General features: G+C 41.3%; 1 protein-coding gene across 1 annotated transcript; it reads left to right on the top strand.

Moving 5' to 3' along the window:
- The first annotated feature begins 253,422 nt into the window (after nucleotides 1-253,422).
- On the top strand, nucleotides 253,423-257,417 carry MYC (MYC proto-oncogene, bHLH transcription factor). Its single transcript, XM_061995489.1, has 3 exons — nucleotides 253,423-253,708; nucleotides 254,656-255,364; nucleotides 256,382-257,417. Exons 2-3 carry the CDS (start codon nucleotides 254,671-254,673, stop codon nucleotides 256,942-256,944), a joined length of 1,257 nt encoding a protein of 418 aa, XP_061851473.1. The 5' UTR covers nucleotides 253,423-253,708; nucleotides 254,656-254,670; the 3' UTR covers nucleotides 256,945-257,417.
- The last annotated feature ends 30,941 nt before the right edge of the window (nucleotides 257,418-288,358 follow it).

The following is a 288,358-nucleotide window of genomic DNA, read 5'->3' on the forward strand; positions in this document are numbered from 1 at the left end:
ACTAACACAATCACCAGGACAGGATCCAATGAAACATCACCAATACTGGCTTCACACAGGTTTATACATCTGCTACCAATCTGTTGTTCGTTTACGCCCTGTTTATGGCCCAAGGGAGCAATTTCAGTGTGCAGGCTTCACTCAAGCTTTGGTGAATGGTACTCTAAAGGTGCACATTACTTGGCACAGTATTTTTTATTTTATATTCTGCTCAGAAACAATTCAAGTCTCTGGAAAGATAGCTTCTGACACTAACATGCATTAGATCAAACCCTAATAAACCTACATTTTGCCTAGATGCTGGCAAACAACTGGGAGAACCCTGCAACTGTTCTCAGAATCTGTAATCCTTTAATTTCACATTCTTTTCTGCCTTTGTATTTTCACTTCCAGTCAGTGATCATGCACTTCATCTTAACAGTTGTAACATATGTAGCAACCTGACTTGGTGTTAGAGTGCTGAGAATATGCACAGTGTGCTTTCTGGGGACATTTGTGACAGATCTATGATTATAGGCATGCAGTCCTCACCTAATCAGGAACAGGCACGCTGGCCATTTTGCCAAATAACAACAATCGATAAAGGTGACACTTGAGAAAAGTTAGAACTGTTCATGGCTCCAGAGATACATGAAACCTGAAATAGAGAAACTTCTTTGTTAGTGCAGTACTGTTAGTCTGTTCTGCCTCTCCCTAGTGCTTCTCAGGAGCCTGGCACAAGGTCTTTGTGGAATAACAGACACTGGGAACTTCTTGCTTAGATGTCCATCCCAGGTACTCCCCAGATCCCAGTCACTACAAAGAAAAGGAACTGAGGTGATGAGACATCACAGAACATTTAATGTGCAATGCTACTGTGTGCCTGATAAGCAGGGTGGTTTGAATCTCTTCCCTGGTGGAAGGTTCCCAAACATCAGGTTCTATCATGATGGATTTATTTAATCCACTTTTTCCCATCATTGTCCATAGCCAATTATAGACTGAATAACGATTTAATCAACCATGGAACAAGCCAATATGGCAAGAAGTCCTGTCCCTTATCAAGTTACATTGCAACACAGAGGAGCAGGAGAAGGTCACCTCCACACTGCTGGCCAGCTTAAAGGGATGCAAAAATATATAGGGAAGTTCCACGGTCTTAGGAACAAATTCAATCAAGCACCATCTCCGCTAATCACAGTCCCATCAGTTGCTAAGTAAAATCAACAACATGTAAAACTCTATGTAAATCTATTTCTTCATCTGCTCTCACACAAAATTCCTCCCATTGTAATACTAGACTAAGTGCTAACAATGAATATCATTAATTAAATTGTCTGTTAATGGCTCAGGAGGTGAACTCTGTAAAAAGGAGGAAAAGGATAGAAATTTGGTTTTAGACAATAAAAGGAGGATTGATTTCATCTCAATTTAACCACCTCAAAAAAGAGCATCTGGTCTAAGATCATAATTTGTGTTTCTGTCAGCCTTTTTCAAACAAAGGAGAGAAGCAGATGCTTACAGAAGATAAAGCTAGATTACCTTAAGTGAGAAGTGATTTCGAAATACTTAAATATGACAAGGACAGAGTATAATAAGAATAGTACAAAGAGCCAGAAAATGTAATTTTCTTCTTTACAGAGAACCAAATATGAACAGAATAGTTTCTCAAGGCTTCTGCTTTCCTCAGGGTCTTGCTTGCCAGAATTTGGAGATTACTCCAGCCATTATAGATATTACATCTAGTTCATTGAACTAGATTGGAACTAATAAACTGCATTTCTTTAATCTGAAGACACTTGAGCCTGCAAACCGGGATAATCTGAAAGCAGAAATAAAAATGGGTGTAACGTGGCAGAACAGAAGCTACAGCATTGTGCCATGGTCCAGTAATTGAGAGACCCTTTGGAGTTTGGGCCTTATACAGATGGGACTCATACAATTGCCTCTGACTTACTTGCCTGAGCTTCACATGTGTTCCATTCAAAGATCACTTTTCAAACTCTCCTATCAATTTCATATGATGTTATTTAAAATCCATGAATTCCTGCCAGGACTGGAGTGCCTTTTTAAAATCTTCTCTCAAGTCTTTTAGACACAAGAACGTCACTGACATCATAACCTGTGGTTAATTGAAATTAAATAATGGGCTGAGAAACATTACAGAATGTGAAAAGAACAATTTAGCTAATAAGGAAGAGTTTAGACTATATGATACAAACTAACATCATCAAAAAATGCATAGGTATGTGATGATTCCAGTAATAATGTGATTTTTGTTTGAAAACAGTGATTATCTATCTGTCTGAGGAAAGAAATTAAAAGAAGCCTTTATGAGTGGTGCATCTTCCTGCCCACACAGCAGCTGCTTTTGTGACATCTAATACAGGGAGGGTGAACATACTCTTTGAACCCATCTTCTATTGGCACATCTTACTGTGTAGGTGCTTGTTCACAAATTCAGCAATCTGATGGGGCCTGTGAAACCACTAAGAGGAGACATGTCTGGTAAAACTGCCAAAAGCATAATAAAAACAGATAATCTAAAAGATAACCAAGAAGTTGTAGGGGAGTGTAGGAGACCAGCAGTGTGTATTGATGCTGTTGCCGTGAGTCTGAGACAGTTTTTTTACTGCATGTAGGAAATACTCTGTTGTTTGTTTTGACCCCTGTGCCTTTGTATAAGACCTTTGAAAGAGTAAATAAAAAGCATTCCTGCTTATATTAAGAGATTTGCTAGCTGAGAGGCAGAAACAAAGTCAAAATCTTTTATGTGGTCCAGTCAGTAGAGGTGGAAAAGTGGTTCCATCCTTGGTTAATGTTAGTGTTAAGAAAAAAATGTCTCACATAGACTTTTTTGTTTATGGTTTTAGGTGGTTTTTTTTTTTTGTGATATGGAACAAGACTTTTGAAAAATTTTTCCAAAAGAAAGACTTCACAAGAAAGAATTCATGGAAGAGAACAGCCCAAGCAATAGAATCCTTGGGATGATCGAGCTTCTCCTTAAATAAGAACCCTGAGTTCAAAGGCCTGACACAAATTTACATCTGCCTAAGTAATAAAACAGAGATGGCAGCCCATCCTCTCCCTTCATCTCATCCATACCTGAAACCTCATGGCAGACCTAAAAACTCTTATAAATTACATTTATGTCAAATGTAATACTTCTCTGCAAATCATAATGGCCCTTACAAAGCAATGTTTTTCAAAAAAAAAAAAAAAAAAGGTCAGTTTGGAGAAACAAACGGGGAGGGAGTTATTTTGTACTTCTTTGAAAGGGTCTTTCCAGGAGTCCTCACAGTTCATTTTCCCAGCTGAGTTGAACGGCTCCTCTGATCTCATCAGAGTTCTGGTAACTAACAAACTCTCCTCACATTACTCTATTGAATAAAGAGGAATGCCTAGAGGTAGAAAGTTAGGACTTGCAGTTTCTTTCCCAGCTTGGGATGAACTGGCTTCACCTCTGTCTCCACCACACCTGGACTCACCTTTTCATAACTTACTTACCTTGTCTGCACGTTGTGAGACTCCGTTCTTCAAAGGTTATAGTGTGGGCTCCTTTGCCCTATGGAAAAGTGAAGCATTATGTAGTGTGACTTTGTTTTTCAGTGGAGATAGTTTGGCAGACATCTCTTCAAGGACAACAACGATGTCTGTGTTAAGTTACCATTCTTTATCTTTAACTTGTCCTGTCAGTTTTCTGGCAGACCACAGTAAATCTAAAACATTTGGAGCTACACAAATTATTTTCCAGACCGTCTTGTCACAGTTCAGGGCTGGAGCATAGTAAGTAAACAGATGTGATTTGGAGCTAGAGTTGTACTGTCAGACCAGCAACCTGAGCTTTGACACTCAAAAATATGCTGTAGGCACTTGCTTTGCAATTTTACTCTTATGCTGTGTAAGAGCCAAGGCAACGGTGTGCAGGACTGTGAAGATATTGCTCAGGAGAATAGAAGGACCCTTATTTACATCATCTGACAATTGTGCCTTGTACAATTACCTTCCTATCCTAATAAGCAAAGGTGTTTAACAAATGTCCTACAAGTTTTCTTCAGAATATTATTTGGCACCTTCAAATGGGTAAGAATATAGTAAATAAAATAGAGGTCTGACACAATGAGAAACAATTACTTGCTGTCCCAGTGATCAATTATAAAGAGGAAGTTAGGATTTTTTATTATTATTCATAAATTGACATAAAACTGATTATTATCTCTAGGCAGGACATGTGGATTTTAGGTATATGCAGGCATTGACTAGGCAGCTTGTTATTCCTTCTGTTGTCTCTCTGAGGAGTGAATTAATAGAGAGTACTAACTCATTCCTAGTGAATATAAACCAACTGTATATTGATGATTTTCTGATTTAAGTACTGGTTATCCCCTCCTTTATAACATGTCCCCACAAATCCCCCCAAAAATTAAAGGATACATAGAGTTGTGGGATTTTACCTTAAAAAAAAATCCCTCTAAAATAAAAAAAAAAAAAAAAATCACATCCCCAGGTTGTATATCTTCAATTAAACTCCAAGGGAATTTAAAAAGGGGTAGCTCAGTTGAGCTTGAAAACAAAAAGCAGTGGTTCTCATTACAAATCAACTAGAAGGGAAAAATTCAAATTAAGAGCACGAAGTGGAAGAGCTGAGCTTCCTCTGGGCCAGGATACTAATTCCCTTACAAAAATTAAGAGCAAACATCCCTGTGATGCTGTGTCTAAGATCTGCTCAACAACTTTTCTACTATCAGCCCCTGCCCACTGCTTCAGGAGGAAATTCTGAAAGAAATTGATGTAAGTTATGAAAGCATGATGCTGAGAAAGAAGTTATGTAGGGTACTAAGTGAGTTTCTGGAGGCTTTTGGTTTGTCTGGATAGACAAAGTTAATCTGGATACTCAAAGTTAATCAAGTGCTATGTGAAATAATCAGTACAGCAAATGTATTGGATGATCATGTAGGTTAGATGTGAGTCTCTGCACTCCATAGCTACATCTAGAATCATTCTTGAGCAGCAAGTGCTCCTGGCATTCTTTGCCACTATATTGTGGCTATATGCAAACAATCTACTGGGCATGACTCTTGTACTGTGCTAACATTCAAATGGTGTGTAAGACCTCTTTGAGAGTTGACAGTTTTGGGGCAAATTATGTCAGGGGCCATTCTAACAATTTAACAGTAGCAACAATCAAATTTTCATGGCCAGAAAACACCCTTGAGTGCTGAAGGACAGGGCTATACACCATGAAAATCAGATTATTTTATGCTTTTTAAAACATAAGTCCATGTAGTTCTCACCCTTCCTATCCCCACGATTTCTGTGGGAGAGTTTTCTGCACTCATTCACCTGTAGCCGTAGAGAACTGCTCTGAGCATGCTCCAGTACTCTTGAACTGGTCAGTAGCTATAACAAGATAAGAAATAAAAACATTGGGAAGAAAATAGAAAGGAGGGCATGATGCCAGTACAGCATAGCAAGAATAATGGGATTTTTCTTCAGCAGGGCTTCAGACTTTGTTCCACAAGCCAAAAACAACTCATGATTTACAATTATGAAGAGATTGCAGAATGGTATCCACAACCTAACAAAGAATCAGCCTCTCTCTTCTGATTTTGCATGCTGCAAGTGGCTATGAGCCAGAGTGCTGCACCTGAATGCTGTCCACTGCTACCACTCCAGTCCACTTCCAGCACAATCCGCAATAATAATCCATAGTATGCACCAGATGTCATATCAGAGAGAGCTATCAAAATCCTAAAACACTAACAAAATACTTTTGGTATCTTTCTACTAGCACTTAAGATAATCTGGAGCATTTCATGTATTTAGGGAAAGTTATGGAAGATGTACTTAATGTCTTTTATGTTTTCCTAGTTGTTTTTTTTAGTTGATGGAGTTCATCAATGTTTTTATAAACTCAGTGCTGCTTTAGGAATGAGGTTTCACACACTTACTAACTTGGTAATGAGGTTTCTATAGAAGCCTGAAGCTTTCTCCTTACAAAGAAAAAAGTGAAAGTTACTGATGGAGAAAGCAAATGGAATATAGAAAAATACCTACCCCAGGGACAATTATTTCTAGGATTAGTTCTTTTCATAAGAGCCTGAGGTCAAAGTAAGAAAACAAATACGTTTCTGAAAACCACAACTCAACTGATACACAAAGGTACAACTTGGCTAATGTTACATCCGAGTTAACAGTAGTGGAAAAACTGACCTATACCACCAACTTTGACTGATGAGTGGGCTTATTAATAAAACCTGAAAACATTGATAATATTGGAATAGTGTTTAACTATTTATGTGCATATATTAGGAGTTGCTTGTCTTGCTCTGAGAAGAAATATAAGAACTGTGTGTCTCATTGCATATTGTCACTTCTAATGGAGCTAGAGGAGAAATCCTTATAAATATATGCACATGAATGCGTGTATCACATATATAACAGGCAAAATTAGGGATATAGATAGAGACTTAAGAATTTAGCCCTTTTTTGTATAATGAAAAAAGGTCCAAGTAGAACTCTGAGAGATAATCTCATCAATTTTGTGTTGTTTATACTGTTAATCTCCTGTAGGTCAATATTATTTGGGAATTTTCCTCCTGTGAAAGCCCACGACAGTAAAGGCAGGCTGAAGTGAACCAGTTGTTTCTTTGCCCCATGATCTGCTGATGCTCTGCAGAGGCATTTCAGCAGAGGACAACTATGTTGGGGTTGATGTAATCCAGACAGTTTACTGTGAGTGACGACAGACACTCCAGAACACACTTTGGCCAGAAATTATCTTGAGTTCAAGTTTTGATACATTTTGGGCAGGTTGGGAGACTTGCTGGTTATGTTTCCCAGAAACTGTAGTTCTGGACAAAGTTCTTTAGCATGTTAGCTGTGAGCATTTGATTACAACAAAGAAGTAGTGTGCTGAGATGTTTACCTGTACATCTTTCCAGGTAAGTGTGTGTCTGTGTACATGTATCTGTGTATTCAAATATATATCAAACACTTAACATACTGATTTTCTGTTTTGAATGCTGTTAACTTATACACCAAATGTTTACATTGACCTGCCTAATCACATTTTGTTAGGAAGAGATCTAGGCAGACAGAGACCTTAGTCCCTCCCCAAACTTTGAACTCGGATCAAAATACCTTTGAGAGACGTTTCTCATGCATGGTCTTAAATATCTGTGGAGGCAGAGATTCCACAGTCGTTCTTACAATAACTTCCAGAGCCTAAGGTCATAAAAATCTCATTCCTGAAAGTGAAAGAATCTCACAGCATGGCTTGAATTTTTTCTTCCAGAGTGCATTATCTTTTCATTTGCTAAAGCACAGTTTTGGCTATCATAGTGACCACTTGGTTTTATTACATCCTTGTAAAGGTCTTTAGTGTCAGCTAGTAACAAACTTATGTAAATACTTGCATAACCTTCCAGATTTGTTACTTCACTGATCACTTCAGTCTTCTTCTTTAAAATTTCCAATACATCTAACAAATATCATGAGTGTCACATAGCCCTTTTAGACTGTCTAGTGCTTAGCATTATTCTGTGCTGGAAAAAGAAATCACTATTCTTTGTTTCAAAGTTTTTTTGACAGTTACAAATTTATGAAAGAGCCTGACATCTCATGGGTGACTATTTTGATTCTTTAACAAGTCTCCTGCAAAGATTCTTCTGAGGCTTTTAGGAAGTCTGGTAAATTGTGACTATCGCTGTTCCTTTATCCACTCTTTAACTAGTATGGTCAAAAGATGTACCTGACACTATTAGTTTTTGCACAAACTGCTTGCATTAATCTAGATCATATAAATCACAGAATCTCAGAATGGTAGTGTTGGAAGGGACCTCTAAAGATCATCCAGTCCAACATCCCTGCTCAAGCAGGTCCACCTAGATCAGGTCAGGAACAGGTCCAAGTTCATGAAGGTGCTTGAAATTCAATTTCTCTTTTTTTTTTGTCTCAATCAGGTTTTTTTCCACTTTTTTATCAACTTTTTAAAATAGTGACCTCTGAAGGACCATAAACATAAATAAATCAGGGAAACCTGGTTGATAATAAGCTAAACATGAGCCATCAATGTGGCCTCATGGCCAAGAAGGCCAATGGCATCCTGGGATGCATCAAGAAGAGTGTGGCCAGCAGGTCAAGGGAGGTTCTTCTCCCCCTCTACTCTGCCCTGGTGAGGCCTCATCTGGAGTCCTGTGTCCAGTTCTGGACTCCTCAGCTCAAGAGGGACAGAGAACTGCTGGAGAGAGTCCAGTGCAGAGTCACCAAGATGATCAGGGGACTGGAACATCTTTCATACGAGGAAAGGCTGCAGGAACTGTGGCTGTTTAGTCTAGAAAAGGGGAGATTGAGGGGAGGTCTTATTAACATTTACAAATATCTAAAGGGTGTCAGGAGGTTGGGACATCCCTTCTTTCTAGAGTAGCTAGCAACAGGACAAGGGGTAACGGGATGAAGCTGGAACACAAAAAGTTCCACTATATAAGAAAAAAATATTTCACTGTTCAGGTGAGGGAGCCCTGGCACAGGCTGCCCAGAGAGGCTGTGGAGTCTCCTTCCTTGGAGGTCTTCAAGACCCCCCTGGACATGTTCCTATGTGACCTGATCTAGGTGAACCTGCTTCTGCAGGGGGGTTGGACTAGATGATCTCTAAAGGTCCCTTCCAACCCCTACCATTCTATGATTCTATGAAATAGCTTGAACAGAAAGCTATGTATGAAAACAAGTAAAAATGTTGTTCTCCCCTTTGAAGATATCTACTTCATTTTACATTACATATCTTGTCTGGAAAACAAAGATTATAAGCTTGTCTAAGCAGCATTTCTCAAAAGATTTAAGATCAGAAGAACAAATAATAAAGACCTGTTCCAGTACTTATAAATTCATATAAAAGTGTTCCTGTTTAATGGAGATAACTGACCAAGGATCAGAAAAAGGGAATTCTGTGAAACAGTCACAGGCTCAGCTTAGCAACTAAAAGCTCAGAAATTACCATCCATTGCTTAAATAAGGCTTAACACTATAAACAAATCAAAAGAAAGGGAAGAAAATATCCCAAACACAAGATTTTTTAGAAGGCAAAAATCAAGAACGCTGACTTTTCCTGATAATGAACTGAAAACCATCTTTAATAATAATAATAACAATAACAATAATATTAATAATAATAATAATTTTCCTGGTAATGAAATGAGCAATCATCTTCACTTGTCTCTTCCTAGGTCACCCCCAGTATTCCTCTTGTGTGGACAGTGTACAGATGTTTTACTCACAGTTTGGAGCTGCAGTTTGGCATATGCAAAACATCTCAGGGGCTGCAAACCTCAGAAGTTCACTCAATGCAGCTCACGTGGTAAATCACTGGCTTTTGCATGTCAGAGGAATTGCCTGACAGACGGCGTTTCTCCCCTCCAGGCTGCTGCTGGAATTCTTCTGCTTGCTTATGAGAACATATGCTTAAAAAAAAAAAGGAAAACCAGCTACCCTTCTCTGCTATTTGGCACCTAAAGCCTTATTTTAATTTCTGGGTGCAGCTTCTCTGAACATATTGCAAAATACCAGTGCATTATCCATCTGTTTCAACTTGGTGTCTTCAGGGCTGAGTTCTGTAGAGGAAAGGTTATCATTAGCTTGCCTTAAAAAACTTGATTTGCTTACAAAAACACTAAGTGGGGAAATTCATTGTATTATATTCACAATGCACGTTGTTCCTCCTCATTTTAACAAAAACAGGCTGAGGGACAAAACCCTCACTGAAGCCTCAAGTTTGAGAAATGCAAAACAAATCTGAGAAATCTTTCCCTCCTTTTTGGTTCAGGCTTATCTTCTGTGCAGTCTCTGAGGAACCTCCAAAACCACAGACAGACCTGGGGTTTGCAGAGTGGTTGTACACACACAAGTTGACTGAGGACTCTTTGGCAGGTTTGTGGACTTCAGAGAGCCTGACATAACCAAGGGTGAGCTTTAAAACTGTCAGCTTCCAAACCAAATCAGTACAACACAGGGTTCTCAGAGTGATTCCTGATATGGCTAATACAGAAAAGGGTCTATTTATGATAAATGTGCCTACTGAACTTCAACTGCATTAGCTTAGTTTTCTCATTGGAAGCTTACTAGGATGTGAAGTTTCTCCTTTTCTACAAACAAGGCGCCCATGGCTGGTTTGGGGTCTGCAAATCTTGTCGTGTTATTTTTACAGCCTTGCATAAACTTGCACAGCCTGAATGAGGTATATGACATTGCCCTGGGCTCCTCCTGTCTACTGGTGAATCACTTGACAGAGTTCTCTCACCACGGATGTACATGGATGGGACAGTGCTTGCTGTACCACTCAGAACAGGCACATAGATCCACCTGACATGGGTACTTAGCCCAAAAGCATCCACAACAAGGACTCCTCCATCTCCAAAAAGCACAAGACTAGATTCCAACATCCTACAACCAGTCAAGGGATCAAGAGTCTCAGTGTGTACCAGCAATCATAGAATCATAGAATGGTAGGGGTTGAAAGGCACCTTTAGAGATCATCTAGTCCAACCCTCTGCAGAAGCAGATCAACCTAGATCAGGTCGCATAGAAACATGTTCAGGCACGTCTTGAAGACCTCCAAGGAAGGAGACTCCACACTCTCCCTGGGCAGCCTGTTCTACTGCTCCCTCACCTGAACAGTGAAATAGTTTTTTCTTATATTTAAGTGGAACTTTTTGTGTTCCAGCTTCATCCCATTACCCCTTGTCCTGTTGCTAGCTACTATAGAAAAAAGGGATGTCCCAACCTCCTGACACCCACTCTTTAGATATTTGTAAATGTTAATAAGATCATGTCTGGGTTGATTTTGAAATGTGTTAAACAGAAAAGTCCAACTGATCCTAGGAAACAAAAGACATCTCTTACTTAGAAGAGACAGAACTTCCCCTGAAATGTTGTCAATCAGCACCTCTGTGTCTTGGGAAATTCCTTTTCAATCACATATGTACAGAGATTTGTGATAAGATTTTGTGGGGTTTTGCAAGACTTTTAGTAAAGTAATTACTTTTATGATTCTTTAAATTTAGGCATGTGTTTAAATATGGGCATGCATACGTGCATACGGATGCACACATCACGTGTGTGGAAGTGGGTGTGTGCATGTGCTGGTGGCTAAGTGCTTATGGATGTGGGTGCATGCTTTTCTGACAGTTAGTTTAATTCAAAGTAACAAAACCAGGGTCATTTCAAAGACATTTTATTCCCACAAGTGTTATGAAAATTAGAAACTGGGTGGAGCAAAAATAGACTATGGCTACATCTACAGTAGTGAATTAAACATGCCTCATGCTGTTCTCTGCTCCTGAAGCCAATTGGCACTGAACAAACGGTTTCCATACTATTAAAATCTCTTACCCTCCCAGAAAAGGTGACCTCGTCCAAGTGCCTATTCTGGTGGAGCCCATGGTCTAACTCCTCAGTAGTTCCTGGGAATTGTTTAGAAGAATGCTAGTTTTCTCTGGTCAAAACTATGTCAGCCAATATTCTCACAATTTAACAGCATGGTTGGTCAAGTTCCAGTGCTTAGGAACATTCCCTAGTATTGTTTAATTTATTAGTATAGATGCAGCTTATGTGTGCACCCAACTGAGAAGCAGGCTGTTTTGTTAATTCAGGCTTTATTAGACACAATATTGTACCCAGAAGACTGATGTTGTAAATGCCCCAGCAGCAGGGAACAGCTAAGATCCAAGCTCAGACTTTGCTAGATGTCAAAGGGGACAACTAGGCAGCACAAATCAGTAGGGAACTGGGCTGTACAAGTTCCACTACTCACAGCCTTGCTTTCTCCTCCGTGTAACCAGCCACTGCATTTCTGTAGGGAAGACATGCAGTCAAGGCTCAGACAGATTGTCAGATGGACTCTGAGAAGTGCTATAGGTGAAATGGCTTGTGATTTCCCAGGGATAAGAGAGTCCTTTTTTTTTTTTTTGTGCAGAGACTGCCTGGAAGTTGGCAGCACAGACATCTGGCTCATTTGGATGCTGTGGCTTTTTTTCTCAATGAGTGCTATAGAGCACCTGGAAGTGCCTGTTCCTGGAGCCCAATGCACAAAAGTGACAGCAAAGTTGTCAAACATTTATCTACAGAAAAAGTTGAATGGAGAAGAGCTGAATTAAAGGCTTAGAAAATAGCAGTTTGTCACAAAAGGGATGAAATCCTATGACATCTCGGGAAATGAGAACATTCTATTGTCCTGTCAGTCCCAAGAGCACTCCTTCTTGTAATTCTTCAGCACTTACTGTGAGAGCTTTCATTTGCACAAAGGGAATACCTTTGCAAATCTGTACCCTACAAACACTAACACATACTTGCCAGACAGATGTGCTTACAGGTCAAAATGGGGAAAAATGACTAAAGAGCTTAAGCTGTCATCTAAATAGTATCATGAGAAGCTTAAAATAAAGGGAGTTTAGAGACAAGTGCTGCCAGGAGCAGAACATTGGGAAGAGATCAATGAAAATATACATAGTGATTTGTAGGACAATGATGCTAGTGGTCAAAACAAGCCTGCAGTCCCCGTCTATTTTCTGGGAATCTATTGGACAACAAAGGAAAAGCCCCATGATGAAGAGTTTGAGGTCTAAATAAACAGATCTTGCAGTGGAGATGTGAGACAGCCAAAATTTCATGGTATATCAGTGACAAAATCAAAACTTAAGTTTCCTGATTGCCTAGCTGATGACTAATCAACTTGTTTAGGATATCTATAAAACGAACAGAGGTAGATTTAGAGGCAGAGATGTGGAGGCAAATATGAGTTTACATACAAAGGAGATATTGCTGTAAGTGAGCTGTACACAAAACTTTCCCAAAGAAGACATTTTCATTGGAAAATGATCCACAAAATTAGAAGTTTCTGGGAAAACATGATCTGATTTTAAATGTGATGCAAAATCAGAAAAATGTAGTATTTTACTTTTTTATGTCCTTTTCTGTCATAGATTTTAGATTTCAGGATGGTAGTGACAAATCTGAACACTCAGCTTCTGAACATTTAATTTTATGAAAAGGTCCCAAAACATCATCCTCTTGAATCAGGACAACGGAGAACTGAGGGTTGTCCTCGGATTCTTTTCATCGGTCAGCTCTAGTACAAGAAGGGGAAATGTACAGCCAGTGTGTGCCAATAAACCAACCGACCAAACGAGCTGTACAGGGATACGTGGCCATGCCCTTTGCAAACAAGGCCATGCATGTACATGCCAACACAATTACTTTGCTTGGGTTTGCCAGGAGAAAATGGAATGTAAAGTAGTCTGTAAATAGCCAATAAATCTTGCCACAGTATTTTATGTGCTTCTACCTTAGCCAGGAAGGAACTGGGATTTTTTTTTAAACCTGAAGTTAATGCAACTAGCTCAAATGTGGCGTTTGAGTGGAAGAGGGAATAGAAAAGGTTCTGATTGTTCTGCCATTCCCTAGAGGATGTCTTATCTCCAAAGAAACCTTTTTAAGAGCTTCGATCTTATTTCTAAAGAAAAACAAATGTATCCAGAAACTTAGGCTGACTCTTTCCTGTTTAGTACAGCAACACTCACAAAACGTAACATCAACGGGAAAAAAGGATTATGGCAGGTGATTGAAACAATTGGTCTTACAGCTGCAATCTCTAACTCCATATGTTGAATGATCTGAGATAAACTCTCTGCATACCTACAATGAACCTCTTGACGTAAAGACACATAGATTTAACAAAAAAAAGATACTACAGTTAGAATGTACATTCTTCAAGGTTTGGGATAAATTTGGGATAAAACATCCTTCCCTACTTTCATCATTATCCCCTTCAAAATAGCTCCTGGGTTTCCTCTGAGACTTGTAGGATGGAGTCCAGATATGTCATAAGTCTGACGAACATACTGTCTGCTCAGAACAGTTTGTTCATCTCTGGATCTAATTCTGTGTTGCTGTGAGCAGCACAGTAAAAAATTGCCACAGTGGTATATAAGGAAGCCTTGCTAATATTGAAGGGCTTTTCTTTTTTTTTTTCTTTCTGAGTAGAAAATATGATTTTTCTAAAAGAATGATTCCACTATGCAGCTTTAAAGGCTGAACTGACCGTAATGTATAGTTAACTTCAGAAGCCTAACCAGTTGCTGCTTCATATTTTTGCCAGGACATTCATCTTCTCCAAAAACACTATCAGTTTCTGTTTAAAAGTGTGCACAGCTGTAATGTTTGAAGACATTGAGTGAAATATCGTGTATTAAACATTTGTAATTGTTTTTCAGTGGACTGTGACCTGAATTTAGTAACATCTGATTGATTGCTACTACCAACAGGATATCCCGGTGAGTGAGAGGAAGATCCTGTGTCAGTGCATTTGCTGGAGTTAGACCAGCTGGGTTTCTCTTTTGTTTAATATGTTCAGAAGTCTAAAAGGAAATCATCTGCAATGGAGAGAGTGCCAGGGCTTATCAGGGAGATAAGAAAGCTGCCTAAGTTTCCTGGGCCTCTTTGTACTTGAGTGTTTATGGACTGCACCGGCAGAGTTAGGACTGTGAAAGCAACCAAGTCTTAAAGTCTGTCTTATTGGACATTGTGCAGTCCACATGTTTCTTATTTCTCTGGTACAGCTGACCCCTCAGTCAGGATGAAGATATAATGTGAAGTGAAATTCCTGTGTTATTTTTATCTCCTCCTTTTCTCCAGGGTGACCTGTCTTTGCAGAGAATCCTGTTACTATCAGGCAGTCTTCTCCAAGTCTTCTCATTCTCATTTTCTGGTGAGCTGAGAAGTAAAGTAATAACCAGTATTAATCTTTTTCTTCAGAGTGCCGTCAAATCCACTGGCCACTTCTCTACCACAATGACCTGAGAGAAATTTTATATGACAGGGAGTACAAAGAACTTATGCTTGATCTTGACCTGAGGACTTTGGAAAATACTTTAGGAAAGACATACCGTGTGACTGTTTGCAACAGCAAGACACTGGACTCATAACCCAAAGGGCACTGACCTGTTTAGTGTTCCTGTAAAAGCAAGAGCAGATCTGCCCCAGTTGGAAATCTTCCTTGGTAGCAGCACTGATGTCTTCCTAAAAGGCCTCCAGTCCCGTGAGGGCAAAACAATTGCAACAGGGCTATGAGAAAGTGAAGGACCTTTTAATGAACTCTTGGTTTTGAACTGTGCACAGCGCTTGATTCATATCCATGTATTAAAAAAGGTTACCACATTTGTTGGGAAATAAATGAAATGTACGTCTGTACCCTACTTCGTCTTAAAGCCAAGAGCTGTTGAAAGGACAAAGTTTTATCAATTTACTATTTTGACAGAGTGGTGGATAAACAGTGAATATTAAAAGATGATAAGAGAAAGAAATGGACCCTCTGAAATATAAATATTTCATTGGCATGAGTATCTCAATTCCACCTAGAAAGCTTTGACAGGTTAAAGAAGCTTTGCAAATAAACAGGGGTGTGGATTTCTTTTTTCACATCCTGTAACATTTTCTCCTACCTGAATTCCTTTTCTTACAGTTTTCAGATCAATTACCATACCAAAAAATTGGTGAAAAACTTCACAGTTATCTTGACGTTGTCTTCCTTCATCTGTTTGTTTGAAGTATGCTAAATGTCATTGTTCTTCCTTCTTCAAATCAATGAGCATTTAGTGAGCAAAGAAATACTTTGTCCAAAGCACACTCAAATCAGGGAGCATCATCATCAATCAGTCAGATGGCAGGTCCAGAAATCAGTACTGGCCACAAAACAAATGGCATCTGTAGCAAAAGACAAATTTTGTGCTTAGAGACTTCAGCAATTTAGTTTACAGCAGCATTGCATTTTCAAAATGATTCTTCCAATTCCTTCCAGTTGCTGCACTTAAGTTTAGCATTGAAGTGGTCTCAGAACATGACCTGCATTTCTTTTGGCCAAAACAAAACCAGAAGATTCAGTCTGCAACTGTATCTCATGTTCTACAATTACAAATGGTTGTTTAATACACAGGGCAAGAAAAGAGTTAACAACTGTGAAGTATACATGAATGCAGGCTTTAGGAACTTGGCATCCAGTGTTTCTCTCTACAGATCTGTTGAATCTACTCTGTATCTTCAATGGTCCCACTAAGCTCATTTGGTAGTCGAAAAAAAAATAGAAACTTCTAGGACGTGAGGCATCTGACCTGATTTTTTTTTGTCATCTCATATTTACACATTAAATTAATTATGCTACAGAAGCACTCATTTGTCTCCACTGAATCTAGACAACAGGTTCAGAGGTAGCTATTCTTGATCAGATGAAATCAATTTTAGACCCTAGTGCAGTAAGAAAATTGTATAAGCTTAAAGCCTGCTAACTTATTTATCAAATACTTGCTTAAACTCACGTGATGGATCCTCTTAGTGACTAATTTCATTAATGCGACTTGCCTGCTGTGCCTCACACGACAGTCATCTATCACTTATCTGAGGTATCTGGCTATCTGATCCTCTTTCCACTGTCTTGAACTCTCTCACTCTCATGGCCTTGTCCATGACAGCCAACCAATTTAGACTTATGTCAATGCTAGCCATGACTTAAAATGCACCAGTGACTTCTCTGAAGGTTTCATAAGTTTTAAGAGTAGAACTGTTTTTTGCTTTGGAAGACATGCTACCCCTTGGAAGACTCAGTGGGAAAATGCTGAGGGGAATGTACTAGTCTTCGTTACCAAGATTAAAATATGTACAAAACCATATTATCCTACTGCCACATTTGTTCTTATTGAAATTTTGGTCCTTGCCTCCTTTAGGAGAACCTGTCCTTCTTTTCATCAAAGGTTGTTTCCCTCACATCCTCCCATCACCCATTTACACCCATTACTGTTGCCCATCACCAGTCAGATGGTGTCACTGTTGAGCAACATAAAGCTCTTCTTCCTTCCTGAGAGGAACACACTAATAACCAGAGTTGCTTGTAGCACAGAAACTAAAAGACTAAATTCTGTAGTGTCACCTCTGTGTTGGTAGCGCTGGAGGACTTATCCCACTGATATACCCTGCTTCTTTTTCAGCTGTAATTGATACTGAGAAATTAGATCCATCTCAAACAAATACTTGCAGAATACCTGTTAATAACTGAGGAACTGTAGCCAGAGCTATAGGAGAGCACTTCTCTGGTTGAGGTCAAATGGGTTCCTTTCTCTATGAACAGAGGCAAATGTCCCATCACCATGAGTATCACAAAAGAATCACTAAAGGGTGTGTTTGGAAAATGGTTTTAGATTAATTAGCACATTTTAGAGCCAGAGGTACAATTCTGTGCGTGGCAGTATGGACAGAACTCACCCAGGCTGACCATGTCGAGCCTTTAGTAGGGACTCTGCCTTTCACAGATATGCTTTAGTGTTGGGTCATAACCAGAGGTGAGCCAGGAGAGAATTCTGTTCTTTGAGACAATAAAGACCAATTAATGAAACAGGTTACCAAGGACATATGGAGGATTGCTAGATCCTCTTACCTGACATCTCAGACTCTCACCTCCCTGGCTGTAGACAGTTCCCTTCTAAGCAAAGTATCTAGCCAGGACTATTGCCTTCTACCACAGCACCCAGCATGAAGTGCCTTAATGGACTAGCACTTAAGTGCCTTAATACCATCTTTTGTATGATACTAAAATTCACCACTCAGTACTGATTGCTGTGGCTTCACAATTACATTTCAATCCCCATTAATTTCTACCAAGTATCAGCAAGCCTTGTTAGAGCTCTACGATGTTGTACTTTTTTGATGCCTCTGCCAGTGGCTGCCATTTTCCTCAGATGCCTCCTGCTCCTCAAACTGGCTTTCTTTTTTCTGATTGTTTCCATTGTAGTCCTCCATTCTGAGTAGTCTTTTGACTGAAACTGAAATATATCAGAAGCATCACCATCTGCATTATTTCCAGTTCTTTCTGGGTAAGAACTGCACCTTTTATGTTCATATTCAAGAAAATACATCTTTGGAGTCATGAAGATGAGATATTGTGAATCTGATAAAAACGTACACAGACTTCATCATGGCAATCTCCAATTAGTGAAAAGAGGTTTTTACATGGCCATGCAACATGCACTGGCCTTCCACGTTGACTATATAGTTACAGCACCAAGACTGACCAGGACTTAATGAAAAGTGAGTCAAAACATGGACATTCCCGTGACAAGAACAGAGGCTTTCTTTGCCCTGAAAGTGTACAGCCAGATAGAATTGGTCTCAACAGTTTCTGGGGTTAAAGCCAAACCCTTTCACAGGTTAAGTTCAGGCAGAGGAGGAAATGTGAGAAAGGAAGAGAGAGAATGATGTTAAGTGACAGGCCAGTACTTAGGGCACTCACCTCAGCTAGAGAAGAACACAGCTCACATCCATTCAAGTCAAGCTAAGCTGACACCCGAATCTCTGACTCTGCTGTCATAGATGAATGCCCTAGTGAATGTTTATGTCTAGTTTTGGTTCTTAACTCTTACGGACATTTGTGGGGAAAAAAACATGTTTGGATTTTTTCCTGCCTTCAGTGCAGAATTAAAACTGCTTTTGAAACCTTGTCTATTTTGTGAAAGAAAATTCTTGGTTTAGGGCCAGCCCCACCTCCAGTTAACTCCAGTTCACACTATAGACTATTAGACTTGCGATGGAGTGGAACTGATTGCATCCCATGGAAAGCAGCATTGCAGAGACACACTGGTCTGCTCCTGCTTACAGGATCCAGGGGGCTGATCCTTTGTGTGATAAAGGCCATTTCTTCCTCAAACTTCTCTTTCCAATCTGTTGAGTGAAACAGCACTGTCCTTGAAGGAAGTGAAGCTTCAGATTACCACTTAGTAGCATCTGACCACTGCCTAGCAAAACACTGTTTTTAAATATATATATAAATATGTATACATATTTTCTTGTGGCATTACTATTGCCCAGATCCTTAGTTAGCTGCACCCCTGGACTGTTTGGTTGATTATTCTACCATAACGGGATTTAGCCGAGGCCACAGGTTTATTGAAACAGGCACTGTACAAACAGATCACAAATTACATGTTCTCAGTCCCAAACAGTGATTTGCCAAAGGTCACACAAGAAATTACAAGCAATGGACAGAACCCAAATCTCCTGTACCCTCAGCCCAGTCGATTAACCAAAGGATCTTCTCCCTCTCACATAATTTCCATGGTTCAGTGATAGTTTTTCCAAAACACTAGATGCAATAAATTACATGTAAGATGGAAAATGTGCATTAACAAGCAACAGAGCTGGAAGTACAACCATACATGTTGGTAGGAAGGTTTTATTTTTTGCTGACGCAGGTGAAATGCAAAATAAGAGAAATCTGGTTAGTCTAAGATGTCACCTGGTACACTGAGAGAAGCAGATCAATAAAAAGCTTTATGTTAGAGCTTGTATGCCAAGACAGTAGCTATGAAAAGACAATGGGGTATCACGAGAAAAATAAACACATGGTTAAATGGGTAACTGGAAGAAAGAACTTCATGAAGGTTATTGGAAAACTGAGAGGGATTTTACTAAGAGATGGAAAAGAAATACTCATGTTCCAAAGAAAAATAATTTAGAGATATTTTAATCAAAGAAAGAAAAAAAACTTGCCAGACTTCTAATAAAACCTTCTTTTCTGTCCAGAGAAAGAATCAATTTCATCTTCTCAGGCAGAAACAGACAAGAATAAAGTACTTAGATCAATGAAATCTTCGTCAGCCAAAAGGTTAATAAAGGTGATATCTTTTTTAGTTCACCTCTGGGCCTTGCACAGATGGGAGATTGTAAATTCTAGACGACCTCAATGGAGTTTGCATACAGATTTCTTCAGACTGAAAGGGGTTTCCCCCTCCTTCGGGAAAAGTAATTGAGCCCACAAGTTTCTGAAATGTCAATCTCATGAGCAGGCAAGGGTTAGATTAATAGACCTATCATAGAGAGGGTACTTGGTAAAAACATCCTGAAAGCCATGGAGATGATAGAGAAGAGTTTGAGCCAGTGTTTTTCAAAGTAAAATTTGCCATCATCACACTACAGTCTCTCATAGGATAATTGCAGTATTTTGTCCCTGCCTCCATTCAGAGCACATTTTGTCTTTCAGTGTGCTCAGAGATGGAGAAGTGATAGTATTCCTGTTCAGTAGATGGGGAAACTGAAAGAGAGAGGGATTACTTGAGCTGTGCAAAGTCACACAGGAAGTCTAGGCCCATACCAGGCATAGCAGTTGGACTACAGGGCTCCTGAGCCTGCATTCAGACAGTAAATCCAAGGACACTATTTAACCGAGGTTAAATATCCCTGGTATCCCCAATTGTCCACCAGCCATAGAGTACAAAGCTCCCAGTGCTGAGCCACATGATGAGGCATGAACTCATGGCACATCATGTGCTATGGAGAAGAAAGGATAAGAGGCTGCCATTCCAAAGTCTTTCTAATATCACCATGCTCGGCTGGTGCAGAGAACACCAGCACAAACTTCTGAGATGAAGTTGAATGGCTGTGTCCCCCTCAGCGCCTGGCAGGTGGACCTTACGCAGAAGAGGTGTCTCCATGTCCCTCTGTTGATTGCATAGCTTCTGTAGTGATGGTGCTGAGAGAGGGAGCAGCTCAGTGAACATCATATGGAAGTTGTGAGATCTGCCTGTGCTCTGCAGTAGCAGAACCATAAGTCACGTAAACACTTGGGAGTACAAATCTAGCTAGAAAGAATAAAGACTTGCCAGGAACCTGTCATAGTTTCCCATCACATCTTCATTTCTGAATGCAGTGAACAAAACACCCTTTTGATTCTTAAACAGGATTCTTCCAGAAACACAGTGTGTCTTTTATGTTACAGTAATAACAGGTTCTCAGATGAGATTTGTAACGCACGTCAGGGCTAATAGAGAGGTACATGAAATCTTGAATTACTCTTGAATATTTTCTCATCCTCTGTTGGTGGTAGTACTATAAGGCAGAAACACAGCCAGCAGCATAACTGAGTATCAAGGAATGCCAGTGCATGCTAAGAGCACATTGGCACGATCAAATGTGTATTAACAGATGGGAGCCAGAGCATTCACAAACACTCACCAAACAGCCCATGCTTTTATGTCATGCATTGAATTGCATCCTTTCAGCTGTGCAGACAACTACGCGGACAGGTCTGCATTCTTCCTAGCTTGCTGTGGTGCATGACACCAAACATTATCAGCCCTCTTTCAACACTATTCACTCTGTTTGCCTGACCAGGGAAAGAGCAAATCTGTACTGATGTGGATAGTTATATTTTCAGTATTAGGGCTGAGTCGTTACGTATGTCGTCAGTAGCATCGCTTGGTCCCTTTTTGTTCCTTAGGGAAGTGTAGGACATCTCATGATGGGGCTGTTTAATCTAAAAAAGAGGAGACTGAGGGGAGATCTCATTAATATTTACAAATACCTAAATGGTGGGTGTCAGGAGGTTGGGACATCCCTATTTTCTATAGTAGCTAGCAACAGGACAAGGGGTGATGGGATGAAGCTGGAACACAAAAGTTCCGCTTAAATATAAGAAAAACCTATTTCACTGTTCAGGAGAGGGACCCCTTGCACAGGCTGCCCAGGGGGGTTGTGGAGTCTCCTTCCTTGGAGGTCTTCAAGACCCACCTGGACATGTTCCTAGGTGACCTGATCTAGGTGGACCTGTATTAGCATGGGAATTAGACTAGATGATCTCTAAAGGTCCCTTCCAACTCCTACCATTCTATGATACTATGATGCTATGATAGGGAATGGATGAATCAATGCTAAAGGGGTATGGGCATAAATCAGCAAGGATTAATCTGAAGGGGACAGACTGAGCTGAATGCTGTCCCAGAATCTCACTTTGCTAACTCAACATTTCTGAGCATGTCCGTGCTGCTGCTCTCTTTCTCTGCACAGCTCCATCTTGCACTCTCTCTTTCAAAGTCAGACCTGGGGAAACTGCTTTATTACTCTAGTTGAGACTGGATTATAACTTTGCATCAATTCCTTCGAATAAGAGGATACAGGTCTTTCAGATACCTACCTAAGCTACCAGTGTATTGGTTCCAAGCATCAATGGCAATAACTTAGTGGGTGCTGAACAATCTTTTACCATTTGTCTGTGCTCCAAAACAAGGGAGGTAGGAGAGGAAGGAGTGACAGTCAGACCCTTGGCTCCAGTAGTTTCCTGTGCCTTGTCAAGGTCAGAAGGGCACTGGTCCCTCCCAAGTGGAGGGGAAAAGATACATAAATTCACAGAACTGCTCTTGGAAATGGCATTTCGTGCTCAAAGGCATGAATGAACCTATAGAACAACACCCTTCCCTTCTGCAATGTGTCCATGGACTTCCGTCAGTTCCTACGAGCAAACGCTTTATCTTTCTTCCCTTTCCTTGAGCATGAGTGACAGAACACAGTGTTTCCCCACCAACATCAGGGCTGCCACTAGTGGTGCTCAAAATTATTGATGTCAGAAACTCTTCAAAGCTGTTCAGCCAGCAAGGAGTTTTACTCATTTCACAGGGTGACAAGACCACAGAAGTGCAAAGAGGAAAATGTGTTTCCATGTAATTGTGGAAGGAATGAGGAATGCAGAGTCTGAACAGCAAAATTACAGCCTGGGGCTGTTGTAAGCATTGTTATGCAAATTGGTATGAAGGCAGCTAAGATTTCTCCTCCAAGTTCCTAGCAATGCCCACAGGCATCAATTTTTAATTAGAAATTATCTGAAATGTTCAACATGTCTATACGTGCACTGAAACACCTGTGAGAGTACCCATTCCTGCACTGGGTGTAACAATATACAGACCAGTGTCCAGTTCCAACATGGAAATCCTCAGTGAAAAGTCCTACTCTAGTGTGTGAGAGGAGGATTTGGAGGGGCAGAAGTCACTTGCCAAGGGAGTGTTGGGTGACATATGAAGATCAGATTTGTTTCCTGTAGAACATGCTTCTTGCACGTGCTGGGCTTGAAAGAAATGATTGTTTGAGAAAAAAACAGTGACATCAATGTCTTTAAAAAACTCCAAGAAGCTTGTTTGGGAAAATGGTCCAAGTAAACTCATGTTCAAACATTTTGTGTACATATTGAAGGCAGGTTGGTCAGTTGTGCTGCTCCTTACGGCTTCTACTCCACTGAAGATCAACTCTTGTGATTCTCCTCACAGACAAATAAATACTCCAATATCTTATATCTACCTGTATTTTCATCCCTATCCTGTGCTGGAATATTTAAGGTATGCTGAAACTCGATAGTGAAGATAAATATAGCAAAGGTGTAAGCATCTATATGCTTTCAAAATATCTTTTAATATTAGAAGAGTATTTCACCTCCTAGATGAAGAGTATTTCACTGAAAAAAACCCTCTAGCAGCTAAACTCACTCCCTGGCATTAAATTTGGAACTTCAAATGTATTTCTTTCTTATCCATTCTCACAGGAGCTCTAAGCCCATCCTGGAGCCATGATGGAGGACTTGCACCCACATGCAAAGAAATGATGTTTCAGCTCTCTTTTCCCTACAAGAGGTGACCATCTGGATCTTTTTTCTGGACCTACTGTACCTTGTAGAAGAATTCTCACATTAATATCCCATATGTTTCTGTAGCAGAGGAAAAATATCAATGTCATGCACAGATACTTTAGCCAGCTTTGGATGGGGACAGTGTATTCACCCCCAAATACAGGAGAAAAATCAGGTGGCAGGCACATGATTCAAAATCAGCCTGTTATTAGAAAAATGTAAATTGTATAAGGCTGAAATCATCATGTATTCACAGTGAGTTGTACCTGACTTGCATTTGTACATGGAGTAAAATAGATGATTAGGGAAAATATAAAAGAATGGAAGATGACTACGAATTTGGATCAAGGTAAAGGTTTCTGTATGCCATTCCCAATTCCAAAGCTATTTCTAGATATCTAAGTAATTACTTGGATCTCATTATTATGAATTTTCTCTCCTTTACATCCCTCTAGGGCAAATAGTGTTCAGTTTTCTCTCCCAGATAGCAAATAACTATATTAGATATGTAGTAAGTGACCCAAGTATAGGAACATAACAGGCGGGTCTAGGCTTCCTGCAGCTCCTTGTGCTGTCCTTCCTTCTAGTCCTTGTTTCTTCCACAAGCAGAATCAGAGCTGTAGCCTGATTCATCCCTACCAAAAGATCACAGAAGTGTTTGGGGACTCAGCTGCAGAGTGATAGAGCTAGCATGGCAAGGAAAGTAACATGCAGCTTGCTATCTGTCACACTGAGAAGCAGCATCTTCTACTGCTACGCAATGCTGCTCTACAGGATGAGGAGCTGGCTGCATGCAGAGAGGCAGCCCTGTCTGTTAGCTCCTTCTCTGACTCCCTGATAAACTCAGACAATTACACTAATGGAAAAATTTCATCGAAGTTCTGCCAGTGTTTTTACTTTCCAGTGCTTTGCACTCCTTCATTTCAAAAATAAATGCTTAGAGGTCACCAAAGCCTGATTAAATCACAGAAATCTACAGTGTCTGTTTTCAAAATTCTGTGACTACTAATTAATTTATGTCATCAAACAATTATTTTCTACTTCATTAGCCCATGAAATGTGAAGACTATGTCAGCAGTTTTGTTGGCAGTCTTGCACTCATTAGTTTGTAACCTTGGTCAAAGAAAGAGGGAGAGGGTGCTATTCGGTATCTTGCAATGGGTGTTTGAAACAACAGGTGCTGCAAACTGGAGTTATTTTCACATTCACCTTGCTGCTAGATGACTGAAATAGCATGATGTGGAAATTTCTGTCACTCATGGTTTCATGACTAATACATCATGAAAGGGAAATGTGGAGAAGTGCAGCAACGAACAGTAAAGACTGTTCTAGTACATACACACCACAACAGAGTGTCATCATGTGCTCTTCCTGGCCTTAGTGCTCAACCTGAACAGCCTAACTCACACAAGGTATTTGGGTCAGGTGATGGGGGTTTCACTTCTCAGATTCTATGATGAGGATCTGAAATAGCTTTTCACATGGGAAATTGTGGGATGCCACAGTCAGAGTAGCAAGTAGAAATGTAAAGGAAGGTAAACTTAAGCTATCTGGCCCAACAAGCCCCTGACAACAGCTATGTATTTTCAAGGAAGTTTCCTATGTTAAGTATATATAAAAATAGCAAATGGTCTTGGTGAGTAAGAGTCTAATGTTCATGAGTAGGAGTCAAAACTTCTTTGTCCTTGACTGTTTACTGACTTTCAATATATTAGTTCCTTATCTGATTTATTTTTTTCGTGTTTCCCTCCCTAGGCTTTTTTTTGTTTTGTTTTGTTAATCTGTGTTAAGATTGATATTTCTTAACGTTTTCATTTTGAAGAAGCATTGTTGAGCAAAACTCTTTAGCCAGTGCAGTGCAGAGTTTTGTGTGGAGAATGGTTTCATTGGAAAACATTATTCTTAAAAAAAATCCAATCTGTGAGGGACGTTGGTTTGTTAAGAAAACTGAAACATTTGGGCCACAATTTTTCTTGTGCTTGAGGTCCGTTGTTTGAGTTCCCATCACCCCGCTGAGGATGTTCATCCCTGACAGACTCAGTCCCTCCAGAACCCTCAGTGATGGAAGATAAGGCCTACTCAAGAAAGGAAAACTAAAGTACAATGTACACAAACTACACTTCTTATTGGTCATGTCAGACCCAACAATACTGCTGTCAACAGATTTTTTCCAGCCACAGCTGACCTGCTTTTATGTGGATGACTATATTGCTTCAAGCAGAAGGCTGGGCAGATGACTTGTTGAGTTCCCTCCAACAAAGCTTTTACAGTGACTTAAATGTCTAAGTGATACTGAAGTGAAGTTTCATCATACCTTGTTCATTTTATTGGGGTTTTTACCTTGATTTGGAGTTTTAAAATAGATAGATACACATCTTAGAATTCCCAGAAAGCAGAATTTCTGAGCTTCTATCAGAATTACTCAGGTTGTAAAGAGGAATTTGATGTGTTCTTAACCACCTCTTAATGGTCATGGCTAAGAATTCAGTAAAAATAGGTATTTGAGGGGAAAGATTAAGGAATATTTTGTGAGTTCAAGGCAGTAGATGAGGCCCCATGAGAGCTGCCTGTGCCATCATCCATGCAGCCCTGACAGATTTGCTCATACACTCTGTGACCCTCAAAAATAAAAAGGGAGAGTAACCAAATAATATAACTAAATGCCTAAGTTCAGTGATAGGGACACTCTTCACCATGTTAAGACAGTGGAGCATTTTCACTCAAATGAAATTTCTTCCAAATATTTGTTGAAGACCAGAGACTACAGAAGGATTTCCAGTGCATAAGGCTATTATTAAAGCTCAGGACATTCTGATCATGTCTGATTTGAGGGAGAAAAAGACCATTTTTTTCCTATTTTTGAGGTGACTTTTCCATTCTGTAAAAGTTCTCCCAGCCTTTTGTCCTAAAATCAGTGCCAAATAAATACAAGTTTTGAGACTTGAGGAGTTTCACAGAATAGAATGGACAGTGGCAAAAAACCACTTTATAGTTGAAATATCAGGTTTTCTTAATTACCTACACAAGAAAATTCCCCAGTTGAGTAGCTCAAAATCTAGAGAGATGTGAAACTCAGCAGTTTTAGTTCACAGAACGTAATGAAAAGATTCTTAGATTTTGATTTGCATGGGGTCACATTTACAAAGCTTCTCTAGAGTTTCATGTTCAAAGAAATTAGACATTTATATATCAAAAACAGGGTAAATTATTGGCTTCACTGAACCCAGTGGTAGCTGTGAAACTCATTGTTTGATTGGCTGAAATTTGCTGAAACTGATAAATTCACACTGGTGAATTTCCCTGCAAGTCTTTTGATGTTACAGCTGAAATGTCAAATAATCCATCTCATAGAGACATCCAATAGACTTTAACTATAGTTAAATTGATTGTTAAAACATGAAATAAAACAGTCCCTGGTAAAAATAACATAAATCTAAGGGATTGTAATAGAGAATTATAACATCTCCACATTTTATGAGTTTACTCATTAAGCTCCAGAGCAGAGATAAACTTCTCTATTAAATTCTATTGTAGGACTTTAAAGAAAATCTATATTATTTAATCACACCAGTGGTTGAATGTTCATGACACATAGTGCTAAGTATTGTATAACCATATGTTATACATGTGTTTTACAGTCCAATATCTGAAAGATAGACTTAACAAAAAAAAATCTCACTCTACTATAAACATTTAAACAACTAAATTTTTTGCTCAGCTCTACAATGCTCATATTTGTCTTTAGCACAGAAATTATTGAAAACCATATTTCTATTAAAACCATGTACTTTTTAAAAAGTTTCTGTTCATGTGTTTCTTCTAAAGCAGTTCTCTGTTCTTCCAACCTCTTGCCCACTCAGGTTGATGTAAATATCCAAGAGCACATCACAAAATCTTTTACAGGAACAAATTCATGTGGAGACTGGCAGTGTGCATAAGCAATATCACTCCAAAGAATGTTTTTGATGACATGATAAAAATATCTGACAATATGGAGTTAATAAATCAGTATCTCTTTGACCAAAATATAGTGTCACTTCTCTTCTACAGTAGGTATTTTCTTTTTGTGAAAAAATAGTCCATTTTCTTACACAGTGGTATGCTTTTAGGAGCCTGTGTGTGCTTTTGTGTTTCTTCCATAAGCTATAATAAAAGCCCACAGGTTGTCTTTTCTGTTTCTTTCATAAATATTTATTTCTAGTAAATAGGTAAAATTTCCCAGAGTCCCCAGACAGTAATAGTAAACTGATGAGTCTTGGCAGGGATTGACATCTTTGCACTGGAAAATCAGACAGCATGACAAGGAGATCCCCTTGCTTTAAATTATAAAAAATAAGACAGTTACTGAGGTTGGTGCCCCCACCACCGTGTCCCATCCTCCCCCCTACAACTCTTTTAGTAAAAACAGTGGTAAAGAATGAAAGAAGAAGTTCTGTTTTCTACCAACAAACTTTGAACCCGTTCCAATCCTCCTTCCTGTGTGTATTTTCTGGTGCTTCTTCTGAGCTCTATACTTCCTGAACCACAGAAGTGCCTACGTATTCAGTTTCATGTCATTAAGATGTGAATATAATATAATCTTTTCCATAATATGAGGGATCACACCTCTAATGGTCTAATTCTTCTCTCACACACCAGATCTATCATACTATTACTGTTCAGATACTGTGGAATTTTACTTGAGTAACTATCACGAGAGTCAGGTCTAAAGACCTCCAGTGAACTAACCTACATAAATAATGCTGTTTATAGCTGTTACTTCCGACACATGCATGAGTGCATGTGATGTGGTTTGGGGTGAGAAGATAAGTACTCAGCATGACGTTCTTGTTGAAGGAATATTATTTTAAGTTTCTTGCCATGACTTCTCTTTCCTCTTTAGGTATGAATTTACCAAAAGGTATTCTAACCTACAAGCTTTGTTTCAAGGCTGGTTCCACACAAAAAGAAAATTGAATTCCACAACTGTCCTAAATTGACCGGTACTGAAGATGAAAAATGTTCCTCTCTGAGTTTCTGTACTGCACATGTAGTGAGATTTACCGTGTCAGGTTGGTCTGTGGGAGATTACAGCACCAATGATCAGTGCTTGCTCTGACTCTGAGGCCACCACCCACCTGATGCACAGAGATAAACAGGTTCTCACTAAGTGAAGATGATTACTTTGGAGATAGAACCTTCATGGATGTAAAGCAGCATAGCCCTACTTGCTTCAATAGAGCTATGGTATTTCAGTATGAGAGACAGTTTGTGACTGGCGAGGAGTAGGCCAGGCCATGGCTGCTTCTTCCCACTCACTTCATCACTTGCTTGTGGAAGAAGTTTATTTAGAGTGACATAGTATGGTACAGCTCTGGACTTGAACCCTTGAGTCCTGCTGTGACACAGTTACACCCCATGTTGTGCACATAGCTGGGAAAGTGACATTTTCACTTGAATTTTGACAAATGTGAAAGTGTGCAGTAGATGTCAGCTATAAAAGACAGCCTTTTTTTGGTGAAGAAATAACCCTTGTCCTAAGCCTAAAGTCTTATTTGTTTTCCTAGCTCTAATCCAGGCCTTGGTTGAGGGACATGGGAATTATGGTGGCGTTCTACACAGGCTAAATAACAGTTTTGGTGAGGATAGAGGCAGGGCTCTATGGTGACTACTGTCCACCCATAGAGATCAATTTATAATTATGAGAGCAAGTACCAAGAGGGGTTCTTTGCAAGATGAATTTGAAGATGGGGAAATAATCAAATAAAACTAAAGCAAGAAAACCCAGTGAAACACTGAAATCTGAACAAAACCCACAAAAATTCCAACACCCTTCCTCTTGTATTCCACTGTAATAAACAAAACACAAAGACATTGAAAGCTACAAGTTCATTGTGGTTGAAGTTGGACCAAAAGTCAGTACTAACAGAGACAGAGAAGTCCAGATGCAGTTCATGTACCAAATTGTGGACAGGGGTTTATATACTGGAAAATCAGTTGGAAAATGCTAGGTAATAGTCCAGTATATCTGTATCTATCTAGGTCATTCTAAAATAATTATTTTAGAATAATAATTAAAATAATCTCATTAAAGTGTGAAATACTGAAATGAAATCTTCCAGCATGCTTTCCTGAGCAACAGGAAAAAATAAACACTGATTACCCTCTACATTTCATCTGTCCACTCACCTACAGTAAATGATCTTTGCAAAAGAACAGGTAAAATATCATTGGGGATTTTTAACTTTCTGTTTAATTGTGGTGAAGGACAGGTGAGCAGAGACTGCTCATGAAAATGCTTGATGCCTGTTGTTCAAGGCATTTGAAGAGGGTACATTAAAAAGTCCTATCATGCACATAAACACTCGGTACTGCACATGCAAAGAGCAGTGATGTGGTACAAGGGAGAGCTGAGCTGGGATGTCTCTCTGCTGTGGTATTTGAACTTCAATACTTGCTTGAGTGCTTGGATGCAGGATGTTGTTGGAACTGCTTAGTTGGATATATTAGATAAACATGCATATAGATGTGGTTAATGCTAGTGGGATTCAACAGGTTTTCTCATCTTTTAAAACTGATGTCATTATTGACACTGCAGTCAGACTACCAGCAGAAAGTTTTGGGATCTTTGTTCTGATGGCAATGAAGGGGAAGCTCATTCTTAAATGGAACTTACTGGTTTGTCCCCAGTGTCTTTGCAGAAGGGAACATGATAAGCAGAATGCATGTAGTATTGCAGCAGAGTCATCTTTATGGCTATTGAATCTATGGGAGTACTCTACATCACTGGGTTCTCCAAATCAGGTAGTAAAAGCTGGTTTACTTATGAAGAACTACAGAGAAAAGAGTTTATCTATCTAATCCATGCAAATGAGTGTGCTTTTGTAAGTTTTCCTGCTTTGCAGTGAGACACGGGAGACTTAAAAATCTTTCACACATAGGTAAAACAGTAAATCACCCCACAACGTTTCAGTGGTGAGAACACCTGCCTGTGATATGGAAATTCCATGTTCGAGGTCTTACTCTATCTAGTTCAGAGCAGAACTTAAATTTCACTCTCACCCACCACAGATGAGTGTTATAACCACTGATTAATTTGTCTAGTGTAATAAATATTTATTTAAATAAAGTTGGAAAAGTCCTTAGAAGAGGCCTGGGAAAGATATGTCTCAGGAAAGCCTCATGGTTTCAGTGCACATCTACAAAAAAAAAATCAAGTTTATATTCTGTTTTGAAGTAGGTAGAGCAGGAAGTTGAACTGGATGACAAGCTTAGAGGGGGGTACATGCTGTTTCCAAATGAAAGCCATAGAAAAGTTACAGCCACAATGAATCATCACATTCTACAGGGACAAAAAAAAAAAAAAGGAAAAAAATCCTACCACTTCCTTGGAGGGTTTCCAGACAATTCTAGTATGTGCCTGATCCACACAGTCTGCTGAATACTGTGGACATATTTTCATTGACCTCAAAAAGATTTTTTATCAGAGTCAGGTTAATTAAATAGAGTTATTGCAAGGGGATTACAGAGGGACAGATATAGTGAGGGAGAAAACTGTTGATTCTTACAATAAGGGTGAACAAGAAATGTCATCAGTCACTCAGACCACGTTTGAGTCAGGAAATACGAATTGGGTGTGGAGAAAATACAGGTCACCAGACTTCAGAGCACACTGCTCTCAAATTTCCAAAGGTAAAGGGGGCAACATTCTGAAAATGGTTTAACTTTGAATCACCATGTTTCAGCTTAAGAGTAAATGATGAGAAGTAAAACCAATGACTTGCTTACCTTGAAACTACCCTGTCCTCTAGCAGTGAAGGCATGCATGACTAACAACATAAAAGAGATGAGTGTTTAATATGTAACAAGGAAAAGAGCAGGAATATTTAGAAAGCTAACCTTTCACATAAACCAGGCATGACTGTGGAAAGCTCAATACATTTCACTCATTAAAGTCAATAGCAAGATAAATACTAAGGAATGATGCTTCCAACAAAAGTATTTCCTTTTTATTCACAGTGGGTGAGGGCATTAAAGGGGAATCTCTCCAGTCTTATCCTTCATATTTGTGGTCAAAGCAGCTTTTGCCATCTGTGTTAGTGGATGAGAAAGGAAGTAGATGGGAAGGCTGAGTCATCTTTATGGCTATTGAATCTATGAGAGTACTTTAAACCACTGGGTTCTCAAAAACAGGTAGTAAAAGTTGGTTTATTTACGAAGAAAAATCAAACAAAAATTTAGATAAGAGTAACAGGTCAGGCGTGAAAGGTCTGAGACATTGGTCTTCTTAAAAAATACTTGGCAATGTAGACATACCAAAAGCTTGGGAATGCTTCAAAGTTAGCTTTCAAGGTTCAGCCTTACTGTTGCCAAAAGCACTGATTCATTGAAGGTAAAATGCTTTAAGAAAGCATTTCCAGAAAGATTTGCATTGTTTTCCTATCAGTTCATGCCAGTTCCATGCCAGTTCTCAGGCTTCAAGCTTTCCAACTTTGCAAAGCAGGGGATCCTTAAGTTCCATTCATTACAAAAAAACTTGTCACCCAGTGGAGGAGATGGAAAGCTCGAGAAATATTTAAGCTTTCTCAGATACCTGGGAAAGAGTGATATTTCCAAAGTATTCACAAGTCAGGTATTTACAAATATTTCATGAATGAAGAATAAACTTGTGCTGATAAAAATGAATTGTATACAGCCAGCTGAAGAACTGTGGAACTTTTATTTAAATCAGTGTGTGATATAATGAAACTTACTTGTCTTCAGCTGTGCTAACATCACAAACATTGATCACAAAAAGTGAAAAAATACATTTTTCTTTAAGAAAGAGAAAACCCTATAAAAGTCCATCAATGATTCTCATTTTTTTATTTCAGCCTTCTACTGCTGTCCCAGGAGTCTGAAGTCTTAGAAAACCAAAGTAGCAAAAAGTTTTGAGAGAGAACTAATGGGAAAGCAATACTATGAGTACACCAAACCTGTGTTACCAATGTAGAGGAACAGAAGCAGCAGAGTTTAAGGGACCAGCATCATTTCACACCAGAAGCTTGTGACAGAACAGAAAACTACCCATTTCCTGAGTTAGAGCCCCATGTCTCAAGCACAAAGCCAGCATTCTTCCTTACAGATATTTTCTCCCTTATCTCTAGAGGCTTGGTTATGATAAGTGCACAGAATTACATTTTGGCTGTTCCGCTTTTTCAGATGCTCTCTATGAAGCAAGATAACCACGTGTTGGAGGAAGGGTCATACTGCCAGATGAAGTCAATAGCAGAACTTCTGGGGATTTCAGTGATAATCTGTCACACACTTAATATTACTAAGCAAATCTTTTTCACAATATATGGAGAAATTTTCACTCTCCACCTCAGTTTCACACTCTGTAGGTTGTTTCTTTACAAAGTACATTCAGATTCCAGGAGAAAAATATTAGAAATAAATCTTATATTTGAATGAGGAAATATCCTTCCTACAGATTTGAATCATAGATTCATGGAATCATTACAGTTGGAACCACAGAATCATAGAGTTGTGGGGATTTGAGGAGACCTTTAAAGATCATTGTGTCAAACCTCCCTGCTCAAGCAGGTCCACCTAGATCAGATGACACAGCATCGTGTCCAGGAGGGTTTTGAAACCTCCAGAGGAGACTTCACACCCTCCCTGGGCAGCTTGTGCCAGGGCTCCCTCACCACCACAGTGAAATAGCATTCCTTATGTTTAAATGGAACTTTCATATTCCACCTTCATCCCATTACACCTTGTCCTGTTGCTAGATACCATAGAAAAAAGAGATGTCCCAGCCTCCTGACACCCACCATTTAGATATGTGTAAATATTCCTCTTTGATCTCCTCTTCTCCAGACTAAACAGCCCCAGATCCCATAGCCTTTCCTCATAAGGAAGATGCTCCAGGCCCCTCATCATCTTGATGGCCCTGCACTGGACTCTCTCCAGAAGTTCCCTGTTGCCCTTGGGCTGAGGACCACAGAACTGGACACAGAACGCCAGATGAGGCCTCACCAGGGCAGAGTAGAGGGGGAGCAGAACCTCCCTCCATCTGCTGGCCACACTCTTCTTAATGCATCCTCTTGGCCACGAGGGCACATTGCTGGCTCATGTTCAGTTTATTATCAACCAGGTCTACAAGGTCTCTCTCTACAGAACTGCTGTCCAGCAGCTCAACCCCCAGCCTGTACTGGTGCATGAGGTTGTGCCTTCCCAGCTACAGGATTCTGCACTTGTCCTCATTGAACCTCATGAGTTTCCTCTCTGCCCAACTCTCAAGCTGGTCAAGATCCCATTGAATAGCAGCACAGCCTTCTGGAGAATCATCCAGTCCTCCCAGTTTGGTGTTATCAGACCTTTAAGATCATTGAGTCCAACCAGGTTATTAGTTTGTTATCATTAGACATGGGGAGGGAAACGTTTGAATGAACTGGTTCCTATTACGTTGAAATGTGGGGCAGTTTTACTAAAAATGTCTGTAGCCTCTTGGAATACTCATTTCTGTTGAGGTGGAGCCATGTCTTGGCTCTGGATCTCCCTCAGGAAGAGTAAAAAGCATTTAAGAGGGCATAGTCACCATAAAAGAAAGGATAATAAACCTGTGCCGCCTTGTCCTCTCCTCTCCAAATGTGTGTAGTGTATTTTATGCAACCATAAAAGTAATTCCTCTGTATCTAAACACCACCATCCTCATCTCAACAGGATTGCAAACAAAGTAATTAAAAAAAAACAGAAACAAAAACAAACTAGGTGTCCTCTATCCAAGAGAACAGGAGAGCTTTGCCCTAACAGAGGTTCAGAGGTGCAGGGTCCTTGGAGCTCCCCTTGAGGGCTATCTCCTTCACTGTGATAAAGGTATGTACATTGACTTGTAACAGGAAATGTGCCCATTACCTATGTTTGGTTTTATTAATAACTCCACCATAGCATAAAACTGATTTGCAGAAAGAGAGACATGGCTCAGTTGTTGTGATGGAGCGACAGTTGGAACTTTATGGCCTTTCAGGCAGGAGGAAAGTGATTGTAAACCCTCAAAGACGCCTGAACACTAACTCCATCATATGAAGTCAGAAACAGAAGGGCTTGCATCCAAACAGGGACAGTTCCATTTGAATAAATTCTGGAAAGCCTAGTTGATTTGGGCTGAATTTGTCACTTTGCAATCAGCTCACGTGAGGAATACCAAGCAGTCTGAGGCAACTGTGCTTACCCCATTGCAACCAGTTGAATGACCCTAAACAGTGGATCAACAGAAACCAACAACTTGGTTTGTGAGACCAATGTGTAGGGAAACCATTCCACCAAATCTTTGATGGCTTGGATTCTCTTTGTGAAATGAGAGTCTTGTTCTGCAGCTACCCTTATTGAGAACACCATTTCCCCCTGCTCCACATGCTCATGCAAATACTACACCTGTAAGCTGGGAACTGAATGTTGAGATCTCCTTCACTGAAAATGTTCCAGTAAAAGTATTAAAACCTTTTAAAGAGAAAAAAAACCCGTTTTTATCTTTCCCACAGCACTCCTAATTTCTGGGGAAGGGAGGAGATAGATAACTTTGACCTATACTTGGGTTGCTTGCCAGTTTCTTCGACACACTAGTTTGTGTTTGCTCTTTGTTTCAGTGATGTGTTGTGTAATGTGAACAAGCAGAAAGCCAACTATGCACTAGCAGGAAGGCTTGGAGTACTCTGACTTTTTGACACAATGTAGTGTATTGTGAGTTGAGTTTTAAGTATCTAACAGTTAGTCCTTGGAATTGGCAGTGCCTGTCTTGTACTCAAGGGCAGCACTGCACTCTGCCCTTAGAATATGCTGCAGAGCTAAGACAGGTAACCATTGTGCTAAATGGACATTAGAAATGGTTGACAAATGACAAGAGATTGTATCTTCTCCCTGTCTCACAAACATACACACATCCCCCACTCCCCTTTCTGTAACCTAAGCACTGAAAGCTAAGCAGTCCAGGGCTGGATATACTCAAGGCAGAAAAATCCAAAAAACAAATCTAAGGAAAAAATAAATGACACCTCTTGAATCAGTTGGCCAACCAAACATATCAGTGATAGTACCCCAAAGATCTACTGTTGGTGTTTTCTGACCAGGCACCTGCAGCTTTACTCCTCTATGTTCACTTCACCTTCACTGTGACCTCACTACCTGGAGTTCAGTCTCAGTTACAAACGGAAAGGCTGTGAGGAAGGAAAACCTTATGAACCCATTTCCTACATGGGGGAAGAATATATTTAAGGGTATTTACCAGCCTAAATAAACCAGCCTAGCAGATAGCTGTGAAAACCTCACTGTGTGTTTCTCTGCATCATTAAAAGTCAGTATGTCAGTTCCTCATTGATAACAGAGACCAGTAGGATTTCCTTACTTTCCAGGAACCTTGGAGGACCTCAGAGGCTGTGTTACATGGGCAACTTAGATAACAAATTGACCTATTGTCTCTAGTGGAATGAGTAGAGGGTAGCTTTAAGTCATAGGGTTTGTTTCTCAGCTGATTTTTTGCCTTTCCATTAATGCAGTTCTGATGAGTTCCATGACATAACTCAACCAAGCTGTGAAACAGCTCAGTTCCATCAAACTGTATGAGCTACATTTCCACTGGGTCAGGTCTAACAGACACTGCACTCTGGGAGATGTTTCAAGGCATACCTTTTACTTCTTGTATCAAGGAATCAGTCCTGCACAGAAAAGACTGTTGAGTCAAAAGACTCAAGTATTTTGTTTTACAGTGTATGTAAAGAGAAGGACTCCTGAAATCAAAAGCTGGCAGTGCTTTCCAAATGAGGGCTCCAGTATCTGCTGCAAGTTTCCCAAAGAGAGCTTATCTCATCAGATACCTGGTCCTGGACTTTGTCATCACCCACACAGCTAAAAGGCCTTGTGCAGCTGCAGCTCTCACATAGTAGATTTCCAAAAAGACACAGTTCAGTCTGGCACAGCAGCTCACCCAGCTCTGCATACACCATTCCCTTCCTAAATGAAGAGACAGACTGTGTTCATACAACTGCATTCTCAGTGCACCACAAGAGATAGCTTAGTGCAACCAACTGCTATATTTGGTCTCCTAAGTCCATTTCATCCTTCCAAATGCAGGAACTAGGGCTGTTTAGTCTAGAGAAGAGGAGACTGAGAGATCTCATTAATATTTACAAATATCTATTTATCTATATTTTAGATGTCAGGAGGTTGGGACATCCCTTTTTTCTATAGTATCTAGCAACAGCACAAGGGTTAATGGGATGAAGCCGAAACCCAAAAAGTTCCATTTAAACATAAGAAAAGCTATTTCACTGTTCACGTGAGGAGCAGCGGCACAGGCTGCCCAGGAAGGGTGTGGAGTCTCCTTCCTTGGAGTTCTTCAAGACCCACCTGGATGTGTTCCTACGCAACCTAATCTAAGTGGACCTGATTCTGCAGAGGGGTTGGATTAGATGACCTTTAAAGGTCCCTTCCAACCCCTACCATTCTATGATTCTATGAAATGCATGTTGCAGTCACCATTTGTAGAGCTTTAGTCATCAAATCATAACTGAGAACAGAGCTGAATTATAGATAAAAGTTCACCACTTAGCATTTTAAATGCTCCACAATCAGTATCTTGCCTCATCTGCTAAATGTAGGCTCTTTTTTGGGGAAGTTAGGCAACCTTATCTAACATGGAGAAGCTCTGTCAGTTCCTGCAGGGAGTCCTGATGATCTCTGCGTGTCACTGGCAGAACCCTGTGTAACTGCATTGGTTTGGTTTGCTTTTCAATTAGCTGCCAGTCCACAACCAGCAGAAGCCCTGAAAGAGTTGATTGAAAGCCTCACACTCAAATAGTATCAATCTGGAAGCAAGGAGGAGATATTTTTATTCAAACCGCACAGAATTAGAGAGGAGAATGGAAAAAATAAATCCAATACCACAAGTTAAAGGTAATTGAAGAGGATGTTAAACTGTGATAAACTGATTCAATAAAAAGGTTTTGTAGTTGCAGTTTTCTGGGTTTCTTTCCTGCCAGAAGGTAGAAAGGCAAACTCATATATTAGAAATATATATGGGATGGTGCATACCATAACTAATTTTGCATTTGTTAAGAGAAAAGAAACTTCTCAAGGTAAATGGCATTTCAAGGAAACCATTGAAAACCACTAAAGGACATAAAAAAGTCTTTATAATAGTTAACAAGGGAGAGACTTAAGGTAAAAGCTTGTGTCTATTTCCTTCTCACTGCTGTAATCCAGAAGTCTCTTATGTTGTTGCACAACTACCCTATGAGGAAGAAAAGAAAGACTATTCCTCATTTTATTCATGCACAGAAGGAAGTGACTCCCCTTCAGAGAGGGTGAAGCTGTATGCTATAGGTCTTGCTCTTCTCTCTCACAAAACCATCACCTTTCCCTTTGCCAGAGCTGATAATCATCAGGTCCCTTTCTGAACCAATTCAGCTCATGAAATCAGTAGAACAAGAAAAAGAAATCCAGAAAAAGTGTGAATATTTTTCTACTGCTTTCATGAACTGAACCATCCCAACCAATGTCTGCTGGGCACCAAAGCATACAGAAAAAAATATGAAAGCCCCACGTTCAGAAAGTGGAGTTAATAAAAGAAGGAAAGGGTCTTCAGTTTTTTGGCAGCAGTGAGCTGCTGGACCTAGCTCAACTGTAACAAGTCAATAACTTCACTCAGAGACCATAACAGAAAAGGGAATTGAGTCTGGTTTGTGCTCTCAACATGCAGCCATCCTACATTTCATATTAGTTATGGCCAGGGCTTAACCTCTCATGGTCTAAGAAGGATGTTTTATGGTCTGAGCTCACAGGCTTTGACCGGTAGCTGGAAGATTCATAGGCATTATCCTTTCATTTGTTCATGAGAGAAGATCTTATACAGTCCTGAGCAAAAGAGAAGTATGCATTTCTGAGAAGAACAAAGAAATTCAGTCAAGCACTAAATGTTACTCAGCAGCTACTTACTGTCAATGGCCATTTTATACCCTGAAGAGAGGAAAAGCTTTCTTTAAAAAGCCCAGCATCTTCATTAAGGTGTTAGAGTGGTAATACTCCAAAGATGCAGGTACCTGAAACTTTTTCTTTATGAAGCATTATTACAGTGAGATACATTATTATGTGACCTCCAAAACAAGTTTTACTGACACAAATAGTATGGTGGCAAACAAGCAGCCAACAGCCAGCCTCTTAATCTTTTCAAAAATAGCCATTATGCAATGACAAAGAAAATCACACAAAAAACCCAAATACATCCCAAAGTCAAACAAAACAAAGAGGAAAATGAAGCAAAGAGGAAACTCAACTTCACAATGCCACAAAATTTGGGGAAACCTTATCAATTTGTTCAAGTAGTCTTAAAATCTTACAAAGCAGCAAAAAGAAACACTAGAAAAACCCCAAACCAAAAAATTATCCAACTTAGTATTATCTCTCCAAATCACCTTTGAAAAACCTAATCAATGGAATGTAATTTTCTTGTCCAAAACTGCACAGTGAAGGAATTGGTTTAGATTTTTCTCTACCAGGCTTATGCCTTGAAGCCTGGTTTCCTAGCCTTCTGTGTTGTGCTTGTAGCATAGCAGCGCTTGGTAACAAGATTGCATGCACCCTGTTATTACAATCATTATCCTTTTCAATTAATCCACAATGACTTTTAAAAGACAAACTTGCTTGCTTTCTATTATGTTTCTTCTTAGTTTCTACATCAAAATAGCTGTACATTGCAGCTTCAAAATCTCTGGTCTCCTGCCCTGTCAGACTTCCCTTTCCTGTTCTGCAATGCTGTGCATAGTTCCCCCAAAGTGCCTGTTTTGCCATGGGATTTGTGTGCATTGTCCTTGCTGTGGTTTAGCAGCACTCAGAGAAGTTGGGGAGGAAGAGGAATGGCAGGAGAACACAAGATGCCAAACCCTCCTGCACCATCAAACAATTCACAGCTTATATCTGTGCTAAGCAGAGCTGCACATAGCAGTCAGAATCCTTCTCTCTCCATTGTCAGAATGCACACCATGATGCTTATATGCTTATAAGTTCTTCAGAGGGGCCTGCATAGGCTGGCGTGATGGGCTGAAGCCAATTGTATGAGGTTCAACAAGGCCAAATGCCAGGTTCTGCGCTTGGGCCACAGCAACCCCAAGCAATGCTACAGGCTTAAGGCAGAGCAACTGGAAAGCTGCCCAGAGGAAAAAGACCTGAGGATATTGGTTGACAGCAGCTGAACATGAGCCAGGAGTGTGTCCAGGTGGCCAAGAAAGCCAACGGCATCCTGGCTTGTATCAGAAATAGTGTGATCAGCAGGGCCAGGGAAGTGATTGTGCCCCTGTACTCGATGCTGGTGACGCTGCACCTTGCTGTGTTCAGTTCTGGGATTCTCACTGTAAGAAGGACGTTGAGGTGCTGGAGTGTGTCCAGAGACAGAAAACAAAGCTGGTGAAGTGTCTGGAGAACAGATCTGATGAGGAACGTCTGAGGGAACTGGAGTTCTTTGATCTGGAGGAGGCTTAGAGGAGATCTTATTGCTCTCTACACTACATGAAAGGAGGTGGAGGTTGGTATCTTCTCTGAAATAATGAATGATTGGACAAGTGGAAATGGCCCCATCAAACTAGGATATTTCACACCTTTTCAGGAGCTCATCTAATTTACTGAAACAGAACTTTGCCTCCTAGCTGTCTGTAAACAATCTCAAATGAGGTTTAGCCAATGTCTGGCTCTGAAACTTTTTTAATCCAGTCCCACATCCAGTCTTACTGGAGTCCCCTTTATTACTATGTAACAGCTACTTGCCTGAATGAGAAGTAGAAGCTGTATTTTCTCTTTCACCCACTGGGAGAAGCCTAGGCAATATGTTCCCTTTAGATCTGTTCATTTTCATCTTGACCTGAATCACGGGGATTGAGTTTCACATGAAGTCCTATAAACCAGGAGGAACTTCATTAATGCCAGTGGGGTATCATTACATGGCCAAGTGCTTTTCCTTCTAACACAGTAGGACAATGAAAGTCTTTTGAGGCAACAAAGGATCATCTTACAAGGAGAAAATACTGAGACATATTTAAATGGGTTTTTACACCTTTTCTTTTGCACCTATGGAGTTATGCAAAATAGTCATCATGAGGCATAGTATTGCCTTGCTGTCCTCTGGTTCTGTATATTTATAAATAAAACATGACCAAGGAACTTTCTGTCATTGCATGGCCAAGCAGCACAGAGTGATGGCTACAGCTGTACCATACAGCATTTTGCCCTGTGTAGCCCTAAAACGTAAAGGGCTTTTTGGATGTTTGAGGTTTTTTCCCAGCTCGCAGTGCATAAACTAATGCAGCATTTTTTTAACATTAAAACTGAAGCATGTGTGTTACCTTCCTTCAGCGCAGCGTGAGAGTTTGCAAGTGCAAATTCAACTTTGTATAAAGGTGTATCGGGGGCCAAATTCAGAACAGTCTTGTCTATGCTGTGTATTGGAAAATTTGGAGCATATGTTTCCCACCAGGCATCACCTGAGATAGTGCTATCTGACACATTTCCAGGTCATGCCACACACCACACTAGCTTCTCAACACTACCAGTCAACTGTCCCATGCTGTCCTTTCTCTTGCTACTTTTTATTCACTAGCATCCCAGATCCACTTCATTTTACAGCAACTAGTAACAGAGCACAATGTGACCATTTGTACTTTACTTTCTGACTGAAGGACAATTGGTGAAGAGCTTTGAGAGTTATAGAGGAAAGATATTCTGTGTGGAGAAAATGACATAATGACATAAGTATAACTTGTTCATCAGTCTTTGACAAGCTATGACTGAAATACACAAGTCAAATGCTAGACTGAGAGAAAAAGATGCTTTCTCTTTCTCAAGGTTTCTTTTTCCTTCCACTAAATGGTAGCTACACTACTTGTCTAAAGTGCTCATACTGCTCAAAATTAAAACCACAGTAGCAGCGGAAGGACTTTATGTACTGATATAAATGTCCCTGCTTTTTGCAGTCTATGTTTCCCTCCTTTGAAGAATATAACCTAGAAAAGAGTGAACTTTTTAGGCCTTATTATGATGCCATACAGGTGCAGCATCAACTGTGCCTTGTTCACAAATAACAGAAGCCAAATAGGGAAGAGAAACAGAACAAAAGGCAAAATTAGATCATAAATATAATCTAAACAGTTTTAAGACATAAACTTTTTTAAAAGTGTTAAAGTATATGATTTATTTGAAAGATGTTGATGTGTTTCACACCATCTATTAAAAGAGGCTTCTTCTTTCCCTTTCTTCCTATCATTCTGAAGGTACTGCAGCCACCTAGTCCGATAGCAATGCAGTGCAGACAGAGGGAAACTTTATGAGCCCCACAACTGGCACTGAATGAATCATTTCCCATAGGTGAGAGGCTAGAAATCAGGTCAGATGGATGGACTGAGGAGGACCAAAGGGAAATCAGCATCACAAGCAAAAGTAGAAGTATTTCACATATCAATTGCTTTTGAAAGTTTTGTAGGTGTTACAGGGGAGATTTTATGCTGTCTTTTCATTTAAATGTTGTGTGACATTTTAAAGAGACAGACTCAAACCAGCAATTACTTTCTCACAGCAATAGGATATGTTTTAGCAGAAAGAGCTGCCTGCTACCTGCCAGCTCCATCCACCAGCCTCCTGGGCTAGATTCAGCCATCATCTCACTGTTTCCCACAAAATTTTTAGTAGGTGGTTCTCTTTTCCTCTCTCTTCTCTCTTTTTTCCTAGAACCCAGATCACAACAGAACTTTGTCAGACTTGCAGGATGATAATGAGGGAGGCCACAGACTTGCTGAGTCTTTCCCGTGTTTATATGGAAAATGTGTGAGGTCTTATTTTTTTATTTAGATAAATTATATTTTAGTTTTATTTATGGAAAAATATTTTCCATATTTGAGGAGTAACTATTGATCCCATCAGCTGATTTAGGAAGCAAACATTCCCTTGGCCTTTCTATCACATACTAATTCATCCTTTTAGCAGCAAACTGCTTGGAACATAAACCCAGGGAGCTTGCTGGGCCCTAACCTCTACTGAGGGGATCTTGGGAAGGTGCCAACTTTTCAGCCATTGCTCAAAACTCTTAGCACTGTCCATTATCACAGTTGAATGAGAAATATCTTTATCTCCTTTTTATTCCCCTTTGGACATAGGCATGATTGAGCCAGTGCTCTTCACACACTGTGACTTTCATGCTGATTGCACAAGGAAGGACTCAAAAGCCTTTCATAAGCCAAAGTGGACCTTTGCTAAGACCTTTGCCTTGGCTTTGATTCCTTAATTTCCAGTCTAATTTCAGAATACTCAATAGTGAACTCAAGAGGACTCCACCTTTGAACATCCCCTTTCTGTCCACACTGAGCTCTTTTTATGCTGCAAATATTTAAAACCCCTGAGTTTGGCTTGAGCAGCAGGAGTTTCTTCCCCAGCAGGTATACTAATGTGATACATTTTTTTATGTCACAGATGACTCTAGCCCAGAATGTCTTACTACTGCATTAACTACTTGGTCCTCTTTCTCAGCTTCAGATTAATTCATTCCACTAATTGTGAAAGGGTCATTTCCTTAATTATACCATTTTACCCTTGTTACCCACACCACTTCTCCAGAGTTTAGCAATTAGTATGAACTGGAGAGTACAGATGAATCACCAACAGCTTCAATAGCTGCCTGACTTTCCTCATTTGACTTGTAAGAGAGGCTTTTTTTGCTCACACCACATTACCAGACCTGCCAACTGCTCTTCAGCACAAACATTGCTCCACGCAGCGCTTGATTTCTCTGTCAGACCGCGAGCAGCAGAGTCTCATTCGTGTAGGCTGTCCTCATTTTCACCTTGGGTTGCATGCTGCACTAGAATAGAAAACATGAGTCAGAAAGGTTAAGGGTTAAACTGCTAAAAACAAAAGAGAAGAAAATTCATTCAGAAAACTGTGGTTTGTAATGGGTGAGAGGAAGTACTGTACAATTTCTTGTAAAGTCACAATGGTCAGCTCATCAAAGGAAACTCCTCCTGTCAGAGACTTGCACAATGATTCCTACTGAAGCCTGAACAGCTGCCAAGCCATGACCAGGCAGTTAAGGGAGTGAAAAAAAGAACTTCAAATCAAGAGCATATTTCCATCTTCCTGTCCAAATAACTCCCAATCTTTCTTTTTCTTCCTCTTGCTTTAATTATTTTTTTAGCAACATCATCTTTCATAGTGATTTTCCTCTTTTTTTTTTAATTATTTTTCTGGCTTTCTTACAATGTGGAATGAGAGCTCCTGTACATGGAAGCAAAGCCATGGTTTTCACAAGACATGCTGAGCCAACCTAATCACTCATTGGTTTGGAATGAGAGGTCCTGCAGTAGCTGCCCCATTCTCTCAGCTTGGCTGCATGCTCTTACTGCTTACTTTGAAGTTGGTACTCACCAGCACTCCCCTCTGTGACCTCATTAATTCAGTAATCTGCTCAAAAACATCACTGCTTAAAACCCAGCAGCTTTCTGCTGGTTCAGCCTGCAGAGATGACACTGAACATCATAACCAGCACAAGGCTGGGGTGGGAACATGAGGCTGGAGGTCAGAGATGAATGGCCACAAAATCTCTCCCTTTTCATTGTAAGAAACCAGTAATTTGGTTCAGCTCTTCAGGAAACCACAGCTTCAGCATGTCTGTGATAGATGCTCATCCTAGATTACAGTATACTAACGTCAACACTGTCTACATACATGCATTTAGTGAAAGTCTGACTTTGTAGGGACTTTTCTGGGATTTCTGTCTCGGTAGAATTTGTGGAATAATCATTTTAAATTGTTTTTTCAGACTTCTCATTTCTTCCCTTTCAACTTCCCCTTAAAAATATTTTCTACCACAGAGCTCTCACAAAAAGCCAGTGTTGGTATTTCTTGACTGCAGTCTACTCTAAATGACCAAAAAGTTGCATAGCCTACCTGATGTAACCCCTATGAGCCTGTCTTTTCTTACTACTGTAAGCTCTCTGGAGTAAGAATGGTCAATTTGAACTGATGTGCTTTATCTGATGTGATTTACTACTTTAACATGAAAAATCTAGTCCCAAAAAGGAAGTTACACGACAGTGTCATCTCCACACCCTTTCTCCAAAGCTTGTGTTAGTCTAGGCATACGTTTTCTGGTTGCTTAAAAATGCTCAGAGGTGAAGTCACCATAGCCTCTTCTACTCATTTGTCCCAAGCCTTTCCTCTGCTGACTGTGAGACTGACCCAAATCCAGTCTGCCTAATCTTCAGCTTAATTTTCTCTTGTGGAATTTGTACCTACCACTTATTGTCCTGTTTTTCACAGGTGTGGAAAATATAATTCCTTTCTACCTTGTAGCAGTCAGTATACAATTGAAAACTGTTAAATGTCACCTTCATTTTCCCTTCACTACGGTTAAAGCTCCAATTGCCTCAAACATAGAATCATAGAATGGTAGGGTTTGGAGGGAACCTTTAGAGATCATCTAGTCCAACCCCCCAGCAGAAGCAGGTCAACCTCCATAGGAACGTGTACAGGTGGGTCCTGAAGAACTCCAAGGAAGGAGCCTCCACATCCTCCCTGGGCAGCCTGTGCCAGGGATCTGCCACCTGAACAGTAAAATAGTTTTTTCTTATGTTTAAATGGAACTTTTTGTGTTCCAGCTTCATCCCATTACCCCTTGTCCTGTTGCTAGATACAAAAGAAAAAAGGGATGCCTCAACCTCCTGACATCCATCATTTAGATATTTGTAAATATTAATGAGATCTCTCCTCAGTCTCCTCTTTTCTAGACTAATATCTCTTGCAAATTCAGGTTTTCTAGGTCTTTGGCTGTGAATAATGTTTTTTTTCTCTCTAGAAGTTTGTCAATTAGTTCACCACTGAGTGTACTGTTAAGATGGACACAGCACTTCCACAGTCATCTGAAGTTCAGTAGATCCTAATAAAAAATATGAACCTTATCTTTCCTTTTTTTCCCCCACAACAAGACATTGTCATCTCATGTGCAGTTGAGGATGCAGTCTATTTCCAAGATATTTTTGTGCAGAATACCTGCCTGGTTAGTTATAACCTCAATGTGTGTACATATTCCTATATATATGCAATAGGCTATTCCTGAGGGATGACTCCCAAGTGCAAAACTCAGCACTTCTCCATTTTAAATAGCACCCTATTTACTTTGGCAAGATCCTTTCAGACTTTATTTTTGTCCTTTGTTACACCTGTAGCCTCTTCTAGCTACTGTGATTGGAGATTTAGTGACTATATTTTATTGCAGAAGCTCTGTGTGTCAAGAGTAAAAGATTGAGACTAGTCCACACTTACTACAGCCTTCTGTTTAGAAATGAATGATAAATAACTGTTTTCTGAAAACAGTTCTGCTTACACTTTACTACAGTTCTATCTTGATCTATCTATATAGTATCTATTTTCTGTTTTCTTGTCCTTTTTCATTTAAAGAAAAGGTACACATGCCAGAATAAAAGGCCTCAATATTTACTGCTTTACCCTTATTCCCAAAGTGTCTCCTTTGACATGGAAGAAATTCAAAAGGATTTGATAAGCTTTGTCCAGTTTTATTTCCCTTTCAGTTCCTGCAAGATATAGCATGGTTAATTCCCAAAGGGAGATATACGTACCCCCAAATGGCCAGAAAGATGTACAGCAATATCAATACACTCAATGAAAGCTTTTCAGGAGACTGTTTCACGTACTTCACAAGCATAGTCAAATGAAGTAGAAAGCCATATAACTTGTATACTGACAATACTCCCGGTCTTTTCCATGACTCATCCTAAAGCTAATTTATTGGACAGCCCTCTGCTGAGTTATTTTTAGCTTTTATCAACTCGTGCAATTTCTTCCTGCAAGCTGAGCAAATTTCCACAAAGTCTCCTCAGAGCAGAGGTTGCAAATATAGAGACCAAAAAAAAAAGGAAGTGTCAAAGATTGCATAGCAGATTCGCTTTTAGCAACAGAGAATGGTGTGAGGGTGTCAAGAGATATTTGTGTGTTTTATGTTACCCCTAATGGCTTTAGGGGTGATACCTGAAATGTTCTGTTTGGTTGGGTTTTTTTTTCATTTCCAATGGAAATCAGTGGGATTTCATTGATAGGTCAATGGCAGGCAACAGTCCAAATGAATGCATCAGAGATTGATCTTCATTTAAAAAATAAAATAAATCAATCCTGATAGATACAACCCTGGTTAGATTCTAAACATCTTTTGTAATAGAATAATTTTCACTGTCTTCACTGATTTGAACTATAGTAATTAATGTGCAATTGTTCTTGCATGTTATGAAGGAACAATTGCTCAGGAAGTAACATACAGCAATGTTGTCCTCTAGGCCTTAACACAGATTTCCTTCATGGTATTGGATGAATACATTTGTCTCAGGCTTCCAAGCTGTGATGCCATCATGGGCAAAATAGACTTAAAGAAATGAGTTTAATTTATTGACAATCAAATCAGAGTAGGCTAATAAGAAAAAAACCTGAAATTTTAAAACACCTTATCCTCAGCCTTATCATGGAATCATAGAATCATAGAATGATAGGCCTTCCCTTCTTTCTCGACTTCTCTGCCTCTTTCCCCTGCAGAAGAGCAAAAGGTGAGGGAATGAGAGTTGTAGTCAGTTCATCACACGTTGTCTCTGCCAATGCTTCATCCTCATGGGAGAACTCCTCATGCTCTGCCTCTGCTCCAGCGTGGAGTTCCTCCTACAGGACACAGTCTTCCATGAACATCTCCAACATGAGTACTTCCCACAGGCTACAGTTCTTCACAAACTGCTTCAGCTCAGGTCCTTTCTACATGTCTTTTTCATGGGTTACATTCCTTCAAGAACAGGTTGCTCCAACATGAGTCCTCCATGGGGTCACAATTCCTGACAGCAAACCTGCTCATGTGAGCTTGTTTCTCTACATGTCCACAAGCCCTGTCAGAAGCCTATTGCAGCATGGGCTTCCCATGAGGCCACAGCCTCCTTTAGGCATCCATCCCGCTCCAATGTGGGGTCTTCCCCAGGCTGCAAGTGGGTCTGCTCTCCCATGGCCTCCATGGCTGCAGAGTAAGTCCTCACCATGGGCTGCACCATGGGCTGCAGGGGAATCTCAGCTCTTGGAGCACCTCTTTCCCACCTTCTTAATGTTCTTGATGTCTGCAGAGTTGTTCCTCTCATATTCTCACTCCTCCCTTCCAGTTGCTGTTGTACAACAGTGTTTTCCCCTTCTTAAATCTATTATCCCAGAAGTGCTGCCACCATCACTGACAAGCTCAGCCTGGTCAGCAGTGAGCCCATCTTGGCTGACATTGGCTCTATTAGACATAAGGGAAGTTTCTAGCAGCTTCTCACAGAATTCTGTAGCCTCCTCACTACCAAAACCTTGATATGCAAACCCAATATACAGAGAGATCAGCACCTCTCGCTCCCCTCCTCCTTGGGAAGTTGTCATAAGCAATGAGGTGGTCCTTTAGCCTACTCTTCTACAAACTAGACAAAGCCAAAGTCCTTATTTATACCTCACAGGACATGCCTGGCAGCCATTTCACCAATCCTATTGCCCTCTTCTGGATGTTTTCAAGGATTTAACATCCTTTTAAAGTGGTGGAACCCAGAGCTGCACACAGTGCTCATGATGAGGCTGTACTAATGTTGAACACAGTGAGCCAATCACCTCATCTGACCAGCTGATTACCCTGTGTTTGATGCACCCTAGGAGGTTGCTCTTGGCTGCCAGGGCACTGCTGACTCCTGTTGAGCCTTGTATCAGCAGATTTTTTCTGCAGGGCTGCTTGCCAGTTGCTCTACTCCTAATCTACGTGCCTGGTGCAGAATCCAAAGTTTGGTCTTGCTAAATGTCAAGCCATTGTGCATACCATTTGCTCACACACTTAGTGCAGAAGGGTCATACTATCTAGCTTTTCTGTTGTATAACAGTTCAACAGAGATCCAGACACACATCATATCTGGGAGGGCAAAGGACTGAAAAAAGATGAGCCCTGCAGCCACACACATGGCTGTTGGTAGTGCAGGAGAGCAGGATGCCCCCACAGGATGTTGAAAGAGGAACAATATCTGCCTTATTCACTAGCCTTAGAACAGCTGCAGGTGATGCTGCAAGGTCAGCTCTAAAACTGTCACGTGAAACAACCTCCTTCCGCTTGTATATTTGTGGAGGTGTTCACTGAGGCAAGATCTTTGCCGTGTGCCTATGAGTGATGTGGGTAGTAAATATGAGCCGAAGTAAAATGCATACTACAACAATAACTAGGTCCCACACTCATCTTCTCAGAATGTAGTTGTGTCAGGGAAGCAGGAAGTGGTGCTGGTGTTATTGATACAGAGACGTGAGCCAATACTTGCTTAGTTGCCAGAGGCCCTCCATGAAAAGTTTCTCAGCAGTTCCACAGTTTTAACCTTTTAGCTTCAACACTCTGCTGAGTTACCTCCAAACCCAAACTGCTTTAAGTACAATCCGTGGTCTTCATCACCCAACACTTTCTCTCCGAGCATCTCACCTTGTCAGGAAGAATCATCCCTAGATTCACATCAGGACTGCTTTATCACCTTGATTCATGTGTCAGGTAGTTCTTTGATGGATTAATCATTAATAAACCACTTCCTTACATACAGAAACTCTAGGACCTAAGGAAAGCCAAAATGTTCTCTCCAGTGGTTGCTCCATACAGCTAAAATAAATTCAAGCCAGCTCAAATTAAACTGCCTTGGAGCAAGGCTCATTCACTGGTGCAGCACACGAAGGTGCTTTGAAGGTGTCTTCCCTGTTTGCTTCTTGTTCTTCTGACCACAGTCTTTCCTTGCAAACTCAGCAGACAGTGTCTGGGAGAGACTGAAAACATCAAACCTCCAATCATGAAGGGGTTAGTACCCAACATTGGTGCCATACACACAATATTTGGAAATCTGATTGTTCTGCAACTTTCTGCTGAGCACTGAAAAATGGGGGCCTTCACAAAAGTGATAGTCTTTTGAAAAGTGTATTTCCTTAATTTGCTTTGATTAAACTTAGTCTGACAGTAGGACAAGGGAATTGAAAGAAAAATAAGCATATGGATCAATATTTTCTTACACAGTACAACCAATTTATATTTGAGAGATTCATTTTTCTATCTTATAAGTTAACATGGAGAAGAAAAAAATAGCTAGATTCGTTGCACCAGGCATGTTCCTACTGACAGCTGTACATGTTTTATATTGGATAGGAACAATATTCTGGTCTAAAAACTTTCTGTGTTAGGTCAGAACCCATCTTTTACCTGTTCTTGGGCAATGTAGTTCAGAGTGCCTGATGTCTTCACTTACAATTCAAGAGTCATAAAGACTATCATGTAAACCTCTCTCTGTCGTTACTAGTTTGTGTTTCAGGCATGACTTTTAGAAGCGCTGGACATGTTTTTTTTCATTACTGGAAGCTAAAGGAGCTTCTCCTGGATAACATAGCTGTATGAAATCCTTTAACATAATTTGCAGGCAGCTGTGCTTTGCTTATTTTGTTGGTTGTGTTTTTTTAATGAATATACTCACTGGTAGCTCTTCCCTTAAGAGCTAACCCGTAAACCTGAGCTTCATAGATTGTTATGGCACACAGTACATGGTTAATCACCAACGAAGAAGATGGTTACTCAGGTCAGTACTTTCACATGTGGAAGCAACAGAACTGCTTGAGGAATAACACTTTGCATTTGCTTTAGTGAAACAAGTACCAAAGTACCTGCATGTCTTTAGCTCATGAATTGTTCCACTTACTGAGACAAATAGTATTTAAGATGCTGATAAAATTATTCCAGAAGCTCTTCCTTTGCATTAATCTGATTCTTCCCTGCTTTGATGTTAATGTGGCTATTTTGGAAAGACCTGAAGGTATGTATTAACTACAGTTTGTTTTTTCTCTGGACTTTACAAGAGATAGTAGTTGCTAACCTTGATGTAAGTGGAATTGATGCAGTATGGACTGTTAACTGTGGGATAAATCCAAGTCTAACTCCCAAATGGTAGGTTTTCCAACAGTAATGTGGGTGATTATGACTTGGGAAGCCTGATCTTGGTGTCACTAAGAAATCATGGTCACAAGTATTGGGGTCTGAGGCAACTTGGAGAAGAAATTAAAATAAACTCAAGGATGAGTAGAGGTCAGGGGAACATTTTTCTAAGAAACCAAAAATCAGGTCCTGTACTTAATCTTTTACTTTCATGTGTATGACTAGGACACCTCAGTAATACAAGAAACAGTGTTCAGTGTGATGTATGGATGAATAGTATCTTTAATCAGTAAAAGCTAGACTTAAATAAATTTTAGTTCATGGATTATTGCTGGACCATGTAAGTTGAAAAGATAGGTTTTCTGCTGCCAAGATTTATGCCTCATCCAAAGCTAGCAGAATAGATAAATTGATGTATGCGTTATCTACAACAAAGAAAGCAATTGGGACGAATTCCCAAATAGGTGGATATGTGAACAATGCAAAAGCCAAGATGTATGTACACATTGAAGGAAGAGCAGGTTAGTTTTGGCCTAGATTCAGCAAAGCCCCTCCCACAAGTAAAAAGTATTTACCATGAAACACATGCAGTGACGGGAAAATAGAGTAATTACCTGGAATTCAGCCCAATTAATTTCTGTACCCTTTGATATTCTACATGTACCAGGAACATAGTGGAAGTGACACACATGTGATAACACTTTATCTCAGCCTCAGTCAGCTGGGGCCCGTGCACACAAATAAGGAGCGGAAAAGGATGAAGCAAGAACATTTTTGTTCTCTTTTTTAGATCAACCACAGAAGCCTATAGATTTCAAATCTCGTGGTTTTTCAAACAACCTGATACTCTAATTAGATTTTTTTTTATTTTCCATTTGAGATTAGAAACACTTTGGTAGTTTCAACAGGCAGATGTTCTCATTTGCGTTGTTGAAACAGCGTGTACTACTAAGTATTTTCAGCACAATTTCATAGAAAATAGAAACTTACAATGAAGAGAAAAATAATCCTTTCCCATCATAATTCATTCATTCATTGATGCTTTGTTTAAATAGTATCAAAGCAAGAGAATCCCTTATGGACAGATTTTGAAATGACATCTATCACATTGAGTTTAAGCAATTTATACGACAGGATTTTTGCGTGTGATTACATGCAGATATTACTTAACTTCAGTGCTGGTACAAGAGGGTTAGGTGAGGCTGTAAACCCTAACATTTCTCACAATCAGGGAGAGATCATAAGTTTGAATTTGAAAAAATAACTAAACAAATTCAGTCTTAGATGGAGCTGTGTATTGTTGGACCAATGGGAACTGCATCGAAGTGGAGAGTCTTGATCTGTGTCATTTCTTGTAATGGCTGGTCTATATTAAGAGTTCCTTGCTTCTTTACATCACCCTGTCATTTGTACCACACAACCTGAGTTTTTACAGGATGGCAAGGAGCAAACTTCCAGTTAGAACTTGGCAATACTTCAAGGTCACTGTGCCAAAATGTAGTTTTCCTCTCCAAATAAAAGTTTGTTGGTAACAACATATTGCCCATCAAAAAGGTATTACTCAAATAGTCCTGTCAACATGACGTTGTCTCTACATGAAGCAGCAGGTCCCAGCCTTGGCCAGAGATGCAGGATTCCATAGCAGGCAGAACTTGAAATTTGCTGCCTGTTTATGTGATGTACCTGCTGCAAACTCCTAGCCTGTTGTGCAAGAGCTTCCTGCATGCATTCCATCGGAGGCATCTGGCTCTGTTTCCAGCTTTCCAGAGGAGCACAGCCCTAGATCATGGTGTTGTGTTGGTCAGGAAGATGCACAGAGGGACAGAGAGGCAAACCTGTGCAATTCAGCAGCTTCACCAAGAAAGGCAGCATATTCTTACTGTGCCTGCATTTGCTGCATATGTGTCATGACTCTCCGTGTCACCTTTCCATCTTCCTAAGGGGAAGGTTTCTACAGCTCATATCGTAATGCATCTTTCTGGAGCCTCCTAGTCTTCCCTTGCAGCTACACCAGCCTGGCCCAGTGATGCCAGGGAATGCACTCCACACCACCTGTTGCTGAAGTGGGTGCAATTTGAGGCCTCTTGCTGTTCCTTGTAATTCACTTTGATATAGGATTCTGACTATTAAATTAACACGTGAGAATGGCACAACAAGACCAGGACAAGGAAAGGCAAAGCTGTTGTTAGATTTAAATGGAAATTATTGTAATTTAAATGCATTTTCTTTGCAGTACATTGCATTGTTTCTTGCTGTGTTTTATAAGAAACAGTTTAAAATAAAACCAAAACCTGAGATTCTAGGAATTGCAGAAAAAAAAAAATATAAAGAGGGAAGCTGGTTGTATCTGAACATTATAAAAGTACTTAATCCTCAATAACTCATTAACAACAGGGTCGTACTGTTTATTTTTTATTGCCTTTGTGATTTCCAGGATTAGACCTATCAATATTTATTCATGTTCAACAGAAGGCAAACATCCGGTCAGCCCTGGCAAATGTTATCCACTGAACGGCAGTTTTGTTACGCTTAGTCACAGAACAAACAAAGGTTCGGTTTCTAATAGGAAGGTGAAAGTACAACAAGGGGACAGTTGGTAGCAAGTGTGGCTAATGTCATAATAATTCATTGATTGCAAAAGACATCTGAAGTTCTTAAAGGTCTCAGTTGTCTTCTGTCAATGTCACAGTTGAAATTTCTGTTCCTTGCCTGGAGTCAGACTGAGCTTTTGCTAGAAATGAGGACTTTGCGTGGGACTGTTGTTTCATAGGTCAGGGAAAAGCATCTATAGAAACCAAGGGAGATTAATCTGCAAACTGCAATTTGTAAGTGAGATTCCTCTTTCAGATAACTCATTGTGGTGTTCTTCTAAAGGGGATGAATTGCTGAGAAGTAATTTTGATCTTTTCAGCAGTGCTTCTCTGGAACTCTCTGCAGGACAGACCTTGAAAATCTCTTGCACCTTTATGTCTATCACCAGAGGGACTCAGAATTGCTCATATTTCTATGGGGTCCAACATCCAGTGCAAAGGGACTCTTACCTAATCAAAAGTCTTAAATATGACTACATATTTTTAAATAGCAAATCTAAACAACATGTATATCAGGTAGAGGCTGCTGCATATGAGACAGATTTGCCAGAGTAAGCTGAAAAACTATTTCAGGGGCACTCCATGGACTTAACAGTATGTACAATTCTTTGTTGTTGCATATCTTCATAGGATTTGAGAGACTGCCCATGGATTTATCCCCACAGCACCCTGGGATATGGCAAAGAGCTACTAGCCCTCGTGGGAGCTGAGGAAACGGAGGAGGTTAAACAAGCTGGGCAGAGGAGCTTGGAGGGTTACACAGCCCAGCAGCACAGACTGCTCGTGCCTTTCTGCGTTCCTGATAGTGCTCCAGCCACCTTCCCATCTGGACTTATGGTCCTTTTGTAACTCACTCCCACCATAGATCAACACAATGTAAGTTCTCTTTGAAATACTTTAATGTAAAAGATGGCAAATTTAATAATAGACTTGCTAGGAAAAGCCTTTCTGGCCAGCAGACATAAGCTGCTGTGTTGGAGTGTGTTGGAGTGAGGCAAGTCTCACTTCTGAGATTTAGAGAGAATTAATATGGCAGAATGTCATAAAGAGGCATATAGAAAGTATAAACCATTAATAATTCTTTTTAAATCATTTATTCGTTTTTGGGATTTCCCAATACTGTTTCTGTGTCTTACATAAACTCTACGCTGCTCAGGGTAGACATTACTTAGAGACTGCTGCATGGCTTTAGTAGGAAAACTAATGAAAAAGAAAATTCATGTCTTCACTTACTCAGGGAGGACATAATAATTTGAGAGCTCATATCAGAGTAAAGAAAAAAATAAAGCTCATTTTATACTTTCGTTTTCATCTCAGGATGATTTTGACCACAGGAAAGTGTTTGTCTATGACAGATGAACTGTATTGCCACTCAAGTTAATTTACTACTGTTTAATGATTTTTTTTTTAGTATTCATTTTAACACTGTTAATGTTTACTTAGCAGGACATTAATAACACTAGGATATTTATCATATAGGAAATGACTAATGAAATCTGCTTCATCTGTCAATGGATGTTTATGTTTCAAGCCTGCACTGGATTGTTTATGCAGGATTTACGGGGGAATGGTAGTGTTTTGTTAGTCACTAAGAGAAAGGTTAAATGGCAATTAGTATATATTATTAACATTACTATTACATTAGGACTCCCTTGGGGTTAAGATCAATGCTTGATGCAGCTTAACTGTTACTGAAAGAATTAAGAATGGACAAAGTATGTTTGAAAGTAATGGGGACACAAGACTGACACCTAGAATTGTCCAGCTCTGCATATAATCTGACTCACTGCCTGCTGCTCCTATGGTGAACCTTACTGTGACTAGCCCTTTGGTTCTGACACATCTCTTGGATGCAAATGGATGCAAATGTCACCGTTTTAGAGTATAAAATACATATCTTCTGGGGGGGTTTGCAGATATCTGCCACTTAAGAACTGGACTCCATGGTTTGAACACCAGAGGACCCGAGGGATTTCCTTTCAAAAAGCACAAATGCCTTTGCAATTTGTAAAGCAAACCAGGCATTTGAAACTATTTTCCTTCTTCCTTTGCAAGCCTGAGCTCATTATTTGAGGTTTTCCTTCCTTTCTTGCAAAATGCTCAAAGTGGTGCATCCTTGTTGCAAGGACATGCGAGAGCTGCCAGATTGCATCACAACAGGGACAGGAATGAGTGCGGAAGGAAGATCCCAGAAGTACAGGGGAGCTACAGTGGTCTTTGGCTGTCCTTCACCAATCCTAGGCTTGCTCTTCATGAATAAGGACAAGTATTAATGCCTCCCACCAGTAAAGTGCAGAAGTTTTGGTCAGAATGTACATATATTCATGTGGAATCTGGCTCAGCATGCCACTGACGTAGGTTTAGTGATCTACATGACTTTTCCACATTGAAATCTCTGGATAATTGAGTCACTGTGGTTATACTAATTTCACAGAAAATGCATCACTGTAGAAGACTATTTCACTTTTTTGGTTACTTCTAAAGAATGAAATGTAAATTCCAAAAGGCAGCCTTCTTCCCCAGAAATCCCTGGGAATACAGAATATTAATCAGAAATACCAAATCCGAACTCCACCACACTCCTGCAACTACCTCCAAAGTCAATAGGAGTCATGGGTGAACAAGGAACTGAGTGCCTTGTCAACATATATATGTCATATTAAATGTAAGTCTCTCTACCGTCAATATTTATTCCTGCTAAATATGAAGAATGTTTAGGCTTGTGAGTCATCAGTCCTTTTCCAGTTAGCGCTTGCTCTACCACTTCCACCCTTGAATGGAACTAGAGATTTATACATGATATCAGCACACAAAGTCAACTGTTAGGAAGAGGTAACCGCAAAATAACAACTGGGAAGATAACAATGTGCATCTGTCAGAGAGTGCAAGCAGCACTGTTGTCATTTCTCTGCTGTTGGTTTTGCAGCAGGCTTGAGTGGTAAATCACAAAAAGCATGAATAAGTACAGCAGGATTTGCTCACGATTTGTTCCATGCAAGCTTGATGTTGTCATGGGAGACAGGAAGCATTTTTCAGGCACTCCCACAGCAATAAACTGTTGCCACTTTATTAAAGAGTAGCAGCAAGCTGTGGGTTTTTTAACAGCAGGCATATGAGCTGACCAGCAAAGTGCCAAGGACGGACTTTTTCTTTCACGTTCACTTCTTATTTTGGATGTAACTCAGGGTCCTACTCAAGAGGGCAATCTGCTATTTGTTGTAAGGCAGAAGGTTTCCAGTGAACGGAAGATCTGCATAAAGAAAATCCACATTGCAATGTGCCACAATAGTCCTGAGGCTCTAAAGTTGTTATCAAGGCAATTGAGAAGAAGCTGAAGTCCAACAGCCAATATGTGCTCTTCACATGTTATTTAGTGAAAGGTTGCACACAGAAAAAGATCATAGAATCATAGAATGGTAGGGGTTGGAAGGGATCTTTAGAGATCATCTAGTCCAAACCCCCTGCAGAAGCAGGTTCACCTAGGTGATCCTTTCAGTCTTACCATAGAGCAGTTCAGTGTGAGACCAAAGTAAAGGTCTGTTGTATCTAAAGATCTTCTTCAGTTCAGAAAAAAAGTGGTGCCTGGGGAAGATGTAGTAGTTTTCCTCTTTCCCATGGTGAGTAGTCCTTCAAAAAATTTCTGTAACTCTGTGTGGTGACTGCATCAAGGTGCTGAGAACCTCTCCTTGGTCAGTGAAGATGCCTTGTTTCGGAAGGCACCACTGTAATCCTGTTCTTCTAGGACAGCAGAGTGAGAAGTGACTAATCACCGATTGAGAATGTAGCAAGTAAAAAAGCAGGAGGTAGCTGAATTTGTCTGCCTTTACTGAAGAACTGAGAAAAAGAGTTGAAGAACTACATGGAGGAAACAAAATAGGCATAGGTTTAGATAGCTTAAGAAACCTGGCTTCTTATATCACAGATCAAGCCTTGTTAGGTTACTATAAAATCCAAGTGGAAACATACAGTGACTCAAACCAGAAGGACAGAAACAGAAGTCCTACAGCTGCTATGATTCTCCTATTTCCTAATTTGGTCCCCAAAGATAGGAATAAATGCTCACAAGCAAGAAATCTCACATTGCTATTTCTCTGTACAAACAAAGACATCCGTGTCCCAGGTCAAGATAATATGCTTTGAAGAAATAAAATTTCTTCTCTTATGTTATTTTTTATAGTCCTTTTCCTTTTCTATACTCCTCCCTTACCTGCCTAATGTTTTCCTTACCTGACAGGTATATATGAAGGAATATATGGCCTGAAGGTCCATACATTCTCACATGTCCCCTACTGATAAAATGATACACCTGTCCCAGAGGAACGATCTTTCCTGGATGTACCAATACCAAACCTTTCCTCAGGGAGAAACTGACTTCTAAGTAGAGACTTTTTGTCTGAGAAAAGACTTGTTTTTCAGAGTTATCCTTGACTTAGCCTATCCACACAACCTAAAATCTACAGTTAGATTTAAAGACAGAGGAGTCACTCTGAAGTGGCACAAGTTGGAAAAAAAGGTGATGTTGAATGCCTTCACCTTCACCAAGTGGTAAACTTGCCATCACCTTTGGCAGCCACTGCAGTTCCCTTGTTCTGTTTGTGCACTTACTTCCCACTGAGACAGCTGTGTTCAAGATGCATTTGGAAGAAAAAAATAATCACCAAACTTTCTTCTTTGTGCTTACATTAGAGGCTTTTTTCTTCTCACCAGCAGAGAGAGGTTTCTTCCACTTACTAACAATACATTGGGGGCCTACAGACAGTAGTTAATCTGTTCTGATTGCAGCCACTCTGTGGGAGCACACAGGGGCACAAGTCCTTCCTGTATGCTGATTGTAACTCAGTAAAGCCAAGAATATATGTTTACACAATGCTGATTTAGCAAGTTTTTTGGCATTCCATTTTTGTTTTGAGGAAAAAGCTAAACTGGTACCAAAGGCAGTAGCGTGCACAGTCACTCAAAGCCATCAGGAGGAGAATTTACTTTTCCAGAATCCAAGTCTTGTGCAGACGAGACCATAAGAAATGGAGACTCTTTAGAAAATACTAATCTGTGTGATCAGTCTGCTATAGCTGAATTGAATGGAAAGTCAAAGGGAAGCCAACTGAGTTCGGGTGCATGACTACCCATGAGGCTGCAAGAAGACTATTGCCTATTCTCCTGGGTCAGACCAGAGAAACCTTTCCCGTCTTCAAACAAGCAATAAAAAGAAGAGGGATAAGTTGTCCTCTCAAGGTGCAGCTCTCTCTGTCCACTGCAGAAGGGGCCTGCAGGACCAACTTAAATCAGTTGCCTTGGTTTAGCTTAAGTTTACATTTTACAGATTATTATAATTAAGGTCTTTCTTCCTTCTCCTCTGTATCAGGGACAAAATCTGCTTTTCTCTGCCAACAGGATATGCAGAAATTTCAATGGTTCCATTACTGAGCTATTATTTTTTTTCAATCAAGAAAACCGTTGCAGAACAGTGACTAGTCCTGCTTCACAGTTTTCCACTAATTCCATAAATTACATCAAGATTTCATCATTTCCTAATTCAGGTTTTCTCAGAAACATTAGTCATCATTGAAGAATGTTCTGCTCATTAAAAAGGTTAAGAGATAATATTTTCTTACATTTTTGTGGCTGTTTTCTCTTTTGAAGAGAAAATATTATGGGAGAGGAAGCTTCCCTACTGATTGCACTTGCTCACTTTTCCTGTCTTTCTCTACTTCATGCCTCTACAGTTTTTCCAATTCAAAATTTAAAACAAGTTGCTTTGCAAAAGAAAGCTTGAAGCTACAAAAATATTTTACTGAAAAATACCACTGGAAAGCCTAAAGGGATAAACCTTCCTTTGTCCTTCCTATACTCAGTTGAAAAATGAGGCAGGAGCTTGAGAGAGGAGTTTGAATAATGCTCTGAAGTCCTTCCTCAAGTTTTGGGAGATGAACATACCATCACCTGAGCCACTTCTGACCCTAAAAAGAAGGAGAGGTCACAGGAGGAAATGATCCCTGCTTGTCTGCAGCAGCTGGACAGCAGGGAAGAACACTGTTACACAGCTTATTTATGTAACTCACCCACTGTTAGCATTTTTCTTTCTTCTCCAGTTTACATTGATAGTCTTTTCCTCAATAATTCTTTCCCTTTTTAAAAAAGAATTCTCACTTATTATCAGAGCATCCATAACAGCAGAAAAATCTCCCCTCGAGCTTTCCCTCCCTCACTCCCTTTATGCCAAGTTCTTAGCCTTGCTCCTTTTCCTCCTGCGTCTTTCACTGGCTCCTGTCCCATGCCTTGCAGCCAGAAGCTTTGAAGAAATATTCAGCCTCCTTCACCTCTCTGGTTCCCCTGGCTATTCCTCCTGCTGCATATTGGAGCCCTCACCCTGAGATCTGCTCTCCTTCAGTGAACTCTGATTATCCTCACATATCCTCATGTACCCTCATTACCCTAGGCCTCCATTCAGTCATCTCCTTCCAGGTGCAAAGTTTTCTCCATGTGAGGAATGTGGGCTCAGTTGCTGTGAGCAGATACCACCACTGGATGCAAGGCAAAGTGCAATAGAATATGGACATTGACTGTAAAGCTCTCTATGAACCTCGAGGAGCTTGTCCAGCTCTTGGTCTGCTGCAGCCCTCCCATCAAAGTCACTGTTGGTCGATGTGTGACACTAAGATTCAGCAATGCTGTTAGCCAAACTCACTAGACTGTCTCCTGGGACTTCAGAAAACCCTTTCCTGCTCTGTCAGAAATGTCTTTTGCCATCTCCTACCCCATGTCTCCACCCTACATGGGCCCTACTCATCCTCTCATTGCTATTCAGGTTTCCCATATGAGTCCTTATTTATTCCATTATCTCTTACTCTCTCTAATGCCCACTTTAATCTCATATGATGTGGTATTTTATGTGTTCTCCATGCTACACCTGCCCCAGAGAGGCATGGTAGGGCTTTTGCCCCCCTCTTGCTTTTATCCTACTCCCACTTCCATATCTCTGCTCAGTTTTATCCCATATTCCCCTTACAGCCTCCTGATCTGACTTCAGACCTTCCCCAGCTAGACTTTGCCTCAACCAACACAGTTATGCCAATCTTCTGCTTCCTGTTCCCTTCTCTGTCACTCCTTGTGTGACCTTGGATATGCTTCTCCTTTGTCTCTAGGGTCCTCTATCTCTAATCTCAACCTGCCATCCCTCTCTTACACAGAGCTACAATGTCCCCACTGACTCCTTGTAAAGTTTCTTTATTCTCTTAGGAGTGCAGGATTCAGACAGTGTTCCTGGGCAGTTTATAACATGGTTAGCACTAATGTGGGCAAATAGCTTTAGAAAGGGGAAGAAAAAAATTCAGTCAACTTACAGCATCAGGAAAGCTGGGACTTTGATTTTTCTCCGAATCAAGTTTTTCCAGGGTTCTGATTTGTACCCATTTTGACAAGGCTGTTCCTACAGATGCTGAAGAATCTCTTGACATTTCAGAATGGAAAAGTACTGTGCTAAAGTCAGACAAAACCCTGTGAATTATCTAATTATTATGCAGTGTCCTAGGCATCTGAGTGGGAAGGAGAAAAGCAGTTGGCACCTCAATGGCTGTTTAGGTGGAAAATATATGAGTCCACATTTCAATCCCAAAGGAGAAAACCTGTAAAAAGACCCACTTTAGTCCTCAAATGCATTCAACAGCAGTGGTAACAGTTTTGTAACTGTGCATGATCAGAAGATGCCCTTACAATTTAATCCCTGTGAATATAAACCCATTACTAAAACATTATGACGCTAGAAACCTCAGCAGCAGAGCTGAGAAGTTGCCTTCCCCTTCATTCAGAAACAAAGGAAGAGGAGTTATTTCTCCACTGTTGCAGGATGGTTTATTTTCTGCTTTCCAAAGAGAAGGCCATTTGCCTGCATCTCTTAGGTCCTTAGCCTGGGCCTCTATGGACCCCTCATATGCACTTTTTTCTAGTTTCTCAGGTGCCACAGCTCTATGCCAAGTTTTAAATCCTTAAGATTAGGGATGTCAACACTACTAGTGCCAAATGGTAAAAAATCAAGATTAAGAGCTCATTCAACAGCATAACTGTCTGAAAAACTCAAGCACTCTGAGCTCTCCAGGTGCGTTGGCTTCACATTTTCAACTGAGATTTTTTTCAAAAACGCTTTGTTCCTAAAGCTGAGAATCTACAAAATGCTTCTAACTTTATTTATGGTAGGAGTTATTTGTCTCAAAGTTTCTCTTTGAAAGGATAAAATTAATCTGGAAAGAACCTCAAATGTCAGAACAGTCTTCCTGTCTTAGGGCAAGATCACCTCTACCCAGGTCGTAAGGATGAAATTTTTCACCCAAGCTGATATAGGTCCAACAAAGATGTCTACATCAAAAATAAACCCAGAATTAGTTTAGGACCCGTAATCTGTGTGGCAATTAAAGTCTAGAGGTCCACTCAAACCCCCAGGTCTGTCTTAGGATGAAATGGATCCATGGACTATATCAAATTTTCACAGATCAGACTGGGAACTGAAAAAAAAAGGGAAAAGATCAAGTGTAGGTACCTATCTTGTGTTTAAAACCAGGGAAAGCAAACCCCACTCCAGCTTTCTGGGTGTACATAAACAACCTATCTCATTCCAGTGACGTTAGTGGAGCCTTGGCTGGCAGAATTTAAGATGCAATTTACCCTGACAGATGTAGACACCTACATGATAATGACATGGGTCACACTCTCACCCCCAACGATCAGCAAGTTCTCCACTGCTCTAAATCATGAACTGCTCTGATGTCAAAGCCAACACTGTTTCTGAAATCTTTAGTTGTTGCTAATGGTCCTCTTCACTCCATGCTCTTTATGTCACCAGTTTTTAACCTCAGAGACTGGGTAGCATTGCCCCATAGATTGTAATTTTCTTCCTCCAACAAAAGCCCATCAACACATTCCCAAATCATTTGTCCTTTAGTTGAAGAAGGACAGGGAGCTGCTGGAGAGAGTTCAGTGCAGGGCCACAAAGATGTTGAAGGGATGGAGTATCTTCCTTATGATGAAAGGCTGAGGGAGCTGGGGCCCTTTAGCCTGGAGGAGACTGAGGGGTGACCTCATTAATATTTACAAATATGTAAAGGGTGGATGTCAGGAGGATGGAGCCAGGCTGTTCTCAGTGATGGCCAGTGATAAGACAGGAGGCAATGGGTATAAACTGGAGCATAAGAGGTTCCAAAGAAATACAAGGAATAAACTCTTCACTATGAGGGTGAGGGAGCACTGGAACAGGCTGCCCAGATGGGTTGTGCAGTCTCCTTCTCTGGAGACATTCAAAACCCACTTGGATGAGTTCCTGTGTGACCTACTCTAGGTCATCCTGCTCTGGCAAGGGGGGTGGACTGAATGATCATTCGAGGTCCCTTCCAACCCTTAAGATTCTGTGATTCTGTGATTATGGTCACAGGAAACAGAATAAACCCTCCCCTCAGCAGTCTTTTTTCATATTTGAAAACTGTATAACCAGAATGATAAATTGATTAATTTCTGCTATTATTAAAATTGGTCACTTAAATGTATGTATTTTAATCTGTCCTGAAAGCACTTTTGTTTTGGTTCTGTGAGATGTTTCCATTTTAATACGAAAAAAAGATAGGGGGAAAAAATCAGTTGAAAACTATGGAAAGATATTTCTAGCTTCAAGATAATATACAGTGATTGCAGAATCACATTACTCTGGAAAAAGGGGGGGAAAAAGTGTATCAAAGACCCTTATATTTCTGAGATAAAAAAATTTTATAAGAAAATTATGAACATTGTAAAAGCCTGCCCAAGGAATTTTCTAGCAAAAGAGACAATGTTGTAAGTTGTTGTTAGTAAAAGCTTCTATTCCTTCTCACTTCTCCCTGACTGAGCTGTTCTCCAGCCCTGTACCTCAGAGTAAACTGTAACTCGTTCTCTAACTGTTATGACTTTGTGTCCCTCACAGAAATTAGTAAGGAAGAATTACTTGCTAGATGAGATTTTTTCCAGCTTCATCAAACAGACATTAGTTAGCCCAGGATAATTTAAACTAGTGAAAGCAGTGATTTTAGACCTGTACATATATTACTTTTTTAAAGCTACATGTTTTTTCTTTAGGTGTATGTGTAGACACATACAAAGATTTTTATGTATGCATAAATAATGTGTTGTGTTATGGAGTATTATATATTATGAATATAAAATATGTCTTTAAAAACCTATAGGACTCTTTCTTCTATTTTTTTTTATCAGAATTACTTTCAATCACTCTGAAATCTTTTGCTTATAATTTACTGGTAATCAATTTTTCCTTGTCTATGTTTTTGCTCTTCCCAATACTTAGCTATAAATTTAGCCATGAGTCAGTTTTATCCTGATCCTACTTAATGTCCAACTATTTTCCATTAAACTCACTATTTATCAGTTCAACACTGTACTGGTGAAATTTATATCCTATGAGAAACTATTTACCTGGGGATATATTTTTGCATGAAAATTACTTCTGGAAATGCTAGTATTAGAAAATTGCTGTATTGAAGTATGTTCCTATCATCTCTGTATTTGAAGCCATATTTACCCTGATGTACTGACCTTTTACATTCAGACCAGTTTGTTTTGGTCTCTTCATTTGTTTAATTTTGATCTCTAAAATGAATGAGATCCAACAAACAGTATCAAAAGGCTTTTAAGAAGTGCCTACCATGTGTGTCTTCTCCATGAACATTGCCAATGGTAAGACACATATAAAAATAAACAATCCATATCCTACTGCTAATAAATATTTGGTTCCATTTTGTGTGGAGGCAGCAAACACATGGCCTGAGAAAACCAGTTACAGCTCTGAGAACAGAAGGTTGCCAGAATCAGGCACATATGCTCTAGACTGATACTTGGAACATTACATAGAAACACTTGATAAATATGTCTGCGTGTCTCTTATCTAAGCAATCCAGTCAGATTAGGTAGTAAAATTGCAACAAGATCACTTGCAAAAGATAATTGATTAGAATGTTGCTTTTGTAGTACTATAATCATTTTGCTTTCATTTTTCTAGCTCTTTATTTCAAGGCCTGCTGGGCATTGCTTTTTTATGGGAATTACTGGATTAGGTTTAGTGTGGTCAGTTGACTTTGGCTTCCAGAGCAACCACATCCATGCTGAAACCCTGCCTCCCAGGAAGCAGGCCTTCAGTATGGATGTGATTGCTCTGGAAGACAAATGTCATAACAATGAATACCCACCCACCTACCCCCATCACTCTCCACTTCATTCTCTTGGGTTTTGATTTCAGAGCAAATATCGTATGTTTTGGTGAGTTTGAGTCAGCTTTCCTGTCCATGTACCCTCCCAAAATCTTGCCCACTCCCAGTCTATTGGTGAAGTGTGAATGTTGTAGAGATATCTCTAATGCTGCGGGAGCTATAGCCAAAACACTGGTGTGTTCTCTGTACCTTTCTAGCTGCCAATACAAGACACAGCTCTACGAGGGCTACTATGTGGAAAATTAACTCCATCTCAGGCAGATCCAATACATTTATGTTCAGGAAAGAGTTTAATCACACATTTAATTTTTTAAAAATGCAAATATTCTCTTTGAAATCAATGGACTTGCTTCTATAATTAATGTTAAGCATCTGCTTAAATATTTTTTTGCCTGGGTCTGCAATCCATTGCACAGATGGACTAACAGTGGTAGCGAGTTTCAAGGTGTCATAATGACAGAAAAGCCTCCATTATATTGTTAATCTATCTAGATATTTATTTGGCAGCCTTCTCTATAAAAAATTGCAATACCTACCCCAAGGTAGCCACAGGTGAGGTCATATTATTGCCCTGAATCTAGCCTAATTACTGACCTTCCAGGGCAGTTAACTGAGCCACCCTGAATAATTGTATGAACACACTACATCCCCTGTGAAAACACACTGGAGCCTACTGCTGCTGCTTGCTTAAAACCAATCTCATTGGCTTTGCAACTGAAGGAAGAGAAGACTGTTTCAAAGGTATATTTGTCATTCAGTTAAGGACTGCTTCCAGCCAAAGGAAAACAACAAGGACTTGAGGACAAGACTTTCTTAAACCACTTTAGCCACAAGAAGCTGCCTCGTTCAGTCCTACATGCCACATCCCTCCAAAAAAATGAACACTTTTCCTGGAAAGCTCCCCCTCTTCCCAACTCTATGGTATGTTGATTATAAATCATCCCACAGAATGCTAGTTAGCTGGCTTCAGATTCATAACACAACAAATATTTCCCCTCCAGCATCAAGTCGTTGAGGCTCCATGGGGGATAATTCCTGAAGTAAAGCAGCGATCTTCGAGGCAGAGGTTGCTTTCCATTCCACAAAGGAGAAGGATTTGTTAATCATGCAACTATTTAAAAGTGACTCCCAAGATGTGCACCTGAGCTCAGAGTCTATAATTTATAATCTACCCACCCACAGGTGTACACTGCAATCAGATCACTGTTCCCACAGAAAATAAACGTGCTGAAACACAAGGCCCAGCACTGTTCCAAGCAGTGATAAAACATTTAAAGGAAAGATACAGGATGATTTCATCAAGCCTCTGTGTAGCACAGGGCAGAGGCAAATGTACCCTTCATCTGCTGTGGATGTACAGATGTAAAGGAAAGTTTCCTTTGATCTCATCTCACCTTTGTTACAAATCAGGTCTTAATATCATGGAAGTATAGTTCCCAGTGCCAAAAGACAATCAGCAGTTGAAAAAACTCTTTTAATGAAAGGATCGAAGGCTACTCCAAAAACCCTGAAATATAAACTCCTCAACATGTCAATCTTGCATTAGATATTAACTCTAAAATCAAGCATATCTAGAGAGAGGAAACCCAGCAAAAAACAAGCCAATAAACAGAGATTTTGGTGGAACTTTCTAACAAGAAACTCAAAATAATAATACCTTTGGAATTAATCTTTATGCCCATATCTAGTTGAATGACTGAAGAGCTTCGTGGCAGCCACAGATCTTAGTCTTGCACAGAAGCTTATTTGGCATTGAAACACACCTCTCAGGAGGCATTGCTCTCTTTCCTTGGAAGAGTGTAGTACATCATTTAACTGCCAGTTATATAATGTGTAGTTAGTTCCACTTTTTACCTCTGTTCAGGGTGAAGACGAGTACTGATATACCTGTGTTATTCAAAAGGTAATTTTTCCATTTTTCAGCTAATTTCAAACAAAAATCTGACAACTTTCTACTGGCATTTTGGGGTGTGTCCTCACCAAAATAACTATGAACTTGACTGTCCTTTAGGAGGGTTGGTAGCTATAAGGGTTCCTGGCATTGGAGTACTCAAACACATCATAAATAGTAATGGAGTTGTCCTTCCAACATTGCTATGAGGCTTTATTACCTCCATTTTGCAAACAGAGAATTGAATTTCAAAGTCATTTGCCCAAGGGAACACAGGAATTTTGTACTGCTGCCAGGACCGAGCCCACGTTTCTTGAGTACACATCCAAAGTGTCTTCTCTCTTCTACCCTCTTACACTAAATATAAAAGGAATTTTTCTGCCTCAGTGTTTTCTGTTGGCTTAATTCTAAACTATTTTCTCACACATGTGATCATAAAAGATGCCAAAGAGAGCTCTTATTTTGGGATAAGAGATAGCGCTTCCATACTAGGGGACCAGGATTTAATTTGTAGTCTTGCTCTCTCAAGTAAGCACAGCCCCTCCAGAAAAAAGGAGTGCTCTGTGTTGCACAACCTACTGTGATTGCTCTAGATGATTAAGAAGTGGTATTAATACATTCCATGGATGAACTATCCAATCTTCCTTAGCCTGAGGGACAGAAACTAAAATCGTGAGCCTAGATGGAGAATTCAAGAGAGCTGGAGAGTATCCCTGGAGAAAAAATAATAGCACTGTCTTGCTTTGTTTGGCCTTACTGTTAGTGCACTGACCAAATATGCAAAAACTTACCACATGCCTTGTAAGCGGGAAATATAAGCAGATGTCAGCCAAATAGTCTTGCATACATGATGTTTTCAGCTTCCTAAGGTTCATATCTCCCAAGTTTTGCTCTGAATTTGTTGCACTCAAAGATGCATCTCAAAACCTAGTCAAAACTGTTATATTTTACTTAGCTCAAGAACAAATATTCTGATTCTCTTACTACAGCGTAACTATGTCTAGAGTTCCTCAAAATTTACTCCAGAATTTGGGCAAGATTGACCCAGAACAAGGTTGATTTGTCATTCTAGACACAATCAGAAACGTGAGCTAGAAGAATCTACACATCTGCAAGGTGACATCGCAGTCCTCACACTGCCGAGAGGCTGTTAAGCCTTTAATGTACAAAATAGTAAAATATTTATGTCAACATTTGAAAACACAATGATAAATTAAGTATTTAAGACTCCTTAAGCTAACTGTGCATATCTTAATCATAAACTGGTGTTTTAGCAAATATTGCAGCAACTTGAGATTTAAAAGCAAGATTCCGTGGTTCTCACTTTTATAGAGGAGAGGTATGATGCAAATCAGTTGTGTTTGAGAGCAAAACCAGCCTGGAATGGATCTCTAGCCTTCATCTTCTAGATGCTCACCGGAATCTCAATCCCATTGTCCTCATCATGGTCTTGTGACTTCCAAGCTCACGACTTCTTGTCTCATCTACGTGTTAAGCATTTCCTAAACTCCAACTTTACTAACAGCTTCTAGCCTAAAGAGATAAAGTTTTTCTTTTTCATTAGTATGCAGTTGTGAAAAGGTAAGAAATTCTTTAGTATTTCTTGGCTTTTTCCACCAGGACATCCAGATTATCCTGATACAAATATCTTATACCTCTTTGCTGATGTTCAGATCAGTTTTTCTGCTCTGGGTTTCAGTGTGACCCATTACAGTGATGGAAACTATCTGTTAAGATAGGATGTGGAATGAATCATCTTCAGTATTTGAGGATGCTTTTGTCTTTGAACACTATGTTTTCAGGTCCTCTCTACAGTAGTTTAAAAAAACCCGTAGGAAAAACAACAGCAGCTGGAATTAAACTTTGCACACACTTTGAACTCCTACAGAAGCTGGAAAGTACTCCTTTACACCAACATTAGATGGAATCTGTAGGGTACAATGTACTCCATAATGCTTAGGTCATGTGGGGATATTTCTTTGTATACCTATTAATTAAGGTGTCATGAATTAATTAGGCACAATGCCACTAGAAAGCTATGATAAGCAGTGAATCTCATATGCTAATAGTATGGGCGTCTCTTACAAAAGTGAATCATCCCTATTTCCCAAATCAGCAATTACACTGTGCCCCGTGGATAAATGTCTTTCATAGAAATTGTTCCCAGAACTTCTTCAGAGAACATCTGAGACATCACCGGAACATCACTAATTTATCTTTCCGCACCCATGTCAGAGCCCTTTTGGCTAATTACTCTTGCACTCATGTCTCCACCCCAGATGTGAGGTTCTACTCCTATCTTTGAATTGTCTTTGGGATCATGGCCACAGCTCCCTCCCTGCAGTTTGAAATCATTGCTCTTGATGGTGACTCTGTACCTACACCCAAAGGACAATGCTCTGCTCTCAGAGCAACCTCCCTGCTTCAGAAAGACTACTCAGGAAGATGCACAACTTAAGATGGACTTGAGTACCTATCTCTTTCAAAGATGAGTTTTCTGAGGAGATGAAGTAGCAAGCTGTGATGATAAAAAGAAGAAATAACTCCTAAGAAATATATATAATAAAGAAAACCACATCCCACTGAGAGAAAAATGTCTGAAAGATAACAATGTTAAGTACAAAAGCCGCTAACAAAGTTAGAGAAGTTAAATTGTCAAGTCCTGTCATATGTTTTAAGTAGTAAAAATGGCACCTGTAATGACATCAACAAGGCAGGACAGTGTATCCTACTGTTCCAGGCTTTAGGTAGCAGCTGGGCTGCAAGTGCTAAGCACCTCTGAAAATGAAGTCAGTCATTGAGGCAGGCAGATGATGCTGCCTCTGTCCTGGAGGTTTTATTCTGTTTTCTTGGGGCTTTTTTTCCCCCATGGGATTAAAGAAACAATAGGAAGGTAAAAGGTTGCCATGTTTCAGCTACTTTTCTGCTATTCTCTACTGTTCCCAAGTCAAGGTGAGGTGACTTCTCTCTCAGAGAGAGGCAGGTTCCTTTGTGTTAGCTGGTGCTATGTATCACCAACATCTCTAGAGGCTTGGAATAAACTCAACTCTCCTTTCATTGCAGGGCACCTGTGGACATCTACAGCGTGTGCATGTGTGACCTGAGGCACTTTGGCAAACCCATATGAAAAAAATAGGCACCTCTCTACTGTGAGGTACCAGAACAGTTTAAATAACAAAACAAAAAATCTATTTATCACTTGGAGAGAAGTGTTAGGCATCTAAAATCTGACTCAACTGGAACTTGAGAAAATAAGTAACATTTCAGTTCCCATCCAAAATTATTTGCCTGAGATTGCACAGGAGAGCTGCAAAAATAAGCTCGAAACCTCTCAAACCTGTTAAAGCTCCTCTCACTAACCTATCCTTCCCTCATTTATAGCCAACTTAATCTCACTAGATGGATTCTTCTCAACTAGGGTCAACACTGGTGTAAATTACTGCAACAAGGCTACTTAAGAAGCTGCACCCAGTACATTTTTGCTTTGCTCATTGATACATCAAAACAGTGACATGAAAGATACGAAGAATTTTCTTATCATTGACCTAACTTGCTTTGCCTAACAAGCATCTACAACAAAGTGATGTGGGCTAAGGTGTTAAAGAATGAGCTGCATATATTGCATTCCTCTAAGTTCATTGTGGTCTGCAGGCATCTCTATCGATTTCAATTATATTGATATCACACCTTTATACTGAATGGTTAAGAGCTGCCATGCAGGAAGAGTTATCAAAGAAAGGATGTACTTAAAATTGCATTTTGATGAAAAAGGGAACATAGGTTTTCCAAAGTACAGAATGTTTTTACTGTTGCTGGGATGCTTTATGAACCCTCTTGTTCCTTCTGTGCTTTAATTCCTTTGTTACAAAAACCACAAACATCTTCTTTGCCAGGAAATCCAATATCTCTACAAGTAATTACCCTTACACACAGGATAGAGATAGAAAGAACTGTCACTACTTGAGGAGTACATGTGACTAAAAGGTTCACATGTGGATTAACATGTAGGTTAATGGTTGGACTTGATGATCTTAAAGGTCTTTTCCAACCTAAATGATTCTATGATTCTATGCTCTATATTTATGGGCCAACAGTACCGGGTGAAGCAGACTAATCAAAAAGCTAAAAGAGAGGATGAGATAGATGCTTTTACAAATGACCTTTTTTTTTGTGTGTGTTTGTCATTAAATTAGAATTTTAGCAACCTAAATAAATTAACAGATCAGCTGGATCCAGCCAAGTTCACACTTGACAATAAGAGAGAGAAAGAACAGAAACAACTAATCCTGTCCACTCCACCCGTGAGTGATTAGTGTGTCTCTCAGTTCTTCCCTAACATTTTTCCACACCCTAGCTCCCAAAACACCATTTAAAGAAAAGCCAAGGAACACTGTTACATGAAAAGAAAGAAGCTAAGTCATGACAAAGATCAATGTCAGAGGCTGTGCCTGACTGTGCCTCTTCATAACAGCAAAAAAAGAGATGCATTTCATTTCTATGATGGTAAAATTAAGAAAACAATAATACATGCTAATTAGTATATAATTCAAATCCAGTTTTTGCTTCTCTGACTACAGTTATGCCTTACCTTAATGCTTGAAATAAGAGATTTGTCTGACAGTAAATTGCCACTAAGTAGGAACAAGTGCTCTACCTTCCTGCTCAGATTGTTCTTTAACAGCTTGTACATTCCTCACACCTCAATGACCTTCTGGTCTTATCTTGTGAAGCGTAAGTTGGGTGCTTCATGGATATTTACAAAGACATAAAACCTGATCAATATGACTTTCTGCTACTAGTATGTAGGAAACAATTCCACAAGCAAGCATTCACATGTGTATGGGTCTGAAAATGGTTCACATTTCCCTGGAGATTTGGCCAGGGAAAAATGTTGTTGATAGAAACTTATCAGAAATGTTAGTAAAATTCTACAGGTTAAAGCACAGATCTGAAAGTGGAAGCTCTGCTCTCATACAGAGCTGGAGTTTCCAAGGTACATGTGTGAGAGGAGGTCCCTTCCAAGCCTTAAGATTCTGTGATTCTGTGAGAGTAGTGTAGGGGAAAGGGACCTGAGGATCCCTGTGGGCAGCAGGATGGCATAAGCCAGCAATGTGCCCTTGTGGCCAAGAAGGCCAATGGCGTCCTGGGGTGTATTAGAAGGGCTGTGGGTAGTAGATCAAGAGAGATTCTCCTCCCTCTCCTCTCTGCCCTTGGGAGACCACATCTGGAATATTGTGTTCAGTTCTGAGCCCCTCAGTTCAAGGACAGGTGGAGAGAGTTCAACACAGGGCCACCAAGATGATGGAGTGGAGCATCTCTCTTATGATGAAAGGCTGAGATGTGATCCTGACAAGTTAAACTTGTTTCAGAGATGTTGAGGGCATCAGGAGACAGGAGACTAACAAGAAACTTGAAGCATGGAAGCTTTGAAAGGCATGATTACATCAGGAAGTCCAGCTTATATGTGCTCATCTGTGCTTTTTTTTCCTACTAAGACATTTCAATTCTGTAACACAGAGCATGAAAAATATTGTGTTGGATTTTAGCTTTCTAATCCATAGGAAATACAGAGCTTTCATTTTTTGTTTGAAATAGAAAGTGTTTTCCTCATCCTCAACTCTAATTCATGCCCAGGGCTAAGTTATGCTAAGAGGCTATTAATTTAGTGGATAGACTTGTTGGATTTTTTTGCCCTGATAAACTTGGCAAACATAAGGTCACCACAAAGGCTTGAAAGCTGCAGCATGGTAATGGAGTGGTAGTGGATGGAGAACAGAAAAACTTTTAGACTAAAACAACACCAAGTGTGTTGGCTTCAGTACTAGTACCAGCTTTCATCTTTGACTACTCCTTACCCAGATCTAGACACTGACACTGTGTCTAATTCAGGAGAAGACTGAGCGAAAAATCTCTGAAATAAGGTAGAGGGCAGGATCCAGCACACTTACCCTGTTCTTACTTCTGTAGCCTATACTCTTCCTTTTTGCTCCTATCCCACCTCAGAGACAGGATACTGGGCTGAGAGTCCCTTGGGCTGACCCTGTGCAGCCACTCTAATGCCATTCCATTTACAGTACATTTCAGAGGAAGTGATTTTCTCTTATTCCTGATCATTGTCAACAAGCAGCAAACCCCTCTAAATACATTTTTGACAGAGTCAACCTTAGCATTTGCATTCTCGGATTAGTCACACACTACTGGAGTGAAAACAAAGAAAACGTAAACAGATAATGCCTTTTGCCAGAAGTATGCAAGAGCCTGTGTGGGAAAGGATATGATATAAGAGCTTGTGTGATCATGCATTCTTTTATTAAAATAAAACCTTTCACGACAATTCCTAACATGATTTTTTTTTTCAAGTATCACCATTCATTAAACAAAGCTCACCTGTGCAATTATCAAATATGTAAGGCCTGTGATATCAGGTAAATCCCCCTATGGATGTACTTCAAATTGTCGTTGTTTAATTATTAACTGACTTCATCATGTTTTCTTTCGTTCTCTGTTCTTTATTTCAGGAACACATCCTGCAATATTAAATGGAAAGATAAGCTCAGTCAAGAGCACAAATCCCAAGCACAAATACAGGCTGAGCAGAGAATGGATTGAGAGCAGACCTGAGGAGAAAGATTTTAGCGTTTTGGTTGACAAGAAGCTCAATCCGACCTAGCAATATGCACTTGCAGCCTAGAAAGCCAACTGTATCCTGGGCTACATCAGAAGAATTGCAGTTAGCAGGTTGAGGGAGGGGATTTTCACCCTCTGTTCTGCTCTAGTTAGACCCCACCTGTAGTGATCTGGAACCCTCAACACCAGAAGGACATGGAGTGAGTCCAAAGGAGGGCCATGAAGATGATTGGAAGGCTGGGGCACCTCTCTTATGAAGACAGGCGAAGACAGTTGGTGTTGTTCAGTCTGGGGAAGAAAAGCTTCCAGGTAGACCTTACAGTAGCTTCCAGTACTTGAAGGGGCCTCCAGGAAAACAGAAGAGGGATTTTTTGCAAGGGCGTTTAGTGATAGGACAAGGGGTAATGGCTTCAAACTGAAAGAGAGTACATTTAGATTAGGAGGAAGTTCTTCCCTGTCAGGGAAGTGAGGCAATGGGAGAGATTGCCCAGAGAGGCTGTGGATGCCCCATCCTTGGAAGTATTCAAGAGCAGGTTGGATGGGGCTTGGAGAAACCTTAGATAGCTGAAGATGGCCTTCCCATGGCAGGGGTAGTGGAACTAAATGGTCTTTAATCATTCTATGGTTCTATAATTCTGTAAGAATCTGAGGAATAATATGAAAATCAGATTGTGTAGTTTTTCTCACTTTTCTCAGCTGTCCCAAATTGTCACCAGACCCAAGACAGAGAAAGAAAAGAAAACTTGCTACAGAGTTACACTGGGCTTTGGGGCAGAAGTTACCTCTTCACTGGCCTTCTTTTTACCCTTACCTTAGTGATCTCAAAAGTATGAAACAAAAAATGTACCATGGAACTGACTGTTGCTGTAAACATGGGTAAAGCTTTTTCAGGGGAGATTCAGGCAGTTATCAATGTCTCAATGCATGATTCAGGTACCCTCTTCATAAAGGGTTGAAATCTGATAAATAAAAATGACAAAGAATGTTTTTGTAAGTGTCAAAAGGGTTTGACTTGACAGGCCTTTTTGGCTCAAAGTAGGGTGGAAAAAGAAAAAAAAAAGGAGATATAAGCACTGCTCACAAAGCCACTTACACAATGAGGGATCCTGTTCTGGCACCTCCATGGTAAGAGAGCCCATTATGATGAAGAAGACATCCATTTGCTCTGCTCAGAGTTTACCTGAATCAATTCTATTAGCTTCCTTCCCAGAGTAATCTTTCCAGAAAAAGCAAGATATTTCTTCAGTCCTAACTTTGTTTTATCAAAGGTTAAAAAATACCATTTCAGATGAACCTAGAATTTTGGTGTGTTCTTGACATGTATGTTTCCTGAGAGAAAACTAACCAAGAAAACTCATGAGGAGTATATTTTCCCTTTCTCTATATCTCCTGTCCTAGCAACCCAACATGCACAGGAGGGTTCCATGTAGTTCAGACTCCCTCTGTATCTCCCTCTCCAGCACCTGGGCTCTGGAATTGAAAGAGACCTCAAGCTTCATCCTACCACAGGGAAACTTTCTAGGTGAGGAAGATTTGCCACCCAAACAAACAAACAAACTTGTGCTTAATAGGAGATGCAATCTGCACTTACCTAGCTTAGAAACTACGTTTTCTAGATGTGGAAGAAAGGCTGCTGAGCAGTTTCAGTTCCATAAACCAACATCTTCTCATCAGTGAGACAGAATGCTTTTTCTTTTGTCTTGAAAACATTTTTTCCAGACCATCTTCCTCCTTTCTCAAAAATTCAGATCATTCCTCACATGCCCAAAACGGCAATGCAACAAATGTTCCCCTCTGTCCCTTCTGTCTTATCAGGTTTCCGATTCTTAATTAAATATATGCATTCTAAAAGTACATTTTAACCACTGGCAATTGATCCTCTGCAGAATAAATAAAAAAAAAAACCTCTCTCTAGAGCAAGCTACATGAAATCACTTGACTCAACAAGTTAAACTAACTTCCTTTTGCCTAATCCAACCTTTTAGTGGTTGGCAATGTTCCAGAAATTCAAATTAAGGGCAAAGATGCTGAAGGGCCAGATTTTTGAAGATGCTGAGCACCCACAGCACATGCCGATTTAAGCTGATGCTACAAATGCCAGTTCCTTGTATCATTCTGCCCCATAACATCTTCAATTCACTTTCTCTTGGTGTGATAAGTGTCGTGGTTTAGGCCCATCAGGGAACAAAAGACCACGATTAGCCTCAAGTACTGAGGAAGCTGGGAATTGCCAAAGGGCAGGGAGAGCTTAATTGCCGCTTAAGCTTCAGGACAAACCAGAGCAGGCTACTCGGCTTGGGGAAGAGAATGGAAAATAATTTAATGCAACATCAACTAAAACATAGCCTTAAAACCCCAAAACATAACCAAAATAAACCAACACAGAGTGGTACAATGATGAAGAGTCTGACCAGCCCTTTCAGACCACCTTCTCCCCACTCCTCTCCTTGTGTAGGTCTCACACATAAGCAATGCAACAGTGAAATGGAGACAGTGTGTTTCCTTTCTCCTTTCACCCTTTCTCTTCACTAGCTGAGCAATAAGGTCTTCAGGAGGGCCTCAGCTGAGGTCTCCCAAACCTATTGCTATAAGATTACAGCTTTTTTCAAAATCATGCTCAAAACATTGTGTCCCTATAGGGATTTGCTACAGAAATACCAACTCAAAGGCCCTAGCAGCACAGTCTGTCACTGGGCATCCAGTCACATTGCTATCATACATGTCAGGCAGATTATCTCTACTAGGAGAACAAATAGTGTGTGCAGAAGGGCTAAAAAGAAGGAATTTATTTACCAAGGGCCAAAGAGACTAAAGTCCCTGAATGTCTTGCTGCTGAATTACCTCCCTAATCTCTCAAGATTAGGAGAGTAAAAGATTTTGTCATAAACCACTCTTCATGTTTTAAGGAAAGTCCATGACAGGATTTAGTTTTCACATAACAAGAAGGATGGAAAAAACACACAGAAGAAGTTGAAAAGGCAAATGATAATTCCTTAGAAATCACTGGGAGTGTCTCACTGAAAGCCACAGGCTCAGAAGGAAAAACTGAATGTTCATGTTTTCCTGTGTTTCAAAGTCATTTTCTTTCTATTTGGCTTTAAAGAACATAGTTTTGGCTGGCTCCATGGCTCTTACATCAGGATAAATAGTGTGCCTTTCACAGTGACTCTGTGCTGATACGCACCTCAAAGCAAGAGAGGAGCAAACAGGGAGTGAAAATGAAACTTTAACTCAGAAAAAAATCAGAGGAGGATTTTTTTAGCATGCTCATTTTTTTTTCCTGTTCTGACTGGTGACAGAGAAGGCAGGGGAAAAAAAGGAGCTGGAGTAATTGATATTCAGAGGAAACAACAAATGACCAGATGAGCCTAGCAGCACTAGGCATCAGCATACAAATACTTGGGAGAAAAAATACTCAGCTTCATTGTTGCATACTCCTCCTACAATATAATCTCTTTCTATGACATAATAACAAGTCATGGATAGAAATGTTCAGATAAAAGTCAATAAATAGGAACAATATCAATATTGCTGTAACATTTGACAATGGTCTCAATACCATAAAATCTGAGGTACAGAGGTATTCAGCACTGTACCTCAAGCAGCTGTGCTTACTTAGACATAACTTCTAAATGCCAATCATCTCATAGTTTCATTTGAGTGAATGTTAACAGTTCAGGATCATGAGGGTCTGGAGATAACTGCTTATTTTGTACATTCAACACCACACTAGAATCAACAGAGATAATTTCATGACTTGATCACATTGAATACAGATTTCTCTTGTCCTGGGTATATACGTCTTTCTCAGATAATAGGAACTTCACAGAGGTTTTTAATGTGCAACTCAAACCTCTCTCCATATACAGCTTACAGTTTGGAACTTCTTGAAGTTTTGCTTCCTAATACATTGCTGAGAGGCTTCCACTGGTCCACCTGCCCTGTAAGAGTAAATGAGGTCTTCTACCAAAAAAAAAGAAAGAAAAAAAGCAACTAGTTGGCAATCTGATTCAAACTGTTCCAGAATGCAAAAACGGAGGAGAAAGATTCCATGCTTAATTTTATTTAGATAAGAAGATCCAGGAATCTTGGATGCCATCTATTTATTTCTTGCAGGCTAAGTGCTACGGCAGCTACATGTAGTTTTAGCATGAGTCAGGAGATGGCGATGTTGTAGACGTTCTTAGGGGTCCTCACCTGATTGTGTAGCAGGTAGGTTTGGGTGGTGGTGGTCCTCTGTAAACTGTGGTGCAGGTCTGCCAAATGCTAACCTTCAGGCTGTCTATGACCCTCTTGGTTCAAGAGCATTTGCAATTGAGGTTGTGGCATTCAGGATGCATTTCTGCAATGGACGAAAACCTATTTTGATGAGAGCTAGCAAGTATGGGAAGATAGACGCAATATCTCCTGTAATGGGATCCTGCTCCAGGGCTGACTTTTTTGAAGGCAAGGATAAAAAACATATACCAATTTGAAATCTCTGAGATGCCCAGAGTGACAGAGAGGAGAAGGTTAAAAATGGACATTGATTCTTTTTGATATGCTGTAATATCTTTCAGAAGTTCCTTGAGGCTGGGCTGCTCTGCATCCAGCCATGCAAGAGAGACAAGGAAAAGGGGAGATGGAGCTTGGATGGGGATTTTCCATTTATCTTCCTTGGAAAAGGATCTCCTGGACAGATGTAGGGGCTTCAGCTGGAAGCTCAGACTAAACTGACAGATCCTATGAGGTTAGGAAGTCACACTGCTGTTTGCTACTTGATGGGTTTCATGAATTTAAACTGACTTAGTCCTATCCATGGTCAGTAAGGACCAGACAGATATTATACTCTTCACTGCACACAGAATGTTTGGGACAGGCATGGCTAATGCAAGCTCAGACTCCCAGACACTCATGACTGTCATTGCAAAAACAAAATACTGGTTAACTCTCACCAGTTTACACTTTCCTTTGCATGTGACTGAGATTTGTGCCGAGATTTTGGGATTGTTGGGACTTCAGACTCAAAGTGAAATCTGTCGGTAAACCAGTCTGGTTCATAACTATCTGAAGAGAAAGTTCGTACAGCATCCTGGGGAAGGAGAGCTGCTAGGTTTCATGCTTCCCTGTCTCTTGCACAGAAAGAAACACAGTGAAAAATCTTATAAAAGGGAAATTATCAGATTAAAGGACAGACAATTATTCTTCAAACCTTAGTTCATGAACCTGCTCAGAGGTGTAAGTTTGAAGCACAAGTACAAATCAGTACATTTTATCATAATTTCTGTCATTGCTGTGCCAAATTTCTTGACAGCTTGGAAGAGCCCTCTGCTTTTGTCTGGCTCAAGGATTCTCACCCTGGGGATGACAAGCAGTTGGCAGATTACTCATATCACCCTGCTTCCTCTCAGGATTCACCTCTAAAGGATAAATCCTGTCATAGCAGGTGGGATTTTTTTTTATTAGCTCATCTACTTGAGAAATCACACACTTAGACCCCACTGGTCTGTCTTATAGAGGGTTCAATGCACCTAGAAACATGATATAAGGCAGGAGGGAGTACCAAACTGACCAAGCAGTGGGGAGTATTAATTCACCCAGCAGCAGGGTGAAGGCAACTTTACCCTTTCCTTTCTGCTCCAGTACCCACTACGAATCCTGCCCTTTTCTGACTCTTAGGATATATCCTGAGAGGTATACTATGGCCAGATATTCCTCTGTAAGGGTGATATACCTCTAAAGCAGAAGCCTATTAACATCAGCTGAAATGCATGTCCCTGTGCTGCTGCCTCAGTGGTGGGAGTATGCATGTCAAGCAGAGGAGCAAGGAGGGTAGTCAGGTACTGTAATGCGTTTCATGTCCTGAGGTGAATATACTACTCTTGTGAGTCAAAGCCTTTATAGCCAGCTAAATCTAATTTTCAAGAGCATCAGGGTGCCTTTAAGGTTGTCTGCATCTTATAAGCATTTTAACATTTTTATGAGTCTCTGTTCCCTGTCTCTAATAGGGAATAATAACACTCTTCTCATTTACTGGGATGCTGGGTGAATAAATATTTATGAAAGACATCGTAATGGTGAGATTCCACAGGATGCAGGGTCCATGTAACTACCATAAATAAACTGCAAATATATTGTGCAAAACAAAGGAGGTTTTAACTTCTACTGCCTCCAGCTTAGCATGGGGAATCAATGTTTGCTTAGCCCTGAGTGCTCTACAACATCTTGTGAGATCAAGCAATTTTTAGTGTGTGTGTGTGTGGATGAGATTTCAGGAAATACCACCAAGCCAAATCTCGTCATGATGTTTTATTCACTCCTACTTCCAATCTCAGCCAAAAGGAGGAAGTTTGGAGGAGCAGAAGAAACATACAAACCAAATGAAACCGAGCATTTCTGTGTCTATTAAAAGGCTTTTTTGGGCACCAGAATGGAGGATATGGTTGGGGCAAGGTTTTGATTTCACCCTTGCTGGCTCCCACACCCCTAATTAGAACTGAGCTCTTTGTAAGTAAATAACATTTAAGTGGAGCTATTTCTGACCACGAGGGTCCTGCACTCTGCTGTGCAGTGCCCTTTCATTAGGAATTAGCCGACCTGATGCTGAATAAACACATTGTATGTTTTGCAAGAGCTCTGATGTGGTCTCTGTTAATTACTCTCTCTAACCTATTGCAATCATGTGCTGCATAGCCACACACACCACAGGACTGCTTGGGAAGGGGAAGATTATGCGGGGTACACAGGGAAATTCTTAAAGGGAGAGACGGCATAAAGACATGCTACAAAGTCTGTCTGAACTGGTGTCAGATACAATAATGAATGGCTAGGAATTACAATAAATACATAGCACTTCAGGAACGTTTTACATTCTCAAAATGCTGTGCCAACATCAAGCCATTAATTATATGACCAGGACCTTCTCTCTCACCAACAGCCTCTTGCCTTTACCAAAGAAACCAGTTTGGCTTGCTCATTTGATGTTTTTTCTGCACTGCTTTTGGCAGTGGTTTGTACTTGGAACCTCTCCCTCTCCCCTTCACCCTCAAATTACACGCCCATTCATGACAATCTATTCAAAGGGTACTTAGATGCATGCTTAATGCTTTATTGCTGAGCTTTCCTCAGAAGTACCTAAGGGCTTTCGTAGTTGGAACTATAAACTCATAGTCCACCATCCTCCTCTTACTCAGGTCATTGTTGTGGACCTCTATCTTCCAGCTGATTTGCAGAGAGGCAGCCAGCTGTCACCAATGCAGCGGATCCTTACTGATCCAAGGATAGCTGTGTGTCAGTCAGTGCTACCCTGTTTTCATCACTGGCCTATTTAATAGTAACCTAACTTAGCTCTAAGTTAAGTTTAGAATTGTGAAATTTGTTCTATCAGCTTCACTGGAGCATGTAAATGATCTCAAAGTTGGACTACTTTGGCTCATATTCCAATATGAAAAGTAGAGAGGAACTTATTGGTTCTCGACATACAATCACAGAATCTCAGAATAGTGGAGGTTGGAAACGACCTCTAGAGATCATCCAGACCAACCCTCTGCCAAAGCAGGTTCACCTTGATCGGGTCACATAGGCACATGCCCAGGTGGGTTTTGAAAACCTCCAGAGAAGGAGACTCCACACCCTCACTCTGCAGCCTGTGCCAGGGCTCCCTCACAGGAAGACGTTTTCTTCATGTTCAAGTGGAACTTCCTATGTTCCAACTTTTATCCATAATAATTAATGAAATAACAGTGTGACATTAGTAGTAATAGCCCAGTAAAACAACTCCCTTGTTTAGTACTCAAGCAGTCTTCATTGGGTGTCTCCAGCAATGCAATTATGCAGTAATTACAGCAACACCAACTCCTCTCATCAAAACAGGCCCAAACTTCAGATATCCTTGTTCAAGCACTTGGTAGCCTTTCCATACCTCAATTCTTATATTGATAAAGGAGGTGGCAATATTATTAACACTGTCAATTATTAATATACCTATCAATATGTGCAAAGCCCTAAGGCTTCAAGATGAAAGGTGATGTACAATTGTAAGGTGTTCTCTCTACAGCCATGAGCTGTTAGCCACCAACTCAAATAAGAAAAAAGATTATCAAATACACACACTTAAAGAAATCAGGCTGATCAAGTAAGGTATTACCATGGGATATTGGTCTCCCACTGCTACAGCAATTTTGAAGCATTAATCTACAGTAAGTATCACAAAGGATCTAAGGCTTTTCTCTTCAGAGAGAGAGGCACTAACCTTGTTACAAGCAACGTTTGAGGGCTGCAACCATCTCCCGCCCTCCTCTTCCTCTACCATTGGGATCCTTCTGCTGCTGCTCCCTCCTCAGCTTCCTCCTCCTCCCCTTTAGCTCTTTCTTCCCCCATTCACCCCCAGCATCCCCTCCTTGGCTAAGGGGCTCAGCTGTGTCCTGCAGTGGGAACAGCTGTGTTTGGCCCAGGCAGCCACGACCTCTCCTTGCAGTGGCCACCTGAAGCCCCACTGCCAATCCCTGGGCATGAGCACCCCACACACTCACTGTCTGCGTTGCTGACACACAGGAGAATTTTCACAGTGATCCTCTTTCAGAGTTCTGTAGTTAGTTTAGAAATGAAGAACCTGTGAACAACAGTCCTTTAGGATGGGGTCAGCTACTCCTGAACATGGGGAAGCTATTCCTGAGACTTGGCACTGTATATCCTAGAAGACAGAAGGCTGAGGGAGGACTTCATCAACATTTATAACTACCACCATAATGTGTCATTTGTATCACACATTTAAGTTATTTCACCTTGGCATGTACCCACTCTCTGCTCTTACTACAAATCATTGAAAAACAATTCTCAGACTCCTGGAAGGAAGCGATGTCTTTGCAAAGAGATCGAAAAACTCTGGTCAGGCTTTGAATTATGTAACAAATGTCTTGCACTAAACTTGTAAGTAGGATTTGAAGGCTGCATGCTTGCATTTCTGCTTTTAAAACTGGTGGAGCTAATTCATTGCCCACAGCTCTAGCCTAGAATGCCAGACAGCTGGAACCATCAAGGACTCTTCTGCCTAAATGAATTAAGTAAATGAATTAAGCAATCAGACACAAAGGAGCGGGTGTGAAGCAATTGCCTATCGTTTGAAATGCAAGGCATAAGTAATTGATTGTGCAGTTACCACAGGACATTCATACACACCCTTGTGCTCTTGTTTATATCTTTGCAATTTGGGGGGAAAAAAAAAATGCAATAGCAAGACACATAATAATTTCTCTCTTCTGTGCAGTAGCAACATCAATAGTCATTATTCTGTACTCTTCCTTCCAAATATGCTGGGCACTTCAACAGAAAAGCAATTCCTTGCCTGAAGGGCTCACAGTGTGTACTAGATTCTGCCCCAGTGGAATTCTACCTAGAGAAAAAGAGTGAAAACAAGACAAGCAAAAAGAATACTTGGTTATTCTCTGCATGCTACCTGGTTGTTTTATAGGCTATGTCTTAAATATATTGATGCTGGCAGGTAAGGAAGCACAGCAAAGCAAAAAGGAGGTGACAATTATGATTGTGACAATTTGGCCATCGGGATTTGATGACTGGCATTATTGACAAAGGAGATTGCAAGGGTCCCCGTGGAAAGAGACGATGGAATACACTGAACAAATAAGACATGCTGAGAAAATGTTATGAGGCCATATATCTTGGTTTACACACAGAAGCATCCAATCCAGTTCTCCTTAGAAGATTTTCACTAGCTTTATGGAAGCTGGATGGAGACAAGGGTATTTGTTCAGAGGTCAAGTTCTCTCTTGTATATCATTTTTGTTTAAAAGTGGTTTCTTACTAGCTTAGGTTTCCAGTAAACAGAATTCTCTGAATCCACTGAAACACTACTTTAATGTGTAGCTTTAGAGAAAAGCAGAGACAAGCATGGACTGAAATTATGTCAATTTACACATAAAAGCATCATTTTTTTTAAGGGCAGTGGGCTCTTAGTCAAATGTCATGACACTGCATCCTCTTAATCTTACATTACCGTAGATTAAAATAGTTAAGAAAGATTTAACAAACATCCAAGCAACTCTGGCAGATTACCTTTCTGTGAATGAATCTTTGGATTTTAGCTTCTCCTATCCAAATGTCATTTCATCTGCATCACCATGAGTTCTGCAGTAATGTCTAAAGCCCACTGAAAATCTGGGGCTCATTTCAGGGACATGAGATAATCTTAAATCCCCCAATTTTGAAACATAAATAGAAAAGTTAGAGAAAGAGTAATAAGAAGAAAAAGTATTGTTATTTCATAGGTATTGGATTCTGAGGCTCAGATAATGTTGATCATATTCATGACCAACAGATTAATTTATGATAAAGGTGGAGACTGAAGACAGCACAGGAGAACTCTGCCATTTAATTCATGTTACTTTCTTTCTTCTGCCCTGAGTTTTGAGTGACTCAGTGTGTTGCCACACAGCAATTGAGAATAGCAAGGGAAAATGATGTGGCCGTTATGGCAGAGAATTTAGATGCACGTTGGCATGTGTATGGAAAAGAATAGGACAGTAGGTTTATGTAGGATAGAATGTGTTTGTGCTCTGTGGCCCTTGTCTAGACAGGTGGGATGGGAAGGTTTGATGGGAGCAATTTGATTTTAGATAGGAAACATCTAAGTCCTTATGTGAAGGTTGGGAACTTCAGCAAAATGACTTCAGCAGCCTGGGGCTGAGGTTGGTTATGGATTTCTTTCATTTGCATTTGCTTAAACTCTTTGATATTTGGCCAAACTTGAATAAGAGCTCAAATGTCCTTTGCCTTGCTAAGATTTCTTCTGTATGTATGTGTGTTCACACATACCTGTGTGCTTTGTTATCTTAGAGATGCAAATGCCTGCAGGATGAGGAGGTCTCCCCCACAGCTGATGATCCAGCATGGTTTGTCATCCACTACTGGGAGACAGATTGAAATGAGAATGGAGATGAACTTTCTTTCTATAGAGAAAAAAGGAATTGTCCTGACTTCAAGTTAAAACAAAAAGAGAAATCATGTATTTCTTAAGACAAGAAGAGAAACTGAGTTTTCAGGACCATTTTGAGGAGTAAAATTGTGCCCACTTTGCCAGAAATCAGAGATAAATCAGTGCAATGTCCTATCTCTTGTAAACACACACATGCTGATAACACAGGGTGGCCTCCAGACAGTTCAGCCTGCACAGTTGTAATCTTTGTTTTTAGGGTTCAGTCAAAAGTGGAGTAAATATTTGCAAGAGAACATTCTCCTAACAGGGACATTCTCAAATATATATTTGCTGGAAAAGAACTCTGCCATCATCCTGTTTTATTGTATATTCCTGCAAGCCCAGGGCAGGCAGGGACAGAGAAATAAATCTAGTGCTCTGAACCTGCATGTTTACCCTTTCCAGCAAACCTGTGTGTGAGAGGCTCAAAGGGAGAGTGCTGATAAGGTGACCTGACTTCAGAGAATTTGGAAGAGTCATCCTTTGAACTTTGAAAGTCTCATTTGTAAAAGATAAGATTTATGATTCTAACTAAAAGCAGGAAAGAGCTGACAAACTGTTGTCACTTGGGGAAGCCTTCCTGATAATTTTCATTTCCAGTTCCAAGAACAGAGCATTTCAGAAACACAAGTGGACAATAACCTTTTCCCTGAGTCTATTTGACTTTGATTCCAGTCAAGTTGACATTTTAGGCTTTACTTAAGTAACTTTGATGTACTTTTCAAGATTAAGTCCTGATAGTAAAAGAACTTGTAAACTTCTGAAGGTTTGTCTTTGCTCAGATGCTAAAAAAATCTGCACACTTTTGAAACCAGCTTCGTCATTTGTTAGATACAAGCATTATTACTATTTTGTCAGTATTCATATTTCACTCGCAGCTCCTGTGGAGATCAGGACCCTCTGTGATGAGCAGTATTTATCAATGAAAGGCAGACCAATCTGGATTCATTTGACCTAACTTCAGATATTTAATTGAGAAGTCTAATTTAGAGCCAAAGTCACTTGAAGCTTCTCCTGTAATCAATGGGGCACTATGTCAGATGCTTCAGGCATTTGTCAGCCACTTGCCCTCTGGAAGTGGTTCTCTGCCCTGCCTTGCCTATACATAGCTTAGACACCTTGGATTGATGAAAGATAGGTAAGATAAAACTAGACCTTCCTTCTCATAGAATGGATTACAGTAAAAAAAAAAAAAAACAAGAGAGAGCAGAAGGCATAAATTGTAACATTCCTTCCCTACATAAAGACTATGAAGTACAGAATTTAGGTGATCTGCCCAAAGCCACAGAGCAGGAGACAGGTCCAGGTATTGATCACAATACTTTGAAAACAACATCATAATTATAATAAAAGCTAACACCTCTGGCAGTGGCCTCAAAATTTTCCCTAATAGAAAGACACTAGAACTGAAAAATGCTTTAAAAAAAATAACATTAACTCAATTTTTTTTCAACTCTCTTTCATTAAAATATTGAAAATAATTGTAGAGTAATACACATAACTCTTCCTGTGAAAGTTCTCAGGAATACTTTTTCCTTCCCTAAGATGTCAAATATATTATCACACAAAAGGTAATGTCTCTCTGCTGAAGTGTGTTTCTCATCTACTGAATGTAATACATTTGGCTATGCAAGGAGTGAGACTCCAGAAACCAGCCAAATCTCTGGAATGGAACCGGAGTTGTGTGGAATATTTCTGCCCTAAAATGTGACAAAAAGTACAAATCTTCAACATTTCCATAATTATCGGTTTCCTTTAAAAAGAATTTAATTTTCATTTACTGGAAGTTTGAAGTGAAAAATTGCCATGTTGCAAAGAGCAGAAAAGCTTAATTCAGACAATGACAATTTGGGATATATTAACATTTTTTTTCTCTAACTGTTGAAGACTCCTGAGAACAACTCAGTATCATGAAGTTTTGCTTCTGATTTTTCTTTTTCCAAGGGATAGATACACTCAAATAGAAGAATTATTATAGCAGATGAGAGCAAAAGTCTGTCTGATTCAGTATGAAGTCCCCGACAGTGTGTATTTTTCATTAAAATAATACTAACAATATTGAACAAGAGAAATGAACAGCCAGAGACACAGTTGGCACAAATAGCCTGTGCACAGCAAATGGATTGAAATATTCATGCATAAAATATGTAACAAGCAGTTCCAAAGCTGTAAACAAATGCACAGCAGAGTTAGAATGAAACTAATAAAACAAATTATTTGCTATAAATACTTTGTCTGGTTCTTATGTATATAATTTCTGCTTCAAGGAAGATAAAGAAATGTCCTGAACTATATTTATACAACAGAATATAATTCAGCATTTTGCAGTAAAAGTTTTAAATTCTGTCATAGTGGGAAGGAGAAGTCCACAGTTTAGCAAAAACATAAGAAAATTTGTTTCATGAGCAATGGAGTGTGCAAAGGATTCTGCTGGAGCACCCTATCTAGCTTGAGTGCCCACATTTTGAAGAAAAAGCATGTATAAAGAAAATATATGAAGGGTAAGGAGAAGAGCCAACAAAATTATGTGAAAAATTACAGAAGGTGCACTGCTGTGAGGCACTGAAAGAACTGTGCTTGTTTAGCTGCTTCCTCAAACTGAAAACAAGCAGTGAAAGACCTGAGAGTGGAACATTTAACTCCTAGGAGACTTTCCTGAGGAAAAAGATATATTATCTCTTTCTTGATTTCTTTTAGTCAATATATGCATTAGCAAAACATAAATTCAGTGAAGAGCTGTGCAATACAGGAAACCAAGCCAAATGTTACAGATATTTGTGAGGAAGATTGTGATTGTTTGCTCAAAAAAAAAAGGCTTCTCCTTGCTGACCAAGAAATTGGGGTATCCAGCAGTCAGGATGCCTACAAGCCTGGCTGAAAGAGGATTTCATGTGGACAGGCCCGTTGTTTTTTTTTCATGGTAGAAGGCTTTTTACTGGCTTATGTTCCAGAGAGTTCACTGTCCTGCTGTACTAGAGTTTCTTCTACTTCTAAGTAGGCTTCAGGCACAGGTGAATTTGCAGTAAACAGGCAGCTGATCACAAGGGAACTTTGTTCTGTGTTGACAACTGAAATACTCTTTGTGCCAGTGACCTAGACAGCAAAGAACACCCTAAGTGGTAAAACTGCCAGGTCACTCCACCAAAGTCCTGTTAGAAGAGCCTGTGCACACACAGACTGCTCACATATCCAATGATCTGTTTGTGGAAGGCCAAACATATGATTGCCCAAATAAACACAGTCAAACCAATCTACACTGTCCTCTACAAAACCACTCAGGAATAGCATCCAGCTCTCACCCATCCACTGTTCACAGAGCACTTCATCCCGTCTGAGAGGATTTCCCTTTCCTGCCTTGCATAAGGTGCCCTCGGGATCAAGTTGATGGAGATTTCAGATAGCACTGTTACTCCTAACATAACTGTGGAAATAGTCACATATCGGAAAGGAAAGTAATTAAAAGTAATTTGTCCACCGTGTGATGGTCTAGCCCTGTCTGCATATAGGTGCCCACCAAGTCAGGGGAGATAGATGGGAGAGAAAAATATGAGAGGCTCATGAGTTAAGATAAGGACAGGGAGATCACTCAGCAATTAGCATCATGAGCATAACAGACTGCATTTGGAGAGAAAGGGTTTGATTTATTAAGTAACAATCAGAACAGAGAAATGAAAAACAAAAACCAAAACGTAAAACTTTTCCCCACACCCCTTCTTCTTCCCGGTTCCCTACCTCCTCCCATCAAGCGGCCAGGGGGATGGGGGTTACAGTCAGTTCATTACAGATGGGCTTTGCTGCTGCTGCTTCTCAGGCAGAGACCTCCTCACACTTCCCACTGCTACACTGTGGGGTCTCTCCCACAGCAAATAGTCCTCCACAAACTTCTACATCATAGGTCCTTCCCACAGGCTACAGTTCTTTGTGAACTGTTCTAGTGTGAGTCCTTTCTATGGGCTAGAGTTCTTCACAAGCTGTCCCTACCTAGGTCTCCTCCACGAGGAAAACAGTCCTTCAGGAACAGACTGCTCCAGTGTGAGTTCCCTATGTAGTGACAAGTCCTGCCAACAAACCTGGTCCAGCATGTGCTCCTGTTTCCACGGGTTCCAGGTCCAGCCAGGAACTTGCTCCAGTGTGAGCTTCACACAGAGTCACAGCTTCCTGCAGGCACCTACCCATTCCAGCGTGGGGTCCTCCCTGGGCTGTGGGTTTATCTCTTCCCCCATGGACCTCCATGGGATGCAGGGGCACAGCTGCCTTACCATAGTCACAGGGGAATCTATCCCCAAGTGCTCAGGCACTTCCTCATCTTCCTTCTTCACTGATCTTGGTGTCTGAGGAGATGTTATTCTCACATCCTCACTCCCCTCTGCTGCTGCTGCTGTTTAGCAACAGCAATTTCTCAACTATGTTAACCACAGAGGCATTACCTTCATCACTAATTGGCTCAGGCTTGGTCAGCAGCAGATCCATCTTAGAGCCTACTGACATTGCCCTATCAGATACAAGGGAAACTTCTAGCAGTTCTTTTATAAAGAAACCACCACTGTAGCCCCCTACTACCAAAACTGGCCGCACAAATCCACTACACACCAGAAGAAGGAAAGAAGATAAATGAAAGAAAAATAGAGAAGGAGTGTCTCTGTGGGTCACTCTAATTTAGGTCACTGAATCCAGGAAATGGAAATATGAATTCACTTTCTAGCTCCACTCATATTCTGTCATTCAGTTCAAAGAAGAACATGAGCAAGTGAAATCACTCTAAGGTCACATTAACTGAGGCTTAATCATGTACTGAGGATGACCAACAGATTGTGACCTTCAGAAGAGGTCTGCAGGGAACACTTTGTGAGTTTTCTGGGAGTCAGGCAAAGAAATGTCTAGCTTATGAGGTTCTGAGGATGCCCTTCTTCAAATCTCTATTCAGTTAACTCCTTGGCTTTTCACAGCATGAGCTCAAGTTAGGTACTTAGAGGCTCTAGACACTTCTAGGTTTAGTTTATAACAGCAACTGTCCTGAGGATCTGAATTTTGGACTTGGGAGTTAAAAAGGGGCATTAGGAGGTAGCCGAGCTTTGCAGAGATCCAACATTATATATTACATACTTTGTTAAATTATGCAAGAAATAATAATACCTTAAAGAGCTCAGCCTTTCACTATCATCTTATTGAACGATAATCCCAATCCACCACTTTAGACAAAGCTATCAGTCAGCTTTCTTATATTTCTTAGTCCCTTACAATGTCTGTTTTACTCAATTAGGATTGTTCCCAAAGATTCACCTCCAATACATACCTATCTTGATGTCTTTTTTTCCTCCGTCTTTGTTTTCAATATCCTTTTTATCCCTGTTTTTTACTCTGTGCTGTAAAATATCCTTCCACACTGGCCTTCTAGATGTCAAGAGCAATTTAAAAAGCAGCTACAGTTGAAGCTAATATGTTCAGGTTATTTTGCTTGCTGTAGGATTACACCGATAACACTCACTTCTTACACATGTTCACCTAAACAAGTAGAAAGTTATTCCTCAGCTGTCACATATCTGAAATCAGGATGAAGTCACCTTGCTTAGGACAAGTAGAGTAGAATGAAAGGTTTTCTATTCTATGTGAAATCTCAAAGTTCTGATACTTGTAGCTATCCAAAATAAAGATTAAAAACTTTTCATTTGTCACTATATGTTTCAGGACATGAGTGATATTTGAAGTATTAGTGTAGCAATGTTGTGATATTTCTGTTTTGATGTGTCTCAACACCTCTATTTGCACAATTACAGCATAGTGCAACTTCGTCCTCTCCTGTGATCTGGCCCAATTTCACCTCTGTTTGCTTGCCACTGCTGTATGATCCCATGTTACTCAGTAGAAAGACTGGCAGACAGAAGACAGGAATTCACCGTATGGGAAATATTTATCTTTTCCTGTCCTACTTCAACTCCTACAACCTTTCATTCCTGCAGTAAAGTAGTAAAGAGACCAAAGAAGTTTATTCTCTCCAAATGCCAGAATAGTATATCAATGTTGCATTGCTTATCTGCTCTGCTGACTTCCCCGGTGAAAGTATTCCTTTTTAAGTAAAAGGAAGTTTGGTCCAAGAAGCCAGGAGACCAACATAACTTCAGCAGAAGCAGAGTCACAGAACCATAGAATGGTAGGGGTTGGAAGGAACCCTTAGAGATCATCTGTAGTCCAACACCCTTGCTCAAACAGGTCCACCTAGATCAGGTCACAGAGGAACATGTCCAGGCGGGTCTTGAAGACCTCCAAGGAAGGAGACTCCACACCCTCCCTGGGCAGTCTGTGCCAGGGCTACCTCACCCTCACAGTAAAACAGGTTTTCCTTATGTTTAAATGGTACTTTTTATGTTCCAGCTTCATCCTGTTACCCCTTGTCCTGTCAATGGATACAATAGAAAAAATGAGATGTCCCAACCTCCTGACACCCACCGTTTAGATATTCGCAACTATTAATGAGATCCCCCCTCAATCTCCTCTTCTCCAGGCCAAACAGCCCCAGTTCCCACAGTCTTTCCTCATAAGGAAGATGCTCCAGTCCCCTGATCATCTTGATGATCCCGTGCTGGACTCTCTCCACAAGTTCCCTGTCCCTCTTGAGCTGAGGAGACCAGAACTGGACACAGGACCCCAGATGAGGCCTCAGCAGGGCAGAGTAGAGGGGCAGAAGAACCTCAACCTGCTGGCCACACTCTTCTTGATGCATCCAAGGATGCCATTGGCCTTCTTGGCCACAAGAGTCCATTGCTGGCTCATTGTTAGTTCATTATCAACCAGGACTCCCAGATCTCTCTCTGCAGAGCTGCTCTCCAGCAGGTCAACCCCCAGCCTATATTGGTGCATGGGGTTGTTCCTCTGAAGGTGCAAGACTCTGCACTAGTCCTTGTTGAACCTCGGGAGGTTCCTCTCTGCCCAAGTAAGGAAAATGGGATTTGCATTCACAGGAAATCCCACTCTATTAAAAATAATATGATGCTCTTAGTGTTTAGGAGATGCAGATTCAAGACCTGCAAAGTCAATTTTAATTTTTTTTCCTTTTCAGTCTGATTTTTCCTTTTTTAAACACCATCAAAACAGATGGAAAACACCAAAAAAACCCCTTTCATTTATAAAACCTGTAATGCTAATATAGGCACTTTAAATACAAAATATTGTTTTGTGTAGTTCTACTCTTATTTTAAGAGAAACATGTAAACATAATTTACTGTTGTAAGCTCTACATTAAAACCACAATGAAGGGAACTGTTTTGGACATATTGAAGTGAAATAAATAAGTAGAAATTACTCTTTTCACTTGTTTCTTATTTTTCTTTTATCAAAATCAACAGGCTCTCATGATTTTATTATTTTTTTTTAAGTCAGCTGTTAACATTGGGAGCATTTTGTGCAGCTCTGGACTTGAAATCTTTTTTTGGCTGGCAATTTTTTCCTAGAAGCACCAAATCCTTTTTTGCCTGGCTTCTCTGTGCAAATAAGCCATTGGACAAACATTAACTAATTCTTTTTGCCTAACTCTTCTTTCACCACAAGAGCCAGAAAGGCACTTTTTCCTTCAGCACAAAGGATTTGGCAGGACATCTTTAACCTGGACAGGAGAATCAAGCCAACTTATATCACTGCAAAGCAAGTTCACAGTCAACAACTTCTGCTAAGCTGACTAGAGAAATTCTGTGAAGCAACACTGATCTGTCAGCATTATCCTATTTAATCTCTTTCAATAGTTGCCTAAAAACATCAACAGAAAAGGAGAAAGGTCAGTTTGGATGTAAAGGGAGAAAGAGAGCTCAAATGCAATCTGTGACTGTTGAAAAAGGTTGTTCTTTGGATACTTGAAATGAACATTTCAATCTCTGGATTATAAGATTTATACTGTTTGATAAACACATGCAGCAGCTTCACCAGAGGCATATTTTTTATCCATCATTTAATACTCAATAAAAATGTTAAACACAAGCATGTTTATCTCTGTGTATCTCATGCATTTTGAAAGAATATGTGTTTGTGGCTAACAGGCCACATAGAGATTTCTGAGGGGGGTTGTTTCTCCCTAACATTCTGCTTTTTTTCTTTTCTTTCATTCTCTTTTTGATCATGATCACAGAAAGAGTAGATGGGGCAAAACAATAGAAGGATAAAGTTGGAGAATTTTTGTTTTGCCCAAATAAGTTCACTTTCTTTATAGCCTCAGTTTACTTTGTCTGAATTAAAAAAATATCTCTTTAAAAGATTTCCACAGAAAAATTAGGTAGGATAGTTTCAAAACAGAGCGCAGAGAGGAACCTCCTGAGGTACAACAAGAATAAGTGCAGTCCTGCACCTTGGGAGGAACCACTCCATGCACCAGTAGAGGCTGGGGGTTGACTTGCTGAAGAGCAGCTCTGCAGAGAGAGACCTGGGAGTCCTGGTTGATAATAAACTAAACATGAGCCAGCAATGGGCTCTTTTGGCCAAGGAGGCCAATGGCATCCTGGGATGCATCAAAAGTGTGGCCAGCAGGTCAAGGGAGGTTCTTCTCCCCCTCTATTCTGCCCTGCTGAGGCCTCATCTGGAGCTCTGTGTCCAGTTCTGGGCTCCTCAGCTCAAGAGGGACAGGGAACTTGTGGAGAGAGTCCAGCACAGGACCACCAAGATGACCAGGGGACTGGAGCATCTTCCTTATGAGGAAAGGCTGCGGGAACTGGGGCTGTTTAGTCTGGAGAAGAGGAGGCTGAGGGGGGATCTTTTTAATATTTATGAATATCTAAATGATGGGTGTCAGGAGGCTGGGACATCACTTTTTTTCTGTTGTATCCAGTGACAGGACAAGGGATAAGAGGGTGAAGCTGGAACACAAAAAGTTCCATTTAAACACAAGGAAAAACTGTTTTACTGTGAGGTGAGGGAGCCCTGGCACAGGCTGCCCAGGGAGGGTGTGGAGTCTCCTTCCTTGGAGGTCTTCAAGACCCGCCTGAACATATTCCTGTGTGACCTGATCTAGGTGGATCTGTTAGAGCAAGAGGGTTGAACTAGATTATCTCTAAAGGTCCCTCCCAACGTCTAGCATTCTATGATTTCTGTGAAAACAGGATTAAGTTGATCCAAGCGTTAGTCTGTGGGACACTTTTTCTCTTGCCCATGACTATGGTAACACACCTGTGGTGATTTAGCCTTGGCTGGGTAACAAGTGCCCACCAAGTCTTTCTATTGCTCCTTCTCCTAAACTGGACAAGGGAGAAAGAAATATAGCAAGAGGTTTATGAGTCAAGATAAGGACAGGGAGATCACTCAGCAATTAACTTTATGGACAAAACAGACTCAACTTGGGGAGAAAAGTTTTGATTTAGTAATGAACAACTAGAATAGAGCAGGGAAAATGAGAAATAAATCTGGATCTTAAAACATCTCCCTTCACCTCTCCTTCTTCACAGGACTCTCCTTCCTTCCCCTCGAGCAGTGCAGTGGGATGGGGGTCACAGTCAGTTCATTACAGATGGAGTTTGCTTCCGCTAGGGAAGAGGCCTCCTCACAATTCCCACTGCTACAGTGTGGGGTCCCTCCCATGGCAGATAGTCCTCTATGAACTTCTGAATGAGCTGCTCCACTGTGGATCTTCCTATGGGGGCAGCTCCTCACACCCTGCCCCAATGTGGGTCATCCGTGGAAGAAGAGCCCTTCAGGAACAGACTGCTCCAACATCGGTCCCCCATAGGATCACAAATCCTGACAACAAGCTGCTATGGTGTGGACTCCTCTCTCCATGGGTTCCCAGGTCCTGTCAGGAACTTGCTCCAACATGGGCTTCCCACAGATTCACAGCCTCCTTCAGGCATCCATCTACACTGATGTGGGCTCCTCCATGGGCTGTGAGTGGGTCTCTGCTCCCTGGTGGCCTCCGTGGGCTGCAGGGGCGCAGCTGCCTCACCATGGGCTGCACCACAGGGCACAGGGGAGTCCCTCTTCCAGTGCCTGGGGACTTTCTCCCCCTCCTCCTACACTGATCTCGGTGTCTGCAGAGATGTTGCTCTCACATTTTCACTCCCTGTTGCTTCTGCCATTTAACATCTGCGCAGCAATTTCTTCCCCTTCTCAAATACATTAATCACAGAGGTGTTACCTTCATCACTAATTAGCTAAGGCTTGCTCAGCAGAGGGTCCATCTTAGAGCCGACTGACATTGGCCCTATCAGACACGAGGGAAACTTCTGGCAGCTCTTTTTTTCTGCAGCCCCCCCACTACCAAAACCTGGCCACAAACCCACCACACTGCTACCAAGCACTAGCCCACAGATTAGCTCAGTGCATTGCCTCTGACTTCCTCCATAAGCACCACAATGAGTCTGCAAAGTGCAAAGGCAGAGCAGCCCTCAAATGAATCAATGTGATTTTGCAAGTTATGTAACGTGACATGAAAAACTCTCGAGGAAGAAAGGCACAACACTGGCTTTTACGAGAATACAATCAAGCCCCAAATAGCCTTAGAAGAGATCCAATGCAGAAACCATAAACTACTGTTAACTGTTATGAAAGAACTGACAGTTCCTTTATTGGGAAGGTTTAGAGGCAGGTCTAGTAATGGAACTGTGCTCTCATCATTACAGAGGTTTGTAATGTTTGAACACTGGTCCTAAGCCTGGAAAAGATCAATTGCTATGCCCTTCACATAGTCTTATCTCATTAATAAGCACAAATGCTAAAATCTTGGCCCAGATAATGGCAGATAGATTGACTAAAGTATTCCCACACCTAGCAGCTTTTAGATCAAGTGGGATTTGTATGTGGGAGTTGAACTGAGGAGACTATTTAGCCTTCTATATTACAAGAAGCATTAGTGAAAGCCAAATTTAACAGGGCAAATGGAGGAAAAAAAAAAATGTCAGGCATTTAGCTGTGTGCAATGACTTTCCTTATCACTACATTAAACCCCCCCAACTTTGGAAGACAATTTATTGCCTAAATTAAAAGTCTTTATGCCTCCGTGCTAACTAATGCTTAAAGGACATAATTCATTCTCCTTATTCAATGCAAACTGGGAAAATGAGGCAAAGTTGTCACTTAGTGAGTACAGTTTGATTGGATGATCATTTTTCTAATAGCTCTATGTATGGAGTCTGGCATCAAAGAAAAAGCAGCAGCATGAAAAGTTACAAAGGATTTTGATGCCCTTTGAATTTTAATTCCTTGAGAAAATGATGCTGGAATTTATGAATGAGGAATTGTGGGGCAGTCTGGCTGTAAGACCTAAAGTGTTAGGGAGCCTATTTAACTACATATTAACATCCTTCTGTGCTCCTTAAGGGGTTCTTGGAAAAACAAAAGGAAAAAATTCAGTAGACAGATGTGCTTCAGTATGAGTAACACTGGAGTATCTATGGAATCAAGATTAGTATCTAATCAAGTCTTAATAACACTATATGACATACAGTAAGAGACATTCACTGCTCAAATGAGTTCACTTTCTACCTAGAGAACATGGTTGTTAGAAAGGGAGGAGATAATAGAAGGACTTAGTTACCCAAAGTCCAACCCACCAGCACCAAAGCTGAAGTTAAAACCCAAGTGGGAAGTCCTAAGCCAAGTCTGCAGTAACATCTAGGTACATATAGGGTCATGCCCACATTATAGCGATCACTACATCATCCCCTAGCTTTCTTCCAAATATGTAGACTTGTTACAATCACTTTTTATATGCATGCACAGTCACTGCAGGCTGAAAGATATTGAGAGGAGTCTCTGGTACACCTAAGTATTGTAGTGCAGTCAGAGCGACCATTACAAAAAGGAGCAATGAGCCAACAGGAATATCACGAAGTCTAACAAGGGGAAGTGCAAAGTCCTGGCCCTGGGGAAGACCAGCCTCAGGCACCTGTAGATTTTTGCTAACTGACAGGAAGCAAACACTTGATTTTAATGGAAAAGCAAGAGACAAAGGCTTAATCTGAACAAAATTAACTCTGCAAAGGATGGTGTTAACAGATACAGTAACCAGAAGGATTTTAATTACTCCAGCATCTCTTTGTGTATACCAAAAGCAGGGCAGAAAAGCTGGTAGACAGCAGTTTATGGAGAGCATTATGTTTCACTCCTGAATCTGCCTCCAGCACTGAAAGACATCATGCTTTGGAGGTGTGAGTTGATATAGTACCAGGGAAGTGTGTGAGGCTTGCTACACTTGCTGAACACTGAAACCGTCCTTTTCCTACCTGTTGAAACTCTGCTAGGGCTGTATGCAAAGCCTGTAGGGCAGATACAACACACAGAACTGATATAATGTCATGGTTTCAGTCATGTAGTCCCCAGGGTGTCACTTCAACCATCCTGGTGTGGAAATGCAGTAAGCCCAACACTAAAGCTCCTCACTGCAGGTGACATTTATCCTGCTTAAGCAGCTCTTATACTGCAGAATAAGTGTAGTCTTGTTGATACAAGTCACAAGTGCATGGACACTTCTGACCCATCTCCAGAGTTCTCTCATCTGGAAACTGAGGATTTATAGTTCACTAGATGTCATGGAAGCTCGCTGGACTGTCAGTCTGAAGGGTTACCAATCAATGTCTTGATAATGAGCTCTTGGCCAGTAACAAACAGTATCAGTGATCTGGATATTAAGATAGAATGAATCCTCAGCAATTTTGAAGATGATAGGAAATTAGGAGTGGCTGACACATTGAAAGGCAGAGCCTCACACAAGCTGGTCCTTGGAAAACCTGAAGACAGGGCTAACAAAAATGTTATGAATAACAACAAAGAAAAGTGTCATGTTGCACACTTAGCTGTCACAATTCCAAGCATCAGTACACTGAATGCCTGGGAGAAACCTAGTGGGAAGGACAAGCAGACACCAGACTGAATAAGAGCCAAAAGGAAGCTCTCCCTGCAAATAAGGAAAACCACATACTGGGCAGCACTAGGAGGAAATTATAGTCTTCCTCTACACACCTGGAACCAGCATGGATGCCTCCCACTCCCAAGTTCAAGAGAGACGTGCAGAAACTGGAACTGACCTGGCAGAGAGCTACCAAAATGGTCCAGGAGAAAGATGACATAACATACAAGAAACTGAGAGAACTGCCCTTGTTTTGTCTGATAAAGAGGTCACAATGGAATGAATGACCACACAGTACAATAATTTGAAAGGCAACATAGAAGTAACAAAGATAATGTAGCCAAACTCTTGTCAGTAGTGCAGATGACATAACAATGGGCAAAGGTCACAAGATGTGTCTGGAGAGGTTCAGATCAGATGTAAGGAAAAGCTTTACTATGCATTTAAGCAAGTACCCAGAGATGCTGCAAAGTCACCATCCCTGTAGATTTTCACTGCTTGACTAGATAAAGCCACAGCTGACAGTAGGTGTTAGCAGTAATGCTGTATGAGAGGGCGGATGGTCCCAATTAACTCCAGTCAGTTTATCTCTGATTCTGTAAAACCTATTGTAAATTCTAATTCATTTCATTCTGTAATAATTACTAATAAAGAAAACCCACTGATTGGTGACTTGACATTGCTATTTATAGAAAATGCAATTACCAAATTTGTTTAGCTTTCTTTTGTCTAATGATAATTTAAACCATTTATTTTGCTGATCTGCATATTTAAAGTCCAACTGATAAGTGTATACAACTATATTAAGCAAATGCTTTGACCATATTAACAGCCTCATCCACTTGGCATGGTTATCTTTCACATGAGGCAGCACATCGTGGCCCAATGACTCATTGTCATTGAAGATACTTCTGTGCAAATTACTTGTGCCATTTCACTTGGTTACTGTAAGAGCCTTCATCCCATTTCATACACTGTCATACACAGCTATTGCTTTCATATGTATTACAAGTTACACGTAGCAGCCTTCATCTGAACAGAAATCTCATTAACAGGGAACAAAACAGGCTACAGAAGCATAAAATGGGGAAAGTAATAGAAAGGCAAAGAAACAAAACCACACATATGGCTATCTGCTGATCTTTCCTGATGTTTGCTGATTCACAACAGAGTTCCCTTTCCACAAGACCATGTAGTCACTGATGATGCTGATGTGAAGTAACTGTTATACTTCTCCCCTGAGTTGGCTTGCCCTCAGCAGAGGATGAGGCTTTTTGTATGAGGTCTGTTACCAACATAAAATCATTTGGGATTCTCTGGCAGGCAAAGAGTAAAACTCATTATAAAGTTTGAGGCATTGACTTGAGTGCTGAAGCACTTATTAATGACCTGATTCAGATCTAAAGAATCTCTCCAACAAAGAAGGCTCTTCTGCCAGTGAAGCACAATTTGAGACTCATAGCTTGTATACACAGGGAAAATTACCAGCATAATTATGCCAGTATAATTATACTAGTTTAGCTACGCCAATAAAATTCTCCCTCTATGGACACTGCTGTCCCAATATAAAAATACTTCTTTTCTATGGAGCCCATCACAACATAATGTAAATCAGTACATTTATCTTGAGATAAGAAGGGTATGAGAAGTTTAACTGGCAGGATATACTGGGACAACTGTACCAGTATAGTTATCCATTTCTGTATAGGCAGCTTTCAGTTGTTCACATGAGTGTGAGATTGTGTCTTCTTGATGAAAGCTCTGGGTTTAAGTGTTTTCACATTGCTTCATCTACTGAAGTCAGAATAAATAATTATAAAAGAGAATCAGCTCAGTAATAGGATCTGATAAGCATATATCTCTGCTCAGCAAATTGCTGTGCTTGCCTCATTAGGATTAACCACCCTGCAGACAAAGAAGCCAAGTCACAGCTTCTAAGGATGCAGCACCAGATGGAAGTTCCTATTCAAAAAATGTCTCTGGAGATGCCTTGGCATCTGTTACTGAAGAATGTTGTGGGTAAAACCTTAAGAGCCATCCCTAAAAAGGGGCAAACAGATGCCGGCGAAGCTTTTGTGAGGGTCTCACGAAGAAATTGTAGAAGTTCATGTTTTTTAGCTGAGCTGTTGCATTTTAAAAGTACGTGTTACAGACTCGTAGCCTGATGAAAATCCCCTTTACCTGGATCTTCATGAGAAAAGCCTTCAGAGTCTTGCCATTAAAGCTTTCTTGGCTCAATTCTGGCCTGTGATTAGTCACAGAGACCCAGAGTTCTTTCAGATCAATCACATTAAGAATTTTATTAGGAACTGAGAATCGATTCTGCAATGTGTGAAAGAAACAAGCTGGAAGGACACTCTGCCACAAGGCTTTCCCCCACTGCTTTTACAGACACCACTTTAAGACTGAAGTTCTCAGAACATCTGCCATTCCCTGACTGGAACAGTTTTGGGTAGGGACCTGTGAGAAGTGTCAACTGCATTTGTCCTCTGTGGATGCACCCACATAGGCAGCACAGTAGGGATTTGAGTCTAATCTCAAATTCTAGTTAGTACACACTCAGGTATGGACTTAAGCCGAGGTCTTGACTGCAGTAGAGCAAGAACCAAGTGGAAGAGCCTGGTGGGTCTGAGCAGAGTGGGCAGCAGTGTGTCAGGAGACATCTTCTCCTCAGCTCTGCTCAAGTGCCAGACTGAAGGCCCCAAGCCTGGGATGCAGCAGGGCAGCAGGGAAACAGTCCATTTAAATCCACTTATATATTAATCCTTTGTGTAAGACAAAGTCCGTGAGAAATGGAAGAATGAAAACCAAGGCACTAAATATGCTACCATAAACTATTTCCAACTTTTGTGAAGTGATATGCTTGATCTCCAAACAGTGTGTTTGATGGACCTTCCTCAACAACCAGGTTAACTAAGAAGAAAACACTCAAATTTACTGTTCTGAATTGGAGAAAATATATCCTGCTTTCTTCAGCAGTAGCAATGTAGCGACTGATAGAGAAAAGTGACCAACTTCTTCCCAGAAGATGCCCATGAAGTGCAGCCCAATTCTCAGGACATGCTAAATTCCTCACCAGAGGAGGCATCCCTGCTCCATTTCATAACTCATGATCCAGGACTCCTGCACTCAGGATTGCTCAGACACTAGATGTCTCTGCTTACTACAGGGCAAAGCAGAGAGGATGAACTTCAGGCCAAATCCAAAGAAAAAGCCAGATAGCAAGCAGTGTGGAAGCCTCCCTATTTGCATGTCAGATCTCTGCCTGGGTGATGTAGAAATTGAATGATTTTCACTTGCTGACAGACTGTGCAGTTGCGAGCATATCTCAAGGAATGTGCTCTTGGAATGTCCTGACTTGAATTATTGAGTTGGAACTTGGGAATAATCACAGAAAAAAGTGGGAATTAAAATCTTCTCCTCTTAAATTTCTGAAGAGGCAGACCTCCACTCTAGTTTCTACAAAAGAAGCTTTCCTAAACTATCCAGTTTCATCATCCCAGCCACCTACTCCAGAATGGAAGGAAATTTTACAGCAAATCCTCTTATTTACTCTTTCCATTGGATAGGTCACAAAAGGATAGCAACTGTTCCCTCTGGTCCTTTCCCTGTGTTAGTTCTGCTATGTGTACTCTCATGCACTGTTGTTTTCTAACAATATTCTTGCGTTCAGGACTTGTATTTAGCTCATCAGCACTTTGGGGCATGTAAGGTCAAGATCCATAAAAATAGGTTGTGCAAATCTGATGGGGTCTGCAACAAATGCCAGTCTGTGACCTGACATCAGAGGTAGAAATCAATAGATGAGGAATGTGAGTGGCTGCAGGAATCTTTTATCTTTTGCCTGACAAACAACCTCTTTGGTTTGTGAGACCAGAGCCTGTACCACCACACAAGCACACAAACTTAGGGGAAAAAATCCCACAAAAACTATACTACAAGCTCAGCTCCACAAGTTACTGACACCAGAGCTAGGCTGGCAAGCTGTGCTAATGCAGAGACTGAACAGCTACTGTACCCAGACATAACTGTGGATGTCATCTTCAAAATGGTCTTTGAAAGGTGAGAGTAAGACAGATGTGTCAAATTGGGCACCCGTGGAAGGAAAGCTACAGAAATCACACTCTTGGCAAGCCTACCAATGAGACCTCTACCTCATTCCCATTTTACTTTCCTAATCCCAACTTGCTTGTTTGCAAGCATGGCAGCACACGATGGGCCTGATCTGCAAGCAACTATGCGCAACATCTGCAAACAGAAGCTCTCTGGTGGACTTTAGGACCACCACAGTATTTCATAGAAAGCTTTACATGTATCACTGAGGGGATTAAACTGTCAAATAAAAAGCTGGTACATTAAAGGAGATTTCCAATAGTGTATATTAGTCATCACTGACTCAGCTTGATAGTATAAAGTCAATGGGAGAAGCTGCCAGCATTCCTTTGTGTTATAATCATTAAACAGCAACCGCCAGTGTTCCCACACTTTCAACTTTTGCAAAACTGTTGCTCTTTGCCCTTTACCGCATCTGTGTTTGCATAACCAAGTGGTGTACATCTTGTCAACACCTCTTTGTGCCTTACCTTCCAAGCTCCAGAGTTTTGTTTATGTGTCATCAGAGTAAATCCACTTCTGAGGATTAGAATCTCCTTCTCCACAGTATACAAAAGGGATCGATAATTGCCATATTAATTCTCAAGCATGAGCTCTGAAGGAATGAAAAAGCCCTGTACAATCAAATCCAATTTTAGCAGAAACAATTTGGCTAATTGCCTCACATCCTGGACTGCGGGAGCTCCTTTCTGGTTATGTTCAGTGTCAAGTAAAACCACCCAGTATGTAGGCAGGCAGGCAGGAAGACACCAGGCCTTAACCTCCAGCCAGGGTCACTGCAAGTCCAACACCAGTTCCTTCACCTCTATTAGAACACATGTTGCTATGCCCGGGGGCTCAAGTCACGGGATGCAGAAATGTGCTGCCACTGCTAGACAGAGAATCTGAGCCATGTCTATCTTTGGTAGAATTTGGGTACCTAGGGCCATCTTCAGTCACCTCCTTTGCACCCCAAGTCCCTGTACTCTCCTTTTCCACTGGCAGGTGTCAACAACTCCCCACTCTGTGCCTTGCTTACATCCACCAAGTCACTCCACATCTCACCAAGTAGGTGCAGGGATTGCAATGAATTCAGGCCATCTGTGAAAACAACCTCTGGGTTCAAAGTGATGACCTGCTGTCATATTCACGATGATTTAATATTGGAGGTAGTGAAAAAATCCATTCAGCTTCTTTTGTTCAGAGTTCTTGAGGTGCTTCAACATTTTCTCCCACAAGTGCTCAGAAGCAGCCTCACCTGCTCTAATAGATGTCTAAGTTGTTGCAGCTCAGTCAGACAATGAGGCTCTGACACGCTACCTCAGAGAGGCTGGATTTATTAGATGTGCTCAGACTATGCCTAATACTGACAGCATCAAAACAACACTCACTCTCCTGACTCCTGCATACATCAGGACATTTAAAGACCAGACTGTGGTGCTTGTCCAGACATATACCTTTGCCTACTGTTTCTCAGAAGTTAGCCAAACGTCCACTCAGTGTCTTTCAGAAATGAGTCACCTATAAATGTTCAGTAAATTCACTACTCTGGCAATGAAGAACAATATGCTCCTCTGTTGAATAACTAAATGGTCCACTGCCCCACTGTGTGGGGAATACTTTTTGCCCAGGTTAGATGGTAGGTTAGGTCGGGTACCTGCTACCTTTATCATACTTAAATTTGATGTCCACAGTAAAACATTTTGAATATGAATTTTATCCCCTTTTCGCAGAATCACAAAATGGTAGGGGTTGGAAGGGACCTCTAGAGATCGTTCAATCCAATCTCCTGATAAGACAGGTTCATCTCAATCAGGGGTCACAGGAACACATCCAGATGGGTTTTGAAAACTTCCAGAGAAGGAGACTCCATATACTCTCTGGGAAGCCTGTGCCAGGGCTCCATCACCTGAACAGGAAAGTTTTAACTTGTGTTTAAGAAATTCCTGTATACTGGCTTGTGCCCATTACCTCTTTTCCTATCACTGGGTACTACAGAAAAAAGACTGGGTCCATCCTCTTGACACTCTCTCTTTAGGTATTTACAAGCATCAATAAGGTCCCCTCTCAGTTTTCTATTCTTCAGGCTAAAAAAATCCCAGTTCCTACAGGCCTTCCTCATAAGAAAGGTGCTCCAGTCCCCTGATTACCTTGATGGCTCTGCACTGGACTCCCTCCAGAAGTTCTCTGTCCCACTTGAGTTGAAGAGCCCAGAACTGGACACAGGACTCCAGATGAGGCCTCACCAGGGCACAGTAGAGGGGGAGCAGAACCTCCCTCCACCTGCTGGCCACACTCTTCTTGATGCATCCCAGGATGCCATTGGCCTTCTTGGCCACGAGGGCACATTGCTGGCTCATGGTCAGTTTGTTATCAATCAGGACTCTCAGGTCTCTCTCTGCAGAGCTGCTCTTCAGCAGTTCGACCCCCAGCCTGTACTGGTGCATGAGGTTGTTCCTTCCCAGCTACAGGACTCTGCACTTGTCCTTGTTGAACTTCATGAGTTTCCTCTCTGCCCAACTCTCAGGCCTGTCCAGATCTCACTGAATGGCAGCACAGCCTTCTGATGAATCAGCCAGTTCTCCTAGTTTAGTGTCATCAGTGAACTTGCTGAGGGTATACCCCATCCCTTCATCCAAGTCATATGATGAATATGAATATTTGACTGGCCCCAAATTCAAATTGTAGCAGCTTGTTCAAGCATTGAAAGTTCTGCATTCAGTCCTTGGTAAGTAAATACCTGAAAGCTGGGATGATTTTCTTGGACCTCAGACTCTGAATTACCTTTTAGGGAAAACTTTCTTTGACAACTCAGTTGGAGCTACTGTTCAGTAGTACTACCGACTTCAACACATCAGACAGACATCTTCTGGTCTTGATTTCTAAGTGTTATTCAACCTCCTCTCTAAATTTCTTTTTTTTTTTTTTTATCTTATATAGGGTATTTACATAAAATTGAGGAACTAAGCCAAATACTTCTCTTACCACTTCAAAGCTACTGACCTCCATGAAGCTGGACTGGTGTAAATGAAGGGAGAATCTGATGCAACAGAGCAGTTCAGTATAATTATATATCTACTGTCCAACACCCCCAGAAGCCAACTAGCTGTAGTTGTGTCTGGCCAAGCCCAAAGTAAGCTCGGACTCAGCACCATGCTAACACTGTCAGGCACCTATCTTCTGGATCACAGCTGATTCATACCCTGCTGGCTAGAAGCATAGTCAGAACTTGCTTTCATCTGTCTACAACACAGTCTAATAGATATTTCCTAAAGACGGAGTTTAGGGAAGATCTTAATACAAAGGAAGTCATAGTGTGTTACTTACACTTTTGCATTTAAGCTGCAGGGAATCCTACTTGCTGTTTGAGTTCTGCTATTACAGAAGGTTGGAGTCAGGCTTGGATATAAACTAAATGAAGGAAATAGTTACGAATCCAGAAATGGAAGTTTTGTTCTGTAGTCAGAAGAACTATTCTCTTCAAAATAGACAAGTGGCTGAAGTTCTTGTGTTTCTCCATATTCCCTAAAACAGGTTATCCTGGTTGATGTCTGAAGGTTGTCACACAAACAACATCTAGACTTTCTGAAACAGGGGAGGCTAGTTGAACTATTGCTTATTTTAGTAAATGCCCAGCTTTCTGTACCATAAGTAAACTGTGGCATATGGGCTGAGTGTGAAATGCTGAGTGCTTCAGATGCAGAAAAAAGAAAACTGAATGTTAATCCCTTCAGTGATCTAACGAGAGGATTTCACATGACTAGCATTTTGGTGTACAGCATTCCTTTGACTGCACTACTTGTGCCCCCAACAATCTGTTGTTAATTCCAATCTACAAGCCTAGTTCAGATTGATCTTAATCTGATTCATACTATGTTAATGCTCAAGTCATCAGTGTACTTCAATATGTATAATAATACTAACAGTAGATCTGGACTTGGATTTAAAATAGATCTGAGTTTGTGATACAGACTGCATGGTAGAACACCAAATGTGAACGCTGTGATTAAATAAGCCAGCCATGGTGAAAATCAAAATCTGGATTCAGAAATTACATGCTCATGTATAGTAGGTTTGAGGACAAAGGTGTTACTGGTCTATATCCTGATACAACTTCTGTGTTTATTTTCAACTAAATTGAAAGACCACTTCTGTGAATGAACAAATGGATCCAGCCTACAAAGTTTGGTTCTAACTGATTTTTTTCAAGTTACCATAGACACTATTAATTCTCTTATCTTATGGACTGTGAGCCTGGAAACACAGTACTGCAGTCAGCATGGCTTCACTGCTCACTTAGGTCACATGGATTGATCTCTATTTGAAGGTTCAGGTTAGAGACATTTTTAGCCAACAGCTATTCACCAAGTTATGTATCAGATAAGGGCCTGGCTCTTGACAACACTGTCTATGTGTGTTTCAATGTGTTCATAATTTTTAAAATAAACTGCAGTTAAGATAAAACCATATTCCATGAAGCAAGTAGATGTTAAAAATTACTGCAGCCTGCTGTTTTGATGTTAGCTTAATGGATGTTTCCAACAAATAGATGAACCTATTAATTAGGTGCAAATAACTTATTTTACTTTTCCATAGCCTCTTTGTGTTCTACCAGTTTCCCTGTATCTTGTTATTTCAGGATGTAGTCTTGATGCAGCATAGTGTGATATAATTCTTAGTGACACTATCAGAAGTGCTACAGCAAAATATGAAGCTGGGAAAAGAAGAGCTCATACTATGATGACATGTAATTATTTCAGATAGCAAATTGCTGCAAGCAAAGTCTGATATACTTTCATTAACCATAAGCATCATACCCCACATTATCAACTGCTCAGGCAATGAAGTTTTCTTGAGGGAAGACACACAGTCTAGTGGCTGGAGGAGCAGAGTAAGTTTGGGTTTGAGTTTTCTACTTACAGCGACCACATGCAAGCCTTTTACCTTCACGCTGATATCTGTGAAGAAGTGGCAGGTAATTACTAAGCCCTGTTTTCATGGAGCATTAGCAGGCTTGACTCATTAATATCCATGTCACCTGTAACATTCAGAACATAACAAGCTGTTTAAGATACATATGAACATCACAACAATAAAGATGTCAGGGAGAAGCAAGAGTAGGACTGATCCACAAGGAAGGGTGAGGGGAGGCCTCAGCAGAGGCTGTAGACTCACCCATAACATCTACACATAGCAAGCAGAGCCAAGTGCTGGCACCAACATCAACTAGCAATTCCACACAAAGCAAAGAATAAGCCAGGTTCAGAACTTAGCCAGAAGTCAAGTCAGGAACAAAAGGAAACAGGAGTGCAAATTATGCTCCATGCCTATCTAGGCACACCTACAATAGGGCACTGATAAATACTAGAGGCCCAGACCTGAACTTAAATACCTCTCTGGGCTTCATGGGTGGAGGTGAGAGCTGATAGTACCAGGTGAAGCTGGTCCAATTAAGGCCTTTTACTGTAATTAGGACAGTAACAGAGACCTCCTGGCTCATCAAAAATTATGCCTGGTACCACAATGTGTCCCATGCAAAAATTCTCCCTGCAAACCCCAGCTTGAAGCATTAAAAGTTTTTGCTCTTGCTGATCATAATGAGAAATTGTCCTTGAAGCTAGGTGTCTTCTCTGTCAAGCTTAATTTCTACTTGTTATCTGCTGATGGCCATTTGTTCTCATGCCAATATTTCCTTTAGTTGAAATGTCTCTTTTCAAACTTTCTGGTTTTCCCACTTCTGGGTATTTTGTATTCTGTTCATTGTTTGTTTTTTTTCTAATTGAGAGCAATGGTATCAGTATTTTCTTATCACTACTCAAAATACCTTATCTACTGTATGGCATTTGCTCTTTTTAGCCACATCACAGCAGTGATACCTAATTAACCTGTGATTGACTAGTGCACACTACTCTTTCTGTTTGCTGTCCTTTTCAACAGATGCAACCACAATTTGTAGTAGAAATTCTTTTGATTAGTCACTAAGCACATGACCTTACACCTCATACAGTTAGACACACATGCATTTCTATTAGCTCACTCATCAAAATTCTTCATTGCCTCCCATGTACTGATCCTCTGCTGTATTGATGATGCCTCTCAGCTTGGTGTCAACAGCTAATTTAATTCACACACTTCCTGTTTATCTAAAAACCACTAGTGAAGAGCTTGGTGATGTCTGTCAGGAGCAGTCCCTGACGTTTTGTATTAGTACTCTCTTACAGAGTCAGTTGATAAATTCATAGAAGAATTCAGGTTGGAAGAGAACTCAAGAAATCCATTAGTCCCTTGTTCAAAGCAATACTAATATCAAAGTTGGATCAGGTTTCTCAGGCCATTAAATCACTTTCCAACATGTCCACGGTTGTTTCATCTTTGCCTGATTTCTTGTGAATGCTGAAACTTATGAAAAACCTTTTTGTCATTGGTTCCATATTAAAAATAGTTCTCATTTAGCACTGTATTTAGATGTTTACTTAAGTCCAATAATGCTAGCTCTGAGCCACTTCATTTCTCTGGAATTCAAAATTTTTATTTACTTCCCTTTTTGCTACTAATTCTGAATACCTAAGGTGGCACTTTGGCCTGGTCAGTGGCCCAGAGGTTTATTTCATATTCACATTTTCTCTAGAGATTTTGTGAATTCATTAGATGGAAAGGTTGGACCTTTGAGATCTCAGACTACTAGAGTTTCTTTCCTCAATAAAATCATATTACATAAATCTTTAGTTCATATTCCTATCTTATTATTCTCTCTCCTTCCTACTAATGCTGCAGTCATGCAATCTATTTGTCCCTATTGCCACACTGAAGACCAGCTTTTCCATTCCTGAAATTCTTTGTAAGTCAGTTGGAACCTACTAGGAACTAAACACCCACATACAACGGTCTTATACAAATACACCGTTTCTCAAACTTCCCTGAAGTCTGGCATTTTGGCAAAAGATCATGTAACTATTTCAGCAGTAAAGCGTCATTTGGGAGAAAACATCCATGCTCAAAAAAAATAAAAAGAGTCTTTCTGACCATTATCAGAGTCAGTAGTTAATGAAGTTTCTAGCTTGAACTGTGCTTCCTGCTGACCACTGAAACATTTGCCAGTGAATCAGGCCAGTTCTTCCACTACAATAAACCACTGCAGATAGATTAAGTTTATGCCTACCAGCAGCCAGCAAAAAGTGCCACTAAATGTGGGCCAAACTGTAATTGCTATGCACAGCCAGTAAGGGTTCCAACAGCTTGAAAGAACAGCAGTGAGACCAGAAGACTTTCATCTCTATGTAACTGAAGAGACCAAATGTAGAATAGATCAGTGGTGATCAAAGTCTTTTGAAAATACCTATTAAGAAACTGGTGGCGCAAGCTGCACCACTTTGTTTGAAGTTACAAGGGCAAAGTTACAGTGTTAGAACCTGGTCAGATTTAATCCTCCTTGGTGACATCAGGAGTAGGGTCTTTTAAGATAAAGATCATAAACTATGTGCAAAGTAGGAATAATAATGTATTTTAAATGGTATGAGAACATGGCTTTCTCCTCTTAGATGTGTATCCAAAATTTTTAAGACAAGTAGGTTCGAATTTGACACCAAATGTAGGTTTTACAGATCATTCATGAAACTCATATTTGCCAGTATTACCCCTAACAAAGGTAGTGTTCTGCTTTTGGGGGTCTGATGCCAGCCCTTTGGATTTCCTTCTTTCTAACAGCTACATAGTGAATCACAATGTTTTGGAGCTATCAGAGCCAACAGAGGCCATTGATGCCCAAATCCCACTGCAGTATAAATTTAGAAAGACATGAGAATCAAGAGAAACAGGATTTTTTCACTCTCTCACAGAACTGGGGAGAGTAGAATATCTCCCAGAACAGTGGTAAGAACACTTGCTAAATTGTCTGCTTACTTAGTGTCAAAAATGAGGAGGCAGGCAAAGCTCTATAACAATGATAATGAGTAATATGAAAAATCTACTACAATAATGATAAAAACTAACACAAAATGGATGTAATCATAGGTATGGAAGCTATGGACTGATTGGTCAGACAATATTTTTTCCTAGATAGCAAGTATAAAAGAAATACAATTAAATTACTGTTTTCTGCAGGTACAGCTTGTACACAGCCAGACACACCTATGCACAAGCAGGCAAAACTGGGATCTATGAATGCAATTAGCCACCAGGCAGAAGTGAAAGATTATTCAAACATGGGGACTTGGGATAAGCAAACAGGTGCAATATCAAACAATGTCAGACTTTTCTTCAGTGGATATTTTGTTCTAAATTAAAGCATACTGACAGCTAATAAGGCAAATTCGATATACTTGAGTTAGGAAAGAAGTAGGTTAAATCAAGTTCTCTGCATCAGAAGCAGGAACTCAGAAAGTTCCCTGAACTTTGATTCTTTTCTTTCAGCTTTGTATACATGCCTTCACAATCTCCTGCTACGTTTCTTTTTCTTTTTTTTTTTTCCCCTTTATACTGCAGGCAATAACTGTGAAACTCTTTAATTTAACAATATGTTCTTTGTCCTGCAACTGTTCCTGTTTTGCAACCACATAGATTATATGTATGGGCCTGTAGGAATAGTCAAACAGTTAATAAGGGTAGGGTTTGGCATGCGTTTACTATGTACAAAATTCTACAATCAAGTCCTGACAGGAAAGCATTGTATCTCCTGTGGTTCCCAGTCCTGACGAAAATATGCAAAATATCATCACCTGGGAATGATGCCTATTTCCCAGAGAGCTCTAACACCATTTTTTTCTTATCAATGCATCATTGAAAGGTATTTTGTTTATAGTTTATGCCATTTATTTTCCCAGGCATTAGGATTTGAAAAGCAACCTATCGTTCATTGTGCCTGTCAAAGGTACATGGGTTCTATTCCAAATTGCATTACATCCTTGACACGGTATGAATGGGAGAACTAAAGAGAGATCTGTACCAAATCACTGCATTAACCCTGAGGTTAAATATCCACCTGCATGGTTCCTTGGATCTTCAGCTTCACTCTATTTGAGTGTAATGTACATCATTCAAAAAGGCAGAAATGTACTGTTCAAAGGGCACTATAGCACAGAAGTACCACAGCTAGGATGAGAACAGCAAGGGTCTACCTTGCAAAGCATCCATATAGGCTTAATTACCAATCCTGCTGATGAGATGGGAACCAGAGTGAAATCCAGCATGTGCCTCTAGAGGTATGTCAAGAGCAGCAGGGATACAAGGAGGGGAACACAGTAAACACAAACCACTTTATTTGTATCTAATAAAGTAAACAGTCATCTGTGTGAACATGTATGGAGCCCAGATCTGGAAGGTAAGGAAATAATATCTTTGTATAATCCCGTTTTAGACAAGAAAGGTATTTAAAACACTTTATATAGGGTTAGGCCTTGAACCTGAAGACTTAATGAAGTAGAATCTGAAGACAGAATTCAGATATGAATTTTCTCCTCTTTAAAAATTGCCTTTTAGAGGTAGAACCTCAAAAGGCTTGGAATTCTTACACTAACCTCAGAAGACTTGAAAAAATGATTACTTAAACCACTGGAATGCACAAGAGCAAGTCATCTCATGAGATTCATGGTCAGCTCAGAGGCAGAAGGTAGGAAAACACAGTCTAATATTTTAGACATCTACAAGACTGAAACTGAAGTTTTAAGGAAATGTGAGAAACTTATTGTTTGGCTATGCTTTTGCTCCTATTTTAAATGAGAAGTCAGTTTCAAATTTGATGAGGCCAGAACTTCTCACGTCCTCTGTCAAGGTCCATCCAATCTGTTAATCAGTGGGATGTGGTCTTTCAAAAGGAGTAAGTGTTCTCTTTACCATACAATGGCTTCTAGTTCTGGCACAGCTTGGATTTTCTCCATTAGTATTCAGTTAGCTTTACCTTCACTGAAGCTCATTAAATTTCCTGTCCAATTTTCTATGTATATAGGACCATCCACTCTGAAAATCACGAGTAAGAAAGAGCACAGCATAATTCACTCTTCATTCTTTCAAAACAGCTTTCTAAAATAAACAGTCTAAGGAGTCGCAGTGAGAAAGAGGAGCAGTGTTGAGAGAACAGGGAAAAAAACCTAACACAAGGGTTAAAATAGGTGGGAGGAAGAGAGACACCTCACCACACAGCTCATCAGAAATGATTGTGCAATGCTGGTCTAGAGACCAGGAGAAGGAGCAAAGCTCTCTTCTCCATAGCAGCAATTGGAGAGACAAGCTCTCCCATTTCCCTTTTGCCTTAGGGGCAAATACTGCTCACCACAGAAGTCTTCTTCAGGAGCTTACCAAGTCAGCAAAGTCTTGGCAGTTTTGCTGTAGGAGGGAGGAAGAAGACAATTCGGGGTATGTTGTATGCTGTATTCAACAGGTTTTCTGCCCTCAGAAACACAAAAAGGGTGGACAGGAGTAACAAGCTCACCTCACCTCCTGTGATTTGAGTGTGTGTGCCTAGTATAGGACTTGTGCAGATGCCATGTGGCTCCTGAATTTTTGCCACCTGTGGGGAGGGCAAGTCTCCACCCCTGTGCTAAGCCCTTTCCTCTGGGCTTGGCAAAGGGTGTGTATTTCTCTCATAACAAGTCTCCTAGAGCTCAGAAGAGCAGCATCTATGTGCAGTGCTATATCTCCCAATTTCCCTAGACCTGCTGCCTAATTAAACCTGCTTCACTCCTATGCCCCAGGTTGTCTAGGGTCATTAAGCCAGAGTTAGCTGCTATTCTTGCCAAAAATGCATGCATCCATCTTCTTCCTGCCCTTTCTTTAGATTCCTTCACGCCAGGGGACACAGACAGTAGCAGAAAGTTACACCTCCTGGCTAATCCAATGTTTTAATCATTATGGACCATTGTTCTGGCTCAGTGGTGTTTAAAGTGGTAGCTTTCCTCTCACTAGACCTTATTTTCCTCTGGATAGAGCTGTTACACAGATGAGTAGATTTGCCCAAAGCACCACTAAAGATGGGTAGATGCTTTTACTCTTCTGTTCTTTCAAACTCACAGCCATCACTGGAGTGGTCTCTGCAGAACTGTTACTTATCCTTCTGTGCACAAGGATTGTGGAAATACTCAGAACCAGGGTAGCACACAATCATCTATGATTCCTTTATAAGCAATGTCTCAAAGGTATTTGCATACTTTTCCTGCGGTCACTCAAAGGTCCCAGCCATAGGAGGTATGTAGGCACTGCCCTCAGCCATGTCCGTCTAGAGGGCAAATCAAAGGGACCTAACCAAATTACAAATAGAAACAATAGACCTTATCTGCTGCTATTATTTGGCTGTCTTCCAAGTGCTTAGACTTAATATTCCCAACAGTTACAGATATGGTTATCTGTAAAGTGCCATGGACATTTATGGTACTCTATAAATGCATATTATTAATTAATAACTACAGTACTTAGTGCCAGTATTTTAAACATTTACATGAGCAGCCTCATGAACAACAGCACACGAGGCTTTTTTTAAGTTTACAATACAATCAGCAAGCCCAGCAGACCACAACCAAAGCCCTCTTCAGACATGTCACAGTCTAAGTGATAGCTTTTCTTCTCCCCACATCTCTCCCCACTCTTCACTCCTTCAACCCTCAAGCTTAGAGCCATTTCTGTTCCTGTTGCTCAAAAGCTGAGCCCCAGTCTCAGACCACAAAGAGCTTGTATAACAGGCATGCTTAGCCCCAGGATCTGACTCAGTGCCAGCACCCTCAGTTCCCTCCTGAAGCAAGTTATGATCAATGGTGTGTGCAGTGATCAGAAACCCATTTAAGCAAACTATTGTTTATTTAGTACTAGGAACAAAGCCTTTAGAGACAAAAGAGTTTGAGAATAACAAGTAGGCCACACATGTCTATCTTGCTTTAATATCTTTCTGTCCCCCAAGGGTACTGCAAAGTAGACCTCATATCTCTAGAAACTTACTCTTCATCCAACCAATACTCCTCACAAGAGAGTCTCCTAAGAGAGGATTTACTTTGAGCTATATATACTCTTATCCTTAGCATTCAGAGCAAAGCACTTAATTCTGCAGGGGTATCTGTGATAATCAGCAATCTATTGTATGAATGTGTTAATGCATTAATGGAATTTGATCCTGCCTGTTGGAGTCAATGGTGAAATGCTGAGTTCATGAGAATGTGCTATTGACCGGATACAGATTTGCAGTCTGAAAAATATTGCACACAGATACAGAGATACAGATACAGCACAAATTCATCTGCTACATTTTCCAACCATTATATTTTCTTATCATTCACCTTCACTTGAGCTGTGCTGTGCAAATTATTTCCTCCCATCACATCTATATCTTCATCAGTCTTATAAACTGACTAGCAACCAATCATCCACCAAATTCTCACCCCATACAAAGTCCTATAGAAGAGCTCTAACACTAAGCAGAGTAAGGAAGACCATGTTGAGAGATTTTCCTTGCACACTGAGATTCAAAGTTACACTTTGAGTACTAACTTCTCATCTTTCCAGACTAGTATCCTGTTTATGTCACAGCTTTCCTTACAGTACACAGAAAACCTGTCCCTAGTAGGTGGTTTAGAAAAGTCTCAGAGAAGACTTTTGGCTGCTATTAAGGACCATAGGACCAATAAAATCTGGAGTAGGAAGAGGGAAATTTGGAGAGAGATTCAGAGGCATGTAATGAAGAGGGAAAAAGAGACTACTGAGAAAAGCAGGGAGCTCCCACCTAGGGCTAGGCTTCAACATTTTTGCATAACCTTTACTGGCTAACTGCACCAAACTGCAGTATCTCCTTGCAGCATAGGGAAACTGTGTAGACTCTTTCCTTCCTTTCTCAACAAGTTCTGTAGCCTTTTTGATGTCCCTGCTTCCTCTACATTTCCTCTTTGACACTACCCCTCTTGGGTCGTTCATCTCCCCCTTATACCCAAAGTCTATACCCAAATTCTCAGCATCTTACGAATGACTTCACGTCCTTTGGGTCAGGCTCTCAACAGGCACTATCTGTCTGAGAAAAGAAATAGGACAGAAAGTAAGAGATGCATAACGAATCACAGGAACTGTTAGGATTTTGATTGTGTAAATAAGAAGAGTGTTTTCTCAACAGTGCGTAAAGTTGTGGTACCATGGCAAATTGAAGAGAGTAGATATATCTTTGCCTAATGCTAGTGTAACTTAGATGTATTCTGAAACAAAATGTCTCCATAGCACTGTCAGCTAAAAGTGGTGTTTGTAAAGTCATGAGTTGCCTTGAAGATTACATACTGGACTTGCTAAGATAGTTTCCATGGAGTCATCTTTTTTTGAGGTGTCATACATGTATGTCAGGTTAATTAGAGTTAGGTGAACAGTTAGTTTTCAAGAGCTCCTACCTCCTGTAATGGTAAATGTTAAGACCTACCAAGCTGATCAATAATAAGATATAATTATATTTAATAGTGCAAATAAAATGCTGGGGAAACCCAAGGCAATGGCAAGCAAGACTCCCAGACACATAAGGCTAATGTGGATAAGCAAATGCTGATAAGCATAGTGCAATGCATGGAAAAGATCTTGGCACAGAAGGACATTCATTTTTAGGTGAGTATAAAACCTGCCTAATTTTAAGAGACTCCCTGCAGATATCACTGCCTTTTTTTTTCTATCTGCCTAAACATGTGGTTTGTTCCATATAACAGGATCTGTGGGAAAACAGTTGAAACCGTAAGCAACATTTTGACAGTAAATCTTAACAGGAAGAACCATGAGAAAACTAAAAAACACTTCTTCCAGAAGGAAACAAATAAATATAGGAAACTCCAATGGCCAGAAAATGGTACAAAGATCCCAACATACCTTGCAACATGTGTCAGATTGTGAGCTACACAGAATAACCACAAGACAGAGTGGCTTGAGGAGTGGTTTTGCCAAGATCTCTTAGGGTGTGTTTAGATGGCATAATGTGATCCAACACATTTTTCAGATGCCTGAACATATTTATCCTGGCCACTGTATGCTAATCATTTACATATTTACTAAAGGCTCTCAACCCAAACTACAGGGAACTCCAGCCTACACTTCTCTTGAAAGCAGTCAAGATTCTTTAAAAATAATATTGACATGCACAGTGACTAATTCTGACTGCAGTCAGCAAAATGTTCTAGAGACTAGTCAGCAAATATTCTGAAGACTGCATTCAGAACATATAAAAAACCTCCCTTTGGGTTAGTATTCAAAACACAGCCTATGCTTTGGAAAGAAGGCACAGAAAGCAAAGAAAATAAGCAAGCAAGCCACAACCAGGAAAGAAAACAAGACAGACAAAAAGGAAAAATAAAAATAAGAGAAATAATTTATTTTTTAAAATATTCTTCAGGTGAGTGGAGTAAAGGAAGAGTTCTAGTCCCTTTCTGGCCCCAGCACTAAAAATTTCATACTGAATCTCAAATACAGAGAGATTTGGGAATCTTATTGCTGTTTCCACCATCCAGTAGACTCCGATCTTGACTATAGTGCTCTGAAAAGGGAGCGAAACATTCTTTTGGAGATTCCCCAAAATACCTCACTTTCACAGAATCATAGAATGGTAGGGGTTGGAAGGGACCTTTAGAGATCATCTAGTCCAACCCCCATGCAGAAGCAGGTTCACCTAGATCAGGTTGAATAGGAACATGTCCAGGCAGGTCTTGAAGACCTCCGAGAAAGGAGACTCCACAACCCCTCTGGGCAACCTGTTCCACTGCTCCATCACCCTCACCCTTTCAGGCTCATTGTCATAGTAACTTGGGGCTACATCTATTTTAATCCCCAGGCACTAGTGCAGTTTACCCATATACCTCAGAGACATTACACCACAAAAATAAATCCTGGAGGATCTGCACCTCAAGGTGTCCTTCACAAAATTAGAGCAGCAGACACAGTTGTGACTGAGAAGAGCAAGTACACATTGAGTGGGAGAAGAGGAGAGGCTTGGGGACAAAAAGAGGGAGACTATCAGGTACAGAGCCAGTGCTAGGCAAACTTATTTTACTACTTCCACACTGTTTATGTACAGTGCTGCTGACCTAAAGAAGGGGGTTTGATTTGATTGTTTTTATTTAGTTATTACTAATAGCCCAAAATTCTACATGTGGAAATACCATCATTCCTAAATTTCTCCTGTGAGCAGGTGAGGGAGCCCTGGCACAGGCTGCCCAGAGGGGTTGTGGAGTCTCCTTCCTTGGAGGTCTTCAAGACCTGCCTGGACATGTTCCTATGCAACCTGATCTAGGTGAACCTGCTTCTGCAGGGGGAGTTGGACTAGATGGTCTCTAAAGGTCCCTTCCAACACCTACTATTCTATGATTCTATAAAGATAAACACTTTTAATCACAAAACCTCATGTTTTAATGCCTGTTTTTTCAGCAACATCACAGCTCATGTGCTAGTGTCTAGTGTAGTTAATAAATGGACTGGCTCAGATAGACAGCCCTAGCATCTTCTGGTAAAGTGAAGTCTGTGAGGAAAAGCCTGGAGCTGGTCTTTTCTGAGATGAAGTTCACATGCTTTCTGGCCTCTGAACTCTTTAAAGATATTTTGCCTCTCTGTCAGGTCCAGGATATCAAATCAACATCTGGTCACTATAAAAGTCATTGTGGGTTTAGATTTTGTTTGGCTGGCAAATTCAAAACAGTCTTGTTGGGTTAATTCTGGGTTTCTTATTAGTGTCTGTCAAAGTTTAATTTGAGTTCAGTGTGACTCAGTCTCTTATGAAGAAATCCACTGAAGTTTTCCTCTAAAGAGCTCTTCAGCATTAGATCAAAGGCAAAATCAGTTCTACAATTAAATTTCCCTTTGTCAGTCGAATAGCAAAACTCTTTCACTGAGTTTTAGTTTTGAATTCTATACACTTTCTACTTTTTGGAGTGCAATTTCATATCTACCCTCCTCCACTTGAATTTACTGAAAACAGTGAAATGGAACAAGGATACACAGGCCTGCCCTTGTGTGAAAAAAAACCAAAAAACAAAAAAACCCCAGCTTTGGTTTTGATTTACTTTCTTTTATTTGACCCTTTGCTTGCAGATAGGTAAGCATCATCTAAATCTCTCTAATTATCTCCTGTGTTTCCAAAGAATTTACACTTAAGTGGCAAGATTCTCAGTTTCGCCATTAAAATTATTTACCCTCATGAGCTTGTCCTCCTTGTAGCATTTGATGTCCAGCCATCTTTCCTTTCTATTCTGACCAAACTAAAATTACTTCCTTATAAGAGGTGTTAAATTTCTACAGGGCTTCTGCCTCCAACTGTTTGTGTATGTGACCGCAAAACACTTGAAAGATACAATTCCCAGCCCAGCAACAATTGCTTAAACCTGACATCCATGGTTTTGGAGTTTGCTCATTAATGTTCACTAATCCCACACTAGCCCATGTCAAAGTGAGCTGCTACAGAACAAGAGTTAGCATCTGCAATATCATATTGTGATTATTGTCTTTGGGACATAAGTGAGTTTTTCTAATACCTGAATTCTTACAGGGTAAAAGAGTCGTCCTTTGGGTGTCAGCCTTAGGAAGTAATCATGAGGCTGGCTGCCAGTGAGATAAAAATAGTTTCAGACAACTTTTGTATATCCAGACAGAAGTCAATTTAAGTGAATAAACAGATTAAACTCCATAATCTTGCACAGGTCATGAGCAGGAGAACGGCTGCTTTATCAAAACAGAAAGAGGAAAGAAAAGGCCTTAGGAGTCAACTGATCCAAAACTGCTTGAGGCAATGTATTTGGAGCCAAAGTTACATGATGTCCCATTCCTGAATGGTGGTATTTTTCTGTGTTTATTTGTTTAAATAAATAATTGCTGAAATTGAGCCTTGCCAGAGAACAGCCTGCGAACAAACCCTCCCAAACCCAGCTCCAAATGGCAGACTAGATTTCAATCTATCACCATATCCCCAACAGTTAGTGATGTTCATTTAACACTCCCTTCTTTCTAGTTCATTCGATGTTTTCCAAGGTGCTCATAGTACTTGGATCCTTTTTGGAATCACAGGGTTTTTACTGTACCAGCCACGGGAACACATTTCGTTATTAATTTCCCTGCCCATTTATAGAAAACATGTATACTGTCTGTTCTTGTAGCATTAACAGGCTTCCTTAATAAATTTAAAAATAAATGTAGAAAACAAAGCATTACCCTTCAATGACTTAATAAGATTTTGCATCATCATCACCATTATTATTATTATTATTAAAGTATCCGAGCAACAGAATAATAAAATTACACTGATGTGAGCAATTCACACACCTTTGATTAAGGATGTGTCAGCACTTTCCTGCATGAATCCTTCTTTTCGCTGGAATGAGAAGGAGTGGGAAAGAGATAAAAATCACCTTCTGTAATTCTTTGTGGGCTGCTCCCTGGAAGATGATGTTCTAACAGAGGAGCCGCTTCTTTATTAACCCAGCTTTACAGAATAAATTAGCCTGAAACATTTATGATCCTGATTTTTAGGTCTGTCTTTGCATTTAATTTGCAGGCCCCAGTGACTGCCTGATGGATCAGTTAGTTTGCTAGCTACTTGTCTGAGGGCACATTTACTGATATTGTGTGTGAAGTTGTGGAAACCAGCAAGCTTTAGAGGTGTGGTGAGGGTTCACACACAGCCTTGTTCACTCCTATGCATCCAAATCCAGGACAGAATAAATCCTTCAGAGCAGGATCTGACAGCTGAAACCACTGGTGCACTAATGCAGGTGTAGCAAAAGCCTATATAGGTAGAAGTTAAAGTCCGTAGTGGGACCCATCCATCTTCAGGTGTCTGATTTATCTCCTCTAATGTCTAAGAAGTAGGCAGTTGGCCCTAGAAGAATAGCTCAGACACCTAGACTTCCTAATACAAGCAAGAACGAGATCAGACACCTCCTGAGGCCAATTCAGGGCTCCAAAGTACTAAGCCAGGAGTTTTCTTGAGCTCTTGGTTAGGAAGTTGTTCCAGCGAGGAGGCAGACAAAAGCTTCATCCTTCTGTGCCCCTAACTTAGGCCACGCAGTAAAAGCTCTTGAGCATCAAGGCCTTTTCTGAGAATAGTGCCCTTGAAAACCAAAACAGTAACAGAACATCTTGAAGAGAGGACTCCATCTGCTTTTCACACAGCAGCCTGGGAATGGAGGGTCTCAGGCCCTCCTCATCCTAGGAGGTTTCACACGTTCATCTCCCAACTCTCCAAGGCATGGTCTAACCACCAGCCTTCAAAGCAAGCCACATGCTGACTTCTTGCACTTCTCCTGCCCACATTGACCCAACTGACACATCCAAAACTGTAACATAAAGAGGGTAAGCAAGAAGGAGCGTGACCCTGTAGCCACGTGGGTGCTACTGGGAGAAGAAAAACCTGATTTGGGGTTCCAGCTCACCTATATATTTTCTACTAGATAGTCTGTCAATAAAATCCATGAGTACTCTGGGCTGTGAGTCAAAGAGAGTCTTGTTGATTCACAAACTCAGTTTACCGAATGTTATATTGCAAGACAAGTCAGGTTACCAGTGGCTTGTCTGTTAACATTTAATATTTATATTAACTCCTAGTGGTAACAGGCAAAAAACTTATGTCAATGCCAGTAAATTAAACAGATCCATGGAGCATTGCAGGACACCAGAAGTCTCTCATCTCTACTATTAAATTGTGGAATCTCTCATGGCACATTTCTGGCCCATGAGAAGTAACACATTCACAAACAATTTCCCTGCAGTTAGCACAGCTCACTGCCTGCTCCCAACAGACAACTTGAATACAGCCACCTCCTCTTTTAGAAAGCAAAGATTAATAACAGGGCATCTGTGCCAGAGGAGAGTTGTAGGCATGTTTTTAGTGCCATAGAAGTGGTTCCAGTAGGAGTTTCAGTGTTCAAGGCACTGTATGAGCAATTAAGAGATTGTCTATGAAGAGAAAAAGACTCTGTCCTAAACAGTCTCCAGTTCAGCTGTGTTCTGGTACTTTTTAACTTGCAGATGGCTCTTCAAAATAAATTCCACGTGCTAAATTTCAGTTATTCTTTGTGCCTGTGAAACAGTCATGCAGTGGAGAAAGCTGATGAAAAAGAGAGCAGTGCAATGTGTCAGTTCAAAGGCAAAGGGGGTGAAAATTCCAGATAAACAGAGATTGCCTCAGAAGAACACAATTCCAGAGGCTGCCCCACATGCAATGCTGTCAGTAAGGATGGACAGCTTAAAACCACAGTCTGAATTACTCTTCTGTACCAAGTAGTGTGATTATTACATATGCATATTACATATGTGGGCAACGCAGAGGAATCCTGGAAGTATTTTAAGCAGCGGTTTTCACAATTTATGGCCGTGACAGATACAGAGCTAATGAGCAACTCTGGGAAAGTGACCTTGTTAACTCTTTCACAGATGCTTATCCAAGACCTTTTTGTCAGAAATGGGAGTATTTTCCCTGAGCCTTTATGTAGATTTGAGGTGAACAAAGTTCTTAGAGCTAGCACCACCAAAAAAACCCCCTTACTTTTAACTTGCATGTAAGAAGGAAAACATTGACACATATTCAAAGTCCAGGCGTGGATTATCAGTAAGGAACAGGAGGCAGTAGTTTCAAAAATTAACCATGTACCTACACTCCCACTTTGGCAGGTAAATACATCCTGATTTTCAAGAGAGTTGTGAAAGTTTCAGAGCAAACTGATTTATAGAGTGAACGACTTTGTCCATCACAGCTTCCTAGATGGCTCTGGGGATTGCAAGAAATCTCAGAGCTCAGAGACCACAGGCAGAGACGCTCGACTTACAAGTGATACAAGTATAATACAGATCCTCCTAAAGAGGGTCATTGAGGCTTTGGACATAAATAATTGGATATACAAGTTGAAGTAGGGAGGAGAAGGAGTACAGGGCTTGGGAGCTGGAAAAGAAGGCTGCATGAGCTGTGAAGGGACCACAAAACTCTAAGGGCCATAGTGTTGAATTACCTGACCTAGACATTAGAGATGTCTCAAATCCAGTTTGACCTATGAAGCCTGCTACAGGTTATGTTTCAAGAGAGAATGTAATACATAACGGTTGTATTCCTCTGAACTGCATAAAATGTAAATCAGAAAGCATATAACAACACAGGTCTTTTCCCTTGGAATTTCAGTCTCAGACTAGCAACTAACAGAGTAACCTTTCACTTCCAACATACATCAGTAGCTCCACTATAGTATTTTCATCTGAAAAGCAAGAGTTTCCAGCAACAGACATTGTCCTGGACTATTTAATAACATTAGCAAGCACAGAAAGAGTTCATGGATTTGAAACTGCCTTTCTTAGTGTGTCAGACTCTACTCAGGATATCTTCCTAAATGAAAAAGAGGAATGTCCTGAAGCGTATAATAAACCCATTTCCCATGCTGGGAAGATGCAATCTTCACTCAAAGAGGAAAAGGATTTTTGTTTTCTTTGTTATTGTTCCAAGTGACATAGTAACATCTACCTGAATGTAGACAGTAATTGCGACTGATACAAATCAGGATAAGTAACATTATACAACAGGATTTGACATAGCACACAGGGAATATAGTCATTTTGTTAAGAGCTGGGTGGTTACCAAAGATGCATACAACAGTTTAGGGTCAGGATTCTTGTCTGGCTGTATGTCCTTCCAGATAACTGCATTACAGAACAGTTAGTTTCATCCAGAAATGTGTAAACCATAGACTTTTTAATTCAAAATCTGAACTCAGATCTTTCACATAGTTGTTTCATGGTAGCACCAAACATATTTGCCTGTGTAATTGCTTAATAAAATCAAATAACTAAATATCACTGAGAGGAAGGGTGTTGTACAGCTAAGATGTCTTGTTCTACCTGAAAAAAAATTACTTTGTTTTGCTAATATTTTACTTACATTTTATTTCATGTTCTCAATTTTCTCTTTTTGTTTTCCTTCCCAATCTTCTAATTTTCTTCTTTTTAAAAAAAAAATGAAGAATTCAGAGCTTTCCATTTCCTCTAAATCTCTTTTTTTTTTTATTCAACTGAAACTAGTACACAGATTTAATTTTCATTTTTAAATAATTTCTATGACTCTACAGTAAACTCTATTTTTTTCAAAGCAGATCCAGAAGCCATTCCATGCAGACTTATCCATGGCCCTGAGAGCTCTGGAGATGGCACAGCCTCACAGGGTGTGAAGTAGCTAGAAGGTGGGAAGGCCTTAGAGCAACTGGTAGCATCTGATTTCTGCCTACACCAGGAAGAAACAACCTCCAGGTACCATCACGGCTTGCTCTCTCCATAGCAAGGGCAGTTGGCTAGACTCATCCCCGCTGTGGTGTTTGGGCAAATTCCTTTTTCTGAGGAAAGAACATGATGATACATGTTTCTTCCCTCTCTTGGCAGTCACTGTTACAAATGCCCGTGTTTCACAATGAGTTCTGAATTATCTTCTAAAATTATACATGGCCTCTCATCTGGCACTGATGTCAGCGTGGCATATGTTTACCAAGGGAACCTGAAGAACAGTCTGAACTTCCACAAGGGGAAAATCAGCTTATTTCACTTTTAATGTCAAACCTGTGGCAGTATGAGTTCTGCAGGTAGCAGCCAGGAGAAACAGCTGCTGATTTCTCTCCTGCTGGGTTGAATGCAGCTCTCCAAGCTTCGTCAGGTCCCAATTACCTTGAGGCAATCCAAGGAGGATCCAAATCTCTAAGGCTTTCTTTGCAGTCCATCACTCAGCCCACCTACTGCCTGAAACTCCCTGAAGAGTGAGGAGGCAAGCCCAGACCTTCCTGTGCTTCTTCCTCCCGTCGTTCTTCCTGAATCAGCAGGGAAATATTGTTAAAAATCTCAAATATGTATCAATGCTCAGTCACAACATTTTTTTCCCTAGTTGTCACAAGCCCAAAGTAGGCTAAATAGAGGATTTTGGCAGTCTCCACATAGAAATAGCATCCTTTGAAACAGAAGCATAAAAACCCCCATCCTAGGTAGTAATTTTACAATTTTACAGACGTTTCTGCATTATATTTTTACATCAACTAGCTAGAAGTAGATAGTCCTGACAGACAGTAGTGGTTCCTGAGCCAAACTGGTCTCTCAAGTGTATCATGCATTGGTCTGTGATTCTGTCTGACTTCTGTTACATTGAAAAGACTTAAATGAATGAGAAAAATCTGGTTTGGCATTTGCTTTTAACCTATTTCCTTGAAACAATAAAATTTTTCAAGGACAGGGATGGGCCTTTTTGTTCTGTGTTTATGAAACATCTGTTTCAGTGGTACTACATACATGACCTGGCTCCACTTTCTAATGGCTTCACTTACTATTTGAGCTTGTTAAAGTCATCATCTTTCAGTGAATTTAACATATCTTGATATGGACTACACTGTTCTGTTATCATTTACTACTCCACCCATTCAATAATAGTAAAGTGTCTTATTTAAATAGGACTTTCTCAAACAAAGGGTGCCAACATTTTAATGCAGAAATAGGGGATTAACCACATGAGTGAGAACATAAGATTTAAAGCAGCGAAAGATCATTATAGATAATTTTAGGATTGCCAGAAGTGAAGAACATCATAATATTAGAAGGTAGAGACGCTCACACTTTCATGTTATGCAGTCACTTATTTAGAAACAAAGAATATGAACCTAAATATAGTAAATAATCCTTGAGTAGGTTCCCAGTCCTGCAAGTTGACAAACACCTCCGGCTCCTTACATTGAGAACATTCTTACGTTCCTTGCCAGAACTGACATTCAAAATTATAAATAAAAAGGAAGAAAGTAGTGCAACAAAATTCTAGACTTCATACTTAGAAAAAAATTATTACTTCTATATTTTAAGGACACAAGAACCTATCTGCAATCACCTGAACATGTCCTGTGAATGCCATAGGTGTTCTCTGGACTGCTTCCTGCTTTGGGCCCAGTTGCAGAAGTAGAGCTGCTCACAATTGTTTTAAATCTTTTTTCCTATTTGCAAATCATTTAAATTTCCAGAAGTCATTCCTACATAGAAAAAAATTTAGACCTACTGCTAGATTAGCGTTTTTGAAGCAGCCCATGTACCTGCAGCCATCCTTCAAACACAGGACAAAAATCAATAAACTGAATCATATCTCCTTATTCAGTTGAAATCTTCCTGGTGAGGGTACAATCCACAATAATCTTAGGAAGTTGGTTGAATTATCATGAATGTTAAAAATGTATCTGTTATTTCCAGTCCAAATTTGGCTGGCTTCAACATTTAGGCTTCAAATCCCATTAAATGTTTGCACACTGGATTGAAAAGCTCTCTGTTTTCAAGTAACTGCTTTCCATGGTGGCCACCATAGTGTGTATGTGACCAAATCATACTGTAACCTTCCATGTATAAACAGTTGAAGCTCTCAAGACATAAAATGTGCTTAATATCCACTGATCAACCATTGTTAAAAGAAGTTTTCACAAAACCTGAAAGCAAATCCATCAAGAACTTCACAGAGTCCTGTTCTTCATTGCTTGGTAATTTGCCAAGAACGTGTAACATATCTGCTCCCATATGAGCAATAACTCCTGTGATGGGAGTGTTTGAAATGTCCTGACAGGAAAATTTGAACTGTGGCCAAAGGAAGCTTTCACTTCCAAAAGGCTGGGATTTGTGAGCTCCTATGGTGGATTTAGTCACACAGGGTTAGCTGTTCAGACTTGTCACCCATCAGATAATGAAAGCAAATGAGGAGTTAACAACCAGCGCTGGACCCAACCACTAACATTTGGAGAAGCATCTGAACTACCCCCAAGTTTCTAATAGGATTTGAGGCAGGGTGTAGGTCCACAGGAAGGGTGTCAATTGGGAGCCCATTTCTAAGTTGGACCTTATTTTTTGAAGCTACCAGGAAATGCAAATAGGCATGAAGCAAAGCAACATGATTTGTGTTACGGTCAACATTTGCATAACACAGTTACGCATGTCTGTGTGTATGGGTGTAGAGCAAGTACACCTAATAGTCTGTAATTATGCCTTGGAAATACACACACCAAGGGATTTCCAAAGAGTCTGACCTGGCAGAAAATGCAATCCCAGGAAAGCTACAGCATTTTACTGAGACGAGCCCAACATATACCGGAGCTTCATGGATAAGAACCGGGTCGGTCAGATAAATCAGGTGGGAATTTGCTTTTTCCCTGATTGAACATGTGTGCCTCTTGGCATAAGTGCAAATTTTAAATTTGCTTTCCTCAGATATGCCCATATGCAACATTGAAATTGGATTTCTAAACAGCTCTGCCAGTAAAAATCAGCTACTAAAATATTCCTGGAAAGAAAACAAAGTGCCACAATCCTTAAACAAAAGGAAATGATTAAACAACTGGACCTGGTAATACCCACCTTTAACACAGAATGCTGAGATGCTCTCACAAATAATTCAAATTTTTATTTGGTCCCTTGAAGTTTTCTCAGCATTTCAGTGTGAAAAGAAAACCTGATTCTCTCTTTGTATGTACCTATATTATTTCTTGAAAGCATGCTGATACCCATTTGACAAAACTGTGGTAAAATATTATGTCACTAAGGTGGCTCCTTTGGAAATACCTATCACTAATGACTTTCGTTCTGCCTTTTCACATAGAAGAAGTTAATATTGCACAGAATAAGTCACTTTCTGCTGATATTGAACAAAGATCTCAATTACAGTAAGGAAAACAGTATTACCCTGGAATCTGTGGGTATTTGATCTTTGAAGTAGTCCCATTCTGAGCCCTAACTCCATTTTGAGCCATTACCCTCATGCTTTCCAGACAGATAGGTTTTATTTCCATCAGGACATTTTATAATTTCTTAAGCCTTCTTCCATTTGACACATTTTTATTTCTGGGTCTATTGCTTTGAGTTTTTTTCCTGATCCCTTTTGCATGATATTTCATCCCTGATACAAGTGAATTTGCTGTAATGCAATAGATAGATAATTCATGGATTCCTCTACTTCCAAGGGTAAGTGGCTATTCTGAATGACATTTTTCACCCTGGAAATTACAGGTATTAAGATATCTTTACAATAAGTAAATCCAGTGACCACATAGAGGAAATAAGGATCTCATTCCACTTTTGGAGGTGCAGCAATGTTGCAGCAAGTGTTTGTCAATATGGGAATATGGAGAGAGAGAAGACGCACACACAAACCATCCCCCAACCAGTGAAATGAGCTCAGCTCTCTGAAGGATGGGATGTTAGACAGGGGGCTAGAGACAAGTGATTTGATCCAGGGCAGCAGCTGTCTTCATTATCTCTGGACTCCTCCTTTACTGCAACAGGCTCTGAGGCAGCCACACCTTCTGTGTGCCAAGATGATTGATGAGAAAAGACCCCATGTCCCTCTCCCCTGTACAAATGGATTTAAGCAATTTGCAGCATACTATCAGCTAATGAGGAGAGAATAACTGCTTTGAACCATTAAATGATAAGATTGTAGCTGACTTTACAATATCTGAGTTTTGAGGAGAAAAGAAGCCAAATGTAATCATCATTGGTGTATCAAACTTGTCTTGGAAATATTGCACTTCTGTTCACCAGAAATTGTGTCTCTTTCTTTTTTTTCACTACAGATACATCACAAAATATTTTTTCCAATGCTCTACATGTTATGGACAGAGATTTTTCCAGATTTTTCTCACAGGGATGATGAAAACCACTTACTTTACAGTTTAATCCTGTCACCTGTACCATTACTCTCTGTTCTTTGTCCTCTCTCAGCTTTTCAGTGATGTCAAACTTCTGTATGAGTCTGCAAAATCTTCCTTCTGATGAAAACTGAACTACTTACATCGTTTTGATGTTTAAACTCATTCCATTTGCACAGAATACTGATTGTAGAAATAAGTATGCTTTTGTTTAATGAGTTGACATTAGGCCTTTATATATTTAGATGCCATGTATTTAAAGATAATGAAAGAGAAGTGTATCTTGATAGACTGCCTTGATTTCTTTAGGGATAAGGGGCTCTGAGCAATTAATTTGGTACAAAGTACAGCATTCATTACAAGAAAAACTACACCTTTTCAGACTTTGGTTTGGCAAAGTTGGAGGAATTTATTTATTTTCACTTGTAATCTTTATTATATGCCGAAGACATCTAGCACTTAATGCCAGTTCCTTTTCATGACAGATGCACAGAAATAGTTAAACATGCTAGAAAATACACAGAAATACATAGACAAATACACAGAAAAAAGAACCTGGAGTAATAGTTGTTTACACTGCTAATGTAGTCTCTTACTTCCTGATGTGATAAGTCACATGCTGCTTTGCTCACTGAGTATTTCTCTCACTGTGGAGTTGTTTTTACTATGGGTCTGGTCTATTGACAATGTCTTCAGCTGATTAACATGCGAACCAAATGTTTTTGTTGTTGTCATTGCAAAGTCTATAGTATCAAACCTCTTCTGCAAACTCAGGTAAGCTTCAATGAGAGAAGGAATTCCCCGAGCTGAGTGCACAGCATCAGATGAAAGTTCCCAAAAACTTTGACTTGTCTGGTATACTTGGCACACAGACAGAAATAGAAGCCATTTGCAAAGAAGGTAGCCCATTGCCTGGAAAGATTTGTTAGCACATTTTAAGTGGCACGAAGCTCTGATTCACCTTCATTAGCTTGTGCCCAGAGGGGAACTCAGCATTGTTGAGTTGCTGTGGTGTTATCCATGTAGGGATATATGTTTACATTGCACAAAAGTGTGACTTGCTAGACTAGAAACCACAGGCTATGACAGGCCAGACTCGCAGGTTATATCTCGTTCTAATCAAAAGTATGATGGAAGTGCATACAGATGTACCCAACTGAGCTTTCAACACTTTTATTTGCCTTCAGAATAAGATCCAGCCCAAGTTCTGTGAGATTTGGATAGACCTTCCCTCCAAAGTGTCAAGAGCAAGACTTTTCCTGTAAAACTTACAGTGGGAGGTGCAATGTCTCTTTCCTGGAAAGTCTCCAGACAAAATTTGCAGACTCAAAAGATTAAAGATCACAGATAGGCTCATAGATGCAAATATGAACCTCTCAAAAATACTGCTCCTAATAAGTTCAGACTCAACTTCAGATGAAAGCTTCACCTTAGGGTGTTTATCCAAATTAAGTTCCAATGACAGTTATTCAATGTCATGAGAGCTTTGCATTTACCTTTTATATTAAAAAATGAGCAAATATCTTTTTTGCATAGACCTTTTATGTTAGAAAGGATGTTCAAGATAACACTGCTAACCATTTCAAGGCCCAGTTGAAAGCCTACATACAAACACAAAAGAGATGTAGCCTTTTGAAAATAAATGACAATGTAAACAGACAAGGCAAACATAATTGTGGGAGGAGTAGCATTTGCAAAGATGTGACCTGCAGGGCCATGTTGGACGAGTTAGGAGCAGAGGCAGTAAGAACTGTAAGAACAAAATCCATCGATGTCAAAGAGTTTTACTACAGAGTTCGATAAAATCAGGATTTCAGCCACAATGGATGTAAAAAAAAGATGGAGCATCCAGTATTTACTCCATGTTTTCAAAGCTGAGGAGTGTAATGGGTTTAGGATTTATTTGTTCTTCATGCCTGAGTAGTCAAAGGCAAACCAGAAGATATGTCAGTGGATGATACTAAAAGAGGTAGCAAGCCACTTGGTGTATACTAATGGGAGCTAGTCAATGTATTTCTTTTGATTTCTACTTTGTTACCCACAACTATATCTTCCCAAAATCTTAGTCAGCAAGTCCATAACACCAGCAGCTCAGTGTTCAGCACTATTAGCTTAACAATTCTCTCAGCTTCAGAGCATTTAAGAGTCCGTTGTCTTGCTATTTGTATTTGAAGTTTTAGGATTGATTCAAGAACTTGTCTCCATAAATGAGGGCAGAAACGGTTAAAAAACTTGAAAAGGTATTCAGAAATGTGAGATTCTTACCTCCTGCAGAATTTCAGCATCCTGATCTCAAATGTAAAGTTGAAGTGCCACAAAAGTGGAGAAATGGCAACTGCATCGGTGAAGCAGATGAGTATAGGAGAACTGTAACAGTAGTAGAGGCTTCTGCATTGAGTAAAAAATATACAGGAAGATCACAGGTTTGGTTTTGGCACAAGGAGCTATTCAGAAATTCTCATGGTGAAGAATGATGTCCTAAGGCTGAATCAGCTGCCTATGTGAGCAACTCAGTTCTTCTGTTCAAACACCTTCCCTGGACCTTTCTTTGTTGATAAGCTTGATTTGGTTCAAGTTTTCCAACAAAATTGAAAACGATTTCACGTGCCATTTACAGATTTTTGCCTATCCTGTTTTCTCAAGGAAGTAAGGCTTATGTGAACTTTTAGAAGGCATTTTGTCCTGCTTCACTCAAATACGATACCAGAGTAAAACTTTTCATGGAAACAACTTTTTACAAGAGTCCTACAAAAAATACATAATGAGGTGGCATGTAGCCTGGAGAGACACTTTTTCAGCCCACCAGCATCAGAGAAATATGGAATTTATGTCAGCCTGCTTCTGAAAGAAGTGTTGACTGCTCAGTCACTTATGCAAGTTTGGACAATCTGCAACATCTGTTGTCTCTTCCAGGTCAGACAGAATGGAGAATAAAGTATCACGGCTTAAATCAAAAGCCTGTTTCATTGGTCTGCTGCTCATGGAACTCTTTAATCACTATTTCCAAACATGTCTGCTGTTAGGATTCATGTTTCATTTTAACGATAGAGCACCTTCTTTCCCAATTGTGCATCATATTTGTCCCTTGCAATTTCTGCCTTTGAGCCACCATCTTCCATATGTTACAGTCAGCAGGATGTTGAAATGTTCAACTCTTACCATCACTATTTGAGTTTGCTTGCAGTTTGAAAGAGAAAAATCAGCATCTCCGTGAGCCTTCTGAGACCTAAGATACACAGACAACAGAAAAAAAATCACATGGTAACAGAAATGGAGTATTTGTCTATTCAGAGATGACTGTATTCTACAGTGCAGCAATTTCATTCAGGATCAGGTGCTCCAGGCTATGTGGTTGCTGTGTAAAAAGCAACTCCACACCTTATGAAAGCATGTAACCCTGTATGACAAATGGGAAATTATTACACAATAATTATATGCCCTTGCAAGACCTGATGGCTGCTACCTATCATTCCAAAATATGTCTTGTAATATTGCTGTCAGGTGGCTCACACCGTAATAGCATCTCAACTTGTGCCCTCCCTTTAAAACCTGCAATGTGATGATCTTCACTGGCTCTCCTCCACAGATTCTCTTTGAAGGATCTCAAAACACCTGAAGATGAAGAGCCTAGTGCCTACAAGCTAAAGATGAACAGGATGCAAAGGTGGTCATAACTGAAGCTTCAGAGATCTACTTCCATAACTTTGTACCTTCTCTTTCCTCTCTGACATTGAAATACCATTTCTATTTGAGCTTTCTCATCTAGGTCTGCCCTTCAAGATTTCTAGTACCTAACATAAGAGTGTCTTAAACTCAGTCATATACATAGTCCTCATTGTTCTATGGATAAGGAATCACAACAAACTCAATGCCATTTGGACCTGTACCTTTTCATGTCAAAGAGGCTTATCATCACTAGCCGATTAAAATGGGCTGCTCCTAATCAGAGGCAATGAAGCTGTTGAGGAAGAAGTGCTGACATGAGGAAAGTGGTTAAATATCATTAGACATCTTTTATTATATCTGAATAGGCTCCCTGTCTGAGCCAGGTTAACTCCCACCTCCTTGTTGATGCACTGGAGGATATTTTCTGGAGGATGCAACCATACAGCTTTCACTCATTACAACTCCTCCTCCTTGTGTGAGCCTTTCTCCTACCAGTCTGATATATCTAGCCAAGACACGCAGAAGCAACTGGGATGATTTTCCATTCACAATGTATTTCAAAATACTTGAAAGTATTTTGAATTCTTATGAATTTCAGGGTGAGTGGGGATGGGAGAGTGTTTGTTTTTAATGAGTTGGGCTTATCTAATCTTCCAAAGCTCACAGAAAGAGAGGCATTTGGGGCATTTGCTATTATTACATTGTAGCATTTTATTAGGGAGATGCATGCACTGCAGCTAAAAGGAACCAACCAGGGTCAGGGCCTAGAGACCATATACACAGACTAAAGTACAGTCCCCTAACCTTTAAAAATGGTGGTGGATGATGAAAGAAATATGAGAGGGAAGAGGAGCAGCACAGTAAAGAATATCTTGTAGTTGGACAGCACCTTAGAGGCTGAATCCAAAATGAATCCAGATTTGGAACAAAACAGAGCTGTCTCAGTTCTTCCCATGTCTCATGATGGTATGGCTTCTCTCATTCTAAAAAAACAACTTCATGTCATTTGTAGGTGGCAAAGCAGGGAGCACCTAGGTTCCAACAAAGTGGCAGGCTGGCAGCACTGAGGATACTGTGTTTGCAGGAGGGCTCGTGGGCAGACCACTCTGTTTTTCAGGTTGTTTTGATACAGAGCGTTGTTTAGCCATTACATCTGTGCTTCTCTCTCTTGGTAGCTAACAACATGTAACCCAAATATTTCACACATAAGGATCTGAGGCTGTACATACACTACTTATTTAGTGGAATAGGTGTTACATTTAAGAGAGTCACAGACTCTTACCTTCCTATTTTCTTGGTCCCTGAATTATTCATGTCTTTGCAAACTGTATTGGATCTTATGTTAAAAGAGCATGATGTTTGAAAGCAATAAAATCTCACCAAGGAGATCAAGTTAGCAGTAAATAAAAAGCCAAGACAGGAGCTGAAGACAGTGATTAAGTTTGGCAATGTAATGAAATGGCAGTGAATTAAAGGAGCCTGTAAACACATTCTGAGATTTTCCCAGCCTTTCTACCTTATGATTTCTTTTTTTTGATCTGGCAAAATATACTCTAAATGCTGAGATATATCCTGGCAGTGTTAGTATCCCCTCAGTTATGGTTATCAGAGGTCTGATAGCAAGTTTTTTATTGTTATTCAACAAATATTGGCACCTAACGAATACTGTGAACACAAATGGACAAATCCTCACTGAAATCAGGTAAGCTTTAACAAAGTCATAGGAGCTCTGCTGATTTACATGAGCTAATAATTAGAGCCATTGAGTTCATATGTACTCCAATCCCTCAAGAAACTGTGGCAATCCCTTCCAAACAGTTGCCTAGTCCAGCCACCTTCACATCATGATGTGGGGTGAAGCTATTATTTGTTCCTCAAGCACGTAGCTTTATAGAGCACAAATGAATCTTCCACATTCCCCCCTTCAAGCACTGGGTTGTATGAAATAATTAAAAGCACATTAAGCTTCAAAACCATTTCGCTTGTATAACATAAGAATCAACTTTTACATGAGGTAAGGGTGTGTAGGACACCAAAATTAAGTCCAGAACAGAACAAATAATCTTTCACTGCACCCCACGCTGTACCAGGCAGCACCATTTTATTTTTAACATTTTTAGACAAGCCAGAGGTATAATAATAGATGCTTCAAGAATTGCTGGAACATGAACTCCCTGTACAACCTCTGCCTTCGTGCCTTGTCTTCAAGCTTTCTCCTAGCTCAGCTGTGATGCCTTTAAAACCCTGTGCCCCACTAGGCAGAGAGATTGACTTATTACTCCTGTGAATGGTACACATGGGTTAGCATATGTGAAAACATGCCCTTGCCACTATTAATTCATCTGCCTTCCACTCCTGCTTCACCTACTCACTTTTCAGATTAAAAGCACTTTGGGGGAAGGGAAAATATTATCTCCTAGGGGCAGATTGATGGGGGAAGGAGCCAAAGGATGCTACAGCTCCACCTCAGACTGCCTGGGGGAGGGACCATGTCTATTCTAGCCTTGCAGCTGAAAACTACTCCCACCCTCCCAATCTAAACTTTCTGTCTTAAATGTCTGTATGGCCTATTTTAATGATGGAAATCTGACATCAGAATGTTAACACTTATAATTACTTTTTTTCTTTTTTTCTTTTTATGTTTTGAAGAGTATCTAGTAGCCAGAAATAATTACAGTGATGGTTCTGATAATATTTATAGTTCTAGTTATGGTCTACACTGGCACAGTGGACTTCTAGCACATCCTTCACTAAACCAAAGACTTGGGAGACTATTATGGCCCTTGACCAAGCAGACATCATCCTGGATTTGTGTTTTTGTGTGTTACATACTGTTGAGAGTCATCTCTTAAAATAGCAAGGGAATACAAAGACTATAGGAGTAATGATGATGCTTATTGCTAAAAGAGCAGTCATTTCATAGGTGTCACTGCTAGAAGAAAATCACGTCTAAAATCTCTGAAAAAATCTCTCATTTATTTTCAGTAGCTGGGATTCTTCAAGGTGCAGCATGGGCATCTGGGTCTGAATCTTTCATCAGTGGAGCTGTAGCATCCCACCTGGGACTCTCCTTACAAATAGTCATCAGGAGTATTATGTTTTGCCATCCAGCCAGTGAAAATGCTCACAGAGAGCATTGAAACAGTCAGACCAGATCAGACCAGACACATCTTGTCAGCAACAACCAGCACCAAAGATGCTCCACAAATTCTTCTACTTCCTGACAACTTATCCTCCTTATGTACCTTACTATCTCTGTAAATGCTTTGGTGCACCTGGGAAATCATTCAACCTGTCTTTGGTAGAGCCAGGATGGCACAGAACTGCTGTTAAATGTGTGCCCCATAACACAAAACTCCATTAACACTTCTTATCTCCTAATTGTATGCAAGCTTGAAATTCAGACATGGTTTGCCAACAGTTATAATGAAATCCTCTCAGATATTGAAATCATTTCCAGGTATTACCTAGCACTGTCAATTCTATTTATGCTGGAATTTCCATAGGTTTGAATTTTTCTTCACTGAGTGAAATTTGGAGTTTTTGATTAAGTTTGGCACCATAAAAATTAATATTTGAGTTAAATAAACCCCCCAAGGTGCAAATTCAAAATCAAGTTAACACAGCATAATAAGTTTCCAAGTGTCAGCTGAACCATAGTAACTGCCCACATATTCAATCACAGCCTTGGGCAAAGGTGCAACAACTTATTAAAACAAAAGAACTTGTACTGCATAGTCTGAGCCCACAGTAAACCTTCAGAGGAAAACAGCACTATGAAACAAGAGTATCACTGCAAACCCCTGAGTGATTAGTCAGTACAGTTACACATAATTTTAGCAGAAAAATCACATCCCCTCCAGCCTTTTTCATTATTATTATTTTTCCCAGAAGACAATTATATAGGGTGGACTGAAAAATGAGACATAAAACCACAAACATCTTATTTTCACCATCAGCATTAATATTACCTTATAGCTGTCTACATCAATAGATACTACTATGGATGTTGTATATAAACAAGCAAGAAAGAAAGCCACAGTCCTTCCTCTGAAACACTCACAGTTTAAGCTGAAGAACAGCATCCAACACCAATCTGAATATTTTATGGCAAGTATAGAATCGCTGCAGAAAGGTGTAACACAAAAATGAAGAGGCATTTAAAAAGCTGCCAAAATCCAGTGCCAGCCTCCTCTTTGTATGTAAGATCCTCCCAATCAAGCCAGACCAGCTGCAAAGAAGCACAGCATAGAGATGGTTCTCCAGAAGGTTTGAAGGGTGATATTTAGCTTCAGGCTGATAGGGAAGCAAGGTCAAAGAGTCTGTATGGCCACATTTTGGTTACTCAAAACATCTACTTTGACACTAGAGGCTGTCATGTCCTGTGGGATGCAGAGGAGAGAGATGAAGGGGTGCCACTGGAGTTTGGGAAATGATATAGAACTAAAGGGTTTTAATTAATCGTGCCTACTTCATCTTTTTTTAGCACACTCCCTCTCCTCCTCTGACTTTCAATGAATTAGAGCAGCAACTAGGAACAACTTCTGGCCTCAGAATCTGGAAGAACTGGTCCCTGAGCAAGCAAGGTTCCTTCCCATAGAGTTTGCAATCAAAAGGGAAGTTTTAGTGATGTTCAGATTGAAATATAGAAAGATTGACATGTCCAAGTCATCCAATGATTTGTCTCATAGAAAATCAGGACAAATCCAGATATGACTTCAATCTAACAAGAGGCTTCCTCCGTGCTGTTCTACATAAATGCAGGCCCAGTGCTCAAGGCAATTCAGCATCCACATGGTCTCTTGCCTTAACAGTTCCTCAGCTACTCACATCTACTTTTTTTTGCTATCTGAAATAGATAGATAAATCCATCTAATCTGTCCATTGCATTTTTAATGCACCCGTTACTGAAGGATTTATTCTAGGCAATATGGCTTGTCTATCTGTGTGCTATTATCTGAGCTAACATCCAGCAGCAAAAGTTTTATGAGTCTGAATATAGCCAAGACTGAACACATTGTGGTTTCATTCAACTTGCCCTTTTCCTCTGGAATGTATGTGCGGTGACATTTCCCTTCTGATTATCATCGTCAAGGAAAGGCCCTATTATTTAAACAACAGTTGTAAAACAAATTGGAGTGTAATTATTGAAGGTCACTCTAGGACTATATGCAGGCAGCAAAAGGTGTTGCTTTTGTATCATTCCTTGTGAATTAAGCTTCCTATGCTGACCATGGGAACTCTGTCTGTGCATCCTTGGATGTAGAAGTAGAGAAGATAACTTTTTACATCTGGTCAGAGACTTCTGATCTGGAGAAGCTGTTGAGTCTTCAAAGGGATGTAGAAGGAAAGTCTTTTGTCTGTCTCTCTGGTGCTGACATACAACAAAATCAAATTAATCTAGAAAGAGCAGATGGAAAGGTATGTGATGGTTTTCTCCAGCAAAGAATGTTAGAGTGTAGAAACAGAGACTGAAGTTAATACTACATACACAGACAGTGTACATCTCCAGTACATTGCTTGCTTGAGGACAACTGTGTTAAGCTCTCTAACACTTAAGTTACAACTGTGACACTTTTACACAAAATTACAGTATTAGCCAAATAAGCTTTCTGCCTCCTCTCTTTCATCCTGTAACAAAAGTGTAAGCTGGTGCCCACTTCTCTTTCAACTCAGAAAGAAAGCAGTTCTGAGGTTGAAATTTCTAGTAGTCGAGTGACCCTTCTGCTGGTAAATCATTACATGATAGGACATCAGAGGTCACACTTAGCCTAGCAGGAATTCCTTCTTACATATTAAAATCCCTTTTCAGGATTTGAAATACTTCCAACAATCCAACCCTGATATTGAAACAGTCTTAAAACTTATTACACATCAGTCTTAAGAGGATTTTTTGAGTGGTTGCCAATTTATCCAAGATGAAGGTGCAAGGCACTTGCTCCTTAAACCACTCATCATGGTATCCTTCAAAACAGAGGTGTTCTCACCCCAGCTTCTGAGAAATTTCTGTTAAGGCTTTTAGCACAGTGTCTAAGGTTTATCTGCTTTTTTTGAAAGATCCAAAATCATAGGAGTGAGTTTTCAATGTGATTGCTTTCCACGGAGTTCAAAAATTCTGCAGAGTTCATATCAAAGTCTCTGGCAAAGAGCAGATTGTACAGTCAGATTAAATTATATAAAGGTTCCTTCTGGCTTTAAAATCAGTATTTGTCAAACATTGTCAACTGTAAGCTAAATATCATGACAGAACTGTTCAGGTGAAGGCTAAAAGTGAGCTTATAGGTCATCACAGCAGACAAGCCAAGGGTTTACATGAATTAACCAATTGAAAATCTCGCCCAGAACGTGGCCAACTGCATGACCTGACAGGGAATATTTCAAGTGATGTTCTGGATGGTCACTTTCTGTCTATGATTGAATTTAACAGAAAGAGTAGTTATCCTGTGTAAATAATGTATAAAATAGGCAAGCTGTAGAGTGGTGTTTATGATAAGCAGAAATACACAAACACATAAGAAAGTAGTACCAGGCAAAAGAATGAAAGGAAACACACATATAAAGTTTCTGACCTACTCTTTTGAGTTGAGCTATATTTAAAACAACTGATGACACTATTCATCATCAGGAAAAATCAGGAGATTGGCTAATGGAGGAAATTAATGTCCATAAGGCAAAGGCCAGTGGTTTCCTTTTGCTTAAGCACAGTTGAGAAAATATCATGATAATGTTATCTTTCATGCAGGCAAAGAGCTCGGAAAGTGGCCACCTCTTTCTTTAGAAACCAGCTGCCTGTGGAAGCTGTCTGTCTGCAGGTTTTCTATAGACTATTTCACCACAGTGTTTAAGCACTTCCCCGTGTAAATTAAGGATGCTTTAGTCAAAAATAACACCTATGTTATCAAAAAGAGCGACAGAACTATGATTTTCAACTAAAAAAATGAAAGCTGTTTGGAAACAGCTATGCTATTTTTATTTGTAGGAGTTAGAAGGTATTGCAGTTCTGTATGGTACTTCTGCTAAGTCTCATCAGAGACAGGTTCACCCCACTGAGAGAAAGGCAGGTTTCCTTGAGCGAGTCTCACACTCAAAGATAAAGATGCCAAAAAAAGTCCTGGCAGGTGTAGTCACAGAGTAGAGGAGATATACAGCAGTTCCTACCAAGGCTCTGTTTTGCCTAAAGATTTTAGGCAGAGGAAGATGATCTTTGAAGAAAACTTCTCTCTTGGAAACAAACAGTCAAAACAAAGATAGTCATGAAAATAAAATTGCCTTTGTCTGTGTTAAATTGCAAATGCTGGTAAAGAGAAATCTATTTTCGGAAAAGAGAGATGACAAAAGAAGGGCATGGAAAACCTTTCATGTGAAATGGGATTGAAATGAACACGTGCATGAGAAAGGAAAAGAACAAAGGGCAATCAACTAAATTAAAAGGCAGAATATGCAAAACCACTCAGGGAACTACCTTTTTTCATACCATGAGCAATCAAACTGTGGGATCCAAGCTTGCAAGTCTTCCTTGAGACCTAAAACTCAAAGGCTCAATTTGACTGGATATTTATATGAGTAATAATAATAACTGGAATTAAATAGTATTGAGGAGTAGTAAGATTTGGAAAGATTATTAAATGCCTTATTTTTCAGATGCAACTAATGTTTTCTTTAAGTGCAGAGAAGATTTTTTGTGTCTTCATTTGTGTCATAGAGGTTGAGATTGAAGATTATTTCACGTAGGCCTACTGCAAGGATTCTCAAAAAGTGCCCAAGTATAAGGCATTTTTGGCCAATAATTACCTTTGTACAAACATTTTCTGGTTCACTAGCATTTCTGAAGCCAGAACAGAAGTCACATTTTCTCAAAACATCTCCCAATCCAAATTTATTTTGGTACCAAGTAGTTTTTTTAAATAAAATTTAAGAACATTTTACAATAAGAAATCATTGCAATTCAAGACAAATAAAGGCAGCTTGAAAATATCACCCAAAAATGTTATAAAAGAGTCACATATTCTTAGTTCATTATCTTTTGCAAGCCAGAGAAATGGAGGGAAATTGTGGAACAATTTGGCATTTCCCAACTCATGGGATTTTTTTTTCTGGGCTTATTGCTAGCTGGAGAAAAGATCTAGCAGAGCCTTGCATTTGGTTCCAGATGTGAACAGGTGCATCACAGTTCATCTGTAAGGAATCTTAGAAGAGCTACATGAACTTAAAAACACAGAGAAAAAAATGTACAAATGCGGAACAGCACGGATGTCTGTGCTGTGTCTGTACCGGGGCAACAACCGAGTCTTCTGGTGACCAGCAGATTGAGTAACTCATTATCCAGTCTGCTGTTAGCACTTATCCACTGAAGAGCTTTCCTTTGCCATATAGAACCTCTCCAGACTGATTTAAAGATGATATGTGGGATTTCAAAGTTTAGCTTATTGGGATGAGATAAATTCAGAGGGAGTCAGTTGGTTGCTCGGTTGCCTTTTTTTTCTTTTTATATTTTAACTGAGATCATTGCACTGCTCTAGGAGAGCAATCTGTGAAAGAAATATTTAAACTGTGCAAAGTTAGGGCAGATTTTTAGGATGAGCATCTCCTCTGCCCAGTGATATCATATATATTTTTAGCTTAGTCTATTCAAGTGGTAAGGAAGAAAACACAAGAATGCCTCTAGTGCCGCAACTTTCTTTTTCATTGTTTCATATTTTACTAGTACAGAAGAGAAAATAGTCTCTCCGTGCCTAAAACATTAAGCAGCACCTTATAACCATGAGCCTATGCACCACATCCTCCTTCACGATTCTTCATTGCTTTAAGGTCCAGTGCTCATTTACAAGAACCTTTTTAACCAGTTCATTTAGCATCAAAGACATACAACAAAACTAACATGCCTGTTAGTGCTGGTTGAATTGTATCAGTTTTTCTGATCCTTATTGCTTAAACTGAATATAAATTAGTAGAATTCCACTGTAGTTTTTTTCTGCTTCATTTCTTACCCTGAGTTGTTATTGAGTTTTGGCATCCAGTAGAATACCATCTAACAGTATCCACAAAAAAACAGCAGCTATGAATTGCACTATACAAAATAAACAAAAAGTTATTATTTCCTTTAATGATGTGTTACTATATAAATGTATTTGTACACATATACATATATATATACATACACACAGAGGCTCACACACATTTGTATAACAATCTTCCTTCACAAAAAAAGATTTAACCATTTCCTTTTAGACACTAAACAAAAATTAGGTCAAACTGGTTAGCCGCTACCTGTCAGACATGCAAGGGCTGATTCCCACTGCTGTTCCTCAATTAAAAATATTCACATGATCAGTTCTCAGGTTATAAATGGGTCTGTTTGCATTTCCACAGCTCTCCTTGCTGCCCCCATATAGGATGTGCAGCACGAAAGTATATTGCCACCAGTGGCGAAAAGGAATTTTTTCCTCTGTCTTCTTTAGCCAGTAAACTCTTTGTCTCTTCATATAGGAAGTATGCACACCCCTGACTCAGTTAAGGTCCCTCATCCGTGCTGTAGCACCAACAGAAGAGACAAGATGAGAGCAGAAGGGAACTGAATAGACATGGTATGCGCAGGGTTGGCAAAGATCAATGCCAACAGGACCCTCCCTTGCCATTTAACCACTCATTTTGGTCATATGTTCCTCAAGGCAAGTAGGAATGGTTTCATATGAAATCAGGAACACTTGAGGCATCTGGTGAACAGTAACATCTTAGTAATTTCAGAAAACTTGAAACTTCAGGTCACTTTTTTTCCCTCCAATTTAGGTTCTTTCTTTAATAGTGCATATGTAAGATTAGTCCCAGGTCTAGTCTTTCTAAGTTATTCAAGAGGACATACCTCTGATGAACGCTCCCAAGTAATCATTATAATTCTCTGAACACTTAAATGCCTTGGCTCAACTCAGTAATAAAATTAAATTCAACACGTGTCACCAGAATATACTTTTAAAAATAAACAACAGGGATTGAAGCTTTAATGTACTCTTTACAGTAATGAGCATTAATGGTTTTAGAGATTTAACTATTAGTTTTGGACACCTTTAAAAACATAGAAGCAGTATCCTTTGAGCGAGAAGGAAAAAGACAGGTATCATTATCTTTTTGGAATCACACCTGAAAATCTGAGGTTTTGGCTTTAAAGTGCCAAAGAGGTTTCAGGAAGTTGCTGATCTCATATGGCAGAGACCAAAGCTTTGGAAACAGCAGAAACTCTTCAAAGTATGAGAGTTTCAACTGTTCATGATCCCATGTATCTGGAGCTACCACCCCACACGTTACCCTCACTGAGTCCCCCAGCAGCAGTTCCTACTGAACTGACCAAGTTCTTACCAAAGCAAGGGATGCCTACCAACAGTGGATGCAGGAAGCAGCAGTCATTTCCAATCATGCCAGCTATAGGCCCATGGGGATGTTGCATTGTGCCCTACATCACTCACAGGTTTCTGAAAAGGATGTCCTAATGGCTCCTAGAAAATGGATTACAATGCTTCTTGATAGCATCGCTTCCCCCATTTAAAAACTAGCCTTGAGGCATGCATTACATCTAATTATGGATGTGTGATGCTTTTGCTCTTTTACAAAAAGCAGTTGTGCAACCAACTTCTGCTTTGTTATTTGGAAGAAGCATTTGGCTGCTGTCACCAGATTACAGCTAATTTGTGCATGGTGAGGACAGTAAAAATATGATACTGAAGAGGTTTACGATGGAATTAATGTGGTGGAAAGGCGTGATGCACAGTGGAAGCTGTTTCTTTTGCAGCCCTGTACAGATGCCAGTGTATAAATTCAGCTGGTAACATCATTTGATTTTAAATAAGACACACATGCTTTAGCCCTTGCTACTTGTTTATTTACTTTGGTTACATAAAATACACCATTAAAGCCAAAATTGCTCTTGATGATGTCAGTTAAAACATTGGCGTGTCACTGCTTCTAAATCTGACTGTCTTTTATTAACTGGGTATCAGATGTACTGGAGCAATTTGAGGGACAGTTCCTAAAGCCCTACCTGTCCTTCTCACAGATCGGGAGATAGGTATATACTGACAATTGGATCAGACGTCACTGCCAGTACCAAAATTGAATGCAACATTAAGGACTATGTACAAGAGAAAGTCTGACACAAGGAGGTGTTTTATCAGATGTGCACATCATAATTCCTAGATAACACATTTATTGGCAGCAATTTTTTGCAAGGTTTAAGCTAAAAGACAGCAGAGCAAGGTTTGTAGGTGCAAGAGAGGAAGAGAAAAAGCAAACTAAGCCAACATTAGAGATGGTGTTCTTTATGAAGTTTGGATGCCTTAAACCAAAGAGATCTGTGTCTACTTGCAGACATGCCTGTTAAACCTGATTCTTAGATGCACAGGTTGCCTTGGAGTTATTTCTGGTGGCAGCTAAGAGGTAAAACAATCCATCTGATTGCACAATGTAGCTAACGGAGGTTCATATCCCCTTCTCATGGATCTGGCACGTGAGCCAGGAAGGCTGCAATGAACAGCTGGATGGTTGCCCTACCCTCACCAGGAACAGTCATTTCTGCAGGGGACATCTGACAATCCTGCTGCTTAATACAGTATTCCTCTAATGAGTGTCAGGCACAACAGTCACAAATGAGCATTCCTTATCCATTGTAAAATACATATTTTTCTTTAAATACTAATAAAAGCTATTTAAGCAACAGTAGCCGTGTTTATTTTATGTAACTTGTTGGTCAGGGGGTTAAGTGGTGTAAGTGATACTCTAATTTGAATGTATTTTCTGTAAGAAATTGTGTTATAGTTTTACTTTTTTTCTGCACCAATTAGACTTGAGGACAAATTATGAGGACTGCTACAGGATTTCCTTGTTACATATCTGATGCTTAGATCAACTATGTCTGAATTGTGTGATCAACAAAGGCAGCATTCAGGTCCTCTGGTATTTAAAGTGTGTTTCATCTGTCAATGAAGGAAAAAAGGGAAAAAAAGATATAGTATCTTAATTTTTTAAAACTCGTCTCTTCCTCACTCCACCTGATTCATCACCTCGGTGTACTATGCTTTATAATGAGATTATATTCTTTAGAAAGCAGTATTATTATTTTTTTTGCCAAAACTCAAAGTCTGGTTTTTTTTTATTGTACAGACTTTAAGTGCTCATTTTAGATATCTCTACAGAGAGCAGATATCAGTTATAATTCACCATAACCCCAGGTAATTCTTATTCACAATATGTGATTTATGGCTAAGAGATATGACAGCCTATTGGACTAGGAAAAAGCCAAACTAAACTCAGCAGAGATTGTGCAAGTTGTTAACTTATGAGACCATATCTGTCCCAGAGATCACTTTCTCCTATAGTTTGCCCTATTTAGTTATTCCTTTTTTGTTGTGACTTGCCCTGTTTCTTATTGTAAGCTCCTCAAAGTAGGAACCAAGTCTTCCTGGTGGTTAATGCAGTGCTTAAGCCATCAGCATGCAGACTTCTCTTGAGCCTGTTCAGTGCAATGAAAACCATGGAGCCATAATACCACCCCCTGCCATGCACATACTGTATGTTATTAAAAGCTTCCAAAATAATTTTAAAAGCAACAAATTATGTTAGTGGGGTGAGGAATAGGCCACAGGAAAAAGCCATAGACTGTCCAATAGGCTAATGATAGGGCTGGGCTTATAATACCCAGTTTCTCCAATGTGCAAGAGCCATGAAGCCAAATTTGCCTCCTGTAAGAAGGTAATGGCAGGGATTAATGCTGAAGACATTGATAGTGCAAGAATCATTCCCCAGCAAGTCCATAGGCATGAAGGTGACCTGTTTCAGTGGCTGTCACTCATGACTGATTTTGCTAGAAAAGGCAAGGGCATGTTCTCACACACCTACAAGCAGCTCTGACTCATCAGAGGCATCAAAACACGCTGAGTAACATTGCAAAAAAATTAAAATCCAAGATCTCCGTTTACATTTATTACACCCACTGAGTACTGTGCTCACGTATTTTCTCACTGACTAAGCTCTTTCTTCCTGCAGTAGCAGGGGTACAAAGGGACCATATAGCTGAGAAGGTTAGATCAGAGTCCAGTCCAGTGGAGCAGCACTCCAGAAGATATCTTGAGTCCAGTGAAAATGAAAATTTTGCAAAACTAGGCTAATTTACCAGACTCCTGTTTTAGTAGACTACAAAAACACCTCTTCCAAAAATATTGACCTATCTCATCTCAGTGCTCTGCAACAATACATTTCCAGTCCTTTTTTAAGAATTTGTAGCATTTAGGTAGATTTTCTTTGTCCTGTTCCGATGTCAGATTCAAAATGTCCCATTTTCAAACAAAAACAAAAGTGTTTTAATGGACCTAAAAGAAAACTTCTGCAAAATTCCCTAGAGAAAATTTCGTAATAGTGGGTTTTTACTCCTATTTGGAATGAAATGAATCCTGTAGACCATTCCTGAAAAATCACCCTTTCTCAGCCATGCTACTGAGCAGAGTGTATGTTACTTCAGTTGTACAGGAGTCATTTTTGCACAGGATATGAAATCACACTTTGGCTTTCTACATCTCCTTCAGCCATCAGTAGAATTACAGCCACATGTAGACACAACAGGCAGCTGTTCAGAACCAGGAAAAAAAAAACCCTGGTTCTTAACTGATGTACAGAAGTAATAAAAGTGATGGACTATCAGAAGCCAGTCATAATTGCTTTGGATTAACACCTCTGCTTTGTCTCTAATTGCCATTAGTGATTGCACTTGGTCCCAATCTCAGTCCTGCATCTCTCTGTAGGGTGGTACTTTGAGCAAGCTGCCAGATTCCCTTCTTTATATACTGCTGGATAACTGGGATGTGAGCAGTCCTTGGGGCTCTCCAATTGAGCAGAAACAAAGCTTGCATGCTTTGACTTGATCCCAACAGCCAGATAGTGATTTTTTTTTCTTGTATGTTATCTACTGAGCCTGGCAAATTAGCTTACATGCAATAGGAAATAGTATTATCAGGAGATCATTCAGCTTTGGCTACAGAAGGGTGTGGAAGTCACACACTGTGTTAAAAGCTGCATAGTAAAAATAATGGTCAGAATTAAACAGATTAGGCTATTGCTGATCACTCATTCTCTCTGAATTGAACAAAGCTTTACTAACTGTCTAAAAGAGCAAAAGACTTCAAAATCCTCCATCTTTTCCTTGAGTAACTTAAATTAAATCTGAGCTAGAAGATAAGGATGTTACAAAAAAGACACTTCTTCGTATAAGCAGAAAAGACTTGAATGGGTTAAGCCATATCTGGCTGAGTCCCAACAGACATAAAAATCACCTGTGCCTGCTCTGAAATAAATCAGTGTCCTTTTCTGCTGCTGCCGTTGTCTGGAAATAATGCAAATGCAATGGGCCTGCAGTGACATTGTGCCGCACTCGAAGGATACACATAATAAATTGTCCCCTAATACTGTTAAAGAGACATTTTCGTCTTACTCAGTAGCTTTTGAGGTTGAACTGTGCTACTTACTAGTTGAGGACTGTGATATGGTGTCGTGCCATTCTGCTCTATTATTCATTTAGCCTCTTATTGCTTATATACACATTTGGTTCTTGAATCTCAAAATGCGTTTTGCTGCTTGTGCTCAACGACAGTGTGTTTGCTGGCATGTAGAAAAAAAGCAAGGAGCTTTCCTTCCACTTTGTCGCTGCTGTTTTAATCATTTCTCTTCAATAGAAGCTGGAACAGATCGTAGATTCATGTGATTCGGTTCTACTGCATTCATCACTGGGAAAAATACATGGCTGTGTTAAAGGAGGATAGAAAGAATTTGTCTGCCCAGTAGGAAGCTATTGCCCTTCTATAATTGTTTGCTAAAAGGAAGCTGGTACAAAAATGGAGGTAAATAGCTATCCGTGTCAATTCAATTCATCAAAATGAGTTTAACTGACTAGGGAGTCACAGCTTAGAAGCTGGATGGGAAAGCTGGCAAACACAAGATGAAAGGAAATAATTAATTACTTACTTTAAATATTTTCAACCTTAAAATTACATCTGATTGTAACACCTTCTGAATACACAAAAAATTAATAGAACTACCAGCAACACATTTCATGATATGCAAGGGATAAAGTCAAGTGAACATAACCATACACAGTCAGTGATAAAAAAGAGTTCAAAGTGCAGAGCATAGTTGAATTTGGGTTTTTTTATTTAAGCATCATTACATTCTCCAAATGCCCTGTCCCATCCTATCGAGTAAAAAGCCTGTCTTGGCACCTTTGTGTCTCATTTTCATGTGTGAACACAACAGACAAAACAGAGACAATGAAATCCACTGAACTAGAGTAGTAGCAGAAGGGATTTGGCTTCAGGTTTCAGTCCTGTAAAACCTGTAAACAATATGGTTAAACCCATTAGTCATCTTCTATACATCAGTGCTTCACAGCATAGGGAATGATAGCTGAGTAAGGGCTAATGCATCAACATTCCTGAGATGTATCTATATTTTGGACTGAGATTCCTAGATCACAAAGCCAGGGGAAACCCTCAGTAATCACTTAGCATGACCATAGGATTTGCTTGGGTAATGTCTGGTTCAAGACACTGATTTAGGATCGAACAGCAGCTTTTCAATCTGTAGTTCAGGGACTTTGGAGAATTATGTCCATATCAAGTACAAAACTTGCCATTAGAAAATAGGTTTAAATACACTCTACAAAGATGTGACATTCTTCTTGGGAAATATCAAAGACAGTCCAAGACCGTTTATTAAGACAGAACCCATTTAGGACATCTCCCACTATTGACACAAAATTTTGTATTTCTACATCAAGTCACTTTATGTTACCTTAATTTTATTACCTTATTTCTAATTCAATTATACCTCCCTTCAACTGCAATTTGATCCCTATAACTTTTTCTGCCAAAATAAAGAACCTGCTATAATCACGTTTCTGCTCTTCAAGTAGATACTCACAAAGCAGCAATTAGGCCCTCAATAGGCTAATCAGACTATGTTCCTTTAATCTATCACAAAAGGCATGTTTCATGGCTCTCCAAACCTTCTCAGTTCCTTTCTCTGAACACTCAGTAGTTTCTCAGTCATTGCTGAAATACAAAGCTGGACACAGAGTTGCTGTGGATGTTGTACCATTTGAATACAGAGGTACCAAATACTCTCAGCTTTATGCTAAGACATTGACATTCGTGTTCAGCTCATGATCTGGTAGAGCAGCTCTGCAGAGAGAGACCTGGGAGTCCTGATTGATAATAAACTAACCATGAGCCAGCAATGTGCCCTCGTGGCCAAGAAGGCCAATGGCATCCTGGGATGCATCAAGAAGAGTGTGGCCAGCAGGTCAATGGAGGTTCTTCTCCCCCTCTACTCTGCCCTGGAGTATTGTGTCTAGTTCTGGGCTCCTCAGCTCAAGAGGGACAGAGAACTGCTGGAGAGAGTCCAGTGCAGGGCCACCAAGATGATTAGGGGACTGGAATATCTTTCATATGAGGAAAGGCTGTGGGAACTGGGGCTGTTTAGTCTGGAGAAGAGGAGACTGAGAGGAGATCTTATCTAAAAGATGGGTGTCAGGAGGTTGGGACATCCCTTTTTTCTATTGTACCTAGCAACAAGACAAAGGGTACTGGAGTGAAGCTGGAACACAAAAAGCTCCACTTAAACATAAGAAAAAACTATTTCACTGTTCAGGTGATGGAGCATCCCTTCCAACCGTACCATTCTATGATACTATGATCCACAAGTCTTTCCAAGTCCTATATTTTCCCAGTCCTATATTTTGACGATCTTCATGCTGCAGAAATGTTCTTTGCTCTTCATGATATGACATCATATCTTATTGTTCAGACTGACTGGAAGTTACTCTCTTTGCTTCCACCCTTATTACAAAGTCATTCCCATTAAAAACCCATGCTGTCTTTAAGGTGTAATCATAGAATCTGAAGCTCTGTTGGAGCTTCACATGAACAAATCTTACAGATAGCTCCAGCACCATTCACTTCTTAATCTCCTCAGCATTGCAAACATTTAATACATCCTCAGTCTTTCTGGAAAAAAATCATGTTATATCAAGTAGACCATAGCTACTGATCTACTGTGGGTATAGTTGATACACTTTTACAGAAAGAAACTTCTAATATTTATGAGATATGTGTTCCTCTTCAGAACTTCAATCGACCTTGATTTCACCAATAAAATCTGGTAAATGAGAAAAGGATCAATATTGTATATGGATATCTGGAGGGAAAAAAAAATTTTTGCTCACACCTGTCAAGGAGATTCACATTTACAAAATGATCAGACTTAGGAAATTCTCGTACTTCCCACGTGGCTTTAACTGTGTGTCCCTGAGATGCAGGACATGAAAGACAAAGACAAACTCTAACTCTGCTCTTTGTGGGTTTTGTTCCTATATAAATGATGCAGCAATAGCAGCAAGCTGACTTATGTCTCCTAAAGTCCTCATAGACTTACCCTGAGGTTCAGGGCAAGATCTTTTGGTAACATTTCATTTTCATTTTGAGAGTACTGGGACATGACGAGCTATACGCTTCACAAGCTTATGGAAACACCTTGCTTATGTACTGGGTCTCTGCAAAGTGTAGTCCTTGATCACCTGTTCTCAAAATAAACCGGTCTTTTTCTGTACTTTTCCCAAGTCACACACTTCTAAAAAACTATTTGTCTTCACATAGGACTAGAGGAAGATTAGTGCTGTCACATACAGAAAAGAATTATTCCCAGAAGAACATTTTCCTGGTCAATTTGAAATCCAGTCTCCAGATATTTTGACCACAAGCCATTGCAAATTGAAAAGAGTGGATTAAACTAGGAGCCAACTCTTCAACAATTTCAGCAATTCTCAACACTGGTCCCTGAAATAAAGAAGTTTCTTTAACATTAAAACTCACTCATATCAGCATGAGCACTGAGAAATTTATATTCAAAATTGCCATGAAAACATAGGAGACTCAAATTCAGATATATCAAAAGAACAAGTATTGTTGTCCCTCTGGAAGATACTTCCATGAAGAGCCCTTTTGGACAGCACAGTGTTTGATCCTCCACCTGGAAATATATAGGCAGATCCCATTGCTAACAGGAAGCCTTATGGAAAACCTGTGGCAGAAATGTCTTTGTCCATCTGAAGCCTTTTCCACATCCAAGATGTCTGTGAGTTTGAAACCTTCCCTGTGAATTAAGCTGTACTTCACAGAAATGTTCCATCTACAACCTCCAGAGAGTAAACACAGAATTAATAGTTTCAGAAAAATTAAAAGCAAAGTGTTAAGAGTTATCCAACACATGACACAGGTGACAACTATGTATTTCTCTAGCCTTGGGCCCATAAATGACAGAGAATATCTCACCTGTGAGCCACATACAAACCATAACATCACCTCACAGTTTGCAGGCACCTTAATTCTTCCTGTATTACTATGGAGTAGCACTATGGTGCAGACAAAAGTCTGCCAAGCATATTTTCAAAGACTGGTTTAGCCCTCTACTGAAATAATCAGAGTAATAGAATGGTTTGGGTTAAAGAAGACCTTAAAGATCATCAATTTACAGCCCCCAAAACTCTGATAATGCACTACTTTGCAATAGTCCTCTGATATTTAGGACTAATTAGTAATCTTTTTATATGAAACATCACATGAAAAGCAATCACCAAATAATAATGCCAAGGAATAATCTGGCCAAATGGATAAATAATAGATCGTGTTCTACTTTACTGTTTTTAAACACACAAGCTTACAATGTAATTGCCAGTTGCATTTCTGGCTTTACACCTTTCTGAGGAAAATCAGCAAGGAACCAGTATTTCAGGCTGCAAACCCATGGAGACAGAGCCTGAGGAGACACTGTCAAGAAACGAGGATACTGCAGTCACATATAGCACAACAGAGCTAAGGAAGGATTTTTGATCTTCAGTCCAAGCTGGTCTACGGCCAAGAACCTTCTGCTTTTCTAGAGGAAGTGATGACTCAGTACAGAAACCAGCCTCACAATTCACCCTCATAATCCAGTCTTTTGAAAAAGTGACACTACTGCTCTTGCTTTAATTCACAGTCTTTGAAAACCCAACACTAGCACTACTGTAGCTTTTTATTCACAGTACCATTTACCTTCTCAGTCTTCATTTCATCAAAGGTCCGCATCACTTCCTAGCATTGAGTCCACACTCAGAGTCAAGATCAGATTAGGGCACTGATATATACAACAATATCCACATGTATGTGCAGAAAGTCTGAGACAGTTGCCCAGAAGGGATGACATACCTCAGTTTATCTCAATGTTAAATCCTGGACTCTCTTCTCTGGAAGTCCAGCCAACACCATTTTAGACAAGACTTGTACTTTGGATAATTATCACCTAATTTTACTTTTTCTACTCCTAAATAATAACTCTCTGGAGAAAGTAAGATGTTTCTGCTCCTTTCTCACAAGACCAAGTTTTTCCATGTCGCTGAAAGCTCCTCAGGAAGATTATTTTGCTTTATCACTGTTTCTGCAGATTTCTGGAATGAAAAAGTGGCAGGCAAGGGGCCATGAGGTAAAAGAGTGCTGTGAACTTCCAGAAACACTAAGTACTGGTGCTTTGCTGACTTTTTTGATGCTTTGTTAAATTTCATAGAATCATACAATGGTAGGGTTGGAGGGGACCTTTAAGAGATCATCTAGTCCAATCCCCTGCAGAAGCAGGTTCACCTAGATCAGGTCACGTAGGAATGTGTCCAGGTGGGTCTTAAAGATCTCCAAAGAAGGAGAGTCCACACCCTCCCTGGGCAGCCTGTGCCAGGGCTCCCTCACTGTCACAGTAAAATAGTTTTTCCTTATGTTAAAATGGAACTTTTTGTATTCCAGCTTCACCCCATTACCCCTTGTCCTGTTGGTAGATACCATCCAAAAAAGGGATATCCCAACCTCCTGAAATCCACTATTTGTTTTGGACCTTAAGGCAAAAACTTTGAACCAGAAAATAGCTCAGTTCAATAAAACATGTGTATCATCTTCACAGTCCCTGTTCCAAATCAGTGGCAACAGCTGGGTCCTTCAAAACAGTATTTTATCCTCAGAGTCGTTCACAAATTTAAATCAGCTACCCAAATTTTAAAACATTTATTGCCCAAGACCTTTTTTCTTTAAAAATGTTTTTGACTCAGAGAGAATGTGGAACGTGCTCATCTGAGCAGCATCTGGACAACATACATTAATCTGAAGAACCACATCAAACCAAAGACATGGCCAGAAAATAAAAACAAAACCAAAAACAAAGCAGAAAACCTAAACTTTGAAAAAATATTGCACCTTGTAGAAAATATTCAGGAAATTTTGCTGAGATGTCAACTGCTTTCTATTGTTTTGGAGCCAATAAATCTTTTGCACTGGCCAGAATCAGGGTAAGACTTCTATTTAGCTGAGCTTTCACACACTTGCTGAAATAATTAGTTTGAGTACATTTGTAAAGGCTAGTCATCAGCTGCCTTGAAGATGAGCTCAGACTGTGAATGCAAAGTCCAAGATTGCATTCACAGATCCGCAATTGGCCTACTCTTGAACATGGTGAGACTATTTAGTCTGGGATTTAGCACTGGCCTAACTTCATTATTCCTGAAATCAATGGGAGCACTATGGACAACTTTAAAACATTCCTGGTTGCTGTAGATGCTAGGAGCCTTCAGGAAAGCATTCAAGGGATAACTCTACAGTATCTTACTGGCAGATATAAGCTTATCCTGTCAAAGGTACAAGCTGACTCCTGGTTGTATTAACTCAGTGCTGTCAGTATATGCAGACTCTCAGATAGTTTAGCTCAGTTTCAGAAGCATGATGACTAGTGCTACAGGGCTTTCAGTTTGCTAACTGTACCGTTAGAGCAAGCTTACACTTGTCTGGAAATACTACAGGGACTGCTTCAAGAGAGGATGTAGTTACATGTGAAAGCCTATGAAATTGCACCTGCAAACCTAGGATAACGTTATTCTTTCTCCCTCAAAATATAGCTGTAGTGGCAGAAAGGCAATTGTAATTTGTCACAGTAAAGACACAGATGAACTTACAAGTGACCCTAGAAGACTTCACAAATCAGATATTAGTCCTGCAAAATGCACGTGTTCAGGCACCATTGAGTGTTCCCAGTAATTCTAATAGTGTGTTTGTGGAACATCTGTGCTTCAGAATTCAGGAGAAAAGAGTTGTCACAATGCCATGTACTACCAGATCTAGCCTTTTTGTTGTTTCTTTTTCAAATAATCTATATGGAAGGTGATAAAATATTTTTATCATAAGCAAACAAAAGAAAATCAAGTCAACTATTTTACTAACTAGGATGATCAGAGAAACCTGAAAGACCAAGAACACATAAGGCTGAATTTCACCACAAAGCAACTAATTTTCTGGTGCAAAAATCAAAACTGTATTAAATATTTAGTAGTAGATGAGCCTAAACAGGATTAAAGGCCAAAAGAAATATTTGAAAGCCTAATTTTTGTAAAAGAGCATGTGGAATTTAACTCATTTTAACACATTCTTCGTCCAAAATTCTTTCATAAAGAATTCAGTCTGAACCCAATAGTTACATGTGAGCCCTTGGTTGAGGTCAAATACCTATATTACACTGCCCTTCAAGCAATATTGAATCAGTAAAGTATCTTTTCAGCTACAGTTATATTAGATATAGCTATTGACTTCCTTCTTTTTTATTACACTATAAAACATGCTGTAGTGAAAATAAAGGTTTACTTTGCAACAGAGAATTCACAGACATCTATTACTGCTGACTCTTCAAATCCTTGGACATGTGTCTTGCTGCCTGTGTTGATTGAGATGTTCTGAAAACTAATTAACTGTCCTTCAACCAGCCTCTGACTTGTGTAATTAGTGCAGTGTGTTTCATGTATCTGTGTACAGTAGATGCGGAAATATTTGTCTGTGTCTCTGTATATAACCAAACTATGAATAAAAGGTTAGGTTTTTTTCTTTCCTGTTTTCCAAAAACAAGCAGAAAACTGCCATCCTTACAGAGGCTTCAGGAGTTGGCTGCCGCCTTTTGATTTTAAAGATAAGTGTCTCATCTTGATTCATCCTGCTTTAACAACTGAAGATCCAAGTGTTCTTTTGCCAAATACTGTGGTAGCTTTGAGACTGATGTAGCATCAGGAACAAGCAATTATATTCACTTTTATAAGCCTCGGGTAGAAGGGTTGACAAAAGGAACATTCTGTGATCTTCAAGCAAATAATCAGTGGCAAAAACAAACTTAGATTTTAAAATACCACCTTGTTGCTAAAACCCTCTACAAAATAAATCATCTAAGACTATTTTAGAGTAATGTCTTTCAGACACCTGAACTTTCAGATGCCTAAACTGCAGAAAGATCCATTTTACACTCAGCCATCTCTTCTTTGGTTGCAATTTCCCAACACTGATGTAAACTCCCCTGAGAAAATCTCTGTCCAAACTAAAAATAAACAAACAAACAAAATCCCAAATAATAAAAACAAGCACTGCTGCCAAGGAGATTTACAAGGAGGACAGATGTTATGTAGTATTTAGCCTTTGAAAACTTCAAACACAGACAAGTCTGACAAACTTGTGTTTTCTCCATGGGTATTTAACTTGCCTGTGTGCTGCAGATTCAAGCATCACTTGAGATTGCTGTGAAAATAGAGATTTATGGTATTTGTGTACCTAGATCACAAATATCTTTCATTGCCTACCTACCATAGAGGAACCTACAGGCTTGATGGCCAAGATGTATCACAAAAGTGCATATTGATGATTCCTGTCAGGGAAGAAAGAATCTGACTTTTTTTTTCTGTAACATCTAGTGATAGGACAAGGGGTAATAGACAAAAGCTGGAACACAAAAAGTTCCACTTAAACATAAGGAAAAACTATTTTACTGAGATTGTGAGGTCTCCTTTTCTGGAGGTTTTCAAAACCCATCTGGACACATTCCTGAGTGATCTGATCTAGGTAGACCTGCTTTAGAAGGGGCTTGGACTGAATGATCTTTAGAGGCCCCTCCCAAACCTTATCCTTTTGTGATTCTGGGATTCTGTGTGACTCTGTGATTTGCTTCTCCATTGAGTGGTATCTACATTGAGGTCTATCCACAAAATACAAAGAGCCTCCCAGCACTCTCCTTGTCTCCTAGGATCACTGAAGAGGTGGGAACATTTATGCAGAGATCCAGGCCTAATTGCAGAAAACTCCCCTAATAATAGTCAAAGAAACAATGTAGGAAGTGAGAAACCTGAAAAATGCTCCCAGTGTATCCCTAGGGCAGAGAAATAGAAGGCAATGTAACTGTTTTAGACCTAAAAATTCATTAACACATAGGCTTGTCTGGTCTACATCAAAGTTACAGTGAAAACTGGTTGAGAGGACTCTGGTATAAAGTTGTCCAAGTTGTACAGGGGATTAAATCTTTGCACCCTTCTAATGTTTTACTGAAGAGTTCTCCATTTAGAAGCAGGACAAGGGGATGTGAAGAACTATTATACGGTCTCGTCCTTTGTAGAAAATCTAGCAATCATGAAGCAGCACAGAAATGAGGTCTCCGAACACTGGTCTTGTGCTTACAGGAGAGGTGCAAGAGGTTCCTGGGTCACCTCTCTAGAGGTAGCAGACCTTACATTCTGTCCACATTTATGAAGACAGTAATTGAAAACCAACCAAAAGCAGAGACAGACTGCAGCGCTGTGCAAACATTGCCATTGAGCAATCCCCAAGAGCTTGCAGTCTAAATAGACAGCACAGATGCAGGGGTAAAGATAAGATATACAAGCAGAGCAAATGACATAACAACAGCAAATGGTGGCTATTAGTTCCACAGTTAGATCCCAAGCTTGTTTTATTTTTATCACTTTCCTTGAGGATGGGAGGATATCCAAAGAAACAATTGAAAAGAAAGGGAGGGGGCTAAAATGGAAGAAGGCTTGGAAGAAATTTCATGCTGGAATGACTAACCCAGGCTCTCACTGAGACTCACAGAAAAAAAAACACTGCAGTTCACAACAATCCCAAAAGCTGCAATGACACAGTCTGGGCAGGGAGGAAGAACATAAGAATGGGACATATTAATTAAGAGCTAAAGTTAAATGTGGGTCCAAATCTCAACCTTTCCACAGGACCTGTGAGTGAACTAGGCTCACCCATTTCTTTTTCTGTCCTCTGGACTATCTGTGCTTGTCAGACAAGCCCTTCTTCTCCATCTGTGTATGTATGATGGTACACACAGCAACTCTTCTGATACCGCAAAAATTATTTAACCATTACAAATTTAACCATATAACCAGTGTTAATTTACAGTAAACTATCAAAGTTAAACCAGGCAGGATAAGTCATTTTTTGAACACACTCATGTATTGAAGTGGCTGGGACCAGACAGCATGTTTGTCCTAATGATTGCCAAGTATGAGAGGTACTATTGCATACTCCCAAGAAATCTCTCCGTACTTACAATGGGTCATGGTCTCAGATGCAAACACTTGCCTATTGGATTGTGCTCCAGAGAGGAAATGTTTGTGTGAGAGGAGAATTGATGCTATGAAACAGCCTGAAAGTAGACTGCCGTTTGTGTTTTGACAAGGCTTTGAGAACCAAATTGTACGGGTAAATTATAGCCTAGTGAAACAAAAACAGTGAGGAGAGAGGGAGAGAAATGCCAAAGATGACACATATTATGATCCTTTTGCAGCTAAATTTGCTGTTTGAGTCTGTCACAATTTGCATCTACATTTGCATTTTAATTGTTCTGTGAAAACCTTTGCATTGGAACACATCCAGAAGGAGCATGCATGAAACATGCATCCACACAGGGATATAGGTCTTGGGTTGATGTCTAATCCTCTCCAATGGAAAGAGTTTGCTGTAGGCGGAGTCTCTAAAGACAAAACTATCTCTCTCTCCACTCACCTCACGGGTCAAGAAAGCACTTGCAGTAGGAACTGCAGATGAGCACTCACCTGCTCAGGAAACAAAAAAACTTATATCTATCAAAGATATCTAAGCAGGGATTTAGGGGCCCTAATTCAGGTATCCACCTTTAAAAGTACATAATTACATATTGCCAGTTGAACCATAGTACCATCACAGCAAAAGGCCCCAGTGTAGATCAACAGCCTCTCCTGCCAAGCACTGTTCCAACAGCAGAGTCAGGTCTTGTCCCAGTTTACAAGACAGGCAAAGGAAATGATCACCATCTTGTTTTTCTGGTATGAAAATGAGGCCCAAGGCCAAACAGAAGAGCTGACAATTGAAGCAAGATCTCTCATTAAAAATTAACATCAGACCAACAATTTAAATCAAAGCACCGTTCTTCACTGAATGTCAATTCACTACTGGTTCAAGTACATGTTCAGTTTTCATTATTTGACCAAAGAAACTGCATTCACTGCAGTTTATGTGGGAGATTTATCAGACCAGAGGCTGGAAGCAAAATCTCTATCTCCTTTCTCTCAGCATCTTCACAAGAGCACATTCCTTTACCTTGTACAAAGTGTCATCCTTCTCACAAGAATGGTGTTTATTGGTGATTGACAGCAACGATATGAACCACCCTGATTAAGAGAAGCTTTTGTAAAAGGAAGTGCTTTAGGATGCACAGCCTTGTTGCAGTGTTCAGTCCTGGGCAAAGGCATTTCAGGGACAGCTACACTACACAGACAGTATTCTGGAGATTGGTTTTGCCTCACCAGCCATAGTGGCAGTAAGTCAACCTGGATCCACGCTGCTCAATAGAAATTTCATCTAGCCTGAGTATGGGAAGATTGAGACTGATGGAAGATAATGATTTTCATTTCAGTGAAACAGTGTTGACTTGCAGTTTGCTTAGTAGGTATGAATTTAATTGCTGTCAAACACAAAGGCATGTTTTACTAAGTCATAAACAGATAAGAAACTCTGACTTACAGTCTCCTAATTCTCACACTCTGAAAGGGGGGAGGGGGGTGGGTAACAACAACAAAAAAAAGAGAATCCCCTAGTCTTTAGGTATTCTTATCTACCAGGTGTCTTTGATGTGGGCAAGCAGTGATTCTTGGGACTTTGTGAGCTTTACTCAATAACCCAGGTCCATAAAATTATCCCAATTAAGAAAAAACCCCTTTTATTTAAAAAACAAAACAAAACTCATTTAAAAAAAAAAAAAGTCAAAGGGGGGTGGTTTTGCCTTTTAACTCAGATTCCTTACTGAAGTGGGTGAGAAGTAGCCAGACAAATGGTTAAACCTGCAAAACCAAATCGGAGACAACCTTCTCAAAGAGCAGGGTGGGAAAGCCCAGCAGGGAGATAGCTTCATTTGGCTCAGCACTTTTCAGAGTAGTTCATCTGATCATGCCCTCAGCAAAAGAAGTGGGAGGGTTTTTTTTAAATGCCTATGGGACCTGTTTGGGAATTTGTATTCTTAACATACTTGAAAAACACTTGAGTCTTTAAAATACCACCCAGCCAGACTGAAACAGTCAAAATCAAGTAACTGTGGACAGAGAACAGTACCACTCCCACTAACAGGGCTATTACCTTCCTCCTGGAAGAGAAGTGCTGGGAGAGGGAAATCTGTGAAAAAGCCAGCTTTTGTAACTCAGGGCTGCATCAGCAAACAAAGAAGAACTGCAAAAACTAGACATCCTGTATCAACTTAACCCTGCTCCTTTGTGTATCTTCAATCAGATAGCTCTTGCTAGTCACTTTAATTAGCACCAATCAGTTACTTTGCAGAAAAACGTGTTTCTATTGCACGTATCTCACCTCTGCAGCAGGAGGTAAAGGGTTAAATGATATAGGACATAGTTTCTTTTTTTATATATGATAACTAAGAGCTGCAATATAATTGCCTGATTTGCTCTATTTCATTAAGGCTCCTTTTTCTTCTACTTCAAAAGGTTAATGCCACTCATATTTCCTTTTTTTATTGTCTGGCTTCATATAATGCCATGGGACAAGACAAAATAAGCAGTTGCCTCAACAAACTATAATTCATCCCAGTAGAACAACGACTGGCTGTAATTCAGTCTATTTTTAAATCCAACACGTAATGAAAATCACTAAAAATAATACATTTCCCAGAGCCAAGACAATAGACCTAAAATGTGTAATAATTAGCACTCTGGCCCAAATGCTTCAGGCTCTAATCTGTTTTATGACTGCAAGATCTGTTCTTAGCAATCAGTGCAGTCCATTGGTACCCACTTAACATCTTTATTATTAGCATGTGTTTCTTGTACCATCTATGTTTAACCATAAGGCAAATCCACCATATGCCTACTTAGCAAAAGTCTGTGCCTCCCAACTCTCTCCCTGCCAGTTCAGGACACTCAGAGGTAACATAAATGATTTTGTTGTCTAAAAAGGGAAAGTCTGGCTAAAAAAAGACAAGGAAACCACTTTGGTATGGTTTGATACATAACCATATTTATGTACCAAAGAAAGCAGGATGTAGATCAAAAAACACCTAGAAAACATCCGTCCTGGAGAGCTGCCTCCTCTCACTGATGTGAAGTAGCACACAGCACTGATCTCCACTTCCTCTCTTTCACAGTAACATCCAGTGATCTTCAGCAAGACCCTCTGTGCTGTTTAAGTTCAAAGTGTGTGTTAGGGCGTAATAAACACACAAAACCCATGCTGAATGATCCCTGACAGCCTGCCAAAAAAACCTGCTACTGCAGCAGTGCGTTTTCATAATCTGCATATGCTTCTTCCTTTAATTATTAGCTCACACAATGATCTGATACCTGCCAAATTTTTTAGTACCCACAGTTTTGCATCTTCAGAAATGACTCTTTGGGGCTGAATGCATCATTTGGAATCAAACGTGCCCTAAAATAAAACAGACATTTTTCCTAAGGCATTTAACCGAGTTTCAATGCTGCTGCTGCAATCGACTGTGTCTGAAATTCATTCAGACCTTTGCTTTGATGGGCAAACAGGATGATTTCTTTTCCAACCTCTTAGCTTAATTGAGTTAGCATGAAAGGACTGAAAAGTCCTGACATAGACTTAAAACTCAGCTAGTTAATATGCTTCATCACTCCAGGCTGGCTATAGTTTATAGCCCAGGACTGCCAAAAGTCTCCAGCCCAATCCCCTCTGTGCTCAAAATTGTACAAAACAGAGGGGAAGGTCTCTGCTCCAGTCCAGCAAATCTTAATGAGGAATTTCAGTTGCATTGGAAAAAAAAAAAAATCCACATTATTTGGGCTACTTTTGCCTGTCAGGATCTGACTGGAGGCTGAGAGACCCCATGACGCTCTTTGAGAGGTGCACAGCACCAGAACAAGGCTAAGTGCTTCCCTCTAACAGCACCACTACTACCATAAGATTAACACAAGTATTTTCCATGTCCTTTCACTCAGATAGAACTATCATGAGCTTATGTGATGAGTCTACAGGATTTCAGAGCATTATGAATCCACATAAACAACCTGAATGCATTTGTTTAGGATGAGAGTGAGTAGTACAAATGCTTAGAAGACAGGTGAGTATGAATGCAAAACTCTTACTGAGGTGGAGTGTTGCCTGTGTAAGAGCGTTAACAACAAGTCCAATTAGAGAATAAACTAGATATAGAAAAATAAGAACAGAGTAGAAATCAATGCTGTTTCTGTCCAGTGCATCGTGACACCAGCATTCATTTCAGCCCATTAGTTTATGCCTCCCACCACACAGCCGGTCTAGTATGGGCATCACTATGAGTACAACACCATGAGGGCACTTCACACTGGTCAGCTTTAGTCCTCACATCCTTCACTCCTCTCCAGGGAGGAAGCAAAACATGACTATTGGACATGGAACATGACGAGGAAGCAAAATATGACTATTCCTCAAAATACAGCTACCAGCATGCTTGGGCAGACAGATATGGAGCCCAAGAGCTGAAAGGCTCTTAAATGCTGGGCTCCCAAATATTAGCATAGTGAGAGTCAAGACTCTTAATCTTTATGAGGATCTGGGCTTGCACCATGCACACAAGAGTTTCTGCAACAGACCGGGACACTGAATCCATCTCTGCTGAGCCCCAGCCAGCCCTCCAGCTATAAGCCAGCCATGTATTTTGAGGCTTGCATTTGTATAGCTGTCTATGCAACTTAAGAGTAATTTGTATCCAGATTATTGCAAAACATCCCTGGAGCTTCATACAAGTAAAATAAACTTTCTGCCTTATCTGAGCTTGACTAGAGCTGTTTGGCTTGAACCTCCAATCTGTAGGCACCAGCTGAATTCACAGCTGTTTCCACTATATTGCCACCAAATCCTGACTTTAAGTCCATTGCCTACTTCAGACGTACTAGCCACTGCATTCAAACTTTGTCCTGACAACACTTAGAGGCCATTGAGCAAGTCTGCAAGCCCAGAGACTGGGACAAGTTCCCTTCTCCCCACAGCATGTTCTCTGCTGCATCCATGTGAATTGAGAAACACAAGGAATCAGCTAATTCCAATCTCAGCTCCCCTACTCTTGACCTCTTCCCATCTCATCCTGCCTCCCAGCTGTCTTCAAAGCCAGGACTTGATTCCTAAGACCAGCTGCTGGTCTGGGAAGTACAACACAGGTGTTTCTGCTGAAGTTTCACTTGAACAACAGAGAGGATGGGTAGCTGAGGTGGCTCTGGTTGGGAAAGGATTATCTTCAAGGTGATCACATGCCTTCAATACACAGTATGCCTTCACTATACAGTGAAACCTCTGAGTGCCTCATTTAACAGTGAGGGTAAAGAGGATCCAAAGAGGATGGGGCAAAGTGCTGAGTGGCCAGTCATTAAAGGAAGTGGATTACCTTGAACACTTTGCAAGGTGGGTCCCAGGAAAGAAATAGGGGCTGTTACTGATGTGAAGTGGATTAACTTAAACTGTTCAAGCACTTATTGAGACTGCTAACCCAAAACGACATTGAAAATATTGCCTTCTTCCCAAAATTCAGCTATTGGTAACTTGGCTAGAAATATGACAATTCTTGGCCTACTTATGTATGGGTATGAGCTTTTGAGAAAAAGAAAAAAAGGCTTATAATGAAATTCCTTCTGTGATAAAGCCAAACTGAATTTGTATTTAAGTGGATGTAGTATCAAGCAATGCAGTATCTACATCCTCTGTTTAAGCTGGATCTTTGTCATTGACTCAGGAGCTTTACTGGGTTATGATTTGTGGCCTGAAATAAAAAATGACAAGGTAAGAGTCTCTATTTTTCCATACATTAGTAGGGCTACTCAAGCACACAGTAAAAGGGTTTTTGGCATTTAGATCAGATTTACAGTCATTAAGACTTTGTACTTTGTGTTCTGCCTACAGCTTGACAAAAAAGGATTTTTAAATCAGTGAGTGCCAAGCCAGTGATTTCCTCTGTGTGAAGCTGCATAAACAAGAAGATGTATGAAATGATGAAGCAGAGTTTGAGTACCTTGAGAACGTCTGAGTATTGCTAATTGATTGTTTTTAACCTTTCAAGCTTTTATGTTTGCCCAGTGATAAATAGTTGCTTTTCAATATTTTTGGCTTTTATGTCAAAATGCCAAGTAAACATTGTTTTTTGATGTAATACATTTAGAAATGAACATAGATTATTCTGCTTTTTTGTTATTTGCTTTTGATGATCTGTAGTCTTAAGAAAATAATCCTCCCTATACTTGAATATCAGACCTGCCTTTTCTCCTGCAAATGGAACGAACACGTTTGCAGTTTGGCTAAGCAGTTAATTGAGCACTAGAAAAGAAAAGACAAAGAAGAACAAGGTGAACAAGGAAAAAGAAGCAGTAAACCAGCTCCCTCTTCCTGACATCCCATAACTGATATTTCATCAGCAATGAAAAATAAAAATGATGCAATTTTTAGGAAATCCGTCCGGGAAGCTGGAAAACAAGGTTGGCTTCCCGTGTGACCTTGGACAGATATTAAGGGCAATGTTCAGGCCGCTAACCAGAAGGACGTTAAAGTGTTATGAATCCTATGACATTCAAGCAGTTCAGGCCACCTGTTTTGTACCAAAGATTCCCAATATGATAGATGGAGAGAAACAGTCACATCATCTGGGTTAGGGAGCTGTAGCTACAGTGAGGAGGAATAGGGCAGTGAACCCAGAGCCAGTTTTATTCAACATCTTCATCAACGACCTGGATGAGGGGACAGAGTGTACCCTCAGCAAGTTCCCTGATGACACCAAGCTGGGAGGACTGGCTGATTCCCCAGAGGCTGTGCTGCCATTCAGCGGGATCTTGACAGGCTTGAGAGTTGGGCAGGGAGGAACCTCATGAGGTTCAACAAGGACAAGTGCAGAGTCCTGCATCTGGGAAGGAACAACCCCATGCACCGGTACAGGCTGGGGATTGACCTGCTGGAGAGCAGCTCTGCAGAGAGAGACCTGGGAGTCCTGGTTGATAATAAACTAACCATGAGCCAGCAATGTGCCCTCGTGGCCAAGAAGGCCAATGGCATCCTGGGATGCATCAAGAAGAGTGTGTCCAGCAGGTCAAGGGAGGTTCTTCTTCCCCTCTACCCTGGTGAGGCCTCATCTGGAGTCCTGTGTCCAGTTCTGGGCTCCTCAGCTCAAGAGGGATAGAGAACTTCTGGAGAGAGTCCAGAGCTGGGCCACCAAGATGATCAGGGGACCGGAGCATCTTCCTTATCAGGAAAGCAGCAGAACCTGGGACTCTTGAGTCTGGAAAAAAAAAAAAAGGAGGCTGAGGGGAATCTCATTAATACAAGTATTTAAACAGTGTATGTAGAGAGGACAGGACAACACTTTTTTTTTCTGTAGTGTCCAATGGGTAATGGAAAAAAGCTGGAACACAAAAAGTTCCACTTAAGAAAAAACTTCTCTGCTGAAAGGGTGAGGGAGCCCTGGTGCAGGCTGCCCAGGGAGGCTGTGGATTCGCCTTCTCTGGAGATTTTCAAAACCCACCTGGACATCTTCCTGTGTGACCTACTCTAGGTTGATCTGCTTGAGCAGGGAGGTTGGACTAGATGATCCTTAGATGTCCCTTCCAACTGCTATTATTCTGTGATTCTATGAATCCATCTTGAGTGCTGTGATTTCTTTGAGCAAATCTAAGCAGATGCTGTGAGGTAGTGATGAGAATGTGACACCTTCTTCCTTCAACACAGACAATACATGTTTTCCTATCTCACTTAAGCATTATAAAGATTAAAGTTCTGTTTGTTTGTTGCCTGGATGTCAGTAATAAAGTTCAGCTAAATAATTTGGAGGCATGGGCTGTAAGTTGTAGTATCTTTCATTAGACCAACTGCTAGAGATAAGTACCTGTACAGACAGCAGGTCTTGGGATCATAAAGACCCAGAGCCTCCAGTACTCGGCTTGTTTCACTCTCAGGGGTGGAATCACAGAGCTCAGTGGATGGTGACTCGGGAAGTCACAGACAATAGAAAATGTGTATTTTGCCACACAATATCCATCTTACTGTCTCTGCTCTTTGTGAGAACAATCAGCATGGGATGCTTACAAATTTTACTAGAAACGCCAATAGAAGGTAGGGTTGTCACCTTGTACAGATAAAAAGGCACTCTCTACTTTTAGGTTTCTTGGTTTGTGTTTCTTAACCTTAGCAGTTATAGGAAAGGCAACAAGAGGAGAGACATCTACTCTATTAGCTCCAACCCCAGACCTCTCCACATAACTCACAGCATGGTGCTGGATCACACTGCTTGTTAGCTGGGTCATCTGTTTATTAATAATTGAATGCATTTTAAGTCCTAGGCTGCTTGTTATCTGTGTGCAGCGGCAATAAAGAGTTCCATTCTGCACTAAATCAACTCTATTACTCTATTTAAATGCTATTTTTGGTGTTTTAGAGCCAGAGTGATTGTCCACATAAAATTCAGATTTCTCCCAAACCCTTTATCTAGCTCTCCAAATCATGTGTCAGAGGAGAATTGCTCAACCAACTTTCTTTGTATGGCCACTGAGGATCACCAGCATACCTGTGGTAAAGCACACCCACTGACTGCCAAGGTTTCATTCATTTTATCTGGTGTGTCCCTTTCCTACAAAGGCTGTAATAGCCAATGCAACTCCTTGGAAGTGTGTCCAGTGGAAATGTTAGCCAGAGGAAAGACCTAAGGGAGCCTTAACCCTCTCTTCCTCTGACCCAGCAGTGCTAACTGGTACCCACAAGTTCTGTGTCATGTAGTGGGGAGCAGCCTGATCCTGACCTTGATGTTGCTGAGCATGTCTGAATACACTTCGCTCCTCACAATTTTTCTGTGAGAGAAACTTTCTCTTAAACTTTCATCTGAAACCTTGTGCCTCTCTCAGGGCCAAGATGATATTTGCATCATGCATGATTTTGTCTGTCTGGAAGGCCTGAGATGCCCAACATCAATCAAACACTTTCTTGTGCCAGTCACTGTAACAGGAATCAAGCAGTATGTCTGAATGTACAAGATAGGCAGAGGGATAAACATAACAAAGTAAAATCATTGTTCCAGGCTTTCTCAGTAAGGCAACAGCTAAGCCAGCAACAGATCCAGTCTCCTTCTCAGGCTAACCAATCAACAATAGCTCACAGTGTAACACAAGGAAACTGCTTTGGATTCCAAATTAGCCTTGTTAAGAATGACTTGACAAGCACTACAGAATACCAACAAAAGACATTTTCATGGAGGCATTTGTTTACTTTGATTGAGCAAACAGTTTAATCAGATTTTGCTCACACATCAGATAAATAACCTTTCACTCTGTCCTGTTCTGTATCTTGTGAATGATTCTTAGATGTGGTTTCCCCAAAGTCATTCCTTAAATTGGAATGATTAACCACAGCCAGGGTATTTTTGTTCATGTACTAAATGTCAAACTAAAGGCAAAAATAAAATTAAAATTACAATGTCATTTTGTGCTGGCTCGAAATTCAACCAGTTGGAATAATCTAAATGCCCATGAATGTGACCATTTTTCTCTTCAGTTAGTCAAAGCAGATGCCTTCATTTGCTTTACTTGTAAGCACGGGAGCAGTGGGACCTCGTCTGTGCTGTACACCATGGATCCTGAAGCTTGCAACCTGTCTCATTGTGACCATGCAGCACAGTAGCCTAAGCCCCTCAGGGCATATTGCTGATCAGAAAGATCAAATTGTACATAACAAAACAAAACGAAAGAGATGTAATTCACTTGAAGAGCAGTATTGGCTTCCCGTGTTTCCTCACTTTGTGTCTCACTGAGCCCTGGGGAGAAAGGATTTAGGAATCAAGTAGAGCAACTGCTGAAAGACAAAAGCATCGAGGACAAAAATTAGAGAAAGATTCAGACCTAAGGAGATGCCAAGCTTTTTTCCTTCATTGAATCAGCCGCTTCAGGATCATTTATAAGGACAGAAATCTGTTTGCATTTGCCACTTCTTGGCACCAAAAGGGAGAGGGATAGTGTCTGGTTTCCTTGAGACGCACTCAGTACTGCATAGCAACGTCAGATCATGTGCATGAGCAGTAAGGCTGGTATGACAGTGTACGCAGATGAATGAGAGGAAATCTCCCTCATGGGGCAACTTGGGCACCCAGTAATTTAATTTACTCTCTACCTACCCAACTGAAGGAAAAAGGAGTAACGCTTGACCAATCATCCCCATCCCCCATCCAAGTGGATTTGGATGCAGTCTTCTGGTAGTAATACAAGTTAAGCAACAGCTCTCCAATGAAGTAGAATCCATGGAAAAGGCTCTGTTAGTGTCAGCTTTTCTGGCAGCTGGATTTTGATAATTCCTATAACCCATAAATTTCAATGACAAATTCCATCTTTTACATCAGCCTCGTGTTCAGTGGTGCCAGTTGGCTATGCAAAGCAAAGACAGACTTTTTTACTATCTTGCCAGTACAAATCGAATCCTAGCCTGGCATTGAGAAAATCTAGCTGATGTTCAGACTTAGATCTGTTCTCAGTGACTGAAAACCTAGAAAAAAAAAAGCAAACAAAAATAACAGATAGCAGCAGCGTGTAAATAGTGCTGGTAAATTCATTGGAAACAAACCATAAACTGTTAAGTTGCAAAATTCAGAGAACTTCCAACCTTCTCTAGTTTTATGTTATTATAATACTGTAGGATTATAAATAATCTATAATAATGGTTTGAGGCTATTTCACATGTTCAGAAAGGTAGGACAAAAAAGTATCTCAAAAAATGTGCACAGTAATCCTGACTTCACTCTTTCAGAAAGGTTTTGTCATTTTAGCTGAACCAAGGTATATTCCAAGATATACATTTGTCTTTAATATTTAGCTAAGCCAGTCTTGTATAAACTGGGGAGCAAAAATGCAACATACATACTTGTAATCACCTGGTGTAATAAAGACAGTGCTTCCACATACAAGTTTCTTCTCACATACTTGGCCCATCACAACTCCAACTGTCATCTCTATTACAGTAAGGAAGGTAGCTCTGATGCTTAGAACTGACACTTCACACTGAATGCTGACTAGGTTTTTTAACTGGCAAAAGTTACTCTGTTCTGCAGAACACTTTCAGATTTGTGTTCTTTTATTTTAGATAAATTTAGTCTCCCTACTTGCTGCTTGCTATTCAAAGACAGTTTAAGGCAAGACACTCCAAGACAGGTCAGAATCTGAACTTTTCCTGTGGCATTTAAATCCTAACCATAATATTATTGCCATTTTTCAGATGCTTTCAACAATTCAACTCACATTTCTCTGTGTAGCTATTGTATCGTTGCATTATTTAAAATGCAAATGGTTCTTTACTTTGTGAATCAGTAGCCCAGTGACATACATCACTTCCCTGATGAAATGAGAAATTTTCAGCACCACACTGTGACAGCTAGCACACAGTAATCTATCATGGAAGCTGCAGGAAAAAAAGAACTCTGCACAAAAAGCATGAGTGTGTAGCCATTTACTTGTCAGTAAAACAGGTCAGTTTTACTACATGATATAGCACCAAGTCCCTACAGTATCCCTTAGTTTCCAGTCAGAACTGTCAGCATTTTACTCTTCTCAAATTTCCCATCACTATGTCACTTAAACACCAGGAACAACACTGGTGCTAGGGATTAATAGACCTGCATACAAAATAAGGCACATTGCATGAAAAAATATCAACAGGTCATATACCTTAAAGGTTTCAAAATTATTTGTTTCAATGAAATAAAGATCTCTTTCTTTCGAGACAGCCCAGTGAAGACTTCAGCTCAATATGCAGCTATAGGTATGGGGGAAAAAAAGGTTTTAAAAAAAACATTGACTAGACATTGCAAGCATGTGGAACAGCATAAAGAGTAGTGCAAGACACACAATGCATAATAAACCGATTGCATAGCCATTCCTGGAACAGGGTATGAAGCATTTGTTATAGCACTTCAAAAGGGAGCTCTGGAAATGGAGGGATCAAAGGAGGATAACAAAATACAGATTTTGTTTTTTTGACAGGGACTTCTTATCTCCAGGAATGTAAATCAGAGGGGGACATGAGAAAAGTATAGAGGTAACCAATAGTCTAGAAAAAGTAGACCGAGTCTCATTTTTTTCCCAGGGCTAGTTTTGTGCCAGAACAGTTCAGGAAGGTGGCCCAATACCTGCCTCCACTCTGAAACGAGCTATGTCTCTCTAGTTCATATGTTGTTGGTCTATAAAAACATGGTTATATATATCCATTTTCCTCAGAAATGAAAGAAAATTTCAAAGATAGAAGACATTCTTTTAATGAATAAGAACATTCAAAATGACCAAAGATGGCATAGAATTAATCTGGGAATATATAAGAACCTTTGCTCCAAGCTTCAAGTCCATCTGTATTTGTAACACATTAGAGTGAAGAGTGAAATGATGGAAGATTACTCTGTGACCTGTACCCTTGGTAGACATAGTGTATGACCATCTCTCCTTTCTCCATTCTCCTGCCCAAGCACAGTGCAAAGTGCAGCTCCACAACCACTGAGGTGTGTGTAGATTGCTTCCTTGCTCAAGGGCATTCTTCCTCAGAGCTGGATATTCTATTACACAGAGGAGCATGAGTTCATCTCTCCAGGAACTGACTTCATGATTCAAAAGGAACTCGTCCTCTCTCTCAGCTGGGGGAAGCCTCCATAAGTTTCGCTTTTGATTGTAGAGAAAGGAGGGTTTCCTCAGAGAGCAAAGCAGAATGAAAGCCTAACTCCAGACCTTTGAATTGCTCCCTGAAGGACGTTCTTTGCTAACTTCAGAGGCATCCTAAGGAGATTGTCCTGGGAGGCTGGATGCTAAGAGAGTAATGAGAATCCACTGAGTATCTACACACTGCAACCATGCCTAGAGTAATTATTTTTTAAATAAGTTTATTAAAACCTTCATATCAGATTCTAGCCACCTTTGGACCTGAAATTGGGAATTTCAATCTACAAATTGATAATAACTTTAAAAGCGGCACAATAAAGCTTACACTTCAAAAAAGAAGTCAGGACAATGATTAACAGGATTAATTCCACTAACATGAAATGAAAGAGACAGCAGAATGCCGTAAAGCCCAGTAGATGAAGCTTCTTGAACAGAAATTAATAAACTGAAAATAAACTTCCAGGATTTAATTCTTCTCTTATTTACAAATGTATAATTTAGAAGTAACTCAAATCAAACCAGCAGACTAAAGCAGGAGTTGATTATGCAGAGATCAGACCACAGACCACAACAATATATGGAGAATTAGCTATCATAATGACTAAGTCACAAAACCAAAAGTGGATATCTGCTGGATAAACCTTTTACATATATTTTAGTGAGCAAATACTAACAGACCAGAGAGGTACCACTTACAGAAATGTCAATTTGTGTCCCCCCACAAATGACCTTACAGATTCATACGTGTTTGATAGATTTCCTCCATATAATGTGCATTCATTAATTTTCTCTATTAAAAATCTCCAATAAACAATAACCCCTGAGCTGATAGAAACAACACAAAGGGAGTATATTGTAATGGATGACAATGAGACAATTGATCTAGACAGATTTATTCATAGATCTAGTAAAAAATTCAGAATTACTGCAAAAAGAAAGGAGACAAAAATTACTTTTGCCTGGGGCAGTTCATGGCTACCACACTATCCCTTGCCTCTTAATTGCTTGCTGTGGTAAAGCAACAATCAATACAGTGCAAAAGAGATCACAAAGGGCTTGAACCAGGTTTCACTAAAATCAGTAGCAGAATTTAAAAACAAAAGCCTTCCCGAGGGGAAGGTCTCCAAGAGCACAGAACCTGCAGCCCAAAAGCTAAGAACAAGGTGACTTTGAGCCACAGCTGCACTCTCCAATTACAGTTGCTTCAGAAGGCTGAGACAGGTTCTCAGGGAGTGCATCCCAGTCAGGACAACATCCCCAAGCCACTACAGAAGAATAGTACTGCAAGTCTCACTTTACTCTTGTTTCATCACTTGTCTTCCCTGGCTGTTCTCCCTGCATCAGGTTCCACAGAAAGTGCTCAAAAGGCAACCATGAGGTGTTCTTCCATGGTGCTTCCATAGCAGGGCAGAGGAAAGACCAAAGCTGATATGTCTGAGTCTCTGTGTTGCTGGGTTTCAGTTCCAACCTAGCAGAGGTGGAGCAGAGACAGAGGGTTCCACACTCTTCAGAGACAGTAGGGTGCTACAGGACTGAAGAGGGTTGATCCAAGGCTACAATATTGCTCCAGGGAATCTTTAATCACTTCCTTGCCATGGGATCTCTGTATTACCTAATGATAGTCACTGTATTTCCATCTATTTCTACAGAAAGCATACTGCTACATCAGTTTTGGGGGAGTGGAGGGATGGGAGAGGGATTGACTGCTAGATATCTTAATCTATGAGCTCCTAGGATTGGAATAGGAGAAGAATCTCAGGTTTCTACTAAAATTGCAGGTCAGATGCATTGGAAATTTTGTCTTAATTATTTTCTTGCAAATAGAAAAAAAAAAAAACAAAGAACTTTCTTCCTAAAATTGTGTCACTAGAACAAACTAAAGTATGTACTCTGGCTTCTCTCCAATGCTGATTACAAACCTGGATCTGCAATATAATTCAAAGATGAAATAATTACAAGGCTTAGAGGTGAAGAAAGGATTTTTAATGTTCCACACCCAGTTTTGATCCCGATCCCTCACTGACTTCAGGCAGCAAACCAAATCCAGCTCAAACTCCAAGTTTCACACCTGGGGGCATCAAGTCAGTAGGAGTGTTCTTATAAAGTCAGACTAAAGGTCCATCTAATCTAATATTGCACTTCCATCAGTGGTCAGATGCCCAATAAAAACTAAGCAAGCAGATAAATTATCTTTTGCTCTATATAGCTCATTCTGTATCAGTCTATGGTTCATGAACTTGATCAACAATGGAATTACCCTCACATATAATAACTGTCAGTGCACTTTTCTTTCATAAATTTATTTAATAATTTTTTAAACCTAGGTAAATGTTTGGCTTCCACAGTCTCTTCTGCTGTTAGGCCTTTAAGGTATTGCTTAAACAGAAGACATTTCACAGTTTTGATCACCTCCATTGTCCAGTCTCTGATTACTTTCCAGTTCTATGGTATCATTTTCATGATGTGAACACCAAAATCACACTTTGTTCTCATGAGGCTATATACCACACAGAATATTTTATTCTCTGTTTTCCTCCTCAAAAAAAAATTGTAACACAGAGCTTTGGTTTCTAATAAACATTAAGTTTATTTTTTTCATTGAATTCTTGGAGTTTTTTTCTCATAAGCTCTTGGCAGTAACCTCAAGATCTCATTCTTGATGAGCAATGTCTACTCTATTCTTCATAAGTTTTTCTCCATCTATGTTATTTCATATTTGTCCCTTCTTTTCCTGTATCATGAGAGTTATCCTAAATTCTTCACAAAGAGTTTTCATTTTACAACTTTTAATAGTTTACTATCATGAGCAAACTATCATCTTACTATCATGGTTAAGCCAACTATGAAAACACCGAACTATGCACTTGGACCATGAATGTCTATGGGACACCAGTGGGGCCTTCCATCACTGACAAAACTGACAGCTTAATCCTACCCTTTTTTCTTGTGCCTTTTAACCACTCTTTCATCTCTGCAAGGACCTTTCCTTTTATCCTGTTGCAGTTCAGTTTCTTTAAAAGTCTTTGATGAGAAACCTTGTCAAGTGCCTTCTAGAAACCCAAGTATCACCTGGATCTCACTTGTCTGCTTGGTTATTGACACCTTCAAAAGATAGATTTATGATGCACAACCCTATAAATGCCACAGGGGCTCTTCTCCAATATATCATATTTACCCACATGCCTACTAATGTTACACTTTATTATAGTTTCTATCATCTTGCCTAGTGTGGATGTTTGATTTACTGGCCTGTAGTTCCTCCTGTTTTCCCTCACATCTTCCACTTTCCATTCCACTGACATCAAAACGGTTTTACGTCTGAGGTTCAGCTAACAACCAGTCACAAAGTGTCAGCCCAAATCACAGAATATCTGAAGTTGGAAAGACCCCAATGAGATCATCAAGTCTAACATCTCGTTTCAGAACTTAGAGCAGAGCAAATACAGCTGGGCCATTTATTTCAGGCACCAAATTTGATCTTAGGTTTGAAAATTTTCTAAAACCTCAAAATTCTATTGAAATTAAAGAGTACTTAATGATCAAAGTTCTTCCTCACTTTCAGTTCATTTTATTTAATTGATCCCAGTAGCTGTGGGTCACTTTTTGAAGAAAACCATTACGTTTTTTAAACATGGAGGAACCAAACCAAAACAGCATGGAAACAAACATCCTTTTTTCTCCCATTGATTCTGATGTTATTCCCAGTGAAACCAGGAGAGAAATTACCAGCGATTGCACTGGTGAAAATTCAGTTCAGTAACTGTTGGCACAAGGAAATAGTCACTACAGAAGGTGCCCCGAATCGAGAGGCTGCGCATCTTCCTACATGTACAGGCCAAATTCAGTTAATTCAGTCACTGCTTTCAAACTAAATAAAAGCATCTGCACCTTCAGATCAGTAACCAACCGCACTTGCAGTTCTGCCTCACGCTTTCTACCTAAACAGCTGCAGTGGTTTAGGATATTCTTGTTCCTCAGCTGTTTGTCACTGCCCTGTACAGAGCTGTGGAAACATGTGCCTATGCACCTCTGCCACTGCTGCTCAACACCCCGCAGTTTAATGCAAACCCACTTTTTCATTATGCTAAGCTCATACAAGACTCTATGAGCTGGAGCAGCTGGAGCACAGCAGGCTTCCTCTTGCTATCATGGGGACAATGCCATCCAGAGAAGGTGCAGATGTTGTGGAGAGGGTAATAGCTTCTTAAAACAACTACAGCAAGCTTTTCCAGAAGTCATCTTGCAGATGGCCTCAGTGCTGAAAATATCAGTCTTCCTTAGCTGTGCTACTGAAATAAAGATCCTGATGCCTGTCTTAATGGTGCATAAACTGTACAGTAGGACCAGGGAAAGGTCATCATAGTATTGCATGTGCTATGCTTTCTAGGAAGGTAACAGCACCTGTACGAAGGTAAAGGCTGGCAGGTTTGGGAGAAGCAGGAGAAAGAATTACCATATACGATGAACTCTATGCCTTATGTTTGTCCCTATTTTTAAAAGGAATGACACTGCTCTAAAGGTATAAAAGCCATTTTGCTCCACATCTACTATGAAATTATCTTTTATGTACTATTCACTGTGCTATTGCTATTTACTTTTACTTAGAACTCCACTAATAGATGCCATGGGAAAGAAGCAGCTACAGAAACATCTTTACATTCTAGCAGCATTCCAGTACCCTTTATAAACCAGCAAAATTGAGCATAAAGTAGGTATTATTGCACTTGATTTTCAATCCCTTGGCAGAAACAGAATGGTTGGTACAGCTCTACAAGCTGAAACCTGTAGAACTATTAGAACAACAGAAATGTAAACTATTCTTTATAGCCATGTCTTCATTGAATTTTTTTATGATGAAATAGAAGTCTAGAAATTTTCAGGAAAGTTCTATTCTGCAAAAAGATAAAGAGGGTGAGGGGTTATTTCCAAGCAGGATTTATAGAACGATTGAGAATTACAGAAACTATTTTCTAAGTGGATCTGCTTAGAGATACTGATGAGAAGAGAACTACAAATCCAATGCCAGTTCACCCTATTTAAAATCAGACCGGGAGTGTATGTCTACAAGATCATCTCCTAGTGTGTTTAATGCATTTTGCTTCTTTCTGCTAAGACAGATAGCATACTAAACAGATCTGAAGCGTTCTTCACTGCAACATTGGAGCATTCTCTTTAATGGAGGGTATAATCTCATTACAAGCTCTGGTAATCATCTAGATTACAATCTTAATTGCCAAAGTAGGTAAAATAGATAAAACATATTTCATCTGTCCCCTCCTCCTCCTTTTTTTTTTCTTTTTAAAGGTTCAGTAAGAGTGGATTTTTTTTCTCTCTCGTGAGCTTTTAAGAATCAGAAAGGTTTCTTTGTCTTTGTTATCCTCCACACTGATCTCTATGAGATTACATTTCAAATTTCAAATTTATGATTATAAAGACAGATTCCTGTGACAAGTTTCTATCAGGCAGTGAGAGCTCTCAGCATCTCACAGGAGGTGTTCAACACCTTGTAGGATTCACTTCTCATTACACTGAGTCCTGGAGCACATCTCTTGGTAGTTCAAAAGGTACAGTCTCCTGAATAGAAATCTCATTAACTCCATCATCCCCCTCAGCCCATAGTAACTATACCACAGGCTATCTACATTTGCAAAGAGCTGTATAAACACCCCTAAATCAGTCTCACATCACACTGGGAAGGGAGATAATGTTTTCTTGCTAAACTTACTTCATATATCATGAAATGGAGACAGTGAGGTGTGAGATGAGAAACCCTAAAATGAGGGAACATGGCAATCTTGGTGCTCTTGCGGTTGTCTGCTGCCATAACCCTGCTGATGCCCTTGAGAGGTTGTGCATTTAAAAGAGTATCCCAGGATTTTACCTCACTGTAGCTGAGCTTCCAGCTGTGACCAGATCTGAGGCTGTACCACATCACCACTGAAATGAGACATTCACTCAGAGAGAGGAGCTGCTAGGAAAATATAGGTTCACAAGCCCATCAAACAGCAGGAGAACAGATTCTCTCTCCAGCCAAGCACTGCGGTTCTGCACAGTTTCTTCAAGACGGTTCCACCCAAGAGGCTCAAATCCCACAGTTAATGCTGCCACTGATGATATTCAGCACTAAAACCTGGTTTCCAAATTAGGCAAGATATTCTGTATCTTGCTGATAGAGTTACCCACTGCTGGGCTACTCCACCGCAAGAAAGGCCATCTGACAAGGTTTCTAAATCCTGCCATCAGGATGATCTTTCGAGGTCCCTTCCAGTCCTTGAGATTCTGTGATTTAGCCAAACTGCTAAAAGCCATGCTTCGAATGAAAAAGTGGTTTGTAAAAGATCTGGAAAGCGCTTTGCTTTTACAGTCACGTGGAGGAAAACTGACCCTTTGAAGTACTCCAAGCAAAGAGGTGCTCAGACTGAGAGATCCTGCTATGACGTTTATGCCAGAGAAAGAGGATAGCATGGTCAGCCACAATGAGTTCTCCACTTTCTTCATTTTCCTTGACAAAATGGCTCAGCTCTGTTTTCCAAACAGAAGGTCAAGCCACAGCCAAGGTAAAGAGACAAATCTGGGCAAAAACCTCCTTTGTTGAGTCACTTTCCCCAGCAGCACAGAGATCCTGGAACATCCTGGTCAGGGAAACTGAGTTGTAGGATAACTCTTCTCTCCATTACAAAGAAGTGGGACATGAAAAGTTTATACTCCATCTTCCATTTCTTACTTAGGATAAAAGACAAATGGCTCAGCCGCTTTCTCAGACTAACCCAAACTGTGTACATCATCATCAACTTTCTCACTGCAACTAACTCGTACTGAATATGACTTTGCTCCTGATGTCTTAATCCAGAGTCTCATACAAAATCGGAACTCTTCATGTTCACATTTGTGAATGTGAATTCATGGGTGTATCAGTTGAAATGCTGATGCCAGCATAGCTAAGAGATCAGAACAAACTTAAACACAGCTCACCAAAAATTAGGTGATATATGAGATCCATTTATAAGTTTTTTGCGTGTTTCTTCTTGCTGTAGCTAAATCTGGGATTTGCACATGTAAATGACAAGCTATGCTGCTGGGAAGGGTACCTTAAGAATTAAGTTTTAAAAAAAAAAAGCAGACTAAAACAGTGAAATGCCTTTCAGCAGCCAGGAACAATATCCCTCTTTGCAATTAAAATTTAAACTCAAATGCTTCTAAAATGTATCTATTAAAGGAAACACATTGCTTTTCATTGGCTCAAACACCGGCAAAGAAAAGTATTTAAAGTCTTAGTCATTTATTATATCTCACAATTATAGTTTGCGTTGCAGGATCATCACAACTTTGACAATACTCCTGTACAATTTCAGAAGCATATATTGTGGCTATATTTGAAGGGGAACGACAAATATATGTTTTTCATAGACAATAATTCCATTAAGTCTCCAAACAAGCAATGGCAAGAGTTACAGAACCAGGGCTTTGGATGATTCTCATTTTCCTTTTAAGCCACTACAGGCATAAGCCACTTTCTGTATGGGACATTGATTGCTCATATTCTCTGATTTGGCAACAGGGCAAGAAGGTTTTTATGTTTTACAAGGCTGGACTTAGAGCAAAATTCTTTTGCCAGACTACAGCTAACCCAAATTTCAGAAAATTCTTTCCATTTGTGATTTCTCTCTTTCACCCTAAGCTAGTTAGTCTGTCCTTCATGGAGCATGTGAAGGTCACAGAAGAAACGGGTTTTGCAGTGCTGAAGGCTTTACAAGTACATTGTGAGTGATAGCTCTGTTGTTCTAAAGAGCTTTCAGTCTAATGGCTGAGAAGTCTATGCAGATGTGCTGTACCATCTTCCACTTTTCTTCTTCCAGATAATTGTTTACTATTTTCCTTGTGACTTCTTATTCTCAAGGGCTTAACATAGCTGAGCTCCCTGAGGATTGTCTGAGAACTTTCCACAGGAAGGCCAGTATCTTCTTACCTAAGTCTAAGGCCAAACTCTGTCAGTCTCATGGACAAAATTGTCTCACTCCAGCAAGGACTGCAGAACTCTAGCTGTAGGTTTTCAGGAGACCTCATTTTGCCCCTGTGCCAGGAAGCCCACACAAGGTGTATTGCCCCACTTAAGAATCACCTGGAAAGATCCCAGAGCTGCCTTGCTCCTCAGCCTGGAACACTGACATAAGATTTACCTTCATGCTGTGCCCACAGAGTGTACTAGATCACAGTTCTGCATCCAGGCTGGATGGATGCTGAGCACAGTGCACTCCTTCAGGAGCCTGCTCTTGGAGATGTGGATTTCAAGAACAGGCAAAGCTGGAATTGTGCTCTGTGAGGTGAGCCACTAAACTTTATAAAAGACTGGAGGCAGAATAGATGCTTATAATGGAGACTGTGCCACCTATACTGGGGTTTTTTTAAAGAAAAAGGCATTACTGCCCTTTTAAATAATTACAAGTCACCAGTCACTTAGCTTATCTACACTCTTGCTAGGAAGGGATTAGGAGAAGCTGAAATACATTTCTGGTGTATAACACAAAAAAACCACCCATCCACACAGATGCACATACATATATATGTGCTTGCACGTGAGTAAAGAGGAGCTAACAATTCATTTCTCATTCTGACATGATCCTCCTGAATTCAGATGCAATGCAAACAGGACTTAGTGGGAAGCAGTTTGTAATAAAATGCTCAGCTTAGTTTGTCAGTCAGAAGTTGCAAATCTCAGTCAGCACTAAAGATCAATTCCTGCCAAAAGGGTTGGGTGGTTTTTTTCATACAGTAAATTCCAAAGAGATACAGCAGTCTTAAATAGATCTATTGCTTTCTAAGAATGTAGTGCAGTGTGCCTGCTAGGCAACTTGCCTAGAAATTCTTTTCCAATGAAGTACTGGAAGAGACAATTTCATTTGCTCTGCTCCCTGTTCCTTGAGTGGCAATAGCTCCAGTGCATTGCTTCAGTTACCCATATGAAGGCACCATGCATCTAGAAATCTCTACCTTAATCTGAAGGAGGTATCAAGTCTAAGGGCCAAACTCTACCAGCCATAATCCATCATAAACCACTGAAGGCAGTCTTCTTCAACACCAAATTACACCACTGTTTGTGATTTAATTCAAAACCTACAGATAGCAGTGAGAAACACTTATTAACACTGATAGAATTTAAAGTGAGCTAGCCTGCTATGACAAAAGGAGAGGCTGTGGACCACTTTGTGGTTTTCTGCAGAGAAGGTCAGGAAGGAGAGTGTATATATCTAGATATGTTTGAGCTAAATCCCTGAGGTTTCTGCACAAACCACAAGGGCCAAAAGCAGACCAAAACTTTCCTAGCATGGCACTACACATGGTAACACAATTCAACGTGGCATATGAGACTCTCTGCAAGACCTCCTGTGGATTAGTTTGAGAGCTTAAAATCCTAATCTCAAACCGGGACTCTAGTTTTACAAACCCCTTGAAATAGGTAGTTCTATACAAAAGAATAAACAGAGGATCCTTATCATATATGTTGGGAAGTTAAGTCCTGTCATGCCTTGTCTTGTCTCTCCGTGGCTGCACTGAGCCCCAAGGACTCACACTACTCATCAGCTCCCTTTTTTATAGCAGCAGGCTGCAAGAGGAGGCTAGTGACATCTGAAAGCTGCCAAATTGAAGACATAAGTTTAGAGGAAACCATTATGACAGTTATAGATTTTCAAAGCAAGGTAGTCAACAGATGTACCGCACACTGGATGCACTTGGAGGGGAGATATTAGGCTTTCTGGAATAGCACTGATTGCTCATAGGTAATGTTGCCTATGTACATGTTACACATATACAGTGCTTAGAGGAACATAAATCACAAGACAGGCTTGCTGTCACATCTCATTCCTAGCCTGCTGCCAAGGCAGCTTCTTATCAGCACTGCAGATTCACTTCAAGAGATCGAGAAGCAAAAAATAAAACTATGTGTCCAATTTAGGTTTCAGCAGCTTTCACACCACCCCTCACAAAGTTTTCTCCCTTCCATTTTCCCCTAGCAGGATGCACTCAGGACAATAGTTCCTAGATTGTTGAGTGGAAAATTTCAAGCAAGACAAAAGCACAGATTGAAAAATCAGTTCCAACAGTCCAAAGCATCTGAGAAAATCTCCCTGGAATGCCTGCTTAGGAATTCCCCTTCAACTCCTGGGTGGCATGGTGCCAGGTAGTGCTGGAAGCTACAGCTTTCTCATCAGCCAGGAGAAGGGGCTTCAGATCCCACTCAAACAGACCCTGTAGCCCACAGGCAGACAGATAAAAAGTAGAGCTACGTTCACAGCCTCTTAATGTATTCCAGGGAATTGCCCAGGTACTTTTGCTCTTTATCCTGAGCTCTATCCAGGACAGCTCAGAGTCCTTGCCATGACTTTTATCCTCCAAATAAAGTTTGCATAGCAGTGGTGACTAATGGGAGGGAAGATTTGTAATTCCACTGCAGTAGCTCACAAGAATAAGGACATACCAGCTGACAAGTGACAATAATTCATGCAGAACATCCAGGCTGGATACTGCCCAGCTTACACTTTCGTGATTCCAGGGCTAAAACCATCTTCAGATTGTGCATTACCCTGACTTGATGAAATGTCCAGCCAACTCATAGTAACGCAATCTTGGGGAATTATGCAATGCTGTTTTAAGTTCAATACTCAGTGCCAGAAAGTAACGCCCCATAATATGTTAAACATACCACGAGCAATGTGAAAATACTGCTCTCACTTCAAGGAGGACTGAACCCCACAGACTTCTGAAGATCAAAGCAACAGCCATCACTTACAAGAATTGGTCTACAATTGCAAGCAAAGAACCTTATTTATTCTCCACTGCTGGCATCAGTGCTGCTCAGCTGGCAGGAGGCTCATGGCACTGGTACAGCTCCAGAGAAGGAAACTTGCAGTGAAAACTCTGATTAAAACAGCAGGCTAAGTTTTTCATTTTTAGTATTGCCAATCATCAGCTACCATGTCACAAGATGTTGATCTTTTCATATGCAGCCCACAGCTATGCCAGCTCCTAGTGGTATATCTGACTGGTGGAAAACATCAGGACAAAGCATTAACTTATCCTTCATTCCTCTTTCATTTTTTTTTCCCTTTTTTCAATGCACAGAAAAATTCTCACAGAAGTTTGCAGGAATTCAAGACCCATGAGCCAGGCAGGATCAGACGGCTGGCTGTTGAGTTCATAAGGAGGTGGTAAGAAAGCAGTACTACAAAGAGGAGGATGGGCTTGTGGTTAAAGTGTTGGCCTGAGAATACAGACACCTGGATTCAGCTCCTAGCTCCTCTATACATTTTCTCAGTGACTTCAGGCAAGTCCAGTGGGATAGGCTGACCCATAAAAATGCTTGCTCTGACCCACGCTCGCTCTGCCCATGTCCTGGCCTGGAGTCTTCTTATGCCTCTCAGCTGGACTTATTCACTCAGCTGATGTGCAGTGCCCATTCAGCCACTCAGCCTTTGAACTGAAGCTCCCACATGTCTCTGCATGAAGTCAAACCTTCTTGCACCTGTCTACACCCAGGTGATTAGTCACAACCGCCATCTCCATGTCTTCTCAATGCCTGCACAAGTTTATCACTCACTCTTCCTTTCTCTGCTTTGCAGTTAGATGGACAACTGCGGAGATGGGCAATTTTTCAGCACATACCTATCTCTTTGGAGCTCTACTATTGGAGTACAAGGTGTCCCTAGTATGAAATTATATTGGCTTGAGAGAGTCTTTCAGCAGCAGCCCATCTGGTTACCTTTCCAAAACCAGGGTGGGATTTTTTTTTCATTAGCCCCAGCAGTTGAATCTAGTCTGGAATCTCTCTAGTCATTTTAACTTTGTGACCTTTCACATCAGTTTGTTCCATTGCCTAATTGTTTGAGTAGCTGAAACACATTTCCCACATATGTAGCCGGAATTTTCCTTTCTGCAGCTTAAATCTGTTTCTGCTGCTTCTTTCGTCTCTGACTAATGAGAATAACTGGCCCCTGTCCCCTTTATCACATCATTTCATGTATTTGCAGACAGCTATTATGTCTTCCTTCAGTCTTCTGTGCAGACTGAACATGTCTGTCTCTCTCAGCTGCTTCTCATAAGTCTGATTTTCTAAATCTTTTATAATTTTTGTTATTCTCCTTTGAGCTTTCTCCAATTTGTCAGTGACTTTTCTTGAAGAGCAGCGTCCAAAACTGAATTCACTACGCCAGCTGAGCCTTTCACCCGTGCCAAGTGGAGCAGAAAAGTGACCCTGCTTGTTTTACACATGATGTGCTCCTTATTTATACAGTCCAGAATATTTCATTGGAAAGCATCAATGGGCTAAATATAAGAATGCACAGAAGAGGGACAGCTGAGAGGAAAAGAAAGGTCTACGAGATTTCAAAAGACATAAATGCCAAAAAAAGAGGATTGTTTAGGTAGACTTGAGAGGAAAGAGGAGGCTAAGAATAAAGGGATGAAATGAAATTGTAGGCTGGATATCAGGAAAAATATCGTAACAGTTCAGACTGTGGAAAACTCTCTCCCTGGGGAACCGGTGCAGACTCCATAAGTTGAGTCATTAAGAACTAGACTAGACAAAGCAATGCAAAATGTACAGCAAGATGACTTAATGTATTATTGGGATAGGGGCTAGATGGGCCGATAAACTTGGCATTTCTAAATTTCTTGTCCTATAGTACTCTCAAATAACAGAACTAACCTTTTCTCACACTAACATTCACTGTTTGTCCTCACCAACACCTTCCTATGTTCTCCATTTGATCCATATGTGATAGCAAAGTTCATTTAGAAAGGCTTTGAGAATTTCTGGAAAAGTCTAGGAGAATTTAACATTTCTCTGAATCCATGTATAAGGGGAATTTGCCAGGTTCCAGTCTCAGACAACTGAACTCTAACAGATCTCACATGGTATGAGTGGAGAAAGCCATTACATCCAGCAGAGAATACTATCCATGCCTTAAACTGACAAAACTCTACCATCACAACTAGCATCATGACTCGCCAATGCAAGGAGTCACATTGGTGCAGCAAGACCAATGGCTGGCAGCCAGTGGCAGGAATCAGGACAAATCCCCAGTCTAGACAAAGCTTTAGTTATCATGAGCAAAAGTCTCCAACCTCTAGGTCTAATTTTCCTTTCAGTGAAACAATTTTAACATTGGTGGAACTCCACAAGCTTCAACAAATTTGCTTGAGACTCACGCTTACACAGTCACAAGCAGAATCAGATCCCTGCAGAATTTCCCTTGGCTGAGAAAGTCAAAGCTAAGTCATATTTCTTTAATTGCCTGGTGATCAGAGGACAAGAAAAAGTCAAGCAAATTCTAAATATGACCTTTACTGGTTTGTCTCTGGAGATCACAAGTATAAAGTCCAGTGGGGAAGATCAGAGTTAGAATATTGTGTGTCCATCACTGGACAGATGCTCAGCATCTCTTTTGCTTGGTGTCAGAGATGCTTAGCTCCATTCTCAGGCTCAGATGTTTCACCAAACCCAGAATAATGACTAGAATAAACGTAAATCTCAGGTGAAGAAGTGAAGTCAAAATGGAGAAAGAGATTGTTCCACCATATACTCAGAAAATTCCAGCTCTTTACAGCTGTTTTACAAAAAGTTGTCTTCCTATAATAGCTGACCAGCTCAGCAGTAGGAGTACTAAATGTATTTGCTGGATCTAGCACCTGCACGTGTCACTAGCAGATATCTATAGGAAGGAGAGGCCTGCCTTCCCCTTTTCTCCTGTCATACTACATGGCACCGTTACTGGCAGGGAGTAGAGATCTGTCAAGGAGAGAACAATCAGGGAAGAAAGAAACATGGGTTATTGCAGTGACCATTTGCTGAGCCACCACCAAAGACTATCAGCACCAAACCACCAGACAGAGGAAGTGCTGACATGAAGAACTGATTTTTACCTTCTACATCAGAAATTAATCCCAAGGTTCACAAATACTCCAGCCAGAGGACCCCTTGGCTCATGGATAGATGTTCTCACACTTCTCCTACACAGGGAGCTATTCACTGGGATTGGTGCATTCACTTGGAGCATTCAGATCCTTCCAGAAACATATCTAGAGAAAAAGTAGAATGGAAAGAAGTTTTAGGTGTTGTTTTTGTTTTCTGTGTGTGTGTCCTATACGATACGCCATTCTACCAGTCTGTTTGAAAGCCAAATCTACCCTAAACACTATAGGATATCTTAAATAGGATAAAAGTATTTTATTCCTTGGTATGAGTATTCATAATTACACTTTTCAAAGTATGAAGCATCTAATTTGACATTATTCTTTCTACCCTACAAATGTTTTTACTATCTCATCCTCCTATGGAATGAAGCACTCCTCAGGGAAGAGTATTGCCCAAGTGAAGCAATAAAGTAGTATCACATGCATTGTTTACTAAGAGGCTTGCACACGTTCACATATATACAATAAAAGAGCTAACTCCAGACTTTGACCTTTTGTACTCACTTCTTTTAGTTTATCGTAGAGTCGCAAAGTGTTTTGAACTTAAACAACTCCTGACTTTTGAATTAAACATAAACAATGCAGCATTGCCTCCACTCGTAGAAGCTGGAACTTGATTACCACCGGCGTCCTGTTCCAGGCCTTTTATTTTTAGTCTAAAAAGCCTCTGCTCTCACTCTTAGCTAACCAAAGGTCTTGAAGATATTCCCTGGACAGCTGGAAGTCATGCATCTTATAAAAATCTGTTACACCAACAGCTATATGAAGCACAGAGTACACATGTAGCAAAAAGTGGGAGATACTTTGCTTCTGTTAACTTCATAGTCCACAAAACACCAGGAATCTTTCATATCTATGAACTAAAGCAGATAATCCCATAACTTGTACTCTAAGTCCTCAAGGTCTGAAAAAACAGTCTTGAGTTACAGTCTCTTATGTGACTCAAGGTGAGGACGACTGGATATTAACTGACCCCAACCCTCAAAACACAAAGAAAATGCACAGAGCATTTCAGACTTCAAGCATTCATTATTCAAAGTGTGCAGCAAATTGTCACTTGCTTTTTTCTTCTAGTAAATGTTTCATCTGCACACTCACTGCCAATATGCTGCCGTCACCACACTTCAGGTTCCTCTGTTTAGATGGTCTTTGGCTCGAGAAGGAGTTTTGCATTCACCAAGGCATTGCAAAATCCTTATCTTTTCTTGATGTGGAAGTCACAAATTTTGTCAGCTTGAGTTCTTTATTCCATTTGAAACCATAAGAAACAAAACTGTTTAACATACACTGGCAAGTTCTTATTATGTCTGCTTAAAAGATTTCAATTGACATTCAATAACAAAAGTCTTTGTGCATATGAATTCTGCTGCAATTAATAGTAGCTGATCAAGTGAAAACAAATGGAATACATCAAGCATACCACCAGGTAGAGAAGAAAGCAGTGCAAATTGATGTTGAGTTTGGGGCTCAGTCATTAAAAAAACAAAAAAAAACAAAACAAAAAAAAAAAACAAAAAAAAAAAAAGAAAAGAAAAAAAATCAGTTTTACTGCAATCAAGGCAAACTTGGGGCTTGGGGTTGCTCTCACAAGTCTGCTTACTGCCTTCACCTGCATACTGGAGAATGGCAGGCTGGGAGTTGGCCTGTAGGAATTTCTGATATCCATTTGCTCTTGCACACGTAGATGGCAACTTACTGTCTTACAGGGACTTCTTGTGTTTGCCTGTTGAGGTCGGGGCTGTCTGGGTTTAGACTTTCAAGTCTTTCACCCTTACAACTGTTTCTGGAAACCTGTTTCTCAGCAGGTAATGTATTTAGGAAGTTACTATTCACACAGCAACCGACCATAGCCATTAAAGTGCCTGAAGATTATTTACAGCATACACTGAGGCACTTAGCTTGCTTGCCAAATGAGGGACATCGAGAGGAAAATAATCAGGTGCTGTTGTATAGGAAACATGTTCTTAATACTATATCTTTAACACCCTGAAGTCAAGCATATTTGTCTCAGTTTCAAAGAGCAGTGAGGTCTGTTGTGCTTAAAACAAGCGACATGAGGTTTAAAGCTTGAAGACTATACATCCCCCTGATCAGTACAGAGCTCTCCTGAAGGCCAGGTGGAAATCAGCCAAGAATCAAGGGATGCAGGTAATGAACAAACAGCTCATTATCATTTAACGCTTGTTTATTCAATAGCATAATGTCATACACAACTTGCAAATCAACAGAAATGGAGGCAATTCTACTACTCCATAATATATCTAGCAGGAAAATTGTATTAGTAGAATAACTATGCTTTATACCTCTATGATGCTCATGCCTCTATGGATTTACCTCCTGCTGTAAATTCTTATTCAGAAAGACCTAAGGATTTCTCAACAGATTCCTGAGGGCTGTGGCCTGGAAAAAGGGTTCTGCTCTGCCAGACACAGAGATTTAATGTGTGGAAAGATAGCATGGCTGGCTGTAAATCTTGGACACAGGGCTCACCCTAGTTCACAGAGTGACCTACCCTACCCTTTCTCCAACAGCCAGTGTTGGTTTGGCCTTTCTTACTCATCCTTCCCTTCGCCTCCATTTTCACTTTGGCACCTCATCTGACAGTCTTGATTCCCCGTGTACATGTACATGGCCATGACTTGTCTTCCCCATCTCTGCTCCATCAGGCAAATTCATTAGCAATTAAGTAGTAGATCCTGGAATGTAAAACACCAGCTTTGAACACAAGCCTGGGCTCCTTCCATCTCTGTGGTAACTCCTCTATCTCTGCAGGCCTGTAATAGCTGGCAGGTCCCTGTCCCAACGAGGAGGGCCCAGTACAGGATAACTCTGCAGACCTGTGAAGGTTGGTGGGTCATTGTCCCAACTAGAAGGGCGCTGACCATCCCTCGGGGAGCTGCAGTCACCCTCCAGTTTAAGGAGAGCTTTGAGCATAGCAGCACTAATAACAGTTTTAATTAAAGCCCAGACAGTGCAATGCAGTGGGTGTGCCACAGCCACTCTCCCCATGTGCTGCCAGGGCATGAGGCCCTTGGTGGGGTGCTGGGATGGCGGCAAAAAGCAAAGAGCGTGCCTTGTACTGAACTGATAGGGCTTCTCTACCTCTTCACATCCAGGGAGGGTGAAGGGAGGCTGGCAGAAAGCTTCTTCATGCAGCTGTAAGGTCAGAAGGAGAAGGGACAGTAGGTACAACTACTCTGGGACCTTACTTCAAGCGCCAGAGAGGCTCCTTCATCCACTCTTGGGAAAGCCTTTGCTCTCCACAGGTGGCTTCCCACAGCACCTCTGTAAGTTCTTGTCCCCTACCCTGCATCCCAGAGCCCCTGCCCCATGTGGCAGTTACTCCCAGTCAGGAAATCTCACCTTTCTGTCTACCAGCTATGGCCCCAGCTCAACCCCCATGGGCTGTGCCCAGTGTCTGAGCAGCCATATGGTCCTCTCCTATGGAAGATTGTACTTCCCAGGAAGAGGCAGCTGCAGAGCTACTCCAGTTTCTGTATCACCACAGCAATGGTCTGCAGAGATAAATGTCCTTGGCTTCTCCCAGTGTGCAGTGCTGCACAGTCAGTTCTTCCTCCAAAACATCAAGTTTTCTAGTAGATAAGAGTCTGTAGCAATCTATTCTACTGAGCTGGCTCTCACAACTGCAGCAAACATGGGAAATCACCTTTCTATCTCCATTTCATGTTAAGACCCTTTTTTTAGCGTATTAAGTAATTGAAGGGCAAAAGCTAAGGCACGAAAGACAAATGGGGAAAGCAAAGTTCATTCTTCCACTAGAACAACTAAGGCTGCAGTGTTCTGTCAATCTCACAAGGTGCTCATTGTGGTCTCTGGATGCTGCAGCATCACCGTATCTTCAGGTCCTCCATTCTCCTTTTCACATTGTGCCTCACTCATGCACAAGCTCACCAACATCCCACTCACACAGTACCCTCTTCCATCCAACATACAACATCCCATGGCAGCCCCTCCTGCTGCAGCACTCAGCTGGGACTCTTCCAAGCTGGTCTCTGGCCTGCTTCATTTTTAGCTTCACCTTATGGTAGGGAAAGAAATCCAGTGGAAAACTCTGCTCAGGGGCTCTACATTCTCCATTTGTCAAGTCCTTGAAGAGCTCCTGAAGCAATTATACAGGTCTCTCACTCTATTTCCAATCTGTCTTCTTCATCAGAGGAATTTGCCTTTAAAATAGGCTTAGTAACTGCCAGCTTTCCTGCATTCCTTTATCCCTGAGATTATTTTCCTCAGAGACTTTACTTACCAGTTCCCCAAGTTTGCTGAAGTCTACTTTTTTTGAGTCATTATCCATATTCAGCTGGTCTAGCTTTTTCCCTCAGAATAATGAACTTTATCATTTCATGCTTGCTTTCATCCAAATTACCACTCAACCTTTAGATTGTTAGGCTGTTCTTCCGTGTTAGAAATGGGTTTAAAGTCACTACTCCCCAGCACATTTCCCTCCACTTTCTGAAACATCATCATCTTCATCACATCAGGAACATAACAGCCCATATACGTCTAGCTGTGTTGCTTTTGGTGGAGATATAAAAGCAATTATCACGTCTTACTACTAAAAAGAGCTGTCCTGCTGATGTGTCCTCCTGTTGCTTAGAAAAATACTATCCACTCTCTGTCCCAAGGAGTTGATCAATATCAGGTTCAAAGTCCACAATAATCACCTCTGATTTTCTTCCTTTACAGAAATGTTCAACAAGTGTCTCTCCTGCTACTTCCCAAGCTCCAGTGCTTGGCATCCAGTGCCTCCCTTCTTCTCCCTTGTATCTCCTGGACAAATGGCATCCTTCCATACCTGACATACCATTCCTAAAATGCCAACAGACTGCCATTAAGGCTACAGATCTGCTCCTTAAAAGCTTATTGCTTTTATTGCTTTCTTTTAGGATTAAAATAGGTAAAACTTTAATAGACCCAAATGACACAAAGCATATTAGGTGGGACATGAAGACATGTAGGGAGGGCTTGCTCTACAAAAAGGTGAACGTGGGATAAATGGAAGACATACACACTCACAGAGACAAAAAATAGACAAATCAAAAACCTTAGATTTGACATGCAGGTTGCTGAAAATCTGGAAATCTTGTATTGCAGCAGTTAGATAAAGCCACTCTGTAATTTCTTGGACAGACCCCCACATACAGGCTTTATTCTGGGTTAAACATCCAACTGATTTAACAGCTGCATGACTGTGGAATCTCCTTGTATATTAGAGGGAAGGAGTAGGCTAAAGGGCACTAGCTCCTCATTGACCATATGAGGAAAGCCTCATTTTTTCATAACACATTTTTTCCCATGAAAGGGAAGAATGAAAGCCAACAGATGCTTTCTCCATGAAAACTCTATTTCCTCAGTGTTTCTCTGCAGAAATCAAGCGTGCAATTCCATCTGGCCAGACAGACATTTCACATGCAGTATAAATCTACTGCATCTCTTGAAAGAGGATTTGGAAGCCTGAATAGCAGGGAAACTATCTAGAGCTGTTCCCACTGGATTAAATTCTCTCCTGTTCTCCAACAGATTAAGGCGATCCACACAGTTTACACCTTCTATAGGTTTTCTAGATGCAATGGCTTTCATGGACATTTATGGATGCTCCCTTTCCCTGTGAGTGTTTTTTACCCCTGTATCTTCATATGTTTTTAATCTTCCTCCCCTGTGCTCCATCCCAGAAATGGCTGCGTTTTGAAGGGTGCTGACTGCAGTTGTGTGTGAAGTACTTGATGTCTTAGGATAAAAGGTGCAATTTGAATGCAAAACACTGTGAAAACTTCCCACTTCTAATGGTTTTGCTTTCCCACGCTGGAAAATATCTAGGATGTTCATTTCCATTTTTTCTTTTGTTTCCACTTTTGTGGTACATATCAAACTGAGGAATGTATGTCATCAGAGTGATGGGAAGGGCTATCTGGGCCTCAACCCAGACTCCAATGGGCCAGATGATTCCTGGTCTGAATAATGGTGCTGAACAGATTATCAACTATGAATAAATCTGGCCTTAGAAGGCATCACAACTGGCATCCAAAATTTGTAGTGTGTAGGGTCAGAAGGTGTATCAGCAAGTTAACTAGCCCAGCTCCTTATCCTAAGGCAGAAAATAACCCTCTCTCTATTACTTCCATCTGTTCTTACCCATCAGGAGTCCTTATCTGCGATCTTAGATCATTAGTTGATGATAACCAAGTCCAGATTCGCAGCACTCTGCCTTTTGCAAATACCAGTTGAGTTTACTACAGACCTTTTGTGCTTTGGGATGATTTGCGCAGCACGCACCACACCCTGACAAACCACTCACAGCACAGGGGCTGGCAAGGCAACCCTCAAGGAGACTTAACATCACAGCAGACACCACTGTCATTTGGAAAGGTCTGCTTTTCAGATACCCAGCAATTAAAGCAGCCCATGTGAAACAGGTCTGTTACTGCAGGAGGTGGGGATGTATGGAGGAGGCTGATACCATCTCACCCAAATGGTCCCAAATGGTTTTGATCTGTTGTCAGAGGCAGGCATGCGAGGTTCTGGCCAAGCAGGAGCGTGCCCAGCTCCCCGCTGCCCCAGCGCCCATACAGGGCTCACCCCAGCTCCCTCTGCCCAGCAGCTCTCTCGGCAGCCGCCTTTGGGATTCTGGCTCGGACTGCTTGGCGCATAATGATCTTTAATCACAACCAGCCAAAGCCGCTCTCAGATTATTTCATTTGCCTGTCTGTAGCTCCACAGTAAAATACATATGTTATCATCCTCGTTTTCTCATTTTGTTCCATTGCAAGAGTCTTGGATGGGGCCGGGTGCTCTGGGCTTTGATGTGTGTTTTTTTAAACTGCATGAGAACTATATTTAGTTTCAGTTCACTTGCAGTGTCAGGCTTCCCTGTCGTGGCCCTCTGCCTTTACCTTGGCAGTGTTACAAGATCCAATTATGGCTTAAAAATCTGGCTGCAGAGAAGCAAAACTGCTGGCCTTTTATTCATTACTAAACAAGGACCTTCTGTTGTCCACAACACGTGCCTGACGTGAAACCTTTTAGGAGGCCCTTAAAGAGGCAGTTTTGCTGTTGTCCTGCCTTCACGATCTCTTGAAGTCCTCAAAGTCTTAAAGATTTTCCTGCTATAAAAGACCAGGAAGCCTTTGGTGTAAAAGCAGAGCTGAATCCCCCTTCACTGATCTGTTCTTTCACTTCCAGCCTGACCTGTCAGACAGAAATCCTACTTTACTTTTTGGGAAAAAAGAAAAAAGGATGGAAGTGGGAGCGCTTGTTTGAAGCACAACCTGTTACAGGCTCATCCATTTGCCCTATCTACTGCATTGCAGAACTCTGTCTTAAAGCCAACATGATTAATCAATGTTTCTAAGAGAATATGAAGGGATTTTTTTTGTTTTGGTTTGGTTTTCAAGTACCATTTACAGTAGTTTTTATGTTACCTTGGTTAGCAGTCAGCTTCTGGCTAACAGGTATCAGATTCATCTGCAAAGCAAAACATTTTATTTTTTGAGAGTGGATATGAAGAATATGTTTGTTTTAAAGCAGCTGTCTCATTAATATATTTGACTGAATAATGCATCCCATCAAGAAATATTGTCCCATTATTAACATATGCTAGGGCAATATCCAAGAAAAACTTCTGGAGGAAATAACACAGTGAAAAGCCAATTCTGTCTGTACTTTGCATCCTTTTTTTTAAACAATGCTTTCTGTTTCCTCAAACAGAAAGAGTGTGTTACTATCAGCTCACAATTTTAGGAGATTTGCTTTCCAGATCAAAGAAAAATAAGGGAATTTGTGCTGCTTTCTCCTTGAAAATAGAAGGCTTTGGAGTACTTTAAGCTGTGATCACGTGGTCTGATGGAAATCCACTAATGATGGCTTGCAATAAAAACTTTTGTCAGTCACTTGACACATCATCATTGTGGAAGAAACTCCCAAGTGAAACTGGCCTCTAATGAAATTATAGCCACCCAGCAAGAGCCTTGTTTAGGACCAAGAGTAAGTCAAGCTGCTGATGCTATCTCCCTTGAGGTGGCCATCTCTATGTCACCTCCACCAAGCAGAGGACAGAGCAGTATTCCCTGGTCACTGCACCATTGGAGCACATGGTGACACTGAAACTATCAGGATCTTCTTCTGACTCACTCAGCTCTGGCTTACATGTAGAAATCACCAGCCCTTAATGTGAATGCTTAGACTGGTTGATGAGAGCTTTATGCTGATTTAGCTTAATTTGAGAACAAACTCAATTAAGCTGAATCAATGTTAGCTACTAAAGGGGTTGCACTGATTTAACTAAATTAATTTAGAAACCAATTTAGTTAAATTGGAACAATTTGTGTATGTAGACAAACCTCCATTTAGCATAGACTCTTTCACTGACTTCATTGGAAAGAATAAAACCCCCTGCAGACCTCTCTCCCTTCTACACTTACATAAGGCAGTGCATCTTAAAGGTAGTTGGAGGGGATAGGTGTGTGTGCATGTGTGGACGTGTATGTGCACACACACTCACACATGGTATTTCTTACAGAGCCTTCCTTCAGTCAAATTTGTCTAAATTTTGCCCAGAAAAGTTGACTTACCTCAAGCCCTTGACATTTTAAAGAAATGTATTTGTTTAAATTCATGTTTATGCTCACATAAGACATCTGCAGAGGATGTCTTTTCCCTTCTTTTTCCAACTCTTCTCTTCCAACACATCTGAGGCAATATGCAGACCGTACAAGGCCTGTGGATGCTGTGCTCCCCTGGCTGCTCTCATCTTTGATGGAGGACACCCCAGTCTGCACAGACGGGGCAGGATCACTGCCTCAGCACTCTCAGCTCTCTGGGACAGGCACCAGATTAGTCCTTGCCATGCTGTCTGGCTGTTCACCCAGTTGAGGTGGGGTCTGAACCTACCCACCATCTCCTCCTAGGCTCTGGTCAGAGGTGGGATTGGGCATAACATTGTGCTTACCTCTCATCTGACAGAGTTGATAGGAAGAGAATGAGCACACATCCTTCTATCACCACTAGTAGCATTTCAAGCAGGTAAAAGGGCAGATACGAAGGCTGACAAGTTCACCAAGAGCATTTCCATTGGAATGGAAACACATAAAGTCCAAATCTCTTTCTGCAAAAGCAGCAGATCTCAAGTCCCCTTCAGAGGGATCAATTTGTTCCTCTCTACTGTGCTGATGACAAATACACAGGGCATTACAAAGCCTAACTGCCTATGCTGTGAAGTCCCAGTAGTTTCACAAGACAGAAAAATCATTGTTAGCAGAGTAGCCAAGGCATCATCCCTTCCTCCTCAAAAAAAACCCCCAAACTTATCTCAGCATTGTCCATGAGATCTTTCAGGTATCATAAAAGAAGCTCTAATCAAGTAAGTTTAAACACAAATCCCAGTCTTCCTTTTTGTTTCCTGTTTTATAGCACTGGGATGCTGAAATGTAACGCTGGAAATTGGGCCCCAGCTCTCTCTCAGAAGCCTCCATCACCCACAGTTGCCTCCCGTGTTGCACCCTTGTGCTTTGATACAGCTGGGTGCTGATAAAAATTGCAGTTAGCAAGAGCAATTTTGCTGTCCCATTCTCTGTGATTTCAGCTTCCCAAGGATTAAAGTGGTTTCTCTGAAGGAACCTCAGTACATATCACAACACCAAAGCTCGGCAAGGACAGAAACTTCTTTTGTTGTGCAAAGTTATGACAGGAAATAACACTGGGTTGGACTGATAAGGTTTTTGCATTCACCTGCTGCATATCAAATGTTTGGGAAAGGTGTGTAGCAGGACATTCGAAGTCAGCTATTTACCGCCAGAGCTTTATAGCAGCTTTGTAGATGGTAGACTTCTGGGTGCAAATAAATTTATATCTCTTTCACAAAGAAAGTTTGAGAAGTGTATTGATAATGCCTCAGTAAAACGACTGCCTGACTAGCATTAGTATGAAAGCTGCTTCCATTCCTGCCAAAACCAAACCTGCGAAAAAGAAAACACCACTTCATTTTTAATACCACGGCAGCTCTGTGTCGAAATGCTTTTGCAGATTGCCAGACACCAGCACCTGTGATCAGATCCTGCTGGATCACAGAGGTTTCTAAGCTGCCCATCAGTATTTACATAGTGTGAGCGGCTGTTGTATTTCACATGGGATTAAATAGAATCAAAATTCCTGTTACCCTTTGCAAGTTAGCATCAGAGGAAGGCATGCATATTTCAGCTAATTAATTAACAGGAGGATGGATATGTTAACGTGCGTCTCTTGAGACACAGGTTAATAACCCACCAAGGGTCGTATTTGCAAACAGCAAAGCTTCTGTGGCTATATAGTGAGACATAAATTAAGGGTGAGGCCATTTTCTTTTCCAGTGCTATCTAGATACAGGGTTTTGTTATGGCTCTGCTTTCACAGGAGGGTGAGGGCTGCCTTTTTTTCTTGTTTTATTCCTAACTCTTTCTGTGTAACTCATTAAAACTCCCTGAACGGCACTGATCACAGTGAGCGCCACACACCCAGAGGAGGCATGGAGGCTATGTAACCTTTGTTAGCTAATGCTTCCCTGGTGTTTTTAAGTCAGGGGTTGAAAATAATTTGCAAGCCTCATGCCGGCCATGCCTATGGCACTGCAAAGAGATAGCAAAATGATAGGCGATGGAGGGACATTCATTTTGCAGAGAGCTGTGGCCAGCTGAAGGATGTCCCTGCTGGAGGTCCCAGCCTCTGCTGCAGTGGGCATCTGCAGAAACAGCCTGGCCTTTTGCATGACAAAGCTCTCCCAACATCTCCTACAGGTTAAGCTGTGGAAGTGGGAAGGGCAAGCTGATGGCACCCACCTGTGACATCCCTAGAGCCCCTTCACAGATGGTCATCCTGAACCTCAGGCCAATAAGTAGGTTCAGCTACAAAATTCAGATGAGAAGCTAAGAGCCTCTGCATCAAGTCTGCACAATCTGTTGTGTAGAGCGTTTTCACAGATCTTCCAGACTCCATAAAGCCCCTGTAAGCCAAGATTTTAGTTGTCTCTGGAGAGAAGCTGGTGAAAGCCAAGTGTGAGATCAGAGCAGTCTCCCTCTGCTTTCCTACACATAGCCCTCAGCATGAACCTGTGAAAAAAGCCAAGTCTTTCCACAAAAAGCAAGGAGCTTGCATATCCTTTTTAAGATATTTTAATTATAAAATAGGACCAAGTAATCCTGACAGGGCTCCGTGCAGCTGGCAGAGGTGGGCAGCTGGCCCAGGGGCCATCTGCCAGAAGTTGTGTGCACAGGTCCCCCCCAGAGCCAAGGACTTCCACATTAGTAAGTAGAAGAGTAAGTACAGAGGGTGAGGGGAGGCCAGAGCAATTGAGAGAGGAGTGTCAGGGCCTTTTTGAGAAATCTGGCTCAGTAGAAGTCTGCAAGGGAGGGAAAATCTGGAAAAAAGGAAGCAGAATATTTTAGATGGAGGCTGCTCTGCTGCTGGTCTGTCGTTAGCCCTCTCTCCCAAAACAGGTCAGTAGGCACAGAGCTGAGCCATGAATGTAAGCCACATCCCTCTCTGGGCTGTCAGCTTTGGAGTTACAGCTGCACTGACAGTTTTGTCCTGCAGTGGGGTTGGCAGGGCCGAGAGTGTTTCCCACCAGGCTGACTCATAGGGAATCATCTCAGGTAGGGATTAGCAAAACCCAGCTCTTCCATAACTGATCGGAAGGGATCCTGCAGAGACAGCTCCACACCCACTGGGCTGTAAAAACCAACCTCTTTACCACCAGCTCCCACTGTGGAGGTCCTCCAGGCTCACATACACCCTGATTGTGTGGGCGACAGGGTATTCAGGATGTCAAGTTCCTCAGGCTTCTCCCTCCTCTGGCCCAGGTCTCTCCATCAGAAGGCCCTTATTATTTGGGGAAGTTGCAAATCCATAGTGTAACCTCTCTAGTGACAACACAGAGAGAGGGAACAGCCTCTAATAAAAAGGGAAGCTCCAACATACAATCCAAGATGTTCATTTCAATTAGCAATGAACTCCATTACTCCCCATATTTTATAGTTACTGTAGCTCTCAGCTCCTACAAAGGGTGTGATTATATGGGAGATGACTGGAAAAATCTGACGGAAGGAGTAGGTGAAAGTGCACAACACATTCATCAATGAAGTCCCCAGGGTCAAGGTTTATTTGAACAAATCACTGGCTACAACCATGAGTCTTATGGATCTTGCCCTAAGGAACAGAGCAAGTTAAAATGCCACTGAATGTATCTTCCCCACAGCACTTAATTCCTTCCTAGTCCTGTTTGGAGTTGGTGAGTCAATGACCTAATCACTTGTAACAAAGTGGGCCAGCTTAAGCACCAGAGGGAGTGGGAAATCATACTGTTTATTACCGCTGAACTAGCATTTACCTATATAAATAAGAGCAGACTGTGTTATAAAGACATGTCTGAGTTGAAAATCAAGGAATATCAGAGGTTAGTCCTCCTGTTTACCCAAACTTATGAGCTAGACCAGCAAAGGTATGTGCACACAAGTGCACACCTACCCTAAGATGTGTGTTGCACAGGTCACAGATCAACTTTCCACTCTCCTACATGAGACTGAAGGTGCAAGGCATAGTTCAGTAGCTTGAGTTGGCAAACCAACTCAAATACTGCAATTGAATCCCATGATTACTGTTCCTCCTTTTCATGCTCATCACCACTTCCAGGACAGCCCATACTTGCAATTCAGCAGATCAGCTGTCTGCCAAGCCACTCCAACCTGGCTTGGGGAGAGGACCCAGGCAAGGATCAGTAGTAATTGCAATTTCTCATCCCACCAGGATTCCACCAGACTCTCAAAGGAACACAAATTATTGAAGTATCCCTCTAACCAAGCATGCTCAAGAGCTTTCATTAAACATGTCCTTCATGTGCTTCAAAATGCAGATGGTGTTTCCAGCTGCAGCCTGGAGAAGCAATAAACTCCTGGCTAGTTTCTCAAAAGCCTGCATTTATAGTCTTCCATCTCACTGAATGCTTCTAATAAGGACACAGGCATCCACCAGCCTTGGGGTGAGAGTCGTCATCAACTCAAAATCAGTCTCTTCCCATGTCCTGAAGTTACTGACCCTCCGGTGCAACTACACAAGAGTTGTTCCCTACAGCTCCTAGGGCTGCCTCATCTGCTCACATCTGTAGCCATGTGCTGCCAGCAAATGATCATGTGCCTTTCTTTTTCTTGCTGCCCCAGCTGCACAGTCCTGTCCTTTTCTTCACCAGTTCTGGTACTCACCACCTGATCCTTATGGAGAGCTGATTCAGCTCATTCACTTACCAAAAAACTCTTGCATGAATGTGACAAGCACCTGAGCCTACTACAAGAGAAACAACAGAAGTGTCTGGCCATGTGAGTGATGAAAGTGGGGCAATCTTCACTTGATGACAGTAAATTGGTGTAATCTATCTCACCAACTCACTGGTGTAGCAGCCCAGCTTTACCCTATTTCTTCCAAAAACACTCATTTCAGAAAATCAAGGAATCAATAGATAAATAAGTAGATAAATGCTGTTTGCATTATTAACTTTAAATCTGCATCATGTAAGGAGGAAAGAAGGTCAAGATAGGACGTGATTACATAAGCAGTTATTTCAGGATGTAAAGGGATGGGAGTACCCACAGCAGTGAAGATGGTCATGACAAGCAGACAGGGACAATAACCTCTTACCATCGCTCAGTTCTATCTGGAATAACATGTCTGATCACAGCCTCAGACCACAAATGAAGAGCTAGAGGTACAAGTTTACCTACTCCACACATCAGTCATCATGCCTGGCTCACTCTTGTGCAGCACCCCCAGGAGAAATCGTTCTAACCATGCTGCATCTGTGGTTTCACAGACTTGAATTCATAATTGCAGGCTCAGCATTCACTCTTTGAAAGCCATCCTGTGCTATCTAATTTCAATCGGTACCCTGCCTAACAGTCATGAGCAAGGTGCCAGCTAAAGCTGTGCCACGAGGCTATTATTACAGCAAGAGAACAAGAGATGCTGCAAAGAGAAGACCTTGGCAGCCCAGATGGAGGACTAGAGACATGCATGCGTATACACATGCTGCACATAACTGTACTTCATACTAATGGCCCAGCTTCACTGAACTGCTGCTGGAGGAGCAGGAGCTTGGCAAGCCAATCAGACCTTTGTGAGCCTGCCATGCTTGCAAGTTGGCACAGAAAATGTGCTCGTCTTTCCAGTGCAGTTTTCCACTTGTTACCATGATGTGGAAGAATCTCAGATCTCCAACTGGTTAAAGGAGGGTACAGAGAGCAGTTCCCACTTCATTTGCCTATCAGTTAATTAGCATGCAAAGGTTCCATGATATTGATAAAGACTTTTTTTTTCCATTTCTTCCCTTTGATCAGACTCTCTAAAGCAGGTCTTGAAGACAGATTTCTCACCCTGAAGGAGATGAGAAAGTGCAGTCGCCATGCCCTCCATCACAGAGCAGCTGTTTGCATGGGACTGGGGAGTAGAGGAGGGACTTCTGCCTCACTTGAATTTCCAGACATTTCCAAACATGTAAATGTTTTAGGGAAAGAAAAACAAAAAGGAACCTTCCATCTATTTCTTAATTAGCTTGGAAAAGCAAGGAGCATCCTAATGGTGTTTAAGCTTTAATGGTACAAAGTACCAAAGTGCATGGATGCTTTTCGAGAAAACCAAGTGTGTGCTTCAGTAGCTTTAGCAAAACTCCAGGCACGTAATTTCTGTCTGCCTCTGCACCATCTTAGTGCCATCAGCTTGATAAGAGACTTGGAGTTATCTTGAAATGTTGCAGTGCAATGTGTGAAAGCAGTTTCCTTCCAACTTGGAAACAAAACATTTTTTTTTAATAATGCCTGTGTTTTATTTATAAACATATATATACACACAGATATATATTCTGCCTCCCTTTAGTTGGATGCACAGGGGTCCTGCTGCCTGGATTGGCCCCTGCTGTTATTAATGGAATTCCATGCAGGTTTGAAAGACAGATCAGATTCCTTGATGAGGGCCTAAGTGTAGCATAAACTCCAAGCAGATATAGAGCTCATTGTTTGTAAAGCACCTCAAGCTGTTTGAAAGCATAATGCATCATACTAGTTACTTAGTGTGAATCTGGTAGTTGTCTCCAGCAGAGTACTCTCACTAACATCACTGGATGAAGTCGTTGTAAATAAGGTCAGAATATGAGGGTTTTTTCTCTGGTTGAAGCTGATCAACAGGTTTGGGTGTCCATCAGTGGCCTTAATGGCAGGGCTTATGCCTTTGTACTATGCAAGAGGTACACAATTACATGTATGTATGCGTGCCATGAAACACAAGCTCAGTTGTTATCAGGGTAACATCTGCAAGTTCTGTGTCCTAGAGTCCCCTTTAGCTATGTAAGGCACAACCAAGACAGTTCCCACACTAAATAGTTAATGTAATATAAGTTTAAAATAGATAGAGGACAGATTAATCAGATACTGAAAACACCAAGAGACAATTCAACAAATAGTGGTCTGAAGGACAGGAGACTCAGCTCACCAGCTGACTAATACTAACATGACGCATGAGCCCAAAAAACTAATGTCTTTGGAGGGATGGATGTTGCACCCTACACAAGGTGTGTACATCCAGATGCACTAAGTCAAACAACATAGGAGCAATGCTGCTTAATGGCAGGTGCCACCTATTAAATCAAGGTAAATCCAGATGGGCGTGGCCAAAGCTCCAAGAAGAACTTCAGCTGCACAAACAGTTGGCCAGGTGGAGAACTCTGCAAATCTCAGGAAGATTGTGCAACTCTGCTGCAAATGTTTTGGAAATGGCGTTCACTCTTTTCTTCTGTTCACTCAGCAAGGATTGCAGACGTAGTAACTTCATCTATCATTTTCACAAGGAGATAAGGGCAAGGAAAGTGTAGAACAGATAAAGCATCTCTCCTTTCCCCGCCCTCTCACTTCCTCCACTGCAAACTTAAAAGCGGCACTTTGCCACTCACATGAGCACCTCTTATCTAGTTAACACAAAGCAGGAGAATGTATAATCAGTTTATTGCTTCCTGCAGCTGTACCACCTGAAGCTCTGATCTATCTCATCAAATATCGTAAATGGCTGTAAAGACGGACAGACCTATTCCTGCCTTGCAGAAAAGGAGAACATGCAGCAAGCAAGGGGGTCTCGGTAGTTGGAGGCATTTTGCTGCCACCTTTCAGAGGCCACAAGATTCAACATCCAATGAAGACATAAGCAGATTGCCTGTTACAAAAACATTTTGGAGAGTTTAGCCTGTATCTCACAGCCCATGGTATGGAACTAGTTCATTTCACATTCATCCAAGGAAGTTTTTGCAGAAACCCATGTTGGTCCTCTGACTAGCTTCAAAGGGCACAATAAATTCTTGTTTGCACTGTATAGAGCAAATGGGGAGAACTGCAATGTACAGCAGGATCCTAATTCTACCTAATTTTCAATTACCTAATTAAGCAATTCACTATTTAGTCAAAGAAGAGAGGGGCTCTAGAGGGAGATGCTGCTAATCAAACGTTCCTACCTGGCTCTGTGCCCTGATGTAATTTGAACAAATGAACATCTTCTCTGTTCTCTTAGAGGGGAGGGTACTTTGCCTTGCAGAATGTGATTTGGTACCTCTCAAATTTCTGATTTGTGGGAGTGTCAGTTCTAGAAAAGGCCACTGAAACCCATGATCTTATTATATGCACTACAAGTGTAAGTGATTATAAATGCAAAGTCTGATTAGATCTCTTAATTGCTTATTGGAAAACCTCTAAACCTTCCACAGTGATGGTGAAAAGCACATGGCAAGCAGCATTTTCAGAAAAAAATAGCTACGTTCTCTTGAACAGCACTTTGTTTATACATGAGTTGGTTGATTCCCTCCCCCACCCCCAGAGGCTCTTCTTTGAGGGTGTTTGAGGAACCCGCAGTGTAGGAGCCATTGACAATATTTACTGAGAGTCTGGTAGCAATCAAGTAACCTATACGTCTGCTTCTCATTATTAAATATTCCAAACTTTTATTGAGATTATTAGAACCTATTTAATGGCTCATTGAACTTCGAAACCATACAATTTTCCTATTAGCCATTTCCATCTAAATATTTATTATAGCAGTTTGTACAAGATATAACAAAAGATGGAAAAAGTGAGGAAAGGGGGGCATTTCCTCCACTGCCTGGGAGCAAGATCTCTCCATAACTCTAGCATAAACCAGTGCTGCAGCTTAAAGGAAGCTAACTGAGAGAGACACAAAGTAAATCTGTTGATGATGAAAGGAGAACCTGGACGTGTCTTTAAGGGAGTCTGCATAAATTTGGATACCAGGCTTGTTTCCATGATTAAAGAGAATATTTATAACTACTCATTTCGTTTCTTTTGGGTGTGGTAAGGAGTCTTACAGTCGAATCATTACCTGGTATAAACAGATTTATCTATTTCTAACTAGAATGCAAGCCAAAAATCTAACATGTTTTTCATCAGCATGCTAAAAGCATAGCTGTGAAGGAGGAAAAAAACCAAAACCATTAAATTTTTTACTTTGGATGGAGTGTTGATGGAAGATGCCTCCAAAAGGAACACTTATTTTGAGGAAGACATGAGAGCATGAGAACAAATTGATGTAACCTGTATCCTCAGATACTCTAAAGCCTCTATATGTTTAGGTACTCTGGACTCTGACCTATCAACAGAACAGGAATGCAGAAGACAGGACCATTTTGTTTATCTGATTGTGAGAAAGGATAGTCCTGCTGCCTTCAATTAATGTTATTTGGGTACAATTATCTGTGTCAATCAGAGAGCATGAGCAAAATCAATGAAGCGCAACACCCTCAGATACACATGAAGACAGGTCAGGGCAGATGCCTACCATCTTCCTTCTGCTCTATGCATGTTCTGTGAAAACAGACATGTTTAAATCCAGTTATGCTAATGTGACACTGAGCCCAAGTTAAAATGCCTAAAATGCCTTCCTAGACAGGAATTCTTGACCCAGGCTAATACTACGATGCACGGCTTCTAGACAGGATCTGGCTCGCACCCAGCTGGCTTACAGCACTGGGAAAAAGAACATGAAAACTTTCTGACCCATACACAAAGAAACACTGAAGTTCAAGGGCATAATCTTCAAAATTGCTGCCTCATTGTACAAACACCTCTAGTTTTCAGCTTAAGGTTGTGTAGGCTTTTAATGTTCTCCTGAGGGCTCTGGAGAATTGTTGCACAATACCAAGAAAGGTGAAACTTGGCAACTAGGTCACTCCTAAATCTGATCAGCAGTGTAAAAAGCCATCTATTTTTAACTTTGGAAAAGACAGAAGGTGGTGGAGGTGTGTACAACCTACTACTGTCAGAAAGGCGAATCAACAACAACCTAAAATGATGAGAGGTTCAATATTTTCTGGCTTTTTCTTTGCTCTGAGGATAAAAGACTTGAGTGGAATAGAGAGTAATTCCACCCAGACTGCTATGAAAGCTAGTGTGGGACTGGTTATGTGCAATATACATAGGTATGACCAGGAATTTAAACACAGTGGTGACAAATCACTAGGCCTGGGAATTCTCCACTGACGTAGCCATTGTGATGCTGAAGAGGAGCATGGCTCCAGCTAAATTAGGTCGTGAGATATTAGCACCTTTCTCTTTATGTTCCCTTTTCATAAGGAAATAAAATAACACAGGACTTACAGATAATAAGATTACAAAGCCAGTAATTCGAAAGGCATATAATGGGAGAAGTTAAGTCATGTAAGTGCCTCCTCATACCATCCACATATATACATGTAAGGGACACTCCTTTTCCAGGAAGTTTAATCTCCAAAATTAGTTCTCAGGAATCCTGTCATGTCAATGCAAGAAATAACAAACCTACAACTGTCTTCTCCTTCCTTCTAATTGAATTTGCTGCTCTCAGAGTAAAACCACTGGAAAATGCACCTGTTTTCATGGAAAACATACCAGCCTGGTGGGACCTCTTCTAAGTCAAAATGCCAAGCCTTGCAGAAAAAAATGGTGGAATATGAGCACTTGTTTACTTCTACTGACTCTCACTGAGGTGGGAAAGTATCTGGTAGCAGGCAGTGGGGTAAGAGACTCTGGGATACAGTGACACATGTGCCCTTGCCTGTGAGTGCCTCGGGGGAGCAAGATACTTGGCATGAGGAAAGCTGATCTTTTCAGACAGGAACCTCAGGTAGGGGACTGTAGACTAGAGACCAAGCTAATATACAATGTGTTTGTCAATCTACACTCCCCATGAGTGTTGCCAACTAAAGGACATTGGTAATTAGTTGTCTACGTAATCCCAAATGATTGGCTGAATGCGTGGAGCAGTTGAAGAAACTCATTCCACTTACCCACTTGATGCCAGCTGTCTGATATCACAGGACCACACTCTGCAGTGTGTAGTGGTAGCTCTGCACCACCTCAGCTATTCTCCTGCAGGCAAGGTTCCCAGGGTCTGCACTGTAGGAGGGCAGGGGCATCAGACTCATGTGGAACTTAGTCCATGCTCAAAAGGAAACATATAGATCCTGCACTGACCTCAAAACAAAGATGGCAATGTGAGAAAGTCCCTCTTCATGGAACAGACTCCTTCCTTTTACACCCAAAAATCTCAATTATGCTATCAAAGTGACATCACACTAACTCAGGAAAGAACCTGTTTCCATAAGGGTCCCCTCTGTCAGTGCATGTGTTGCTTAATTGCCCTTTTTCTCAATCAGCTTCAATAATGAAGAATATGTCATCACCTACTTTCTTTTTAAAATACAGCAAAGCTGAAACAAGAACATGATCTTCCCATTTTTGTCTATGACAAACAACTGGCTTGAATGATAAACTACAGTATAAATAAAAGCAGGGAATCATAAGCAGCATACTGAATAACTACAAGAGTATTGGTTTTCAGGCTATCCTTTTATCAGATAGTAAATTAGATATAAAGCCATTTAGTTGAAAGATAATAAGGTTTATGCAGCTAATAAGTCAATCTTGTAAGGAATATTGCTGACTTCATTGTCTGTGTTAAGCCAATCTCTACTTGTTAAACCTCTGACCCTCCCTTGGGTCTCATTCTGTAATCTGTGGAGAATGACTGGACTTTAAAGCACCTCCTCCTCTCTAGTACATTTTGAAAATAGAGAGAGGTAGCACAATAAAAACCAAGAATGTAAGAGCAGCCACATGAGGTCAGAACAGAAGTCCCTGTAGTCCTGGATCCTGTTCCTTGCAGAGGCTAAAAACACATAGAAGGAAAAAGAGAGAGAGCAAAGTGAACATATGGGAATATCCTCTCAGAGTAGTCCTGCAACATGGAGATTTTTATCTCAGAAATTTTCAGACTAAACAGAATTGGTCTGCTTCAACATTTCTAGTCTTCATGTTTTCATTATGATAGTACTGCCTTGCTATGCTCCAAGCTATGTCTGCTCAGTCCTCTACATACAAATAATAACAATAAAATGACCATCTAATTAGACTAGAGATTAGAGATGAGAAGGTAACCAGGATCAGTGGGAGACCCAAGAAGAGAACAACATCTCGATTCCCAGTGCCATGATAGCATAGTCCTTCACAGTGCCCTCATTCTTTCCATGTACTTACAGCAGCTGGTCATTCTGTCACTGAAATCGGTGTACTTCTCCTCATGTACTCATGTACGTATGTACTTCTCTCCAGTGACGGGCAATGAAGCTTCTGAATTTAAAGAGTCTGGAAAACAAATGTCATGAGGAATGGCTGAGGGAGATGGGATTATTTAGCTTCAGGAAGAGAAGGCTAAGGAAATACATGATTACAACTACCTGAAAGGAGGCTGTAGTGAGGTGGAGATTGGTCTCTTCTCCCAAATAATGAATGATAGGACAAGAGGAAGTGGCCTCAAGTTGCACCAGGGGAGACTTAGTCTGGAGATTAGAAAGAACTTTTTTACTGAGGGGGTTGTTTGACACTGGCACAGGCTGCCCAGGAGGGTAGTGGAGACATCATCCCTGGAGATATTCAGAAGATGTGTAGATGAGGTGTTGAGGGACATCATTTACGTTGGATTCCATGTTAAAGTCTTTTTCCAACCATAATGATTCTATGGTTCTATGATTTACCCTTCTCAATCCTCTCTGCTACTTGGCACCTTCAAGACAAACATGATAAATCTTTCCTAATGCACACAGTGCACAATTCTTATTCCTCATACAGTTCCACTGTTGATGGAATCTCCAGTTCTGCTGGCTGAGTGCAGGAACAAACAGCCTAGCTTTGCTATGAGAGATTGATTTATCCACATCTACCTTTGATTTCTTCATGGAGATAGAAAGAGGAAAACTTCACATCTGTCACAAGAGAGGAGAGACCCAAAGGTAAGTTGCAGCACTCCTGTATGAACACCAAAGCTCCTAGTACTGATACAGAGAAAGAGGGATAGTAAACATGTGCCTGAACCCCTCCAAATACCTCATTCCATGACGTACACCTGTGCAGGGTTGTATATGTCAGAACAGTGTATCAATCAGAACATTGACCACAGCTTCAAGTCTTGCATTTTTGCCCATACCACAGCTCAGTGTTCAAGATATGGTTCTCCCAGCTGCTTTCGGTCTCTGATGGGTTCGGAAACTGTGCATTGTGCCACAGCAGTGTTCCTCAAGGAATCTGATCAAACCTAACTTCAAATGTGGCTAGGCTTACAAGTGAGATATCAACTTTGAGAGGCTAGAGGCTATATGTTACAACTGGAAATCAGAAATTATCTTCTCTGACCCCTTTTCCAGTTCTTTCTCCTGAAGGAAGCACTGACTTTTTCCAGGCATCTTATGTTGGCATAGATTAGAAATGCTATGGTCAGTGCACCTTCTGCTTTCCATTTTTTTCTCTTTTCTAGAACACACCATATAGACTTTAACCTAACTATATAAATAAATAAATAATGACTATAATAATAATTACAATTTATCTGATAGCATAACACAACATCATGTGAGACAAAACTCTGCAAATCATGGGAAATATAAACATACAGCAGTGATGATCATTGCATAATGTTTCAGCGTACAGCAGAGTGCACTGTTTGTATCTCTGTTAGATTCAATTTCACTGAAGAAAATTTGCTTAACAGTATCAGTTAAGACCTCAGCCTTTGAAATCACTGTTTTCACCTGCAGAAGAAGGTGAATAGGAAGCAGATCAGTATATTTCAGCATAGAGCTTAAGTGAGAGGCATGTATATGATTTCTCTGGGATGTAATTTTTAGTGGTGTCAAAACTGCCAGAAAGATAAAGGAACCTAAAGGAAAAATATATTCATCTTCAAATGAGTTCTATCTTTTCAGTTGACAAGCACTAGAATTAAAAAGAAATACAGTAAAGCAAAATAGAAAAGGACATTCACCTATCCATTCCTACCTTTTCAGAAAACTGACCATGTGAGAAAAAAATACCATGCACACAAGACAGCTTCTCTCTCTGAGCAGGCTGGCTGTGATGAGACGAGCAGCAGTGCCACTCGCCTCAGTGCACAAGTCTGCTCAGAGCTCTTTCTCAGCTTTCCATGTTGATAAAATGGGACCTCACAGCATATTCTGCACCCTGGACTGTCATTATGTTATTACTAACACTTATTTGTTTTGGGGTAGCTTCCCAAAGGTCTCCCTTTCCAGGTCAAGGATCTCATTGTGTTTCACACAGTAGAGAGAAAAAATCTCTCCCTGAAGAGCTGACACTTTTTAAACATAAAGTACTAGCAGTAGTGATGATCCAAGTAGAAATTCCAGAGATATTTCATTTCTTTGTGTCATCAAATCACTTGACTATGAGTAGGACAGAATTGAAAAAGCCAGAAAGTGCTCAAAGATACACTGTACATAAGTAATTACTTGTGTGTCAGATATCCTTAGATGTGGGTCTTCCAGTAACCCATAAAAAACAAGAGTACTCTGTAAAACCAAATATTTTAGCACCTAAAGGCCATAATCTACACTCATACAATCATTTAAATTAGTAACATTTTTCACTTCATCGTATTGGTTTAGATTCATTTTTTGGAGCTAAATTGGCTATGAATGATGAAGATATTGCAATTTGGTTTCATACCAGATGTAATTGGGCCAACAGGGCATCATTTTGTATGTTACTGTAAACAGCACTGCATAAATGAAAGCATAGGAGAGGACTAGGATTTTTAAGCTTGAGAAGACTCTGAGCTGAATAGCAAATGTCTATGTCGATCCTGGAGCTTGAGAGAGGTTCATGTCCACTTCATGCACATCACTAACATAGGCTCCTTAGTACTCACTAAGGAGCCTAGATACTAGTACTCACTAGATAAAATCTATTCAAATGTATTAATTTCCAAACATTTTTATTAAAGCACAGTCATGGACAAACTGAAAGGTTAACTCTGTCCTCTGGGCAAAGGGGGACAGGGAACAGCATCATCTAATCATGCTGCAATTCCTGGGAATTGGGCAGTTCAATTGCTCAAGAAAATGTAACATCTCTACTGAAAACTCAGATTTAAAAGGACACACTTAAAGATGTAATGTGCAGTATTTTATACCAAAACATTATTTGATCCAGGTCAAATAAATTTAGATCATTTGCAATTCTTCCTTTTATCTGTGATTTCCTCACCTGAGTGATCACTGACTTGTGGCAGCTATGCCATTAAGTCTATCAGAGTGAACAAAGACATACCATGGTAGCAGGCGACTCCAGATGGACTGCATCTATGATCTACCAGGAGCAAAAGCGGCCTTTTTTCTTTTTTTTTTTTTAAGATTTTAAATGTGTCACTGACATGTTGAGAACCAAAATCTCAGGTTTTAAATGACATATCAATGAAGCCTTTGTTGCTCATCTTATTTTCTCTAAAAGCAGAAACATGTCCAGTATTTCCAAACATGATTCTTTTCTTTTTCACCAGCAAACACAACTGCCAGTTTCCCAGAGCTGTTTGTTCCCTCCCATGGAAATCTTTGCCTGCTTTGCCAAGTTCACTCCATTCAATTCCACCACCCTCTCAGCAGCCACCACTAGTCCCCTAAGTCTCATTCAGCATTTTACTTTCCTTCCTTTCTTGTTCACACACCCCATTTCCAGACAACAGAAAATATCCTTCATGACATGGCGGTAAATGGCAAGTCACTCACCACGCACCTTCTGCACTTGTTTGTTTCAGAAAACAAGCAGGCTTAGCATTAATAACACTGCATTTTAAACTCAGGTACCTCACATTAGATATAAGAATAGATGGGTTGATTCTTAAGCTTTCTGAGCAGCAATTTCCCACTGCCAGGTTGTGTTTTTACAGTGTATTATTCACAGAGAAGATGTCCCAGATAAGATGGGGTCCTCAGTAAACAACAAAGACAAAGGAGCATAAATCACATCTAAATCTCTTAGCAATCTTTTTAGGCTAGCTATCTGCAAATACAAACCTTTAAAACTAAACTTCTATTGTCTTCTCTCCTTTAGGGTAAAGCCTGGCTACATTTTTAGTTCTTTTTTTCTAGCAAAATTTCGTGATTCTATAAACTGTTATTGCCTTGGATGCGGTGTGAGTTTGGGAGTCTTGGCCTACCTTTCCAGTCATGAGTTACAGCAGACTAAAGACTAAACTAAAGACTAAACTTAGCAAATTCTCTCCTCTAACATCCCAGACATGACTCTGGGTAAAAAAAAAAAAAAGCAGATTTCATGATTATTCTTAAGATACATTTAATTTAGACTATTTGGATTAGAATACTTATTGAAGATCCAGACATAATCTCAGTAGAAACTTGTATTTACTCCTGGGAATATCAAAATACAGATGTTCTTCAGTCTCTACAGAATGACAGTGTTTCCAATACTACTTTTTTTCTTTTTTTGAGTAAGAAGATTCTGACCATTGTGAGAGAGACTTTTGAGGTTTTAGTATCGTCAGTCAGTAAAGGATGTGGAATTACCAGGGAAGGATGATGGTACTGCGCACTTCAGTAAACGGCATTGAGATCTGCTGATGAAAAGCACTAGATAAGAATGAGGTACTATCTATGCCAACACTCAAATCAGACAGCCTCATGTACAATCTGTTTATTTTTATAGTGAAGTATATTATACTGCCAAAAGGACACTTCATCATCGATAATAAATATTCATCTACATGTATCATACACTTGAGCTGCATGAACGATGAGATTGGAGTACAGAAATGAATGAGAAACTCGGAAGATAAATGTCACCTTTCAATGTTGTTGTTGCAGATAAATTGCAGAGGGATATAAACAAAGTCAATTATTTCATGCAAGTGTTCCTTGACTCAACGTAAGTTGTTCCTTATGCCTAGACTAAAATCCTAAACCTCATCATTTACCTTTCATCAGAGAATGGCAAGCAGAAACAACATGAAGTTCCACTACTGAGGATAATTATGTACAGTAACACAGAAATCTCATCATATATATTTTCCCAGAAACAAAGGTCACATGTTAAGGTGTAGAACAAATCCTCACCTATGCTTCCTAAGTAGCTCCATTAACTACAAAATACATATTTTCATTAATACTAGCAGAGAATGCAGCATATAAATTGAATTTCCACATGTAGTTATCACCCAGTAATGACTCTGAAGCACAGCAAAATGATTTCTATGATGGAGGTCTTTAACTTTGTTGATTTAAGTGTACAGAGTTTGATAGTTTTTGCATATATGAACATATGTTCTAATTTTTTACTGTTGCCCTTAATTTAATTAGGGAATTAAATATTTTTCCTGGAACAGTCTTTTATTTGGTTTTAAACCATACAACTGGTCCATGAATATGCTACAATTGCTTTCCATGAGCAACATGAAGAATTGCTAGAACTGCATGAACTGTAATTTATAATATGCCCAAAGAGATGAAGCTGCACAGTTGAGAAGGCCTTGCTTCATGTGTTCTCTCATCTGAAAATAAAACAAAATAGAAAGAAGTTGTTTTGAAGAAGTAGCTTTAAGATTCAATGACTTGTGAGTGTGAATTCTGAAAATGTGTGAATATGCTAAGAGGAAGCCACAGATGGTGGTGTTAAAACATTGTCACCTCCATTACAAGACATTGGCTTTCAAAGTTATGTATAACCACTCCAGTCAAAGTTTGGTATTTTCTTTTCTCTTTCAACTAGAAATTTGGTGTCATTTTAATATTAAAACCTGAACAGTATCTGAAGGTTCAGTCATACAACTGAATGCAGTCATGTTGTGGCTGTTTAGCAAGTTAACTGTGGCTGCCCTTCTGCCCAAGCAGATAACCACCTATACATTACACTTGGTCCACACAACCACAGACACAAGGATATACACATAAATTCATCTCAGGCAAGACAGCTCAATTTACTTCATCTCACAGCCAAGGCAGAATAAAAACAGGGCACAGTCACTTGTTCAACTAGCTTCAGCTCTACACTCGTCCATACTCCCAAATACTTCTTTCCCATGCTGTGTCTAATGGTGTGACCCAAAAACCCACCAAAGTAAACTGTACCACCAAAGGCTTTGGGGTTCAAATATTCCTTGCTTTCCAAGTATGCAAGGAGTTAGCCCTGCCAACATTTACTGACTCCAGCAGTAAATGCGTTGCATGTGTTGCCTTCAGGGCTGCAGCTTACCACTCCTTGAATAAGTGTCTGCAAGATCTGACACTGAGTTTTCTGACTCGTGCCTCTGCACCAAGGGCTGGCCAGCTTCGCCTGCAGTTTTACTGAATTATGCGTTAGTGAAATACAGGGGAATAAACAGGGATGCTGTTTTCTGGAAAGGCACTACATCTGAAATTTGGCAGGCTGCAGTATATTATACCACCAACCACAGGGTCATAATGTCTGAATACATCTTATATAGAAAAGTAAGTATAGTCAGCGTTTGTAATAAATAATAGCTAATAAATAGGGAAAGCATTACATTCTAGGATGTAGGGATCCTATGTCTTCCATTATTTAGTAATTTATTATATGAAATCCATTGACCTTTCCAAGCTTTCCCTTTTCCCTTTCTTTTTTGGTAAAGCAGGAGTGTTAATTATGCTTTAGCTTTTTTTATTGAGCATCATTAACATACAAATAGACCATCAATAACCAATTACAGTCTCCATCTCAGAAAGAGGAAAACTACCATATTAAGTGTGGCTGCTCACACATACACACAAGCCCTTTGCAAAAAGGACAGAGAAACTCACAATTGAAGAAAACAGGAATGCACAGGAAAACCAGACAATGATAGATGGATAAATATCAGGCTAGCTCTCAGGCAGGGAATTTTAAAAGGTCCTTCTTATTCATTGGCCAAATATAAGCCTACCAAAATAAGCCTAGTTTTCCCCAGACTGCCCTGCCAATGACTCCAGAGATTAAAAATCCGTTCAGATCTCATGCTGGCAACATTTGTGAATTTTAGTCAAGTGGAAACTATCAGTTGTGTCAAATGGCACTGACTTATGACTTAAACAACATTTGACTTATTGCCAGTGAAACACTAAATCTGCTTGCTTCTCTTTTTTTATAGTGAGGGACCTATGTGGGAGAAAGGGTTATTTGCTGCATTTATCACTGTAAGCACAGGTTTGTGCTAAAGATGAATAATAAAACTATTGCTATTATACCTTTCTCTGTAAGTACAATACATTGCTTCTCTGTCTTTCATCTAAGACCTGGTTTAAACCTGAACCTGCACGAATTTAATTAAAGACGTTATTTTAAACCTTTTTAGTTGAACCAGTTTCATACTTATTGGCCTAAAATTGACTTCAGCCACAAAAAAGAGGGTAAATTAATTTTAAATGTCCACACAAGATGTTTCCGCGTGTTTACCTAACATCTAAATCCATTTAATCTTGAAATCAGTTATGTTTAAACATATGGACAATCAGCTGATGCAGTTATAGAAGTCGCTGACCTTCAACTGAGATGCGGTAAATAACCAGATACTGATTCATAGACCATCGTAAAAAATGTAAATAGCTTACTTTAAAACCATCTTTGGTTGAAGGATAACCTCTCACACCATCCATTACAAGCTTCCTGTCTGAAGCAGTTTGTGCATATTCTGTTCTGTACTCTGTGGCAAAATATTGAATGAACATCTTGAATTTAATGAAGTCAAAGCCTACTGAAGAAAAAGCCATTCACAGCTTTCATGAAAATTATCTTGATCTCCTGTTCTGTAGGTTTTTTTCATCAAAATGCTGGACAAAACTTTGAAAACTGTTTAACACTGATTGTCTAGAGGGTCTTCTTTTTTTAGCACTTCAGCAGACAAGTCCTGCCAAATCCTGTCTAGCCAGCTGTAGAGACTATGCCCTGAGCTGCCCACCTTGCCTATCAGCAACAAAGATCATCTCAGACAAAGACACAGAACCATACAGGCATCCACTCAGCAGACCCCACAATTTGCAATCCACCATTTCAGTTTAATCAACTACAAAGACAGATGCTTTGAATTTCAACAGCCAGCATGCCAACACTCACTCCACTTTCTATCTCCTCTGTGAATGTGTTAACTTCTTAGTTGCCCAGGAAGACTCAAAGGAGTTAATTAATGTCATCTTCCCCTTAACACAATCCAATAATACCCCTCCTGGTTTCCTCCAGTGCTGGTAAGATATAAGCTGCTAAAGTCCTAACTGCTCTCAGATGATTTCTATGGGTCCAAAACGCAATGTGACATGCCTGGAGAGTGACAATTTTAACTCCACTACTCTCTTCAATTCTTGTAAAATCTCGATTTTATCCTCTGGCATTTTAGTGCTTTACCACTGAAACTACACATGACATTTCCCGATGACTTGTTCTGTTGGTGTTAGTACATGGGTTTATGACATTGCCAAGAACCATATAGCAGAATTTTCCATATATTTGTATCAGCACTGAAAAGAGCATGAGGAAGACTTTGATAACAACCATTCAAAGGAGTAGGCTTTAGGGTGCGATCCAATGACATGGAGTGAGCCAACCTAATAAGGCACTGTCAACACTTTGTTATTGACACTGTTGTTCTCTCCATCTTTCCTCTCCTCCCTATGCCACTTGTCCTTCCCCCTAGTTTTATCTTGATCTGGCTTTGTTGTCTTTTGAGATACTCCTTTTCACTGGTTCACTTCAGTAACTCAGCAAAAACTACACTGGAGGCTGAGAAGGAAAGATCAATTGTTTCTATGGGCTTAGTAAGCTGGAAGAGCTCACAGGGGGCAGATTCAAGGACCAAAGTCAGTAAGAAGGAGGAGTGAGGCTGGATAATCAAGAGAAGGGGAGTGACATGCACCTGTCATGGAAAGGACAAGTCATCTGAAAACAATCCTTAACATAGTCTCATCTAACCTGGTAGAACATTTCAAGTGATTCTCGGAGTTTACTAACCCATTTGCAGGATCCTTGCTCTTCTCATTTGAGTGTCCAAGTAGTCCTGTCCAGGGACTGCTGCAGACAGGAGAACCTGGTATTGCAAAGGAACATTTCATGGCAAATGTGTTCTTCAAGGTACAATTCTATTAGATGATCAACAATGTGCTAACAGATTATTTCTCCATAATTTCTCCAACAGTATAAGACTAGTTTTACAAGAAGGAAGGAACTTTTCAAGCCCATCTCTCCAACATCTTATTTTGCCTTTCCAGACACTAAATGTGACATAATCCAAGATGTAAAATTTCACTTTTAAAATTTGCTATTTCCTCCATTTAAAAATAAATACCTTTCTTTGATTCTTCTCTATTTAAAACAGAAAACATAATCAAAATAAACATTTTCATGAATAAGAAAATTTAAAGAATTCTAACTTGGCAGGAAATCTTTTTCTAGCAAATACGAACCTTCCCTCTAATTAAATGGAAAAGCATATGCCAAGGCAAAGCTTTTGAAGGTAATTATATTGCAACTCATTTTCAAGATATTTCAAATCAGCAGCCCAGCCCAAAGACATCCATTCCAACTGTTCACCGACTTTAGGATTGCTGAACGTTCACACTTAATCATAAACACAGACTGTGGAACCACAGCTGTTATTAAACTGGAGATAAGATAAATCTTAATTAACTGGTTGTACATCTGTAAACAAACTAATCATATCTCCTTGTATTGCAAGGGACAGCTTTGCATCAACCAGAGTAGAAGAGATTTTTTTTTTAAGTTCTTACTGATTATAAATTACAGTAATAGAAAGAGTGCAGTGTGAAAACAATAGATTTTTAACAGCTCTTTAAAATCTATCTCCGTGATTTAAATAGAAAAAGAAGGGAGTGAATGTACATTCTTATACCTGTCTTCCTAAAAGGAGGCATAAATTAGTTCAGTAAGTGACAACTCATTTAGTCATGCTGCTTTGTGTGGTAAATCTATCACTGGGATAACTCACTAACTTCTTTAATGTTGCTAGAGTTCCTCTGAGAAATAAAGCAAAATGGGAAAGTTGAGATCACAGCTGTGATATTATCTTGGCTTTGCTGGTGAGATATCTGCTTTTCAGATATCTCCAACAAGCATAATTTTTTTGTTGCAGTTGGAAATTTTGTCATAATCTATGCCACCGGTTCAAAATCTCCCTAGTCTTCAATAAACGTCTACTTATTACACCTCTGTGAATATAGAAGTCCACATTAATACTACTGGCAGGCTATCCTAGGCTTATTTCAATGACATTTAAATGCTTCCTATTGCTAAGTCAATAGGGAGGAAATCTTTTAGTTTACTTTTAAGTTGATTAAAACTTACTAGTTCCATGATGTCTTAGAAACTTGACTACAAAGTCACCAATTCTTTTTACACAAGACACTGAAAAAAAAACAGTGGATGATGTGAATTTCTGGGTCTCTTGCTTTGGCTGTATCCGGTTGTCCAAGATAGGGTTAGAGGTTATGACCGTTTATTGCTCATTCTTACACAAGTGATGAACTGGAAGTGTGGATCTTATCCAAGCAATCCCATGGTATTTCTGAAATTAATAACAGCTACTCACCAAACATCTTCAATAGAAAAAAAAGTGGCCATTTCTATAAGCAGTGGAATTTCATTCAATCTAGCAGTATGTTCACCACGATGAAGCTAAACTGCTTTGGTAGAAGAGGTCAAAAAACCCCTTGAAAACAATCTTGAAAGTAAAATTATGTTTTAATATAGTTAGTTACTATTTCTGATCTTCTTAATAAATGTTGATTTCTTTAACCATTAAACTGTAAAAGAAAATTATTTGTTTAGTTTCGTTTGGTTTGAGAGGGGAGTAGAGAATGACTGTCCATGAAAACTTCACATTTCAGCAGAAATTTTACAGCTATTATTTCACAAAAACTTTCAAACAGAAAAAGTTATCCTTCCTCATGCTGTGTCTTTGAATGTGCACTAGAAGTCTACACAAAAGTATTCAAGTATCCCTTAAAATATCAAAGTATGGATATAGACTTTCCCAGGAAACATAAACACACTGGCCAAATGTTAACTAAAGTATTGAAGCAAGATTAGACAGTGCAGGATATTTATATTTCTTAAGAAATTAGGTTCTAATCTTGCATGGATAATTTCACTCAGAGTTTTTTAATTGCTTGAAAGACTGATGTGTAATTTTGGCTTCATAACTTGCTGGCTGTTTAATGACAGTAAGAAAAGAAAAGCTGCCAACATTCCCCTTGAGATCCAGTTGCAAGTATTTGTCTTTATTATATACTTAATTATATCTTTACAAATCCTATCAAATAGCCAACTGATTCAAGAAAGTAAGAAAATGTTAACATGATGGGTGAGCATATAGTAGTATTAAATTCGTACTGATGTGAAAATCAGCCACTTATGTTTATCATCTATATATATTCAGGGGAAAAATACCCCTAGATTAACTTTGAAAAAAATATTGTGATAATCCCAGTGATACAATTAGCCTACTCTACCTTATCCAAGAAAAATTCTGGACGGAATGTCTGTCCCTCTTTTCTAACAGCAAAATTGATAAGAGAATAAAAATGAGATGGAGAGAAAAAAAAAAGTAAAGTATCAAATCAACTCAAAGGAAATATATTGGAAAAAAAAAAAAAGGATATATACTTTTAAAAGCTACTTGGATGAGAGACTTGAGATAAAGCTATTTATTCCTTTTCAATTTCTCCTCTTTCCTGTTTGGCTTCACTATAAAGCAGTAAGCATCATTTGCCTCTGGATTTTTCTGCTGTTTTGCCCATGGTGCTGCTTCTGCGAAATTCCCTTAGGCCAGAATTTGCAGAACAATCTTATCTTCCCAGAAGTCAGTGGTTTTGGGAGGAATTCAGCACCTCAAAAATCGCAAATTTCTATCACAGGCTTTCTGCCTGTTGATGTGTTCTTGGGCCCTCCCAGAAGGCTGTGCAAAGGACATAAGTTGTTCTGCATTCTAGACCAAGGACAAACACCTCCAGACCTTTGGTCTGGGCTCAACATTCATTGCCTTTCTCTTCTCTCCTTTATCCTTGAAAACAAGGTAGGTGAGTTTGAGTATCACAGGTTTTCCCACCATGAGAAGGGGACTTGTTTTTACAAGATCCCTCAAAAATTACTGCCCTCAGCCCCTGGCTGAAGCACAAACAGCATCTCTGAAACTGACACTGTACATCAAACCACATCTTCTCTGACCACAGGCTGCCACATTTGCCCTCACAGAATGGTAGGGGATGGAAGGGACCTCTAGATATCAGGTCATATAGGGTTTTGAAAATCTCCAGAGGAGACTTCACACCCTCCCTGGGCAGCCTGTGTACAGGAAAGCTTTTCCTCATGCTCAAGTGGCACTTCTTGTGTTCTAGTGTGCCCCCATTACCCTTTGTCCTGTCACTGTGCATGACAGAAAAAACACTCACTCTATCCTCTCAACATCCACCCTTTAGGTGCTTTTAAGCATTGATAAGCTCCCCTCTCAGTCTTCTCCAGACTAAACAGCCCTAGGTCCCTCAGCCTTTCCTCACAAGATGCTCCAGTCCCCTGATATCTTGATTGGCCCTGTGCTGGGCTCTCTCCAGAAGTTCCCTGTCTCTCTTGAACTGGGGAGCTCAGAACTGGACACAGTACTCCAGATCAGGCCTCAGAAGGGCAGAGAAGGAGGATAAATTCCCTCAACACTCCTCTTAATACAACTTAGAATGGTATTGGCCTTCCTGACAACGAGGACACATTGCTGGCTTGTTTAGTTTGCTGCCCACCAGAACTCCCAGGTGTGTCTCCCCAGAGCTGCTCTCCAGTAGGTCACCCCCAGCCTGTACTAGTGCAGGGGGTTGTTCCTCTCCAGATGCAGGTCTCTGAACTTGCCCTTGTTGAATCTTATAAGATTCCTCTCTGCCCAGCTCTCAGGCCTGTCCAGATCTCGCTGAATGGCCCCACAGCCTTCCAGTGAATCAGCAACTGTCCCTCCCACAGTCACAACATGCTCCCACCATTCTTTTGCAGTAGGTCCAGAATACCAGAGTCTGCCATGCTGATCAGATAGAAACCAATCCTCTGATTGTCTGAACTGTCATCTGAACTTGCTCACCCAGGAGCTGCAACCACCTGACATCAGACAGGGTGAGAAGAGAAAAGTATAATTGGAGGCACGAGGTGCAGGACTGCTCTTTTTAGAACACGGTTACATTGATAAAATGTAATATGAAATTGTACTGTAGGTAATATCCTGTGCAAAATATTTCCTGTGTAACAGCACATTCCAGAAATGCTTTGTAGAGTATCATCTAACTGAAGATTTTCTTTCTTTATTGACTTCAATAGGGCATTCAGAGAGTAAAATGAGCTAAAGCTACCCTTCCCACAGGGTAACACGGACCCCCCTCAGTCCTGGAATAAATGTTATAGGAGTGTCTGTATTGCCTTTATATAATATATGAATTAACTCAAATAATCTGGCAATCAGTTGATTTTGGAAGAAAAATTATCATCTGCACATGCCCTCAGCAAAGATCAGGTTTCTTTTATTGTCTGATCTTTCTCTCTCCACTCTTTAAACTCCTCCACGTGAAAGTGTATCACCCTGTAGCAGTTCCCCAGCACACAGCCCAATGCTGGCATGAAACCAATGAAACTCCAACCCATAACAACATCAAGAAACGTTGATGTTGCTCCTGCTACCGTAAGAATCGTGTTCAGCTTTGGAGGTGGGTGGCTCAATCAAAACCTTCAAAACAAATCATTCAGGACAATGAACAATTCACTTTTGGAGCTGCAGAGCAAAATGCCACCCAAACACCTCTGGGGAATTATTTTCATTTTGTGGACATTTATTTGCAATGTTTTTTTTAGGAAATTACTGTTTACAAGCAGTCTTGTATCTTTAAAATATTTCTAACTAACATATATTGGAGGCTTCCTCACACACACCCCACCATTATCTCTTGGGTTTAATATATTATCAGCTGTGGAAAACTATAAGGATACTTAGAACATCAAACAAGCTATTAATTTTGTGATTATGGAAATGAGTAGATTACAGTTTGTTTTCTAGAACAGCTTCTCCTGGGGGAGCTGAACACAGTGCTTTGAAAACATTGGTTTAAAAAACCCAGACCTAAACAAAACCCACAAATTGCTGTTCACTGAGTGACCAAATAACAAATCCTAAAAATCACCCCAGACATCTAAATATGTACAGAACAGGCCAAGAGATTTGAAAAATCCACTGGCAGACAAAAAAAAAAAAAAAATCCTTACTCTGGAGGTGGAATTTGCTTCACTTTATGTGCATCTTCCAAAGTATGAATCTGTATCTGGGCAGGTTGCCTGAATATGTCTTTACAGTCAGCAGAGAATTAGACAAACAAATTAATGAAGACGGTGACAGAATTAATCTCATTAGTCTCCTACATTCTTAATTGCATCTTACTGGTTCTATTAACTGCTTCAACTAGATCTCCTTTGGATATAAAGTTTGGGTATAATAAATGTTCTTGATGCAGAGATCTAAGAATTATGGACCTCACGCTAATCTGCAAGATATTCTTAGCTCTCCTATACCAGAGGACTTTCACTGTGATCCTTACATATTAAAGTTCACTTTCATAGCTTTATTTAATGTTAATCTTTTCCACATTGGAAAATTGTATTGAAATCCTGATATGAGGCCTTTTAAATCCATTGGAGAGTCAGTGTACAAATCTGCAAATATGTTCCATGTCAGAGGTCACATTGGGTATAATACTTAAATAAGATTCACATGCCAGAAAATGTGATGTAGGCATATATTGCACATGCTACCATGCCAGTTTGTCCACTACTAACCTACCTGCTCATAAATCACCTCTTCAAAAGTGAATTGGAGGAGCACCAGAAGAGTTTACTTGCAAATATCAACATATACAAACTCCATGCTGGCAGAGTATGAGTACATTCAAGACATGGAATTATTTGCCTCCATCTTATAGTTTGGTCATAAAACAGATGAAGAAAACAAAAACAAACATTTAAAAACCCCCTCTAAACCACTCTTGTGATGCCATGTGTATATCACACAGATGACTGGCCAGAAATCTTCCTGTTGTCTTAATCTATATGACAGACAGACAAACAGGTACATGACCTGTCTAACCGTACTTAGCAAAAAGGTAGCTGCAGGTTATAGAGGCAATGTCCACTTCACCGATTTACTCATGAATAAACCCTGAAGCCCACAGACAGTCCAATCTGGGAATGACTAACATGCTGAGCTATCTGTACAGACATTAACCTCTTCACCTTTCCAACACCACTTTTTTGTTAAAGTACAAACTTTGTCTCCTTTCTCTGGACATGAGCTGTGCCTTTCCTTATCAGCATGATGTTAGTGGCCCTCATGAGCATCTCCCTCAATGGTGCACACTAAGCACTGCATAAGAGAGCAGTAAACCACTATGATGTTGAACAGTGACAGTAGGTTTTTACTCATCAGAAGCAAAGGTGTAGGAAGCTCAGAGACACAAATCAACTTGAAATTCAGAAGTTAGATCTTCCAGACTTGCTACCTGGGTCAAATCAAGGCTTTCCACAAACTTCCTATGCTCATATGGGTGTGTGGCCAAGTCTCTTTGGGTTTATCCTCCGTTCCTCACTAGCAAAGCAAGGAGAGCAGCATTTCCCTGACTAAGGCTGAATACATCAAAGATTATGATATACCCACATACTTTGGCAATAAAGTTGTAGCAGTATCTCAGGTAGATAAAATCTCCTGCAAACAAAATACTGGATTGTTTTAAAAGAGTATTTTTTTCAGTTCAGTCAAGCTAAAAGAACAATATGCATTATACAAACAGGTTTTCTGATTTAATTACCAGGGTTTCAAAGTCCCCTCCTGTACTTAACACTCAGGGTTATGGAACTTGTTGCCAAGCAATTACCCCTTAAATTTGCTTTAATCCATGCCGATCATTTCCCAGAGTTGATCATTACTGCAGACTTTAATTGCTTTTGTTGGCTTGTATGTTGCTGGAGTTCAAACAGAACAGATTAACAGGAGGCTGCCAGCCACGAAACTCTTTGAAAAAGAGGCGGGAAGTTAAGAACCTCACAGTGTACTTTAATTCAATGACTTCCCAGAAATTGTGGTTCACACCTATATTAACCTCAGAAAAGGTCTGCACGAGTCAGATTTTGATCTTGGTGCTATCAGTTTTATAGTGGTACCAGCTATCTGCGTATGGTGTTCCAGGCATGAAAGTCGGTACAGAACTGGAAAAACAATGAATGAATTGTAGCAGAAAGAAGGATAAGAACATTATCTCCAGATAGCACAATATGCAAGGCAACTGAGATACTGACTGCATGCCAGCCCATTATCAATAGGAAAGATGGTCCCACACTGTCACTCCTCATGTGGTTTGGGTTTGCAGGTCATTGGGAGAGAAGGGCATGCATGTTCCTATCCTGAAGACGCAGTCTGGTTCCCATCCCTTCAGATCAAATCATTTATCTTCAGGATAGTGCCAGGTGCAGCAGGAAGCTGGATTGTGGCCATGATAAAAGCAATCTTTTCCTTCAATGACATGGTTTATCAATTAAGTGAAACTGCTTTTAGAAGATGTTCAATATGTTTGCAACATCCCCTGGGTAATGAGGTTAACACACCCAATAAGGTTGATACTGTGGAGCATTCATTAGGAGCATCTTCATTTAAACATGAAATAGATTTGCAGCCATTCAGCACTTTTCCCTCTAACTCAAACTCACTCATTTATTTGTTTGTTTCCCACATGAACATTAAAACATTCTCGACTGTTTCCCTGCTCTAGAGTTCCCTTCTCTAGAGTTTCCCTACTCTTCACACAGATTCAGACTAATATAAGAGAGAGGGAAGTTTGTCCACACAATACATTTTTTCTTCCCTCCCACACCACTCATTACCTCCTTTCCTTTGTAGCTCAGTAACACCTAGAAGCTTTGGCAGCACACCAGGGGTTTCACCAGTGCTTGATATTGTACAGATACATGGCAGTCTCAGGCTCTAATCAGGTTGGTATCACAAAACCGCAGCGAAGGAGTGACGTACATACACGCAATATGCTCGGGAATGAGAAAAACCTGGAAAAAAAAAGAAAGGGAAGGAAACCAAACATCACATACAAATACTTTGAGGGACAGTTGGATCTACAATAAGTTAGTGGTGGCACACTGTCATGATAGAGTGACTAGGTTATATTTACATAGTTTATGTAGAAGGAAGAGGTTCATAGGTGCTACATCCATCAAACAATTATTAGTCATATTTACACACAGCTGTACTGTGACAAGGACAGAATTTATAGAGAGGGAGAGGATAAGAGCTAACTTCATGGGAAATTGATATTGCAGTGCCCATCTAGCAAAACGAGAGCCCAAAGCAGTCCTAATCTTTAGATCAAGACTCATGAAGAATACTTTCTAGTAGAGGTGTCTACCACAATCTCAGGCCTGAAGTGACAGCTATTCTGTTACAATCCCTGTGAAAACTAAATGCTGAGTTAGGTAGGCTCAGATAGCCTGTAGGAACTGGTGCTCCAAAGTCCTTCCTCCTTCCTTGTCTGGCTAAACAGACATTCTCTACTTGTGAGAATAAATAGGTATGTTCAACAAGGAGATGTAACTGTGCTATGATACTCTCCAGTGCAATGGACAACATTTAGCATGTAGTTCCTACCTTGAAAATTATTTAAGCTGAACAAAATGGGAAATTAAAAATAATGGTTTGTACTCCTTCATTGTTCTTTGGGAAAAAAACACAAGAGACTACAGTAAATCAGAAATTTGACAAATGTGAAGAGATTAGAGTGAGGATCATCTCAGAATACTTCTGAGAAATGGATGACAGAAAGATGGGGAACACTGTTTACACTGTGTGGCACAAGACTGTTGTTCAGGGAGAACTGGAAAACCTTGAATAAACACAAGGTCCCACATCTGGAGATTAATATCACTAATAGTTATGATGAATAGGAGCTTAGAAAAAGGAGACAGAGGAAAATGTGTATATAGTCAACAGGGAGCTGTAGGCCCTCAATATGTTACAAATGCAGAAAAGGAGAATGTGATCCCAAACTGTTACAGGACATGATATTTCAAGAAAAAAAATGAAGTGGAACTAAAATCACCACACAAAACAGAGAATACTGTGACCCATTCCAGTCACATGTTTCCAAAGCAAATTAAAATGAGAATGGATGGAAAGAAAAATTACTAGAATAATCCAGGAGAAGTAAAATCTTGTCACATGAGAAGTATTTTTCTTGCTTAATCCAGCAAAGCAGATCATCAGGAATACATTTTGTTTTCAATACATTTTTGGCTCTGACTGTGGGGTGTGAACTAGGGAGTGAAAAGAGATATTTAAGCTAAAGGACTTTGTTGATTGAAGAGGAAATCAAGTACACAGCAGCCATGAACACGGTCAGCTTGGATATTGGAAGAAAAATTCTAACTATCAAAGTAATTAATCTGTAGAAGTTTCCGTTGGAAAACCCCAGAGCACTATGACTTATTTGCCTCCAACAGAATCGGAATAGGTTTAGTGAACCAGGAGATCTTTTACCACTCTATGTCTAAACCAAAATCCATCCTTTGAACAAAAAGTAAAACATAAATTTTAAAAATCCTGGAATCTACAGTTTGAACATTCACAAGAGTTTTAAATAGTTTTTAGAGCTTCACCCATGGCACATATATTGCTTATCACACATCTTTTTGACTTTTTTTTTATGTGTAGTTTAGAGAGACTTTTTTTCCTGTGTTTGTAGGATCTTCCAAACACCAGATTAAAAGCATCTGCTTCAAACCCATCTTCAATATCACTGCCAGCATTTACTTCTTCTCTCACCATAGAACAGGGTTTTGTTGGGCTCGCTCAGCTAGACAGCATTTTTACATCTGGGAACATAAACTGGGAAAAGCTTAGGGAAAATATAACAGGAAACAATAATATTCATTCTGGCTGACAGAAAGTGCCAAATTTTGCTGCAGAAAATTACTGGTTTAGTGCTTATGTAGGCTCTTCCTGCCCAATTTAAAGGGACAACCCTTAGAAAAGTTGATCTGAGAAACATTTCCGCAGAAAGAAGGCTGAAAGTTAACTGGATAAAAAAGACAGGCACAGTTATACTGCAAGGCATACATCACATTTTCTTTTTAGTTGACAGGCATCAATGAATTGGAAGTAAATTGCTGAAACTGTGCTAGCCAGGACACACACAGCCCAGGCCCTCACCCACTTGTAAGACTTGTGCTGACCTCCTTTCGATGTGGTGGTACCAGAGATGGTTCTAGGGGGTTTAAAGTCAACATGAGTAGATATTCACAGGAAGCAGGGAAATTCACATTTGGATTGGATCCCTCCAACTCACCTTCACTTGCTGTTTTGTTTAACCCAAATATTCTCAGAAGACCTAACCTGCAGGCCCTGATGTCTATATCCATATTTAGGGACAAGGATAGAGATGTTAGAACCGTATCAGCATAAACATTAGAATTTGGGAGATGATTTCTGAGACATCTGCACCTTGTGGCTGTCTCTCGTTGCTGATCATGACTCAAGCTGTGGTGAAGCTCTTCCCATATTTGAGGTGTCTTGAGGTACTCTGTCCAGGGTGGATTCGCTACTTTCTTTCCCACAGCTGAGGGCATGTACAGGATCATTTCTTTGTGTGACATAATTTTCAATGAACTTAGAAGAACCTAGCTGTGTTTGCAGCTTTATTCTCTTTCGCCAAGATACAACCAGAGTCAGTAAACAAGTTCAAAATGTACCAGCATAAGACATATGGACACACTTAAACAGTGCATCTTAACATAAGCTCCTTTTTCTTTGAAAACAAGCTTTAAGAGCCTATCCTAAAATCTAGGCTATAAGTATCTTTATTTTAAGAAAGAATATTTATTTTTCTTTCCAAGATGTCCTGGTTTTGGATAGGATAGAGTTTATTTTCACCAGAAGTTGGAAGGGGGCATGGCCAAGACAATTGACCTGAACCAGCCAAGGGGGTATTCCATACCATATGAAGTTATGCTCAGTATATAACTGGGGTAGCTGGCCAGGGACAGAAGGGATCATTTCAAGGACAGGCTGGGCATAGGCTTCTGGGTGATGAGTAATTGCATTGTGCGTCACTCACTTTGTGTACTCTTTTGTTAGTGTTATTGTTGTTATCTCCTTATGTTGTCCTATTAAACTGTCCTTATCTCAACCCATTTCTACCTTTTTTTTTTTCCCCTCTGATTCTCCTCCTCATCCCAGTGCAGGGGCTAGGGTAGAAGGAATGAGCTGGCTGAGCCTAAACCATGACACAAGAGGTGGGGCTATAAAGAACCTTCCTATCACTCTCTGGACTTCTCAGCTAGCTGATGGACACAGGAGTAATTCCTGTGCTCACAGAAGCAGTAAGGTTTGGATTCATGCCACCTCATGCAGGCTCCAGGCTCCTATACTCAGTGGAGATTTAAAAAAAAAAAAAAAATCAGAACTGCCTTCCCATGAAGCTTTCCTCTGTGTTGGTAACAGAGAAAGCCCATAGTGGTTACGGTCCTTGCAAGTTCAAGTGCTGACTGACTGGGGCACTGTGCTCATCTCACTGTAGCATTTCCACTGGCACAAGTTGTTCTGGAAGAGCTGCAAATGTCTCTGAGCACAAAATTGATCCAGGGCCCATAATCATTCCACAGAACTATGGCTTTCTTAAATAGAGGGAAATGGTGAAAAAGTTTGGGTTTCAGGAACTCTAAACACAGGTGGCAATACCCTACCATTCTATGATTCTATGATTTGTGTTGATGGTATCAGTTTGTTTCCTTTACAGCTCTGGCATAAGAAAACATTTATTGCATGCTTTACAGTGATTTGCCATTTTTACTGTGTCAAAGTAAGGTTTTATAAGTGTTCCCTGTCTTTGCATATTAAATCCAGGGTGTGTAAGGCAAAAAGAATGTGAAGCTGGTGGAAAAAAACACATAGGATTTCTTAAGGAAATTTTTCATTGTGTGGAAGAGAGACAAGAGAACCAAAGGGTCTTTTAATCTGTAAAGGCACAGAATCTGAGAAACAAATTTTAGACAGGAAAGTCTAATGATTTTTTTCTGCTTCCTTTGGCCTCAGGAAATGAAGAATTGCTTTAAAGATGAATTGTGAGAGAGCGCTTGAATTTCTTTTCCCATTTCAATTCAAATGGGTGCCCACTCTTAGATATTTGAAATAAAAGCAACACTTTTGAGCAGCACTCAGTCAAAGAAATCAAGGGTTGGGTCAAAGAGGAAGGTTAATCTAGTAGTTAGAGTATTAGCACAACATTTACAAAACCTAATGCAGATCAGGAAATTGAATACAAGTCCTATATGACCTTAAATTACATTGCCTTTCTTTGCCTTACTTTTGCTTTCCACATACATTTGAAATTTTCTCATACCACAGTAAAAGTGATTAGTGGACAGAGATGGATTAAACAAGGTAAACTTCAACTGCAAAACCAATTCAGTTGTTCTGTTGAGGAATAAATGAAAAGATTATTTCAAGTTTCAGGCCCTGTTACAAATATTTTGCACAAGTCTTTGAATTAGTACGTTGTCTCACATACTAGAAACATTTAAGAGGTTAGTCATTATCTAATGGGAGAAGGTGGATGAAGTTTGCTTCAGTGAGGATGGTTTCTTGGAGGAAAGAAATGCAAAGACATTAAGTGTGAGAAAAACAAAATTATTTAAAGGACATTGTCAGACTTTATCTCTGCCAGGTTTGAAGCTGAAGTCTCTGAGCAACTATTTGGTACACATGCAAAGGTCTATGTAACTCTACCATCAAAGCCTAGTGAATCAACTTTGTCACCTTTACATTTCACAAATAGACATTAATAGAACAAATGTCATGCTTGACTTGACTACATATTTTATCTAGAAATCTATGACATGGTTCCAGCTAATCTAGGTATCTTTTTTCCTTCCTCAAATTGTTGTTACCTAGATGGCAGCTACAAAAGCCCCTTCTTGACACACTTACAGTCCTTTGTGCTTTTAGTCATATGCTCCAGTATAAAGGAGATGCTTGAAATGTTAGTCATAAAAGAACCATCCCTCCAGAAAAAGTATCATTATCTGAGACTGCACAAAGTGCATGTCAAATTGCCCTTAACTTTCAGTCATTTAAGGCTTTTAATTTCTGAATGTAATTGTAAAAATGAAAGCTTTGCTCCCACCTCAAGCTTTGTTAATCACATGGTTAAAGAATCAAAGAAATAGCATCAACAAATCCAGCTTAGTCTTGTCATGGTTACTACCTTCACTCAGCAACTGAACACATTTCTTCATTTCAACAGAATGCAAGAATACGGTTTTTTTTTAAATGTAGTAAGTGGTGTTTTGTTGTCTTAATCCTGCTTTACTTCAGTTATCTCCATTTCTTTCTACTTGCACTGTCAAATCAGGGATCCAAAATATGTATGTTTCTTCACATTAACCTTAAATATTGCAGAAAAAACATCTTCTTCCCTTAATATGCCTTTAGTAAATACATGTTTTCCATCAACAGCTTCTGATTTGGCCTTTGAGACACCGCCCTCTGATATGTAATACACTCCATTCACACATTCATTTCCAATCCCAGCCCATAGTATGGTAATGAGGGCTTTAGGAAAACAGACAGGTGGTTGCCTAAGTTTGAGCTCATGTTCTGACTTCTTACTATCAGTATCTATAATCCTGCCTCTTTCCCTGCTTTTGCTACTGATTGCCATATCATAGCTAAATGCAGGGCCCAACAGTATAAACTCATTCGCCAGATGAATTCCTGCGCCTCTCTGGAGCCTGGTACCTCAGTTTGGCTCCTTGGTGGTGGGAAGATTTGTTTACAGTCATGCAAAAGCCAGATTAGGTCTGATGTTGATGAGCTCCACAAGGTATTCTGTTGGGCAGTAAAACCTCAGGCCTATGTGCAGGGCCAAGTAAGGTCACTAATATTCAGAAACAACAAGGACCCACCAGCAAATTAATTTTCCAAAATAATACTATGTCAGATCTGTGGGTTGCACTGATGCCACTAATGCTTTCATCACTATGTATTAAGATTTCTCTTTCTTTCCTTTTAAGAAGATACAACCTTCCACCTGATAAAAATCAGCAAAGTATGTTGATAAGCACATAATCAGCTGGGATTTAGATTAGGTCATTTGATTTAACATTATTAATTATCCTGCTTTCTAATGAGTAATTTAGCCATGTGATTGCCTACCCAACACATAGCAGAACATCCACACATATTGCACAACCTGCAACTGTATTAACCTGAAGTATAAAAGTCCATATGGAAAACTTGATGAAGTGTGTCGGAATTTCTTCAAGACCTACAGTCATGTGTAAGCCAACATCTGGACACTGTGTCCAGTTAGAAAGAAAGAGTACACAAGAAAAAAAGCAGAAGCAAAAGGATTATGTATCCTGAGTACATTTGAACATCAGTAACATTCATATCTTCTGCTCAATAAAACAGTTGAGTTTAAAGTATCAGAGTAGGACAAAGGAGGAACCTAAAAGTGAGCACAAGAATATAGATGCCTAGCTAATATAAAGAGTTCCATAGATGCAAAAAGACAAGGAAATGCGGCCAAAGAAACTACAAAGCTTTATGACAATTTGGGGTGCAGTCAAGAGAGTCTTTTAAGTACACCAAGAACACCAAATATTCCTTCATAAATTTAAAGCTAGACAGGCCCATTAAAAGATTAATCTTAGCTCTTGTATGACATACTCCATCAAACCATATCCTACACTCCTGGGCTGAGTATAGCAGTTTAGGTTTGACTAAAGCTCATCTTGCAGAAATGCATACAGTCTAGATTTTGAAGTGTCAAGAAATGGAAGATTCAGTCCTTTCCTCCAGGACTCTACCACAGATACAAAACATAAAATTTAAAAAAAAATCAAAAAAACCCAATTAAAATAAAACCCACAATAAAACCAAACATCAAACTGTCTTAGTGACAAAACTTGAATTCCGCTTCCAGATCTTGTTTCTAATTATGCTTTTCTCTGTTAGACTGAAGAGTTCAACATCCAGCATTTGCTTTCCTGGAAGTATTTCTGTTTCACAGTCAAATCACCCCTGTATCTTTCTTGCTAAGTTAGGCACATGAGTGTCCTTTTGTTCATCTCTGTTGTTTCTGCTTAGAAGAAAGGAGTTTGCAAACTAGATTAAAATTACAGCTAAGGATTACAGTTTTGCCCTAAAAAGGAGTAAATTAAACAAGTTAATCAGCAAAACTGACTTTTTCTCTTTTTTTAAAAGTGGCTAAGAAGATTGAAAGCAAATTCTGATAAAAACACCAACTTAGACATAAAATGGGCAGCTTCCTTGTGGTCTGTTACTCAACCATTAGATGTCCCCATGTGCTGTCAGGTTAGAGGACTGGCCGGGCAAAAAAAAGGGACCAAGTAGCAACTCAAGCTGAACAAAAACCTATGGATTTGTTGTGTTCACTGTCTGTGTGAATTTCCTACATACTTACTGCTTGAGACTAATGATAATTTCCTGAATTATGACAATAACGGAATGGTTCCAGAGGGAAGACTGCGAACTCGAAGCTATTATGAAAAAAAATCTCACTCTGGATGTTATTTAAACAGTCACAGGTTGAATCTTAGTTACTAATGTCAATACTCCCTGCACAAAGAAGCAAGGTTGAAGTAGACAACAGAGGTCAAGTTATCAATGGATATTTTCTTACCTACAGATCAGATCTACTTATTTGGTTCTCCCACATTAGTGGCCAAATTGCATTTATCCATCAGAGCCATACATTACTTTAGAAAGAAAATAAGACCCCATCTGCAGCCTCTGTAAATGCAGATCAGTCAATTACCACTTTTATCTTATACACAAGTGAGATAGCTGGAGCAGTTACTGCTCACAGAGATTGCCAGGCCTGCCACTGGGGCAGCCCAATAAAATGCCCCAAAACCACTGCAGTTTACAGAAAGGCAAGTGAAAGTAAACTTTCATTTGGGGTTTCAGCCGCGGTAGTTCAAGATCAGCTTCACCAGCATCTCAGCAGGATGATGACCATCAGGAAAGAAATGGGGAGGACAGCTAGAAGCAATAGCTGGCAGTGCAGTCTGCCTGTGTTCATGAGTGACCTTCCTCCTTCAGAGACAAGCATACATACTTTCAATGACATTTTTAGTTGAACAGCAGGTGCTTGAGAGTAATTGTTTTACCTTTTCTTATCTATTATTTTAGTCAGCTGAATGCTGAACTTGCAACTCTACTTAATCTGCTGAACAACACAACTTTTTTTGCTTATTATGAGCAGAACATTGTAATGTTCTAACTAGTGTTTACTCTTTTGTCCACAAAATCCTTTCATTTATTAAAGCAAGCACAAGTAGATGATCCTTTTTATCCATACTACATATCAGCATTTCCTATGCTTCACTGGATTACCTACCAAAAAAGAAAACAAAAATCACTAAGGAATGTAGCAGTATCATTTCTAGATTACTTACTCAACACACAGGAACAAGAAGACACTCCCCTTTTCATTAACCTGGGAGCCAGCTTCGAGATGGCACAGGGAGTTTCACAACATTTCTTTCTGCACAGATGAAAGGCTGCAGATTATTCAGTAGTGAAGGTAAATCTGTTTAAGGCAGGATCATCCAGGCAGTCCACACCCATTAGCAATTTTTAACCAAAGGACTGAGCCACAAGCAAATATGTGCCAGCTACCTCTGTAAAACTTTTTTTTTAGATAGTTCAAGGACAATGTTACAAAGACTGCAGAGGAGAATTTGTCAGAAGCCACTACCAATGGGCTGGCACTTCAATAGAGATGTTGATGGGATTGGCCAAACCATCTTCAGCTGGAGTTAAATCAAGACCCTGCTCACTTAAGGAAAAGTTTCTTGAGGCATTTGAGGACACCGAGTTTCTCTATGTCTCTGATGCTGTGCAAGACATTAGTGGCACTATATGCTTTACTTGGAAAAAAACTCCATTAATTTCATGGCAATAATGAATATAGTAAAAAATGCCCTCACCCCACACATTTTTCACTCACTCATGCCAACCAACAGGACTACAAGCAGGAATATATGCTCTTCCTTTCTCCCCCATCCTTCTTTTTCTCCTCTTGAGACAGCAGATACTTAGTCTGGCGGCTCTGAAACAATCAGTTTCACAGACATACTTGGCTTATCCCACAGGTGGTTAACCAACACATCAATAAACTACTCAGTGGAGGACTCCAGAGATTTACCTCTGCTGAGTTCTCCCTTGTGGCTGGATTCCAGTAACATGAAGCTGGCGAAGGTGGCGTCTGGCTCTGCTGGGAGATGACTGGAACCCTGGACCCTGGTCTCTGTCTCCCTGTAGACTGCATGCAGAGTTTTAACCCCTGAGATCCCAGAACATATTGCCTCCTCCTCGTTTGCTTCAGCCACTCTCAGACAACTGGCCTGAATCTTCCTTTGTCCCTGTTGCAATAATGATTTAAGGAGGAGGGGATGAAGGGAGGCCAGGAAACCTGGAGGGCTCTGGCTGGAATAATAAGGGATTTGTTTGGCCAACAACAGGCAGGAGGTTTGACACTTTTCCAGGACCAGGGCCATGCTAGAAAAGGTCTGAGGTTTTGACTCAAGGACTACAGCTGGCAATTCAAAACCTCCTCATGTAGATACACTTTTTCTGGGCCAAAACAAGCCCATGTAAAATAAGTTTCTTCCAGGAGACAGTTTCTGCCAGGTCCACAAGCAGAATAAACAGAGCACTTCTGGGAGGGGATAAGGGCATGCTCACAACAGTTTGTGTCAGTTGCCAGAGGCATTGCCAAAGATACCAGAGCCCTACCTGATGTTTGGTACACCAGCAGAAGCTCCTCGGGTGGACCTGGCCATCAGCAAACCCAAAAGCAGTGAGAAAAGGGTTGTGCAAGTTGTGGGGTCAGTGTCACATCATGTAACCAGAGAAGCCCTGACCCCCTTGTTTGCACTCAGTTGTAAACCCAGCCTCTACAATCAATGCAATCTTCTCTCTGGAGACCAACAAGTAAGGATGACTGATACACCAGCACTGAGTATACTGAGCTAACTTGGGGAGGAGGTTAAATCTACCTCTCCACTCCTCTGTAAGCATGACTGCTAACTTCCCAGAGATGGAATAACTCTCTACTCTCTCCTGGCTGGTTCCCTGGCTCCTCCCAGCTCTCTTACTCCTGCCAGTCTGGGAGGTCCTTAAGCCAATCCAGAGGTTTCTTCAATGAACTGAAATGACAGAAAACTACCCATCATGTTTTGTTGGGCAGCTCAGAATAGACGGCTCTCAGATGAGCCTGTCTCCTGGAAAGTCACAAAGGGTTCCAGTAGCTGGAGTGGAAACATGATAAACTTGACCTTGAGACAAGATACAGTTTCCTAAGGGTAAGGATGATTAAACATTGGAACTATTTGCCAAGTGAGAGGAGGATTCACTTTGCTTAGATCCTTTACTACAAGATTACATCTCTTTATCAAACTTTTAGATCTCTTTATCAAACCTATGACTTAATCCTATTTCTGGGGAAAGAAGTTCTACATTCTAAGTAAGCCAGAGGGGAGAGGGGGTGAAGTTTGCTAATCACTAACTCCTTCTTGACCTGGAGTCCATCTGTCTCTGAACATCCCATAGTTAATGACATTATGGTGCAACACAGAAATATTTACTCCTTCCTCCAGCACACTCTGCACCCCTCTCCCTCCCAAAAAAAAAGAAACTGAGGTAAAGAGAGTGCTGGAGGACCTATGGATTTCTGTATTTTTGAACCATACAAGTGAGATTTCACAAGTCAGATAGTTTGACAAGCAACATTGGAAGACTGTCTCTTCCACAAAGTCTCCTATGGACATGAGGTCACCTTGGAGTGTACATCCTCTCTGGTTTCCAAGCACTGCATCTCCTTATCCTGATACACGTGGTAGCTTTTCCCAGTAAGCTACACAGGGCTCTGAGGTCCCATAGCAAGAATGAGGTTAGGGCGCCTTACTGACAGAGATTGGAATGAGGCATGAGGTGAGCAAGTGATACACTCTCACAGATAATACATGAGACTTGACAAGTCTGAATGTTACCAAGTAGGTTTTAAACCTTCTAGAGATTCCTTCTAGCAAGCTGATTTCCATCAAAGGTAACACAACTAATCTCCCCTGTGCCCTTTCAGGGAAGAGTAGTGGAGCGGAATCAGAATCTGATCTATATATCACAGCTAACAACACGCTCCTACTCCTGTCCGCAGTGTTCTATGTGTGGCCTTCATACTCCTCTTTGCTAAAAGCACATCAGCTCATCCTCCAAACAAGACTGAAAATTAACAAAACAAGAGGCAAATTAGAAATTTCCTTGCCAGCAATCCATGTAAGGATTATTCTCTTTTGGCTAGTATAAAATATTCTGAAACTCTGAAACTTGTAAGATATCAGCCCAATAGTCATTTATACTTGTGGGATTGTTACAGCATCCATACCAGCACTAATCTCACTACTTATGGTTCACAGATTTTAAGGTCAGATGTTTAGGATCACCCAGGCGGTATAACACAAACCGCTGAATTTCAGCCAGAATTTCACCCACATCAATCCTATTCATTCAGTTCAGCAGATTGCTTGGGCAACACCTTCTTTCAGCACAGTGAGATCTTTTATTTGTATACCAATGGTTCCTTTCTATTTCCTTTGAAAACTGTGGCTAAGGTTAGAGGAAAAAGGAGATAACAAAACCAACTCCCTCAACGAACCTCCCTCTCCACCCCAGAAAGTCAGCAAGGAATTCTGAGTAATTTGCACCAGAGACATTTTATGCAAACTGCTGTAAAGTGGAAAATACCAGGTGACAGCTCCATACTGGAGATGCTGCAGTCCTCAGTGGGCTTATATAGAAAGCCATAATACACATAAAAGTCTAATGTGCCTTCAAAATTACCTCATCTTTTATTTAGAGGTTATTTCACCCTTGTCGTCCTTTATCGCTCTTTATATGAGTGAAATGGGGAAGCTGGACAAAATTGAGGCAATTTAGGCTACTAAGTGGAACTAGACTTTATGGTCAAAGTAAGGCTCTGGAGGAACGATTCCCCATCACCACTCCTATAGCCAATCCACCTGTGCTTTGCAATCAGATTTATTTAGGTGTTACTTCCCAGCTCCAGCCCTCACCCTTCTGCCTGGTGATAAGGCTATCTTCTAAAACAGGAAAATACAAACAGAATGTTATGGAGGGCAACTGGATGAGGGATAAAAATAGCAGCAGGGCTTTTTGTAGTGGCCTCCTTTGTACCATTAGAGTACAAAGTACTCTTTAGTACCTTTACCTTTAGTACCTTTGTACCCTATTTCATGAGGCCACTATCTCCAAGCAGGAGCGAAACACTCATGAGCCCCTCAAAAAAAAAGAAAAAGAGGTTGTAGGTTGAGTTTTGGGTACATTAGTGACATGAGTTAGAAATTAGCTACAACTATGCAAAGGCAGCATCCAAGAAAACACTGGAAAATCCCTCCTGGAGCACAGGGTGATGGAGGATGCAGAAGAGAAGTCGGTTTTGCTGCTTCCAACTCCAACGTGCTTGGCTACCTGAAATCATACCACTTTCCTCTACCTTTTTGTTGTCTCTCTTCCACCCCTTACCTATTTTGAGGCTATTTGGAACAGTCTGTCTCTACCTGCGCAGCACCTGGAACACTGATTGTGATCTCTCAGCTCTACGGTAACATAAATATTGAGACTCCAGTTGGCACCAAGGCCTACATATCTCACCAAAGCAAGCTAGAAGTTCCTACTTGGGGGAATGAAAAAGGAGTTATTAATTTTTAAATTAGCAGTAGCATTGGAACTGCAGCTAATATTTTCCCGTTAAAAGCAGAAATAGTGCTGAAGTGCAAGATGGAGTCACTGAGAAGAAAAAATGCCAGTATTATTTTTTCTGCCTCTCCAAAAACTTCTTTATAGTCCCAGATACCTCTCCTGTGCTTGCTGGTATAAATTATCACTAAACCTCTGTAGATTAGGACAACATTTGCACTGAGAATGACTGTCTCCTAACGGTCTGCTGTAGCCTTCCAGTGAAACTGCTAATTCTGAGTGTCTTCCAAGACCAAATCCCAGATCCTTGTCTGTAATTCTCACTCTACCCCAGCATTTCTATTGTATTCTATTCCTCTGAAGGCCCTTTCCAACAACTATTATAAAATAATCTGCCAGTGATATCACTGATGCGCTCCCCTCATCTGGCCAGACTTGGAAAACTTTCTGCAAGCTGCTGAGCAAGCAGGTTTTCCTGGCTCCCAGCTCTTAAACTGCCAAAAATAAATTAAAAACAAAAAAAAAAAAGCCAAAAGGAAGCTCCAGAGTCAAATATCCAAACTCTGATTACTAGGAGAATTGAATTATGCAGTGGCTTCAAACTCTGAAATTTCAGTTCAGATGTAAGTTAAATGCAAACCTGAGGCTTTCAGGTTCAAGATACACCTAAGCAGCACCAAATCAAACATTTTCTGACATTCACTGAGAATGGAATTAGTTCCTTCAGGTAGATATTCTTTTTTTTGCTTTATAAGATGACACAGACACAGCTTAACTCGGTAGCTAATCAATAATCTAATTTTGATCACTAACTAAATGCAACTTGATAAGTATCAGACACTCCAAAATTGGGTTTAATTAGTGTTTATGTATATATTTGAGGGCTCTGATTCACAAACTGTGGCGACTCCATGCTGAAGCAACCTAACCTTGTCTTTCTGCTAGAAGCTACTACCCCACACCCATTTCAGAGGCAGCAGATGGTCCCCAGACACACAACGCTTGGGTGCCCTCATCCTAACAGGAAGTAATCTTGTAAACTTTATTACAATGCCTGCATTCAAAGAGAGTGATGTAGGTGATGTGGAGGGGGAGAAAAGGACATCAAAGAGGCAGCCGGGGAGGGGCCCAGCTTTGAATTTCCAACTGTGGGTAAGAGGCCGTTCAGGAACAGCTGATGAGAGTGATGAGAGGTGCAGAAAGACGTCAGCAAAGGGAGAGATGGAAGAGATTGCATCTGTTTCCTTTGCAGGCTATGCAAACAGGAGTGACATAGTGGAAGCATGTAAAACAATTAATGGTCTACAGAAGATATGGCTGCCTAACATGCCTCTCAACACTAAAGAGCTCCTAGCAATCACACCTCAGTTGATGGATATTTTAAGGGCAAACACATCTGCAGATCCCATTCTTATCATCAGTCAACACCAGAACCACACTAGAAAACAAAGCATAGATGTGGAAATGGCTCCCAGTTAACCTTATACAGAAGACTACTCTGCTGTGGGGAGAAGGAAGCCTTCATTCCCTGAGCACAAGCCTTTCACTCTCTGGGCTGCAGCAGGCCCTGGCCTGCTTTGTGTGCCAGCACAGACACTGATGGACAGGTAGAGAAATTAGCCAGAGCTCAAAAGATATGAGATCCTTATTGGGATTGTGGAGTGACACAGGGCAAGAAAACAAAGGCAGAATCCAACCATGTGCTGGTGGAGATTACAAAGAAACACACTCTAGGGACTTACTAGGGACATACACTTCCCTACTCCTCTTCAGAAGTCAACAGTATCGAGGTTTGGTGAATTACTGTGCTGACACTGCGATTCTCAAGCTTCAGTACTCCAAAACTGAAACTAGCAATCACCAGATACCAATGGAAATTATCACAATCTCACTAGTTAACTGGCTCTGTCGCCTTCCATCTTTTCCAGATATGGCACATGCATACATAGCACGTACTGGATGCCTATGAGAAAATCACATCCCATGGGCAAAGGAAGATATGCTTCTAAACATACAGTTTTGCCAGTGTAACCCCATTGGCCCTTAGGATCTCTACCTGTAAAGCTGCAGTGCTCAAAGTCCATGCTTCCTCATGAGCTGACGTAACAAGTATGCACTTATCTATCATACTTCATTTGAAATAAACATCTTTTTTTTTTCCTCTAGGCTCTCTTTTTACTTTTTGTCAAGAGCACTGATTATATCATTATGATGCAAAATTAGAAGGAAATAAATGCATTAGAAAGATGGCATCCCCTGAAGAGATGTGATGGCTGCTTGCATTAGCTCAAATACTTTCTCCCAGAAGTCTGACCCTGAGTGTAAATCATAGAAGCCTGACAGGATGTGAAAGGAAGTACTATCCTCTTGACCTAGTTTTCATAGAGAGCAATGTGTACAATTATTTTAGCCACCTGCAGCTGATAAACCAATCCCATGTGAGGTTAAAAATTATCCAGGCATTTACTGGTGACACAGCAGTATGAGAGAAACCTGCACAGCAAACCTGCTCAGCCACAGCTATGCTGGCGAGAGGTGTGGTGCAGCATGATCCGGGACTGAGATAGCTGTGTTGGCAGATGTCCTCAGCACAGACAAAGCTCTATGGGTTTCTGCCTGGGTGGTTTATTTGGTTCAGAAATGGCTGTGTGTACGGTGCTCCAGCCTGTGGCAAGGTGAGTATTTTTCAGCGATGAATAAAGCACTCCTGGAACTACTGCATTGCTGCAGGACAATCACCCCCTGTGGGAAAAGTTATAGTACAAAAAGTGTGATTTTGTCTATAAATAGCATCAATGTAAAGGATTTCTGCCAGAAACATGGTGACACAGAGTGCCCCTTCTTCAGGCCCCAGCAGACGTGGTTGTGCCAGCAGAAGGCCACAGCAGAGATTAGGAGGAATTTGCTGAGGTAGCATCCTCTATGTCTGTGCTGATGCCTGTCCTGTCCATTACCGGCTCTGAACAGCCACAGTGAGGATCCTATTGCTGGACTCCCTCAGTTAAGGTTCACACAGCATGTTTTCCCTATGGATGAGATGGTGCACTTGAGCAGAGGGACACTGTAAATTGGGCAGCTAAGTGTGAACAGGACCTGTGGATGTTTAGTGGGCTCTGCAGTCCTGGGGGGAAAAAAGAAAAAAAGGTTTCCCAGACAAATCCAGTGTGATGCAAATACAGTCCATCACAAATCACTGCCTCCACATCTCCTTTGTCCCTCACACAGTCATTTCTCATTTCCTCATTTCTCATTCCCTCATTTCTCAGATTTTCACTTGATTTGTTGCTCAGGTTAAAAAAGAACTAGAAGACCATTTATATATCTATATAACTTCAGTTTGACATAGAGTGTGGAATCTTTTCAGACCACTCAGTTGGGGTGTGAGAGACAAGGATTTATATATTTTCATTTTTTTCACAGCTAAAACATATCTCTGTTCAGTGTTTGATGAGTTGCAGATCCTCAGAAACAAATAGTGCTATAGCTGTTACTAATTCTTCTAAACTTAAGCAATCTACTTGGGAAAGCATTTTCCCTGTAACTTATGGCAAAAACACAAATGGATATAATTATATAGGCATAACTTTCTATTCTCTCTTGATTTCATTTATGTCACTTGGAAAGGGATTTACGTTCAGCCAAAACATTCCAATTTCTATTGGGAGAAAAAAAGTGAGACTTTTAAGATAAATGATAGTTATGCTGCACAATCTAATACATTGGTATTAATGGTAATGGCATAATGCACCATATAAAAAAATCTAGTTTCTGTATCTTCCATTACGTCCCCATTTCTTTCAAAATTGGAGTAAGCTATTAATAGCAGTGGACTTCTTAAAGATTTACTCTAAATTAAAAGATCTTCATCTGCTTTTAGTGTGCAAACTGCAAATGCTACTCTAATAGAAACACAACTGAACTGTAAACCAGCTCATTACATCTCAGGTGTGTGCTCAGTAGTAAGCATGCTATGTGAGATGCATAGAATCGTAGAATCATTATGGTTGGAAAACACCTTTAAGAACATCAAGTCCAACCACTAACCTCACACTGCCAGGTCCATTGCTAAACTATGCCATGTCCCCCAGCACCTCATCTATGCATCGTTTGAATGTCTCCAGGGATAGTGACTCCATCACCTCCCTGGGCAACCTCTGCCAGTGTCTAACAACCCTCTCAGTTAAAAAGTTCTTCCTAATCTCCAATCTGAACCTGTTCTGGTTCAACTTTAGCCTATTTACTATTATTCCTCCAGTCATTACTGGAGAGAAGAGTTCCTAAGCGACCTGATCTAGGTGAACCTGCTTCTGCAGGGAGGGTGGACTAGATGATCTCTGAAGGTCCCTTCCAACCCTACCATTGATTCTATGATTCTATGATGTCCTCCTCACTATAACCCTCTTTCAGGCAGTTGTAGAAGAGTGATAATCTTTCTCTAGGCTAAACATCCCCAGCTCCTTCAGTTGCTCCTCATAACACTTGTTCTCCAGCTTTGTTACCTGTCTCTGGACATGCTCCAGCACCTCCATGTCCTTCTTGTAGTGAGAGACTCAGAACTGAACACAGTATTCGAGGTGTGGCCTCATCAGTGCTGAGTACAGGGGGACAATCACTTCCTTGGTCCTGCTTGCCACACTATTTGTGATCCAAGCCAGGATGCCATTGGTCTTCTTGGCCACCTAGGCACACTGCTGGCTCATATTTAACCACCATTAACACTCCTAAGTCCTTTTCCACAGGACAGCTCTTCAACCACTCTGCCCCAAGCCTGTAGCATTGCCTGGGGCTGTTGTGGGCCAAGACATGGCACTTGGTCTTGTTGAACCTCATACAATTGGCCTCAACCCATCACTCCAGCCTGTCCAATTCCCTCTGAAGAGCCTTCCTGCCCTCAAGCAGGTCTATGCACTCTCCCAGGTTGATGTCATCAGCAAACTTACTGAGGGTACCCTCAATCCTCTCATCCAAATCATTGATAAAGATATTAACCAGAATAGGCCCCAGCCCTGGGGAATACCACTGGTGACTTGCCACTGATGTCTGGACTGGATTTAATTCCATTCACCACCACTCTCCAAGCCTGGCCATCCAGTCAGTTTTCTACTCAACTCAGAGTAGGTCCATCCAAGCCACAGGTAGCCCATTTCTCCAGGAGGATGCGGTGGGAGACTGTGTCAAAGACCTTACTAAAATCCAGGAAGACTGCATCCACAGCCTCTCCCTCATCCACTAAGCTGGTCACATTGTCATAGGAGAAGATCATGTTGGTCAAACAGGACCTGCCTTTTGTAAAGATGCATTGACTGGGCCTGAACCGTTGATAATGCCACAGGATGATCTGTTCCATAACCTTTCCTGGCACCGAGGTCAGGCTGACAGGCCTGCAGTTTCCAGGATCCTCCTCTGGCCGTTCTTGTAAATGGAGGGTAATGTTTGCCATCTTCACAGGGACCTCCCCTGTGAGCCAGGACTCCTGGTAGATGATGGACAGTGGCTTGTGAGCACTTTGGCCAGCTCCCTCAGCACTCTCAGGTGGATTCCATCTGGCCTCATGGACTTGTGTGTGTCAAGGTGGAGAAGCAGGTCACACACTATTTCTCTTTGGACTAAGGGGACTTCATTCTGTCCCCAGTTCCTGTCTTCTGGCTCAGAGGGTTGAGTACCCAGAGAACAGCAGGTTTTACTATTGAAGACTGAGTCAAAGAAGGCATTAAGTACCTCAGCCTTTTCCTCATCCTTGGTCACTAAGCTTTCCCTTGCTTCCGTTAAAGGAGAAAGTTTCCCTTTAGCCCTCCTTTAGTTGCTCACATATTTATAGAAACTTTTCTTGTCTTTTACAGCAATGACCAGCTTAACTTCTAGTTGTGCCTTGGCCCTTCTAATTTTCTCCCTACATGATCTCACAGCATCCTTGTAGTCTGTTTGGGCTGCCTGATCTTTCGTCCAACAATTATGAATTCTGTTTTTCTTCCTGAGCTCCATCAGAAGCTCCCTGTTCAGCCAGGACAACCTTCTATCCCACTGGCTCATATTCTTACACATGGGGACAGCTTGATCTTGTGCCTTTAGGATTTCCTTCTTGAAGACTGTTCACCCTTCCTGGATTCCTTTGCCCTTCAGGACTGTGTCCCAAGGGACTCTGGCAACCAATCCCCTAAACAGGTCAACATCTGCCCTCGAACATCTAAAGTAGCAGTTCTACTGATTCCTCTCCTTGGTTCTCTGAGGATCAGGAACTCAATGATTTCATGATCACAGAATCACAAAATCTTAAGGGTTGGAAAGGACCTTGAAAGATCATCTAGTCCAACCGCCCTGCCAGAGCAGGACCACCTAGAGCAGGTCACACGGGAACTTGTCCAGGTGGGTTTTGAATGTGCCCAGAGAAGGAGACTCCACAACCCATCTGGGCAGCCTGTACCACTGCGCCCTCATTCTCATAGTGAAGAAGTTTTCCTTTGTGTTTTTTTTGGAACCTCTTGTGTTCCAGCTTGTACCCATTGCCCCTTGTCCTATCATTGGACATCATTGAGAACAGCCTGGCTCCATCCTCCTGACACCCACCCTTTATGTCTTTGTAAACATTAATGAGATCACCCCTCAGTCTCCTCCAAGCTAAAGGGCCCCAGCTCCCTCAGCCTTTCATCATAAGGGAGATGCTCCACTCCCTTCATCATCTTTGTGGCCCTGTGCTGAACTCTCTCCAGCAGCTCCCTGTCCTTCTTGAACTGAGGGGCCCAGACCTGGACACAAGATTCCAGACGTGGTCTCCCAAGGGCAGAGTAGAGGGGGAGGAGAACCTCTATCAACCTACTGCCCACACCCCTTCTAATCCACCCCAGGATGCCATTGGCCCTCTTGGCCACAAGGGCACATTGCTGGCTCATGGGCATCCTTCTGTACACCAAGATCCCCAGGTCCCTTTTCCCTCCACTACTCACTACTCTCCAACAGTTCATTCCCCAACCTGTACTGGTACATGGGGTTCTTCTTTCCCAGATGCAAGACTCTACACTTGCCCTTGTTGAATTTCATTAGATTTCTCTCTGCCTAGCCCTCCAGCTAGGATATCCTGTCCTAGCACATCCACTATTTGCATCAAGAAGTTATCATCGATGCACTGAAGGAGCCTCCTGGACTGTAAGTGACTAGCTGTGTAGATCTTCAGCAGATGTCTGGGTAGTTGAAATCTCCATGAGAACCAAGGTCTCTGATTTTGAGGGTGCTCCCAACTACCTGTAGAAGATCTTATCAACTTCCTCATCCTGACCAGGTGACCTGCAATAGACGCTCACAACACTCACAATCTGCCTCTTAATTCTAACCCACAAACTCTCAACTTGCCCCTCATCCTCATCTAGATAGAATTCAGTACACTCCAATTGTTCTCTCACATAAAGAGCAACTCCACCACCTTGTTGGCCTGTCTTTCCTAAAAAGGACACAGCCATTCATGACCACATTCCAGTCCTGCAAGCCGTCCCACCATGTCCCTGCAATAACCACCAGATCATAGCCCCTTGCCTGTACACAGACCTCCAGCTCCTTCTGTTTATTCCCCATGCTGTGTTCATTGGTGTACAGGCATCTCAAGAAGGAAGCTGATCAGGTAGGATTTACCCCCAACACTGGCTTGCCATCCTTAAGCTCAACTCCAGTGGGCCTCAGTTTTTCTTCTCCCTTCAAAATTAGTTTAAAGTCCTTCCTATGAGCCTCACTAACTTGTTTGCAAGGATCCTTCTCTCACTTTGAGACAGATGAATTCCATCTGTCACCAGACCTGGCATCATGGAAATTTCACCATGGTCAAAACCCCAAAGTTGTGTTGGTGGCACCAGCCTCTGAGCCACCTGTTAATCAGGTGAGTTTTCCTTACTATTTCAGTATTCCCCTCTGTCATGAGAGCTACAGAGCAGAGCGCTACTTGTGCTCTTGAGCCTTCTAGAGTTCTCCCTATACTTCATTCAGCCACCCTGAATGAAGTGCTGTAGGTGGGAGAGGCAGGTCCCAGATACTCCTTTGCTTCTGCTTTCATTCTGCAGTGATTGTGCTTTTCACAGTTCAGTTATTAAGGCAGATGGATGCCTGCAGAGCCCAAGGCAAACAGACAGATGGACTCTCCTCCCCTCAAAGCCACGAGCAAGAGCTTACTGACCTTGCCTATTTTCTTGGCTGAAATCAGTCAAAAATACCCTTTACCATAGCTTCGATTCCTGCTTCTACATGGAGTAAACTGGGACTTATGTCTGCCTGCAGAGATCCAACACCAGGTTGAGGCTTGCCGCTCAGAGATAAACCAGAGCTAGTCCTAAATTCAATGGTGCTTCATCTCCTGAACTCAAATTGCTCCCCGGCGGCATTTGTTCCAGATCTGATCAGGCAAGGAAATATTCATCACTTCACCTCTATACACACCAAGCAGCACATTAGCTTTGTTCATATTAATAACAGCATGTATTTATGATACCATAAATGCTTAGAAGAGCCTTCAGGATCCATGTGGCTTGGGAGGAGAGAAGAGATAGGAGGGAATATAAAGGGAACATTTTATATGGGAAGATGCTGACCTCAGAACAAATTTAAACTGGTGTTGGGTACGAGTTGTCACATGAGAATAACTCTGCCCCATCACCTGGTGACCAGCTCCATCTGATGCTGTTTCTCTCATATTCAGGTATGAGAAACTATGGAGGGAAGAAATAATAGACATTACACAACCAGTTCTGCAAAACAGCAAGAAATTTCAATCCTCACTCTCCAAAGACAAGAAGGGTCTGACTGTGTGGAGAGACAATATGCAGAATCTCAGGGAGGACTAGTTGGCTTCTTTCAATCCCTTCAGACCTAAACTCTTCCATTGTTCCACTCATGAAAGGGAGGAGGGCCAGGGAGGGGGAGTTGCAGGGAGGAAATCCCCAAATATCTTTCATGATGAGAGATAAAAGAGTAAGTTTTGTCAGTTGCAACCTATGCACTCCCTTCTCTAACTTCTGCAACACAGTTTCAGTTATCAGTGCTGTGGGGAGTCACTGCTAGAAGGAGACAAGCAGGTACTTGGTGGGACACTGAGGTCTTTGCCTCAATGAAAATGTTGCAATGATCTGAAAATTGCACCAGAGTCACAAAAAAGAAGCCTGTAAAAACTTACTATGACAGGCTTGCCCCAACAAGCTTGTGAACTTTAGCAAACCCCTCAAGAAACCTGGTTTGAAACAGGAATTTGTGACAGAATTCCAAGTCGATGGAATTACTGCTTTACTGTAATATTTTAAACTGAAGTTGATCTGCACTCCTTCTCTCTTCTATAGTAATGTCACTTGGTGTTCCCTCCTTTCCCTAAAATCTATTCTTTGCACTGCTTTGTTGCCCTACAAGCTTCCATTCAAATATATCAAATCACCAAAAAAATCAAGGAACGTTGCATCCAGAAGAAACGGGTGTGGAGACAGGTGGCTTCATGGTGTGTGACAGCCCAGCAATACATTTTGGTGCTATGAAACTGATGTTAAGATTTCTCAGTAATGAAAGGGCAGATCTACTGAACTGAAGAGGAAAACTGACAGCTTTTAGTTCACAGAGCTCTTGATGCACTGTTGAACAAAAAACTCTCATCTACTTGCTGAAGTCAATCTCTTGGCACTCCAGCTACAAGAATCACACAAGTGACCCATTACCAAGTAAAAGCTCTTCTCCAAATGCCTATTTGGTCTCCATATCAGGAGGTGACAATGGAATGCAGTCTTGCCTACAGGGTTTTCTCTAAGGAAGGAATTACTCAGGGAGTAGAAGTCCAGCACAGAGATTGGGAACTTAAGAACTCCTTTTTAGCTCCCCATCAAAAGCAGGATCAGCAGGTGGGGACCCACAATGACATCACTGTCCTTGCTGTTTACAAGCAGCCTCAGGCATGCCTCTGAGCTCCCAGCTACCCAAAACTTCTATCTTATTCCCAGCATACTCTGCCTAAGGCAATAGGGGCACTAAAGCTTGCCTTCAGGGAGAATATTGAAACATAATTATGCCCCACACTTTTCCCTTCTCACTCTCCTTTGGACACTGGTCTAGTCTACAACTTTTCATCCTGCAACCTGTTTTTGTTTTCCCTCCAGAGGAAGCAGCATTTACACCAGTCCAACCTCCAGCTCACTCCTATGCAGGCTTCTGACCTCTATTTATACATCACTTCCAAAGCTTTCATTTGGCAGGCAGTCTGTAAAATGCCAACATGCTATATTAACCTGCATTTCTCTTGTCATTCACCATTCTTAATCAGTGTTTGAGAGTGTATTAATGTGGAGCTAAGATATAAAATTTGCATCTGGGCTTTTCTCATGTTTGCAGGAACTAAGCTAATACCAGAGTTTGGTGAAGAGTCATCCCTTCCTCACTTGGCACCTGAGAGACTTTGTATAGCAGCAACTTCCCATCACAGAATTTTCTCTTCTGCATGAATATACAGTCACTGTCAGTTTCCCCCCCCCCCCCCGCTTTCCCAGCTCTAAGCAACCAAATAGTCATTTAGTCCAGACACAGAAGCATTTCAGAAACTATCAGCATTTCTAGCTTAACCAAAGTCTTTGCCTTCAGACAATGATGTAACAAAAAGGGAGCAATGGTAGTGGATGAGTTAAACAACATTAAATCTCTGTAGCCTCTTTAGGAAAGAGTATTTGAGATAATTATTACCAAGTTTCATATGTATGTGTGATAGATAAATCTAAGTTTGTGGCAAAATAGTTACTGATACCACAGGCTGTGCAATAGCTGCAAGGTCAAAGAGAGGTGGCAGAGGAGAAAAGATGATCTCCTCTGCTCTTCCTCAGTGCCCCATCTCACCAGCAAGGTGCTGAAGTCTGAACTTCCAGTGTGTCTGCTTCTATAGTTCAGTCTCTCTTACATACTGCTACACTTGGGAGACAAATATGTTCACTAACATCTGTGGTTATGAAAGTGTAAAGGAGTCCTGAGGTTCTTGAGAAAGCCATCCTCACTAATGCCCTCTCCCAGGGTCTTTGTATGATCATCAGAACACTTTCTACCTCCTGATGATACAGGGAAACATGTAAGTAGCAGTTAGTGTTGTCAAGCAAAGGACTCTGCTAAGGATAACTACCAGAGGCAGAGACAGCACTGTGCTAGGGACAGACATTACTCAAACAAGCTACCAGCATATATCTCTAGATGACCACTTCTCTTCTTCCCCCAGATCTTTCCCTTAGGTTTGCAGCAATAGCAACCCTTTTGGCAGTAGGAGTAGGTCTACACCCCACCTTTCGTACAAAGTCATCATGTACCGATGCATTGACAAATCTGAGGCATTTAAGAGCTACCCAGCTTAATGCTGCAGGCCTTCCTCCTCCAACTGCTCATCTCAGAAGAGACTGTAAAATCTGTATGGGCAAAGCAAAACAAGAGAATTTTGTCTAAGCTCTGAGCTGTCATAGGACTCTAGATACTGAGATTTACTAGTTTAAGGCTGTTCGATATCTGATCATAATATTGCAGGCATGTAACACACCTATACTCCTTACACTGCCTCATTAATCAAGTGGTTTATAAATGGGTTGTCCAGTTTTCCAGCTACAGAAAAGCTAAGGGCAGTCAGAAATCCTCCTCACAGCAAATAATCCAGGAGATTTCCCATTTTTGGACTCCTGGAGAATCCCAACCTATTCAGTGTTAGCAAACAGCAACTTCTGGGACTCTGAAGGTGTATAACATCTCTCGCATTGCCAGCAGTGGAGGCAATGTAAATGTAAAGATGACCTTTCAACTTCCAATCACAGATACTATGACTAAGTTCCACAGTGCACACAGACAGCTTTTGGCTTCATAGACGTATCATCATGGATCATTCTCTTTTTATTTTGAGAGGAAAGAAAACAAACAAACAAGGGAAGCTGAGAAAAACACAAGCCAAAGGCAGAGGTACCATCTGGTTAAATATCAGAGCACTAAATAGCTGTAGATAATAGCACGTTGTGAGGGCTGGCACACATATCTACCTAAACTTGTCATCACATGTGTAGGTAAAACTTGATATTCTGAAACATTTAATATGGTCGCCTATTAAAAAAAAATAATAAAACATCAAAAAACACATAGTCCTTAGTAAGGAGCAGAGCTGAAGGTCCTAAAGTGATATATTCTTATTTTTAATTTCTGTTCTCACACAAAATAAGTTCCATCTCTCATCATCCTTGCACATGACACTCACTGGAGGGTACATCTACATGAGAAGAACCATACTGGAGCTATACTGGTACAGCAGGGCTATCCTGGATCCTTTAGGTGCTACCGTTTGTATCTGCACATGGAAGTGTACAGGAAGCAGGGACTGTGTCCCAAACACACAAACAGCAATAGATCACAGAAAATCTGGGGCTTTCCAGATTATCTTACTCTATTCCTGTATGCAGTGTTGGGCTATATATTTTTTCCCCTAAACCTCCCTCCCTCCTCCCTATTGCACATCTCACAAGCTCTTCTAGAGCTAAGGCAGGCAGTATGGTTAGTAAAATATACTTCCATGATGGGGGTTGAGCATGGTTAAGTGCCTTTGCAATACAAATGATAACAGTAGCAATAATGGTTGTAGCTCACTCAAGACCTCTTCTTTCCTTTCTAAGGTTGGATGTAAATAACGTCCTTATCTTCTAAGAAATACCTCTGGCATCTCTGACTAGGTGATAAGTAGAAAGAAGAGAGACACTCTTAACTGCTGATCAAGAGGAGGAGAGTGATTAACATCCTCTGGGGAACACCTTCTTGATGATGGCTGCTTTGCATTGTTGAGGCTGTAAGAAGCACCTAAATTCCTCCTCCACAGAGCTCTCAGCTGCTGCTGATGTCAGCTCTGCATTAATCCCTCAGCACACTCCTTGTCAGGCCAATTTCTGATCAAAGCTTTTGTTGCCACTGCAGTCATAGTTGCAACCCTCTGCAATCCTCCCCAGTTTGAGAAAGGGGCATAGTCTGAATGTCAGTAGAAGGAGGGACTGGGCTTAGGCAACACCAAGAATCTTCTGAAGCAAGAAAATAAACAAAAAATACTACACAAAGGAACCAATTAGTAGCAAGGCTGAGTTGATTTATATGTGTTTTCATGGTGGGCATTGTGGTTCATGTTCCCTTGTAGGTGACTGGTACTCTGAGTCTCAACAGTCCACTGGAATTGCCTGTCAGCACTCAGACACATTTTGAGATTTAGTCCAGCTCCTGCCATGCACAAACTTAACCAATGCAAGAAGAAACAGGCCAAGTGAAACAGCATTGTTCCTACAAGGTCAAAATCAAGACTAACATGGAAGCTTCCTGAAGTTCACATTTAATCTTGACCACTGGATCAATGCAGATGTGTGGCCATAACCAACTACATTGACTTGCATTGGTGAGTACCAGCAGACCTAGGCTCCTTCTGTCCTCATGTTCTTCAGCATTGGAAGTAAATGGCATTCATGTGGTTCTGCACCCATGCTGGGATCCCGTGCTGACAGTCTGGCTTTGGTTACTCTGAGTAGCACTGCAGTGCATCCTCACATCTATTTGCTGAGGCCTCCCCAGCCTGAGCAACAGAACACAGATATAAGCACCTGTGCATTTAGGCTCTCTCTGCACTGCAGAATTAATCTATGCTTTAAACTTCTCAGAACAGCTGTGACAGAAAGTCCTTCTGTCCCAGATATGCTCACTCTCCTGGCGACAATGTTGAGTGTATCTGGTTGCATGCTCACTCTCCTGGCCTCAATGTTGAGTGTATCTGGTTGCATGATATGAAAAATATGCCAACTAGATCAGAAATACATTTATATCTATTAACACTCTACTCTTGGATATTGTAGGAAGAAAACACAACATCACACTTTCAATTACAGACCACCACTTAGATTAGGCAACCCTAGACCATTGCAATGATAGCCTTTCTCCCCTTGTTTTATTCTTTTTCTCTCCCCATGTTATTGCTCACATGAAACATCCATTTTCAAGCACAATATTTCCCATTTTAAGAAAATGCAGCAGGGAGTTCCACAGGTTAATTATAAATTGGTTTAAAAAGCATTTACCAAGAAGTGTTTTAAATCTATTTCCCTTAATTTCATTGGATGCAGCACATGTCTTGCATTGCAAAAGGGAGAAGTGGCTTTATTGCCACTATCTGCCAGATGAACATGTTCATCATCACCAGTGCAGAGAGTGATAAGTACCTTATCTGATACAGAGAGACAAAACACTCCCTCTTTCTTATCAAGAAATTGAGTTATCAGCCAAGTGAAGTAGTTTTTTGGTAGTCTTTCTGACTGCCTTTTGCTTTTAAATCCATACTGGCAGTAAATGTTCATGGATGTATTTTCCTCTTGTATGCTCATTTCAAAATGCAGCAGCAGCTATAAATAAGAATGCTTCATCTCTCCAAGACATCTGGTCTGAGTCTGTTAAAAAGTTCTGAATTTTGCTCTGATTGTTGGTAAACTAAACTACACCAAACCTAACACAAATGATGCTAAAATACTCATAGGAGTTTAGAGAAACACAGAGGCCATCACACTGCACAGCCAAAGCCTGCTGACATGACCATCACTACTGGCTTAGGTCATCTTTCTTGGTGCTACTCCTTACTTCTAGGTGCCTGACCTGAGACAGTTAGGACCTAGAAGTCTTGGCAAGTGCAAACCTTGGTCTATCCAATGTAACACTTTTGCCATACCCAAACATATGACCAAACCCATTGAGAATTAACCACACAGCATAATAAAGAGAAATCAGGATTTATCAGCCACATGACATTTTTAGGAGACTAACATCTGAATGCATTAAAAGGTTTTTAGGTGTGAAGAGTTAGAAACCAACTATCTGATGCTTTTTCAGGACTCAGTGGGATGGTATGTCCCCTGCTGGCATTCTGTGTGCTGTGAGCAGCTACTCCAAAAGCCTTTGTGCAGAGTGCTACCCATGGGAAAGGCCAGCCTCACAGGAGCCTGAGCAGAGGACAAATGTGCTCAGTTTTGTGTCTATATCTCAGCGATGGATTCAGTATCTTTTAGGTTGAGTGTGGCTGGAAAGTTCACTTCACTAGGGTAGTATTGAAAAGGATTTGTCCTTGGCTGCAGAGGGCAACTGTGCTCATTCCCAGATCACCAACTTAGCTTCTAATTGTGACCATTCTCTTCCATAAACCAGCCCTGAGAAGACATGACTTGGTATCAGAAATCCATGGAGGACAGACACTTGAAGTCAGAAATGTTTCTTGCAAATACTTATAAACTCCCTGCTACAAGCTCATTTTCCTCCCTCCCTCACATAAAGACATGATCAAACAGGAGCTCCAAGGTTAATATAAGGGCTGATGACAAGAACATCATCATTTCACCTGCTGAGCAAGAAAAGCAAAACCCACAAGCGCTCTTGAGCTTGCTCAGCACAGAGACAGACTAAGGAGCTCAGATGCTTGAACCAGTAGCTTGAACCAGAGCTCTGAACTTTGCATTGACTCAGACAAGTAGATTGCATACATCCTCTCACAAAAATCGAATTCAGACAACTAAGAGCTGCAACAAGACTAGTAACATCTCAGTCTCACGTTTTCCAAAGCCCATACATATCGACTTTTTGAGCAGTTCTCCCTCTATGGGCTTACTTTCTTTCCCGAAGAGTTTTACTGTGGCTGAGCCTGTTAATTTGGTAGCAATCAGGTGTTTCATCTTTAAAGCAGTGATTTTGCAAACAGATGCATTATTGCTGAAAGGGCTGTATACTCTCACCTATTTGCAGATGGGACAGTATTGTTGGATATTAATTCTTGAAGCGGCAAGAGATAATTATCATAATGGCCCATCTGACACAAGTTTCAATAGTTTCCAGCCTTGGTGTCAGCTCACACATTCCATTCTCCAAAGAATATCTGATACACTCATGTATTTCTGAAGCTGTGCCTCCACAGGACATGCCACAGGAACTACAGAGAGCTCTATGTACTTTCATAACACACCTGCAAGGAAGTTGTTACAGGAAGGGTTATTTATTTTTTCTTGATCGTTGATAAGAAAGCTGCCTAATAACTTCCAATCCTTCCCTCTTTTCCAGCTATGTCAAAGCTCTGGAGCTCCTTCCCACTGAGTGCACAGGCTCTGCAGGTCCCCTCATGGAATCTTAAAGGGTGGAAGAGACCTCAAAAGATCATCTAGTCCAACTCCCCTGCCAGAGCAGGACCACCTAGAGTAGGTCACACAGGAACTCATCCAGGTGGGTTTTGAATGTCTCCGGAGAAGGAGACTCCACAACTCATCTGGGCAGCCTGTTTGAGCACTCCCTCACCGTCACAGTGAAGAAGTTTTTCCTTATGTTTCTTTGGAACCTCTTATGTTCCAGCTTGTACCCATTGCCCCTTGTCCTGTCATTGGCCATCATTGAGAACAGCCTGGCTCCATCCTCCTGACGCCTGCCCTTTATGTCTTTGTAAACATTAATAAGATCACCCCTTAGTTTCCTCTAAGCTAAAGGGCCCCAGCTCCCTCAGCCTTTCATCAGAAGGGAGATGCTTCACTCCCTTAATCATCTTCATGGCCCTGTGCTGAACTCTTTCCAGCAGCTCCCTGTCCTTCTTGAACTGAGGGGCCCAGAACTGGACACAAGTCCAGCATGATGTCGAATGGAGGAGGACTCTGCAGATATAGATGCAATGTGGAAGTGGCTCCACATGCATAGGTAGGCAGAAAGACTCATTCCTGCTGCCTCACACACGATATTTAGTCCTATGAGAAGGTGAAGAACAGGGACCATCATTCAGAAGCTCTCACCCACCAACTTTGAAGAGCTGGGACAATACAATGAGAGAGGCTGTGATCCCATTTTAGCTCTAAAGATCGAGGTTTTTAAAAGTAAAGACAGTCTTGACAATGTTGGTACCTGAAAAGATCATTAAGTAGTTGCAAATAGCCTTAATACTTTAAAGGGGACTTAATCAAGCAGAACTGGGATGTCTTGACAATCTGATAATTACAGCATAAAATTCAGAGAATGTGGAGGCCATGGGGATGCATGACCAGTCTTTTGGAGCTGGTTGTTCTGATACAACTCTTCCTTTTCCTTTTGAAGAGAAATTTAATCACCAGGACTTTCAAAAATAACTGTTTTTCGTTCACAAGAGTCTTAAATATCTTCCCATTTATCATACACTTAAATCAGAGCAGATTTCCCATAATTCACCTTTAATCCACAGCTGGACAAAATTCTCTGCTATCAAGGAATGACAAAACTACTGGTGTTAGCTTGGTCCCTCCCAGTTGCGCATGTCAAAAGGTGTTAATTTGTGTAGTAAGGGCTGATTCAAACTGTACTTGTGTATTTCGAGTTTCTTCTATGGAAATCAAATTAGTTTATGGGTAGTGTATTTAAACCACAAAAAAATAGCTAGCATTACCTAGCTAGTATGGAGATTTTAAGAGTTGTATACCCATCTGGATAGTTTTATTTTATATAGTTGAGAATAAACTAATCAAGGGCTGCCTTCTTTGAAAACTGGATACCCAAGTAACTGTGATGGCTTGAAAGAACTGAAATGTGAAACTGTCTGTAAACAAAGTTAAATTAACAGCTGTGGTAATTTTACCCTGAAGCCAAAAAGGTAAAGACTGCGCAAGATGGAAAGACTAAAGCTGGTCTTTTATTCTCTGCATTAAAGTTCCTTAAGTTGCAACACAGTTCCTGTGTTCCCCTCCTTCCTGATGCCATCTTCTATTTTACAACAGCATAGAATAGGTTAAAGCAGGGCAAACATACACTGACACAGGACTGTATGATGCCAGACTGCCTTTAAAAACAGCTAGTGGTTTAGTTTCACTAAAGACTTGATTTGTTATATGCACTGTCAGATTCAAAAAAATCAACTATGGAGCAGGCTCAGCACCACAGAATCACATAACATCTGACATCATAATTTTTCACATTTTCCAGAAAAGGTATTAACACAAAATCCTGGGCCTGATTGTTTCAGTTAGTATCCTCTAGTTTGGGCTGAAGGCTGGTGTTTACAGCCCAAGCCACAGTAGCAGTTCAGGTTCTGTGGTAATTCTCTTCACAACAAAACTTACCGTTCTGAGTTATCAGTGGGTTTCTGAGAGAGATGTGGTACTCATTGCACTGATGGAGGGTTGGTTTAATATCAGCATGATGTTTTCTTTCACTAGCCCTCTCCCCATTTAGTTTACTTCTGTGTGTTTCCCTTTTCCTGTTGGGAATATGTGCTCTGAATTTTTTTGCAGGATGGCAGACTCCACAAAGCACAGGGCAGAGGAAGAAGCTACCATGTTTGCTGTAAGCACTCTTGGACATATAGCAAAGAGCATGCAGGAAAGTAAAATAAACTACACCAGATACCACTTTCACTGGCCCGATGATATCTCTGAAGGTGGACATCCACAAGGTGAGGATGCACAGCCTCGGCTTCTAACAGCAGAAGAGGGTTTAGTATTTTATACACACTACTTCTGGTTTTAAACTAGTACTATTTATTATTTTATTTTATTGTTGTGATCTTCACATTCACATTTACCCTTTAATATCATTCTAAAGTTTTGGCTGGGGCTGCTATACTGGGCTAGTAGCGATGGAAACTGCAGCAGTGCTGATCCCTATGTGCCTTCATCAGGAGGTGTGTTTCAGTCTCTTGTTTTTTACAGACAAAGACAGTGGCCCTCCCAGATGTTTGCATTTCTCTTTCTCACTGGGGAAGTCCGTTGAGAAGGTACTTGTTGGTGCAGCACATAAGTCTTTCTGAGCATGGAAGAAGGGGATAGGAAGATGTTACGAATTTAGTCAATGCTGTGCAGCTTGCAGAAACACTGTCAGCTTCTGCCTACACACATCTCACCTCCTATTGTTAAAGAAATTACAGCTGCTGAAAGAGATGAAAAAGCAACAAGTTTCATTTCTGGGTTTTATAGTAATAAGGCAAATATGATTCTTCTTGCCTGTGTAGCGTGGGTTTGTTTTTTGGACTGGGGTCCTTTGTAAGACTGGGACAGCTTGATGTGGAGATGTCATTCCCTGCATGAGTGCTATCAGATGCACACAGGTGCACTCAAGTTAATGGTTCTGAATGCAAGGACCACACTTGTCTGGGTACATGTCAGATACAAGGAGTTAGGACTTTCCAGGACTAATCAATAGCATTAGTACTTTCCTGTTTCTCACTAGTAGAAGACCAGCAACCTACAAAGCTGTGGAGAGGTGAACTGAAAATTTCAACAGAAATTTCTGAAGAAAGCTATGAGTTCACAGTGATGCTACAATTCCTGGATGGCTTATTGTCCACTGAAAAAGTAAGTGCAGATGTCTCCCAAAAACACAACATGCAGTAGGTGGCACAGGCACACAGAGAGTTACTATTTGTCTCAGGGGATTCCAGACACAGAGAGGTGTGAGAGCTTTTTCCACCATCTCAACTTCTCTCTCAGGTTTTGCTTTCATTTCTTCTTCTCACAGGTTCCCACTCTGCCATCACACACAAATTCCACTCAGGCTCCTGACTCAGCCCCCCTCTCATTTCATATTTGTCACTAACCCTCCATCCCATGTCAAAACAAGCACGTCGACTCTGCTTTCTCCTTAATGTTATACTTGTGCATCTATTCATTCAGTCTAACAGCTGTTTTGTCAAAATGGCCTTTTTAATGGAGATTTATACTTAGCCATTTCATACTTTGCCAGCATTCTTTTACAGCTGGGTATGGTCATAAGAAATCAGAGTGAAATGTCTTTGTTCCTCCATATTAAAACTGCCCCGTTAGAGCTGTGCTGGTGCACAAAGTTGGCTCTCCAAGAAAAAACAAACTTACAGTCTGCATGAGACCTGAAGGAATCCTGTAGAACATTTAAAAGACTGTTTCCTCTGAAGGCTGTATTGTTTCAATAGCACACTTCTTCCAGTCCTCCTCTCCTGCTTTTCCATTCATGTGAACACAGGGTATTTTAAGAGTCCATCTGCTCATGTTACTTATTCCTCATTTCAAGTCATAATCCTCTGTTATACTACAGTTAATTGCTCTGCCTATGATTATATTGCAATCAGGAATGGGATTATCATTTTCAACGCTATCTGTACTGGAGAAATTTCAAAATATTTCTACTGCTAGTATCTCCAGTTGAACTTCAACAGCTTTTACAGTTTTGAGGACATTTATTGTGTATCTTGCTATTCTGATGCTGCTCTTAAGTAGTCGAAAGTGCCCATATCATGTTTTATAGTAATTGTAACTAGATTAATTTGGATCTTGCACCTTTCTGGCTGAGTTCAGGCCTGCCTGTAGCCACATTATTTCCATTCACAGCAGCAGGATCTACTATAGGCAGAGAGGGATGTTATTTTAAAAATAGCACCATATATTTTAAGCCATCTCTTAGCAAGGGTAAATCCGATCCCGAAAATGTCAGTAGGTGAAGCATCTACATCATGACTATACAACGGCTCTTGGCTGTCCTATTGCCCTTTCTGTGTCAAAACTGTCCCTCTTTACCAACAGGACAGGGGACAGGAGAAAACAGTCCAAATTCTGCTCGCAGCCCTCTGCTCCGTGAGGAGTTGGCTGCTCGCAAACACTGCTTGGCGAAATGCTACTCAGCAGAAATGGGGGTTTAAAACAAAAAAGGAAGAGGGGAGTATTATTATTTTTGGAGGGGGTGGAAGGGCGAGTTCAGGCCACGATGCCGAGGGGGGGGAACGGACGGTGGGGGAGGGGGAGCCGCAGGTGCCGGGGCGGCGGCCGAGCGCTGCCTCCCGCGGCAGCGGGCCGGCCGCTAGGGGGCGCGATGGCCCCACGGTAGCGGCGGCGGCCGTGGGAACGCGGGAAGGGTCGCGGCGCTGGCGCGCGCCCCACCGGGGGTCCCCACGCGCTCCGCATTACCTCCCGCCCCCGTCCTAAGGCATCAGCCCGTGTGTGCTTAGGGAAAGCTGAGGAGCGGAGGGCATAAATACATAAATATACATATAGGAATAAAACCTCTCACCGGGGGTGCGGGGGGGGCTGGATGTGGCGGGGGTTCTGCCGCTTGGAAGCGTTTTGGGGGCACACCGTGCTGTCCCGCCTGCGGAGCCCTGCGCGGGGGGGAGTGCGAGGGGTGGAGGATGCGCGGGGTGCACGGGTGGAGGGTGGCGGCTGCCCCGGAGAACCGCAGGTGCGTGAGCTACGCCCGCTCGGGCGGCGGGAGGGGTCGGGGATGTCGGTGCGGGTCGCGGACAGGTAACGGTCAGTCGGGACGGCGGTCCCCGCGGTCCCTGCTCGCCTGCCGCGATGCGGGGCGGGGAGCGGTGGGCATCCCCTCGGGGCTCGGCATCGCGGAAGCTCCGCACCCCCTCGGGATAGCCAAAAGGACCGGGGGGGGCGTGTCACCCCGGGGCAGGGGGGAAGGGGCTGCCGGCGGGGGCACACCCAGGGACTGCCAAAGAGAGCAGGGCTGCAAGGTGACCCCCGTGGGGCTCTGCCTCCGCCGCAGCCTCCTTCTCCCGGTTCCATCCTCCGCAGGCGCCGGTAAAGGCGGGATAATCAAGCGGCGACCGGAGCGGGGAGTGCCCGAGCCACACACGCTCCTTTGTGTCCGGAGCCAGCACCTCCCCCGCCGCCCCGCTGCCCCATCTCGGAGCCTCTGTGGAGAGGAGTAGAGGAGCGGGTGAAGACCCCTCCCCCGCCGCCGCCATCGGGGGGCACCGCGCTCTCCCTGCCGGCACGGCGGCGGGAGGAGAGGAAGGACGAGGAGCTGCTGCCTTTTAATCTTTACTACTAGGGGGTTTTTTTTACTATGTTTACTTCCGACCTCTCCTTGCGCGGCTCGTAGTAAAAAGCGCCCCCTCCCTCCCACCCAAAAAAAAAAAGTAAAATTACTAAAATAAATGGAAAGGTTGGCGGAGCGCAGCGCCGCCTCCTCGCCCCCAGCCCCCCTCGCCCGGCGGGGCGGCGAGAAAAGCGCCGGCGCGGATCTCTGCGCGGTGGTGGGGGGGAGGGGGGCGGGACGGGACGGGGCGGGGGGGAGCAGCGCGGCCGCCCCCTCGCGGCGCGCACCCTTCCCGCGGCGGGAGCGCGCGGCAGCCAGGAGGTGGGCGGGCGGGCGGGCTGGCGGGCGGGGGCGCGGCGGCGCGCAGGCGGGAGCGCGCACGGGCCCGGCCGTGCTGCCCCCGCCCCCGCGCAGCTCCCGCCCGCCCCTCGCCGGCGCTTTAAAGGAGGAAAAGCAACTAAACTTCTATTGTACCGGACAGCGCGCCGCGCCGCCTTGGACCTACAATCTGCTGCACGCCGGGAAGGCGGCTTCCCTCCGCGGCTCCGTGTGGTTTTTTTAAACCGTGGTGGGAGGAAGAGATCTACATTCTCCCGGCGTTTTGTCTTCTCTCCTTTTTTTTCCCTTTTTTTTCTTCCCCGTCTTTTTCGACGGGTCTTTTAAATTATTTTTGTATTATATTTTTTTTTCTCCCGTATTTTTGTTGTTCCCCACACAACCCGCAATAATTGCCTCGCTACGTTTCGCAGCTGGCGCGTTGGAGAAGCCGGTGAGTTGCGGGGCTCTGCTTTTCCATCACTCGATCTCCCGCGGTTGTGTCGTTTGGACTGACACGGGTTGGTGACACTCGGGCTGCTGGCGGGGCTGCGCTCCGTGGACGTGGATACCGACGGTCGCTCCCGAGGGACGCTCTCCTCTGCCCGGGCACCGGCGATCCCCATCTTTTTTTTTTTTCCTTGCGCTCGGATTTTAATTTTTCTTTTTGAGGGGGAGAGAGTGTAAGGGGGAGCATTTGTTTCTCGCGCGTATACGCGGACAGGTTATGGTGGTTGCACATATTGCTTCTATGCATATATATATTTGCGTATATATATGTATATTTGGCAAGATTTGGCAAAGTTTGCCGAGGTCCCTGCCCGTGCATTGCCAGCACGCCCAGGTGGGTGGCTGGGGAACAGCCTGCCTCTCGGCTGGAAGCTGCCGGTCGCTCGCTAACCCTTCCCGCCGGGCTCCCGGGACGCGGGATGGGAATGCCGCTGCTGCCCCAGGAGGGACGGTGCTCCGTGCCGGCTCCGGCCGGAGCCGTGCCCGCGTTGACTGCGGCGGCGGCTGCTAAGGGGCGGCGAGCGGGGAGCTGAGCCGAGCGAGGCAGGATGGCCGAGCTGCAGGAGCCCCTCCGGGGCAGATCGCCGGTCGCGGGGAGGGTGGTCCGGCAGCCGAGCGCTCGGGAGATCAGGTCGCGCCGCCCGGTTGTTCTGCCGAGCTTGGAAGGGGGTGAAGGGAGGTCGTGGATATTTTTTTTTTATATTTTCTTTAAAATATTTTTCTCGTTACTAAACGCGACTGCGCCGTTCCCCGCCGGCACGGCGTGGGGAGACGGGAGTGAGCACTGCGCGCCGGGGGGGCCGGTGGCCCCGCCGAGGCCGGGGGTAGCCGATCCCCGGCGGCGGAGCACGGCTCACCAAGGCGCCCCCCTCTCCCCCCTCCCTCCCGCAGGCACCAGCCGCCGCGATGCCGCTCAGCGCCGGCTTCCCCAGCAAGAACTATGACTACGACTACGACTCGGTGCAGCCCTATTTCTACTTTGAGGAGGAGGAGGAGAACTTCTACCTGGCGGCGCAGCAGCGGGGCAGCGAGCTGCAGCCCCCCGCCCCGTCAGAGGACATCTGGAAGAAGTTTGAATTGCTGCCCACGCCGCCCCTCTCCCCCAGCCGCCGCTCCAGCCTGGCCGCCGCCTCCTGCTTCCCCTCTACCGCCGACCAGCTGGAGATAGTGACCGAGCTCCTCGGGGGAGACATGGTCAACCAGAGCTTCATCTGCGACCCGGACGACGAGTCCTTCGTCAAGTCCATCATCATCCAGGACTGCATGTGGAGCGGCTTCTCCGCCGCCGCCAAGCTGGAGAAGGTGGTCTCCGAGAAGCTGGCCTCGTACCAAGCGGCCCGCCGGGAGGGGGGCCCGGCCGCCCGCCCCGGCCCGCTGCCCCCCGGGCCGCCGCCGCCGCCGCCGGGGCTCTCCGCCTCCCCCGCCGCCTCGGCCGGCCTCTACCTGCACGACCTGGGCGCCGCCGCCGCCGACTGCATCGACCCCTCGGTGGTCTTCCCGTACCCGCTCAGCGAGCGGGCCCCGCGGGCCGGCCAACCCGGCTCCAGCCCCGCGTCCCTGATGGGCGACGACACGCCGCCCACCACCAGCAGCGACTCGGGTGAGTGGCGCCCACGCGTGTGTGCGGGGGGAGGGGGCGCGTGGAAATCCGCGCGGCTCCGGGCGCCCGCAGGGGCTCCGCCGGGGCTGGGGGAACGGCGCGGCAGCCCCTCGTCCACCTCCCTCCCCTCCCCGCGTGGGCTTGTTTAAATGCCACGTTAGCGAGGCACGGAGAGACTCCCAACGACTTTTTATTTCCTGGAGAACCAGAGCGGTTTTTCTTCCAGGGTTGGAAAAAAAGAACAAAAAAAGGCAGGGAGGGGGAAGGAGAGAGAAACTTTCATAACGGGGTCAGAGTCGGTCTCCCGGTGGCACCCGTGGGGAGGGAAGGAGTTAACTCCCGCCCGAGAGCCGCGGGGGAATGTGCAGTCTGGGAGGTGCTAGTGAAAGTGACTGCAGAGGAGTGAATGGGTCTGGGAAAGTTTTAGAAATGCTTCCTTAGGTATTTGACAGCGTGTTCCGCTCCCTCATAAATTTGGGTTGAAAGTGACTTTCTACTCAAAGCTCTACAGCCTTCCTTTTTTTTCCCCCTCCCCACCCTCCCTTGGATTTTCCACAAATTAATAGATCAAGAGAGATTCAGAAAATGTCTCCGAGTACACATATGTGTTAAGTAAGCTTTCTTTTGAGGCGTGGCCAAAGCCTTCTAAATCCTTAATTAAGGGCAGCTTGAGTCTGGGAGCTTTATTGCCCTGTACTGCTGACAAGCGAGGTTAAACTTCCCTGCTATCTTTCATGCGCTCCTCGGAATTGCGCAACATCTTTGCAACTTTTGAAATCGGGGAGAGCCGGCGTTTGGAACGCTGTCCCTGTGTCCTATTGCACTCGAAGCTTTGCTTCCTTGTAAGAAAGGCTCTTGGGGAAAGCTGAGTCCAGCAGCAGCAAATGGGTTTAAGAAGGGTTCGTCAATGGCTGCACAGCTTAGTGTAACCCTCCCTTATGTGTACAGTGGTCTTGAGAGTGTTTGCACAGATCGGCTTATGAATTTTTTATGTCGTTTCCCCCCACCCCCTTGCAGAAGAAGAACAAGAGGAAGATGAGGAAATTGATGTCGTTACATTAGCTGAAGCAAATGAATCCGAATCCAGCACAGACTCCAGCACAGACACATCAGAAGAGCACAGTAAACCCCACCACAGCCCACTGGTTCTCAAACGGTGTCACGTCAACATCCACCAGCACAATTATGCCGCTCCTCCTTCCACCAAGGTTGAATACCCAGCTGCGAAAAGGCTAAAGTTGGACAGTGGCAGAGTTCTCAAACAGATCAGCAACAACCGAAAATGCTCAAGTCCTCGCACGTCAGATTCAGAAGAGAACGACAAGAGGCGAACACACAACGTCTTGGAGCGCCAGAGGAGAAATGAGCTGAAGCTGAGTTTCTTTGCCTTGCGTGACCAGATACCTGAGGTGGCCAACAACGAAAAGGCACCCAAGGTCGTCATCCTGAAAAAGGCAACAGAGTATGTTCTTTCCATCCAGTCAGACGAACACAGACTGATCGCAGAGAAAGAGCAGTTGAGGCGGAGGAGAGAACAGTTGAAACACAAACTCGAGCAGCTAAGGAACTCTTGTGCATAGGAACTCTTGGGCATCACTTAGAGTAACCCAAGCTAGACTGAAACCATGGTAAAATATTAGTGTTTCCAATATCACTCATGAACTACACCAGTCCATCGAGTATGGAACTATTGCAACTGCATGCTGTGCGATTTAACTTGAGACTACACAACCTTGGCTGAATCTCCCAAGGGTTTGGCCAGAACCTCAAAACTGCCTCATAATTGATACTTTGGGCATAAGGGATGATGGGACATTCTTCATGCTTGGGGATGAACTCTTCAACTTTTTTTCTTTTAAAATTTTGTATTTAAGGCATTTTTTCATATGAGAATCCAAAAAAAAGAGTTGTCCCCAGATTGCTGTATATATTTACACATCTTATTGCCATGTAAATACCTTTAATAAAGCCTTTATAGAAAAATGTGCAACGTTAATACGCAACAGTTGTGGCAACTGGATTTATACTTGTCTTGAACTTCTGTGCCATAACATTTCACAGTTTTGTTTTTTATTTAAATACATTTTTTCTTTTAAAAATGATTTTTATTTTGTTTTTAGATAAATAAATATTTGCTCAAATATAATTAGCTAAATCCTGTGTAAAGACTTTGCTTTGTCTCCCACAGCTGTCCTTAGATCCTTGTTTCTGTGACATCCCTCTCTGTCATCAATGACAGTGACCTGTCAAAAAGGAGTTAGGTGAGAGGAAATAATGATGGCTCTGTAGCTTAGCAGGAGTTGAGTTTCTTCATCCCACTTCTATTAATTCAAGTAGATTAAATCATTGATCTAATGTGCTTTGTCATCCAGTGTTGCCACCAGTGCCTCTGTGAAGGTAATAGTAACAATGTCTGTCTTTGCCGTAGTCATGTGCCTGCTGAAAGTGAAGTTGAGATGATGTATTTTCACACCAGTCACCTCAACCTCAGTGTATGGGCTCTGCATGCCTTCCATGTATGTGTAATTACATTTTCAGGGCATGACCTTCATTCTGCACTATGGACCCAGCTACATATTTTGAGGGCTGCTTTGTAGTAGACTCACCCTAATTGCTTCCTGTTTGATTTTTGGACATAAGTTAAACAGGATAGGAAAATAAACTGAGATGGTGAGTGTTGAAGTGGTTAAAACAACAGCGGTTTCCCTTTTTGAGTGCTGAAATCAGCAGAGACAATCTTCCTGGTCAAACACCTTAACACTTCATTAATGTGAATAGGTACTTGGGATTTCAAGTTAGAAGACACAAAGGGAGCAAAGAAAAAGAGCTATTTCTTACTTGGAGAATATGCTCAGACAGATTCCTAGCATTTGCCAGACATATTAAATTGTATTTACATTCAGGAATTGTATCATGATCAGCTTTGGATGGGCCATAAAGAACTTGCTCGACACACATCCTAAGATTAGATTTGATCTTTTTCCCCCCTTTTCACCCACTTATCTCCACTTTAATCAGAACTTCAGCAAGGAATCAATGAACCCTTTGATCAGGAGAGCGAAGGTGCTTTGCAAAAAGTTGAAACTTGTTGGTTTTGATTTTCACAATTCCAGTGAATTGACTTCCTATTGCTTTTAAGGTCAGAGCAGGAAGGATTTGAGTGTGGGTACATATATGGGATGGGAGCAGGCAGCATTTTAGGGACAGAGTAGATGACAAAGTTCTCTGCTCTACAAAGCCCAGTTACAGTTACAGCCCTCCCAATAATTTTGCACATGGGGCTTCTAAGAAAAGGTAAGTGTCTGAATCTCATTCGATAAAGTGCTTCAGGTGCTGAGCTGAAGGTTTCTTGGGAACATAGGAGAAAGAAATGCTTTTTTCTTCAATTTGTCTGCACCACCCACTTGTAATTTGGTTTATAGAAGGGCTCTGCAGTTGCATTTCTTCAATATGTGATTCAGAGTTTCACTTATGAGGAAAAGCATGATGCGAAATGAAATAGTTAATTGTATTAGAATAGCAACTCAATGCATCTTCCAGCTCTGAACAACAGAAACTGTCTTTTAGTAGATGGGATAACTTTAAAGACCGTGAGATTCACTTGCATTTTTGCATGCATCCTAGTTTAGATATTACTTTGGAACAGAATAAAGTGGTGTTCAAGAATTTATAACTGCATCTCCATCCTCCAGAATGAACTGAGGGACATAGATCCATCTATAAACTCTGAAAAACATTTGTTACCTTTGGGTCCCAGTTTTATGTGTCAGCAAAACCACCTCACTTCTTCCAGTTAAATGAGGTTAGACCGTAGTGATTAAAAAAACTTTCATTTGTCATCTTCTTAAATCATTTGGAGAATAGTTTGGGGTTTTCCTTCACTCTGCAGAAGGTCCTCAGTCTTTTGATGGTTAGAATACTTGGAATTACGTAAGTTCTTACTCCCATCTTTTCACTGAGCATCAGTTCTGCTTGCCACTTTCCTACTGGAAGAATACAGCACATCATGAACATGATCTCAAATTGGCAATCTTTTAGACTGTGATTTTATGGGGTGATACTTTGTATTTATGCTTTTTTACTTTCTGGAAGAAAACTCGTGGTCATTAAATTGCTGTTGCAACAAAGAGGAAGGTGGCATTCACTTTCCAACTCAGTGCAAGAGGTTAGGAAGACATATATCCCACAGGAGTTCCCAAGTTGGATTCAGTTAGTAACACACAGTATATGGATAGAAAAGCTTTGAGTTTTGCTGCTATTTTGGAGCAATAAGGGAGATAAGTTTATAACAGAAGCTTCTGAGCCCTGAAGTAAAATGTACCAAGTAAATACAGTATGTGCCAAACTGCTGCACTAAAATACTACTTGAAATACAAGGAGCATTTTAAACTTCAACTCTTTGCTCTTCTACTTTTACAGGAGACTTCAAGCTACTTGTTTCTTCCAAAAAAACCCCCAGACATTAGGCAAGATTTGGCATCAAAGGAAACTAGAAATAAACCATTATGGTGAAAATAAAAGTCCTTTTATCATACACCCTTGTTTTCATTTAATAATACCGATTTTTACAGTTGCAGGTATGGTTTTTTTGTGTAAGTTCTGTCTTTCCAGCCAAGTAATTATCTAAATGACTTCAATGTATCAATACAGAATACCGGGGGAGTGTTGGGATGTATAAAAGCATCCGTCTCTGCTTAATTCACCTCCCATCAGAGCTTGTGGAAATTCCGTGTATCTTCCAGGGAAATAGATTCATGCCAGGGTGCTCTTGAAAACTTTATCACTGTCTATAAAGAAGTCACTTGCCCCTGCCATAACCACTCTAGCTTCTGTAGCACTTTGCAACCACTGCAAGTAGTTGAGAGATGACAAACATTTCATCAGAGTTGTAAGAAAAGGAGAATTTCAGGTAAGTGGAACAGAATTACTGTAAACTGGAAATAAGCCAGGCCACTTCAGTTAAAATCTGAATGTATTCAAAACGGAATCTAGAGGTGGTTGTTTCATCTACAGAGATGAACCATCTTCTAATACGCTGAATTTTCATTTTTTCTTTTAACTCATTTGGTTTTGATTGATCTGTGTTAGACTTACCTGCCAATGCGTTATCAGGAAAAAAATCCTGAACAATAGGTAATCCTAACATAAGCAGGCAGCTTGGGAAGAGAGTCAGGGTTTACTTCCCAGCTTACGGGTTTGCTATTTTCTTATTTCAAAAGGACACTTACAGGAGCTTCTGAAAAAAAGATTCTGCTGACTGAAAACTAACCCCTGGTTTCCTCTTGAAGTTTCCACACAAGCAAGGTCTAAACTTGCCTAGAAAAAAAAAATTAAAAATCAAGAAATGAATTAGATGAGCCACAGAAGCCAGATTTCAATTCCAGTACAAAACGTTTGATGTTCAGCAGGTTTTTCCTACCTTCATGCCATTTACTCATCTCAGGCGTAGCTGTGGAGTCAGCAGAGATAGGTAACAGTGAGGATGTTATCCAAGATTCAGAATAACAGCCAGGAAGTCAAAGGGGGTTTTATACCTAATTATACCACTCACTTTCTACAGGGCTCTTGGGTGAAGGAAGGGTACAAACCTTCACAGCGTCTTGCTGATGGCGCAGGCTCCGTGTTGTCAGTAATGCACATCATGGAGGAGCTGCAGTTACCTTGCATGCAGAAGGGAATAGGGTTGAGTGGGACACTGGCCAAGCAGTGGCCATCCCACCTCTCAATCAATTCTTGACTATACAGCAGGATATTTTTTTCACATCTCAACAGAGGCCAAACAACTTGTCTCTAAGTGTGTCCAAACTCCATCTTCCAAGGAAATGAGATGGTAGTTTTTCTGATAATAAAAGGTAATGACTTTTGGTGCTTTTCAGATGTTAGTGCATATGAAAAAGTTTTATTTGCCACTTGCCAAAACTAGTTAGTATTTGTAGTTACTGAGCAAACCTTTCTTCAAGTTGCTCCAATGCATGGGAGCCTAAACTATGCATATCTGCATGGTAGTGCTTGAAGCCATGAGACATGAGGGAGAAGTTGTTGGCTGAGTGGAGCTGCAAGACTGGATGACTTTGATGGCAAAGTATTTTATTCCCACAGGCATTGTTTCCAGCTTACAGTTTGATACAAGATTTATGAAGCTATTGCTTATCCTCCACAAGTTTGGGAGAGAACAGTGAGGTAGGTTGGTTCCTGACATTAGGTATTACAGTGATTACATTTTGTTACTAAATTCACCCTTCATATATGTCTCTCTACAGACCTTGCCATGGCTATTGTTTTGTTGAATATATTTCCATTCAAGGCAAAATCTTTCTTGCAACTATGTGTATTTCCACGGCATGTTTCTATGTCCCAGTCATGTAGAATTATGTTTTCCTCATAGAATCAAAACAACAACAACAAAAAAGGAATAAAGGATTAGGTGTTATGAATGAAGAGGTTTTTAAAATACAAGCTGCAAAAATGGAGCAATCTCACTATGTAACAAAGAGTTCCAAGCAGAAAAATTAACACTGTTTGGAACTAATTAGCTCCATCAGCTTCCATCATGCTAATTTATCCATGATGAAAGAGGACAGAAATGGCAGGAGGAAAAAACCCCAAACTATTAACATTACAGGAATTGTGCTTTATGTATAACAACTATGAGTCTACAACCCCTCCCAAAATTCTGCAGGCTGAAATCAAATGTAAAGCCATGCTCCTGCAGCCATGTCCCTTCGGCCACTCTCTGATGGCTGCAGATTGGAGTCACACAGCAACCCTCCCGTTGCTCAGCATGATTTGGTTCCAGGTGCCATGTGTGTGCAAGGGGCTGCTCATAGGGATGCAGCTGCCCGAGTGACAGCTTCTTTCCACTGCTTTTTCTCCCATTAATGTGCTCCCTGACGAGAGCAGAACCAAACAAAGCAGTGCAGTGCAGGTAGTTCCTGTGATCTAGTGCCCAGCTGAGTATCTGACAAAGCCCTTTTTGGCTCGTGTCCAAGGCTGTGCTGTGCTGTGGATGCATTAGGGGAAGAGGGATCAACTCTGTGGATGTGTTGATACAGCAAATGTGAACTAAAGTTTTTCACGCTTACTCACAGCATGAAAATGTCCCCACTCTCCCTCCCTGGCAGAACAGTGGTGTCTGCAATACCAGGTGGACTTCTACCCCTACACTGGACAAACCCCACATTGCTCAGCTTCCAGATTCATTCACTCTGATTTTTGTAGTTTATTTAGATTTCTTTGGTGTGATACAAGCAGTGCTGTGCCTCGAATTCTTTGGCTTTTCATATGACCACATCACAATCACTTCTTAAATAATTCATGTCCTACATGTCCCAAGTAAGAAAACTTGTTCTATAATAACTTCTACTAGAATGAGGCTTTTAAACAGGACTGCTTTTGAAAGGCCAGTGTTGAAGCATCTAAAAACTAAGTAAAACTGTAGAAAATATAGTGAGTATGCTGGATCTGGGAGCAGGACAAGCTTTGCACCCTCAGATTTTATCAGGGCTTTGTCACTATTCCACACTTTAGTAATTTACTTTCAGGCTACACATTAAAATTAGGAATAAAGGAATAACCCATATCTATAATTAAAAGGATGTAGCAAGGAATATTGCAGGCATTATACTATAATCCGTATTCCATGCACACAAAAAGTTGAGGGTTTGTGGGGTTTTTTTACTTTTATCAACCAAATATTTTTCACAGAGATGTTGCAAAAAGATTCATTGGACTCTAATAGTTCACGTACTAACTGCAGACATTGTGTTTTGCAATGGATTCAGAGAAGAAAAAAGGAATTATTTTGATAAATTGTACTGTTTTATAATATTAATTTGATCTGCAAAATTCTTCTCATCTATGGTAAAGCAGATTTTTCTCTCGGCACACGTAGAAAACTTATTATGTGTTCTCGTCATTCATCACTATGGCAAAGAGTAAGATAATATTGTATTGTGGCTAGAATTCCACACTTTGAGGGAATGTAAAAGGCTATATGAATATCTTATGAAGTGATTGCAAAATAAAATTGACACCAAAGTGATTCAACTATGTAACACATTATTCCCTCCATGTAAAATCGGATTCTTACCGAAACACACTTTCCCTCTTTCGCATTAGTGCAAGAAATGAAAAAAATGAGTTTCTTGCCCTTCTGGAATAATACAGCATTTTCCCATGTCTTACAAGAACAAAAGTATACATTACCATCTGTATTTTGATTCAAAATTTAATTTTTGATGTTTCAATTAAATGAATCCACCCCTTCCCCATTCAGTTCAACATGCTGCCCTGAGTCTGAGACCTGAGTATGACACTCAAAGGAGTGATTGCAAACTGAGAAAGAATTAACAGGACTCCAGGGGCCAAAACACCAGAAATTTATGACCTGCTTAGAAGCTGGAGTAAAATATCTGGGCAGGCTAGGTGACTGCCATGGAGGTCTGTGCAGGTGCATGGCATTGCCCAGCCATGGGAGTTCTCTCATCCCTGAAACTCCTTTTCAGACTCCTTTTTCTTGATATTGACGTCCAAATTCTTGTTAATGTCACATACTCCTGTTCTAGAATGCTACGTGCAGGAAGATTTTAAGCTCAGTTGAGATCTTCATGAGGTTTCTCTGTAAACGTGCCTGTTGCTGGTCCTCAGGGAGCTCGCTGGGAGGAAGGGTAAATCCCACCACAAGGTGCCAGCTCCTGGAACAGACATGCCACATCCACACAACAAAAAGCTCCGATCCAGTCTGAGCTCACTTAGATGGTCCAAACTTGTTTAAAATGCTTTGGACAGAAAGCTTTGCCCTGCTAGATGTCATGGCATATTTGGTATCCCACCACAGTGACTCTACAATCATCATGAACACCCCCATATTATGCAGATCAGTGATGATGTTGATGTGAATCGTATTTATCCTGTTGGGTGCTCCAGCTGTGCACAGTTTTGATTTTGTGACTATAAGGTCACCACAACTTATTTATTTCCTATTTTAATTTGCTCTGTGTAAATTTGTTCAGACTTACCTTTGTCTCTGCATGCATTTGGAGCAAAATCTCACCCTCTTCACCAAGCACCACACAAACCACAAAACACTTATTGACTCCAGCAGCTCCAGGATTGCAACCTTCATTTTGCAATCTTTCTTTAATCTTTTCTTAATTAATTTAATTCTGATACCATTATCTAGATTGCCTCATTCATTTAGCATCACAGCACCTATCTCCTCATTCTTACTGGAAGGCTTTGGTAGCTTTGCAAATGTTGCAGCTCCATCTCCCATTCCTACCTTTTGATCTTTGCTAACAGCTTTCCTTTAATGTCTGCTGAGCTCAGCCTTTTATCAGGTGAAGCACTCCACCCTTGCTGGTAGAGGGGACACTGCTCTGATCAGCGTAGGCATGAGGAGGCGAATTCCTGACGTCTGCCTCTCCAGGTGATCCTGCTGGCCCATCCTGGCTCTCCAGCCAGTTTTACAACCAGTTCAGCCAAATCCAATTTAAAACTGAAGGGCAGACAGGATTTCATAAAGTTTTACAGCCCACTCTAGTTTTAATGAATTTCAGGACTTGCGTTGTCTTTGTTGGGGTTTTTTTTCTGGTGACTGCCTCAGGTGGACAGTTCCAGTGTGGGTGGGAACACAGAGTAATCCACAGCTTGCAGTGGGATGTTTAGGATGAAAAGTATAGAATACTCTGATGCTGTTCCATTTACTTTGGCTTAAGAAACGAGATCAGCTGATGCCTTAATTTTTTAGCTTAGCCACACAAAAACACTGTGCTGCTCCTATAGGTACAGTTATGTATGTATGTTATTATACATAGAGTATGTAATCTTAATGGCACCACCTAAGTATAGACAAGCTGTTTGTTCTCCTCCCTGACCTCAGTGTGACTTTGGCTTAGCTGGTGGGAAGCAGGGACCGGCATTGCAATCTGATCAGGACAAAAGACAACCAGGGGTCAAGGTGCAGATTGGCAGGACTTGCACCAGAACCCCCAATCCAACCCATACCACTTGAATAAAAATGCTTATTCTGGTAGAATCTCTTCCTAGGTGAAAAAAATAAAGTTATATTACCAGGACTATGCCCACTTTAAAAAGACTCCTTGGATTTATTAAAATGGATTCTCATTGGATTCTTTAAAACCATGTAAATCTTGAGGCAATAAGTTCACAAAAATACTGAGGCAAGACAAGCTGTGGAGTACAGAGTCACTTCCACTGTGCCATACATGATATAGCCCTTTGATCCCCACAGTAAACTCTATATTGAGCTATCTCCTGCTGACAGTAGACCACGGTGAAATAACTGACATGGTGGATATCCTCATGCTCTGCGTCGCAGACCCACAGAGTGGTTGAGATTGGAAAAGACCTCGGGAGGTCATCTGGTCCATCTGCTCTGCTCACCCAGGGCCACCTCAAGTACATTGCCCAGAACCATCAGTTTTTTACTTACAACCATAGCTTCTGAATTTTGCCAAGGTCTCCACAACCTCCCTGAGCAATCTGTGCCAGAGTTCAGTGCTCAACATCTTGGTCATGACTGCTTTGGAGGGTGGATCTTGTTACACATGATTTACCACAGCGTATGTCAATTTTCAGAGGTGCTGAGCAGGTCGCACTGTCATGGTTGGGGATCACAGAATCATAGAATGGTAGGGTTGGAAGGGACCTTTAGAGATCATCTAGTCCAAACCCTCTGCAGAAGGGATGCTCATTGCTTTTAAAGGTCAGGAAAAAAAACCCCTGCTGTGGTTTTCCTCTGCTGAAGCAGTAATGATTTCTGGATGAAAAGACAGAATAAATCTGGGGTACAGACAGATACCAGTGTGCTGCCTGCCCTCTGCCATTTTTTCCTGGGTAACTTTAAACTCTGATGCATTTTGGCTCTCAGGCAAGGCATGTGTTCAGATGCTCTCAGATGTCAGTGGATGCAAAGCTCATCTGAAACTGAGCACAAATGGAAAATCCTGTCCTTCGATCTCTCCTGGTACATCAAGTATTTGCATCAGGGTGGCTTCACTGTCACAGCCTTGAGGAAAAAAAAACCTTACCATCTCTAAATCCTGAGGGCAGAGGCTGGACACTGGCAGGAAGGTAAATAACAGCTCACAGCATCTGTGTGGTGCTGGTTTTCTGGAGCAATGGTTTATTTACGTGATGCTTTTCATGCATTGCACACTTTCTCTACCCATTATCACCGACATCAAGCTCTGCAGCATGACAACAAAGTAAGCTGCTCTGCTTAGTAGTGGAAAAGTCTTTTCCCAGCACATACTACAGTTTGCTTAGATGGGTGGCTAAAAATGGTGTGTTGATTTTTAAGAAGATTGATAGTCAACAGGAATATGCCGCCTGCCTTGCTTCTCTGCGGGATGTTCAGCAGAGAGCCCAGCAAACCTTAAACAATGGGATCTCCTGTTGATCTGGGGATTAAAAGCTGTCTGTGGGAGAGCGTGCTGAGAAAATGTGCTGAGAGCTTCTGCTGAAAGGGCTAATTCATAGTCTAGTCAAGTAGCCTCACAACCATGGCTATCATGAAAATTTGTTATCAGCATACCGTTTGAATCTCAGATCAATACATACTGATTTTGGTACATCTAATTAGATTAGATGGGGAAGAACATGTTTGCATTTTTTAAGGTTCTGCAGTTCCCATCTCTTTATGTGTAATTTCATTTTTGATTTGTTTAACGGTGATTAAGGCTTGTGAATCATGATGCTGCAGAGATGCTAGCCATGGTTATCCCTCTGTCTAAGCCCCGTCTGTCACCCAACACTGAGAGTGGGAGATGGAGTCAGAGCTTCAGTGCCTCCCAGTTACATCAGCAAGGAGACAACATGAGCTCCTTGTATGGCCACAGGCAAGATATTATACATATTTGCACCTCAGTTTACATATCTGTGAACTTGTATATAGCATATATATGCATCTTAGGGGCACTATAAGACTTCATTGATTACTACCACTTCTAAATTGTTTCCATTTCTTCTGCTTCTATGGCACAACACAAAATTAATTATCATCATTTGAGATGTGGAAGGGGCACAGCCTGGTTCTTATTTACCCTTGTGAGTACTGTGGCTGTTCTGATTTAAGTTTTTGCCTGTAATATACAGTCGTTTGAAATCTCTCCTGGTACAGTGAGGATATCAGCTACACAGGTGTCCATCATGAGGTCAGGGCTTAAAGAGGACACTCTCTGGGACTATACTGATGAACCGGTGAGCAGCTTATGACAGATGCTCACACCAGACACTTCTCCTTCCCTCCTTAGGTCTTTTCTCGAGGGCTAGTGGAGTTTATTTAATGGCTGTTAACCAGTTTGCCTATATGCATATTCCCATCCCAAGGGAAATCCTGTGCCTGGTAGTGTAGGAACAGCAGCATCGTGGCTATGAAATGGTGATGTAAATCCCAGGACAATGTCCTGCTCCAGTGCACATCTTTACCTCTGACATGAGAGGCAAGAAGAAAAGAGCCAGTGTAGGCCAAAGGCTGAGGTGTCTCTTTGCATCCTCAGGGTACAATCAGTGTCCAGTAAGCAAAGAGACTCAAAGGAGGGTGCTGAATCAGGTTTCCGAATTCTTAGTGTGGTCCTGGGTTCTTATATAAAATGTGGGCAGTGGTGCCACTGTCACCATCTGTGCTAAGAAGCGCACAAGTCTCCTAACTGACTTTGAGGAAGATCCCAGTCCTGGAGTCACCAATCAGCATGCCTGAGCATCAAAAGGACTCATCCCCAATGTCTGTCCCACGACTGTGCATGAACAAGTACTTTGGGAAGGTTAAACTTTAAACATAGGTGCACAGACAGCAACTGAACTTGAGAGGAGGGGACACTGGATCCATGTGTGTTTCATATATCATCCCCTGCTCCCATCCTGCTGCTGGAGGAGCACTGTGCATCACCCCAGAGCAGAAGTCATGGCTTGGATGTGTCAACACCCCTGTCGTGACACTCCATGGGCTGCCAGTGTCACTCTCCTTTGAAAATTGCTTACATGAACCTTGTATATTTGTTATAGATGGAGAGATTAGTGTGAAGGCTAAAAAAAGAATGTAAACAGAAAGAGAAGGACCCTGGGGATATTTTAGTGGTGTATGCCAGCTTGGCTGGTCCGACCTGTTTATAATGTCTAAGCCAATCACAGATGCCAAAGAATAACCGACAAGTTAAACAGTTTCCTCTGCCATTTAGCAACAGGATCTTCATGTGAAGAGGGCAGGGCTCCTGCTGTTTTCCCAGGAGCTGAGCGCTTCAGAAACAGGGAAGCAGACATGACACTCTTCTCTGGAGGCTGGTGGCCTTTTACCTGCTTTGTGTGTCTTCTGCTGTGTTGAGGCATACAGTCCTCACATGGGCATTGCTAGGTGCACAGCTCTCTCCTGGTCTCCTCTTCTCTTCATAGGGTCCAAGGAACCCAAATTGATATACTCTCAACCTCGACATACTCATAGCTGGGCATCTCCAGTCACTTATCAGGCAGAGCATCTACTGGCAAATGGCTCATTGATGTGGCATGCTCAGTGCTGGACATCTCCCAAGTGCTGTAGCACTGGCTTCCGTGGATTTGTGCTGTCTTCTGCAACCAGACCTATGATTCTTACCACTTACCTCATCACGTCTTCATGTCATGGGTTTTCTATCCCTACTGACAGCACTGTCTTCCACTTCCTGATGTACAATGATAGGACAAGGGATAACAGATACAAACTGGAACATAGGAGGTTCCAAAGAAATACAAGAAAAAATTTCTTCACTGTGAGGGTTGGGGAGCACTGGAACAGGCTGCCCAGAAGAGTTGTGGAGTCTCCTTCTCTGGAGACATTCAAAAGCCACCTGGATGAGTTCCTGTGTAACCTACTCTAGGTAGTCCTGCTCTGGCAGGGGAATTGGACTAGATTATCTTCCAAGGTCCCTTCCAGGCCTTAAGATTCTGTGTGATTCTGTGATTCCTCTCCCAGGCTTGCAACTTCTGTCATGATCTTTCACCCTTCATGCAAAACAAACAAACTCAACTCCTCCCCAGGGACTCGGTCAGTCCGATTTTCCTTGGGAAATCTGACTGGGACCTGAACAGCGCTGCCTCACTCTCTCTTGAATTCTCTCTTCTTTAACTCATAACATTTGTTTTTTTCACTACTGATGCTAAACCTCCGGCCCATAGTTTTCTTAACTCTCCCCCAAATTCATCACCAAAGCATGCTCACCTCTGTATCTACTTTCTATCCTGTCAATCCAACACAAATTTAGTAATGCAGACATTTATTTTATCTTAATCCGTTGATTTCTTGTTTCTTAAATCACATTCAAGGTGGTTATCTCAAATGATCTCTGTAATCTCAAATGGAGTTTTTGACCATCTTTACCTCACCAGTTCAGCCTTGCTGCACACTCAGGCATCACTTTAAAATATAGTGATTTTTTTTCTTATTCCATAAACTTTGGGAATATATGAGCCACATGCCCCCCTAGTTAGGCCATCAGTGACAAGGCTGTTTTTACTGTGCTTCATATCAACCCTTCACATCCTCTTTCTCTGCTTTGCTACAGTCTTGCAGAGAAAGATGTATAATGCAGTTGCGAGATCCTAGCAAAATTGAGTCCAGCTTCAGTAACGTAGCTGTTCTACAAAACAGATGATGACTGTTTCCTTTACCCATTATCTTTCTCTGTACTCAATATAGCCATTGGGAGAGGTACAAGCCTACATTTATGGATCATGTCTGAAGAGATGGACAGGTGGAAACCTAGTGACATAATTATATTGGGAAAAAAATGACATAAATTCTGGGGAGTGGGACTGGCAATGATGACAGTGTAATCTGGTCTCACAGCTTTGGACAGTGATCTTTCTTATACACCTGAGTAGCCACCCTACTACTCTAACACCTCCCTTCTCTCTATTCTTTGTCTTGCATTCAGCACCGAGAGCACACAGACGGCAGTGGAAATCTTTCAAGCAGCTTAAGGTTTCCAGTCTGCTTCTGCTCTATTAGTGCCACCCATTCCTGGCTCTTAGAATGTCATTCCCACCAAAATCATAGGTGAGTCACCATTGCCTAGAGATGGATCACTGTTTGGGAACAGGAATGGTTTTTCCCTTTAGATTAACATGACTAGGGAGTAGAAAAAAAAGTTAGAAGCATCATCATCTTGCACCATTATTTTATCACAGAATGAATCTGACGACAGTAAATACAGCAGGGAGGTACGTGTAAGGGTGAGGAGGAGAACCAGCTGTATCAAATGGGTCACCCTGCTGGAAATGGGTCATACCTGTTGGAAAATAAATGGGTGTACACTGTCTTTGAATACATTCAGGATGGAAATTAGGTGGCTTCTAAGCTCCAGAGAAGAAAAGTTCCAAGATAATATCCAAGAAGGTGAAGTGAGGACAAGACACTGATGCTTAACCTGATGCCTTTATGGGCAGGCTGATGTGGAATGATGTCATCTAGTAGGAGAGGAGCAGATGCAATGACCCAGTCCTTTTTTCTGGGTGCCTGAGATGACTGAGGTTTTTGGACAGTGTCGGAATTAACCTGAAACAAGATTAATCCTTGGATAAGGGGAGGTATAATTACTGTTATGATTACACATTCCCAGCTGTTTTTTTAATGCTGTGCTTCTCCATGACCCATGTGTGGGGGTTATGTGCAGGGGTTTGCCCCAGCTCTACCTGCCCTGGCTGAGGACACTTCCCTTTCCAGCTGCCTGTGGTCACCAGCTGGAAGCTGTCACAGCCCTCATCGGCTCTGCTGGCACTTCACCTAACTTGGCCAGTTTTGCCTGACATGGATTACAGAACACCATGTGATCCTTGCAGCTGGCAAAGCTGGTGGGGCCAGAGACAGAGGAATGATGGCAGAATGCTGGAGGGCAGAAGCCTTCTGCTGGCACAGTTTCTTCGAAGCCTGACCCCTGATCTTTGCCTCAGATCTTCTTTTGGCCTCGAAAGAGTGTGCTGTGTCATTCGGCCTTGACTTTGCCCTGTTTAGCTCAGAGAGCTGAACTTAGAGTGATGCAATTGCCTGCTATAAGTGTGCTAAGCTGTCATAAAGATGATTATACTCAAGTGCTTTATTGACATGGACTGAGTATATTTAGGTCACAGTGCCAGGTGATTTTTAGAGTACAATTACTAGAAAGGCTGTAGGATTGAGCGACATGAATATAAGACAAATTTTATATGCCTGTGGAAAGAGAGTCTTCATGTTCCATCCTGCAATGAGAGATGTTGGGATGTGATGGAAATGGTTGGGGGGTCTTGCAGCTGTGCTGTTGCTGGGGGAAATGTCTGATGGTCTCCTGTCACTCCCTTGCCAGCCTTCCCATAAACAAGTATGGTATAAAGGGTGGTTTGTGCATTTCTATGGGGTCTGGTACCTGACTTCCAAACCCCATGTTGCCTCGTGGTGCATGAGAGCAGCATGACTTTCTGACATAGGTTGCAGAGGTTCCTCCTGGAGCTGTGTCTGGATAAGCTGGTGTGATTGTGGTCTGACTCCTCTATGTGTAGCCAGGGAGGCAAACACTTTCACTCTCTTTTTTATGATGTTTTCCTGGCTTTCTCAAGCTGGGAATTTTACATGGAGATACCTATCTCTCATCATGGCTTTTGTGGTTTAACCCCAGCTGGCAACTAGGGATTATGCGTCATGCAGCTGATTACCATGCAGCTCATCCCTCCTCTCCTCTCCTCTCCTCTCCTCTCCTCTCCTCTCCTCTCCTCTCCTCTCCTCTCCTCTCCTCTCCTCTCCTCTCCTCTCCTCTCCTCTCCTCTCCTCTCCTCTCCTCTCCTCTCCTCTCCTCTCCTCTCCTCTCCTCTCTCACTGGGATGGGGAGGAAAACTGAGGTAAAAAAGGTAAAACTTGTGGGATAAGAACAATGTAATAACTACAATAAAGTAAAATATAAACCCAGAAATAATAAAAAATAATAATTGCAATGAAAAGAATATAAGAAAAATATAACTAAAAGTCAAGAAAAGACAAGTGATGCCCAATGCAACTGATCAGCACCCACTGACTGATGCCCAAGCAGTGATCCACCCATCCTTGCCAACTCCTCCAGTTTACACACTAGGCATGACATCCTGTTCTATGGAACAGCACTTTGGCTAGTTGGAGGTCAGCTGTCCTGGCCATGCTGCCTCCCAGCTTCTTGTGAACCCGCTGCCTCCTTGCTGGCAGAGTCTGGGAAACTGAAAAGTCCTTCACTGAGGATAAGTGCTGTTTAGCGACAACTAAAACATCAGCGTGTCATCTACTTTATTCTCACACTAAAACCAAAACACAGCCCTGTACCAGCTGCTAAGAAGGAAATTAACTCTATTCCAGCTGAAATCAGGATGATGAGGCATAGAGCTGTATTCACAGCATGTAAGTAAATCTGTGACATTGGGAAAAACAGTATTAACTTAAGCTGATGTTTAATGGAAGAATCTGTGTGTGGGGATTTTTTTTGCAAGGGAGGAAGGGAGACTTAGGAAGAAAGGAGTAAAACCTAAGTTTTCAGGGCTATTTGATACATATATTTCTTATCTGCTCTTGCAGACAGAAGCAGTGAAGGACCCTGTTTAAGGGCAATATCCACGTAAAACCAGAGCAACAGCTTTATGCCACCACTTCTCACAAACTCTAGGGCACAAATGAGCTCAGAGAAAAGCGATACAAGCTGCTCCAGCACTCAGGCTCTTTGTAGCTGACCAAATGATCCTTTGGTCTCACGAGCAAGTGTAGATTTTGGTCTTTCTCCCAAGTTCATTGACCTCAGGAGATCATTTATTTAGGACTTGGTCACCAGCCAACTGTAGGGGTATGGCTCAAAGCCATTGCCTCATCCCTCTTCTGCTACAGAGGGCTGCTGAAGGGTGTGAGATGTACACCTTCAATATACCTGCTCAGAAGGGCTGTCATCTCTCCCACTGTGAGAGTATGCAAAGCATCTTCTTCCAGTTCAGTGATTTATCTTGCTTAAACTGCATGACCAGAGAATTGCAGTTTGGATAAAGCCATATTTTCACACCATAATTTTGTACCTTTTGCACTGGCATTTGCTTCTGCAATGATTGGGTTCCTCTTGCAGATCAGCCTTTTATTGCAGTATTCAAGGCATTGTAGGGGAGTTGGCAGCATATCTACTGACGAAATAACTGTGCAACAGCTATGTGCCCCATACTGTACCCTCTGTGGCAATGGCAGCTACCAGACTGGGCACCACAACCCATGCTGGGGCTAATAGGTACCTTCAGGGTGTAAGGAAAGACACCCTGCAGCTCCCATGCTCTTGCAAAGGTGCTGGCACAGCAGGATTTCAGGTGCCCTCCTGGGACAGAGTAATAACAGTATGGAGAAAAAGAATAAAAATCATGTGGCATTGAAGTTTCTGCTTTGTTTTGGTTCCAGTCTGGAATCGTGGACACATTTCATTGTACTAGAGATTTGCTAGTTTCACCAGTCTGCAGCCTATTCTGTATTTTCCATGTTATTTTTTTTTCCCATCACTTGAGGTACTGCAAAGCTACTTTCTCTACTGGCATGTGGAATGCTGGTCTCCTCTCCTGTGGTTATCTGGAGCGATCCGTGATATTTCAGCACATGAACTGGGGAAGAATGGGATTAAAAAAACCCCAATTTATGATTGAGAAAAGGGACCCACAGGCATCTCTTACGGTTAAAAGCAGCAGCAGACAAGCCGTGCAGGCTCCCTTGCTTCCCATGGGCCGGTGTTGAGGCTGATCCCCTTCTCCCGTGGCAGATCCTGGCCGGGACCAGCGAACCCGCACTGAATGGGCCCCGCAGCCTCTCCGTGGCCCCCCATCCCCATCCCCCGCCGGCGTGGAGGGTCGCCGCCCGATCTATTCATAAAATGTATTTGTATCTATCTATCCATTTATTTATTTATTTGTTTGGTTGGGTTTTCTTACTTCTTTCCCCCGCCCCCCGTTTTCTGGGGTACGCCGAGGCGTGGAGGGGGGCGGCACAGTGCGGGGCCACGCGGCTGTGCCAGGCAGGAGTGCGACGGTGGGCGCTGCGCGGGGCAGAAGTGTGAGGGCGGGCGCTGCGCGGGGCAGGAGCGCGGGGCAGGGGCGCACGGGCAGGGGCGCACGGGCAGGAGCGCAGAGGCGGACGTTGCGCGGGGCAGCATCGCGGCGGCAGGAGCGCAGGGCCGGGCGGCTGCGCGCTGCCCCAGGCTGCGGCCGCCGGCGGCGGGGGGCGGTGACGTCACAGAGCCGCTCGCCAGCACAACGTTCCATTGAGGCGAGCGCGTGCTCCGGCGAGCACATGGGCAGCGCGGCCCGCGCCGCTCCGCGCCCCTCCGCGCCGCCGCCGAGCCGCCGGACCCCTTCCCGGGGAGGGGGCGCGGTGAGTACGGGGCTGCAGTTAGCGGCGGTGCGGTGAGGGGAGGTTGTTTGCGTGTTTGTGGGGTTAATTATTGATTTATCTTATGTATTTTTTTTCTTGTGGCGTTTCTTCGCTGTATGCTGTGTCTCTGCGGGGGGGCTGCAGGTCGCGGCGGAGTTTACAGCTCAAGGACTCGTGTAGATATTGGGGGGTGGGAGTTGGGGTGGCATTTCGTCTTATTTACTTATTTATTTATTTAAACCCTCCGGGTCGACGGTGGGCTAAAAATAGCGCTGGCAAAGGCGAAATCCCTGCGAATGGGGAGGCGAAGGCATCGGGATGCCGTCCAACGTAAATAACTGCGATCAGGGCCGGCGATGTTTGGGGTCCCGGTTTGGTCCGAAATGACACGGCTGGATGTGCCCATCCCCCGCCGCCCCGCACCCCTCCCCCGCCGCCGGGGCTGTCGCGGACCCGGGACGGCGGGATAAGGGGAGAGGAGGACACGGTAGCCCACACTTCCACCTCGCCATCCTTCCCTCCCTTCGGGGGGGGGAGGTGATGGCAGGGTCCTCGCGGCTCGGGACCGGTGGGGTTTTGTCCGCACTCTCTGCCACTGCGAGGAAGATGCGCGACGTGCGCTGCGGGGCTCGGGGGTGCGTAGCCGGGTGGCTGCTGCTGCTGCCGCCTTTGCGGGGTAAAGTAAGCGTTTAATCTGCAGAGATGAGCTGTTTCACTCGGGCCGTCGTCAATATGGGCAACCTTAATTTGAAGCTGGGATGCACGAGGGCCTGAGGAATAGAAAGAGAAGGTTCTTTAGAGGCTCCAAAGGCCATTTTTGCCAAAGGGTTTTTTAGGCCGTCGTTTTCCTTCAAAAGCAGTGGATTTTTCAAGTACAACTTTAACAGGCCGCATTTTATCTGTCTATATAAATAACATTGCAATGTTTTCATTGACAGGGTTCTTTAGGACTTTGGTCTCCATCTGTTCTACTGTCGGTTGCTGCATCTTAAAATACCGTATGGAGAAATCCCAGCAGAACCGATAATTGTGTTTGAAAGATGCTGGAGGCCTTCACTGAGATCTTTTTTGAATCCCATTCATGTTGACAAGTTTAGGCATGTTTGCCTGTCCACGTATCTGGTCAGACACAGTGAGTCATGAACCCCACGCTAGTTCCTTTTTAGCGATATGTTAAAAAACATACATTGCTTAAGTCATTGATTTGCAACAATGAAGCTTTTCTGGGGTATATTGGAATGTATTACTAAATGCAAAGAGCACAACATATTATGTGCACGTTATGGCTGTGTGAAATGGGAGTATTTATTTCTTCATCGAGTAGAAATACAATCTCACTAATAGCAGTTTGTACCACCTGGTCTGCATTATGGTTGGAGCACTTATATAGGTTATTGTAAAATATGAGGATATAAAAAAACATATCTAGCTTTATAGTGTTGACATCACTGTAGGACATAAGGATGCAGTCTGATATTTAGTTGTGTGTCATAAACATCTAGATTTCTGTCTCTTGTGATTTTAAAAATTGATTAATAAATAATGTATATTTTCTAAGCACATGGACCAGTCAGATGCTCTTTTGTGCTAGGTGCTGTATATCTCTGATAAATGCCAGTTCACACCCCAGAGAGTTTCAAGTGATGCACATACTTTGCATCATTTTAGAAATGCATCTCTAACTTTATTTTTTTCCTCCCTATCTCTTCTGTCTCTCATAGCATTAAGTCACGAGTCTAGCTCACAGCTAGCTTAGTGTTGTTATTATTCTGAGCAGTCTGACTGTGCCTTTGTGTATTTTAAGTTATATTAAGGTAATTAGTTGTACAGGTGTAGTGTGTCAGCCAATGGGAATGCCTGTTAGTAGTAAAATATACTGTACATCTATAGGTCTGGCACCCCCGGGAGAGAGGCTGTGGTGATCAGACTACACAGGGACAGCGAGAGCAGTGCCAGCTTTCGGCCTCCGCAAGGCCTGAAGCATTTTCCATCCTCTGCATCTGCAGGCTGAGGTCCATGCACCCTCAGAGCAATTCTGCACTAGCGAAAGTAAGGCAAGGCTTAGGCCTGCTGCTGTGGGAGGGCCCATTTGTTGCAGAAACGGGTTGTGTGCTTGGATTGCTTTGTAAAATGGAATATTGACTCCCCGGGTGAATGTGCGATACAACTTTGGTGAGATCTGACAGCTTTCAGAGGTGACAGTGGGTTGTTTGTGCAGCTCTGCAGTCATGGTGTTCTTCCTCTGTGCCCCTGATGAAATGAAGAATAGGTTTTGGTTTAGTTAAGGACTGTATTGGCTACAATTTGAGCTTGTGCTTAATTCTGTGCAAGATTTGAACTGTATCTTCCTGTTTTTAATCAGAATGCTTTATAAAGAGAGCTTGCGCTTCCTGGCTGCATACATTGCACTAACTTTTATATGGAGAATTACTGGCAGGGGAAGTGACCCATAGTGCTGATGTTGGGGAGTGAGGCCAGGGGAAAAAAAAGAAAAAAAAAAGGTATGTTTTTAAGATATGGTGCATCTTGTGCTTGTTTGACACCTTTTAGCTGATTGGTGAGTTATTACAGTATTACTGTTCTACAGGCCTCTTTCATCAGGCTTTTTCTGTAATGATGCTGGTGCAGCTCTCCTAGGAATGGCAAGGTAGGGTTTACAAGTATGACATAGTCATAAAAATATATTCCTTCCCCCACTGGTCTATGCAGACAGTAGTGCTGGCAGGCCATGGGAGGAGGAAATGCTGTTTTTTGTGACCTGGGAGGTCCTTGCACAGATACTGAGGGTTCGCCCATTGCTCCCAGCACATGAATTTAGCAAAGGCTGGTGTCAGGTGCCCGCAGTGCAGTGCATTGCAGCTTGAAGCCATGCACTGCAGCTCTGTATCCATCAGTGCACTGCAGCTCTGTATCCATCAGTGCACTGCAGCTCTGTATCCATCAGTGAAGCAACACAAGTCAGAGCCTCAGTGGAGCCTCTGTGCAGAGCTGCTTGGTGCATTACTGCTGGAGAGGCTGAGGAGATGGGCACATTGCCCTGAGCCCTCACTGCTGGCAAAGGGAACGGCAGCCTAGTCTAAGGTCATGCTTCATGAGCTGAGAAGGTGCAGAGCTGCGAGCTGAACTAGCAGAGAGGAAAATGCAGACCTGGTCAGGAAGCTTTTGCCTGTTTGCAGCAGGGTGATACAGATCTTATTTTGAAACATGATGCATTATTTTCTGTCTCCTTACTGGCTCGTAGCTTTAGTACTGAGCAGCTGCATAGTTCCTGGTGAGATTTATGAAGAGTGAGGAGGGAATAAAGACTTAACCTCTCTCTCGAACCTATTAGCAGTGCGTATGGAGCACATTTTCCCTTGTCACAGCTGCATCTGTTTCTGAGCCGGTCCGTCTTCTTATGTAGCAAAGTGCTTAGTGCCCTGGCAAGCAACACTGCTGTACATCTGCACACATGGTTTATTTATATCTGGAGATGCAGTGCCTTCTGCTTACCTGCCTTGTTGGTGCAGTTCATAGGAGGACAGCATTTGTTGGAGTCACCAATGCTGCAGTACAGCAGCATTCCTGAGTGTTTCCTCAATTCTCTCTCTGGCAAGCGCCAGAGGTTGTTTAGGACAGGGCTTGCTGGTGGTTGTTTTTTTCACATTGCCCCGAGGGTGACAGATGAGAAGCAGGTAGGTGGTTACCTGGTGTGTTTGCTCTGCTCAGCTGAAGACAGCAGGGTGACACAAACAGAGGAACTAGCCAGGCATATGGAGCTGTCTAGATGGTCTATAAGCATCCAGATTGGTATGATCTAAAAGCCTTTTAAAGCACATGCTTAGGTGATACTGTGTTTTGTATGAATTCATGGTACCAATGTGAATGTTGATGTGGAGCCGTATCCTGCAAATTGGGGTCTGTTTGAGTATCGCCCAGGGTTTCCAGGCAGGTTTGTCCCACCCACTCTGATGTCTGTGCTGTCTTCACTGCTATTGATATTTTCTGTATGTCAGCAGATACTATGGGTGCATCCTCCATCATTTCAAGGCAAAAAGGACCTATGAATTGCTGCTGATGTAGTATATCAGGCAGTAAAGGGCCCTTGAATGCATCAGTGACAGGCAGAGCTAGAACCAGTGCCTGGTACATAATTCAAATTAGAAATTATGGCACAGGTCTTTAATACCAAAGGTGATTAGCTACTGGAACAAACTGCCAAGAGAAAGGACAGATTCTCTCTCTTGGCCATTTCTGCATTAAAACCAGAATCAGAAAAAACAGTAGAAGTTGTTTTGTTTAAAAATTGCTGGGCAGGTTCCTGTAAATCAGCTCATTAGAAAGTCCCTTGTCAGGAGGGGGAGGTTTGACCATGCCCCTCGTGGGTTGTGTGGCATTGGGAGCTGACATGCACTGCTGGGGAGTGGGCTGAGCTGAGATGGGGTGTGCAGAGCAGCACACTGGTGAGAAACAGCAGCCTGATGCCCTGCAAAGACCATGCATTTTCATGGGAGAGTTGTCAAGAGATGTTTTGGAAATGGCATCCTATCACCAATTTTGCATGCCTCGGTCAAAAATACCCAGTGTGAAGATGTGTGCATGGCCAAGAGCTGCTGGACCCTGACTGCTTGGAGAGGGGAGAGTGGCATCAACAGGGATCTCCCCTGCAAGCGGGGGGTTTGTTCAGGGAGGGGACACACCTCCTCTCCTGGAAGTAGAAATGAATGGGAGAAGCATAAAGGAAGCTCCCAAAAGTGCTCTCTGTTTTTGGAAAAGGAAGTCTCTACCACAAGAGTAGGCCCAGAGCTGTAGGCTGTTTCCTTAGGGGCAGCTGGAGAGCAGAGTTGGGTGGGAGAGTTAAAGATCCCATCCCATCAGGTAGTTTATTAAGCAGCTTGTGGAGGACCTCAGCACTGTGCACGTTGTGCTGGGAACCCCCACGCTCTGAAGCAAGCCCACGCAGGGATTTTAAGGCAGACAACTGTAGTCCAGTCCTCCTTACCAACCACCATAATCTTCCTTCTGTCTTAACTGGTGCAGTCCAGTCCACATCTCCCTGGCTTTCTCTACACACCCTTTTTGTGCTGCCTGGCCTCCCTGAGTAACTGCTGGTTGGATGCCTGGGCTGGACCTCAGCATTACCAGAGGAGTTGAGCTAGTTAGGGAGTACACTAGGCTGGTAACACCTTTAGTGTGGATGCAGCATCCTGGTCCCTTGCTCTGGAAGAAGCCATCTGGTTAGTACTACTTTAAGCCATTCTGCATCAGGGGATTTTTGCAAGGCAGCAAACTCTACAGGTTCAAAGAAGGACCTTCATCCAGAAGCACGCACAGGCCAGCCTGTCTGCAGCCTGCTTACATACTGCTTGCTTTTGTCTCATGACATTTTGTGACTTTCCTGAAGTCCCAACAGCTATATTTAAGAAATTACTTGCCTCACTTTTTTCTTCCCAGTTAGGAGAACTAAAACGTGATCTTTTCACTATCCTGTGAGGTCCTGTGTAAATCTTGGCGGGGATTGGGGAGCTATTGCCAGTAACTTATAACGGAGAAGAAAAATCCAACTGAGGAGTATCAGTAGTATTTTTTTTTCAAAGCAAGAACATGTGACTCTTGATCAGCTTTTTGTATTCTGACGCCTAGATTTGATCATACTGCAGCCACCTCTTCATTGAAATGTCAGCCAAAATAAAATGCTTTACATTCCCTTGCACAGTTCCCTGCCTGGGTAGGGAGCGAGCCCTGAATGCACAAGTGGAAGGGGCTTGCAGGCTGTGGAACGAGTGGTGCAAGAGGCTGGAGCCTGTGTAGGTTTAGTAAAGGTGGCTTCCTGGCTAGCTTTCACCCATGGGCCGTGTCCTTGCAGCTTGTCATTGGACTGGGTATTGCTGTTCTCAGTGGTGGTGCATCACAGACCTACACATGACATTGTGTGTTTTGATGTACAAAATGCAAACAGCAGCCATGGGCTCATGCTTGAGCATGTGGGACATGGAGCAACGGCTAGAGCCCAGGCAGTGCTCGAACCCTTTGTGCTACATCTCTGCATGAAATGGTCTAACATGGTTCTCTCTTTGTTAATAGTAAAGCTTGATAATAGCATTGTTAGTGTTATTATTACTTTCCTCATCACCATTGTCACACTATACAGCAGACATAAAGTTTATTATACATTAATGTGGTCATGCTAAAGTAATCTCTAGATGTGATGTACCAAAACCCCTTTATGCTTCAGCTGATATTGTAAATAGGTAGTCACATCTATCAGTGCAATAACCTGTTATTTAGGATGCAGAACAAAAAGCCACCACACTTCTTTTGGAAATATGTAGTATTTTTTTCCAGACCTATTTAAATAGTAATGGATTGGGTTTTTTCTCTCTCCTCTGTAAGAGTAGGAGAGTCTGAAATACACTTTGCCAGAAATGATCATGGGGAGACAAAAGGCCATGAGCTTCCTGCTGTGACACAGGCAGTTGAGGTGCTCCTCAGGGGCTTTAGATGATTTTGATGATGGTGTTCGCTATGTGAATTGCTGGATTGTTTGATTTACAAGTATCTTCACATCTGGCTCTGGTTCTTCTTAGTTTGCTTTTGGGAGTGGAGTAAGCAAAGCTTTCCTTCTTTCTTAAATGTTAAAAAGGCTGCTGTTAGATGGTATAAAAATAGTAACAAAAAAGTACATGTTTGATGTTACAGAGTAAAATAATCAGCCTTTTTTAACAGCCTGGGAGGTTGCACAGGAGACCTAAGAGAGTTCTTCATAGCAGCCTTTCTCTGTTTCTGTGGTAACTGAGGAAAAATTAAAAAGCTGAGCTTCAAGTCTCCATTTGTAGATGGAAGGAGGCCCATCTTTCATGAATGTGCAAGATGAGTAAATAAATGTGGTTAGGATGAGCAAGTTCAGAGGAGGGGGAAAAAGCTACTCTTTACAGTCTTAAGATGCTGAAGCAGTGAGAAGTTTGTCTTGAAATGTTTACCCTATCTTGGGTAGTTAAAGACCCATCAGTCTTGCTTGTTAGAAGTGGCTTGGAAAGATGATGGCATGCCCAGTCCTTGGCTATGGGTACCATTCAGGGTCTCTACCCTCAGCCATTTCTTCTTCCTTCCCTTTCACTCTTCTGCTTGAACATGTCTGGGCAGATGCTGGTTTTTGTGTTGCTGTTTATGGTGTAGGACAGCAGAACTCTGATGTCAGGTGTACCCTCAGAGATTCACAGAAATGTTAGAGGTTCTCTACTTCTGCTTGACATGGTTCAAAATGGCAATGTGACTTCTGTAGGCTGATGTCTTTGAGTGAAAGGTCTGGTGCCTGCAGCCAACACAGCTAGACAGGTAAAAAGCTTTAGAAAATTTCTCACCAAGTAGGTCTAGGTTGTAAGCACAAGTGTTAAAGGTCTAGAGATAAAATGTTTCTTAGCTCCTAGCTTAGTGTCACATGTAAACACCAGTACTGGCTTCTTATCTTCCATATCGCCATCCATGTCTGTTCTTGACAAGCAGGAGGCAAAGGTGAAGTTTGCAGTACTTTTAATTTTAAAGATGACTGTATCAAGTACAATTTACAGGTTACTAGGTGGTAACTTGGGTGTAACTGTCTTTGAGATAGGTTGTAGCCTGTTCAGAGCTCAAGACGTCCATTAGGTATAACATGATATTCGCTGGTGGTACAGCCTGCACACACTGTTGGTATGAGTTGAGCCTGACTTCCTTATAAATGTTGATGACCTAGGAGACTACTAGGAAAAACATTATCTTGTAGGATGTTTTTAGTAACTTTTAGTGAGTATTTTTCCTGGGTACTTTTGTGAGACAAAATGCATAGGATTTCAGTTCTGTACATCCCACTGTTTGTTAACTAATACCACTTCATGGAGCAAGGCAGTATGGAAAAGGAATTTATAGGAGGGATTAAACAACCTGCAGTAGCTTGTGCAGATTCATTGTGACTGGGAGACCTTACAGTTGGTGTTGCTAATGCATTTCATGTCCTAATAATACTAGGAGGGCTGATATAGATAGGGACAAACACCTGTATCTTGTTCTGCTTAAAAAATCTGGATGTTGAGCAAGTAAAAATGCTGTTGTCTCCACCGTGGTAGCAGAAGGACAGGTAAACTACATGATGGTATAAGATGTCATCAGAGAGAGACAAGGCTGGTGTGTTGGGTCCTGGGAACCACGCTTGAAGTCTGGGCCTAAACCTGTTTAAGGTCTCCCTGAGGCATGACAAAGCCTGTGGACCCATGAAATACTGCTTATAACATTTAATTTTAATGCTTATAACATTAATTTGAAGATAGTAGGGGACTTTGATGCCCATTAGAAGTTGGCAAGTGTTAAGGCTGAGCTCATGCAGCTACGATTTCACTGGAGGCTTGGCTGGCAGAATGGGTCTGTTCAGAAAGGGTCCTGAGACCATGTCGCCTCCAGAAGATGAAGGCTGAACCCTTTAGGGTGGCTGGCACCACAGGAGAAGTGATGGGATTACCTCCTTCCACCGGTCTTGGCGCTTGGAGGCCCACACTGCCTTGCGGTAGGTGATGTGTCTGGGCAACTCAGGCAGGCTCAGGTGCCCACAGTGTGAAAATGATCCATAGCTCTGTTTAACCTTTTTTTGCACCCAGCTGCTGCCAGGGAGCTGAGTTCTTGAACATTGTTGGCTCATTGGTGAGGAACAGCTCTCTGAACTCCAGCAGAGCAGAAGAGCATGAGGAAAGGGTTGAAGAGTCTGCTGTTGCTATGCTGGCTCTGAATCTGCTGTTGCTATGCTGGCTCTGTTGGCTGATTGTACTTGTCCACAGCTGTTCAGTTGACTTGGTGTGTTAGGAGCACTCTAGAGTTTCTTCTGATGAAAAGCTCTTCTCCAGCTCTTCTCATGTTTCTATGATCTGTAGCTAATCAGGGGGTGCAGCCCCGTCTTCCTGGGAAGAGTCTCAATCTTGACCTCATTACAACATTTGTTGCCTCTGGGTTTGACAACAGCCACGACATACCTGTGTAGGGACCCTGCAAGCAAAGGAAACTCCATCCGGTCCAAAAAGCTTCAGCTGATCTTTGATGCTGTGTTGGCAGCTTGGGATGTCTTCCTACACTGGAGTCTGTTGGAAATACAGATAAAGTTTTGAGGTCTTTTGTTCTCTTTTTAGGGTGCTCCCTGTATTGCCTCGATTAGCAGAAAGACTGCTTAAAGCCAAAGACCTTAAGACCTTTCTGCAGGGAAATGAAGCTCTGTTCTCTGATGTTCCAGTTTCATGTAGACTGGGCAATCCCAGGAGATAAGGACCACCACAAACCTCATCATATTCTACTTTAATTGCGAGGTATGTTCAGATGAAGGTAATTTTTCTAAATATATAGCAACATTTTGTATAATGTTTAAAGACAGTTAAGGAACACGCCAGTGAAACAAGACCTTCCACTGCTGGGTTGGAGGAAAGAGAAGAAATAACATGTATCAGATGTTAGTTCATTGCTTAATACAGTACCTGAAAGGCAATCTGTTGATGACTGCGGTGTTTAAACTGAGCATTGGAGAAAATACATTTGGCTGCAGTTCTGGTTACCTGCAGAGATTTGAGCCTTTTCAGAATATAAAAAGAGTTAAGAAGTGGCAAGACTGAGGAACATGCCCAGATATCCTTAACTGTGCCCTACCTTTCCTCTCTGCAAGTCTTTCAAACTAGGGTTAATTACCATGAATTTTCTGCAGACACAAGACTGGTTTGTAACACCCTATCCTAGTTACAGGGCAAAGCAACCTGGTTTATCTAGCAGATGTGTTAAATGTTAAATTATCATTGTTTTTATTACATTGCCTACCTTATCACCCTATGGATGGCCTCATAGATTTGACATTAATTCATGTACAACTCTTGGTCTCCCATCTGTTTTTTGTGACCTAAAAATGTGATATTTAAACAAGCCAGCAGTCAAAAGAGGAATTGTGAAGTCAGGATCATGATGGGCATTGTGGTCACGTTAGTTAGGGGTTGTTCCCTGTGTGGTTTGATGGATGTGGTGGTTCTGATGTGGGTTACTACTTAGTACTGGTTGTTTCCATAGTTGAGGATCTTTACACCATCTCCATTAGTGGTTTAAGTGGGATTTCAGAGAACGGGGAATGGGTGGGTGTTTGCTCATGCTCTGTTGTGGTTGACCCCTTCCCAGCTTCCTGTCTAAAGCAAGATTGTTAGATGGGCATATCCAGGATTGCTGTGTATGGGGATATGATGGTATCTCCTGTGGCATGTCTTTTGGTCCACTCTGGTCAGCCTACTTTATTTGCCTGAACTTTCTATCTATATCTCGGTTTTACCCTGGGTCATTGGGTCTCTAGGACAGAGACTGACTTTTGTGTTCTATTTTTATACAACATCCAGAACAGACACATTTGGTATCTCAGGCTCTTGGTGGTGCTATACGTAATGCCAATAGCACTGGGGATCTGTGGCTATTTGTGTACACTGTGGGGATGAGATGGCCATAAATGTGCTGCTGTAGTGTGAATTTTTCTTACGTGCCTTCTGTATTGTTTTAGCTCTGATCAGCAGTAAACATGGGAGCCATCTCAGTACAAGGAGTGTTCAGAAAGCATCCCTGTGCAGGTGAAAACTGTCTGTACTGACCTGTAAGAGCCAGTGGCCAGTGGAGAAGTCTTTGCTTTTTTACAGGGCTGTTTAGTTTTCCCACTTGTGTATATATGTATATATCTATATCCAAGTAACTTTAATATGCATTTATATATATATATATACACAAACATATGTGTGAAAGCATTATTACTTGTTTAGCTCTAACTTTGCTTCCTCCTCCCAGTTTCCATCTGCTTCTCTTTTTCTGTTCCACTTCATGTTTAAGTTCTATGCCTGTGGTGTTTTTCATAAGGCATGTTTCCCTTTTTTTTCTTACCTTTTTTTCATTCTTTACCTTCTCGTCCGTATATTTCTACTCCAAGTTGGTTTATAACTTCTCTTCTGTGTGGCTTTTCCTTTCTCTGGCCAAGACAGGTTACCCGAGAGTTTGTGGCCTGAGGAGTGGCCACAGCTGTGCCACTTAATTCTTGAAAAAAAGGAATAAGGGAGTCAGAGCTTCTCTCATTTCCCTTCTCTCTAAAAGAATCTCAACCTGTCAGCTTTATCTTTGCTTATTTGCTCTGGATTGCAATTGACATGGCCAAGCAGATGTTTCTCAGATCTGAGAGTTAAGAATAAAATTGATGTTAATGGCTGTTGTGATTTGCCCTGCACTCTGAGATTGGTGATGCTCCTTCCTTGACAGGTTGCATTCTGTGCTCTCAGCCCAGAATCTGTGTTCCTGCCATTACTTCTTTAACTTTTCTACTGCTAATTTTAGTAGTCTTATGCTGGCTGCAAGCCCAGGGCTTTTCCACCTGGCTTCAACGCTGTTTCTGCCTTCTTGAGGGATGTGGCCCCAGTTTGTGGTGGTGCTGCAAAGGCTGCCGTGCTCTGATCTAAGGCGGCTTTTGGGTGTGTGAGCAGTTGAGCAGGCACGTTTGTGTACGGATCAGTAATGGTTTGATTTCAGCAATCCCCATCCCTGTAAGAAAATGCTGCCTGAGGAGAGTGGGCGAGCAGTGCTGGGAGCAGGGGGGATTTTAAATGGAGTTGGGGGCACAGCATTTCCCAATCTGCAAGCAGCGAGTGCTGTGAAGTGCAGCATCTTTCAGGGGCTGACTGGTAGGGAATACAGCTGAGTGCTCGACTGCTTTTGATTATAGAAATGGAGTGATCTGAAATTGGGAAGCACTTTGATGTTGGCGGTCTGAAGAACATGCTCAATATCATTTGACAGCAGACATTTTATTCTTGGCCACATCAGCCTTGCAGCAAGCGAGTTGGTTGGGTGGCTTTGCTTGCACAGCTGGTTTTTTTTCTTCCTCCAAAAATCGCAGGACTCAGCACTGTTTCCCGTACTGGAAAGCCAATGCTTCCCAGCTCCGGTTTGCGGTGTTGGGTTCTTCAATGGGTGGCAATTCCTGAATGTGCCCAGCCAGAACTCCATGGAGTTCATATCGGGTGAGCTGTGCTGAGCACGGCTTGAGCAAGCGGATCTGCAGAGGGGGCTTTCTTCAGAGAGATGGAAAGAGCATTTTTTTTCTTTGGAAAGATGTAACCTGAGCAGAAAATTTTAAGAGATTTCTTCAAGATGAATGAACAGAAACCAAACTCCGGACCTTCCTCTTCGTGTCAATGATGATAATGCATGAGGGTTCTTGAATGAAATGTGAACACTCAGTGTTGTGTTGCATTCAGGATGACTCTGCTTTTTTTTTTTTCCCCTCCTTTTTCTTTTCTCCCCTCTGCAATGCAGATTGCTTTTGCAAATGCTGTAAGTGTCCTGAGCCATCCACTACCACCCTTCTTGGACAAGGCACTATTTTAAACTACATTCATAGCTTGATCTTGCTGATGACTCTTGAACCCAAGGATCACATAGTGCCAATTGTTAGAGTGCTTTGCAGCTTTTAAGATGCTCGGGCGTGATCCCATTTCACTTGCATGCCCAAATGTTTTTTTTTTTACCTGGGTTAGTTTGTCTAGAGCATGGCCTTTTTTCCTACCCACAAGTTTGGTGCTGTCACTCCACTGTACATGGCAGTAGCACCTGAACTTTTTCAGTAGCCACAGCCTTTAGGATGGGACACTGCATGACACTGGTTGACTTGAGAAGTAGTTCTTGGCTGAGGTAACCTGGCAGACAGCTGGGAAAAAATTGTTTTTAAAAGCCAGGTCTCCTTAATGCAGAGTTGTCACCATGCAGGTCATCCCACATTCAATGGTGAGGCTTGCCATGCTGTTTTTGGGCTCAGGCATGGTAGGCTTGTTATACCTGGGGCAGCTGCTTGTGTTTTTCTTAGCCAACATCCTGTCTTTGGCCAAGGTCCAAGGCAGATGTTTGGGAAAAGGGAAAAAAAAAAAGTGGGTGAAAATGAAATAGGTGGCTAAAAAGTAGCCAGATCATATGAGCAGATTTCTGCCGAAACACTTCTAGCTAAACTTGGCTTGTGCCCAGGTCGTGCCTGCCTGCTAGAGGGCTTGGTGATGAGTTGTAGGTGGCAGATTTCAGCTAGCTTACAGCATCTAAACAGATAAATCTCTTTTCTTTCTTCCCCCCCAGTATCTAAGTGTGTGGCCTTTGCTACTTGTCTCCTTTAAGCAGCTAAAAAGTTTTTCTAGGAGAAATATGTTTCTGTGATGCAGTTGAGAGATAAATATAGCTAGTGAATTGAAATAACACCATAGTATGTGTTATGTTGCCTTACCCACTTTTACTCTTTTCTCTTTCTTGTGGTCATTCTGTGCTAGCTCAAAATGGAAAACCTCCTGAAAGGTATTATTTTTCCTGTTGAAAGAAATCACATGCCAGAATGCCATTCACTGCTGCAACCAGTAAAATTAACACCCTCCCCCCATCCCCACAGCTTTCTTCAGCCCAGCACTGTGTGTTTGGAAAGCAGGTATGTTTGCGGCTGAGCCAGGTATAATACTAATACTACTAATAGTAATAATCTGGGCTGACAAGTACAGAGCAGCCTGTGATAAGCAAAATAATTACAGCATAGTGTTAAAATTGAGAGGTGAGTTTTTGACATGGTGAGAGGGAATGCATGCCACAGCTGC

Source organism: Colius striatus, chromosome 4 (genome assembly GCF_028858725.1).
Source record: "Colius striatus isolate bColStr4 chromosome 4, bColStr4.1.hap1, whole genome shotgun sequence".
Lineage (NCBI taxonomy): Eukaryota > Metazoa > Chordata > Aves > Coliiformes > Coliidae > Colius > Colius striatus.

Excerpts from the sequence above, each read along its gene's own strand:
- MYC (XM_061995489.1), top strand. The coding sequence starts at position 254,671 with ATGCCGCTCAGCGCCGGCTTCCCCAGCAAGAACTATGACTACGACTAC. Across the intron at positions 255,365-256,381 it reads CACCACCAGCAGCGACTCGG|AAGAAGAACAAGAGGAAGAT; the intron begins GTGAGTGGCGCC and ends ACCCCCTTGCAG.